At 42.2% G+C, this 288,358-nt stretch overlaps 4 protein-coding genes and 1 long non-coding RNA gene across 26 annotated transcripts; 4 read left to right on the forward strand and 1 right to left on the reverse strand.

The window, feature by feature from the left end:
• Positions 1 to 19,978: 19,978 nt before the first annotated feature.
• LOC149917920 (uncharacterized) lies at positions 19,979 to 44,458 on the forward strand. The gene is made up of 3 exons (XR_016467066.1): positions 19,979 to 20,224; positions 30,162 to 30,387; positions 43,562 to 44,458. It is a non-coding gene; the product is annotated as an uncharacterized LOC149917920 (long non-coding RNA).
• A 575-nt stretch (positions 44,459 to 45,033) lies between these two features.
• On the forward strand, positions 45,034 to 114,701 carry TRAF3 (TNF receptor associated factor 3). Of its 19 annotated transcripts, XM_090141669.1 has the most exons (17): positions 45,034 to 45,361; positions 46,265 to 46,320; positions 48,328 to 48,422; positions 48,509 to 48,683; positions 50,365 to 50,489; positions 63,767 to 63,908; positions 68,848 to 68,989; positions 81,639 to 81,895; positions 84,501 to 84,552; positions 86,824 to 86,928; positions 87,698 to 87,865; positions 91,726 to 91,806; positions 94,552 to 94,626; positions 96,407 to 96,499; positions 101,165 to 101,305; positions 105,481 to 105,655; positions 106,790 to 114,701. In XM_090141669.1, exons 8-17 carry the CDS (start codon positions 81,654 to 81,656, stop codon positions 107,359 to 107,361), a joined length of 1,704 nt encoding a protein of 567 aa, XP_089997795.1. In that variant the 5' UTR covers positions 45,034 to 45,361; positions 46,265 to 46,320; positions 48,328 to 48,422; positions 48,509 to 48,683; positions 50,365 to 50,489; positions 63,767 to 63,908; positions 68,848 to 68,989; positions 81,639 to 81,653; the 3' UTR covers positions 107,362 to 114,701. The 19 variants fall into 19 exon arrangements, with proteins under 19 accessions (XP_089997795.1, XP_089997790.1, XP_089997796.1 ...); XM_090141664.1 differs by having other exon boundaries at positions 46,265 to 48,422; XM_090141660.1 differs by lacking the exon at positions 45,034 to 45,361 and adding an exon at positions 62,124 to 63,574 and having other exon boundaries at positions 46,124 to 48,422.
• A 4,846-nt stretch (positions 114,702 to 119,547) lies between these two features.
• AMN (amnion associated transmembrane protein) lies at positions 119,548 to 137,453 on the forward strand. Its single transcript, XM_031592873.2, has 12 exons — positions 119,548 to 119,656; positions 121,754 to 121,872; positions 121,986 to 122,030; positions 130,339 to 130,426; positions 132,029 to 132,255; positions 132,761 to 132,898; positions 132,981 to 133,083; positions 133,748 to 133,830; positions 134,224 to 134,410; positions 135,176 to 135,350; positions 136,861 to 136,963; positions 137,052 to 137,453. The coding sequence occupies exons 1-12, from the start codon at positions 119,611 to 119,613 to the stop codon at positions 137,160 to 137,162; spliced, it is 1,425 nt and encodes a 474-aa protein (XP_031448733.2). The 5' UTR covers positions 119,548 to 119,610; the 3' UTR covers positions 137,163 to 137,453.
• A 4,006-nt stretch (positions 137,454 to 141,459) lies between these two features.
• On the reverse strand, positions 141,460 to 228,561 carry CDC42BPB (CDC42 binding protein kinase beta). 4 transcript variants are annotated; one of them, XM_090141677.1, is made up of 38 exons: positions 228,069 to 228,561; positions 203,803 to 203,894; positions 193,201 to 193,284; positions 189,664 to 189,759; positions 185,479 to 185,627; positions 181,953 to 182,046; positions 180,864 to 181,064; positions 179,029 to 179,277; positions 177,690 to 177,769; positions 176,584 to 176,750; positions 176,366 to 176,485; positions 174,235 to 174,368; positions 172,307 to 172,549; positions 170,559 to 170,669; positions 169,944 to 170,188; positions 169,677 to 169,782; positions 169,000 to 169,124; positions 167,931 to 168,036; positions 166,196 to 166,344; positions 165,526 to 165,620; positions 165,359 to 165,438; positions 162,635 to 162,724; positions 162,127 to 162,216; positions 161,637 to 161,742; positions 158,934 to 159,070; positions 158,241 to 158,380; positions 156,610 to 156,691; positions 153,272 to 153,488; positions 152,827 to 152,889; positions 149,703 to 150,299; positions 146,926 to 147,023; positions 146,732 to 146,816; positions 146,459 to 146,579; positions 146,248 to 146,365; positions 145,287 to 145,325; positions 145,047 to 145,155; positions 144,884 to 144,954; positions 141,460 to 142,816 (listed from the first exon to the last, which is right to left on the reverse strand). In XM_090141677.1, exons 1-38 carry the CDS (start codon positions 228,244 to 228,246, stop codon positions 142,685 to 142,687), a joined length of 5,199 nt encoding a protein of 1,732 aa, XP_089997803.1. In that variant the 5' UTR covers positions 228,247 to 228,561; the 3' UTR covers positions 141,460 to 142,684. The 4 variants fall into 4 exon arrangements, with proteins under 4 accessions (XP_089997803.1, XP_031448816.2, XP_031448814.2 ...); XM_031592956.2 differs by lacking the exon at positions 145,287 to 145,325 and having other exon boundaries at positions 162,127 to 162,201; positions 228,069 to 228,559; XM_031592954.2 differs by lacking the exon at positions 145,287 to 145,325 and having other exon boundaries at positions 228,069 to 228,559.
• A 33,938-nt stretch (positions 228,562 to 262,499) lies between these two features.
• On the forward strand, positions 262,500 to 281,737 carry LBHD2 (LBH domain containing 2). Its single transcript, XM_090141678.1, has 5 exons — positions 262,500 to 262,672; positions 271,775 to 271,872; positions 275,161 to 275,251; positions 277,364 to 277,568; positions 278,619 to 281,737. Exons 3-5 carry the CDS (start codon positions 275,162 to 275,164, stop codon positions 278,693 to 278,695), a joined length of 372 nt encoding a protein of 123 aa, XP_089997804.1. The 5' UTR covers positions 262,500 to 262,672; positions 271,775 to 271,872; position 275,161; the 3' UTR covers positions 278,696 to 281,737.
• The last annotated feature ends 6,621 nt before the right edge of the window (positions 281,738 to 288,358 follow it).

A 288,358-nucleotide genomic window follows, 5' to 3' on the forward strand; every position in this document is an offset into this window, starting at 1 on the left:
AAGCTAATTTCCCTTTGTTGCATCTTCTCCCTGTGTGATCAAGTCTCGCTGGCACAAATATTCCTAGAAGACACCTTTTAAGGCTTAATCAAATTCTCCTTTAAAACAATTTGTGTAGAGATCCCGCTTTCACAATTAATCAGGCGAGGTTCAGCAGTGCCACGCTTGGAAGCAAACGATCCCCAGGCTGTGCTCCATCACAGCACTGCTCAGTTTGACTTCCACTGAGTGATCCAGGACCACACTGGGACTTAGCAGCAGAAAAATAGTTTGAGAGAATTGTGATACGGGCATAAGGAAGATAAACTAGTCAAGCGATTTGTTACCGGCGCTGCCTCTAGCCCAAGGCGTGGATGGATGGCTTCTCTTCCTCCAGGAGGAACTCCTGTCTTATTTTTGTGCATCGTTAGCAGTGAACGCTGGGATCTGCCCACGGCTCCAGGTTTGTGGCTCAATCCGGTGCCAAGGAAAAGGAAGTGTAATAAATAACCATGAACTGCCTGGTGTCTTTAGTTTATTGCAGTAATGTGAGAGTCACTGTCCTCTTCTGCCCGCCTGGCTCCCAGTGCTTAGAAAATAGGAGGAGAAAACTTGATGCATACAAATTAATTAGTTGCTCCTTAGCTTCTGCTGGGTTTCTTGAGATATTTTTGTTTAATGCTTTAAATTTGCAAGTCTTCCTGCAATGGGTTGCCCGTGCTTACAGACACTAAATTGTACAGAGCCTTATTTGAGCCTTTTCAGCAGCTTTGCACAGTCTGCAGTAAGAGTTGGACTGGGGAAAGCAAATAACTTCACATCTTTAGAGAGCAAATGCAGTTTTAAATGATTACCTGCCAGCATCTTGTTAGTGTCTCGGGTCAAGCAGAAACCTGACAAGAAAAGCTGTGCCCTGCCAGCAAAGGGATGAAGCAGTGAGATTCCAGCAATGCTTTGTCAAGTGGAGAGGGCGTCTGGTGCCTCTTCTTGTACTTCTTGGTTGGTGAACCTTTTGGGAGGTCTTTGAGGAGGGGATTCATACAGTCGGCTCTTTGCCCACTGGAGGTGGTCGTTTCCTGGATCACAGCAGTCACAGGCACAGGTTGGCATAGGTTGATGGTTGGACTCGATGATCTTAGTGCTCTTTCCAGTCTTAATGAGTCTATGAAAGGGTAATGGAGTCATTGCTTCATTTCTGTTTTCTTGCAAAGGTACATCTGTGGATTTTTTTGTTTAATAACTCAGCCTTGCTCCTCCAGCCTCCTGGGATGGGGAGGTCACAGTGCTGCATAAATGAAAGCTGAGTAATTGAGATGATTTCAAATGTCTTTGCACTTCACTAAAAACTGTAATGTTTACTTAATGCCCGTAAACACTCAGGAGAATAAACCTTTGTTTAGAAATTCAGAACCTGGTAAAGGCTGTGCGCCTGGGGGGACTCACAGCACAGAATCATTAATATGCTCGTGGAGGAGGAGGAGCAAACTATAATTTCTGCTTATATCTGTTAGAATTAAGCCAACATTAACTCACCTGTGAGCTCAGAGTGGAAGGCAGCAATGTCAATGGGATAACAGTGGTGTCTGCATTAGGTGTGTCCTTCCCACTGAGGTTAAGGAAGTCCTCAAACAATGCCCAGGTAAGGCTTGGATTGCCAGCCTGTGCAGTAACAACTTAGTTAATGTTGCACAGTTGTAGAGGAGCAATTATGTATATAAGAAAGAAAGCATTTCCTAACAGTTGATTTCCACCAAAAGCTCCATTTTAGGTAGCACATACAAATACGGCATCATATGAGAGATTTGTGGTAGATTACATCAGGTAGCAAAGGTCTTGTGTTGAGCAAGCCCAGTGAGAACTTGGTGCTGGTGCAAAAGTGGTTGACCCAAGCAGCTGGTGGCCCTGTTGGGGAACATGGCAGGGGCTGAGGCCGAGTGTTGGAGCAGCTGGCTGGGGGGTGAGGCATTGGCTGCAAGCAGGAGACTTCTGGAGAAAGATGTCAGCATGGACTTACTGCTGATGGACAATGTTCCCTGATGCTCAAGAGGTCTTGCCCTTGATGTTGCCTTGCTCCTTGATGTTTATGGCAGACTTGGCTGTAAAGTGACTTGTATCTAGGGTCTCTGCCTTTGTCCCATCTCTGTGACCATTCCCCAGCAGTGGGTGATCACTTGGCTCTGTTTCCCACTCTGGGTCTGGTTACACACCTCAAGGTTTGTTTCTCATGACAAATTTTATAGCAAGTTGTTTCCTTAGAATAGCTGGAGCTCTGGAGAAGGCTGTCCAAATGTCTTCAGCGTGTGACCATTTTGATTCTAAATGAGTTGTCGGTAGACCCCAAGGGCTGCTTGCCTGGATGGCTCTAGCTTGTTTTGTTTTATTTTTCATCTATTAATTATTCCTATGAGATTCAGTTTGTGATTTCTGTTCAGCTGTTTAGGTGTCTCAGTTGTGAAGACAAAATAATGTGTCATTTAAGTAAATTAGCATGTGAAAATTGAGTGTCCTTAAGCATTTGATTAATGGTTGCAGAAGTCTTTGGAAGCCATGTATTTGCAGGTGGGAGCTGGGCAGAGTGTGCTGCTCTCTTAAATATTACCTACGGCAGAAGCTTGGGAAGAAGCTGTAGACCCTACAGGAAGAAGAGTCATGGATGTGTCCTTACGTTTCCTCTCTGCTTCCTCCAGTATGAAGAAACTATTTAGTGTGCTAAGCTTGATGCTAGTCCAGATTCACCCAGCCAATACCGAAATCTACTACTAAAACACCCACCCCTTGTCCAGTAGCTTCAGAAGGGTGATGGCAGGAATGGAGAGTTGTTGGAAGAAAATGGTACAGGTTCTTGACACGTGGTGTACACTGCAGAGCTGAAGGACTTCTGTGGGACATGGCTTCTAGTCACGGAGGTGCACAGGTGGGAGCTTCAGCCCAGGCTGCTCTAAGGCTAGACAGGAGCTCTTGACAAAGGGAGTCCCGGAAATGAGGTGACAAAAGCAATTAATCATTAGCAGAGCTGAGTGACAGATGTGTCACTTCTGTATTGCTGTGAAACTGAGTTTGGATGTCTTTCTGCGCAACCTGTTCCTTGACAGCTTGTGTTCAACGCAGGGCTGCCAGGTGGCACTTCCAGCCTGTGCCTCGCCGGAGTCAGCACAGCTCTGAGGAGGAGATGGGGAAGGTGTTCCCAGTGGCTCCTAAAGCTATTAATCTTGTCAGATGACGATCCAAGCAACGCATAGCCCAATGGGTTGGGAAATGCTCGAATAAATTACAAATCACGAGTGATTTATTTTGGGGTTTTCTCAGAAGAGAAATCTAGATGAGTATAATTTGAGGAGGAGGCATGATCTGTGCTGGAAAGCGTGAAGGACCCACGCCTCTGGCGATAAATGATCAAGTGGGATGAATTTGTATAAGTTTTGAAAGCCAGTGAGGCCCATAGCGATGATTTGTGAGCATTAACCCACCCTGTCACCACTCACATGTTAATAGCTTTAATCCATCTCTTGGAATCTGCCTGAGACCTTCTCCATGGGAGCTCCTACCCAGTCCCCAGGCTGGCCTGAGTCACTCCTGCAGGCCCTCTGTGTCCATGTCCCACTCCAGGGAAGGGTTTTAACATTGCAGCCGTCTTCCCATTGACTGCGGTGTTTTCCCACATGGTTGGACACCCACAGCAGCCGGCCCAAGCCCATGAAGCAGCACGTGTGCGCGGTTAACAGGGAGCTTATTGGGAGCAGACAGCACATGGAGTGTGGGTTCTTCACACTGCACCAGCGTGAGATGGTTCCTCCATTTGGGCAGTTTGGTATTTCACTGATGGACCTCCCCAGGTTTCCTGAGCCCAGTGGTGCTTAGAGGACAAACCAGCTGTGGAGGCACTGGTCAGAGCTTGCTTAAATCCCCCTTCCTCCCTTTCCCACACACTTCAGCAGTTGTGTTGAGGAATACCAATTTATTTGTAATGACTCCTGCTTGATGTGACTGTTTCCCTGGTGTTCATCATATCTCTGTGCTTCCAGAACATCCGCTCTGTCACATCTGTAATTTATTCTTGAGCTATAGCTCTTGGAAAGGTGCCCAGGTTTGACTTCAAGCAACAGTGAATTTGCAAGGTCCCTAAGCAAGTAACTTCAACACTAAGTTGCCTTTGCTGCCTTACATTTTTTTTCTATTTGGTCTCTCATTGAATCTCCTTCTAGGTTAAAGGCCATCACCAGGCACCTTCTCCAAATGGGCAACTGCAGATGAGGATCTGGCTGCATCTTTTACTCAAAATGAGTAAAATCCAGGTTGGATATTTGGAAAAATTTATTCTCAGAAAGAATAGTGGTGCAGTGGCACAGCTGCCCAGGGAGGTGCGGGAGTCATCGTCCCTGGATGTGTTCAAGAGCCATGGGGATGTGGCACTGAGGGACGTGGTCAGTGGGCATGGTGTGGGGATGGGCTGGGGTTGACTGGGTGATCTCAGTGGTCTATGCCATCCTTAATGATTCTGTGTTTCTATGAGGTGTGGGTGTTTTTTGTTTTTTTTCTGTTCTCATGAAAAAGCAAGCTTTACAGAACCAAAATCACTCTTGTCACTGTCTGTTCAATACTGTGATGCTTGGTATTGATCAACACATAACAGTGTTCACCTGTGTTTTCTGGGATGAATTGTCTGGTAGTTATATTATCAGATAGGTTCCTGATTTGTAGTTACATAGACAATGCAAGCAGTGGGGTTGGAACAAGATGATATTTAAAGTTCCTTCCAACCTAAGCCATTCTATGATTATCTGACTTTGTAAGTTTAATATGATTCAATTTACAAAGCTTCTTTCTTACAAAACTGACTTCCTTTCTTTGTACCTATCCTTGTGTTGACCACAACTTGCATGGGAAATAAGCACATGCATGTGGCCGTTGTGCCCATGGGAACATGGCAAGAGCCCATCTCCCACTGTGGTGGAGGATACTGCATGCAGTGATTAAATGTTTGCCTAGCAAGCAGAGCAGTGTATTTAGCTGCCTGGAGGAAAGCAGGCTTGCGGGGCTGGAGCTCAAGTCATTCATTTTCTGATCCCTGAACTAATCTAACTGGAAAAAAAAAAAAAATACAAAATGAAAGCATTTCTGCAGCCTCTGCAACTATGCCTCTACTTGACAGTGTTGAGAAAAGAGGCTTCAGGTGCTAAAAGCACAGTTCCTATAGCAAAGGGTGGTTTGCTGCTGACGCCTGAAGGGGGGAACTGGGGGGAACCACGATCTGGGGCACCCCTGGGACAGGGAAGAGGTTCCCACATCACTTCCCTGGGATGCCCGAGGTGGTGAGGAGCACAACAGACTGGACTGCGTGAGGAAGAGTTACAGAAGAGGCAGTGCTAACGCACGGCGTTCCCACAGCGCTGTGTTTTCACCACTGTAGGGAGGTTTGGGGAAACGATTGCCGCCAGGCAGCGAGGCACTGCGCCGAGGCGGCTCATCAGTATGCCAGGCAGGTTGGCTTCTGTGCCGAACTGCTCCTCCCCCCATTATCTCCTGTACCCACCTGTTGCAGTGCCATCTGAACAGGGGGGCCAGGAAACCGAGCGTCGGAGCCCCTGCGAGTGAATGCTGAGCTCTGGGGGATTATTAATAAGAGCCCTGTGTGGACTTGTCAGCAGGAAATGCCAGGCACACAGAGCCGAGCACAGTGCTGAGGACACTTGTCAGTGCGTAGTCACTGTAGTAACCGACTGCGCAAAAATAAACACGTTCTAGCAGCGTTGCTAAATTGCTCATAAATCTCTACCCGACCGACAACGCAGCCTGTGCTGTTCCAACTCAAACCAAGGACAATGGGTTGAAATGCAAAAAGGGCAGCGGGGTGCTGGGTTCCCATCAGAGCTGGTTCGTGTTTGAACCCTCACAAAGGTGAATTCCTGGCTGGGATGGTGGGTTTGTCGTATGGCTCGGGTTGGAGGGGACCGCAAAGGGAGAGCAGCCCTCACATCTGAGCTCCTCCTGGAGCATCGCTGCGTTGATGGATGCGTCTCTGGAGCCTGAAATAATTGGGAGCTATGAAGGAGGCTAAAGGAACAATAAATGAAGCTATGGAAATCTCCCGCTAGCACTGCTGTGGAAGCACGAGTAGGGCTTTGGCTGGTTGGTGAGGAGGAATCACGATGTAGCTGCTTGGCTCCGGCCAAGTGGGATTTATTGGAGTCAGCCGGCTGCCATCCGTGAACAACAGACAGGAATTATGTTCTGCACTGGGAGAGAAATTTGCAAACCCCAGTACAAAATGAGTAATAAGGGTAAATCAATTTGAGATGCACCGTGCTTATTCTGGGAACAGCAGAATGTGCAGCGCAGCGTTCAGTTCAATTGGTGGTGTTAGATAAAATGCTGCATTTCATACACAGGCATTTACTGGTACTTCCTTTATTTTTAGAAATCAGCTTGGCTTTTATAAACATTTTGGTGTTGCAAGAGAGTGACTGGGAAGAGGACCAGCGGGGTGGATGCTGAGTTCCTCCTTGTGCACCATCCCTGTGTTTCTTTGTGCCATGGAGTGCACCCCGTGTCCCCAGCCTGCACCTAGCTGTGCCATGGGATCCATCCCTGCTGCGGAGCAGCCTCTGCAGAGGATGAATTAAAACCATCATGCCTTTATTTTTTCCCCCTCTAACAGAGAACTGTAATTAAATGTCCCTTTCCTTAATGCCTCCTATGGTAATTTGAGACAACTTATTAAAGGCTCAATTACTGCTGGTACTGTACAGCACTGCCTAAGCGTGCCCCCGCACCCCCAGCAAGGTCAGGGCTGTGCTAATGCACATCGGGATGTGCCTGGGCTTTAATGACCTCGTTCCAAGCTCAGAGCTGCATCTGTGAACCCCTGGAGGAGGCCTTATTTTAGAAATCCTCCCTGAAAAATGGGAACAAGAAGAATACCATATTTCTCTGGTTGTTTTTAAAGAGAAAGGGTAAATTGCTGGAGATGTTGTGGAGAACTGTGCTAGTCCATACTCGGGCTCTGTTGGTGGGATGGACCAAGGAGAATAAGGTTTGTTTGGAAAAACAATGTTGCTCAGTAGGAAATTTCCTATAAGAAAATCTAAACAAGTGAGGGCAACAGCATAAAGATGAAGTGTCAACATGAAGCTCCAGCTATGGAAAGGAAAATATATAGCAGCTCTGAGCAGAAAATGAAAAGAAATTCAGCATGCTTTTACATGCATGCTTTGCTAGGGCTGCCACCATTCAGTCAAGCTTCACAGAATCATTATGGGAAACCAACCATTATGACTGGAAAAGACCTCTAAGACCATCCAGTCCATGAGTGCCCAACTCTCTGGCTTACCTGGGCTGCACTGAGTTGGGTAGAGAGAGATTGTCTTTGGGTACATCAATGAAGGTTGCTCTGAATGTAATGCCTCCTATTTTATGGTGTTGGCCTTGAACATCAGAAGTGGATGTTGATGGTATGGCAGCAGAGGCTGAATCTTCTCACAGATATTCCATTACAGGTTTCTGTAGAGATTTCTGATGAAATGTTACTCTTCCTGTGCTTCATCCTTGGAAAGAGCGCCCCAAAAATGAGTGTACTGCAAAAAGCAGTGGCATGAACCAGTGTGACTGAGGTAAGAGGTATTTATCTCTAGTAAGAGGGGGCTTATAGAAGTCCAGTAAAGAGACGTGATCAGATTTTGGATTGCAACTCTATTCATTTCATTTGAAAATTCTCAAGTAATGCATTTAACTTGACTTGAAAATGAATTTGCTAATAGACCAAAATATTGATGATTTTTGAGCAATCTTCAAACCTGTCCTCATATTCCTTTATCGCAATGGGGAAGCATGGCTCCACACATTTCACTGCTCATAGGACTGTATTTAGCCAGTGTATCAGAATGCATAAACTCCTTTGCCATCACTGAGCTGGTCCTGCACTCTGCAGCTGCTTTCAGCCCAGCTGGGGTTAGTAGTGCTCTGCTGCTGTGGGGTTGACCACAGTGAGAGCTGTGCTGGGCCGTGGGTTGGACAGGCCTGGTCCCCTCCAACCCCAACCCACCCCCACTGTGCCCACTGCCCCTCAGTGCAATAGCTCTATGGTAACAACACCTCCAGGGACAGTGACTCCCCCATCTCCCTGGGTACCCTGTGCCACTGCATTCTCTCTCTGAGAAGACATTTTTCTTAATATCCAACCCTACCCTTACTTAAATAAAAAAGATGAAGAAAATTAGCAGTCAATTAAAAATCAACCGTCCCATGTGCATGAGTTCAAGGGGCTGGGATGTTTTTTTTTTTTTTTTAATATTTACTTCGTGCACTTACACTAATTGAAATGCTAGTTACATTGAATGAGCCTTTGAAAATGGCCCAGCTACGCCATATCCTAGCAAATGTCACCGGAAAAGGACATTTAATTATAGCCCGCTTCAGGAAAAAAAAAAAAAGATTAAATTAATACTAATGTCTATTTGAAAAATATAATAAATGTTAGACTAGGTGAGGAAGCATGAACAATCACCCGAAGCTTTGCAGGATACTGCTGCTTGCAAATTCATGGGAAATTAAAAGCCATTAGCATCTCAAGCACTTTGTCCATGGAGCAGTTTTAGAGGAAGCTGCAGCGATCCCCGGGGGCCACCAAGGATTCAGCCCTGGTGTCTCAAAGGGCCTTTGGAAAGAAGGACTTGCACAGCATTGCAGGAGCAAAGCATAGAATCCTAGAATCGCTTGAGTTGGATGAGACCCTTAAAGGCCACCGAGCCCAACTCCCTGCAGTGAGCAGGGACACCTGCAGCTCCATCAGGTGCTCAGAGCTGTACGTGTCCCTTTTTGTTGCAGGGGAGCTGGACAAGCAGCAGGACTTGGTGGTGCTCAGAGCTGGCCTTGCCCTTGTGCGTTCCGAGCACCTCTGCACCAGCCATAGAGAGAAGGACTTGAAGATGCTGGTAGATGTAAAGCCCAACATGAGCCAGCAGCGTGTGCTTGTAGCCCACAAGGCTGCCTGCATCCTGGGCTGCACTGGGAGAGGGGTGGCCAGCAGGAAGAGGGAGGGGATTGGGACTGGAGGACTTGATTCACAATCACTTCTTATTTTCCCCTATGAAACATTCTAACTTGTTACAAGCTGTGGTTAGCTAGCTGCTGTTTCCATAGCTGTTGTGCTATGACTGACAGGCATTTTAAATAGCTTACTGGTTTGCAATCTATAATAATGTTATTTTTTGATTCTAAAAACGATCAATATATATTTTTCCCAGCATAAACAGGCTGTGCCAAGCTTGGATGGTGAATCTGTCTTCCTTCAGTATGTTCAGAAACATTCACTTTTTTTTTTCTTTTTTTTTTAAATTCTGTTTCTCTTTACATTGAGGTGTTGCTTTCTCTATTGCCCTTGCCTACTACTGGGAACTGGGCTTTTCTTTTGTTTTTCTTCCCTGCCTCAGCTGTGGGGCTTTTTTTGCTTGTTCCTCAGATGCAGACTTGCGTTCAGCACGGTGAGCTGAATCCCAGCACAGTTTCAGATGCTGATGGCCAACATCTCACATGCACGTATCTGATCTGAGTTCACTTGTGCAGCACTGGTTACGTCTTCTTTTCAACCAATTCACTGAAGCTTTGGATAATCCACCCTCACGCAATTGCTTGAATTCTAAGGCACCCTGAGGTTCCCACTGATGTTTCCCCAGTGGTGCCTTGATCATGGAGATGTGGCACCAAGGGACAGTGGGCAGTGTTGGTGGTGAGTGAACAGTTGGACTGGCTGATCATAGGGGTCTTTTCCAACCTTGATTCTATGATTCTCCTCCCATCCTGTGCTGCATGAAGGAGAATTAAATCTGCATCTGCTGGGCTGATATAAATCTGCTATTTCAGACCTTGGCAGGCTCTGTCTTTGTATGAAACTGATATCTCTTGATTTTTTTCTTTTGTAAAACTGCAGTGTTCTTCTGTTTCTTTTCTCGTGTAGTCTAATAACCAGCTTGTTCTTCCCACTTGACTGTAGACTATTGAGCAAAACTAATCTTTTTGACTGTGAAAAATTATATTTATTTTAAAGCCATGCTTTGCTTGTCTTCCTTTTGAGCACATCTTCATAAAAATAAGATCTTGCATGAGCCTATTTTGATGGTATTCCTGGTGCTGGGTTCTCACTGTCTCACCACTTCTAAATTCTTGCAGGCAAGAGACAGGCATTATAATCCATTAATTAATTTCATATCTCATTTCTCCTTCACCTTTTCTGTTTTTACCTGCTCCCTTCCCTGGGTTCTTACAGCTTTGTGTGTCCATGGCCAACTTTCCTGCAATTAGGGGAAGTGATTACCTTTTTGGAGGAGTATGTTGTGTCTGTGCTGTTTCCCTGCCTGCTTGCCCATTGTGGCTTATAAGTCTTTTTCTTCCCTCCCCTACTACATGCAGTGAAAAAAATAGATTATTTGAAGCAGATATTTCCAGCTCTCTTAATCCATGGGAAAGAGATGCTGTAGTATTTATTGGCCTGTCAATAAGGTTGCCTGGAGAGAAAAAAGGGAGTTCTGCAATACAGACATGGAAGACAAGCTTGTATATTTGTATAAATGTATAAACAAACGGACATAAAAACATTTGTTTTTATAATATTTGTATAAAGTTTGCTTTTACATATGTTTGCATATACCATATATAGTGCCACGTGCCCAATCTCTGCAAAACCTAGTGGAGGGGAAGCAAAGCAGTGTACGCACTGCCTATCACAGGTGTCTGCATCAGAAGAGCATTATCTCTTAAGCCCTCCCCAAAGCTGCAAATTAACATTTTCAGAGCTGAGCCAATATAAAAGGAGCATCTCTGCATTCCATTTCTCAATTAATTTATACAAAAACAAACAAACAAAAAAAAGGTGTATATGCCAAAACCTTGACAAGTTTCCAGCCTTCCCTGCTCTTGTGCAGTATCAGCAGCCTGCGTAAGGTGAGGAGTTTCCAATGGCTGTGAGTTGCACTTAGGGATCATGATGTGTCCTTGGCCTCGAGGGCACACTGCAAGAAGAGCATCTCAGGCTGCAGAAAGCACAGAGTTCCAGGTCCAGGATGGTAAATTGAGTTATTCCTTGGAATTTGAACATCCCAAGTTCAATTTTTCTTCAGGGCAGATGATCCTCCAGCGTTAACTGGAACATTAGTCATCAGAGCAGTGGCACCAGCCCTGACCCTGGCTGGTTGCCCTCTGCAGAAGGAGACTACAGGACAGCGTGCAGCATGACCCACACCAGAATGCTGTCAGCTGTGACTTGAGGAGCAGCCAGACGTGTCCATCACTATTGCCAATAAGAGTGACTGTGACCTGGATCCAATGCTTGCTTCACAGGTCCCCAGCACGCCTGTGTCAGCTGCAGGCTGTGCTTTACTATCTCCTGGACAACTTGGCAATGTGCGGGTCAGCTCCTGCCAAAATATGATCTACAGCTTATTGCAATGTGTGCGGAACTGAATGCTATTGGCTGGGCCCAGCCTTTAAAGGGAATGCGAAATGGATGTTTCAGATGAACCCTCTGTGTTCAACTCACACAGCCCAGCTCCTTCAGGTATGGAAAATAGGTGTGCAGTGTGAAGGGCTGGGACTGGGTGTCCGTGTTATTGTATTTCATATCGTGGGGAGGGTTCTGTGCACATAACCAGTGATAGCACTGCATCCACTCAGGTCAGGACTGACATCATAAGGCACTCTGTGCTCATTGGGGTTCTTCAGATACTGCCTCCAGTGTAAGAGAAAGCAGACAGTAGTAAAAAGATAATCAAACTCTTATAATCCATCAGCTTGGAATGCATAATAGAGATACTGATTCTCCCTCATAACCACACGCAATTTAGCTAAGCTACTGTTTGTTTCCATGTCTACAGGGTGTCTGTAGCTCCTGGGCTGCTCTTTCCCTGTGTGTAAGGTAAGTTACAAGTGATTTGAAGAGAGGAAGCCTGCTAGTGAAATGCTAAACCACCGCTCCGGCTGACTACGTTTCATTTGGGTGTCTTTCATTCTCCGTTCTGGACCAGCAGCCAGCTGTGACTCGGGTTCCAGATAAGGCACTAAACACAAGCAGCTATTGTGAGCAGCCTGCCCTCTGCCTTTCAGCAGCTCTGGGAGCAGATGGCCCCAAGAAATGCATTTAATAACCATGGACATTACGGTGCAGCAATCCAAGAGCTCTGCTCTTTGGGCCAAGCTGGAGGACACCTGTCTGTGACTGCTGACTAAAACCCTGAAATTATTGTGGATGTCTTTGACGTGGAGAGCTGTGTTACTGGGCTGTGTGTGTAATTCACAGGTAGGGATCAACTCAAGCAACAACACGTGTGATTATTGGAGATCACTACAGGTCCTTGGTTTTGAAGTGCCTGTGCTGTGAACTCCTGAAGGGAAATGTCAGCTCCACCCCATCTAACCAGGAACTCAGGAGGGACTCAGTTTTGTTCATCCAGATGTTGGTGCTCTCTTTCATAGAAGTTTTATCACCACCTTCTTTTCAGAGATAAATAATATTAAAAAAAAAAAAAAAAAAAGATAACCCTAAAATGTGGCAGAGCTGTTTACCACCAGAATTTGGGTTATGATAGGAATTGGTGAGGAAAAAAGATGCCAAGAAAGGCAGGGATACAGAGTTCCTGCAGTGGCAGAGATGAAGTCCAGGAGGCCAAGAAAACCACTGCTGGTAGGAGAGAACTGGGGAAGTGGCCTGAGAACAGTCTGATTTCTGAGTGGTCCTGTGTGGAACCAGGAGTTGGACTCCATGGTTCTTTTGGGTCACTTCCACTATGATTTGAGGTGGGACAGGAGTGCAGTGACACTTCTCAGGGGTCACCACATGACATTTAAAAAGCAAAGGGCCAAACAGGAGGCAGGAGAAGTTGCCAAAGGACAGAAAGCCAACCAACCTGCTCCTATTTTTGGTGAAGGGGAGCAATGCATGTGCTGAAATCCTGCAGTTTGGAAGGCAGCATGCTATGTTTAAAACCAAAGGTAGCTTCATTAGAGCTGTTATATTTAGCCAGTTCTGTAAAGACTCATATTTCTATGGAATATTACATAGAAACTGTTACTATGTACAACACGCCAGAAAAATATGCTTTCTGTCCCACAGAGCTCACAATATGCCCCTGCAAATTAACTTTGCTGACAAAGGTTAAATGGTAAAAGGTAGAATATTTAAATATGTGAATTATCAGAAACATGGATGATGAACTCAGGGGAGAAGATCTGGCTGGGAGACTGCATCTCCTGTGCTTACGTGATCATAATTCTGAGGTGGTGGAGGCTCCCAGGGAGGAGCAGAGCTGAGTCCTGCACTGGACACCAGTTTAATGGAGAAGAGGAGGCACAAGGAAGGGAAGGTATGAAGAGAAGCTGGGTATGAAGAGAAACTTCTCTGAAAGAATGGTGATGCAGTGGCACAGCTGCCCGAGAAGGTGGTGGAGTCACTGTCCATGGAGGTGTTGAAGAACCACGGAGATGTGGCACGTGGATGTGATCAGTAGGCATAGTGGTGGTGAGTTGGGTTGGACTTGGATGGTCTGCTGGTCTTCTTCAATCTAAATGATTCTTTGATTCTGATGAAGGTAACTGGCTCTGGACAAGCTTTGATAACATGTTCAGATGCTGACTTGCCTGTCTGGATGTTACTAGGAATCATGTATGTCATCCAAAGAGAAGGTGGTATTGCTACTGTTGCACATACTCAATGTTTGGCTGAGCAAACTGCTCTGCCAGCCCCAGTGTCTCAAATCCCCCGGCACTGCACGAGACCTTGTTCAGCTGAGTGGAAGTGCATGCTGCCCTGTTGCTCCCCTGCTCCCTTCTCCTGCTTGGGCTTACACCTGGTGTATTGAAGCCCTCTTGTAGATCTTGAGGAACTTGCCTCAACCCCCCCAAAATGCTGAAGAGGCAGCAATAAGCTGACAGAAGGAGGCTGGAAGATTTATTGTGAGAAACGTGTGCTTCAAAATTGCCACCGAAACTGCTTGTGCTCCCTGGGGAAGGCCTGCAGCTGCATTTCCCCTTGCTGGGCCTCCACCCAGCACCCAGACCTGCTCCCTGAGGTGAGCCTAGAGCCCTGAGAGGGTGCGGGATGGTCTCAAGGCTGGTGCAGGGCCAGCCCACAGAAAGCTGGGCCTGCTGCTGGCCTGTGTGTTAGCCAGGAGAGATTCCTTTGAAAGCAGTGTGCCCTGGAGCTTTGGCGAGGTGGAGAAGCTGAAGCAGCTATCCATCCCCAGGGATGCACTTTCAGCAGTGCATCACTGCTTGGTCCAAGCACTTTTGGAAGGTGGATACAGAGGAACTGTTCAAGGTGTCAAGTGATGGCAATGAGCAAAGAAATACTGCAGGGAAATGGTTAACCTCGGCTATAAATACTCAGTTAAATCACCATAAGCTGGGTGCAGTAATAGCTTAAGATGCTGCGAACAAATAGTCAATCGCTCAACTGCTGCATGTGGCTCCCAACCGCAATCAACATAAAAATGCTCTACCTCCAGCAGCCAGGGCTGCATCCGATCATTCTTCTGTTTGGAGCGATATCACAGCACTGGAATGTGCTTCACCAGCTTTTTAGCTGCTGACCATAATCAAGTGCAGCCTTTCTCAATGTTCAGGGAGAAGTGGCTGTGTTGTCAGCAGCAGTCTGAGCCCTGGGGAGGGAAATTCCTATGGGGGCAGCGCAGCTGTGAGCAAGAGAGTTTCAGGTCTGATTGCTGGAAAGAAGGGATTTGGAGAACCAGCTGCACGTTGTGTTCTGCCTGGGCCCTCTTGTAACGTGGTAATGTGAACTCTCATGACAGGAGGAGGAAAGCGGGATGAGGAGAGGCTCAAGGGCTTTTGCTTGTGTAGATGGAGCTGTGTATCTAGTGGCAGAGCGGCAGCACTCAAGCTGTCATTGGTGATATGCATATCCAGCAGGGGGACATGCCAGTAACCTCAGGTTTGGATGCATGATTTCCTTCTCCCTCTCAAAAATCTTTCCCTTTTCAAGGCTCCCCTAAAATCTGTCAGCTTTTGGTCACTGATGCCTGGAGAGGCCACAAGCAAGGGCTGACATGGGTTGGACTAGATGATCTTATTGGTCTTTCCAGCCTTGCTGGTTTTGTAACTATACGAAAAAGCTTCAGTTTCCTGCTGAATGTTTATTTACTCCACAACAAGATTTGCATAGAATTAGAGTGGGATGGCTGCTTGGCACATTTCCTACTGAGAAGCTTCTTTTCTAAGAAGAACCTGGTTCCATTCATTTCCAGCAAGGATCTGAATGCACCCAGGTTTGAGTAGGTCTTGATTTATGTGTGCCAGCACTTGGTTAGCTGGCAGCCCAGGGCTCTGCGTGGAGAAAAGCCTCATCCTGAAAATGATTGTTTTAATTTCATTCTCACACTAAAGGTAGAGGACATTAGAAACCAAAGTCTTAATGGATCACGATAAAATATGGAATAACAACTACCATTACATTTGTTATTGTCTCTTTCTTCTGTAAATCAATATAATTGAATTTCTCCTAACTTCTCCAGTATTGCATGCAGCCGTGTGCAATCACAGGGGACATTGCACAAAGATGAATAAGCACAACACCGTTTTAAATGAGAAAAGCATACAGTAGCCTCTACGTGAGATTTGCTTTGCAGCACGCTCACGTCCTCCTGAGCCGCCCTGGCTCTGTCCTAGGGGGAGGATGCCTTTCCCTGCAGCAGCTGGGACTTTTTACATTATTTAAGGTAAAATATGAACTTCTGTCTGACCGCACTGTCCCAGTCTCAGTAGTTGATGAGACATTCTGCTAAGGGTGTCAGTGAATGAGCTCCCAACTAAGGCTTGTTTCTGCCTCACTTTCTTCATCTGTGTCAGACGTCTCACCGGGCTGTTTATTTCTTGTCCTTCGCCCAGAATTACTGCTTCCCTTCCTTTCCAAGAATGGTGCCCACCAGCCCCTTTTACAGAGAAGTTTTACATAAACTGAGGTACAGAGTGTGGGGTCTTATACTGGATTACTGGCAGGCAAAGGTGGTACTGGAGGCAGAGAGAGTATTTCCTGAGCTCTGTGCTCTCACCTCTGGGCTGCTGCTAGCTCAATGCCTTTTACCAATGTCTGCCAGTCTGGAGGGTAAGGAGGTAGAGCTGCAGCACAGCTCCTCCAGAGTGCTTTTCCTCTGTAGCCCACTGCAGTGATTTCTTCCTATCAGGGAAGTACCTCTCCCTTAATCAACAGCATCTAGAGGCTGAATCAGCCTCTGATCCTGAGCTGGTCTTAGCTGAAATGCAGGAGAAATCTCCTCAGATTTGCAGCGCCAGTCTTCTCTCCAGCATTGTAAACCACCCTGATCATCTCTGATGTAGCAGCGTGTAGCTGAGGCTCACCTCTAATCACAGCAATGACACGAAGTGGACTTTGGCACAGGATGAGCACCACTCAGTGGGTAGGACGGTGCTCCAGTCACTCCAGTTCCCCTCTGCTGCAGTGGCCTTGCTGGGGTGCTGGCAGCGTGTCACCATGGGAGAAGCAGCCATCGTCTCAGAATGCACTGGTAGAAGCCAGCATTGCAGAACATCAGCTGAGGATCCATCCCTGAGGTTGGCAGGCTGCAGTCTCCCCTGCATTTTGTGGGTTTAACCGTGCTTCTGAGACACATTCCCCAGCACATGTGGCTGGTGATGCTGTCAGCTCCGGGTGCCACTGGGCAGTGGAGCACTCCAGCAGGCACATCCACTGAATGGGACCTGTTACACACAGTGCCCTATGGAGAAGGGCTTTAGCAGGGTTTGCTCACTCAGTGCAAGGGCACAGGCTGCACTTTGTCCTCCTGACTCGCTGCAAAGCCAGCCAGAGTGCTTATCAATCATTTACTCTCCCCCACCACCAAGAAACTCCCTAAAAATCCCAAACCACCATAAAAATGTGTTGGCAGAATACGAGCGAGTCATGCAGCGAGATTTGGAAAACAAGATCTTGTTTTCAAAATAGATTAATGATGGCTTTGGTGCCGGGCAGTCTGCTCCTCCCACCCCCACCCCCCCCTTGAAGAGCATTACAGGCAGGTCTGCAGGCTGGCACTGTAACTTCCTAAAAAATAAATAAAATGCGGGCTAATAATAACAGCGCCGCTACTACTGCTGCTAATAGCGCACTTCTGGCTGGCAGCAACTGCGCTTTTATGAGTCTGCTCTGAATGAGAGGAGCCGGAGAATGTGGAGGTCACAAGCTCAATTAATTGGGCTCCACCCTGGCAGGGGCAGCAGCGTTTGCTGATGGGAATTGATGGAGAGGTCAAACCGATGCCCCGCTGGATCCTCATGCAGCCCACGCCGCTTGGAGCGCGAGCTGACGTGGGAAAGTGAGGGCTTCTCCCCGCATCCTGCTCGAGGCCGGGCTCTGGCTGCGCTCTGGCACAGGCAGGGCTGTGCTGGCTGGAGCAGAGGGCTGGGGCTGAGTTCCACGGGCTCAGTGCGGCAGCGGGGGGACCAGCAGTCACATACTGCTGCTGCTGCTGCTGCTGCAGGGCTGGAGGAGAATCCTAACGCTTGCTGCAGGATTCCCACACCCTTGCAGCACAGACCGGCGCCGCATCCTGGGGGCCTCTGATTCAGCTCTTTCTCCCCTCGGTGTAGAATGCGGCAGTATGTTTCTATCAGGTGTCGCTGGCTATAAAGTGATTTTCTTAAAAGCTGCTACTCAGAGCAATCTCCCCCCACCCAGTGCTGTTATTTAATGAAATCAATACACAATATTGTTACGTGTTACGTTGTTTGTAAGCTGTACGCTTTCAAGCTGAGAATTGTGTCAACATTATTCAAAGCCTTTTAATTCAATATTCCTGTCAACTGATAGGTTGACTGTGGTGTTTTGCCCAGATAACATCCACTTGCTGAACCATAGAACGAAGAAATCTGGATATGCTGACAAGAAGGATGAGAGCCAGCATTACCTGCAGAGATGTGGCTGTGTGTGCTTTGGTTTTGGTGTGTTACTTGATTTGCTCACGTACACATGGAGCTGTGGCACAGGCTGTCAGACTGCAGCACGCGCTGCTAGCTGCAGTAACAATCCAGGGGTGAGTCTGCAGAGGGGCTGGCAGTGGCTCTCAGGCTCAGCTGAGTGTCCCCACTTGCTCTGCTGAGTGCTGTGGCACCATCAGGGTGCCCTCATCCTGTGACACCTGTGCCTCTACAACAAGGTGTGCGAGAGGGCACGGCCGCTGCCAAGCCAGGCGTGCTGCTTCCCCTTCCTGAGATGGTTTTTGTTTTGCAGTTGCATTAGCGCACAGCTCGGTATTGAGCTGCTCTTCTTCGTGTGGGAAAGGAGAGGGCAAGTGAGCTCTGCTTAATAATGCTATTGACTAAATGGTCCCAACTCATCCATGAAGTTCATTGCTCATTACGATGAACAGGCTGCAGCAATGTGTTTGGCCGCTTGCTGCTTCCAGCAGCGCTCCACAGATGAAACAGCAGTACTGCAGCTATCACAGAGAAAACACTACCTTTTTTTTTTTCCCCCACACAAAATCATTCAAGCCTTTTTCCTTTTAAACAACAGCTTTGTGGCTTGCAATAAGAATGGTGGCAATCTGTTGAGTTACAGGCTCAGTGAGGTGCTGAATGACCCACTGCTCGCAGCCCTCGGCTCCCACAGCCCTTCGTGTTGGCTCCCACACATCACTTGGGCTGATCCCATCCCTCCCCATCCTCAGCAGAGCTGGAGCTGTGTGTGAGCAGTGCTGGGAGAATGTGGGGATCGAGAAGGGGACATAGGAGGATGATCCTATTTGAGAAGAAGTGCCCTGTGCTTCCGTTTTCCAGCCTAGTTACATCAGCTGAAGCAGGGGCTTTTTGCCCTTCTCAGAGCGAAAAAATAGTTGTGCTGGCAAACATCCCTGTGCTGATGCAGTTGTATCACTCACAAAGGACTTTGCTGGCACTGTTTGCTCTCTCTCAAGAACCAGGCTGAGGTGCTCTGATGGGCTGCATTTCTATGTGGGGGTTTGCTGGGAGATGCTTACCTGTAGCTGGGGAAGGTGGGATGTTGAAAAGGGAAAAGATTTTCCTTTTACAATACTCTCTGTTATCAGAAGAACAAAGAAACAAATCTTGGGGCACTGCACCATGTGCTTTTTAAATCCCTGCAGTTACTGTGGGAGCTGGCCTGAAGCCCATTTGTCCCTATCAGAGCACCCAAGCCTTTGCAGGATGGTACTGGTTGTGCAGCAGCAGAAGGGAGTCTCTATCTCAGCTGCTCCAGCTCAGAGCACTGCTGGGAGCCCAACATCTGCACCAAGTCAGGCCCAGATGTGCTCCAGAGAAGGTAGCTCTTTATTGAGAATGTTTTTCTGATCTTGGAAAGCATCAGTCTTTGGTCTTGCAACTCTGCCCTTATTATGAAAGCTTAGCTCTTTATTTCACCATGAGACCAGTCTTCTGGCTTTGGTGGGCCAGTGGGGGAAAAGGAGTAATGGGTAGTTAACCATGTGGAGGTGTTTTGTTCAGGGTGTGTGTCACAACCTCATTTTTCCATGGCAAACACGATCCTATGCTGCCCTGTCCTCTACGCTCAGTTCCTACCACTGAACAGGAAAGAGGCAGTAACTCATCTTTGCCTAGGTGTCTGAAAAGACTCCAGACTCGCTTAAAGGCGATGGCCATAGCAAACAATCTGTCTGCCTGCTCTTGGTGATGCCCACCAGCACCAGTAGTGTGGGGCAGTCCTTTCTTCACGTCCAGATGATCACAGGAAGTTCCAAGCCCCTGTTACTGGTGCCATGAAAAAACACGTGCAGAATTCTCTGGACTCTGAGCTCTCCATGGATTTTGATCCAATTTCTGTCTCGGTTCAGCCATCAGTGTGTATGTGTAACATCTGAGAAGCACTTCTGTTCAGAGTAAAGTTTGATCTCCGTCGGCTGGAACAGTCCAAGGCAAGTGTGTGCTACACAGGTGAAACCATGTTGACCTGAGTGTGCTGCTGCAGGCTCAGAACATCCTGCTCATTTTTCTCTTTGCTTCAGTTGCAGACAAAGAAGAAGAGCACCAAGTCCATGTCCTTTGGATCCTGGAGGAATGCTTAGCAGACAAACAGTGGATGGTGTAGAAGCACCATCTCAGGGCTCCTGGCAAGAAGGAGAAGGTGGAGAAGAAGTGGGCAACTTTTTCCCTGTGGTCCCAGAGAGGTGAAGGGAAGGGCTCACCCTGAGGATGCTGGCATAAGCAGTCCCCTTGGCGTGAGCTCTTACCCCAGCACATGGATTCACTCGACCAAGAGGTATGAATTCCTTTTTAGATGCTGAAATTTAATAGAGGGCATAACTGAAATGAATGGATTTTTTTTTTTTTTACACTGGAATCTTAAGGTAAGAAAAAATCTTGGTTCAAAAATTAAATCCAGGTGGAAGTTACAGTAGAGATTGTTCTTTAGTAGCATTTGTGGCAGAATTCACGTTAGTGCAGTGCAGTGTCATAACACAGTACATTGACACAAAGGACATATTTTAAAAAATTAAACATGTGGTTTTAATTTGCTTTTAAGCTTGTCCTTAAGCTTGTCCTTTTAAGCTTGTCCTTTTCTTTCATGCTACTTTTAAAAAATATATATCATTCCCTGCTTTCTTTGATAGAATTAAACAAGAAGAACATCTGATTTTTAGAGGGAGGTTTGTGTATCTTCAATACATGAAGAAACTCATTACTTGAAGATGAACCCCAATGTAAACTGTTGGTTTTTACTAGTGCTGAAAGGGTACTACTGACTTCAGTATCACACTACTTTTGCCCAAAGCAATTAAAAAATCCCTGTTCTTCTTAGTATATTCACCAGTTAAATTTGAAGATATGTTCTGTATAATCGGTTTCGCTGTTATCTTCATGTAAAATCAGGTATCCTGTTTCCCTTCAGTGATAGTTCTGGGGGACTGTCATTGGGTGAAAAGGAAGCTTAGACTGAAAATGCAATTATATCCACAAATTGTTTAGTGTAGAGAGAAGGGCCAGCTGCAGCATGTGGAATTGCCCATATTTTCTGACACTTTCTCAGTATCAGACTGAAAATGTTCCATGAAGCTCACGGGCATCTTAAAGTAAAATCTTCTGCAGCCTGAAGACTTTCTTGCCTTTGTTCATATTTTGGTTAGGTCAGAGAATGCATATTTGCACTATTCATACTAATTATTCTCTGTGAAACAAAACCCTTATGAAATAATGCTGGATTTTTTTTCTTTTCTTTGGTCTGCCTTCTGTGGTGAGCATTGTGTTTGCCTCTATTGCACATTTTTTCCATTTGTTTTCATGCGCTTTTGTAACTCCTGGGGGAAAAAAAAAGAAAACACAACAACAACAACAGACACACCACGTTTGAAGGATTACATAGAACAAAGTATTACCTGAATAGTATATTTCATAGCACAAGTAGTATGCACAGCTCATCCAGTGATGCTGTCCTGTGGTTCTAAAGGTACTTTTTGTGATGTTGTGTTATCCCACTTAAATAATTATGTCCATGCTATTGGGCATCACTTTGAAATAGTCAATAAGGAAAGGTGAAAACTTGAATTATCTTTGCTTTCACGCATTTTGGGATGCTGATAGAAAACTCAAGTAGCAATGTGAAGAGAAACGTGCATTTAGCTCTCAGGAGTACAGTCTCAGTTGGGTTTGGTGGATCCTCCAGAAGCAGTCATGAAACCAGATCTTGTGCTCATCCACTGGATGGCACTGGCATGCATATACTTCTTACAAAAGCTGTTAGGATTGCCTTAGATAAGAGAGCACTTTGAGGTCTGAGCACTGATGCTACTGCTGAAGTTCTGAGTGCTGCCAAGTGGATCCTTGGGTAGAAGCTGAAGGAAGGCACAACACTACGAGGTACCTGCACACATCCACCAGTAGCCAGGGGACAGGATGAATTCCTGCTCTTATTGATGTTGGTAGGGGTTTTATCATCGGCTTCAGTGTATTTTACTCTGGTTCTTTGTGTCCAAAACACACATTTTTATCACTTGTGCAGAAAGAGAGCTCCTGCAGCTGTCGGTAGTAAGAAGTCTGTTTGAGTCAGTCACTAGGGAGCAGCTTCACTCATCTGGGAACACAAAGCCGAGGTAATGCAGGATGTCAGAAAGAAGCTGTGGCCAGCACCTGCAGGCACACCAAAGAAGTCAGTTCTCTTTGACTCTGGAGAGGCAGTTCTGTGTTGGCTTCCAAAAAGTTTTCCTTGCGTGAGAACAGTGGGGTTTGGCCTGGAAAATGTTAGAGCAAAATAAAGGAAAGTGCAACTACAGCTGCAGATCATAGATGAGGAGTGTCTGTTGGGATGTACCATCCTTCCTTTTCCAACCCAGAAGAATTGCTCAGACTAGAAAGCAACCAAAAGATGGGATATGAGATGGATTTGAGCTTCAAATGTGTCTTAAAGGTGGCCAGTTGTAACGCTTCAGGGAGATGACAATGATCTCTCTTTCTTTTTTTGGAACAATTGAGTGTGGTGGCTGTGTAAGAAAATTAAGCCCAGAATTTTGTTCTGCACTTTTGAATGATAACTGGACTAATGTTGCTGGCAGTGACAGAGCTGCTACTGAGTCAAGAGGCAGCAGAGATTCCTGTGCTTGCCAGCAAGCTCCCAGTGGGCTGAGTCTGGCTAGCAAAAACAGTTCCATGTGTTCCCATATACCTATATGTGTATACACGTGCTCATGTGCATGCATACATATATGTAAATAAGAGAGGTTTCTTAATTGAAAATGAAAACTGGGGAAATAAAGCATCCCAGCCCAAAAGGCTGTCCTCATCTAAAAATGTTGTATTTTATAATACCTGTAGTGCTTAAAAAGTATTGTCTGCGAGGCCTAGATTCTAAAGCATAGTGCTAACAGACTGTGTCTTTGCTAGGTGTGTGGAATGGCATGTGTGGTCAGTTTAAGTCACCAGAAATATCAGCAATAAGCTACATTAGTATCATGGCAAGTATCTGAAGAGTATATTGAATTTTAGGCTGGGTTCATGGTCTGGTGAAGAGTAATGCCAGTACATTTTCCCTCAATATGTGTTGAAGTGAAAGTGGCTGCTCCTTTGCCATTATTTAAATATGGGACAGAGAGAACTCTGCATTAATTGTCAATGGAGATGAATTTGGGTCTCTGAATGGGTAATTTTTTCTAGCAAATGATGTAAGAGGAAAGTGAAGATGAGTTTGTTGGCTTTGTGCACTTTGGCCCTTCTGTACATCCTAGTTAAACTGGCTCGATGATAGTTTGAAGGTAGTATTAGGCTCATCTGTTAGTCAGACTTTGAGTTAATTAACCAGCCAGCCCACTCACACTCTACGGGCCCCGTGTATGAGCATGAGTCACCCACTTGGGTAACTGATATTTGTTTATTTTTAGGCAGACTACGAGGCACCCAGACACTATGGCAATGGGTTCCAGATCAGTACTTTAAATATATGAAATATATGGGTGATTTGGACCTTGCAGATGAGAGCAGAGTCTGCTTGCTCACAACTGCTCCCGTTGTAGATGATGAGGTCAGGCTCATCACATGAAGACAAATTCCTTATCCTAAGTATAGTTAAGGCTCATTCCCGAAATATACATAAAGCATTATTTTGGGATGGATCTGCGTGCGCTCTTTCAGCACTTGATTGGCCCTATACTCATAAGTGAAAAGGTTGGTCTTACTGGTGTAAGGTTATAAATATGAGTGGCATTACATTAATAGTTTCTAACTTTGTGTTACACCTTTGTCCTTTACTCTTGAAGCGTGGTGCTGCTGAGTCCATGAACACACGAGGGGTTGGCAAGCTGAAGCTCAGCAAGATCAGTGGGATTTAGGAATGGGTGTGGGGGTCTTTGGGACTGCTGGAACGTGTTCCCTGTCTTTGTGGGTGATCACTCCACATAATACCTTTAATGAATACGTCAAGCTGTATTTCACACTGAATTAAACTTCTGCCCCTTGCTGTTCCAGAACTGCACCTCTTGCTTCCACTTTAAATGCATTCATGGCCTCTTCAGACCCATTTGTTCTCATGCCAGTGCTGACTCTGCTTCAGTAGCTTTTGTCATAGGGCATGTTCCAATTTGTTTTATCAGGAGCAGGAGGAAAATTGTTCTCATCCACATTTTTGTATGGGGAATTCGAAAACTGAAGGGAGGCTTTGTCTGGATGGGAGTCTGTGCCTTCTCCTCAAATTCACTGAAGTAATTTTCTTTGTTTCTCCTTCCTTTCCGCAGTGTTTGCCACCTTGCTCCTTTCCTCTATGCCACGTTTCTGCCACTGGTCCCTAGTTCTGTTGTTCTTGGCCTCTAGCACACGCATTCCCTGTCATTTCTGTCCCCATTTTGCTCCCTTTTCTCTCCAGCGCCCCATCCCTCCTGGAGACTGACTCTTTCATCCTGGTTCTTTGGGTTCCTCATTCAGCTCGGCTCAGCTCCTTCATTCCCAGCCTGGGTGCTGCTCCACCTGGGCCCAGGCACTGCTTATAGAGGTGCCTGAGGATTTCTGCTGGTGGATTGAGCCAGTGCTCAGCACTTAACAGGGGTGAGACATCACTCAGAGCACCTCTTCTCCATTTCAATGAAACTGCTGTACCTTCAGCCCCTGTCTCACCCCTTCTCACTTGTTTCTCTTTGCGGGGCGTCCCCTGGTGCTATTGGATAGCATCTCCCAGCGGCGGCCTCAAGTGCAATGGGGAGAGGGCTGAGGGACAGTTCTGTGGGATAAAACAGTCACCCACATTTTCTGCATGGGCTAGGAAGGTGTAAATGTGATCAATTTCCCTGCAGAAGTGGATTTGGACTGCGGAGAGTGCTGGGAACAGAGACAGCTGTAGTTAAATACAGTCCTGATAGCTTGTTCATATTTTTGGATGTCTCCCGTCCCATATATTTAATTTAGCTGCGAGTGTGAAATATAGAGCACTATTTAAACCATGCAAATAAATCATTTGTTTATTCTTACTCTATGGCCTTCTATGCAGGAAGAAAATACACTAGGTATTATATTACTAGGAATAAGGTATCTTTTTGGAAAAGTGACATTCTTGTATGAATTGCATTAAGGAAAATGTTGATTTAATTCTGAATTTGTTTTTTTCTTTTTATTTTGTCTCAATATTTCAATGTCATTGGTGTCTGATTTTTTGGGGGCTGTATTTTGTGTAAGCAGCCACTTAATTGGCATTGACTTCATTTCGTTACTACCAAGTTGATTTCTGCATTTTCTTTTTTTTATTATTATTAGCATTGTAATTGCTGAATCACATTATTCCCTTCAGTTTCCATACCAAAATCCCTTAGTTTTCATTTTCCTGAAACAGAATATTTTAAGATTTTCTTTGAAATCGTTTTGGTGTTTGCATTTCATATTGGGTCACTCCTGCAATTCAATTTTTATGAGCTTTCATTATAATAGTTTTCAGGGCAATAGTATTGCAGCATGAATCCCGTGATTCTGGCAATTGCAATGAGAAGATTTTTTCATGGGCTCTTTCTATGCTATGGTTATGGTAGGATCTGGCAAACAATTTTTGACAGGGTGAAATTAAAGATGCACCCCTTGTGCATTTGCCCCCAAGTTTAAACCAATTTGGCTTCTGAGACAACTTCTCATGGATGGATGTTACAGTTTCATCCCAATTGGTGATGCAGGTGGGGGGAAGATGCTAAGGAGGTTTTGTACTCTGTGATCAGAAAGGGATTTTCTGCAAGCCATGGAGGCCTGGCAATGGCAGCACAATGGGGGAAGCATTTCCACATCCCTTCTGGCTCTTGGCTTAAGCCAATAGCACAGATCTCTCACTATTGCAAACATTCAATTAAGTCACCACTTTATTTAATAAACAATTTAAAAATATCAGTTGTAGCAAAACAAATATGGAGATGACAGAATCAGTTGTGTTTTTAGAGGTGGTGGAGAACAGAATGTCCTTTTTCTGGGAAATGCTATGCTTCCAAGAGGAAAGCTGCTCCTTCACAGCATGTGCATCTCAGCTTCTCGAGGTGTTGCTTTCAAAATCCCAGGCAGCCTGGCTTGCTGACACCTACGTGCCAGTGTTTGTAGGAGCATGTGCTGTCACTCTCCCTGGGAGTTTGGATCTGGCTCCTGTCCAAATGAAAATCAGTCTCGCAAAGAATGATTCGGTAAAAGCCTAGGAAATAAGTAATTTGGATAGAGAAAAAGAAATGATTTTCTGGCTTACGCATTGCTGTCCATTTTGGAAAAACAAAACAAAACAAAACAAAACAAAAAAAACTCCAAACTCCTGAGCTTTGTTTTGAAATCTATTATTACAAACTGACCAACAACAAGAAGAAAGTCGCCATGCCTTTCACCTGGACAGCAGCACATTTCACGCTCATTCATCAGGTATTGAGGTACTGCTGTCTGTCCTCATTTGTTGGTGTGTTGGTAGAAAGGCTGGTGCAAGGAGAGTAGCCTACAGCTGTGATCCTGAGGGGATCACTTAATATGCAGCATGGATCCAGCAACTCTGGAAAGCTGCCTTAACTTACATGGGTACTGTTTTCCCAGTGGGTGTTGCAAGAATTTACAACAAGCACAGAAATTACTCGATGCCTCACTGTATTTGTTTCAGTTCCTTATTCCCTTCTATGTCTGGCTCTAGCGGCTCTTCTGGGGGGACAAATGTTCTCTACAGGAGTCATCCTCCAGGGGAGCTTTACAGTCCTTTCATCCTAGCTTAGCTACTAAGTGCCTTGCAGTCTGGGAGAGTCCTGATGCTTTTACCTCTGCAAAGCAGCTCTGATCCTCCCGAATGGGCTGGATATCTTGATGGATTAGATTGTCATCGTGCTCCTCAAAGGGATCCTCCAGGTGTTGGGAACTGGACTGAGAGCTGACAGAGTGAGTGGGGACAAAGAGGCTTAAAATGTGTATTTCCATGGGAGGGCAAGAAATGACCCTGTGGACCCCAAGACCTTGTGTGTGTGCTGGCAGTTAAACTCCCAGCATCACGTCTTCTCTTGGAGGTTTGGGGAGTATCTAGGCTATCCAGAACACTTCAGCTTCTGTATAACACATTCAATTCTTGGACCTATATCCTAAAAACTGCATTCCAAATCTATTGAAAGATTACTTTCTATTTCAGTAATGATTAATTTCTGTGAAGAATTGCTGGTTTTATTCCTGGGCCAGTGTGCTCTTGGGCTACCTATGCTCCACAGCATTCATGCTCCTTCAGCTCTTGAGCTTTCTCTCAAAGCAACACCTGGGTTATTTAAAAAAGATGACAGCCCCAAAGCAAAAGAAAATACCAAAGCAATGCAATGTGTGAAAGTTTATGCGGTTAAATATCTATTTAGCTCTTTTTCAGTTTTGCTGGCATAAAGCAAAGATGCATAAAATGTCCTGCCAGCAGCATCCTCAGTTTTCAGCAGCCTGGTCAGGGTATGATCCAGGACCGTCCTGCCAAACTCAAGATGTTTTTATCCTCCTTCCTTCCTTCCTTCCTGGGAAGTAAAGGGAGCAGCAAGAAAAGAAAAATCAAATCTCTTCAATGGAGCCTGGGCAAATAGCTGGCTCTCTGGTGCCTCCAAGTTCTTTCTGTTTAATAAAACACAACAGAGGAGACTCTCTCAGGAGGCTTTCTTTGCTTCATTCAGTACTTAAGGGTCAGTGTTTTAACAACTTATTTTTTCTCACACTTCTACTACTACTATGTGTTTGTGCTGTGTGACTCAGTGAAAAACAGGGAGAGAAGAATTGACTACTGGGATCTTCAGTCTGTCCCATAACATTTAAATGAGCAAAATGACACAGAAATATGTTCCAGCATAGTCAGCAGGAGGTTTCTCAGGTGCTGCTGCCTGCTGTGCAGAGGAAAACATGAACAGTGAGTGGCAGATCTGCACTGGGTAAATGGGAAACTATGATCCCTGCTGCAAGAAACATGTGAGTTCTTCTGAACACAGAGGCAGGAAAGGCCAGGTCCTATTGCAACAAACTAAAAAGTCATTAATACAAGATAAGATGATGGAAGATTGGGATTTCTGCTCATCTGCAGTCTGCACCAGGTGAGGAGTCAGGATGCCGAGGAGGTTGCTGCCATTGGGGCAGCCCTGCAGGGGCTTTTCTCCAAGCCCTAAAACCACTGATGGGTTTCTTCCGCCTGCTCCTGGAAGAATGATTTAGACAGGGAAACTGAGGGAAAGGATCTAGCTGAAAACCTTTGTTTCCACCAGACTGCACTGTACTTATTTTCTCATTCCCTCTGCCTGTTTCCTCCCCTCTCCTCTGTCTCCACGTGCCCCTGTTTCTGGGACATGACTGAGTTTTTGTTACAGTGCTGTGAGGGTGCTCAGACAGGCTGAGTAGTGTCCTGAACAGCTGAAAACTGGAACAAATCATCTCAAAGGAAATGATAAGGCTACGTGCTGTGCCCTTTCTTACACAATGAGATGGAGAGGAAGAGTCGGCACCAAAACAGCTGCTATGTTTTCTGCCTCTGCAGCTCTTCTCTCTCTCTCTCTCTCTATTCATGTGCTCTTGTCTATTTCTCGGGAGAAAAAAAAGAAAACAACATCTGCTCTGGCCCATTTAAAATAACCTTTTCCCTTTTGCCAAAATGGACATTTGTTGTCACCTCCAGTACCTTATAACAGCTACCAAAGAGTGGCTATTCCTGACATTAGGTCGTCCTGTAAGGTGGAAAAATAATGAAGCCTGTTTCTCTGCAGATCTATGTTCCTATCACGTAAAGGGCAGTATTGACTTTTAAGTGAATTATACTCAAGTCTACTGTTATCTCTGCATAAAGCATAAATAATATCGTGCTCGGCAAGTCCAGGTTCTCCAGCCATCCTGTCTCCCTGGCATGTCCATTGCTTTGTTGCTGCCTTCAGCAGGCTGACTTTCTTGCTCATTTCCATTTTCCCTTCACCTCACAGCTTCCATGTTTTTCTGCTGCTCCAGGCTTCTCTTGAGATTGCGTAGTCATTTCCTCCTCCTTTTTAACTCATCCTTTCCCCTAATACAAGCACTGTTCTCTCTGCAAGGCCTGTACTTGTTGCAGCAGGTAGTGGGGAGGGATGTGATCAAGCAACAGGTGCTGCCTGTGCAAGGGGAACACCAGGGAGCAGTGAGATTGCCCACCCCACACTCCATCATGGGTGCTCTTTCAAGGCCTCTTACCCCTCCGTTAGCCACATCAGACACTCCAGAATTGGCTGTGAACAAGAGATGGGACCCATCAGCCTCCACCATTCACTGCTGGCCATAACCCATTTCTCCTCCTGGCTGTCATTGCACTACAGGGACTGCAGCTTGTTCATGCAGATCTAGATGGTGTGGGGCTCAACCCAGCTTTGAACAGGGGTGGGATGGCAGGTGTCACAGTGGTACCAGTGACCAGCATGGCAGCTGGAGGCGGAAGAACTGGGCCACAGCTGCTCCTTGACGAGATTTGCTCAATTCTTTTTGCGCTCCCTCGTTGCCAGCTAGCTGCTATCATGCATTTTTAATTGATTAATTTTTCATTCTTATACTGAGGTCACGCGTTCATGGCAGTCACTGTCAGCACCCCATGTTCAGTTCATGTAAGACTATATTTAGACATTTCCAGGATGATACATCCCTAATGTCCAATCTCCTTTTCTGGTTCGTGCAAGTCACGCTTCAGACCTTTACAGCAGGGTTTGGGAAGTCCTTGTCCAGACCACAAGCCATGACTCTCAGGAGAAGTTTGTTGTGCACAGCAGCATGTCTGCAGTTGCAGAGCTACAAGAAAAAAACTTCCTGTTTTTTTTTTCATGTTCTTGTGGAATTTTGCTAGCCTGCCCTCTTCTCTTAATTATCTTGCTTTGGCGTGCTGACGCTCAACCTTTACCATGATGGCACCCTGTATTTTAAAGCTAAGTGATAGTCTAGAATGTGGTTGATGTGAGAAAAACCACCTGAGGACAACCTGTGAAGGTTCAAACCACACTCTCTGCTTCCTGGCCGCTGGCATTTATACATCCTGTGGATATGTAATTATCTCTGAGGAGTTCTACTTTTTCTATTAAATGCTCTTAAGATTGGCTGATGAGGGAAAGATAGTAGGGAGAGACTTGCATTTCCCAATTGATCTCATAAGTCTTGTTTCAATAGGAAATTGGGATTAAAGGTAATGGGAAATGGAGTAAGAAATGTTAAAAATTACCACCTTGATCCTTTTCATGTCAGATGCTTTTAATATTTTCTCTCTCTTTCAGTGCATTAAGGAAGATTCGCAGGCCTGAGATGATCTGTCTGAAGCTTGGGACTTCATTTAATAAGCTGAAGTTGAGTTAGCACCTTCGAGCCTTTGGGGCTGCATCTTGCATCAGAAAGAACACAGCTCGTTATCATTCCCAAACTATGCTGCTCTCAGCCACTGTGCTAGGTAATGTGAGGTGACACGTGGAGGAAAACAGGATCTCTTCCAGCATATGTGAAAAGGTGGGTTTGACATAAGATTAAATCAATAGAGGGAGATGGATGAGCATTCATTACCTGTATTTATCGAGGCCTCTGTAGTAAGAGAAGGGAAAGTTTACCTTAGGACATGTGTTCGCCTCCCTCCCATTGTACAGCTGCTTGTCAGCCAGCTCTTTGGCTGCCACAGTTGGGAATGTGTGTTTCAAGGTGAACCACTGCTTATTTCAGTTTGCCTTAAAATGTTGCTTGGCAAACTGAGGTAGTTCAAAAGATGATTGATGAGCAATGAGACAAGCACGCAGCAGGGACAGGCTGGACAGCTGGGATGACTTCAGCCACAGCCCAGAACTGATCCCATCATTTAAAGGGCAGGGTTGAGTTGAAGGGAAAAGTGATGCTGAGGGAGAAAAGATGAATGAGGGAGAGAGAGAGACAATTTCAACAGCTGTGGTACGTAGTCACCATAGCGATGATGAGGGAGGAGACGAGACGAAAACAAAGTCAGATGATGGTAGAAGGCAGTCTGCTGGCTTGGTGTGTGTCTGCAGATCACAAAGACTGGGCAGGCAGCAGCTGGCCTCTCCACACCTTCCTGCTCATGTAGGGTTTTTTTCTTTTTCTTTTTTTCTTTCTTTCTTTCTTTTTTTTTTTTTTTGCCAAAGGCACATTTAAAATTAGTCTTTGGGTCATCATATAACAGTGACAACAATGTTTTACCTAAAGGCTATTCTGGCTAAGGCTAAAGGCAATACAACAGGCTATTGGCTAAGCTTGGCTAACTTTGCGATAAGATTGATGCAGGAAAAAGAATCTCTGTTCTACAATTATTCCAGAAGTATAATTTCTACATTTTTATGGTCTTCTTCCTGTCTTTTATGAGTACCCTCATATTGTTAATGCATTTATTCCCTGAGAGGGGAGAGTTGTCCTGCAGATAGAGTAATAAGAACAAAGAGGTGCACAAGAACCCACTAGTCTGTGTTAGATACTTGATCTCCCTGTGCTTGGAGATAGTAAGGTAGCATCAGGAGTGGATTCATAAATGTCAGTATGCTGAAACACTGCTTACTTAAAATAGTCCAAAGGAGGCACTGGAAAGAGAAGATCTCCTTAGCTGTAACTATTGCTTCAGAAGAGGCTGCAGCGATCAAAGACCTGATTGTATTTTCAGTTGTTTATCATGTTTCTCCCCAAGATTCCCACTGTCATGGCAGAACACTTCACTTGAATGCTTCTCACCCGCTCCAGAGCAGAGTCAGACCACTTGGTTTCTGCACTGTAGCAGACAAACTACGTCATGATTAACCAGGCTGTGCCTTTCTCCATTTGGAATTCAAACTGGAGCTAGATGCCTGAAACTTTGCCTTACTACGCTCATCTTTTTGTTGTTGTTTCTTTTGCTTCTGTGTCAGCTGCTGGGAATGAGACAAAAAGCTGGGGTTAGAGCACTTGACAAAGAGATCCACCTCCATCCATCAGCAGAGCATCCAGGTGTAGCTGGAAGAGGAGACCCTGCAACCTTTTGAAGCTTTTCTCTGCTGCATGAAATAATTAGAGATCTTTGAGGTAAGGGAAAGGGATGGAGGAGAAAAAAACTGTTCTAGAGATTGCAGCACCTACCTTTGAGTCTCAGCATCCCAGGCCATCCCTAATAATTTAAGTTGTCATGCTTAGTCTCATTCTGTCTTGGTCCCCTCAACACTTTATGCCAGACTGCAGCATTTCTCTAAACTGTAGGAAAAGAGGCACGTAAGCTTAGAGAGAAGAAGCAGCCAGTTATTAGTGGAATACACCAAGGACCTAAACATTTGACATCGGTGTATTAAGTGTGTTATTGCTGTCACTTTGAGGGCTTAAGGATATGCTGTATTTACTCTGACCCTTTCACCTGCAAGCTGTGTCTTTTCTTACATCTTCATGGTAAAATCTGACTTTTTTTCTTGATTCAGAAATTAGATGAATTTTAGATTTCCAAACCTGTTCTTGATCCTCTCTGGTGTGGAAAGGCCTTCAATCACACCACAAAAAGCATAGTGATTTTTGTGTGATTCTTTTAGGGTTCAAGATGGATGAAGTTCCAGGGTTTACAAAACTGCTTCATCGTATATCTTCAGCTCCAGTAAATATCTTCACCAGATTATTCCTTCCATTTCATTTGAGTTGTGAAATCAAGTCTGGCTTTGTAGGAGAAAGGGTGTCCAGCATTATGAGCCTTCTTCCTTTGATCTGTTAAGCAGGCAGGAACAAGTTAAAATCCTTAATTCGTGGAGCCAGCAGTTCTTGATGGCTTTCAGGTTTCCTGTGCCCTCCTGTAACTATTTCTGCAGGCTCTGTGGAGTATATTGCATGACAGCCTACAGAAAGTGTCAAACTGAACTGCAGACAAACATACTAACCCTTACTTCTGCCAATATTTTTATAAAATTTCAATACTTGTGTTCTGTAGTATAGTAGCTCAAGCATCAAGCCTGAACTCAAATTGCACCATGGCACCAATTATTTGTTTTTGTCAAAAATTTCACAGTGGTATCCCAGTGTAGGGCATGGGCACCGAGGTAAGAGAAGGAAATGAGAAAGGGAAATTAGCAATGGGGAGAAGGAGCAGGAGTTAACTTCACGGAAAGGCAGCTGTAGGAAGAGAACAGTATTTGGACGGAAAATGCAGAGATGGAGGTTACAAGTAGGCCATCAGAGAGACTGGGATGAGATCCCTGAGCGATGGATAGTTAAGTGAAAAGAGTGGGAAAATTGAATAGCATGAGAGTAAGCAGGGATGTAAATAAAAGAGTAAAGCAGGGATGTAGAAAGGTCCATACTAGGGCAATGCCTACCAAGATGTGTGATACCCCCCATCACTGCCTGAAAAAGGTAGTTTGGCTGCTCAGCCTCTCTGTTTTGCTACCAATAAATAGCTGTGAAGCTGTGATGGCAGGATAGGTGCTCTCCCATCCAGAGTAGATGGTATCATAGTACTGTGAGCAGATACTCCATTAGGTCAAGCAGTAGAATTGTGTGGAGTGGACTTACAGTCTCCTCTTTCTGAGCTTGAGTATGTGAATGATTCTAGATGTCACATAAAAAAAAAAAAAGTATAAAATCTCCTTCTTCTCGCCCCAAAATAGAAAACTACGTGTACAAGAAACAATGAGGTTGAAGTTCAGGTGATTCAGAAATTCAGATGACTCAGAAAAATGACAGAATAAAAATTGAACTATGAGGCAGGTCTTAATGGGAATACTTTTTTTTCCAAATAACTCAATTTTTTTTTTTTTTACATAGACACAATATAGACAGAGGATCCCTTAGTCATTTTGTTTTGTCTGCAGTATTTAATGTGTGGTCCCCTTTATAATTTATAGACTTGTTTTAAAGACCATCTATTTTCTCTTAGGTAAGGATGGCGTATTTTTTTCTCTGGTTCATCTCGCTTTTCTGCTCTTTGAATTCCATTCAGGTAACTTTTTTAGTAAGTAACCAGGATTTTAAAGGATAGTGTGAGGGATGAATTCTCTTGGAGTTAAAGGATATGAGAGCTACCAGTTAAGACTTCTACTCCTCTTTTTTGCTGGTTATACGATAGCTAAAGTTCTAAAATTTTCTCCATCACTGCTGGCTTAGAAGGCTTCACAAACATGCAATTCATCTTCATATCAGCCTGGCAAGTGTTTCTTTTTGCTCTGTTATTCTGGGGGAAAGTTATGTGGAGTTTTAGAAATAAATTTCATTATCAGTCTTTCAACTTCGATTATGGAGAGCATCCATCCCAGCAAAACCTTGCCAAAAGCAATGGGTAACATTCTCTGATTATAGATCAGAAGACTACAGGATTGACTTGGATCAATTTTTCCTCGCAGGCTGTATGCTTTTCCTTCTAGTGTAAGGTATCTGAAGCAGAACATGGTAAACTCTCATTGCAATCTTGGATTCCTTACCAGCTGATTGTGTGAATGTCCCATTTTACCTATCTTTTATTGGTTCTAGTTTGTGTAATTCCAAGTAATTCTTTAACGTGAAATAGAGATCTAGAAGTCAAGAGTCTCTTTTGCTACACACATTATGTCCAACCTCTAACAGATCAATCAGTTACTCAGAGAGATAGAAGATCCTGTGGAAAATATTTGATCATATCATTAAAGGCTTCAGAATTAATAATTGGAAGCAGGAAAGAAGAGATATCTGTCAAACTGAAGTTGCACACTCACGCTTAGTTTTAGGACTTCCTCAATTTCCCAGTCACATTGTTCTTACTAGATTTTGATATAAATGCTGCATCTAGAAATGGAGTGGCAAATTCACTTAGCAGAACTGATTTCAATTCACTGCAAAGTATATTACTTGTGGCCAATAAAGTCAGATTATTTAACTGGATTTACCTCAGTGTAACCCAGAACAGAATGTGATCCTGTGGGTATAGAAGTTACAATACAAAGAAATAAATCTCACCTATTTCAAGTTTTATTAGCTTCTCTTTGTGTCGGGCCTTTCAGTTTTTATATTTTTCATACAGTGAGGTTTGGCAGGATGAAAGCTATATTTTTCCATTAGTCTTCATTGTGTCATAGAGTTTTAGTAAAGGGAAGATGATGTTTTAAAAAAGCCAAGAATAGACAATACACGTAATTGTATACAGTGATTTTACTCTTGGCTCAATTTAGCCTTTAACATGACAAAGAATTTTATCCCAGAGCACAGTCAATCTATACAGTATTGCCAAATCAAATAACTTAAAAATCATGAGTCAAATTTTAAAATAAACTTTTTAAAAAATGACATGGACTTCTAGTTAAAGAGCTTAGAATAGAATATACATTCAACTCGTTCTGCTTTGCCTTCTGCTTTCTGAATATTTGCAGGTTGTTCAGGTCATATTTTTAAGCTTTCTCTCTGCAACCACAAGAGCAAGAAAATTACCAGCTTTTTGTTTAAATGAAAGAAAAATGAGAGCTTCTAGAGTAATCACTCCACTCCAGGAGCCGGTACTTTGAGGAAAAAACCTCAAATATCACAAAACTTATGATAAAAATGGCAAGAATTGGCAATTTGCAGCTCCTCCATGGTGCCTGAGGTTTAGATACGCTCTTTTACAAATGAAGAACTTCCTGAAGTATATAAAAGATGCAAGGCTATACTTTTGTGGCAATGCCATTAGAAATAACTTCTCCAGGAAAAGACACAGACTGCCAACATCTCTCCACAACCACCAAAATTGGAGGCCTGGCTTGAGGAAAAAAAAATCTGATCTCAGCTGAGTCAGCAATCTGTTACCACAGTATGAACTGGGAACAGCTCTAGGAAAGTTAGCAAAAACTTTCCACTTTGCATTTCAGATCAAAAAGTTTCCTGATACCTTGTGGAAATTGGAAGTGGCAGGGATACTGTCTTTTGGTTTTACAACTGTATATTATCTCTAACAGGCAAGCAGATGTTTGGGGCTCCCTTCTGCACTAGATTGCCTGGATTTAATTCTGCACCAATTGCACAAAGATAAAACAGCATGCAGCAGGTAAGACCAAGCCCAAGGAAGAATTTAGCTTTTTGCAACTTTTAGTTTTGTGCAAAGATAACATTCAATTTTGTGCGTCTAAACTCACATTAATCAGCAGTAGGGAAGCATTTCATTGCAAAGCAACAAACAGAAGTTACACAGTAGTTCAGGATGTGATTGAAATGCCCACCACCAATAGCAGTAGGTCACTCATTTCTTGTGGGAAAAAAATGGCTTGCTCTGACAGCTTCAAGCCAGTTTTGTCAGGCACACTCCATTCCAGCCATTTGAAGATTCCAAAGGAATTCTTCTAATACTTCCAGTTCAGAGCTTTGCAAGGTCTGAGCTAGTATTTCACCACTTTCACAACAGGTCTTTCAACATCTGGCCTAGCAGGAGAGGCTTCTCTGGTGGACATGGCTCATGTGTGGGTTGATGCCAAGAGAATCTGTCATCACCCGAGTTTTTTGAAGCAGCAGCCTCTACAGCTGCATAGTTGAGGCTGCTTGATAACAAACTGTCCAACAAGTCTGTCTGTTTTCCTGGTGTTTGGGCTTTGGTGCAGGTCTGCACCAGGTATTTAAGCAGTCCTGCACAATGAAGCAACTCAGGGTAGAGGAAGGGTTACCATTTCATAAGCTCACAGCAAGCCTTATCCTGATAGCCAATGCACATTTTTCCTTCTAAGCTTTTATCCCCAATTTCTGTGCTCCTGAGTCATTACTTCTTTATGCTAATAACTAGAGCTGGGTACTTTCTAGCTCTATTAAATTATTGTCTAGCTTATATATAACCCCCTCATACTGTAATCATAGAGATAGTAAAGATTATGCAAATGTTGATCTGGGTGCCACGTGGCTTGCAGAACATTCATCATAGCTGGTGAGAGGTGAGAAGAAGGTAAGCTTGATTCTTAGGGGCTGGGCTTAATCTGTCCTGAGAACATTTAGATTTTATTTTTTTACTTGAAAACTGAACATATTTGATACAGAGAATATTGAAACTCAGCAAAAAAAAGGTATTTGCATATCATCATGCATCCCTGAAGATACATTTTAAGTAGATACATGGTCTTGGATCTCTCCTGTGCAGTGTGTTGGGGTTGCTAAGTCAGTTGTTTGCATCACAAGACAGCCGCACTCATCTAGATACCACTTGGAGACTTTCTATCATTTTCTTCAAATATACTGAGAAGAGAGACCTCCTGAGACACTCTGATTAAAAAAAAAAAATAGGTGAAAGTGAAATTAACCAAAGTATGAGTCAGCAAATAAGGTGATCTTCTTTCCTTTCTTAATTCTGAAGACTCAGGTGGATAAACAGAATCCCAGCTAAGAGATATCTTCTGACAAACAGCTGGGTAAATTTTTTTTCCCCTAGAGTTACAACATTTTTCTCATATTATCCTGAGGCAGAATGAATGGAAGCTGGGAAACTTTAAATCTGAATCACTATTTATTATACAAGGTGAGAAACTGCCAAGAATAGTGGGAAAACATTGCTGAGTAACAAGGGGCAGAACAACAGGGAACTACAAGCTTAATGCTAAAAGACAAGAGAGGCAGAAGGATATTATACCTTCACATCAGTGTGAATACTTCTTGGATCCAACACGTGTAAATCCACTAGATAGCTTGAGATATACTAGACAAAGACTAGCACTCAATTGCTAAGGCCATAAGGAAAGTCCCAAAATTGTGTCTGTAAGGACTAAATCTGGGATGGAACATTCTTCCATGGGATTTTTATGTCTTGCTTATAGGATAAGATTTGTGCAATTTAAAAAGGAAATCAGAACTCCACAATGATAAGCTACAGCTCCCAAGAGAACAAAGCCGACAAATGAAGTTTTATTTTCCTTTAGCCTTCTAGAACAACTATTTTTCAGATGATTATTGCTACTGTCTGGATTCTGTCCAGGATTCTGCTGGTATTACTGTGCAACAAACTGAGGTTCCAGTGTGCAGTAACCTCTTCAGTACCAAAGCCAGCTGAGTTTGCTGGGATCAGGCTGTTTATGAAGTCAGGACTGAAGATTTCGGGGCTTGAAATTTCATCTTTTGCAGATTTGAAATTCCATCTTTTGAAACTGAAATTTAATCTTTTTCTCAAACAATCTCCAAAAATACTCTGAAATCTCCCTTTAGAACTTGCTAGAGGAGTGTCAATAACAAGGGAAAATACATGCACCTTAGTTGGCAGAACAAGAAACAAATCTGTTGTGATGCTTTCGTGGTACAGGAGGTAAGGCACACAGCTAAATGGGAAGCCAAGGAAGTGATGAGACTCAATGACCACTTCCCAGTCACCTTAGATGCTCAAATTGTTCCTTAGTCTGATTCTCACAAGTTGGTTTGTGTTCCCATGACTACATTCAGAAAAGGTGAAAGTAAAAATAGTTGCATCACCCTGAAAAAGCAGCTATTATTGATTACCACAAAGAGCTAGTAACAATTTCTAAAGTAATGAGCAATTCTCAGCATTGAAAGTATACTTGTTTGGTTTTTCTTCCAATAATAGGAGAAGTTTTTTCCTCCTATATGATTAGAATCTGATACTCTTGATGGAGAAAAGTTTCTAATGATATTTTCAGAGATGGATGTATCACCCAGAAAAATGAGAGCACCTGGATAAATCAAATCAACACAGCTGTTACATTCATCTCAGCCTTTTACTTTGCCAGGTATTTAGTAGAATCTTTGTGCTTGCTAGTTACAAACTAGTATAATCACAGATATTATAAGGGGAAAACTTTTGGACTAAATCCTTGTTCTTGATGAAGCAGCTTTGTACTGTCCAAAAAGCAGAAAGTGGCTTTTAAAGTGGCCTTTAAGATGCTTTTACTGGTTATATTTTGGATTCAGCTGTCATGGGGAAATCTCCATATGGTGGAGAGCTGGTCTTGCTGAATTTGCACTCTTCCAGTCACAGCTCTGGATCTGATGTACTGAGAGACAAATGTAAAGCTGAAGCACTGCTGTACTCTAGTAATTCCCTGCTGTGGAAACATGTCTTTTCTTCCAGGTACAACTTGGAGTTCAAGTGAAGTACCCTACAGGTCTCTTTGGACATCCACTCTAAATTTTCATTTGACTCCAAAGTCAATTTAACACAGGCAGGCACAATGGTAGTCTTGATTTTAGAAGAACCTGAAGGATCTCAACAAGAGAATAAGAAAGCCCTAAGATTACTGAGACATATTGTGATATGTCATACTAATATTTCTTGTCAGTCGTGAAGGATATGTATAAGCTGACATGGGAATTACAATTAGCTTGAAAGAAAGGAAAAATGTCACATAGCATAGTTCCGATAGCATATATAACTAACTTCTGGAAGACTTGGGAAATGTTTCAGCTCAAACGCTTGTCATTTAAAAAGCCACCACTTTCTAGGAATTTAAAGTGGATAATCACTGCTTGGGCAGGGGAAAACTTTTCTTCCATAAGCAGAAAGGCTATCACATTAAACATTATTGCTTAGTAGCTTCTGAAATAAACTCGGGGGAATCTTTATCCTGTGTATAGGATGCAATAAATAAACGTGTATTTCCATGATACTGGTTCTCCTGGGCTGAGCTTCAGCAAACAAAGGAATACAAATTTAATAATTTTATCGTTCTGTTAATAGGCATCTTCAGTCCACAGCATAAGATGAGGAAGCTGCAAGAAGCTTCCTCAGGCCAGACATGCAGAAGCTAGTTTCTACTAAGTCTTGCTCAAATACACAATAGGTATTGATTAGAAATGAGATATAACCATTTTCTGAGACTATCCTGTAGGAACTGTGGAGAGGGCATGCACAGTGAACACAAGTTACAACATTAGAGTGAGCATTATGTACAGAAGAAGTGCCAAAACGCACCTGAAACAGCAGGGCTAATAGGGATGTGATGTATCATTACCAATTTACAGTAGCTCAGCTGAATGACTGTTAATTGCAATAACCAATTCACACGAGAAACAATGGTTTGCTCTCCTCTCTCTCTCCTTGTCTCACGTTTACCTCCAGCATTAAAAATTATCTGTTGATACTGCCTTCAAGATGGCAGGACTGGAAATCGTCCATGACTACAATGGGAACAACAACACAGGAAGTTTGGCATAGGAGGTCTTACAGAAGAATTTTCTTCAGCCTTCACTCATTTGGAGTCACAAAGTACTTCTGAGTATCAGATAGTAGCTAAAGGGTTGTCCTAAAAGACCAGACCTCATAAGCATAATATTAGAGAGGACTGTAATGGAACAACACCAGTATTCTTAGAAGATACTTACTGAATAGGAGATTATGAAAAATTGGCAATGGGAGAGGAAAGGAAACACCAAACTGAGCAGTGTGGCTGATACAGCAGAAGGAAAGGATGCCATCCAGAGGGATTGTGATAAGTTCAAAAGGTGGGCCCTTGTGAACATACTGAGGTTCAACAAAGAAAAGTGCAAGGTTTTGCACTTGGGTCGAGGTAATCCCTGATATGTATGTAAACTGGGAGAAAAACTCCTTGAGAGTAGCCCTGCTGAGAAGAACTCAGGTGTCCTGGTTGATTAAAAACTTAACGTGAGCCAGCAGTGTGCACTTGCACTCCAGAAAGCCACCGGTGTCCTGGATTCCATCAGAAGAGCAGTGGCCAGCTGGAACAGGGAGGTGATCGTCCCCCTCTACTCTGTCCTCGTGAGGCCCCATCTGGAGTACTGTGTCCAGGTCCGAGGCCTGCAGAACAGGAAAGACGTGGAGCTGTTGGAGAGGGTCCAGGTGAGGGCCATGAGGATGATGCAAGGGCTGGAGCACCTCTCCTTCGAAGATAGGCTGTAGGAACTGGGCTTTTTCAACCTGGAAAAGAGACGGTTGCTGGGAGACCTCATTGTGGCCTTCCAGTATTTAAAGGGAGTTTATAAACATGACAGAAAACAACTTTTTGCAAGGGTAGGACAAGGAATAGTTTTAAACTAAAGGAAAGGAAAATTAGATTAGATGTCAGGGGGAAGATTTTTACTCAGAGAGTGGTGAGGTTCTGGAACAGAATGCCCAGAGATGTTGTGGAAGCCCTGTCCCTGCAGGTATTTAGGGCCAGGTTGTATGGGGCCCTGGGCAATCAGATCTAGTACTTGATCTAGCAGTTGGCAGCCCTGCCTGTGGCAGGGGGTTGGAACTTGATGATCCTTGAGGTCCCTTCCAACCCCAGCCATTCTATGATTCTATGAAAACAGACCCTTACTAGCCTCACCTGAAGGAAAAGGTTTCTTTGTGACCCAAATCTGTCAGTCAATTCAACCATACTTCTATGAGCGAGATGCACCACAAACTACCCGACAATTTAATGTCACCAGAGTCCTTTCTACATCTTGCCTCTGACTAATTTTTAGTGCTTCTGAGGCAGCTGAAAAAGCCCTGACAAGCCAAATGCAGAAGGGGCAGAGGACCAGAAGATGCCCTGAAATTTGGGAATGGTAGAAGTACAATTGAAAAGGTCAGCATCTCAGTCCCCTTTAAATTCCCCTTGGATATATCAAAGTACCATGCCCTGATTTAAAATCTTTTAAGTGCTTGTGCCTAGAGCACTGTTTGTTCACTCCTGGAATGGTTAGAAAGTTCATTGACTTTGCAGTCCAAGCGTTTTCACGACTGATTCCTCCTAACTTACATCTTTTTGCTTGTATAATTATTTCATTAATTTAAATAGTTTTCCTTCTTTGATATTTACTCATTGAATGTATTTACAATGAATCATTAAACCATTTTGCAGCCTTCATTTGTCCAGCTAAGGAAGCTACACTTGCATATGTTACGCTCCCCCCCGAGAGCTCAGATGCTCCGTTCCCCCGTCACCCCGCTATTCCTCCTCTGCACCTGTTGCAATCTGAGTCAAGCTTTTCTGCTTGTAAGTCACCAGAATTGTACATAATTTTCCAGATGAGGGTCCTTAGCAATGCTGTGTGAAGCCATGTTAATACGTTCCTGTCTCTACTAAAAATACCCCAGCTGGTGCATCATAGGCTCACACAAGCCTTTTCCATGGCTCTGCATGCTGGCAGCTTGTAGTTGTTTTCTCACCAAGTGATGCACTCATGTGGAAGGGCCAGAGACAGTACCATCATCACCACCTTTCTCCATTCACTGCTCCCAACCTTGAACAAATCCTTGTTTTTCAGTTTGTAATTTTATTTGCCAGTTTCTTTCAATATCTGTGAGTAAAAATCAGCTTTGTCTCCCCTGGTCCCTTTGTGAGGTTTTTTCTTTAAGTTCTGTGGTGTCCCAGCTCAGACAGATCCACATCTGTCCCTCTTTCAATTTAACAGGAGCTGAATTAGCCCGTGATTACTCAGCTCAAGATAAGATTAGATACTATGGCCTTCTACAAGGCCCTTCCGCTTATTAATACAAGGCCTAAAGCAGCCTCCTTTGTCATGGACTCTCCCTGTAGCTTGAGAATCTTGCTTACATCACACGAAAGCCCTGCAACTTCCCAGTGGTATTTTCCATCCACTATCTGAGAAACTGTGCTTTTCCATAGTCACGTGATATTCACTTGTCCCCTTTTCTCCATGTTCTACACATAACTGTTCCTACCCAAGTCCGTAATAGATAACCACTGGTATTACTGTGGATTCTTTTAAAATTCTGCTCTCATATAATTTTCCAAATCGCTGTCCTCTTATTTTATTTCTTTGAACCATTTTACTAAAATACAGAGCTACTCTGTGTCCTTTGCCATAATTCCTGTTGTTCCAAGCACTGCTGCTGGCAGTGCTGCGTGGCAGGTACTTGCAGTGTGCCACAGCAGCATTGGCAGGCAATGCTTCAGGACCCACTGGAAACATTGAGTATGCCATGAAATCCCAAACCACTTGTAGGTTGGTCACCACCAGAAACACACTGCTGTAATAATCAACCATATCCTGGGGTGCATCAAGCCTGGCACTGCCTGCCGTTTAATGGGAGAAGTTGTCCTGCTCTACACTGCACTGGTGCAGCCTCACTTCAAGTACTGTGTGCAGACTTTGGTGCCACAGTACAAAAAGAACAGAAAACTATTAGAAAGTGTCCAAAGGAAGACTGTGAAGACGGGGAAGGATCTGGAAGGAGGACATGGTGAAGTCCCTTGGTTTGTTCAGCCCTGAGCAGAGGAGGCCTCACAGGCAGCGAACGGTCAGCGCTGAGCTCTGCTCTGTGTGACAGCAACAGGGCCTGAGGGAACAGCGTGGAGCTGTGTCAGGGGAGGGGCAGCTGGGGGTGAGAGAAAGGCTCTGCACCAGAGGGCTGTGAGCATGGAACAGCCTGCACAGGGCAGTGGGCATGGACCCCAGCTGCTGGAGTTCAAGGAGTATTTGGACAACGCTCTCAGATATAGGGTTTGGATTTGAGTGGTGCGGTGTGGAGCCAGGGGTTGGACTGGATGATCCTTATGAGTTTCTTCAACTTGAGATGTTCCATAATTCTATGATATTAAAATTCTTTAAAATCTTGTAACTGTGACACAGGAAAAACAAGGCACTTGGAATGGGAGGTATTTAATCAGATCAACACTTCAGCTACTGACACTTTTAAATATGGAAAAGCCTCTGCTTGACATCTTAAAGATAGTGTAAGAATTTGTTTTCGGTCTTTTTTTTTTTTTTTTGGTGGGGAGGGGAAGGAAGATTACATTAGTATATCTGTCAAAGCTATCAGCACTGCAATCCTATTATGTTTCTTCCCTTTTTTCTTTTTTTTCAGGGCAAATCAAGAGGACAAACATACAAAAGCAAAAAGAGTAGCAAGGAAGGAAATTGCAGGCATGTTTATGATGGAAACTTATTTACAGCCCTGCTGCTGGAGAGATCAAGGCTCAGTACTCAATCCTGCCAGCCGTGCCAGAGCTAAGCAATCCCGAGCAAGTGATGGGAACATTTAAGACATCGGTCTTAGATCGCCTTTCCGATCACAGGTTCACAGCATCTTTGCAAAAGGCACAGTTGTCTTGACAGCTATGCCAGCCTCTTCCTGGGGACAGCAGCAAAAGGAGGGAGAGTGAAGGAGGGAGAGAGAGAGGGGGGAGAGCAGAGAGGTGGGATGAGGAAGAAAAACAGCACACGAGGAGGGAATTAGCAGTGCCAGCCGAGCGTCGTATTTGGGGTCTGATGAGGACACAGCGGAGCAGGAGATGTTTGGTTCGCCGGGCGAGTTGGCGTGGGCGTTGCACAGATGCGGGGGATGCGGATCGAACAGGGAGGGTCAGGATGGATTTGGGGACACGGGGAGATGCTGCAAGCAGTGGCTATGACGCGCAGCCCGCCCGTTCAGGATCACGCATCCCGCCGTTCCTCCCTAGCGATCCTCGATAAACAACGTACAAAAAGGACGGTGACCTCATCCCAGTGAAACCGGCCAAACACCAGCACATTTCTCCGTGCTCGGCTCTGCCGGTCCCCGCGCTCCCACGTCCCGCCGCCCAGCACAGCAGCCCCGTGCGGCTGCAGCCCCTTTGCACGGCTCCCGCCGAGCCTCTTCCGCCGCTCGCAGCCCGCTGCGGGGAGCCGACAAGCTGTATCGTGCTCCCTGCGTGACAGACACCTCTGACGCCTGTCAAACATCTGCCCTAATCAGGACATCACACGATACGAGCGGAGCTCGATGCAGGCATTTATTTCATCCGGCTGGCCGGGCTGCTAACGGCCGTCAGCATCTCTCCTCTGCCGGGGACGCAGCGCCCGGCTCAGCCCGGGCTTCGGCACCCGCTGTGCCGCCCGGGGCGAGGCGCCCCGGCTCGCGGCTCCTTTCTGCTCTTTTCCAGACTCTTCTCCCCCTCCCTCCCTCCCTCCCTCCCCGCGCTCGTTTTTCTTTTCTTTCTTTTTTTTTTTTTCCTCCCATTCTTTTTCCCCTCCCCTCCCCCCCCCCCCCCTTTTTTTTTTCCCCTCCCCAGCGGCGTTTTTTAAATAAAGGCGACCGCGTTTCCAAGCGGCCCTTTGTGCGGATCCTCTCGCTGCGAGGAGAGCGGGGCCGCGGCCCCCCCAGCCTTCCCGCGCGGCCCAACGGCCGCCGCGCACCGCCTCCCTCCTCCCTCCCTCCCGCCCGCGCCGCAACGCCCGCTGCCGGCGCCTCGGGGCGCGTCCCCGGGCCGACCACAACCCCGGGCTGAGCCGCCCGCGGCCCCGCGCCGAGCCCCCCGGCAGCACCGCCCGCCCCGAGCCGCCCGCCCCTCCGCGTGGCGCCGAGCCCCGCGCTCCTTCAGCGCCCCGGGTTTTGCCCCGCGGCGGCGGGTAGCGAGTCTCGGCGGCATCAGGTGCAGCCGGCTAAGGCAGGCCCGGCCCCCGGCTGTCGCCTGCGCGCTGAGCGGCCGGGCCGGGCCCGCCCCTCGGTGTGTGAGGAGGAGCGGGTTTCGCCGGGGATTTCCAGCCTGAGCGGGCGGGAGAGGAAGTGTGGGGCGGGGGGAGACGGCGCAGAGCGGCAGGGACTTTCCGTCGGGCTGGCGGTCGCCTTCGCCGGGCTCCGGCTGCCGCCCCGCCGCCGCACGCTCGCTCGCTCGCTCGCTCGCAGGTAGGGGCTCGGCTCGACCCGGGGACGGGGCGCCGCGCCGGAGCGGGGCTCGGGGCTCCGGGCTGCGGGTGGGCTCGGGCTCGGGCTCCCTCGGCTCCGCGCCGTGTCCCGGCTCTCGCCGCCCGCCCGGCCGAGGCACGGCGCTGCGGGGCCGGGCGCTCCGCCCGTTGTCGGACCCCGGCGGCGGCGGCGACGCGGGCTCTGCCCGCCCGGACGCAGCCCGGCGCTCTGCAGGTGCCCGGTTTTCGCTCGCTGATTTTCACCTCTCCTCCTCGCCCCCCGCCCCCCCTTCCCTTTCTGCCTTCCTCCCGCCGCCCCGGGGGCTGCGTGCCGCGGGGGGAGCCGCCGTCGGGCCCGGCCCGGAGCCGTACGGGAGCGGCGCTTGCGGCGTTTGATGTGGCGTTTGAATGCAGAAGCCTCGCTCCGCTCCTGGCTCCCTCCATATGCGGTGCTGGGGGCGGGACGACGGCCTTTAAAGGGGCACCGCCGGCAGCCGCCGCGCCGCTCCGCTCCCGGTGCCGAGCGGGGCCCCCCGCGAGTCCGCCGCCCTCCGCGGCTCCGAGCCCCGGCAGCGGAGCGGAGCGGAGCGGGCGGCCCCGGTGAGCGCGGGACATCCGCCGCCGCTGGCACGGAGCGGGCCCGGCGGTGCGGGAGGAGTTGTGGACGGAGCCACTTTTCCTACAGACAACGAACGGCCTCTCGCTGTCTGGCGGGAGCGGGCAGCGCTTCGGTGGCTTTTTTTTTTTTTTTTTTTTTAATTTATTTTTTATTTTTTTTTACGCCACCCGTCTCCTGCGCTGTTTTTGCAGCATCGCGTTTTGCTGGCTTAAATTAATGACCGCGTTGTAGGGTTAGGGAAAATAACGAGTGTTTAAAAGTTTATACTGAGTCATTTCTCTGCAGATGAACCTATGACTGACTCATAATCTGAGAACTGCAGTGGCTTGTAAAATAGGAAGGTAAGGCATTTACATCTTGATTTATTTGTGTCTGAGATCTGGGTTACGTGTGGAGGAACAACTGAGATGGTCTTAATGTTGAAAGGCGTAATCTTGTGTTCTGCCAGTCAGAGCCTGTGTGTGACATGAAAGGCTGTGTGTGCCCCTCTGGGTGGGTCTGTAGCACGCATTAGAACGTTCTTCATCTTTTTTCTGCTTCTGTAGTAGTAAATGTGGGAAGTTCCGATGATACAATTGGAAATTTGCAGTCTCCTTGGGTCAGGGACTTCACTAGCATGCTGAGATCTATCAGAGTCCTGTGCGTTGTGATACGTGTGCTTTTATTCTTCAGTAGAGCTGTGTATTTTTCACTGTTGGTTCATCCCACGGAATGCAATGTGTAGCAATGCTGTGCACTAATCTCACCTTGCATTCATAGACCAGAACGGAGCTCAGTGTGTGATGTAAAGGCACGCTGGCTGGATGCAGCACAGCGGATAAGCGGCTAAATATGAAATAGCGAAGTCTGTATTCAGAATGGGTATTGACTTGCACAGAAGCATGAATTTAAAGCATGCATGGATTGTTGGAGTTATGGCTAAAGAGATGATAATATAATGTATGTTTTCCTTTAAGATGAGCTATTTGACTCTAAGTCTCTATTAATGGCAATCCGTACAGAAGTGTGTATGGAGTAACATAGATATAAATGTTAATTATTATGCCTAGGGAGAGGGTTTTGATGTTAAGACAAGAGGTACTTGGATGTTTGGACTGAATCAGAGTTCTTTGTGGCTGGGCTGGGAAACCCCTTTAATACAGCCTGATAACGGAAACACTGATGTGTCATGAGTTTGGGCATTGCAAGCAGACTGCACTGGGAGGTTAGAAAAGTTGCTTTGGTACAGCAAGAGAATGGTAGGTGTTTTACTGAAATCCGACATTGATTCAGAGCTTCCAACAGTAGCTTTACCTACGATATAGAAAGGTGAAATGCATTCAGTATCACAACAAATTCTCTTCCAAAGAGGGTACTGAAGGAGCAAGTCTTCAGGCTTGCCAGAGGTCCTCTTGCAATTGGGTTTGGTGATACTGGCTTTGGGAAGTGGTTCTGGTGTGGATTTAGAGAATTTGATCATCATCACGTCAGCATATTTACTGTTGGTACCTTGGAAAACCGTTTAAGATGGCAGTACTTAACAGCAGTGACAAAAAAAAAAAAAAAAATTCTTAAAGGGGTCTTACCAGTCCACGCTAACACAGTTTGTTTTCTAAAGCATTTCAACATTTGCTGCATTTTGGATCTTTATATTGTTCTCGTCCATAATACGAAGTTTAAGTGATAGAAGAGGACCATGTTTTTTGATACCATGTTAGTAGATATTGCTAAAAAAGCCAGCAACCTTAATTTCTGACTTTTGCTGTTAAATCACTGGTACGTAAATGCATTGGTAAGTAGGCAGGCAGAGTTCTGAAGATAAAAAGTAAGGCGGTTTAAAAATAGGTATGACTTAAATCTAATCCAGTGTTCTGAATTGGCTTTGTATGAATAGATATTAGACATCAGAATGTGTTATTCCTGCAGTATCTCAGATGATGCAACAGCTGGATTCCATTTTTTTGTTATAATAGTGTTTCTTAATTGAAGGTGCTGAATCCTATGATGTCTGAAGACTACTCATTACACACTGGTTTCAGATGTCTGTGTTCTTGTGCACAGTTTCTTTAAAGAATTGCCAAGACTTAAGGTTTTTTTTTTTTTTTTTTTTTTTTAATGGCTGTGGGTGGGTACTTTCTGAATATGATGCTTGTATTTAAAACCTCCTGGCATTTTTGGCCTATGGCTCAGGAACACCAAAAGTGGTAGGAGAGAGTGAAATCAGAGATTTCAAGATGTGATATGGGGAAAAGAAGCCAAGAGAGGGAGAGTTGTGTACGTTTGTGCATCAAAAGAAAGGTATGACTGTAGCATAAGGAAAAGTGCTGTAGCCATGCAAGGTTTTATTGTACTGTTTTTTTAACCTGCAGTGATGAAGTGGTGACATAGAAACCACAGCAGTAAGGGGCTGGCAAAGAGAACGTAGCTGGTCTCCCAGCTCTGCCTGCTGGAACCCCATACTATAGTAAGTGGGAAAGTCTGTTTATGCTTGTTTTGAGAAATAACACTTTTCAATTTCTCTGTCTTTAATTTTTTTATTTTCTTTTTCAGACAAGAGAAAAAGAGAAGGGATAGAGAATTCAGAGGAAAGAGGTAGCAACTTGCAATGAAAGACGATTAGGTGTCTGCAGAGTAGGAAGTAGGAAGAGGTGCTCTCTTGTCTGTGCTAATGGGAGTGAAGAGAAAATAGAGACCTCCTCCATCCCCAAAAGGAACATAGAAAGCAGTAAGGAAAGCATTAAGTAGAAATATCAAAGAACTTAGGAAGAAAATAAGGGAAAAAGATGATTTGATATTGGAAATTGTGATACATGTGTAGTTCTTTTGGACTTCTTTTTCTTCTTGGAAATGTTTTCTACCCTAACATGTACAGCAGAATATTGTTGCCATTGTGACTTCAATTGCTGCTGACTGTTGGCTTTATAACCAGGTTAACAGGGCAAGTGTCTCTAAAATTATACATAGCAACTGTAGGTCACTAATCCTCTCCACACCCTGAAAATGTTAAGCCTTTGATTTCTATCCTGTTGTTCTTCCGTGCTGATTTACTCCACATATGCAAAGTGTGATTCTAGTAGAATCCTGCATTTCATTTAGCAAAGGGCAGCATGGGAAGAGAAGTATCAACATGCTCAAGGATGCAGAAGTTCCATATTGTGCATGTGGTGGCCTCTGTCCCTGGCTCACCTGTTCTGTAAACGGGGTTATTGTGTACTTTGACATCAAGATTGATTGCTGCAAATTGTGAGCATTAGAACTGCATTGGGCATAGCAGAAATGCTTTAGGTTGGAGCATCTTATAGTTCCACTATTACTTTATATACTGTCATAAAAGGCTCACTTGTGAAATAGATTTATCTGCTGTATAGAGTGAACGTTCTGTAGGTTATTTACAATGATAAAATCACCAATAATTCTCTAATATGGTATAAATTATCTGAAGTGAATATAGCCTTTCACATATAGTATGCATAGCAAATGCCTTAAACAAAAACTTTACTGAAGGAAGTCCACGCAGCTCATGCAAGAGTGAGGAACTTCTCTTTTACATGCTGTAATGATGACTGTATGGAAGCTCATTATTACAGAAGTTTGATATTTGGAGTAATGCTGAACTTGCCTGAGCTTGTGGTTTCCACAGTAGTAAAAGAAAGCATCTTTTGGTAAGCCAAGTAAGATACGGCATTCCAAACTTGTCTTGGGTGGGCGTGAGTCTTCACAGCTTTCTTAAGCCTCTAACAAAATGAATTACTTTGATTTGGTCTGTCTTGAAAAGCGTGTTGCAGGTGCTTCTGTGAGATGCAAAGTGTCTTTCTGGTTGCTACTTTGTTATCACATACTCCAGCTCTGTCGGTAAGGAGAAGATGTCCTATTGAAGATAACAGTGTAAGATCTAGGAGACCTAAAGGCTGTTTCCTTGTTCCTGTAAAGGTCTGTACTGTAAGTCATTCCGTGCAGCCAAAGCAATGAGGACCTTTGTTGCAGTGCTGAGTGGTGTGACATCATGCTGGTGTCCCAGGGGCAGAAGGGGGATTCCAAGCCAAGTTTTCTACTTCCCTGGGGAGCATTCTCATAGTCAGCCACTGACCAGTTAAGTGTGGAGTCACTTCCTTCTCTTCAAGCTCTTCTGCTATGCCAGGAATAATGAAAACTCTGTGCCTGAGAAATGGAGTAAGAGGAAGCATGGCGCCCCGGTCAAATGGTTAAGACAATTACTGAGATTAGGAAAGGTGTAGAGCCTGCTGGTGCATCTCCCACTGGTGTTGGTTATTGTTATCCGGTGTATTTGGTCTTGATACTAAGGGACTGATACTACCTAACACTAGAAGCACTTAAGTAGCTTGCTGGGACTTCTGAGAATACTTATCATACATTTTGTGGCTTGTATCTGGTTTTGTCTTTTCTAGTCTGTAAAAATGGAAATAGTAGTGCTCTCCTGCAATCTGAGGGCATCAGAGATGATGTGCTGAGACAGAGCCTGGCAGTGTGAGCATTATCCATGGATAAATGAAACAAATTGCATGAGCTGTGTGTAAGTATCCCATTCTGTCTCTTCTGCAGGGCTGTACCATTCTACTCCATCAGTATTACACAGCAGGAAATAGAATTTGCTTCACAGCTCTTGCATTGTTGTATACAGCAAATATGCAGTGTTTTAGGAATCTGAGAGTACACAACAATTTGTCAGAATGGTACTTATTCCCAGCTTTCTGCTTTGGTTGTTCTAGAGCACTAATAATTATTCCTTATTCTATGGAACCAGCTTACTCTCACAATAAGTGTGCCTAAAATAACTTTTTAACAGCAAAGCCCAGCTTGTGAACCAAAATTTGGCAGTGTGAATGAAATTCATTATGTAAGCTTGTCCATGTGCATGAGAGAGAGAGAGAAATAGGACAATTGCTGGAGTTTTCATAGTGGGTATGTAGCACTAGTAAACTTTACCAGTTTACTATCCACTGTCTCTGCCTTTTCACGGAGAAGAGTCATAGAATCACAGAGTTGCTCAGGTTGGAAAAGACCTTAAAGATCCTCAAGTCCAATCACAACCTAACCATACTACCCTAACTCTAACAACCCTCCACTAAATCATGTCCCTGAGCACCACAGAACCTTCCCAAGAGTAAGTTTCCTTGAGTGATGTTGTCTGACCATTTATTTATGACTTCTCAAAGTCTTGATTTTTGCTTAGGAAATACAGCCTTAAATTTTCCATATGCCTTCTGCTTGTTTTATTCTCCTTTAAACCATCTTAATTGACTCTTCTTTCTCTATTTTATGCAATTCAGTTATTAGTGAAATCCTCTTATACAGACTGGCCAAACAACTTGAGGTGGAAGAGAAATACAATGTAAATGCTCTTAACTTCTCGGGTTTCTTCCTCTGATTCATGGAAGTGGCTCAATTTCATAGAATCATAGAATGGTTTGGGTTGGAAGATCATTTAGTTCCAACCTTTAAGATCATCTGATTCCAACCCCCTGCTATAGCAGGGACACCTCCCTCTAGACCAGGCTGTTCAGCACCCCATCCAGCCTGGCCTTGAGTGCCTCTGCGGAGGGGCATCCACAACCTCACTGGGAACCTGTTCCCGTGCCTCACTGCCCTCACAGTAACAAATTTTTTCCTAATATCTAGTCTAAATCTCTTCCAGTTTAAAGCCATTTCCTGTGTCCTGTCATTACATGCCCTTATAAAAAGGACTGCTTTCAGTCATTCTATATCTTTTGTTATAAGTTTAAGTTGTGAAGGGATGACTTCATTCCAAGGTGTTCTCATCTCATGTGAGCAAAACAACTGACTGCTTTACTCCCCATTTTCATCACTTTTCTCTTGAAATACTTATTTTCAGACTTGTATTTATTTTCATACTTTTGACTAATAATCTTTATCTGTAAATCAGCTTTCCTTTGACCTCTTTGTAGCTGCCTGTTTCTTTTTTCCCTCTACCCAAGATGAGTTAATAGGCTCTTCCAGATTGCCGAAGATGGCCCTACAGCATACCCTGCTATTGTCTGAAGTCTGCATGTCCTTTTAATATGTCCATTAATGCCCTTTTAATACAACCATTTCACTATTTTCTGTTCAGAACAGTATCCTTGAGAGGGGAGCATTTCAGTTCAGGAAACGTGTCATTGGTAAATTTGCATTTCTCCTCGTTGAAGGTGTCAATACATAATGGAAATACCAATGGATCCTGATGTTAGGATGTTAGGATAGTAGGTAGTTGTAGTAGTGGACATTACTGCTGTGTTGCCTGTGCTGCTCGGTGGTTTTTTTAATCTATGTGATAGTAAGGTATTTTGACACTTTCTTGGAGCATGTGCAGAAGAATGCTCTTGGCAATCCCCGGGAAGGTAAAACAAGTTTATTGTTATTTGTTGTTTGTGTTCTCCATCTGCTATTCCTTGGCACCCGGGCCCATAAATTCCCCTTCTTCTCCTTTCCTTCTTACGAATTCCTGAAAGCTTCACTTTCATTTTAAAAAAGTTTGTTTAGCAATCTAACTTTGAGTATTTTACCCAATAACTTCTTGAGGGAGTTTAGGGGATTTACTCTCCCCACTGTTTGCCTGTGGGTTTTTTTTTTTTTTTTTAAAGAATTAAGACAAACAAATTTCTGCCCACAGTGTTCTGTATGAGGATATCCTTCCAGAATAGGTGTAGAAGGGGTTTGGAATTATGCTGTTTGTGTATACAAAGCCAGTAATACTTATAGCTGAAGTATGATGGTGTAACTTTATAACATTATTCACTAAGAGGCTTGGTTTTTGATACAAACTCAATGTATAGTTGACTGTCTAGGAATGACCCGATAGGTCAGGTAGGCTTTGAAAGTCCTTTAAGTTGTATGTAAAAAGGTGGTTATTCCAGAGCAAGAGTGTCAATGTGCTGCTGCACTAGCTGGCAAAGTATGGAGTAGTTGAGACCTTGCTTGCAGTGCTGTGATGTAACAAATGATATGGGGAAAAAGGGTACAAAATGCAGCAAGGAAGAAAAGACTTATAGATCCATTTCAAATGTAGCTGTATGCTCTCCTGACATGTTTGTTTTCATGTGAAAATGTTGTTAATAAGACAGATAGTGGAAATTGCCAGCAGTCATCTTACTGCATGCTTTACTGCTGCTTTTTGTTCATTTACTGACTGTCTCCCATAGTATATTTTGTAGCAGAGGAACAACCTTAAAGATATCTTGGAGAGCTGGACTTGATTTTTAGCAGGTGTAGATAATGACTTTGGTTGCTGTGGTTAAGATTCAGCATTGTCCTTAGACTTTTCCTTTCCCTCTGTTTTGCTTTTGAAGAGAAAGTTTAAACATCCATAAGGTATTTTTAAACTATCCTTGCTTCTTCACAAATATTTTGTTTTTACATATTTTTAACTAAACTCTGATCTCCTGGCTAAACAAACTTCCTACTGTACTTAATAAATTTGCACGTGAAAGTATCTGCAAAAAAAGGGCTGTCAGATTGCTGTCTGTGGAAAAATGATTTGGCTTCTCTTGTAGATAATCAGTTTTTGTAGCGTAATAAATAGGCCATGTGTTAAAGTACCAGTTGTTAACACCTCTAAAATAAAATGTTTGTCATATTAAAGGAGGGGAAAAAATTGGTGAGCTCTCCATTAGATGGTGCTGCTGGGATTGAAATATTTATGTACCTAATAGAAGCAGACATCTACCTAGAACTGCTTTTACAACTGCCCCAACCCCCCTTATTTTTTTTTAATGTTTTCTTTTTATTAAAATACTTTCCAAAAGCAGTGATACTTACAAAGATTTTTTTTTCAGTTTGAAATAAATAGGTAAGATACTGAAAAGAAAGGCTGTTTCCATGGGAAGGAGGCATGGAAGAAACAAAGCATACACTTCTTGCATGGGTGATTTAGATTCTAGCAGCTGCCTTTTTTGTTGTAAATCTCATCTGATTGAAAGATGGCTCTGAGTTACTTTCATACACCACTACCATGTAAATGAGGATACTGTGGGTAGTACTAAAGAAATGCAGTGTCAAGAAGTACTTGATTTTTAAAATCCCCAAGTGAATTAGACTGACCATTACAGTGTTAACACCCATATAAATTGGAGTTCAAGTCTTCTTGCTGCCTGCTGTCCACTTAATTTTTCCTTTTGAAGAGCAGCGTTTTGTTTTAACTGAACAACAGAATGATAGTATTCATTTGCCCCAGCCATGGCTGGTTTTCCTGGTTTTCAGGAAAACCGAAGGCAACAGATGTGGTGCCTATCTGTAAGCATACAGTACTATCACAAATGTCATAGCTTATCCCAGCCTGAATAGTCTGAAGTTGTTGCTTCAAATCTCAGCAATTTCCCAGGTGTCCACAACTATACCTACCTTTTCTGCATGTCTTAGATACTTTAGGACATCTAAAATTGAGCTTAACACCCATGATTGGACATTCAACTCTTCATACATATTAATCTGAAACAATGTGCACTAGCAAACATATTCTTGCTGTTAGAACTCCTTCAAAGATGGCAAGGGAAGGCTGGTGAGGTCTTTGATATCTTTCATATCACACAGCTCTAAGCAGAAAAAACCAAAACCAAACCAAAACAAAAAAACCCCATAACCTAATTTTTAGAAATAGTGTTGGTCAGCAGGAAGAGAAGTTAGCTGTGGGTGCTGAGCAAGATAATCTTTAAGGTCCTTTCCAACCCAAAAACATTTTTGATTCTTGATTGGGTTCATGAAGCCACAGCCTTCTTCCTATTACAGGTATAAGTATTTTTAGCATGATTTAAAGAGTACAGATGATTGTGATCAGTCAGCTAAAAATGTTTGGTAGCATTGAATAGCATTGAGTGAGAAATGTAACAGAGGGATTTTTTTTTTTTTAAGGAAGTGGATCTATCTATCTATCTACCTAACTATCTATATCCATGTCTTTTGATAGTTTTTATTCAAAAGCATGTGTGAAGGTTGGCTAGCAGGACAGGCTTAGCAAGCATCCTCATCTTGGGGTTGGAAATTTAAAATTATTTTGGATCTCATGTGTAATTTTCTGTTCTCAAGGAAAGGAAACGAGATCCTTGATTAAATTCTTTGTTTACTTTTGAGCCTTACATAGGGCTGTGTGATTGCAAGTTGCTCTTAGTTCCCCAGAATCAAGTAATAAGGCAGAGGATTGGTTCTCTTTGATGGCCTTAGTCATCCATTTGGAGAAAAAAACTTAAATAAAATGTTACTTAAATGTTAATGATTATGTGATAACTGGGGAAATGGACAAACTGTTGTGTGAGAAAATGAGAGCTTCACCTTGAGTCTTTTATCATTAATTTACTGTTGGCTAATAATAACAAGTGAAGGGGCAGTTAAAAGATAGTGGTTACATACAGCTGTATGACTTCACATCAAATATGGATTTGCTATTCCTCAGTTATATGATTTGGTTTTCTGAGTTAGGCCAACCCAACCCAAACCCAAATTTCTAGTGAATCTAGAAGAAAGTAAGTCATGCTTGGTCATCTTGAATAGAGACTAACATTGCTGTAGGATCGTGTATAGACAATATAGTGTATAGACAGGGTAGTGATATTCTTGTTTTGGGTCTCTTTTAGCAGATATTAGCAAATCTTGGCCTTCCTTCTTCCCTTCTGTTTTTGCTTATATCTGATTAGGTGTCTACCATTGTGTTTATAGGCTAAGACTTCACAATTAGTAGGATTTACCAGTATATTTTGCAGTGCTTAGATTCCAGAGCAACGAATAGCTATTGTCCATGTTGCCCAAATAGAATCAAAAGCATATCCCATTAGAATGCTCATCAGAGAGGACAGTCAGGAAAGAAGGGACAAAATATTGTAGCGCATTATGAGTGGTTTTTTTTTTTTGGCAAAAAAAGTTAATGGGGTTCTAGAGACTGGTAAAAGCAGTGTTGTAATAGATCCACTGAAAATAGATGGCAAAACTTATTTCTGCTTAAGAAAAAAAATCAACAAATGAACAATCAGAAATTTGGAGTAAATGAAGGATTTTATTTGCACATACATCCTTCAGGAAAGGATTGTGGATGGGACAGTGCTCTTATGTTTATTGATATACAGGAAAGCTCTTGATAATAAACTTGTCTTGATTTAGCAGTGACAAAGAGAGGAAAGAGCTGGTTAAGAAACAGAAATAAAAAGTAGCTTGTGAAAGATTAACTTGAACTGATTAATTCATTATTTCTAGGAAACAATGGGGGAAGAATAACAAAATAGAGAAGTAGAATAGCTACAATTCAGAAAACTTGTAGGATGCCATAGGAAACATGTTAGAAACCAAGAAGAATTCAGTAATATTACCTGCTCTGTTGGGAAAAAGTGTGAATTACTGATTTGTACTTCCTTTTGCACTGGCACATAGCAGCAGACCTATTTGACTAAGTCAGTACACTGCTAATGACCTCAGATCCAAGAAAAAAAGAAGTATGAAGCTTGGTGAGAATGTTAAGGATAAGTAAGAAAGAATGACACAGGCATATGGAGTAAAAAAAGAGAAGTGTTTGAGACATAAAACAATATCAAACTAGTGAAGGAGGTAAAAATATGTTCTCATTATCTTTCATATGGTTTTGAACAGTAGGAGGATATTGTTCCAGCAGTCAATAAGAAGGGAAAAGTAACAATAGGTGATGCCAAGAGGAATAAAGTAATGAACTCTGCTATTTTCTATTTAAGAATGAGGTGATATCATGCATAATCCAGCTAGTGGTTAACTCTTCAGCATGTTTGTGGTGATTCATAGAGGTTAAATGCAATTCCAGATGTTTTTTAGTGTTTTATCTTGTGATTTCTGTGGAATGAGTAATGTGAAACTGAGTAATAGAATTTTATTTACCAGGAAAACTAGAATAGATGTAATTTGTAAACATCTGAAAGATAGCAGAATGATGGTAAGAGCTATTAGCATTTTTCCATAGGATTTTTATCACATTTATTTTGGTGTCATGATTTGAGGTCTGTGGGACTAGGTTAAGGTGTTCTGTTTTAAAGGATGTAGTTGCAGGGATAGTGTGGAATGAACTGGAAAAGTGAGAAGAAGGATGCCAATAGCTGTGATTATTCTCTGATACACTGCCTAGGCATCTATTTTTGTCTCCTGAGGTGGTTAAAATTTTCAACAGTGATTTAAAGGACTGAACAATAGAGAACGCGTCCATTACTTTTGCAGATGGATACCAAACTGAGATTGCATGCAAGTTCTCTGCAGAACGGAATTCTGATTCAAAATGAACAGGTCTTGATTGGGGTATACAGTCATTGGCTTTGGGTAGCTCACTGCTCTTAAATTTTCATATAGCCTACGTTTTTCTTGCATTTTCAATTTCTCTTGTTCTCCTGCTTTCAAATACTGAATCCAATTCAAGATGTCATTGAGCTCGAAATACTTGGCCTACAGCCTCATCCTAAATGAAATGCCTAAGTCTGAATTTATGACTAAATGCAACATGTCAGTCCTGATGCTGTTACAAGCACTGAAATGAAATGGCATCTTTCCCCCACTTGTGAAACAGACCCAGAGCTCTAGTGTGCTGGAGTTGTCTTGATACCATGAATGCTACCTAAACCACCAGTGAACAAAAGTTTTACACTGTATGAAGTTGTGAAGTGAACAGTAAAAATGAAGGAGCAATATTGTAATTTTTATTAATGCTACAAGCGTGGTAAATTCAAAGGGAAAGAGGTGAAGACCAAACAAAGATACAGCAGTATCTTAATGGCTCTTGTTAGTCACTGAGGCTCAGGCATTAGAGCCTATTGCCAACTATTAGATACAGTAAGTAAAATAGGATCAAAAGCATTTTGAGAGCATATAATAATTCACATGTTCATGTATGGCCTGACTGCCCTGGTAGAGCTTTCTGAGGCCTTATGGTACTCCCTTTAAACTGATGTTGTTTCTTTGTTCTTCTGCTCTCTACTCTTCCTCCTGTAAATAGGAACATGTTTAAGAAACATGTTTAATCTTTGTACTTTTGAGACACTATTCTATGGCCCCTGATTAAACCACCCTGTGTATTGAGATGTTCACTGCTTGAATAAAGAGGTCAGCATATAATGGCTGTAATTAGTACAGAAGAGTTCAGCTCCCGTTGTTCTAGGCTTATGCTGGATATTCATCTGTTTTCAATAGCTAGAATGAGATGATGTGGTGACTGGGTCATTCTTTGTGCTGTTGCAGGGAATGGTCAGTGCTCTTTGTGACAGTATTACAGCTTTGCCATGGTCCTGGAAGAATGAGTTAGAGAAGATGTCCGAGTTAACTAACTTTGGAAAAACAGGAGGGATGGGAATTGAAACTGGGCTGATTACTTTTCAGTTCTATGTCAATTGGTAAAACCAGTATTGAACATGGCGAAAATGTGTAGGGGAAGCAAGTATGGGAATGTTACACATCTTTAATCAGTTGCTATTGCCTGCCGTTTGCCCAAACATAAGAGTTTCTGGTCCATACTCTTGACTTGGAAACAGTTGGACTGTAGGTGTAAAGTCTGAGAAGTGAATACATTTGTAGTGAACTCTCAGCTGCTTGTAAATAGTGATATAGTATAACTATAGAATCATTTGGGTTGGAAGAGACCTTTTAGATCATCTAGTTCCAACTCCCCTGCTATAGGCAGGTATACTACCCACTAGACCAGGTTGCTCAAGGTCCCATCCAGCCTGGTCTGGAGCACTTCTAGGGAAGGGGCATCCGCAACCACTCTGGGCAACCTGTTCCAGTGTCTTGCCACCTTCACAGTAAAGAATTTCTTTCTAATATCTAGCCTATATCTACTCTCTTCCAGTTTAAAGCCATTTCCCTTTGTTCTGTTGCTACATGCCCTTATAAAAAGTCCCTCCCCAGCTTTCCTGTAGGCCCCCTTCAGGTGCTGGAAGGCTGCTATAAGGTCCTCCCAGAGCCTTTTCTTCTTCAGGCTGAAAACCTCCAACTCTCTCGGCCTGTCCCTGCAAGGGGAGGTGCTCCAACCCTCTAATTGTCTTCATGGCCCTCCTCTGGACCTGCTCTAACTGCTCCATGTCTTTCTTGTGTTGGGGGCCTCAGAACTGGACTAAGTATTTCAGGTAGGATCTCATGAGAGCAGAGTAGAGGGGCAGAATCACCTCCCTTTACCTGCTGGTCACGCTTTTCTTGATACAACACAGGAAACGGTTGGTTTTTCAGGCTGCAAGCTCACGTTGCCTTATGTTGAGTCTTTCAACCTGCACCCCCAGATCCTTCTCAGGGCTGCTCTCAAGCCATTCTCTGCCCAGCCTGTATTTGTGCTTGGGATTGCCCCTACCCAGGTGCAGAACTTTGCACTTGACCGTATTGAATTTTGTGAGGTTGGCATGGACCTACCTCTTAAGCCTGTCCAGGTCCTGGATGGCATCCCTTCCCTCTAGTGTGTCACCTGTACCACTCAGCTTGGTGTCATCAACCAAGAGGCAGCTTCTTAATCTGCCTGCGAGCAGGGTACAGTAGGACAGAGGTCTCAATTACAGGAACAAAGGAGTCTTCCAGCTGTGTGGTGATATTCTGTTTGCCTTCATCTGCTCCTTTCTTCCTTTCTTTATAGGATTACACTAGGGGCTGGCATACATCTGTTTGCTGCTGCTGCAAGGAGTTCTTTTTTATGTGTTCTTTGCCTCTTGTCTGGTTTGCTAGTACTGCTTTCTCTTTTTTTTCTTTTTCTTTTTTTTTTTTCTGTCATGGTGCAGTTTTGTATTACTGTACTAGGGCCCTTTCCTTAAGCAAGTGGAAATACGTTATTTGACAAGACCTACTGAACCCTCTGTAGCATTGTATTCCTATCTGAGTTAAGGAAAGGTGCTTTCATGGCATGACCCTTGCTTATGGCAGTGGCTCATAGGTTTCTGATCTTTTTAGGACCATCTTTCAAAAGAACGGATTAAACTTGCTCCAGTATGACTTCTGATTGCGTAACACACTAGGAAGAGCTGTGCTTATACTTAAAATTTGAAGACCATCAGCTGCCGTTAGGTGGAAAAACTAAGGCAGACCACAAAGCCAGTATTGTTCTGGCTGTGTTTTTTTTGATAAGGCATACAGGGAATGCAGCCTGCTGGTTCATTGAAGGGGAGGACTGGTATTCGCTTGATGGATGAAGTTGATGAAGCCAGTGAAAATACCATGCTGTTCAGACCAATAGGAAGACTGGGTGCAGGGTGAGCGTGTTCAGTTATCCTGGGGAATGTAAAAAGCTGTGCTGGTTTCTGGAAAAGCTGCTGGCAACTTTGGGTCTTCGGGACAGTTCATTGCTTTGTCCACTACAGCTCAGATATGCTGTATTTTACTTAGGTATTGCAGCTACATTACTTGTCTTGGGCTGTATGTTCCAAGCATAGAACTTGAGCCTTCAGATAAATGTGTGGGTTCATCCCCAGATAGCAGTTAAAAATATGCTTTCTGATTTCATAGAATGAACGGCTTGGGTTGGAAGAGATCCTAAAGATCATCTAGTTCCAGCCCCAGTGCTGTGGGCAGGATTGCCACTCACTAGATCAGACTGCTTAGGGCCCCACTCTGCATGGTCTTGAACACCTCCAGGGATGGGGCATACAGTTTCTCTGGGCAAACTGTTTCAGTGCCTCACTACTCTGAGTAAAAAAATTTCTTCATAATACCTTACCTAATCTTCCCTCTTCTAGTTTAAAACCATTCCTCTCTGTCCTATCCCTAAATGCCCATGTTGAAAAATGATCTCTCTCCATCTTAAAAGCTCTCCTCAAGTACTGGAAGGCCACAATGTAGTCTTCTCTGAACTGAACAAGCCTAGCTCCCTCAGGCTTTCTTTACAGGAGAGGTGCTCCAGCCCCTCTGATCATCTTCATGACCTTCCTCTGGATCTGCTCCAGCAGTTCTATGTCTGTCTTGTGCCAGGGGCCCCAGGACTAGATGCAGTATGCAGATGAAGTCTCTTGAGGTCAGAAAAGAGGGGGACAGTCACCTCCCTTGCCTTGCTGGCCACTGCCCTTTGATGAAGCCTAGGATACTGTTGGCCTTCCAGGCTGCAAGTGCACATTGCTGCCTCAGTGTTGTTCTCAATGTGTTCTCCCAGTCTGTACACATATCTGATATTGCCATGACTGAAGTGTAACACCTTTAGCTTGGTATTGTTGAATCTCATTAAGTTTATATGGACCCACTTTTCATGCTTGTGCTGGTCCCTTTGGATGGCATCCCTTCCTTCTGTTGTGTCAACTATACCACTCAGCTTTGTGTCATGAGCAAACATAGAATGGGCTGGTTTGAAAAGGACCTCAACGATAATCTATTTTCAACCCCCCTGCCACGACCAGGCTGCCCAAAGCCACATCCAGCCTTGTACTGAATGTTTCTGAGGACGGGGCATCCACAGCCTCTCTGGGCAACCTGTTCCAGTGCGTCTCCACCTTCTGAGTGAGAAACATCCTCATGCTGAGCATGTACTCAATCCCACTGTTCTGGGTCATTGATAAAGATGTTGAAGAGCACTGGTCTCAAGGCAGATCCTTGAAGACACCACTCATCACTAGCCTCCACCTGGACATAGAGCTGTTGACTAACCCTCTGGCTGCAACCATCCAACCGATTCTTTATCCACTGAGTAGTCCAGCCTTCATAACCATGTCTTCCTTTTTGCAGTCACGGGGGCTTTACTGACAGCTGTGACTTTTCAGATGTGATGGAGAATGGTCTGGCAACCTGGGATGCATATCATGGGCGACATTCAGTCTCATCAGGAAACTCTCTACTAGCTCTTTGCTTACAGTGAGATGGTTTTTGCTTCCCCAGTTCCCACCTAGAAGTTAAGGAATGTGAGAGATTGAAGCAAATAACTTTTTGAGTAGCTGTAACCATGTCTGTGGTTACCATTTCTCCCTTCTCATTTATTGAGGTGTATTCTGAGTTCAGCCTATGTCCACGATGGAGGTGAAGGGACCCACCATTTCATGCCCTGGGAAAAGAAGGGGATGGGGGAAAGGAAAAGGTAGGGAGATGGGCCTGGTTGAAGGAAAACAGTGGCAATGAGCTGAAGGAAAAACTGGGTTTAGTAAATGTAGTAGTGGAATGTGAGGTAACACAATATCATACAATATGTTTGGAAATTGAAGCTAATAAATAAAATGCAAAAGAGAGAGTTTCTGAAGCTGAAGTCTTTACTCTAATGTTGTAGGTGAAGCAGCCAGGGAGCAGAGAGAGGTCTCGTGACTGCCAGTCCATTTTATCTTTCCTTCTGAATGGAAAATGGAAACGGAAAAATGAAGTCTTCTGGGAGTTTGTAGTTTATTCTTCTCTTCTGAAACCGAGAGACCAGAAACACTGACAATCCATGGAACTGCAGCATTCACTCTTTAACTTCCAGTGCACTGCATGATGTTATGATGTGGAATATTGATGAAAAACCATAAAACCATGACAGGGGGTTATGTTCACCGTGGTCGTTCTTTTCTAACCAATATACCTGTAGAATCCCTTATTTTTCACATCCTTTGCCAAGTTTAGTTCCATCTGGATGGCATTCCTGTACTCTTCCCAAAGTGCCAGTTGTATTTCAATATTAAAACAAATGCGATCTTTCTGCTTTTGAGCTGCTATATAGTTAGGTTTAATTAATGTTTGATTTTTGCAATCTAAAATACTCTAGAACTCAAATCCTAATACTTCTGCAATGAAGATCCACAACATTAATCAAAAGTATTTATTCAATTTACAACTTTCCAGAAGTTGTATGATTAAAAAAGAAGGCTTAGTCCTTAGTATTATGAAAAAAAAATAAATAAAAGCAGAAACTAAGCTATAAGCAATAATCTAGATGATCTGAATTTTTAAATTTATTGCATTTTCAGCAGACTAAGGAGAAGAATATTTGAACTGTGAAATACTTTGAATTTATTCTCATATGATTTTATTTTGAGCTGCCTGATTGATTTAAAGCTGTTATCAACCCCTGAAAAATGGAGGAAAGATTCTCTCATTGCAGTTACTCTGAGTGAAGTGGATTTTACACTGTAGTTGTGCTGGAGTATGTTTTTGTTGGTAAAAGAAGGCAAGAAAACCTTCCAGTTTGTTACTGACTGACTGTAGTGATCGTTGGCTCTCTTGTTGGCTTTTATTTCCCAGTAAAGTGAACATGGAAGAATTAAGATGGTATCGTGCCTTCTTGTAAATCCATTCTGATTGTTTCACAAATAATCATTTTTTACAAGAATAAATTGGTAGCTTAAAGTGCATTTAGTTCTCAGTACTGCAACTCCGATATGGCCTTGATATGCTAGCCAATGGGTTTTAATGCTGTTTGATGATGATATTAAATCTACCTTTGTTTTCAGTCTTCGTATGTCCTCTCTTTTTCGTCTGAGTGTGAATGTTTCCTTTGCTGAATAGGTTGAAGTACAGTAGCTAGTAAAATTAGATCTGTATTGAGAAATGGAGCATGCATCTCAGATAGATAGTTTCTTTTCTTGGTTTTGGTTCAGGTTAACAGAAGTATCTTTACATCTGCAGTTTCTGGAAATTTAAGAACACTGTGAACCTCTGGCCAATAAAAATTTTCCCATTATGTAAAACATTCTTGCAGATCAGCTTGACTCACTCCGTGGTGACAGTGGTGACTTCCTCCATGAAGTAAATACATTTTTGCAATGAATTTTCTAGTCAACTAATAAATTTCAGTGTGGCTTTTTGAGTTGATGTAGTTTGTATGGTTTCATGCAACTTTAACGTATTATTTCTCTTTTATGCCTTCAAGCTTGAGAGAATTGTTTCTGTATATTAAAAGAAGACACTTGAAACCAACTTTACTTGTTTGTTTCCCAGCAGGAAAGCCTGAATGCTTAGGCTTTAACTGAATCAAGACCAGCTCTCAGCAGCAGGAGACAATGTATTAATCCATTGGAAGTACACACTGCAGTCTTGTGTTTCACTGTGTTTGCGCTGTGAATTTTTTTCATGTAAACAGGTAGGTTGTGATTTTTTTATATTTTTTTATTTTTATTTTTTTGCTATATACATTGTTTTTGTAATTTTAGAAATCTGGTGACAGTCGTGTGAGTGTTGTTTTCTCTTTCTGGTTTTGTTTTGTTTTAGGAGGGGGAGGGGTGGTAGTGGTAGAATTCCTGTAATTGTGTGAAACCGTAAAGTACCTTGTTCTCCTTTATGTTTTCACATCTCCAAGTTGATGGTATTAATTTTACAAATCGCCTTCAGTGCTTGAACTTGCTTTCGGGTGTGATGCATCAAATCTCAAGCAAGTTTCTCTTGTTTCTGTAAGCCAGCACTGCTCTTCTTTTGTGTCTTCCACGCAATCGAAGTGGACTATTTAGGAAATTTTTCTGCACTGTCTGCTTGGTGGAGTTATTATGCCTGATAGTATATGGAGGTTTCTTTGTTAATAATTTTTTGGTACATTTTATCAATTTTATTCTATTTGCAACCAAGGTAAGCATTATTATCTCTATTTCATTGAATACCAGTGGGAGAAATTTATTTTTTTTTTTTTGAAATAGCTTAGAAATACGATAAATGTTAGCCACTTCCTTAGTCAAGAGGAAGAAATATTTTAGAATGGTACATTAAATATTTTTGAGGTTCTCCTTTCCTTCCTTGTTACACCTTGCTTCTTCTGCAGCTTGGAAAGAAAAGATAGTTCTACAAAAATCTGGCAGTCCTGTTTGCCTTTGGTTTTACCTATAAAATAAGTTTGGACAAGAAAAAGTGAAACAGATGCTCCTTTTAACTTCTTGACAAGAACACAGACTATTCCTGAGTTCTCTGGGTGAGCAGCAGGGGTCGTGTCCTCAGAGAGCAGCAGTAGATGATACTCTGAGACTACAGAACATGAGATTCTGTGTCCTATTCCTCAGAGCAGGTGCAGCATTATAAAGCTGGAAGCTAGAGAAGTTCTTTCAAAACTTTGTATGGAAAAGGAGTACATCTGAAGATATTTTTTTTTTTTTGCTACAGTTCTTTTAAGCGTTATGACAAAGAACGTTCCAAATACCAAAAACTCTGGGAATCCTGAACGGTTGTCAAACAGACTTGCTACTTTTCTGCAAGAATTTCTTCCTTGGCCCTAGTTTGCAATGTAATGGTAGGTGTTGGTTTTTTCTCCTAAGAGAATCCTTGATAGTGTGTGAATCCCAGTCAGGAAGCAACTCGACTGCACGTTTCTGTCTTGAAGGAATTTTCAGTGTCCTGAAGCAATATAAGTTAAAAAGATCTTATTTTATCATTTATGTTCTCTTTTAAGGGGGAAAGGGACATTTTTGGTCCTCCTTTCCCCCAGCTTTACTAAGATTTTCTTGTTGTTGTTCCTTGATTCTGGTTATTTTTTTCACATCTGACAATTCCCAACTTTAGACCGAAGCTGTATTATACAAAGTAATACACTTACAAGTATATGAAGAGATGGGAATTTGATAGGGTGTCCAAGTGAGGAGAGAGAAAGGAGGCATTACACCTTCTTTCTCAGTGAAGGAGAACAGAAAAGTACAGAAGTGCTCTAAGTCACGTAGAAAGCCTGTACCTGTTAGTTCTTCTCATATTTTAATTTTTTTCCCTTATTTCAAAGCCAGCAGGCTTTTCCCCTTTTCCAAATCCATTATTATATATTTTTAATGTAGTACTTAATGTTGAGTGTACAAAGCAGGGAAGAGGTTCTAAACTGAAGATGACCTTCGGCAATGAATAAATTCTTAATAACTGCAAGCTTAAGTAACTAAAACTTTGTATGGGACCTATGCCATGCTAGAGAAGAAAGAAAAGAAAACAAAAGAAAACAACCCAAGTTGTAAGACTGCTATTTCAGTGCCTGGAAACTTAGGAACCCCTGTGAAGAGTAAGCTAAGGACTTGTGCACGGCTGTGAGAAAGCAATCTTTCTCCTGTCTGTGGGCGGGGGAGTGAGTAGTAGATGTGTTGATTACATCTGTGAAGCTATACCTATGTTGCCCATTACCTTTTCTTTAAAAGGTCAATGTAAGCCTAGTTGAAGCATGCCACTAAAAACAAGCCATTTTTTTTAACTACTGGGAGCCGGAAGCCAAAAGGATTCATGCACATGAAATTACTTTCCAGTGTCCTTCCTGCTTTTCTCCAAATAATGTGTTAAGAATATTAGCTCTTGCACCTTCTCGTGGGGCTGCAGAAGGAGGTCTGGAAGTGAGGTACAGGGTGCTGAAGGGCTGCTGAAGGTTGATGTTCAGCAAAACAACAACAGCAACAAAAACAAACAAACAAAAAAATCGTATGAATGGAAAATAGATGAAGATGCTAGAGTACAGAAAGAACAGTAGAAAAAATCCTAGAGATCCTACCAAACTGCAGTTCATTTCCTTAAACCCACATCTGATGTGGCAGGAGATTATTGAAACAAACTCTACTGTACATTTTTGCTTCTTTTCTGGACACCTTCAGTCCTTCCCTACCTGCATTTTGTGTAGCCACTGGGAAGACTGCAGTGCAGTAATTGGCAAGGATTACTAGGAGGGAAAATCAGGCTGTGGTGACTGCTTTTACTGAGATCTGCATTTGGGCACAGAAGGTAATGAATGGATGCTTTTCAGTTCCTGATTCAGAGATGTGGCTGCTTGTGGAAGAGGGCATGGTTCAGTCTTCATTAAGTGTCCCTAGTGTTTGCACGTCATGCCAGAAAGCCAATAAGTTTAGTGATGCAGTGGTTAGTTTGTTCTTTTATATGAAATACTTGCAGTTTCTGCCTAATACTTTGTATTTAATCCTTTGTGCACAGACAGTGGAGAGTAAGGTAAGATACTTTTGTTGCCTGACATTTAAAGGATAATGGAAGTAATTTGTGCATGATGTAGCATGAAACAATAACTGCATTCTGTTGGAGAGCAGAAGTTTTGATTATCTTTTTAATTGCTTGCAACACATGGAAATTCATTGTAATAAAGTTTGTGGATCATCTAGTGTACTCAAGTTGACAAAAAGTTTTTGTACTATATATGAATTAAAATATTATTTTTATTTTGTCAGTTTTAACTTGATTTTTCAGTATAGCAATGGAAATTTCTTTTCAAGAACAATGTTCTTGGAATGTTTGGTCTTTTATGTTTATCGTAAGAGCTGAAAACCAGTCCTTTCTCTGTCTTATTCCTGTCTCTGGATGTTTTTTCATGTCAGAGATTTAAGGATATAGCACCATCATGATGCTGCAACTTAGATGTGGAGCTTTCTTATTGAACTCATTCAGTAAGAATGAAAATGTGGAGACCCTTAATTACTTTGTGAATTGCAAGGAGTTGTGTGTAGGAAGACAGGAAAGGCTGAGAGCTTAAAACTCTCTACACTAAATTAAGGTTTATAGCTGGACATATACATGGAAAGTGTACATGGTGTGTACAGTGATGAGGTTAATCATAATCCATGTCTAAATTCTGCATAGGAGTTTAAAAGAGCTTTGTAACTTTGTGAGTTACTGTATTGAAATTTAGTATTGAAATTCATGACATCTACTGGCAATATGGGCTCATTGGGAATTAATACACTATTTATTGGGGAAAGTATTGTACAGATGCAGATCTCCTTTTTATATGAGTAATGATTTGTTTCTGTACATCTTAGTGTTGGGCTGTTTTTCCAGTTCTCTTTCTAGAATTAGACAGATAGGGCTTCCATTGGTCAGTGCATTTTTTTTCTACAGTCTGCAGCCACTCATTACTCTTAGTAGGATTGTGGTCTGCTCTATTAGAAGTGTAGCCCTACCTTTTTACTTCCTGAGGAGCAAAGGTGAACTGAAACATGTGATGAAGATCAAAAAGGACCTATTTAATAGCTCTGAAAATCTGTGGCATTTCTAAATAAATGTTATCATCTTGGTCTCACCAAGTTACTTTAGACATGATTAGGAGAATGAAAGCCTCGCACATTCAGTGTCAGATCTGTAATTCTGTGACTGTCTTCATTTCCATAAACAGTTCTGTGTAACTGCTGAGGTTGATCCAACTTTGCAGCATTTTGTGCAGGATGACAGCTGGGAGTACCCTGCCAAGCTGGGCCCTTGGTGCCAGTCTGCTCAGTGTCATCTGGGAGCATCATTGCGTGGGCACTACGGAATAGCTGGTCACGTTTTTCAGACTTTTCTGACACTGTTAGGCTCTGTGGTAGGTGGCTGCAAACTTCATTGATAAGAGCTGAGAAACTAAAAGTATTGCAAAAATGTGGTTTTACTGTGTGCGTTGTATATGGTCGAATGAGTTTTCTACAACATGGTCACAAAGTGTTGTCCTTGAAGTGTAAATATGAGAGCTCTGTGGGGATTTAGGGTTGGTGTATTGGTCACCTGAGTGGTGGTGTGGCATTTGTTCCATTTAAACTTGACAGTCACCTTTTAGAAATGTACGTAGATAGAGATTGGAGTCTTCCATTAATGGCGCTTTCAGACTCTTCCCCCTCTTCTCTGTGCCTGTTAAAATGTTAAGTTCAAGAAAGTTTCCCTAACACATGTTACTTTCTTCTAACTGAATACTGTCTTAGGGTGAGTGCTTTTTGGAGAAACTCTGCAGAATATTTGGTTGCTTTTCCAGAACTGGAGTAATGTTTCCAAATAGAATTTAACAGACTGTTAAGGAGAAGGTTGTGCTGCCTGGTAGAGTTCTTTACAGTCTGTGCTGGCAACTGATGCATCCGGGTGGAGAAGTTTTGTATGAAGTCAGAAAAAAATTGATCATAACTTTCACTTTGTCCTGCTATATAATGTTGTTTGTTGTTGTTTGTCATTTGTTTGTACATTACCTATACTCTTCTTCACTATTTTTAAAATTTGCCATTAAAAATTAGTTTGATACTCAGTTTCATTGGACTAACTTTATCAATGCTGAAAACGGTGTACGTGGTTTTTGAATGAAGGTGACATAACTTCAATTTTTCTTTCTTTAGGGTGAAGAAAGAAACCGGGCAGACTAGCGAAGTTCTTTTTGTCAAGAGTAAAGAGAACGCTTACAGACCATTGAGAAAGTGCTTTTTTCTTCTCTCTTCTCAAGCTACAGATCAAATGAGATTCAAATAAAACAAAGGAAATGTAAGCAATCAAAAAGCCTGTTCTGAACTTGGGGGAGGGATTCAGTCTATAAAGAAAAGGAGGATAGAAATTCCATCAAAAATCTGTCACGAGAATTTTGGATATCAAGATTCAAAACTAACATTCTAGCATTCAAAACTAACAAATCACTTTTTAGTGTGGTAATCTCTTCAGCTGTCTTTCAAGGAGAACTTTATGTGAGGAGTATATGAATTCCCGACTGATGCACAATTGACCTGTTTTATAAACATGATCTTACAGAGAACACGTACTAAAGAGCAGATTCCAAGAAAATACATAAATTTTATGGAATTGTCTATTTGGAGACTCACTTCTAATGTTCTGATGTTTGTGACTCAATCAGGGGTGTTTCTTGACGCTGTCTTCACATCTGTGTCATATTCTTTCTTGATGCATTTGGTTTTTAATCTAATCTCTTTTGGCTGTTAGGATAAACCCTATGTTTGCCAGCTTAAGAATTTGGTAATACTGGATACATGATAGATGTTCTTCTAAGAACGTTCTTCCTGAGCAGTCTTTACTGGGTTGACTTGCTGACTGTTTTTCTGCTTATGTGCCTTCTCAAACTTCACTGGAAATCATCTCCTTTTTGCCTTTTTTTAAATTTCAGCATCTACTCATACACAGATTTTCTTCTCTTAGAAGCTGAAAGTACAATAGAACTTCTTGTGAAAGTGAGCATGTATTTTGGTGACTTTAGTCTGAATTTCCACGTGCAGCACTTAGTTTCCATTACACTGCTGCTGTTATGAAAGGTTGACGTCAGGAAAATGTTTTGTTTTTTTTTTTTTAAATCTGTGTTGTAAATTCTTGTGCTTCAAGGTAGAACCTTGATGTAATGGTTGAGGGCTTGAATGAAACTACTGATCAAAACTCACCAGATAAAAGGAGGCTATATAAAGGATAGTGTATAAGTCCAAAAGGTTTGTATGAATAGAGATATTTTTTTAACATATATCTGGAGATGGAAAAAAAAAAATGGCTGATGGCACCTCATTAAGCATTTAAAATTTTTATATGAGAAGGGAGAAAAAGTTGGTATTATTCAGCTGAACTTGGATACTGTGAATTTGTCCTAATTACAGCTGTTACTGGCTTTCTGTCCTCTGTAAATGCACTTAGAAGATCCATTAATTCAGTGAGGCACAGTAGCTGTTCAGACTGATAACAAAATGCATCCTTGTTCCAAAATGGGATAAGCTTCGCTTATATTATTTGCTGACAGTTGTGCTGGTGATAGCTGTGATTAGTAAAATTCTTGGTGCAATTGATGCCCAGGAGAAGAAATCACTGGAACTATATAAAGAAAAAAAATATATAGCATATGCTTTTGAATACACAGCTTCTTCATTCTTTTTTTTTCTTTCTTTTTTTCTTTTTTCCCTGAGTAAGTGTCATGAAAAGCAGATTTTTACTTTCTTTTAAGATGGTTTATGACTGACCTACAGGATTTTTTTATCTGAGCTAATACTACTAGGAATTTCTGTGTTTGACCTCAAAGTAATTACTTCTAGGGTTAATAGGGGAAATGCTAAACAGATGCTTTGAAGATACTTTTATTGTCATTATTTTTTCTCAAACATTGTATTTTGCCAGCTAAGAAAACTTCCAGCTTTGTCTACTGAAAGCAAATACTCATTGTCTTTAGGCTTGAATGAAATCATGAAGGGAAGCACAGAAGTGCTGTAGGCTATGAGCCTGTCCTTAGTGCGTTCTAGACACGTTTTAACAATTGGAAAAGATCCCAGGAGCTGCATTGGACCTGTCTCCGTAGAAGCGTGTTTTAGAGTTTTCGTGCAATTTGGGACTTTGAGATACAGATGTTCTTAACTGGTTTACATTTTAAGCTCACTTGTTATCTTCTAAAAGTAACAATCTACAAACTGCCAAGAAAAGGAAAGCCATTGAAAGAAAGGGTACTTACTCTGTAATGATACAGTGGTAGTTCTGCTTAGGTATAGAGATGCAAGTGACCTGACCTCACTAGCTATTTGTCTGTGATGATGTAGTGTTTTCAGATCCTCTAACTAGTTTGTGTGGATCATGAAGCGTTGGGCTACAAGACCATTTTAATTGTACTGTCCTGGAGAAGGAGGGAATTTTTCTTTTCTTTCAAAATTTTCTATGAGGACTTTGACTGGTGACACTTAAATCTCAGTTGAAGGAGATTCTAAAAATAATGTTTTCTGCTGATGTAGGGTACTTCAGGTCAGGAAGGCTATAAGTAATATTATTCTTATTTTGCCATTGAAGAGGAAAAGATAAAGTGGTAAGGTCTTAAAATCATGGATCAGTGGAAAAAATTCCAAACCACTGCTGTAATATTTGAAGCGTCATTGCCTAGATACGAGTTATTTGAAAGAAGTAGAGAATCACAGTTGTTTGTCCTCTGAATAGTCATTACTGATGCAACATACTTTAATTTTAGGACTTAAGCCGCTTGCTCTAACAGTGCAATACTTTAAATCTGGTATTTGCTCCAGCTGGGGAGCTGCTCTTTGCATTTCTAGGCTCTGTCTGCATGTATCTTTATAATGCAAGCGTAGTCTTTGTCAGCTTGAATTCTTCAAGGAATCTCAGAGTATTCTTATTCTCATTTAGTCTCATTTAGTTCAACACTTAGAGGCTGTCAGGTTTGAAATTTAAAAAATAAGAATGCACAGTTAAATATTTGGTTGCTATTAATACATTAAGCAATTACTCTGTTTAGTATTTATTTGGTAGAGATGAACATGATCTCATTAATATTAACCCAAGGAGCCCCCTGGCTTGAAGCGTGCAAAAAGAATTTCCAACTAAAAATGGTAACCTCACGTTTCTATCTTGAATACAGAAATCTTTCTAAAGCCTTGTGTGTGATGTACAAGGTGTGAGTTTTTAACAGGTCTCATAAGAAGTAGCTATACTTCATAGTTCTACAGGAAGTATGTTTGAAAGCATGTCACAGACAAAATCCCCATCAATTTTTGATAATACTCAAAATCCAGTGCCAGAGATAAGCGTTTAAAGGGGCCTGCTGTTTGTTGTTGTGGGTTTGGTTTTTTTTTTTTTTTTTTTTTTTTGGTCCTTGGTTTATTATCCTGTCTAAACTGATTGTGTAGAAATGGCTTATTCTCAATATACTAACATTTACTGATCTGAAATCTGCAACCTCTAAAATAACCTGTAGGCAGCAAATATAAAAGTAGAAGTAGGCAAAGCAAAACAATGAAGCGGTTTGATATTTGGGAAAGTAAATGCAATCTGAGTGTGCAAGTGGGAAACTGCATCAGATTCCAGGTGGAAGAATCTTCTAATGGGACTTTGCAACTGGAAAAGCAAATACTGTTGTACACCAGAAGAAATGTGTATCTTTCTCCTGTATAGACTTAGCTTTCAATAGCACATTCCTAAACCCTGTATCCCAAGAGAAAGCAACAAGTTAGTTCCCTTCTTGCATTGACAGGAAAGTGTGTTTTGTAAATCTAAATCCTCATTTACAAATAAACTCAGCTCCTTCCATGAACACTTCTGTGAAATTAAAAAGAGCTTTAGAAAACAATGAATGTAAAATTCAGTTTTGCAAGTTATGACTTGCAAACTTTCAGTATCCAAAGTGGAGCTACAGGAAAGAAGGGGACAGACTCTTCAGCAGGGTCTGTGGTGATAAAACAAGGGGAAATAGTTTTAAGCTCAGACATGATAGATTTAAGGTTAGATATAAGGAAAATATCTTTTACGATAAGGGTGATGAGGCACTGAACAGCTAGCTGCCTGGTGGTGTGGTTGATACCCTATCCCTGAAGTCTTTCAAGACAAGGCTGGATAAGGCCTTGGGCAACCTGATCTAGCTGTGCTGTCTCTGTTCATTGCAGGGGAGTTGGACTAGATGGCCTTCAATGATCCCTTCCAACTGTAAGGGTTTTATGATTCTATGACTTCAGATTCTGACATGCCTAACGTGACTTTTTCCAGACTTTTTTGGTTTTGCTCCTGAAAACTTCAGTATTGTTTTTACTGGAGGTCTAGAAACACAAATAACTAGAAACACTAGTAAAAATGGTCTTTTCAGATTTCATTTAGAAATGTGTTTCAGATGGGTTTTTCCCTGGTAACAACAACAACAAAAAACCCTAGTTCCTCAGAATTCTGGAAGAAAAGCTGTAAAGAGAGCAATACAAACACTGAAAACACTGAAGATAAACCTTTGATCACTTCACTGAACGAGTGGTCAATGTCCTTGTTTTTCTCCACGTTTTGATGAATAATAAAATAAAAACAAATGAAGAGGGAGTTGCCCTTACCACCTTTTCACCTCTTTCTTCCTGGATGAGAAGCAATGATTTTAGACAAAGTTGAAGATGTCATCTAGAATGGAATAAAAATATACCTCATGATCTGTTAGTGGATGAATGTATTCCAGACAATTCACTGCTAAATATTCTGATGATGTGATTTGTTTTTAGGTTTTGGAATTTGATTAATATTAAAGGCTTTTACACTGAGAAAAAGTAGTTGTCTTACCTGAATTTATAGAATACAGTAGTCATTTAGATTGGGAACGTAGGAAATGTGGGTTCATGGAAATGTGGGTTCATAGAAAACAGGGTAGATTGATTATTTATTATTTAGTTTTGTTTATAGACTTAGAAAACTATCTGGTAAGACTAGAAAGCATTTATTGTTTGAATTTTGTCATCTCAGTACTCTTGAATCACTGTTTCTAGTTCCACAGTTTTGAATTTCAACATTGAATTCAAAAAGCATGGAGCCATACTTGAAACAGTGTTTATTTCGTTTGCCAGCTTCCTCTATACTCTGCTGTGTTCAGAATTTCCTGGGAGTGTTACTTTGTTAAACATTAGCTGCATTTTAAAATTAGATTCATATTTTTGAGATTCTTGAGAAAGGCAATTTTCATGTCTTTTATTGCTTTTTTTTCAATTTTTTAATTTTTTGTTTCCTGGTCTCTGACACTTTTGTTTCTGGATCCTTTCTTACTACAACTGCCAAAGATGAAGTAAGGGATTTTAAGATAGGTATTTTGTGATGAATTCATTGAAGAGTCAGCACAGATGCATTTTGCCAAAGTCTGGCAATGCAGTAAGTATTCCTCATGTGCTTGTCAGTCAGCAGAGTAGATGGATTATAATTTGAAGGGTATTCATTAGGGTTGAAAACGAGGGTCTATTTCATTAACAGAGTGGAACAGAATAGCATCCATTAGTAGGGTTGTTGTTTTTAAAGGCTAACTTTAAAAGACAGCAAGGGTAGTTGATTCCTAGTTGGTGATTTCAGAAATGAAAAGAATTTGGTGTGTTTTTAGTTGATATAGTTTAAAACCAAGTAGCTTCTGATTTTTTTCCTTTTACCTTGAAGCCACACCTCAGGAGGAAAAGTGACTTTTTTTAGATCACTTGGGTATCTTTTTCTAAGACTGTATGCCATGGCCAAAGTAATTTGGGTGTGCCATTTACCATGATCCTTACTGATTCCAGTTAGAAATTGTCATGAGTAGTTCAAGCCTACTGTTTCTCCATCATAGTAGGCATGATAAGGAAACGTAGTTTAATTTTCATTTGGGTGTGTGTGTTTTGGCATTACTGCGTGTAACACATGGAGCTATGACTTCTGTGTTGTGTAACAAAGGAGGAGGAAATGTCAGACTTGCTGTAAAATGAGAAATGGGGGAAATCTGAATTGATGACAATAGATTTCCATAAAGATAGAATACTCAGGATGCAAATATAAACTGGTTTTGCTAGTATTCTCCTCAAAGCGTATATAAAACAGTTCTGTAAAATGAAACAACCTTTAGCTTGAGATAGACTTTAATATTCTGGGAATGCCATAACTGTCACAAAAGAAAAGGATTCATTTTAAAATGTCTGATTTTTCCCATGTAAACAGAGTCGGAAGTTGCAAAACTGTAGGATGTTGATCCACTTCCTTGCCGTGGGACTGGCATATGTATTTCAGTCATGGACTTCCCCTAAAAAACACAGGAAAAGATCAAAGTACACTTTGTACGCCAGTTGTTTGCTCATCTTTGAATCTTTCCTGTTCTTTCGATGCCTCTACTAGAAACCTCCGATAGGAATATGGGTCCAATCTAGGGGTTAATTTCATAATGTACTCTTTTCTGTCGTACACATGGCAAGCTTGGACAGCATGTCTCTTATCTGTTGTCTTGTGGCCCAGGCTTTCAAAGCTTAAGAGATCTTTGATTTCTAAAAGAGGCTTTTGATTTCTTGTACTTCAGTTGACTGTATACCATGTTTTGGTAGCCTACTGAGATTACAGAGTAATTATTAAGAGCTGTAGGTAGCAAGTGCAAGTTGAAATAAATAAAAGCACTGTTTCCAGTGTTGCCTCAGGCTGGATCTTGGTCATTTTGCTGTAACGTATATTCCTATTCAAAAGAAATGGTGTAACTTACAAAAAATTTAGTAGTTGAACATAGTGGTTCTTAAAATCAGCTTTCCTAAATTAAACTGTATTGCTTTTCTGTGTGTGTTTTTTTTTTTTTTTAATAATTATTAAGAGAGCTCTTTTTTGAATTATTGTCTCACTTTCTCTCTTCTCACCTCCCTTACTCCCCCTTCCTCCCCATAGAGCAATAAATATTAGGCTGTTAATTATTCTCAACATATTACAAAGTAGTTACTAAAATTGTCAGTCCCTGGGCTATTGAATATTCAAAAAAAATTATAATATCTTATTATTTATAAATATTTTCTTCTCTTAATAGTGGTATAATTGTTACTCAGAGTAACAAGTATATTAGAACTGTTTTCCTGAAAACATGGCCTAGCAGGCTTGCTAAACAGAGTTAACTGTATCTGGGTGATGTTCTGTTTAATACTGTAAGACATTTGACACGAACCTGTGAACTTATTGTTGGAAGAGATGGAGCCAAACAAAATGATAAAAAGTTAAAAGAATAAATAATCGGAAACATGGTTACCACTCATTTTCTGCTATTTAGTCACCTTGCAAACTAGAGCATGGGAAAAAGACCGTGTTGTAATGTCTGTGACGTACACGTGGTTGTTTTTTGCAAGATTTCAAGTTACCAGTATTTTATACTTCTAATGTCCTAGGTCAGATAGGAAAAGAAGTAATAGTCTGCACCATTCAAGCCCCCCCAAAAGTGTTCCTATTTGTTCAGTAGTTTTTAGCAAATTAAGCCCTTAAGCATTATGGTGAAATCTGCCCTTGTTGCTTGAGAAAATAGCAGTTCATTTATCAGAACAGGCCTTCTTTTCTGTACAATATCACATTGTAATTGCTATAAAAAGAACTCTTCGCAGTGGGAGCATTGAGCACTGGAGCAGGTTGCTCAGAGAGGTTGTGGTATCATCATCCTTAAAGGTTTTGAAAGCTCAACCTTTGGCATCCTGATCTAGCTTTGAAGTTAGCTTTGCTCTGAACAGGAGGTTGGACTAAATAACCTCCAGAGGTCTCTTTCAATCTGAATGATTCCAGAATGCTGCACCTAATAAGTGACTGTAAAGAGCTTGTAAATGACAGAAACTTCTCATGCAGAGAATACTCAGTCTTTTCTCTCTGTGTTCAGGTGTTCTTCACTTTGCAAAGTTCCACCTGATTTTGGTGACTACCAGCTGCCCTGTCATGCTAAGTAAGGCAGGGTCTGACATGAGACCTCTGCAGTGATGTGTCCTTGTGCTAAGCAGCTCTGAAGCCAAGATTTCCATGGCAGGCTTGCTCCTCAGCCTTAATTTTTTTTGACATTTGTTGCGTTGAGTAAATGGATAATATGTTGTCATCAATATACTACTTTCAGCTTGCATTATTGTTTTAACCAGCCATGAAGTTATGTCAGTGTATGTTGTATATTGTAATCACACTCAAAAGTGGAAGCAAAGCTGAGTTGAAGGGCTGTCTAAAAGGTGGTGAAGGAGAGGTATATGTTCTTTTCACTAAGTGTGTACTAGGAATGTATTAGAAGCTATAAAATGCTGAAAGACAAATGAAAACTTCAGTTTTTTTTTTTATTTTTCATTTTTTTTTACCATTTAAGAGAGAGATTTCTGTGTGTTGACTTGAGGCAGTAACTCTTAGACAGAAAGCACCTGGGCTAGGAAGACTGAAGAGCTGGAAATACCACTTCAAATGGGTGACTGCTTGGTTCTCTGAGGGTATCCTGTAAATTACAAAGGAAAATACTGTAGAGAGTGAAGGAAATAAAGTCTGTTTTCCTTCTAATCTATGCACTATGTTCGCTTTTAGCCCCAGTTTTCTACCTTCTCAATAATTAAAGTAGATTTCCCCGTTACAGTATTGGAGGGAGCAAAGACCATCCCATTGGCCTAGACAAGAGGAGCAGGTGGTTTTGATGTAGCTGTGAAGTGGGGCCAGCTAATAGACCATACAAGAGGCAGTGGTGATTGTAGTTCCACTTCCCAACTCACTGGGACCCTACATGAAGTTTTTCTTTCTGTTCCCCACATAGGTTTCATGAAAATGGATATCTTTCCACTGTGATCTTTTGCTCGCTGTCCAACTTAAGGTTTCTCTTTTGGAACTTAATTTAGATATTGTGCATGCAGTACTGCTCTGGGAAGCTTCTGTTGTCAGTGAAAATTGTAATTTGATGGAAAAGTTTTTCTGTCCTTTTAAAAAAAAAAAAAGTATCTTTTGTTATCTCCTTCTCTGTTAGTGTAACATAACACTTGAAATAACTGCTTGACCTTTTTAATTTTAAAAGTTTGGTAAAAGCTTATTTGCTTTGTATTGTTAGTATATTGAAACTGTCCTTTTATGGTTGGTTTTTGGGGGATGTTATAGGTTAAGTAAGAGTTGCACCTTGTTTCTGTGTGTTTTTTTTTTTTTTTTTCCAGACATGTATTTATTTTAAAGCTTTATAGATGCTTTACTCTAACTGTGTGTTGTTTCCAGGGATAAGAAACTGGAGCTTAAGGAAATAACTAGTGGTGAATCAGGAGTTAAGATTTAGCTTGCTGAACAAGGACTAACTTGATGGCAGCTTGCCATGCCTGTAGGAGTCAGAAGCTTCCACCAAAACTGGCATATCTTGAGCATTCTAGCCAGGTTCATCTCACTTCTTTCTGGAAGTAGTTATCTTCCCTACTGTAAGCACATACTGTCTTACTGAGGTGTGACTTCAAAATTGCCTCTTGTTGGCAGTTTGAAACATGATTATGGGGGTATAATTCAATTCTTGCTGTTAGAAGTTCCTGAAAAGGAAAAAATGACATCACAGATGACACCCTGTAGTGTTATGTAAACCATTAGAGAAAGCTGTTTGCAAAAGAAAGGCAGCTGAAATGTTTATACTGTCTGCACTTGTATTCATCACTGATCTCATATGCACATGTAATAGCATGTAACTCATGCATGAGTACGTAGCTGTGCATATGGTAGTTTGACTTGTGTGTGCAGTTTGTGATAAACATCAGATCTCCCCACCTCCTTGTTAAATGCAGCTCTCAGGTTGTAATAAAGAGGTTTAGATGCTCTGTACTATTCTATAGCTGCAGTTCATGAATTGCTTCTTGTTTTTGCTGCATAAGAAAATGCTGACTGTTTGGAATACTGTAGAAAAGAATTCTTCACCAGGCTGGCTGCTGTGGTGCTGCACTTTTGTGGCTGATATACTTTTTCATGAAACAAAAATATAAAAGCTGAACTACACAAATCTCACTGTTACGCATATTGCATAGTAAATTTTGTCAGTGGGCTTTCTGGTTATTTTCTGTGACAAGATATCCAATATGTCAATTCCAAATGGGGACTCATGTGGAGCACTGTACAGCTTATTTTGGTATGAAATCTCTTTCCAGCTGACAGTTCAGCCCCTGATCAGTTTCATATCTCTGTGAAACTCTCACCTGCTGCTCATTTGACATTCAGTATTCTTTCTCAGTTAAATCTTGCCTCTTCTCCTTTTCACCCCTACCTGCCTCCTTGTGACTCAGTTTCCATGAAGAAATGATGCTATTGAATGACTTTAAATTGCAAATCATAATTAGCTTCTTTCTGAAAGAAATTTGAGGAAACGAACTTTAAACAGTTATGTTGTGTAGAGTGTCTTTAAGTTCAGGAGCTGTGTACTGTCGTGACTTGCCAGTTCTCCCTTCAGCATCTCTTTCAGTGCCTCTTTTTTCAAGTTGTTCCCCGAGTCAAATTCAAAAACAAGACCATGTCTTGTTTTGTTCTCACATTCTAAGGAAAGTCATATTCCCTGTATTTGTTATTCTCACCATTCAATGTGCTTGAAGTTGTCTGCTGATTTCAAGAGTTGACAGAATGAATGGTAGAGATCTCAAATATGACAGAAGAATAGGCAGTTGAAAAGGGAAAAAGAGAGTATCTGCAAATCATAAATCAACACAGAACTGGAATCCTTTGGAGATTCCTGAACTGCAAGCTCCAAATTCAGCTTTTCTCATAGTTGTACACAATAGTTGTACACAAGAAGCAAATCTATAGGTAGCTAAATTTCACATTTTTCTGTTAGTGTTTCAAAGTTATAAGACCTCAGCTTGGTCTGAGGTTACCTCTGTTCAGCCATGAATGTTCAGCTATGCCAGTCATGTCTTGGGCAATCTCTATTGCTCAACTACTTTCATTAGCTGCTTTCCTTTCTCACTCATGACAGTTCTCTTAACCTTCTTGTCTCCTAGAGTCTTGTCAGCATCGCATCTCGTTTTTTGTGTTCTGGTTAAAACCTCTGATATTACTTCTTCAGTATTGTCATAGTCTGTTTTTATGCTTGCTGCTGAAACTCTAGTTCATGCTTTGCTTGCTTCCCTGATGTAATTAACCTGAATTTCCTCATTAAAGAGAACTGCAAATTGCTTACAGTTCAGCACTGACTTTTCTCTCCTTCAGATTGCAGAGCCTAATGCCTTGGCAGAACAGTCTTTGAAGACTACATAAGGAGCAGGCAGACATTAATTCAAATTATGAACCAGACTTCATATTTACCTTTCAGTGAATGTAGAAACTTTTTTTTTGTTTTGTTTTGTTTTGTATGCTTTTTTCTGGTTTTGAGTAAGACCAAATCATTCAGTCTGTATACTGAGTTCTGAGGATGGTTTTCTTCAGGCTTTCTCTGTGATTTATTGAGATGCAGTGAGGCTTTCCCCTGGGATGGAAGGGTGCTGAAGTGTGTGTTCTTCACTAAACATCTCTACACTTGCTCCATTGTGTTGGTACAGACAGAAAGTAGCATCAGTGGTGGGTTGTAACGATTTTGTCTTTTGATTTAAGAAAAAACAGCTGGCATTGGAAACGAAGGAAATTTCCTTCTGTGTTTAGTCTGTGGAGTATTTCAAACCTAAAATATTAGATGAAAAATGACCTACAAGAAAATACATTTAATTATAAATACTTAATTACAAGATCTCAAGATATTCCAGGGAAGATTTAGATTGTATGTTGGGAATAATTTCTTCATGGAAAGAGTGGTTGGGCATTGGAACAGGCTGCCTATTGAAGTGGTGGATTCCCCATCTATGAGGTATTTAAAGAGGTGTGTGGATGTGACTTTTAGGGATGTGTTTAGTGGTTGACTCGTGGTGTTAGAATCATAGAATGGCTTAGGTTGGATTGGACCTTAGAAATAATCTAGTTTCACCCCCTCTGCCATGGGCAGGTTTGCCACTTACTAGATCAGGTCCTGCTTAGGACACCATCCAACCTTGATTTGAACGCCCTAAAGGATGGGGGTGGTGTTTAGGTAATGGTTGGACTTGATGACCTTAACAGTCTTTTCTATTCTAAATTATTCTATGATTCTATAAGTCAGAAGTCATTCAAAGCAGGTTTTTGAATTTAACTTGGGGTTTTCTTCCTCTGTTCCTCCACTAATTCATTTCATGCTGGCCTAGAGGGGTCATAGTCCAGGAAAATGGGTACTGTAATTCATCCTTCGGTTACATTAATTATTTTCTTAGCTGCCTGTTAGTTGTACTTAGTCCTATTTAATTAACCAAGTGGCCATGTTGTGTACACCTATCTCCTCTGTCAGTTAGACTTGTGTCACCTGTTTTCTAAATATGGGAGTTACGATGAAAAGTTTGGAAAGGTGTTTAATGAATAAAATCTTGATGCTTTGTTCTAAAACAGTGCATTCTATGCACTGGTATTGCATGAGATAAGGAAAAACTGGTGGTGGGGTTGTGTGGACTCCAAATATCCTGTGTAGAATAGTAGCGGTTATGTGCTTTTTACAGTAGCATATGAGTAGCACTGTGCATGGTACTGCACCAGCACACCTGCTCCTCCATACCCCTTGCTGCTTCCTCTAATGAAAGGTACAACTTCAATATTACTGACATTTTTTCAGCAACAGAGATGGAAGGATACAAACTCTGCTCTTTCTTGTTTCTAGAGTGATGGTGAAATTTAACTAAGCTAAATAGCTTTTAATACTTGCCTCTCTAGAGCCTTTACAAATGTTATTTTACCTATTTGCTAAGCTTAATGTATTTACACATATGTCCACTTCATGTATGTGCTGTGTCCACATGATATCTTTCCTTAGCGATTTCTGTTTTTATGTAGTCTCTCAGATGCTAAGTTTTTTTTTTATTTTGTTTAAATGGAAAAAGAGGTCTTCGTTTCTCAAAGCCTGTCTTATTTTGTTTCTGCTCCACAGAAATTATCTTAGAGCATGGACACCAGTAAGAAGACAGAACCCCCTTTATCTGTAGAAATGGTACAACAAAGGGCCAATCCTGATCGCAGTCCTTCGGCATCAATTTATGTTCCAGAGCAAGGTGGCTACAAAGAGAAATTTGTAAATGCTGTGGAGGATAAGTATAAATGTGAAAAATGTCACTTCATCTTATGCAATCCTAAACAGACTGAATGTGGACACCGATTCTGTGAGACTTGCATGAATGCCTTGCTGAGGTATGTTTCCCATTGTAATGAAACATGTTTAAAACTTGAGAGCTACTGAAAACAATTTGAACACCACCTTAGTTTGATGTATACTGTAAGCTAATGCCCTGGGTTGGAAGCAGTCTTTAACTTGCTGGTTGCTTTCTTATTTCTTACCCATTTGTCTTCTATATTGGGTGAACTTGAGATAACTAAAATTTTGTAAATATTATCAAAATTGCTTTAAAGTGTTTCAATCCGATGTGGTGTGCATGAAGTAAAAACTTAATTGTCTGGAATGTAAACTGAAGAGCTGTTTCCCATGACTGCTGACATGACTTTTTTTGATCCAAGATCCATTTGATAATATGGAACTATGGCTGTGTGAAGAAGTGAGCCTGCAAAGGCTCGTTGGAATGATAGTACATAACCTACTGGTGGACTCTGATTTACAGCTGATTGGTGGGACCCTTGGATAAATGTTAATGGTTGTGGAGCTTCCTTTCCCCATAAAGTGCCAGAAAACACATAGATTTGCTATGTTTTATGGGTTCCAGTAGGGTCAGGAATGCCAGGGCATAAAATGTGTGAGCGAATGTTTTAGAGATAAAATAAATCCTGAAAGATGTAGGTAAGAATAAAAGTGTGGTTGTTTAAAAAGAAGTATCTAGATTTTAAGAAGTATCTGTGCATCAGTAGAAGTATATATCTTTGTCACTCAACTTTGATGCATTGCTAGTGATTGTATTTAACAGTGTTATTTTGACACTTGGTCTGATATTAAGAGATTGTTCTTGAAGCTTCAATCTCCTGGTGTAAATAAACAGTCAGTACTTCCATTCACTAGTAGGTAAGAAGAGGTGCAGAACAAAATGAGCTTACTGGATATTACATATTACCAATATAGAGAGGATTTAACTTTGAAAACTCTGGTGACTTCCTGTTTATTTTTTGTGACCATCCTAACTCAAGGCAGTAGCTTCTATTTCACTTGGAAATACTGTAGTCTCAGAAAGGAGCACATTAAGAGTACGTGCTATATGGTAGAATAGGTTGCATTACAGGGTTATTACATTACCCTGTCAGACAATAGAGAGTAACCTCCATACTGAGGAAATGCAGGTGTCTGCAGCTCACTAATACATTCCTGTAGGCCTTTTGCTACAGCATGCCAAATTGGAATGAGATGAGAAAGACTTTTCTTTCAGTTCTTTGGGTGAGGTGTAGTTTGTTGTGAGAAATGCAGTTATTTCTTTCTGAATATATGTTTTTGGAAGGCTCTTACATGGTTAATAGCAGTGACTGCAGAAAAGCAAACACCTGGCATGCTTGGATGTGTGCAGATGGACAGAGCAGACCCTTAACGATCCAAGCAGTAACGATTCTGGCATTGCTGGAATCTGGGCAATTTTCCTTCCCTGCTGAGAGACGTGCACATGTGCTTATTACACTGTAGCTAGAATATGTGTTATTTTACCTTCCTTTCTTTTCAACCAGTTTGCTACTGAAAAGGACACATAGGTAAAGACCATCTACCATACTGCTCTTTCTTTCTAGTTTTTTCACTGTGTTTAAGTGCCTGTTGCAAACAAATCCTGTACAAAATTTTTCATTCAGTGTTGCACACACACTGATTACATACTACTAGGTTCTGTTCCAGGGTTATTTGAGGACAAAGAACTAGCAGTCAGTGTAGCTAACGCAGTAAAGATGTCTGCTCAGTATGCAGCTGCAGTTTAAAAGAGCAAGTGGGATGCTTGAGTGAATTCAGTAAAAGCAAGGGAAGGATGACATTGTATCAGTATGCCCTTAAGTTGATTAGTTTTCCCTCTTTTTATTCCTACTTAAAAAAATAATAATATTACAGATGTTGAAGCTGCAAGGCAGTTAAGATACTCAGAAATACTTTCCAATGTATAGAATGGTCATTTCAATGAGTAAAGGCCAGTGAGGTGATTTAAAATAACTATACTAATTACATAAAATAATCAAACCAATTTGGTCTTTTACATTGATCTGCAGTGCTGCCAACAATGGCAACTTGTATAGTCTGTCAATTAGTTGCCTTGCAAAGAGTTTACCTAGCAGTTACCTGGTGCTTTTCATCTACAGATCTCAGTGCTTTAAGAGAGAAATTGCTATGGCTATCCTCATTTTGTGTGGGGAAAAGGAACTGCAGAGGAATAAATAAATTTACTCAAGATAAAGGGAGCTGGGATCTGTAGCAGCTGTTATAACCAGAACAGGGTATATAACTCACTGTCAGAGAGAGTGAGGTTTAATTATGTGTTGTTTGAAAGAGGTCTGGATAATAGAAAGAAGCAATATTTTCCATGTTTGCACCAACAGACAGAAAATTGACAAGAGCTGTGGATCTGGTACAGGTTTCATGAAGAAAACCACTACACAGGTGGCTAGAGGCATAGTGGTGGTTTTACTTCCTCAGGAATTCCAGACTCAGTGTTCAGTTTTTTGAGGTAACGTCACGTTGCCTCATTCCAGTAAACAGAATTCACTTTTAACATTTAAAAAACACCATTGAATAATTGTAACTAAATAAACTGCCTCTTAAATTGAAGTTCTTAGGCTCTTAAAACTCAGATGAGTTGAAATACAACTTCTTTTTTCTCTGCAGCACTCCGAGTCCAAAATGTACAGCATGTCAAGAAAGCATAGTAAAAGACAAGGTATCGTTAAACTATTTCTTATTCAAGAGTATTGAATTGTGTAGCATACATGTGTTAGCATTTCGTGGCCATTATTTCATAAGCCTAATAAGCAACTTTCAGAAGGTAGTTTTGTTATAAAATCTAAGCCATGAATACATGGGTATTCTGGGAAGGCAGCTCATTCTTACTGTTAACCATGTGACAGAGAACAGTGTGTGCCAGCTTCGACGTTAATGGTCCAGCCAGGTGTTGCTACTGGTTTTCATAGCTGAGAGCTGCAGCAACACTTTGCAGTTGTTCTCTCATCAACAAAGAGGATGGTAACAAATACTGCATCTCGTGTAGGTATTCAGAGACTGTGACAGATCTTGGCAAATCTTACTCCTCGTTTGGCCGCAGACCAACATCTACTGTAGACTAACTTTGTTTTACAGGCTGTTCCATGAACCACACTGGAACTGTAACAGTGTGAAGTTACAGTAACTGTAATAGAATCAGACTTTTTATACGTATAAGTTATTTCATACTTAAATTATAATCTTTCACCTTTTTTTTTTTTCCACAATAAAACTACTTGTATGAAAGAATGAGGGGTAAAGAAAATTATTTTTAACTTTGTATGTGGTCTGTGTAGCTTTTACATCAAATCTGTCTAAAGTATTTAGTAATTCTTTTTGTGTGTGTTAGTAGTCTTTACTGCTTCAATAAATGCTTCTAGTAGTAACCATTTTCAAGAAAGTGTTAATGGGTGCATCAGTCTCTCCTCGTTTATGACATTTATCTTACTTCTCTGAACAGTGCCTAACAATTCAGCTTTGACATAGGTGGGCTCTTGAGGAAATCAGACCAGTAATAACGATGTCTACTTGATGCAGTATTTCAACTCAGGCTTTCTAGTTCTTAACGCATATAAACATGTACATTTGTTAGGAAACTTCTTAAATCTCTAACACAGGAGGATGACTTGAAGGGCAGTGTATTTTAAATATGTATGTTAGATGAACTGTACATATCAGGTGATGATTTTTGTGAAACTGGAAACCTCTTCCTTCCCACAGAATGCTGATGTCCAAAATCACTAAACAGCCTTCAGATATTCTCTGTAAAACTTTAAAAATCATTTTCTTATTATAATTTCAGTTGGCAAAGCTGTGTTTAGTAACACTGAATTACTTCGTGTGGAAAAAAAAAACAACAAAGACAACTAACCTACAGTGCTGAAAATTGGTTATTTAAATGAGATTTGTTGATTCATTAAACTTACATCTGAAAAGTAAACAAGAATCAGTGACCTGTGTCAGATGAGATTTGGATGAGGTTGTTTGCAGTATTTCATTCTTTACTGATGCTTGGAATAGATTCATAGTCATTGTGGACAGTTCTCATCCCAACTTTTTGTTGTTATTAAATGTTAGTATGCTGAACAGTTCTGTAGTTACTGCATATGCTGCAGGAATGCTGCATCACACAATTCCATTTTTTGGTAAAGTAGCCGTGGTTGAGCATAGATCTTTGGTGTTTCTAAACAGTCACAGAAGAAATTATAAATAACTGGAGGTTCTTATTCCTTCATTTTGGACTAATAAATAACAGTAACAGTGTTCAGTCCTCTTTCCCAGTTTCTTCCCTTAGCAATAGCACTTCTTGGTAGTGCTATTACGTTGTTTCTGAATCAGAGACTTTGTGGGATATCATCTGTAAAAGGTGAAAAAGTGAAAAATCCAAGACCCTGAGCAATCTGCTTCTAATTTCTTGCTGTTCTGTTATAGGTAGAAATACAAAAATCTTGTAAACACTAAAATGGAAAGATGGCTGAAACCTACTTTTCAGTGAAATAACAAACCTCCTCCAAACTAAGACCTTAACAAATTTCTATAACTGAAGTGAATTTACCACTGAAGTGAAAATAGGTGTTTGAACAAACTAGACTAGTTTTTTTTTCTCTAATCTGCTGTGCTTGGACTCTTCATCTTACTTTTAGCTTCTCAGATAACCTGGAGAGTTCTAGCTTACGCCTGTGTTAGGCAAGCAAATAACAAAGATCTTAGTCTTTTCTTCTACCTTTACCCTTTATTTTATTAGAATTTCTGTCCAAATACCTTCTTTCACTGGTCTGCTTCATAGTGGAGTAATCTGTGATACGCATGTTTAGTATTTTATTTTTTGAACATAAGGCTAGAATTAGATGACATTACATTGTATGATTTCTGCTTTCCTTGAACTTTTATGTTCTTGAGAGCTTTTAAGTTTCTGAAGTGGAGTGATTTTTAATTTTTAAATTTTTTCCAGGTATTTAAGGATAATTGTTGCAGGAGAGAACTACTTGCCCTTCAGATATACTGCAGAAATGAGAACAAGGGCTGCAAAGAACAACTTTCCTTGGGTCAATTACTCGTAAGTAATCTAAGAGTCATAAGCCCTCTTATTTTGTTAAAGAATGAGAAGAAATCTTACAGATGAAAACCCTGGCCAGTGTCTTGATGTGCCACATGAGTGGTTGATCTGAATGATTTATGAAGTTGGAACAGAATTGAGTTGTTTTGAATCCTAATGTGTACTTTAAAAATGTGACATTTTGGGGGATGTTTTTAATTTCTATTTTTTATTATTAATAATAATTCTCTGATGTGATGATTTTTGCATGGAAACATCAAACCTTCAGCTTTGCCTGACTTGCCCAGAAGTTGTAGCTTTGTTTCATTAAGGCATAACATAGCAGTAACCCAGTAACTGAAGAGTCAGAAGGGATAATTACACAGTAGCCTGCAGTGAAATATGTGAGTTCTTAAATTTGCTTTGAGTGAACCAGTTCAGGTATTTTAAAAATACCCTTAAGTAGCATATAGGTTTATATGAGATAATATGTGTTGAAAAAGAATGCTTACATTTTTCTTAAATAGCCTCTTGTGGAATTTTGAATATTTACAGTATTGGTCATATACATCTTTGGAGAAGATTTCACTGTATTCTATGTGAATGGAATGTAAAGTCAGTAATGTGATTGTAAGAAGACTTGTTAGTATTTGCTTTTGCATAGTATACTGCATAAAGTAACTGCTTACTTTGGTTCTAACCTTAATTTGATTTTGTGTGGGACATCTTCAAAGGTTAGAAGAGATGCACAAAATTTAGATGTCTTGACTAATTTTTATTCATCTTTCAGATGCATTTGAAAACTGATTGTCAGTTTGAAGAACTTGCGTGTCCTCGTGCTGATTGTAAAGAAAAAATACTGAGAAAAGATTTGCCAGACCACGTAGAGAAGACCTGTAAATACCGGGAGACAACTTGTAAATACTGTAAAAGCCAAGTCCCAATGATTATGTTGCAGGTGCAGTATTTTCTTGTATATACAATGAGAGTCTGTATGTTGATTCAGAGTAGTAACTCTTCTTGTGCTTCTGCTTAGTTGCCAATAGAGTATTGTCTTCTCAGGTGGACTTAAGTCAAAACAGAAAGTAGACTCTTTTTTTTTTTTATTTATTGTTTCTTCCAGTGGAGGCACCAGCTACTGCACTGTCTGGGAAATGTTTTCTTTGTTTTTCTGATATTCAGGTGCTACAGTTAAAAATAATAATAAATTCAAATCCGTTCCTTGATGTTAATTCTAAAGTAACTCCTTGTTCTGTTTTTCTGTTTTGCTTAAATGGACATAAGAAATGCAACTCCCATCAACAATTAAATGTTACGCTGGAAAAGCATAAGCATAGCAATTGACTGGAGAAATAATGTCATTTTGTCTACTACTTCTTTGGTTCTCTGTGAGCTCTTAAAGGAAAGAAGACAACAAAGTGATAACAAAATGTATTAGCCTGATAGTAACAGCACAAGGCAGGCCTAGACTGGCTTCCTGCTGTTCTAAGTAGGTTGTCTGATAAGCAGCATATTGTGAGTACAGTGCAGACAGTGAGAACCATACTTACATTACATGTAGTTATAAGCTGTTTGCATATTTCCCATTTTACGGCATTATGCTGAGTCTCTCTTACTCCCTTACATTTCAGTGTTTGTTTTTGACCAAGTTTGACCAAGAGTTGATCATTCTCACTTGTATTCTTGTGTGGTTTTAAGTAAGGTACTGCCATCATGAGAAGCCTCTTTGCTCAGAGGTGTTGTTACTAAAAAGCATATGTGTCCAAGGGATGGAGTGCTTCTTTGTGAGAACAGGCAGAGAGACCTGAGGCTGTTCAGTGTGAAGAAAAGAATGTTCTGGGGAGATCCGATAGCGGCCTTTCAGTATCTAATGAGGGGCTGTAAGAAAGAAAGGGATGGGCTTTGTAGTGAGGTCTGTTGTGATAGCTCAAAGGGAAAGAGGGGAGATTTAGATATGATATAAGGAAGAAATTTTTTACAATAAGAGTGGTGAGGCACTGGCATAGATTGCCCAGAAGGTGATGGATGCTCCATCCCTGGAGACATTCAAGGTCAGGCTAGACGAGGCTCTGAGCACCCGGTGGAGCTGCGGGTTTCCCTGTTCAGTGCAGGGGGTTGGGCTGCATGGCCTTTAAAGGACCCTCCCAACTCAAATGATTCTATGACTCTTACTGAGTTTTGGAAGTGCATCTGTCTTCATATTATTTGAGTATATACTTGCAGGGTTTGGTACATTAATAATTGTGCAATTACTCAGCATTATTTGGCGGAGATGTAAAAATGTATATATTTTGGAGAAAATTATTTACAGTGTTTATTCTTGCATATGTGAAAGTAAAACTGTAGTTAGATTATGAACAGTATTGTCTCAGTTTTTTCTTTGGGTTGGGAATTGATAATAGACAAAGAATGATGTTTAAAAAATATCTTCTATCTTAGTAGACAAAAACAGTCAATATTAGATATGTTTTGTACAGCTGTTTTTCCATTATCTAACCAACATGCTCATGGGTTTCTTGCAGTCAATTTATTTATATAGGGGCAATGCAGTATCTACAGGTATGTTTTTGAGTCTGAAATCATCCATACCTTTTGAGGAACGTAAAACTGTTTAGTTTCAGAAATCTATCATTTTTATTTATTTATTGACCTAGATTTTTTGAAGTTCAGATACTAGAGAAATGCTAATGGTTGTATTTTTTTATGGTCTGAGTGTCATCTCATTGTACTTTAGTAATGAGAATTAGAAGCTTAATGAGACTGAACATTTGAATGATAGGCTCCTTTTGATTTGAGGTTTGTCACCCAGAGGTTGAGTTCATCTCTAGCTTCAGTAGCCTAAATTTTTTTTATTGTAATAATGATTGAAACAGGCCTCAGTGACTTGAATTGAAAATGGAGATAGAGGGAGTGTACTGAGAAAAAAGGTATGCAAATGGAAACAAAAATAATTTTACCAGAGTACTTCATAGAATCCCATGACCTGTAGGGTAGGAAATCCCCATTGTTGAACGCAGACTCTTTAGTTAACAATGTTAGGTCACCCCCTTTTTCCTTTGCTCCTTTCCTTTGCTCCTTTCCTTTGCTCCTTTCCTTTGCTCCTTTCCTTTGCTCCTTTCCTTTGCTCCTTTCCTTTGCTCCTTTCCTTTGCTCTGGCATTTGTCTATCTTGCACTGTTGTTAAGTGACTTAACTTATTTCTCTTGTTTAAACCGTATGTAAAATTTTTCTTGCCACAAAGCTACCTTTTCCTATAATTTCTGGCAGAAAAAGCTGCTGCGCTTTAAAACAAACCAGTAGCTTGAAATCATTCTGACATATGTTTTTCTATGTTCTATTACTTGAAAGTGCTTCTCCTATAAAATCCGTAATTAGATAATGGTGTTATGATATGGCTCTAGAAGGACAATATTTCTTGTTGCCTTGGGTCTTCACTAGTGCTCTCTTCCTGCCAAGGCCATCTGGACTTCACTTGTTCACTAATCTGAAATATAGCTGAACAGACTGGGCAAGCCACTAGGGAAGACGTGTGGCCTTGTCACATTGCTCCTTTGTTGCTATGCTGGAGCCAGATGTGTCCCTGCTTCTTACCATCAGAGTGCTGTTGCTCTGAGGAGGTGTTTTCCATCTGTGCTTGCATTGCTGCTGTTCAGGTGATTGTGTTCTGGTAGGGAGGAACTGAACCTCCTGCCACACTTTAAGAGGCTATCCCATCTGTCTAGTTAAGAAACTACTTGATCTTTCTTGCTTATCAGAGGGATTGCAGGATAGATGTGCTCCAGAATGGCATGTTTGATGTTTGGCTTTTTTTTTATTTTATTTTATTAAAGTGGGTTGGAATATGTTCTCAGATGCTCACAGATTTGACTGAGACTTGAACCAAGACCTTTCATGTCTCTGAACTTTGCTCTCCTCTACATCTTGATTTTATTTCAAAGATAATCATTGTTATTAGACAAAAATGGCATGATATGTGTTCTTCCTTTTCTAGCGAGCTTATAAATCTAAATCTTTGGTTCCTTTGCTTTTTTTTCCTTAAGCACTAGACATGAAACCGTTTGTTTCAAGTTGAATGGGACATTTCCTTGACATGAAACAATTATTTTTTTCCAGATTTTCATTTTGCTGAGAAAAACTGAGAAGATATGTAAATTCAATTAGATTAGGTCTGATTTTCTTCCCTCCGTATGGTGATAGGGTTTGACAGCTATACTAAAGAATCTGTCATCATCTAGGTTCAGATGAAAATGCCTGTCTAGCAGTATGATGAATTTCAACATATCTTTGAGCTTTGGGTTTGTAGCAGTGAGACTTGGTATCAGATATTTGGGAATAAAATTTAGAAAAGTATTGGAAGGGTAATATCCATGTGTAGGAAGAAAAGGTTATCTGAATGTACAATAAATATTTCTGAAGAGCTTTTCCATGTGCTGTATACTCTTACTAAATGGATATCTGCTGTAGTTCTGTTCACTGTCAAAGCTGACTATTTTTGTGAGCAATTCTTGGGGAAGAAAACCTGACTTTATTATAGTCACATTGTTTTTGAGTAAAAAGATAATAAAAGATGAGACAAATGGATTTCCTCTCCATAGAAAAAATAAGAAAATCCTTAGTTTTACTTTAGAATGTTAATATATTATCAAAAGCATAAATAGAGATTTCAGCATTGCAGTTCTGTAACTCTCTACACAATTGGGATAAACACTGAAAAAACCTGTGTATTTTTGAATTATTGTAGGATATTTTTCTTTGCAGCTAAGTCCTCTCATTTCAGAGTATGAGTTGATCTGTGATTTGTTTTCTTTTTTCTCTGTAGAAACATGAAGATACAGACTGCCCGTGTGTCATGGTTTCATGTCCTCATAAATGCAGTGTTAAAACACTCATGAGGAGCGAGGTAAGAAGTCTTGCCCAGTGTTGTGCTGAAAAATTGAATGCCTTTTTTTTAGTAAGATCTCGCAAGAATTTTGCCAGAAGCCATTTCCTTTATTAAAATGTGAGATCTAAAGAAAAGCTTTTTCTACCACACAGTTAAGTGTGATAACGCTCAAGTATCTTTAATGATTTATTGGAAAATGATTAAAAAAAAAATTATTAGTTTTGTGTCTGTATTATAAACTTTGCTTGCCCAAGATCAGCGCATGTCTTTCCTGCTTTCTTTTTTAACATCCCTACCCTGATGTAAAGCATTTGTTGATCACAGTAGAGCAGCATCTTGGGGCAGTGGTAGCGACTGTATTAAAATAGAATGAGTGAGTGAAATTTTAGTGCATGTTGACAAGAGTTAGTAAAGACTAGAAAAATATAAGTGAATTGCTAATGTGAATTATTTCAAGGAAAAAAAATAAGGTTAAGATTATTAAATTTTGGGGAAAAATAACTGATACTTGGAGAATTAGTGTAACATAGAGGGTAATACGACACTCCTGCAACCAGATGCAAAAATGCATTAACATTTCTCTTAATATGTAGAAACTTATTAATATATAGAAACTTAATCCAATCTATACATCACTGCAAAACAAAAAGAAGCATGCATCTTTGAACAGAACCATGTTCTTGTTTATACGTAGCTTCTGTCAGACTTGATATATGTTATTTTTTTTCCTCAAAAAAGAACTTGCTTAGGATGGTTTCAGCACTCTATAAACCTCATTTAAGGAAAGCTGAGTTTCTGATCTAAGGATAAACTTTCCTCTTTCCAATTATACTTGCTTCCTTAGTTAGATTCTTCTATTTTTTTGTTTTCTTTTTTCTGGTTATACTTGTAAATTGTTAATCATATCACCATGCCCAAGGAGCACAAGACACTTCCCAAACATAGGGGGCAGTCTTTTTCCCCTGGATAACTTGTGTGGTAGGTTCTGTACCTATTAATTGAAACTAAGCTTCCATGAAAAGAGAAAGTATATATTCTGGGTCAGTTTTATCAGTGACTTTCTTTGTTGAATGCTCCTCAGTTTAGATCCCAGTTCTGGAGGACTTAGGAATATTGTTAAATCTCTACTTGAGCAGTGACTGCAAAAAGATGTATAGGACTGAAAAAAATAAAAATAAAAATAAAAATAAATTCCATTAAAGCCTGGATCAAGACACCATACAAATTACACTTCTAATTACACTTCTGTGCACATATAGCCAAAAATAAGTTCTGAAACCATTGGTAGAATTAGAGCTTTAAACAGTTGGCATGCCTTGCATCATCTGTTGTTACTTGTTGCTTAATTCTTTTCTGATACTGTTTATATATACATAGCTGCATGGTTAGGGACAGTGACTAATGCTGAAAATGGGAAAATGCCTGCCTAACAGTTTGAGAAAATCCTGTAGTGCACAAAAAGTGAATATCTTACTGTAGAATAAATGGCAATTTTTCATGTTCAATTTGTAACTCTTTGGCAGACTTCTAGTTTGGTGAAGTTAAAAATGTGGCATTCTAGTAAAGCCTTTTTACTACGTCTCATTCTTATTTGGTCTTATTTTTTCTGAACCAAGTGTTTCTTTTGAAACTCTACCATGGATTTCTACAGATAGTGTTTAGATCATACAAGCGTGCATCAGAGATAAGTGACTGACTACATCTTGGTATTAGATTGCAAAGTCTGTCCTGTGTGTTCCAGAGCTAAATGTTCAAAGCAGAATTGGTTCACCCCTTCTTTCCTTGAAGGTGGATGAGCTGGGGCATATGGGACTTACTGTGTGGGAATTTCACGTGAGATCCTGAAAGCCGAGAGAGCGATGCCAGCTAAGGAGCTAGATTCTAGCTCCTGTCTGCTTTGTGGGAAATACAAACTGCAGATTCTCTTTTTGAAGAGAGAGGCTTTGTTGTTCTATTGTTTCCAAAATGGCTCTTTGCTCCAACTTTTGGGCAGTTTACATCCAGCTGCTGCCCTCTGTGCTGCGATGGCTGCTGTCTGTATATATGTATATGCTTCTGTGAATTGGTTTATTTGAAAATGAAAAGTTGATGTGTTCATCATAATAAAAAAAAAAAATGCTGGAATAAATCTCAATCTGAAAAATGCAGGCATTTTACTAATCGTTTTAAATCCCGTATACTGCATTTTTAGAAGTTGTTTAACTGTACCTATTACAAAGCTCTTTGTCTGTTTCATGCAGTGCTTGTTTAGTCTTTTTTTGTGTAATTTAACTGTTAAATTTTGGCACTGAAAATTGCATGTCGTTTTGAAAATCTGGTTCCTCATGAAATTAGAATAGAAAAGATGTACTTTGCTACAGTGAAACTGATCTTAAGACTTACCCAGAACACCAGTTATAATCACTTGGTGAGAAAAGATTAATCATTCTTTAAAGTCAAATGAAATCATGCAAATAATTGCAGAGTGCCTTGTTTGCTTTTTTTTTTTTTTTTTCTTAATTGGGCTGCCTATTGAAATAGTCTTCAGTAGAAGTTTCACTGTATACTAAATGTATCACTGTATACTGTATTGGCATGTGCGTGTGGTTTACGTATGTGTATATATAGTATTTGCACTTTAGGTCAGACTGGAGAAAATATACACACGTGTATTGTATGTTCTGCAAATGGCACACTACAAACCTGATAACCTGTGCCCATTATGTTTTGAGCATTATCATGCAAACGTCTTTTGCCAAAACTCACATTTTTTTCCTATTGCAGTTGAATGCACATTTGTCAGAATGTATTAATGCCCCAAGTACCTGTAGTTTTAAGCGTTATGGCTGCACTTTTCAGGTCAGTATATAACAATTATACTTCCCAATTGATGAAAATCTGCAAGTAGAACTTAACTCTTTGACATGAAAGTTCTGGACTTCTCTAATCTTGGTTAAGAAAAAGTCATCCAGTTGCACTGAGTGATTACGTACTAGATGTTTGGTTTTTTTTTCCATTTAAAAAATAAGCTATATTAAAAAAAACCCAAAACATCACTTTCGTGCAGTGGTTTGGGAGTTCATTTGTTAGGCACATCTTGTTGAAACAGGGAGATGATACGTTTCAAGAACTTCATAACAGAATAATAGTTAAGTAACTTATGTTCTGTAGCAAACAAACTAGTAACTTCAGTCGTTTATATGAAAGTAATTTATTTTCTTGAGCTAAGAATATTTATATTTTCTTTCATTTGTCTGTTAATATTTTTATTAAAATTAACATAGATTAGTCCACATAAAACATCTATTTTAATGTGCATTCCTATGTCTGTGTGCACATGTATAATTGAAACATAGCATGAAATCTAGTGTAAAAAAAAAAAAAAAGTTTTATTTAATGCTGGCACTCTCTGCAATATTTTAAAAAACAAAAGGAAGTCCTGGAGTTGAGTTTCAGTATTAGCATTCCAGTCTCTTAAAATATTCTGCTCGCTATACCATATATCTTGTATTATGAAAGGATTATGAAGGAAATTACAGAAACTGCTGACAGGAAAAAATTGAGTTTATCAGATAGTGTCATTCATTTGTTAGTTCATAATAATTTAAAGAGACAAGAACTGTAAGTAGCAACACTTCTCAATAAACTGCTTCCTGCAGGTATTTCCAGTTTTTTTGAAATAATGAGCATTCATCATTTTAAGTGTTTACAGTAATGCTCTTAATGGTAGAACTGATCAGTGCAATGACCCTACCCACTGTTATGTCGTATGTATTGCCATTCATTTTATGTATGTATATGTGTGCATATATGTACATATATCCACATATATATTTTTAGTATTTTATATAGAGTGCATACCTTGAGGATCATTGAAACCTTTTCTTTGAAACTTAACTACAATGAAAACTAATATACTCTGCGTTGCAAAGTACTTAATGAAGTAGGTGTAATGCAACACAATACAAATAAAATAATATGGTCTGCATCTTATGTACTCTGTATATGATCTATGTGTGTTCTGTAAACTTTTTTATATAGTGATTATTTGTAACAGCACTTACAGGTTGTGCAGACGCAGCACATCTGAATATCGTAGAGCAATCGTTTTAGGATGACAAAGTAGTCATGGTGCTATCTCTCAAAGTAGTTTATAAAGCAGGCAGTTTCCAGTGATGATAAATTTATCTTAAATATTTGTCTTTAATACTCAACTGACGGGAAATTTTGTGCTTATGAAGCTGTTTATGAAATACAACAGAAGTTTAAATTATGGTTTGGGGAATTGGACGTTTTAGATTTTGTATGACTCAAGAGTTTTATGGTGCTTTATTTAGTGTAAAACTACGCAGAAGACTGAAATACAATTTATTTTGTAAATCTTGTTCATCTTTATTGTCTCTGACATATCAAGTTCATTGGATGGAGATATATGGCAGTTGTATAAAACACTTGCTCTATTAAATGTATTCCTGACTTTTGTAAATTCTCAAGTAGATTTCCCTTCTCCCTACTGTTCTGCAACATGCATCCGTGAACCAAAATACATACTGTTGGTTCGATGTCTTGATGTACTCTTTCTTTGTAGGTTTAAAAGAAGTGGAATTGGCTAAAATGTATAAATTCTTTGTTGTCACAGGGAACAAACCAACAAATTAAAGCACATGAAGCCAGCTCAGCAGTGCAGCATGTTAACTTATTGAAAGAGTGGAGCAATGCTCTAGAAAATAAGGTATATCTTCTACTCACTTCTAATTTTCATTGATTTCTTTAAATCATATAAAACTACTAGAAGAAGCACTTTTTTCTGTTTAACAGCTGTTCAACAGCACAGCTAAAGCAATAGGAAGCTACCACACTTGTGGTAGCAGTGGTAGTGTGAAGACGGTTGGACTAGATGATCTTATAGGTCGTTTCCAACCTTGTGATTCTATGATTCTATGAAAAGCATTCAAGCCACATAGCATAACTGTACCTTTGTTATTATAAAATGCTATGAGAACCTTGGCTTTGCAATTCCATATACAGTTTTCCTCATTGCTATCTTAGTAATTAAAACACTCTGTTCACATAGATAAACTCTCCAATATTAAATTTCCTCCCTGAGCTATCTCCTTCAAAAGAGAGGGTTCAGAAAGCAATGGCAGTACTATGAGCTGTATTTCTGCTACCTCAGTATTTTTCAAAGAATTACATTAACAGAAATACCTGGTAATAAAGCAGTTGTTTATTTCATTTGTTTTTGCACTTGCTCTCCAAACTTAATGACCTGCAAAGGTTAATTAAATCATTGTAGCTCAGTTAAATTACAGTGAATCTTGCCATGAAAGTTTCTGCTTTAGTGCTGGATCAGAGTGAAGTTTTCATTGCAGTGCATCTTTTTGGCATTACTTGTTTTTAGAATGTATGGTATTTGGAAATTGCTGGAAATCCCACCAGTAATAGCTCTGATGTTGTTAACAGTTTAAATGAATTAAAGTTGATTTGGAGAGCAGATGGTTACATCTTTGATTTTAAAATAGAGAATTTCAGAACAAGTCACTGCTTTCTTACATTTTTGAAAAAGGTTAATGGTGTATATAACCATTAAAATAATGTTTTTTTACTTTTATTTTCTTTTTTTGGCCAATGGTGGTGGTAGGGATGCCAGAATTATTAGAACCATGCTACAATTGCAGGCACAAGAATCAGAAGGCCTTCAGGTTCTTCTAGAGTGATTTAAATGAGAATAATGATTCCAGTGTTAGCTCAGTGGCCATTGTGTATGTGTGGTTTCTGACTTCTGACATCTTGCAGCAGCCTGCAAACAGGGATTCACCAAGCTTTGTCTAGAAAGCGCATTCTGCTCTTGGTCTAAGACAGTGATCTCTCATGTATGAGCTTCTAACAGGACCCTGCAGCCACAGAACATGTAGTTTTAAAGCAGAAGTTAACAGAAACAGTGAAATGTAATTCTATCCCTGGTATATTAGTGCATGATCTGTTTTTTATTCTGAAGTCCCATAAGGAAACTGTTGAGCTTGGGAGAGGTCTAGTGTAGGTTTTTTTCACATACAATTTTTACTGCATCAGTAAATTTTAATTTGATCAATATCAATACTTCAGTTTGCTTTTGCACTTGAGCTTTTTTTTTTAAATATAGGAACTACGTGAGTTTGAGTTTTAACAGATACAAATTCATATCTTTAGTTCTTTTTTTCCTTAGCTTGATTAAAATTATACCACTTGTTTTACATCATTGGAAGGGGAAAAAAAAAAAAAAGTGTTCCCTGTGACTTCCAGAATAGATCATTTTTTGCCTTTTGTCTTGAGAGGTGCTTCAGCATTTAAAAAGTGCCCAGCAGTTTTATCTCTTCTACAGCTAAGACAGTGTACATTTTACTATAGTTGTTAATGTTTTCTTTTTCAAAAAAACCAAAAGATTTTCAGTTTACTTATCATTGTGGGGTTTTTTGTTGTTGTTGTTCTTTTTTTTTTTTTTGTACTTTTTCACTTCCTGCTTTGTAGACTTCTTCCTATTCACAATAAAGAATTGAATCACTGGAAATCCCAAGACAGTGCCAACTTACCAGAATAACCACATATCATATGTCTATGAGTTTTCTAGCGAAGAGTACTAAAATGATTCGTAACTTCGTTGTTCTCTTTGAGAAAAAAAATTGAAAATTGAAAATTGCACTGAAGAAAGACAGTGCAAAGTTAGCTTGGCTGGTGAATATCACAGAAATTTCAGCCCTGTTGAAATCTTGTCACTGGTTTCTGAGGGTCAGTATTTTGTTAGGGATATTCACTGTGATACATACGGTGGGGGAAGAAGAAATTGCCCAATCCCAGTCACCATATGGAGATATGCCCCCAGCAGTGACGTGGGGGCATGCAAGCTGAAAGTCTTCAGAGCTGCAAAGCTTGTGCTGAGTTATAAGTTTGGTATTTGAATGGTGCTGTTAGCAAAAAAGGAATTAAAAGCTGATCAGATTTAAAATCTTGGATCACAATGTTGTGGGACAAATTAAAACAAGGTGTTTTGGTGTGATGGAACAGGCTTGCAGACCTAACTCCCACAGCTTTTGTGGTGTTGGCGCTGGAAACAAATGAATTTCAATTGATTTTCTGGATTTTAACATAATTTTCTGGCTTTGTCCCAGTCTTAAGGAAATGCGGTATGAACTCTTCTTTGTTTTTTAATGTGTGACTTAAAAATGGGACCTGTCTACCCTAATCCAGTTCTTTGGGGTGTAAGAGGATTTCTTCCATCCTTTTTTAGTAAGCAATAACCAAAAGAACGGCTTTATTTGAAAAACTGCTGAATAAGAACACACTTTTTCATCGAGGTATCGAAATATGGCACAATAACGGAAGTCAGTTGTTGATGCAGTTCATAAGTGGAGGCTGTGTTTCCTTTACCCTGTTTTTAATTTAATTATCCTAAATTCCAAAGATTATGCCAAATATAATTAGGAAATTGTATTTACTTAGCATTAAAGACTTTTTATTCACAAATTACCACCAAACTGCAATTACTGAGTTAGCATTGACAGCTCTGTATGATTAAAGACTGCAAGACATAATTCTGTTTTTCTTATGTTCTGTAAAAGCGTGTGGAAAATTTGAGCACAAGACAAGCCCACATACTATAACTTGTTCAAAAATGGAAATGTAAAGCTGGTGACACAGAGTGTAACTGCTTGATGACTGGGAGGCCTGGGGAGGAAATAGTGAGAGATGAGGAATGTAAGGATTGACTAAAGAACGCTGAATCATTGAGGAAAAGGAGGATGTAAAAATTAAAGTGGCAACCCAGCAGATCAGAACTATGTGGGAGGCAGGCATACTAGTTTAAATTTGCACTTATTCTTGGAAATTTTGTTTAGTACCTAGGAATGCATTAGTTTAGCCTCAAGATTGTTTCTCTCTCTGTACTGGCAAAATTAGCCTTGTCTGATTTCTTTTGAACCTCTTCTGCTAAAGTTCCATGTATGGAAGTTGTAGTTAGTGTGTTTACATACACATGTGCTATACTATATCGAAACGTAGATAAACACGTACAGTATGAAGTATGGTATCCCTCTACTGCTGGACCACTTTTCAGTGAACATGCTGAATGCCTGTGGACTCTGACAGTCTATTTTATCAAATTTAGACTAGTATAGCGATCAAAATTATTTACCTTATTAAATAGCTTCTTGAGCCTAGGAATGTAGTGACGTGTAATAATCCAGTGGTGTCTGATTAGAAGGCAGTTAAAGTATTGGAATTCTACAATGGTGTCCACATCAGGGATAAAAACTTCTGTGTATGTGCTGAGGGAGTTAGATCCTGAGAACACGAAGCATCCAAGTAGTTGGTCTTAATGTGGAATGTTTATCAGAAGATTTCAGTGGGTCAAGAATGGTACTGCTTCCTATCCACATAAAGATCTAACTATGGAACTAATCAGTAAGTGTCCAAATGTTATCCAAATGTTATTTTGGGTTGTTTATTTTCTACATTTTTGTTGGTTACTAGTCTTGCCTAGGGAAAATGAGATTTAAAAAAAATAATAGAAGCAACCCACCACTACCCTTCTCCAAACCGCATTAATGAATGGAGCAGAAAATAGTGTGTGTCTGCAGTAACAGAGAATATTTAACTGTATTACTTTCATCTCCAAGGAGATATAATATATGATATTCTTGTAGCAAGGCTCATGTTTTAAAATCAGAATGAGTCACTAATGAATGAATTCATAAAATGTCAATACAGAGAGAGAATATAATCTGCAGTCTGTCTCTGTAGCTATTGGCTCTACTAGTAGACACACTGGGTTTTCCTTCAGATGCAAGAATCCTTTCTGTATTCACTTGTATCAGGAGTTTTCATCACCGTGACATTCTGTGAAGCCAAACCCATCCAGGCAATTTTTTACTGGAATTTCTACAGATCAGAATAGATAGGAATGGATGGGGAAGATTAATGCTTTCTTAATTAGCAGTATGTGCAGGGCTCAGGTGGTTTCTTCCGAACTCCAAGCCACAACCAAGTCAGTGGTGGTTGTTGCACTAGCGAGGCAGTCATAGTTCCACAACGTGGTTACAACCTAAATAAAGGAAAGATGATGCTTGGATAAGTTCTGTTGCTGTTTCTGTATCCCATCTGTACTTTTATCATCCCAAATTGCACTGGTACCACTCTGTGGAAGTGGAGAAAAAGCTATCAATAGCCAGTTTTGTTCATCTTTGTTTACTTTTTGTTGTTGTTTTGTTTGTTTGTTTATTTATCTATTTGTTTATTTTAAACACATAGAGAGAGGTTTCCTTAGGATCTCATTTCTTTCATGGGTGTAAGATAGTTTACAACAAATGAAGTTATAGGTATTTTTAATAAACTCTGGCAGGAGTAATTGTAGAATTTTTTCCAGGTGGCCTTGCTCCAGAATGAAAGTTTGGAAAAGAACAAGAGTATACAAACTTTACATAATCAGATTTGTAGCTTTGAAATAGAAATTGAAAGACAGAAGGAAATGCTACGGAATAATGAATCTAAAATACTTCATTTACAGGTAAGAAATTTAGAATCTCCCCATTAAAGCAGAAATGGTAGTAGCTTCTGTACTGTACATTTACACTTGTGAAGTGAGGTGTTGTAAGTAAAAGGGGGCAGAGTTTAGCTTATTGTAAAGCTTTTCTGATTTTGTTTTATTCTTGTCAGCATCTGGCTTGGTTTGTTGGAAGAAGATACTTCACTCTAGAGCACAGCAATTGCCTAGGCTGGGTTAAAATGGAGAGCCCCAGTTAAAAAAGGAGAATGATTAAAAACACAGTTACAGATATTATCTGAAGAACAATCATAACTGCTGTCAAACTAGAGGAAAAGATCAGCATCTTAAAATTGTCATATGCTTAATACATTTAATTATATTTCTCTTTCTTGGTATTTTAAAAGCTATTAATTAAGAGTGAAGTCAATCTGATGTGGAATTAATCCCAACTTAGCACAATGCATTTGAATACACTTTATAAAAATCAGTATTTTTGTTATCCTTTGAGCTTTTTGAGGAAAATATATCTATGTATTCCTTGCCAGTAGGTGTGATCTTCTTTTTCTGTGGTCTGAATCACCTGTCCACAAGCCAGCGTTAAAGTAGAAGTTCTCTGGATGCACTAGCATGATGCTTGGTCCAAGCTGACATACTTTGCAGACCTAGCTTGGAACTCGAATACTGGGAAATTGTTAGTGTCCATGATGTGGACTGCAGCTAGGGAAACCTCAGGAGAGAGTTAACAAGCTTTTGTGAAGATACTGCCTACACATTACCCTAGTATATTTTCTGCCACAAAATCAGATATGTTTTAGCATCTCCTAGGAGATCCTCATTTTCCTAAAGGAAATTAAATGAAAGTATTTCCTTCACTTACTATTCACTTAGCATTTGAACTGAAGGTGTTACAATACTCGAGAAAGGTTTAAGTCTCCAAAATACTGCTTAAGTTTTGCAGCAGTGGGGAGAAATCCTTACAGCACTTAATCTTGCCATGTTCTGCTCACATGGTAATCAGTCTAGCCTGCCTTAGTCATTGTTGCTTGGTTTCATGATTGTTTGGGATGTGGCTGCATACTTACAGTTTTTCATTCTGACGCTGGGAAGCTAATCCATGTATGTATTGGTATTGCCAGTTGAATCTGCCTGGAGGTAAGTTAATTTGTAAGCCTAACATATGCTGTCTCAATAACCAGTGACAAAAAGGAAAATAGAGAAAATACAGTGTAGTTTTTCATCATTCTTGATGACTGATTGCTAGTTCCAGTAGCTTCACCAAGAGAGGGCGTGTGATCAACTGTTATTTTGTGGAAAGGAACTTTCACATCCAGTATCTAGTCATTTTTATGAGCATATGGAATCATAATACTAAGCCAAGCCTTAAGCTGAGCGTGGACATGAAATATGTAAGACAAAAAGGCGTAACAATCTTATGAATATAAAATTATTTAATAGGTAATACATTTCTTCAAAGAAGGGAAGATGCACAGTTTGTTCCTCCAGTCAAAGTTGTACTTGTTATTCCTTTCCTGGTGTGTTCTTTTGCCGTTCAGTTTTGCTCTATCACTTGTGTCCATTAGGAACATCTGAGAGAGAACTGCAAATATGGTTTTCTTCAAATTTCCTCATGAAATTTGCTGAATTCTTTTAATAAGTAATTGTGCTAAAATTCTGAAATAATATATTAAAAATACAAATCAAAAAACCTAGATGAAAATCAGTAAATATCCAGAAGATCCCTGCATAGGTTTTTCAGGCATATTACTCTGGATTAATGATCTGGAGAGGTCAGTTGCAGAAATAAAAAGTTCGCTCAGAAAATTGATATCTACTTGAAAATTTATGAGTACAGCGTGAGACATCTGTGTGCTTTCTAGTGGCATAATTTGAGAGAGTGAAATTCTCCACTTCTGCATTAAATTCAGATTAATACATCAGTATCTCCTAGCACGAGGGAGACTGTGTCCCTATTGGGTAAAGTGATAGAGATTCCTCTGCTTTAAAAACAAGCAAACATGGAATACAAGTCCAGTTGTAATTATTCTGTATGTTTTGAATTCACATGAAGAGGTGGAGGAGATAAAAAGCTACACGTTTGTCAACCAGAAGCTTAAACTCCACATTGGTTGTACATTTACAAAGGCAGAACATTGCACACATGTTGATGGAGAGAAGTTGGTCCCTGGTGGCAGCTTCTGAAAAGCATTCTTCCCAAAGGAAAAGAGCTTACAACTCTTCAGCACCTTTGAAACTTTCCCAGTTTGTCAAAGAATGTGCGTGTTTATTTTGTTTAGTTAATGTTAAGAGGGCCCACTCAGAAATGAGGGCATCTCTGTGTGAGACACAGTATAAATCCATAAGCATGTTATTGTCCATACCTTGGAGAGTTCATGGTTTGTGTGAGTACAGGGAAAACATCAGACTTATATATCTTACATTTACCTCTCCTTGTTAACTGTGAACTAATGACTACGTCCTGTGGCTCTGGTCTCAAGGTGTTCATTCATGCCATTCCATTGAGTGTTTCCTTTTGTATGTATAGCAAACAGCTGTTTCCTAATTTATTTTCTGATGATTGTAAGTCCAAGAGAAGGAATGTGACTGTGTTGGTAGCTAATGATCATTATGTCCAGGAAAGTTGCTCAATCTGTTTAATGGAGCCATAGCCATTGATTTAAGATTTAGGACATAGCTTTCCATGACAAAGTCCTAATTTTGCAAGTGATATATATATAAGCTTGTTTTAAAACACCAACATAGAAATAAATGGTTAAGCTTGAAATATGTTGGATTACTTAGTGGTTTTGAACCACAACAGAATAAATAAACCACTCCAAGAGGAACATGATTTTGCTAGCTGGCTTGTCAAATTGACAGCCATCAATTAATCATTACAGACTTTTGATATAACTGAAACTACATGATTAAAAAGCAAATGTTTAAAAGGGGAATTGGAGGTTTCATGAGGCAAAAGGGTTTTCCCCATCAGTGGGGAACATTGAATCCACATGGCTAACAAGAATGCAAATGCAAGCTAACTTTATTTTCTTGTTTTGAACTCAAACATAATTTTTTAAAGAAGTGAAAAGTAATTTTTGCACATGTTGGCACTGTATTATAATCAACTGTAAAGTTAGACTTGGAATTTAACTGTAGGTGGTAGCAAAAGTAGTTTCTTGACTCAAATATTTCTGTTACCATTTGAACTTTACAACTGTCTCTGGGGTTCTGGCTAAAATTCCTGCTAGTCAAAATTAGCTGTGATGAGATTAAGTACTCTGTATTTCTTATGTCAGATTTGAGGTAGACTGGGGGGAGTATGTTGTCCCTTAAAATATACTGAGGTGCTTGCAGTATTTCTGTTTTTGAGAATACCAGTCTTTTTATATATATAAATATAAACAATATATATATAATATAAATAATATATATATTATAAATAATATACATAGTATCCATAACACTGTATTGTATTATCAGTTGTTTTTGTATTTTGTTTTCTTAAAAACAAAGAAAAAAACACAAAAACAACTAATGAACTCAAAAGCAAGCACCTTCAGGACGTGGTTTATTGAATTTAGGAGGGGTGGGAATTTCAAAAGTGGTTAAGGGAGTTAGCAGTGCTAGTTCTGCTTATGCTATGTAGAGCTTTTACTCCTAATGATACGGGCACAAAATAACTTAGGCATGGATAACTGATGAATAGGAGCTTGTAGTTGGCTAATGCCCCTGTATCTGCACGTATTCATACTCCATGTGGAGAGCAAGAGTGCTGATGGCTTTCCTGAGGGGTGAGTTAATTTGCTTTTATCCAGTGATAAAAGCATGCATGCAAGCAGCCACTTGATTCACACCATGGTAAGTTGTGCCCATAGTATGTTACTTAAGTACTCTAAAATACCCAACAAATAGCAGCCTGTGATACCGGTGTAGAGGCATTTAGAATATTGTTCTTGCATTGAAAAGCTTTTTTAAAAAGTCTTTAGAGAAAGGCACTCTAACAATCCTGTTTTGAAATATTTGTGTTGATAATTCTGATAGTGCTCTAATTTTTTGTTATTTCAATATTTGTAAGTAAAACTTGTTTATATTGGAAATGCATCTTATAATGAAAAATCCTTGTGTATTCTGCATAAGTTATGTCTTTTAGTTATTTTGAGTTTTTTCTTGTAACTCTAACTTACTGTTTCATAAAGCGAGTGATAGACAGTCAAGCAGAAAAACTGAAAGAACTGGACAAAGAAATCCGTCCCTTCCGGCAGAACTGGGAGGAGGCTGACAGCATGAAGAGCAGTGTAGAATCCCTCCAGAATAGAGTGACTGAGCTGGAAAGTGTTGACAAAACTGCAGGGCAAGGAGCTCGAAATACAAGTAAGTGTAAGCACAATGGACTGAAGTACTTGGCAGTGCTGCAAAAGGAAAAAGAATATCCTTTGAATGCCACTTTTGTTATCATTTTCCTGTGGAAGCATCAATAATTTTGATTTTTGTGATTCATGCATAGGAAATGGTGCATTTGCTTCAATGTTGTGGCATTGATTCCAAGCTGTTTCTTAGGCTTAATTCTTTTATTTTGTTTTCTTGACCCTTGTCTTGATTACAATATTATAATTAATTATAAACACTTCTTGAGCTGATCTTTAAAAGCCAATAACTTTCAGCATCTTCTTTAAATGCATTCTCAATGTATTGAGACGCCATTTTCTGTCATTTGTTCTCATCCATGAGTAGATAAACATTGGTATTATCCAGCTGAAATGACCTGCTCTGCTATCTGTTACAGAATTGCACTTGATCCAAAGAATTACTACGAGATGTGCTTGGGTATTAAAGTTGTTGTCATACTTGCTGAATAGTATACATCCTATATAAGGGTTTACATAATAAGGCCAAAGTAGATGTGTATAAAACAAACCTGCTTCTCAGTATTGCATGTTGATCAATTTTGTCAGTGTGCAAAGAGTAACACATTACTTGTCATGCAAGGGAAAAGCGACAGCCTTCCCTCCCGAGTAAGTGATCATACAAAGCAGAGCTAAGCTTGAATTTTCTGTTCTGTTATCGTGTGCTTTAGACAAGGTAACAACTACACGTCTCAGACAAGTAGTGTGTGAGGAGAATATTTTGAGTGATTGGTGGGTGAAATTCCCTTTGAATTTCAGAGGAATTATGTAGGAACTGTGAGTCCTTCCAAGGCTAATAAGCTACAGATTATGCAACCAAGTATGTTCTCAAAATACAGAAGCCTCAGTTGCTCACTGGCTAGACAAAATTTTGGATGATTTGAATTGTTTACTCATACTGAATGCATCATTAACACCCACAAATGTAAAAATCCTAATTAACCTAGTTTCTAGCTGGCAAACTATTGTCAGTGGAAGTTGTTTCAAAGGTGACCAAATGTGGTTTGGTTTTTGGAGAAGAAAATGTTTGCATATAAACTAACAATACTGATGATCAATTTTTAAAGTCTTCTTACCCCTCATCCTCTCCATTTTCTAACAGGCATGCTAGAGACACAGCTCAGCAGGCATGATCAGATGCTGAGTGTTCATGATATTCGGCTGGCTGACATGGATCTCCGATTCCAAGTTTTAGAAACTGCTAGTTACAATGGAGTGTTAATTTGGAAGATTCGAGATTATAAACGTCGGAAGCAAGAGGCAGTCATGGGGAAGACTCTGTCCTTGTACAGCCAACCCTTTTACACTGGATACTTTGGCTACAAGATGTGTGCCAGAGTTTACCTTAATGGAGATGGCATGGGCAAGGGGACGCACTTGTCGCTGTTTTTTGTCATAATGCGTGGAGAATATGATGCATTGCTTCCTTGGCCATTTAAACAGAAAGTGACTCTCATGCTAATGGATCAGGGTCCGTCTCGGCGCCACTTAGGAGATGCTTTCAAGCCAGATCCAAACAGTAGCAGTTTCAAGAAGCCAACTGGAGAAATGAACATTGCGTCTGGCTGCCCAGTCTTTGTGGCTCAAACTGTCCTAGAGAATGGAACGTATATTAAAGATGATACTATTTTTATTAAAGTCATAGTGGATACATCGGATCTACCAGACCCCTGACATACGGTCGGGGAGGCAGATTAAACAGAAGACAACTCCATTTGGGGGTTTTATATCAGTTTGTCTTCAATCAGAGGTCCTAAAGCTCACAGAACCACCTTGTGGAACAGATGGAAGAGTTTGAAGGCATAACTGCATAGGGTCCAAATGAGAAAGTAGCAACACATTAAGAAATCATACCATGGTGTATTTTTTAATAGAACTAGCAACACTTAAACTCTGAAGAATCACTTATCCCTCATGAGGATAATGATTACGGTCAGAGAGGATTTCTGTTTTTGTTTTTGTTTTGTTTTGTTTTTAACTTATTAATGATCTAGTCCATTGGAGGTGAAAAGACATATACAGTATGTGCTGAATAAATTACTGACTTTTATTTCTTTAAGCTAGAATACAAAAATACATTCACATGTGGGCTAGCTGGAAATTGTCAGCATGTTAAAAGAAGAAATGAAGTAATGTTGCGATTATATTATTTGAAAAAACTGAGGTGCAATCTTGTCTGAAATATAGTATATTGTCTTTTTAAGGCCTCATCTGGTCTCTGTTTTAATAATTACTTTGTAAGAAGATCTTGGAAAAGTATCCATGTCTTCTCAAAAGTATCTGAATCAAAATCATATTTTTATTTAAAGTTCTATTGTTACAGAAAACATTTTATTTTAAAACTGTTGATAGACTGATATTTCTTGGAAGAAAAACAGAAGAAATCAAACACTGGTTATCACTTGTGATAGGAAAAAAAACTATTCAATTCTGTTATTTCTCTTTAGAAATGTAAACCTACAATATATGTCGTAATTAATGACACTATTTCAAAATTAAGGAAAAATCACTCATGGATGCTGTGCATCATTATCAGATTTATAATTGTTTTCACCCTAAAATAGGGCATTTGTTGAACTTTGGAGTTCTAAACGGAATCCTGTACAGTTTTTAAAGTTCTGCCCCATGCTTTCCAATCAAGCTATATATGTTGCAAATTATGCTGTCAGCAGTATATAGTATTTTCAGTATTGGGGAGGAGGATTAGTGCTGAAAAAGCCTATGTGTTTGTTCCGTACTAGCAGCCATTGCTTCTTAAGGACAAATCAGCCATGTCTTAATACAGTGATGGTGGCTTGCATGCATACATGTGCCTTAGATGTGCTGTGCTGCTTATAAACCATAGCTTTTTATTCAGATTAATTCTGATATCTGAAATAGTAGTTTAATTGGACTTCAGGCATAATGTTTAGCCTTGACTTCTAAGCCCTTAGGCACCTTGTGGTGTTCCAAATATAAGCCAAAACCCATTCCTTTGGCTTTGGGAGCTTCTGTGGCTTGGCCATGGCAGAACCCGCTTTACACAGGTGCCAAAACGTTATGCTCAGTGCTCCTATGGAGCTTGGACTAGACAGTCTCCATGGCCAGCATGAAGGAGGGCGACATTTTTCCTCTAATGCCTGTGGTCATAAGGTGGCATCACTTTAAACAGACTCATCCGGGGAACTCTGTGGGGCTGTGAATGTATGTGCTCATGACAGCTTTTCTAACAGGGAATGCACGGGCTTCTTTATTCTAACAGCCTGAACTTTAGTGGAAAGCATTTGCTAGCACTGAAACATGCTGATTGCAACCTGCTGTGTTCATCTGCTTCTATTTAATAGTCTGTGACAAGCAAGTCTAGTGACATAGCCTGACTGTGGTGCTTTTTAAAATCCAGGAACCGCTTAAGCAGAGCAGGCTTGCGCTGCTGTGGTAAGCCTCTGTGGGCTCGAAAGAAGATGGTGCATCTTAGTCTTCATAATGTCAGGTTGTATCAGCTTTCTGCTTTTTTGAGGCATAGTCACAATTTTTTTGTCTAAGGTGCAGTTGAGTTCATGCCTTTGTATTTCGGCTTGTCTTTGCTGTTGTCTTTTTTGGCTGTGCCTTCACACACGGTGCCTGCAAGAAGTATTTATGAATATACAGTGCATGCTAAGTGGTCTTCATGGGTTTTCCGGGCCTGCTAGAATACTGCCTGCTGCTGACCATCACAATCGTCAGCAGCAACTTGTCTTCCTTTTCTTGCCTTCCATTGTCCAGGTACTGTATTCCCTTTATGGTACATAGCTGTCAACAGGTGCAAGCTAAAATATGGAGGCACATGCTAGCATTTAATTTCTAGCACACAAGGAGGGCGTTCTGCACAAGAGATAAATATCTATAGATATACCTGCATCTATATCTCTAGATATAATTCAATGGCACTTGCAGTTTTATGCAGGCTGCATAAGCAAACCCATCACTTACGCTTTAGGGCGAAGGTTCGCTCAATTCGTGTCATTTTAATAATTGTGAATGTAGGCAGCTGAGCTTTTGTGTTTGTGCATCACAGAATTTTACTGAAAACAGGATTCCCAAGTGGAAATGTCCAAAGGACTCTCCTCCCATTGCTAATGCATGTCTTGCAAACTTAAATGAAAATGTTTGGCCATCTCAAAACAGTTTATATCCTGTTTCAATCTGGGACTTGGAGGAGATTTCTAGTATAAGCAGGGCCCAGCATATTCTGCAGATTTGTGACTACAGTTTCCAACTCCTGTGACAGAATTGTGCTTTTAAATCCAGGCTCCGAAAGAGGGGGAAAAAAGAGTTTCCAGCCTTTGTGACTGAAAGAGGACTTTGAAACTTTGAAAAGTGTATGCTAATAGGGAAGTCTTCCTGAGTGTGCACGCAGCCCAAACTAGTAGCTTTAAGAGATCTGAATGTCTCCTCTTAGTGGGATATTGACTCAGAAACTTCAGAGAGAAGTTTTTAAATATGAACACTGCTAACTATACTAATGCCGATCACTGTAGCAGAAACATCAGTCACTGTTGTTATTTCACAGATCTCTATGCTGCTTTCCACATCTCCCAAGTGCCAAAAGCACCAGCTGCCAGAATCTTCAGCTTCACTTGGGCAGCTTTTATAATGCAGTAATGTGCTATCGATATAAAAATATTTTTGCATATATGCTTTTTATCACAGTTAATAAAATGGAGGCCTACTGCACTTACTTTTTAAAACTACGTGAAGCTGCCAGAGAATTTCCAGTTTGACAACCCTGCGTACTGTGAAATCCGGGATCTCGCTACACAAATGTATACACCGCCTGCTGTGGGATACCTGAAGCCTTGACTGTAACACTCCTCTTTCCGCAGAACTCACAGGCTGTCTCTGCAGAGTTCTTACTGTGTACATAGAAATCTGTTTCCTCTACTTTCCAGCAAGGAGTATGTAGCATTTTGTGATAACAAGGCCACTGTATATTCTCTAAATTGAAAAGAAGAGATACCTGGTGCTTTACTCAACACTTTAAATTATGTAGATTTTTCTTCCATCGTTTAAATGCCCTTTATCGTTTTTAAAAAAATATGTATTTCTGACCCAGATATCCAAAGTTTTCAGGGTCAGTCTATTCTAAATAATCAATAGAGCAACGCTCTGCCCCCAGATGTTCCCTAGAGTCCCTGGCTAACCCGTGTGGTATGCCATTGTCACAAGGGGTTCCAAAGTATTTGTACTTCTACAAACAGCATTTCTTCAACAGAGTCTTCTTTTTCCTCTGCTTGGTAGATCTTAGCAGCGCACAGCTGAAGTCTCTTGCTGGTATTCTTTCTTAATGATGACACTCCAAGTGATGTACAAGCCTCTTTCATTTCCAGCTTTCCGAAGGGAGATGCCAGTGTGTGAGAACCTGGATGTTGCCCTTTTTGTGCACCATTCAGCACAGCGAGTGTGCATCTGTTACGTAGAAAGTCTCGAATTCTAAACAGGATGAAACTCTTTCAGTTTTAAGACCAACTGTGATTATTATGATTGACAGTGTCTATGTTACTCCTCCGATCTAATTAAAGGGGTCTTGTTTCAGTTACTGTCTACATGATACACCTTCAACTGCTGACTTATGATATGCAATGTTGATTTCAGCCTCGTACTGTAAATGTTCTTCACAGAGAGAATGTGCAATAGGAAGATAGGAAGGGTGGCATAATTTTGATGGATAAAAAAATGTTGTGGATAACATGTTCGCTTTCTTACAAATATGAAATATTGTTTATTTTCTTTTCCAATGGATTAACTCGCTTAGAAAAGGAAAGCTGAAGATACGTGCCTGTTTTTGTGCCTGGTGAATTTCTCAAATGCAGAGATAGAGATTTTTGTTAGCTGTGGTTTAAGTGTTGAACCTGTGAGTGTTAGGTTGTGATTGTATTGCTCGTGTTTCTCGGCTTGCCACAACTTTGGCTCATTGAGTTGGAGTATAAAAGGCACCACCTATTTGTATCTGTATTCCATCACGTGGGACAGGCATTTCACCAACAATGCAGGGTTTCTGTTGTTTTTGTTCTGTTTTCAAAACACTGGTGCTGTTTAGAGAAGCGTTTAGGGAGTGATAAGAAAAGCAGCCTGAACCACAGAAGAATGAGAAGCGTTACTGCAGTATTGATGCCTTGTTATGATTTAACTATGCAAATATACAAATAGGTGAGAGGGAAAAATTCTTGGGTTGCATACTTGATCTCATAGTTTTTGCTCTTTAAAGTACTCATTATTTTGTAGGTACATACATATACAAACGGGCATGCATGCACACATATATGCGAAGTCTTTTTTTTTTTTCCTTTTTAATGTAGAAGTGATGAAACAAAACCCTTTTCCCCCAAGTTCTACCTGATCAAGTGGTGCAAATACAACTTGCTCCTGCTAGAGGAGGATCTGGGCTAAGGGCAAACTTTGGATTCCTGTCTTTCATGTCTGAAGTCTTGTGTATAGCAAACAAACCACTTACTGACTGGGAAAATGAGCAAATTGTGTAGTCTTTCTGGAGACCTTGGAATGTCATTTATGACATGTCCTTCCTTATACTCAGCTATTTAGGAGATTTGTGCATTTGAAACAAACAAAGATGGGCAGCTTGTTAAATGCAAATTCACTCTTTAAAAAAAAAAAAGGAATAAAAAATAATAGAAAACAGCTGGACCCCTTCTTAGAATTCCTATCCCATTCAGTCAATACCTCAATATTCTGATTGACCTAGAAATTGTAGCTACTGCAATAAAAATGATCAATTCTGGAATTCAGTCTGAGAGTAGCTTTTTGTGCTGTGTACAGGGTAGTAAGCACTCTGTATCTGCAAACGTTTTCTTATAGCAAGTACTATTCCTGTTCTGGGAAAAGGAAATTGAGGCTGAGATGTGAAGTGATTTGCCCGGAGTTGCATAATGAATCTCCTGGAGCTGAGGCTAAGGGAAAGGTTCCAGTTCCGTAGTGTCATCTGCCAACCACTAGGCTCTACTCTTAATACATTTGCCTTTTAAAGGAACTGAAAACGAGTTGACATACCTTAAAGGCCCACATCAAGACAGTAAGGGCTAGAATACAAGCTGTCATGATTTGGGGTTGTACAAGGATGGCAGCCTTTATGTTGCTACCAACATGGCTGTGCTTTGCCCAGTCTGTGGAGTGGAAGTCCAGCACAACGTGTTGGTGTGAATAATTGCAGCAAATGTGTGTCCTGCTCTCTTTGTTCAAAAGCAGCCAACAAAGTCTCTTGACCCTCTTCTCAACAGGAGGGTGAATGATACCATTTTACAGTGGATTAATCTTGGTTCTGCCAGCCTGTAGTGTGGCTGACCATTTCTTTCTTGAGGTTTGTTTTCTTTCCTTTTCTTTAAACCGAAATATGGAGGCTTAATTGTTCTTTCCTGCCTCTTAATCCAGGCCTTTGCTGAGAAGCACCAGATAATGAAGGTTGTGGAAAACAGTGGAATGCCAATTCAGGGACAACTTCTTGAGATTTAGAAGAGTAGAGATACACAAGATGTAAAGGATCTGACTATTCCTATTTCTCTTCTAATTTATGGGCAAGACTGCAGCTTCTGTCTTCCATTTCATGATCTTAGTGTAGATACTAGGCTGTGTTTATTTGTTTTATTTTTTTTCTCTCCAAGTTAGGATTAGTTCCTTAGGGTTCAAATAAGTTCTAAATTTCACAGAGGAGCACCTGAACCAAAATCCTGGATCCAAACACCCCAGACTTGATGTGACATTCATATCTGGATCCCAACTCTGTGGCTTACTAACCTACCCATTCAGGGTTTGTTGTCTCTGTGTGGTGTTTGTGTTTTTGGTCCTTTGGAACTAAGCTTTTAATTTGGTTGCCAGTTCTGCAAGGACTTTTTAACTTCTTAGCGATGCCGGTGTTCACACGCTCCATTGCTGGCAGTGCGATGCGTAGTGATAAAATTTGACTCTGTCTAAGGGTTACTGAGATAAACCAGCATTATCATTCGTAAGGGTCATTTTCTTGCATAGTGTTCTGAGCTTTGGATTTGAAAATAGCTCACGTCTGAAAGGACACATCTTCCAACTATGACCTGCGTCACTGGCAGAGAGTTGTATAATCTGTACTTGTGGAATGGGAAGGTACAAGCTTCCATTGTTGCTGATGCACCATGTGATCCACCTATATTTTGTTTTTCTTATAGCTGATGTTTGGTTGATATATTTTTTCAGTTTTATAGGAAAAAAAAAAACAAAAACGGGAAAGTTCAGGATTTTTTCTACAAGCTGTAAAACTCCAACGATTTAGTGGTGACTATAGAGCTGTGAAAAATACCCCATTATGAGGTGATGGGCTAAAATTGGGTCCATATCTCTTAGACAAGGAGGATAACCTTTAAGATGCGTGGAACAACGTAATAATTGGGAAAACTAAAGCTGACATTTGTTTCCAAGAAATTCTGTAAGAAATATCTATGGGAAAGACATCAGTGATCAAGAATAATGTACAAATTAACGTGTTTGAGACTTGTGTAACCATTTCTTTAATCTCATACTCTTCAGTGAACGGTACACTTGTGTTCAGTTTTATGATCAAAAACAAAGACCAAAGAAGGCCAACCTCATTTGATTGTGTATATTCTGCCTGTCTTAATTATCAATAGCTGTAAGGATACAGTGCAAGTGATCTGGTAACCAGTGATTCTTGTCCTTTTCATTTAGGGGGGAAAAACAATTTTAAAATGTATAATTTATTGCTCAGCAATAACCATGTTGTTAAAATAATAATAATAATAAACAACAACAACAAAAAAAAGAATTAGCAACATGTCTTAATTTCCCAATAGCATTATTATATGTTGTATTTCAGTTTACTGTATATTGTGTTTTTGTATTTATTTGTGTTTGGAGGTCTTGCTATGTCTTTTTGTGTTCAAATGCTAATAAACAAGGACAGTTTGTAAGAGTATAGAATGCAAAACTCTGAAATGCTAAACTGTGTTACTAAAGGAAAAATAAATCTAAGTAGGAAATCATTTTTAAAAAAAAAAAAACCCAGTGTGTTGAATTTGAATGATTGCTGTTGCCTTGCAAACAGGGTAAGGATGCATCACTTCTGTGTACCCACAGATAGCACGGCTGTTCAGTGCTTTACACCTGACAGGCCTTTGTCATGACACATTTCTTCCTCTTCTGAGGAAATCTGCTATAAATGTTATCAGAGCCCTACTTTGCATGCGGTAACTTGGTTAGAACAAGGCAATGGTGTTCATCCCGATGTCACTGTCAAGAGTGCTCAGGTAAATAGAATAGAAATAATTGAAATGGTTTTTCATGCACTTGTTTTGCTGCTTTTTCCAAAGAGGCAACTAAAGGAGAAGCACTGCGGTTTCAATGTCTAAAGTGGAGATTTTATCTTTCTTGTTATTCTCCAGTGTCGTCTGTGCATCTTTCTTTCCTCCGCTCGGAAATGTATTTAAGGGCTGTGTGTGAGAAATCATGTATTGCAGTGCAGTCTGTATGAGTTCCGTGGGGTTTGGGAGGGGCCAAAGCTCTACCATTTCCAGCACATTCCACGCTGGGCGCTGTGAAGGCAGCTTCACAGGAGCAGTGCACAGAGCGGCTTTTCTACTGAGCATTACTCTGATCTAATGTGGGTTACCTTCAAGCAGAGCCCTCTTAAGGAAGAGCAGTCTTCACTATCCCTAAATCTCGTCCCAGTTCTTTCTTTGGTGCTGCTCACACTTGGTGCTGGTGCCCTTACGGGAGAGGTGGAGAAGCAGAAAACTGCTTTAAACTCGAAGGCAAACACTGATTCTCTCCTAGCATCCCTGCTCCTCCCCCAGCCATGGATCATAATTGAAGTGATCCATTACTCTGTGCCTGGCAAGAAGGAGGTTTTATAGACGCATTTTCCTGCTGACAGGTAACAGAAGGCACCTTCCAGCTTTATGGCATGCTTTCCTCAGGAAGGCAATGCATTACCTCAGTGACAGCAGCAGTGTGCCAGCTCTGGAGAGCTGAACAGCAGGTGACAGCAGGGCAAAGAGCTCTTGGTCTGGTCTACAGAGGGTGCTGTGCAGACATGCACATTGCCCAGAGCCAAGCGGGTGCTGGAATCATCCCCTGCAAGAATTGCAGGGGGAGTTTTTAATTTCTTTTTAATGTTTTCTGGCATTTCAAGCCTTGGGTTTGCTTACTGACTGGTGAGGATATTGAAACTTCTGACTTCCTGCCCTTACAGGTGGTTTTGAAAACTCCTCTGCTCACCAGGACAGCCTGCTTCAGCGTGATGAAGTCCTGGAACTGTTTGAGGAAGGAGGAAATAGCTGGTGAGCAAAAGAAGTGGTGAAAAAGGTGATTTCCCCTTCCTTCCCCAGTGCACTCATTCCATGAGTCAGGTGTGTCACTGTTTCCTGCCCTGCTGGCTCAAACCCTGAGGGCTGTCACTGTCACACGGTGCCTGGTTTTATCTTGTGCTGCACCACACCTAAGCAGGAACTGCCCCGGCTCTCCTCTCTCACCTCACTCTGTGAACGTCTGCTCCTTTGGGAAGTTGGTAGAACTACCAGAACCAGAGACTTGTGGAGGCTCAGCTAAGCAAATAACAAAGTACTTGTGTTGGTGGCTATTAATTTTCCAGAAGCAGGGCATGGAAAACACCCCAGGAGAGACCCTGGTGTAGAAATACTATAGGTCAGGCAAACTGTAAGCTCACATGGCACCAATGGAAGGCATGTTCACACAGCTCTTTGAGGTGGCCACCAGAGCCAGATCTATCAGTAGCTGATGATACAGCGTGGTTACTGCTCTTGGGTGTCCCATGGGTTCCTGAAAATGGCAAATGGCCCGTGGCCCAAACTGGAAGACAGTGGGAAAGCTGAGATCCCATGGGCCAGGCTGGCAAATGTGGATGAAACTTCACAGGAATGGCTTTTGCCATGGGGACTGTGAATTAGATTAAGAGGTGTTTGGCCATGACTTGTGGCCAAACCAGTTACAGCTGGTAAAAACTTGTGTTTTGATAGCATGGCTGTGCTGATTAGAGGCAAGAGTTGTTTGCAGACATTGCTGTGGCACTCAGCTGCTGCTTTGTGCCAACATAGCAGCTCCTGCAGAGATTATTTAGATCAGCCGTGGCTGATGAAAGCATGGCATCTGTCTGAGGGAGGTTGATGAGATACCTTGCAGTGTGACATCACTCGGTGGGAACACAGGTGATGCTTGAGCTGGTCCCCAGTTATTGCCACCTTAGAGGTGTCTTAGGGCAGGAGGTGGAGGCTGGTAAGTGTTGTCAGTCCTCAGGGTCTATAAAGAAATCTTATCTGAGCTCAGGGTCTAGTTAATGTGTCCAGCAGGGCTTTGGCTCAGGAGTGGAAAAACAGGCTGGGGTGTTCAGATCCCAAATCCACAAATAATTCTATAGTTCTATAACCATCCCTTGCCCAGATGCAAGGAGTCCTTGATCTCCTTCTTGTGACTCCAAGATAAGCAAGTGCAGCTTCAAGTGGCTCTTGGCATCCCACTTGTCCTTCCTCCTTGAGCCAAAATGGCTGCTTCACCATCACCCGCACTCAGTGCTGCTCTTCCCCAATGACGTTTGAAAGAGCCAGTGCTCCTCCAGCCTTCCTGCTGCAGCACAAGGCTCCACTTCCTCTTTGGAAAGGCTCCAGCCTCCTCCTGAGCACTGGGTGCAGGTTTGGGTGCTGCAAGATAATGACTTAAATGACTTAAAGCTCTGAGAGAGTGTCCAAAATGAGGGTTTTGAAGATGGGGAAGGATCTGGATGGTGAGCAAGGTGTGTGAAGAGTGGCTGAAGTCCTTTGGTTTTCTCAGCCCAGAGCACGGGGTGAGGGGACACCTCATGGTGGCCTGCAGCTCCTCACAGGGAGTGGAGGAACAGCGCTGAGCTCTGCTCTGTGTGACAGTGACATTTAGAGGACTGTGGTGAGTCGGGGGCACATCACCTACCTTGGGATTTGTTATTCACAGCCATCAAGCACAGCACTGAGCTCCTTCCCGGCCAGGAAGTGCCAGGGCTGAGGACTGTCATGGCAGGAGAAGCACCTTGTGTTGCTTATTTCTGCTACAGATTGCGACTTGCAGTGAGAAGGGATGTGTTTGTACAGCAGGGAAATTCAGAGGCATAGTGTTGAATGGCTGAAGGGAATGGTGCCTCTGGCACCACCCACCAGCTCAGGCTGCCCAAGGCCATCCAACCTGGCCTTGGGCACCTCCAGGGATGGGATATCTATCCACACCTTCTCTGAGCAGCCTGTGCCAGGCCCTCACCACTTTCATAGTAAATAATTTCTTCATAATATCTAATCTAAATCCACTGTCTTCTAGTTTAAAGCCGTTAGCCCTTGTCCTGCCACATACCCTTCTAAAAAGTCCTTCTCCAGGTAGTCAGAGCCTGTATAGAGAGCTTGCTGGCTAGCAGCAAGAAGTAAATATGATAATCTCCAGGCTGGGTCAATAGCTCTCATTTCTGAAGATCAATTTCTGCTTCCTTTCATCTCTGTGCCTCTGCCTGACCCAAAGCTCACTCTCACTCAGCCGCCCCATTGCGCTGCCCATTCCTCTGGCTCAGCAGCAGCACAGGCTGGAGCAGAGAGGTGGGGAGTCCAGTCCCAGAGAGAAATGCAGAGCAAATGCCAGGCTGTTTTGTCCCTCGGCTCCTAGCCATCGTGCAGCAGTGAGCAGCTGCCCCCAAATCAGGTTTTTCTGGGGCCTCCCACCTGCCCCACATGTACTGCAGGATGCTGAGGCCACGGACAAGTGTGTGCCCTGCCTTCTGCGCACTGCAGGCCTTTCTTCAAGCTGTTACTGCCAAGCATCTTGAGTGCATACATCTTTTGCCTTTTAAACTAGAGATTTCAGTGCAGCCAGCTTTCACCTGATGATCTCTGGGGAGTGATTTGTGAGCAGTAATGAGCACAGGAGCCTTTCACCTCGAGGACGTCTCTTGGCATCCAGCTCTCTGAGCAGAAAGTGCTGACTGCATTTGGGCTGATGCCCAGGCTGGGAATGCTGCTCGTGAGCTTCTTTGTTTGGCAAGCCCGTGAGTGATGCTCTGCTGGGGATGAGGGTGTGGGGATGGGCATTGCTGACCTCCATGGGGCACAGTGCATCAATCTCTGCTCTTAGACCTGTGCTCACAGCATTAAGATTTCGGAAGAAGTGAGAGGTGATGGCTGCCCCAGTTCTGGAGAACCCAAGGTCAGGCTTGACAGGGCTCTGAGTACCTGACTGAGCTGTAGGTGACTCTTCTCATTGCAGGGGGTTGGACTGGATGACCTGTAAGGGTCCCTCCGAATTCAAATGATTCCATGATTCTATGTCCAAGAAGCAGTGGGTGGCTTCATCAAAACCCTCCCTATCTGCAAAGGCTGTCTGGAAACAGAAATGGAGGGGAAAGCACTCATCTGCAGGCCTGGGGTCAGTGGGGACACTGGGGAGGGGAAGGTGTCCTTTGTCCCCTCATCACTGGCAGCTTCAAGGAAAGCAGTGTGGGGCTGTGTGGCATGTGACTGGTAATGAGCAGATCAGCTGTTGGCCAAAGTTCAGTAGCACACTGTTGCTTGAAGTTGCTCACTGAAAAATACCTGGAGGCCGTTATTAGTAATTATGGGGTTGTCAGGGGAGGGTACTGCTGGATGCACATGGCTGTTTGCTTTCACCCCCTGTTAGCACCCATTGCTGCTGCTCTCCCCTCCACATCTCACTCCTCAGAGGCTCTTCCAGGCTCCCACAGGCTGCCAAGGACGTGGGGAGCTTGGGAGAGGAGCTGAGAGCACAGTGGCTGCTAGGACTGAGCAGGGCTGAGGTGGGTGCTGGGGAAAGCTGCTTCCTGCACTGTGTTTCTGCACCACCTGCACATGTGCTGAGCCCATCACGTGCCCAGGATGGTCCAAGGTCCGGCCAGGCAGGGGCTGTGCAGGCAAGTGCTGCAGCGATATGGGGAGCAGCCTGACTTTCCTCCTTGGTGTCCTGCAGCTCCTTGGTGAGTATTGCCCAGGGCTGCACTGCGTGGAGAGAGGGGTGACTGAGAGATGACTTTCCCATTTCCAGTGTGCTTTAGCAATCGTTTTTCATAGCAGAGCTGCAGGCTCAGTGTGTTTGTGTTGAAATAGCAAAATGCATTTCAAACCGGGCAAAGCAAAGGATGAAGGATGGAGGCGAGCTCAGGAGCCCAGGCTGCACTGTATGTATGGCACTGCTGCACCTCTGCAGCTCAGGTTTTCCTGGTCCTGCCTGAAGCCTGCGGCTCTGCACTGCAGGATCTCTTTTCTGTTAAATATGCATGTTGCTTTGATGTTCAAGGACTGCGCTTCCCTGGAGACCAGGCTGATTAAATAGCACGCTGTTATTTCCTGGGCTGTGGAGGGTGCAGGAATGTGTCAGTGCAGCTGCATGAGGAAAAGAGGGTACTGCAGGAGTGGGTTAACCTCTGCAGCCCCGGGACCCCACCTCTAAGATGGGCAGCACGTGGAGCAGGGCTCACTCACAGCACATCTTGCAGCTGTGGGAGCATGAGGTGTGCAGTGGGGCCTTTCTGCCAGAGCTTTTGTAAGGTCAAAAGGACACAAGTCCATAGCATGGATGGAGCAGCCCATATTGACTTTTTGGGGTCTTTTCCATTCGGAAGCTCTGTTCAACTCTAAGCCAGCAAGGACCTCACATTGATCCTAGTCTTTTTTCTGTTAATGACAACTTGCTCTTGCTGTTTCTCAGGAACCCCCACCCCCCTCTTCCTGAGGCAGCTGGAAGCCATCTCTGCTGTCCCCCTGCTCCCCCCCGTCCCAGCTGCTCGTGGCTGGGCTCCAGCACCTGCTCCTGCGTTCTGCCTTTCATTCAGGTTAAAAACATATTGTTTCCTCTTCATTCAACCGTGGTTCTGCACAATGAACGGTCTCAGCAGAGCCCCTGGCAGACTTAGCCACTGCAAATCTGCAATTATGCTCTGAAGCGATCATTGCACTCTGATAAAGCCTCTGCAGTGCTGCTTAGCACAACCAACAGATCTCCTCCCATCTTTGGGACTCGCAGAGCTCAGGCAATCTGCAGTGCCCCTTCTCCATCAGCCGTGGCCATCCAGATCCCCCTCCTCCTGGCCTGGGGTCTCCTCCCCCACTTGATATCCAGCACCCAGGTGACATTCCTTCCTGCTCTTCCACCAGCTTTGCATGTATGCTGTAGTTCCTCCCTCCCTCCTTCCCCTCTTCCCTCCTTTTCTCCCTCCTTTCTTTCTTTCTTCCTGAAAAGATTAAGCATATTAAGAGGAAAAGCTTTTGCTTTTCTTCCTCCCTCCCTCTCCCCCTTCCCCTCCCCTCACTTTTCTGTCTTACCATTCATTCGTCTGAATTAAATGGCTTTAGGCTGCTTGAGGGGCTGGAGTGGAAAGCTACTTCCCCGAGGGCTGATGCCTGGGCAGGGCACCATGAGTGGGTACCACACTGCACAAGCATCATGATCCTGGGAATCTGTGGGGGTGGTGCTGCTGGATACTTGTGTTTCCAGCCTCAGCCTTCTGGGCACCAGTGGTGCTGCACCACTGAGCCCCAGATGTGATGCCAGCCAACAGTTTGTGCTACACATGGCAAGCATGTCAGGTGAGGGTCAGCTGGTGTCAGGAAAGGGTTCTGCACCAGAGGGCGATGGGCATGGAACAGGTTCCCCAGGGCAGTGGATACAGCCCTGAACTGCTGGAGTTCAAGGAGCATTTGGATGATGCTCTCAGACATAGGATTTGGATTTGAGGTGGCCTTGTGCCGGGCTAGGATTCAGACTCGGTGATCCTTGGGGTGACCAACACGATGGTGAGGGCCTTCCTTCACGTCCCTCAAAGGTCACCTACCTGTTGTCTCAGTAAGCACGGGTGTTGCCACTGCAGAGTCATGGGAGGAGTGGGAGATGAAAGCAAAATCACAGTCTTGATGCCCCAGGTTTGAGGTGGTGCGATGCTGCAACACACAGGTCTGAATATCACAAGTGTGGCTACAAACCCCATCACTGGCTGTGATGTCCTCTGAGCATCTGGTCCGTGCTGGGGCGTTACTCGGTCAGTACTGGCTCACATTTGCTTCCCTGCTCCTCCTAGCTGCCACCATGGCTGCCTACAAGAAGTGGATTCCCAACACCAATTTTGAAACAGCATCCAACTGGGATAAAGAGCGAATCCCGTGTGCCAGAGACACGATTCACTTTGAGAAGGACGAGGTATCGGAATGCTTTTTTTTTTTCTTTCTTTCTGATAACATCAGGCATGCAGAAGGACGTTTACCTGCCCATGGAAAGCATGCTGAGACTTTCTATTTTTGCTTTCCTTCCAGGTGGTCTCAGTGTTTGTCAGGTCTACCCACGCGCTGACGGACATGGTGAGCAATGCACAGCTGGTGGGTGGGGGTGGGGGAGGCTGTGGTGTGCAGCACTTGTGAGTTCACAGTCCTTATGTGCCATGATCCTGGCTGACCACAAAGGAATCAGAAAATCATTAAGGTTGGAAAAGACCTGCAAGTTCATCTAATCCAGCAGCCTGTGTATACCAGTACTGCCAAGTAAGCACTGTCCCTAAGTATTAGCCCTACCTCCCCTTGAACACCTCCAGCAGCAGCAAGAGCAGTCCGTGCTGGTTGGCACTGCATAGAAATCAGCCAGGAGTAAAATGATCAGTTGCAAGATTCTGTTTTCATTTTGGCAAGCAGGGAGGAAATGCCCCCCCCCAAAAAAAAACCCACTTTCTCTTGAAAGAAATTAACTTTTCCCCTGGGATGTAAGGAAAGAGCCCTGTCACAGAGCTCTCTGCAGCAGCTTGCTCATGGCACAGCTGGTGAGGAGCAAGCACTAGCCCTGGGCTGAGGCTAAGTGAAGCTGGCAGAAAAACATTTTGAAATGAAAACAAACCATTGTGGGAAATCCCAAAACGTTGCTCAAGAAAATTCCTTTCAAATGCCATTGTTTTTCTGATTTTTCTTGTGAATTATTAACCCGGAGGCGGTGAGACAGGCACAGGGCTGTGCTGTGATGCACGTGGTGGTGGAGGTCTTGGTTGCACTGTGCCAACACCCAGCAGTGTCCCATCCAGCAGGATGGGACCACAGCAGAGTTTTCTCTCTCTCATTTTTAGACTCAGCAGAAAATCAGGTTTTGCTCTTTTATCAGCCATTAAATGCAAACAAGCCCTTGAAATTTACGTGCTGTAATTTGTTCGGGCTGTCTTCCCCACTAATGGTTTTGATGCTTTAATAACGCCCTGCACCACATTTAATACTGCTACAAATATTTGGAGGAGTTACTTTATTTATAAGGCATTTAAAATATGAATTTTGGAAGGAAAGAATGTACTTGGGAAACGCGTGTGAATGTAATGTAATAAATGATGTGGAATTTACCCAGAGAAGAAAAGAGCAAAATATCACTCCAGTAGATTTTATTTTACTTACAGATGAATGTATAATATTTCTAAAGTACTTTCATCAGAGGACTGCAAAGTGCATAATTGCAAAGCAGCATTATTCATTACATCATTAGCCTTTCAAAAACAAGCTAAAGAGCCGAAATTAGAAAGCCCCAAGGCTGGCCATGTGCTGGGAGCAGAGGCGGAGCAGCGTCACACCAACGGTGGCACCTGTGGGAGCAGAGCTGGAGGCCTCGGCTGGGTGCTCAGTGCAGGTTTCCTAGCACTGATGGGTCAGTTCAGGGCAGCTGAGCGACACCAAACTCCTCCCTGTCACCGGTCAGGCTGCCGTTCTGTGCTGCTCATTCAGCAGCACTTCTTTGCAAGCACTGCTGCTGAGCATCTAAACTGCAAGTGGTGGGGGAGTCGCTGTCCCTGGAGGTGTTCCAGAATCGTGGAGATGTGGCGCTGAGGGATGTGGTTAGTAAGCGTGGTGGGATGGGTTGGGATTGGATTGGGTGATTTTAGAGGTCTTTTCCAACCTTCATGATTCTCTGATTCTAAGATTGCCCAGCTTGTAGCTCTCTCCTCTTTGGAGCATCGCCATTGGCAAGGAGCTGTCCCATCAATTTTCCAGGCGTTCTAATGATATTTTTTTTAATTTCACCTGCACCACCTCTCTCTCTCCCACATGCTGCCATACTCTGTGGTCACCAGGTGATAAGGAGACTGCCAAGATGAAGGATTTTACAAAATTGAAATCAAGCAGCTGAGCTGTTCTGCCACTTGAGATGGCATGAAATTCAGCAGTGGGGTTGTTAGGAATCAAATAGGTTTGGAGGCTTTTTGCAGCAAGGCAGGGCTGCACCTGTTCGGATGCTGGCCTTGCCGCACTGGAGAATTAATCACTTAAATCAGCAGGAATACATTAAGCTTTGGAGTCGCCATGGAGATGCTATACAGCCTTTGGACAAAAAAAAAAAAAAAAAAAAGAAGCAGCTCGATGCTTGCTGTGGTATCGCAGGAAGAAATTCATGGCTGGGGAAGGGGCTTGGCTTTCACTGACTTTCATGAGGATGGTGCTGTCTGTGTAGGGGATGCAGGGATCTGGTGCATGGCAGGTAGAAGAGTGGTGGGAGGGCTCCTGTACTGCTTTGCCATGTACCCCATGCCCACTGTTGCCCCTTGCACAGCTCCTCAGTGGAGCTGAGCCCCACAAGAGCTGCCTCCAGCCCTGGTGATGCCCTGCATCGCTCCCTGGAAGCAACTGTCAGGATCAGGGGCTGCGGAGACACAAAGCCCACTTCCCTCAGCTTTAGGGGAAGGCTCTTTGTTGTCCCATTTGACACTTGTCCCTAATTCAACTGCATGCTAAATCCAAATCCAGCTTAAATGTAAGTGACTTTGAAGCATAACCATCACTATTAGGCAGGATTTTCCATGGTCTTTAGCTGCCTAAAATTGCAGATAAATATTTAGCAGCTTCCAGAGAAGCCCGAAGGTAAATCCACCAAAAGAAAAAAGAAAAAGAGGTGCTCAGTGCAGTGATGCTTAGAGGACCAGCATGTCACTGGAAGCCCATGATCCAGCAAGGAGCCCAGTGCCGCTGGTGGCCGCAGGGCAGTTCTGTTCCGCACTCTGGGTTCTGCTGTCCAGCCCAGCTGCACTACATGATGCGTGTCTCACACAAGTCCTGGCTCAGTGCTGGCCAGAGGTTGCCCTTGGGAGCAGGGATGATGTCGCTTTCTACTTTTGGGGTGCAGGAGTTGGGTTTAGCCAACCATGTGGGCAGAGCAGCCTCATTTAGTTCGCACGGTCCAGGGGTCAGGGCACAGTGAGAGCATCGCCTTCTGCTTGCTGCTTCTCTCCAGCTCAGGGGAAGAACACCCATGTGCTGGGCATCTCTGTGCTTTCAGCCTCCAGCACCCACCCCAGCACCTCCGAGGTGCAACTGCCCCAACCCTGTCCCTGCTGCCCAGACAGGGATAGGAGTTAATGGGGCACCAGGGTCAGACCAGGACCTCAGTTTCCAGCTTTATATTTTTAGCTGCCTAATTGTGAGAGCAGAATGTACTCGGCTTTGCTGCAGGATGCTCCTGCTTGGTTCCTGGCAGAGATTGATCTTGAAATGCCAATTGCTCTCCGGGGGCGCTGGCTCTAATGAATCGCAATGGTTTGTGCTCATCCCAGGCACCACGCTCCCCTCCCCTGCTTCCGAAATCGCAGGAATGCAGGTTCAGGAGCCCCAGAGAAGGAAATGTTTTCCCTTTTCCTGAAATGAAGGTAAAAAATGTCATGGCAGTGCGTGCGTGGCAGCACATCATTACAAGCCCAAACCCTGCAGGCTGTTCTCCAGCAGTGCTGCCGCTGAAGGTCTGCCTGAGGACGAGGTGTGATGGAGCAGCCTTTTGCAGCAGTCCGTGCCTATACCTTCCTGAGAGCATTTGTTGCTAGCGATAGGAGGAACCTACAGAGCCTGAGGTGAGCAGAGCGTTGTGTCTTGGGGGGCTGGGTGCCACAACACCGGGGGCAGGTGCCAGGTGGCTGCTGGGGCAGCTCTGGCCTCTGTGTTGCACCTCCAGCCGCTCTCCTGCACTCTCTGCCCTTGACCAAGGAGAGGAGTTGAGAAAAATGAGCGGAACTAATCCAGAGTAGATGTGTCAACAGCTCTAAGCCTCTGTTTGCAGTCTGCAGCCGTAGCTCAAGTGCCTGGTCCTGACGCACACTCCCACAGGTGCCAATGCTACATGCACCCGGTTGCTGTGGGCGCTCTGTCTTTGCACTCATTTTTTGGGCAGTGCGATGCAGGTTCTCCCGATGTCCCCTCGTCCCTCTGCCCAGCCCAGCCACACGTGTGCAGGCAGTGGACACAGGGACTGCTTCACCAAAAAACAAGGGACCGAGTGATGAGCAGACGCAGCAGGGGAACCTGATCCTGCATTAATGAGAGCACAGCTGCACCGCTGCCACATGGCCCTGCCTTGCAGGGGGCAGGCGGGGACGCGGGCAAGGAGAGCAGCCAAGCCCTCATTAGCTTGCAGGAGTTGATGCCACAGTGATGACGTCCTGCTGGCACACTGCTCTTCTGTGCCCTGCCTGCTGCTGGGGGTGAACACAGAGGGATGAGCTACTCCTTTCTAGCCATGCTGTGATGCTGCGATCTCCAGGCCCAGGAGTGAGGCAATACAAGAGAACAACAGGATGAGGCTGGGCCCAGCAGCACTGGGCTGGGAAGGGAGCTGAGAATGCAAGTGTGAGCTTCATCCGGGCAGGAGAGCAGGCAAAAAGAGCCCCTGCAGAACTAAAACTGCCCTGCCTGCCTTCTGCCTGTCTACCTGCCATCTTCAGGCTGCAGATGACCCAGCAAAGCAGGAATTTAAGAGGTGATGCAGAAATCCACTTTCTCTGGTGCTGATGCCTTTGGTGGGTGATTGCACACATTCTGTGTGAGGTGGCATAGGAAGGGATGCCATTCAGAGGGACCTCGAGAGGCTAGAAAGGTGGGCCCAGATGAACCTGATGAGGTTCAACGTGGCAAAGTGCAGAGTTTTGCACTTGGGCCGGAGGAATCCCAGGCATCCCTACAGATTGGAAGGAGCGGTCCTTGAGAGCAGCCCTGTGGAGAAGGACTTGGGGGTCTTGATAGATGAAAAACTTAACATGAGCCAGCAGTGTGCCCTTTGTGGAGGGCCACAAAGATGATCAGGGGATTGGAGCACCTCCCCTATGAAGACAGGCTGAGGGAGCTGTGCTTGTTCAGCCTGGAGAAAAGAAGGCTGCAACCTTTCAGTACTTAAAGGGAGCCTACAAACAAAGGGGAATCAACTCTTTGAAAGGGTTGATAACTGCAGGACAAGGGGAAATGGTTTTAAGTTGAGGGAGGGGAGATTTAGGTTGGACATCAGGGGGAAGTTCTTTACAGAGAGAGTGGTGAGGTGCTGGAACAGGCTGCCCAGAGAGGTTGTGGATGCCCCGTCCCTGGAGGTGTTCAAGGCCAGACTGGATGGGGCCCTGGGCAGCCTGGTCTAGCATTAAATGGGGAGGTTGGTGGCCCTGCATGTGGCAGGGGGGTTGGAGTTTGATGATCCTTGAGGTCCCTTCCAACCCTGGCCAGTCTGTGATTCTGTGATTACTGGAGCAAAGCTGGGGTGTGCCAGAGGGTGGTTAAAAGCCACCTGCTCAGGTCTTTGCTGTTCGATGAGAAGAAATATACAGGTAGTTCTGCAGAGAAGAAAAGCAGAGGTAGCTTTTGCCTCATCTTCCTCTCCCTCTGTTTTGCATTTCATCAGTTTCATTTTGCTTTTCAGCAGTTTAATTTTCACTTATGGGTTGAGGTAACAGGACAGCAGCACAATGCTGGGATTGCACGTGTTGGCTGAGAACGGGGGAGGGTGCCTTTTTTTTTTTTTTTTTTTTGCTGACTTGGATGAGAAAAATTATGACTGTGTTTCAGTTGTCATTACATTTGGTAATGAAGACCAAGGAGATAAGTCATCTACCAGTGTCAGGGATGGGAAATGATTAGCGAGACTCTGAGCCTGCTGTATTAATGGCAGTGGAGTAGAGGTTGGCAGGAGCCAAGGAAAGCAGACGAAACTGCCAGCTTTTGGCTCTGCTCCTTTGGTACATGTCAACTGCTCAGTTCAAAATGTACTTGGAAAGGGGCCCAGCCTATATGTAATTCCTATACAAAACTCCCGAATGCAGAAAGCTGCTGCCCAACCAGAGACTCTGTTGGTGCTCTGCAGTGATCCCACATGCTTAACCCTTTGCTCTTTTAAGGAGAGAGAATGTGCAAACCTTTTACAAACTAAGATGCTTTGGACAGCAGTGCGTGCACCTCAGGGGATCTTGCCCAGCTCATTGCAAACCACTGAGTGGGTCCCCACTGCCTCCCAGTAAGGCCACTGGTGGTGGGAGTGTGGCATCAGCTCCTGATGCTGGGGCCAACCTCAGAAACTCCTGCTGCAAAGCAGAAGTGTGGAGTTCTCTCTTGATTTTTGTTTTCCTGCAGATGAGGTGACTCCACAGCCCATCTCACAGTGCATTGTTCAGGTGAGTCAGAGGCTGGGACACCGTGGTCATGTCCTCATGGGACATATGGACAGCTTCTCCCGGGGCTGTGGCCTTTGAGGTGGAGCAGTCACTGCATCTTCTCCAGAGAGGTCCCACCTCCTCCCTGCACTCTCCACATCCAAGCCAAGAGCCAGAGTAGACTCTTACTGGGCTGTCTTTCTTTGCTCTGGGCATAATGCATGCACAGAACGTTCTTGCATTGCTCCTGGGAGCAGTGAGAGTGATGCAGCTCACAAGTATATGTACGTACTTGTCTAAGGATGGCCTTTGAAGTTTTTTCCTCCTCCTTGTTGAATTGTGAAGCTCCAAATGAATAGCTTCCTGGACAGGAAAGCTCATTGCATCCTGCATGGCCCCTTGAGGGTGTTTGAGATGCTCCAACACATAGCTGTAGCCAAAGCCCCTACTCTGCTGGGGTAGAGTAGGACGACTAGTAGAGGTAACTCTACTGGGGAAAGAAAGGAAGGTCCATCAGGCAGGGCTCACCCACATGGAGGTGGTGGTGAAAGACTGGCACTGCTCCAGCCATCAGTGGCTCAGGGAGAAGGGACTTGTCCTTCCCCAGCATGTACCCCCACCTACTCCTGTGTGGACTCAGAGGAAAACTAACCAGGGCAGGGTACGTTGCTTGGTAAAGGAAGCTGCTAGCATAGAGCTTGGCCAGCTACAAGCAAGCTGAGTCCTGAGCCTCAAAATGTCACTAGACGTGACTTTTTCATCGTCAGACAAAGGGCACATTTATTTTCCTGGCAGGTCTTTCAGCCTCTCTCAGTGCTTCAGTGCTGGAAAAATTACCCAAGAGTAATAGAGGTTTGGAGAATATGATGGCATGGTTTCCAGTGAGGCACTGTTTGTGCTATGGGCTCATGAGGCAGCATCCATAGGCAAGCATATGTTTCTGGCTGGTGGGGGGATGACGTACCTTGGGGTAGAAGATAGCCAGACCTTAACAATTTACCTCTTCACTCCTTTTTCTTTTGTGTCCAGAGTAGAGCAACGTATGATATTGGTGAATCTGATATCACCACCAAGGTGATCAGTGTGGGAGCGAGCACCCTCAGGCAAAACCACCTCAGGAACAGAGCTATCACAGCCACATGCAGCACTCAGTCATAAGCCTCGCTTTTTCTAACCTACATGCATATTTAAAGACCAATTAAGTCAATGTAACCTCAGAATCCCATCTAACACGTTTCTGTGTGAGCACAGGCCATGGTGTGTGGGCACAGCTCAGCCTGGAGGGCTGCCAGCTGCAGGCAGGGAGGTGGTGGAGTCACCATCCCTGGAGGTGCTCAAGTACTGCAGAGATGTAGCACTGAGGGACACGGTCAGTGGGCATGGTGGGGGTGGGTTAGGGTTGGACTGGGTGGTCTTAGGAGTCTTTTCTAGCCTTAATGATTCTGTGATGTTACACTGCTGGAATGGGTGAGAGGAGAGCAGAGCCTTGAGCATCACTCACTCCTTGACACATGAAAATATTGGGGGAAACCCCAATCTTTTTCTTTGGTAGTCTCTAAACGGAAAATGAGCTGGGCTGAATAAGCTGTGTGCTATGAGTGAGTCCCTGACTCAGTCACTTGCTGCAGCCTGGCCTGGAGCAGCTTTGCCAGCTGGTGGCTACAAATCCTCCCCAACCTGGCCCTGGGGCAGTGTTTGTCCTGCAGACCCCTCACACCAGGTGAGCATGGTGCAACCAAGTTGGCTGTGTTGTCTGAGCAATGGCAAGTGATGCCCACAGAGAGCCATTGCAAGCCCCCATCCATTAGTCAGCCCAGTGCCCAGCAGAACCCACTGGAAACCATTACTCCCCAACAGCAGAGACACCTCTAGGCATAAAGGAATTAGGTTTTTCATGGCATCCAAATGTATGAAACTGTTTCAGAGTTGTTAGGAGCTTGTGTAAGCAGAAGGAGGAGGGAACTGTGGAAAGAGCTTAAGTTGCTTTTTCCTGCTCGTTTCCCTGAACGCTTCATGGCTTTCTGTGTTGCTATAAAATAAAGTGCAACCCTGCAGCATCCCCATCTGTAGAACACGGAGACAATACCTTTCCATTACACAGGGCACAGGGAGGGTGACTCCTAATGACTGTAAAGTGCCTTGGAGATGGTGAGTGCAATTGGCAATCTAATAATTAGCACCGTTATTTGATGACAAGCCTGGGTGGCTGGCAGCAGGGCTGCACAGTAACACTCTGCATCCCTCTCTCCCTTTAGTACCTTCCCCTGAACGGAGAATTTCTGCTGGCATCTGGCTCTGGGTTTGCAGCTTTCGATGGCAGCTGGGACCCGGGATGTGGCTCAGGTATGGCGTGCCGGGCTGACAGCCACCATTAACTCACAAATCTGCCACCAGCACTGCTACAAAGGCCTTTGCTGTCGCACCTCGGTGCAGGGTGACTCACCCCTCTTCAATCCCTGCCTTCTCTTTGATGGCTTCGCTCACATCGCATCTTTCTTCTTCTGCTAGATCACCTGTCTTTTAAAAAAGTAATTATAGCCAGGGAGGCTTTGAAGCTGTAGCAGAGAGGTAAATATTGTTTGTATTTTACCCTGCCTGTTAAGCATGCAGCCACATCAAAGCCCTCATTTGCTTTGCCACGGTATTGCTAAAGAAAACCGGTTACGGATTACACAGCTGGGCCCCCGAGTGCTGAACCGTGGCGTTTTGGAGCTGCCCTTCAGCTCCACAGGTGTCTGCACACCGATGTTTGGGTGCTGGCACAGCCCTCAGCCTCCTGTCAGTTTCTCATCGAGATTCCCAATGAGCCAGGCAGCAGCTGTTTTTTGTCAGCGCTGCTTATTTACCTGAAAGCTGTTTGCTGGGGAGATGTATCAGAATCATAGAATGTTGTGGGTTGGAAAGAACCTTAAATCTCATCCAGCCCCACCCCTGCCGTGGACTGGCTGCCCCCACCAGCTCAGGCTGCCCACCCCACCCGGCCTTGGGCATCTCCAGGGATGGGGCACCATCAGCTCTCTGGGCAGCCAGGGCTTCACCATCTTCAGCGTGAAGAATTTCTTCCTTATCTAAACCTACTCCTTTTCTGTTTAAAGTTTTCTTGTCTAATCGCTACAGTACCTGATACCTGGTACTTGGTACCACTCCAGATTTCCTGTAGACCTCTTTAGGTACTGGAAAGCCACAGTGAAGTCTCCTTGGAGCCTCCAGGATGGACGAGTCCAGCTCTCTCAACCTGCCTCCAGAGGAGAGGTGCTCCAACCCTCTGGTCGTGCTCACAGCCTCCTCTGGACCCACTCTAGCAGCTCCATGTCCATCTTGTGCTGAGGGCCCCAGGACTGGATGCAGGACTCCAGATAGGGCTTCATGAGGGCAGAGCAAATGGGGACAATCCTTTTCCTTGCCCTGCTGCCACCACCCTCTCGATGCAGCCCAGGATACCATTGGCTTTCTGGGCTGCAAGCGCACAAGGCTTTGACCTGGCCATGTGATGCTCTCATGGAACAACAGGCATTTCTGGGCAGCCTTCCCAAAAGAATTCCTGAAAGCACAGTTTTAGAATGAGTGCAGATAATCTCATGTGCTGTGTGATCTAGGAAGCTGTGGGGAAAGGTGAGCAAAGGAGGACACAGTGTGACCACCAGGGAAATGGCCAGTGGTAGGATGGTGCTCTGGTTTTTGGGTTATCTGCTAATGGGTACAGGGCTGAGCATGTTTCTGCTGGTCTGCAAATTTGCAATGTGAATTATCATACCTGATTTTACCCAGTTTAACTGTATTTTATGCTTTGTGGCTGTTTTCCTCCCTAACCATAAGGTTAAGCTTTAAAGAAGAGGAATAATGATCTCTTGGGTCCTGGGGCTGGAGTTTTGCACCAGCTTTACCCAAGCAGTGGCTGCAGGCTGGAGTCAGCTCCTGCTCCACCTCTCCTTTCACTCCTCTCAGGTGCGGTGCTGAGCTTTGCCAATGCTGAGCAGCACTCGTGGTTCAACCCCGAGCTGTGGCAGGATGTGTCCTCCAGAGTGCCGGCCGGCCGCATCTTCCTCCTGGACGAGGAACGTGTCCCATGCCAGTACGACCGCGTCATCTTCCAGCCTGAAACCTCCTTCAGAGTAAACCTCGACTCATTGCGGCAGGAGATCCCTGTTCAGAGCATCTCACTCATGGGCCAGGTAATGGGGAGCTGGCGGAAAACCATTTTGGCACCTCCTGCTATGGAGCTGCAGCGTTGCACCCTGATGGGTTTGGGGTTATTTCGCTACTGGCGTCCTCTGTGCCACCAAGGGGCTGCCCTCCTGCCCCGTCCTGAGCGTGCCCTGTGGGCTCACAGTTGTCTCCCAGCTTTGATTCCGTATCAGTGTATAATTGATCAGAGGGATAATTATAGAACCTCTGGCAGCCTGCTGTGCCGCAGCCCAGGCAGATGACAATCCCCATCCCTCTCAGTCGGCAGAGCTGAAGATCACAGCCTCTGCAGTGGAGACAAGCGCTGCCTTCAGAAGCGGGAGATGTGGAAGACATCTCATCAGTAATCTGTTATTTCCTCTGCCGCACTGCCCAGGATCTGCCATTTTGGGGCCAGGCGTGAGGGGACCTGAAAAAACCTGATAGTCTGAGTCCTCTGGCCTGGATGCAGATCTGGAGTTGCGCGGCAGCCTCTCGCTCTTCTCCCTGCAGGAGCTGAGCAGCGCTGAGGCGTGGGCCGAGTACCTGAGGAGCCCCTCTGCCGCATGGCAGTTCCACGGCAATGCCACCCTGCAGGTGACGGGCACCCGCTGTCCCCACAGCTCCGGCTGCACCTGCGGGAACTCCCAGGTGAGGCACTTTAGGGGCAATTTTTTCCCACCTAAAGAAAGTGGGGAAAGGGAGGGACTGACCCCGCCGTGCTCTTCTTTAGGATGGAGACCGCATCTGTGCATCACTGCTCAGGGCAGAGAGGTGCCCAGCGCTGGCGTGCCACAGCCCTCTGCGGCCCCTCGGCCACTGCTGTGGGGTCTGCGGTGAGTGGGGCCCACTGAGTTTGTGTCATTTCTTTGAAAATAAAAAACACGCAGTGAGAGCGTTCCCTCAGCAATGGGCGCTTATCCATTCATCTACCTGGCAGGTTGTTAAGGGGGATTTTTTCATACACGGCCGTACCGAGTTACTTGGTACGTAGTACCAAATTCTTTAAAAATGCACCATATGTTCCTCTGAAAAGCAGAGCTTTTAAAAGCCATTAGGAGAATTTCATGTTTCAGCAAGTGTTTGCCGGTGTTTTTTCAGAGGAAGTGTTTGAATCACTGAATGCAGTGCAGTGACACAGGGAACACGTGTCCCCTCCTCTGTGCCTCACAGCCAAAGCCACGCAGCACTGCTGAGCCGCAGCCTTGAGATGTAGCTCAATGCAGAGCTTCCTGTGGAAACATGGGGGAGGGGGCTTCCTGCTGGAATATCATGGGAAACAAAAGCCCAAACCCACTGACGGGAAGGGAAGCAAGAGAGGTGAGGTTTCTTCAGGCCCCATTGCCTGGAGAAACCCCTCCTGGAGTCCAGTGTGACCCAGCAATATGGAGATACTGGGGGTTCCCAGGTGCCTTTTAGGGCAACCGAAGCCATGCTACCATCACAGTGCCCTGCCCTTTCTGGGCTCTGACTGTCTGTCTGCCTGCTTTTGAACTGCAGGAGCTGTTGTCACGCTGGATTTTAAGCCCGAATTTGACCTGCAGCAATACCGGGACAGAGTGGTGCAAGCGTGGCTCAGCCTGGTACGTCCCAGGGATGCAGGGTGCTCCCCAGCTCCCCACCATCTGGAGTCTTCCCCTATCAGGTTTGGCTTCTTGGATGTGCTGTCTCGCCCTGGGGGCTGCTGCAACCTCCCTTGCTCCCCACAACACCCACTCTGCTCAATTTTGGTGAAAACTAGCTGGCTGCTGAGCCCAAGGGAGGCTTGCTGGAAACAGCAGCCTAGAAAGCATGGGGGGGTTCTCAGCTCTGAGTTGTCTGGAGGAGGAACACAGCAGCAGAGGTGGCAGCTCTGCGGTGGGGCTGCTGTGAAGATTTATAGATGACCCTCACAGAACATCCATCATAGCTGTCTATAGAGAAGACTCATTTCTATCTACTGCTCTCACTGTGTGTGTCTGCTGTGTTCTGGAAAGCCCAAGTATGCTGGTGTTCAGATGGCCATCTCCAAGGTGCACAAGGCTCAGACCTTCCTGGGACTCCTCCCGCGGGGCTCCACGCCTGTCATCCAGATTGTGCTGGTCGATGGTGAGGCTGGGGTGCAGACAGGCAGTGCTGCAGAGCAGCTGGCTGCAGACATCATGGGTGACATCGCACAGCATGGTAATGGCCTTCAGTTGCATCAAAGGAAATTCAGGTTGGATATTAGGAAAAACTTTGCAGAAGGAGTGGCAGTGCAGTGGCACAGGCTGCCCAGGGAGGTGGGGGAGTCGCTGTCCCTGGAGGTGTTCAAGATATGGCACTGAGGGACGTGGGCAGTGGGCATGGTGGGGTGGGTTGGGGTTGGACCGGGTGATCTTCGAGGTCTTTTCCAACATTAATGATTCTATGATTCTGCAAACTCTGCCATTCTTGGTGTCACAGCTCTGGGAGCACCCAGACCCTCTTACCCCCTCCCACTGCCCCATCCTTGCTGTGCCAGCAGAGTGGTGCTGGGAGCTGTGGGCTGTAATAGTGGCACAGCTGGAGCTCCTGATTGCCTGCAAATGGCACATGCTGCAGAGAGCTTTGGTGCTCTGCCTGAGGTCCGTGTCCCCTCCGTATGGTCTAGCACAGCTCTGTGCCTTCCTAACACACATATGCTCTGCTTTTCTAATGACTTCATTAGAGAGCTTTGCTTAGCCCAGAATTTCACAGTTTTAATCGTAGTGGTGTGAGTGGAGCAGCACTGCAGGAGCAGGGGTATCAGGGTTGGCAGGGACCCCTGCCCAGCCCTCTTGTTGCTCAGTGCCTGGCCCAAGTGAGTTCTGAATCTCTTCAAGGATGTAGACTCCACATCTCTGCATCTCAGGGTGGTGCATCACAGGGTGGTGATCATGTAGCTTTATATGCTCCAGCTCTCACCTCATTCCTTCCTGCCCCCCATAGGTGAAGCTTTGGGCATTCCAGCTGGCAGTGTGGAGGTGGCCACTGGCAGCACTCTCGGCGGGCAGATGGCAATCCATGCCTCCAGGCAGATCGCACTGGGGACTGTCCTGGGGCTGCTCTTCACTCTGCTGGTGCTTGGAGGGCTCCTCTACGTGCACAGGAAGGGAAAGCTGAGGTATGGACAGGGCTTTTGCAGCAGCATGTGGCTTATGTTGGATATTAGGAAAAATGTCTTCTCAGAGGGAGTGGCAGTGCATTGGCACAGGCTGCCCAGAGAGGTGGGGGGAATCATCATCCCTGGAGGTGTTCAGGAATTGTGGAGATACAGCAGTGAGGGAGTGGCTTAGTTGCCATTGTGGTGATGGGTTGATTGTTGGACGTAGTGATCTTAGAGGTCTTTTCTGACCTTAATGATTCTATGATTCTGCATTGGTAACCCAGAGGCAGACCATGACTGTGCCATGCTCTGCTAGCTCCCACCAAGGGTCCAACAAGGGCAGGTGGGAGGCCTGGAGTTGGTATCCTCAGCAGATTGCTTGGCACTGCGTTGCGCTGCTGGGCACAGCCTGCCATGGCTACCCATGGAGATCTCCCATTCCTTGCATCCTTCAGCTGGCAGCCTGATGGGAACAGAGAGCTGCAGCTGCCAGCTTCTAAATAGCAACGCATCAAAGCCATGCAAAGCAGTTCTGTAGACGTGAAAGGGGACGGCAGCTCAGGAAGCAGCTCTTCCCCAATGCATTCATCCCAACTCTCTGAGCGTGGGCAGGAGGAGCCGACCCTGAGCACTTTGTAGCATCGAGGGCATCGCTGTCACTATGGGAGAGGTGTGCTGGTACCTGCTGGGGGCCACAGGGCCGCTGCTGGCTGTGAGCAGGGATGCTTCCCCTGCCACTTGGCAGGTGCTGGTGTAATACTTCCCGGCAATAAACCAGTGCCTTCATTTAATATCTAAAAAAAAACCTCCCAGCCCCGTAATTGCCACCTGATGATTTATATTCCACTGACACTTGTTGGATGCTGGACAGGCCTTTGAAACCCGCTCTGTCAGCAGTGGGAAGGGAGGTTGTGCAGCTCCCAGAAGTGGACTGAGCCCGTGTCCCCAGCCGCCCTGCCCCTGCCGTGTGTCCCAGGCAGCTCCAGCCCGTGGGACATTTGTTGGCCAGATTTTGGGGAGGGAGTTCCTGGGTGTTCCTCCCTCGGCTGGCAATGCTCAGTGGGATGCTGCGAGTGAGGACCCACTGCTCAGCCCCCCTTGGCTGCTGCTTGGGATGGGGAGCCTTAGGGTAAGAGTAGTGCAGAAACTCATAAAGCAATGACGGTGATTAAGATGATAAAATGATAACTTGATAAAGGTAATGATAAAAACTAATTAGTGTTTGTTAAGATTGCAGTGGGAGCAGGTGGCAATTCATGTCAGCTCAGAAGGGAGCGCGATGGCTCTGAGGCAGAGCGCAGCAGGGCTACCTGCGGGCTGACCAGCGCTCCCTGCAGGATGCAGCCCCGGAGCTGCGCTCACGTTGCAACGCTGCTCAACGTGCAAACACCCCATTGCAAAGACAGCCTGAACTGTTTGTCCGCGTGCTTCCTACAGGCCCACTGAAGTGGTGGCATTTCTGTGGGGGCTGCAGGGAGGGCAGTGGCAGGGCTGGGGTTTGAAGGAGTGATGCCACATCTGTCTCCAGGCTGCAGGCACTGCATCTCCCCCGGCTCTGGAACAGAGCAGAGGACCTGAACAGCCCCGAGCCAGAAAGTGGGAAAGGCTTTGACAACCCCATGTTCGATGTGGTGAGTGGTCCTGCTGGGGGCGTGGGGGTGCTCAGTGGGGCTTTTCTTCCTTTCCCTACCCAGTGCTTCTCTTTCCTCGCTGCTGCAGGAGCTGCCGGGTGCTGGCATTGTGGAGAAGACGCTGCAGGAGTTGGCTCCCGAGGGCCACCAGGTGTTCTACCTCAACCCCCTCTATGACCCCAGCGAGACCGAGACCTGATGGCACAGCCACAGCCTTCCCAGGGACACCGCCACGTGGCTCCTGGTAGGGTCCAGGCCATGGGCAAGCCGTGCCCACCTGAATAAAAACGTTGGTGAAGGAAATCACAAAGCTGCTTCCACAGGGCTCAGCCACAGCCTCCTGGTGCCACTTCTGTTCCCATAATGTGAGTTTTGGTGGTGCTGCTCTCTGTAAAGCAGCAGTGAGGTGTGGGTCTGGCCCTGGCCTTGTAGCAATGGCCAAGGCATGGAGGGGACAAGGCACTCTGCTAGCATGGGTTGGGACAGTGGTGGCACAGGGTGGCCACACACCTTCCGGTGCCCACAGGGTCAGCCACCAGCTCTTTACACATCAAGTCTAATGGGTGAGCCTGAAGGTACGGAAATATATGCAAATTTATGCAGATTTACACTCTGCTGAGTTTTCAGTAGGGCTCGTTGGCATTTCCATAAGGAAGTAGCTATTTTAAGTGTATTGTGTTTTGTTCAAGTCTCTGAAAGACATAATCCTTCTCACAGGGCTCTGGAGGCAGCATGAGGAGTACCAGAGCCCTGCTGTGGGTGCAGGCACGGGAGCACACTGCAGCCAGCTCCGAGTGGCCCATAGGCTGCCAGGGTGCAGGGCGGTCCCTGCTGCTCTGTACTCAGCACAGCCCCTAAACCCCTCTGCGCTTGGCTCTGCTGCTTGCCGGGCTCCATTCTTAAAATGCATTAGCAACTCGAGGTCACTTACAACAGAGGCTTTAATTAAAGCCCAGATCAATTTTTGTCAGTGCGCTCGCTGGGCACGCTCTGTACTTTTCCTTCAGGAGCTGTTTGCTCGCTCACGCAGAGCAGTGCGAGGAGCAGGGATCTGCACACAACAGAGCAACAGCATTGGGGGGTGCTGGGGACAACACACTGCCCTCCAGCAGGGTAACAGCGGGGCTTTGGGATGCGCGGTCTTTGCTGAGAGCTCATGTAAACGAGGTGTTTTCGTGCACAGACAGTGTGACAGTCTGGGCCGTGGCTTGGGCTGCCAGGGGCTTTGCTGTGCTCTCGGTGCTGAGGGTCGGGGTCCCAATGAGACAGGCTACTGCAGAGTGCATTAATGCCAATGCACCAACTCGCCGGGTTGTGCCCACCCTTAGGGTGGTGCGGGGCACCCAGCTGGTGCAGCTCCAGCTTCAGGCATGCGGCAGTGCTCAGAACGTCACGGAGCCAACAAACGGCTTTTTGTAGCAGCCGAGGGATGCGATGTGGGGCTGCTGGAGGGAAGGAGCAGGCGAAGCTGCTGCAGGGCAGCGGCCCTCACCTCTCATCAGCATTCAGAGCTCAGCGCCCATCGCGCTGCTCGTCCTCCCGGGAATACAGAGCAGCACTGCGTAAGAAGCTGGAAGCAGGCGGTGCTGCAAGAATCTGGGGGCTTTATCTATGATAAAACAACCAATAAATCCGCATTCCCTGTGCAGTCAGGTGACGAAAAAGTGCTGCATCTTATTGGGGAGCAGGAAAAATATTTACTGCAAGGCCGGGGAACGGCCTATTCCTGAGTTCGTGTTCCTCCTGCGGCTGGCTGCAGCACTGCAGCTGCTCATAGCGGAGCACGTCCCGCGGTGCTGCGCTGTCCTCGGCTCACCCCGCTGCCGTGGGCAGGCTGAGCTCCGCCGGGCCCCGCAGCGCCGATACGGCTGAGGGCCGCGCTCACATCGCCCTTCGGCTCTCCGTCCCTTGGGAAACGGCTGCTCCTGCATGGCAGCCATCTGCCCGGCCCGTCCGTGCCGTTCGGTGGAGGCGACAAGGAGCACGAGGGTGCGGAGAGTGGAATTCAAGCCCAGAACTGTTTGTAGGTGTGTGAGCAGATGGGAAGAAGATCACAAAGCCTGCTGGCGATGCTATGGATGGTCAGACCTGAGCAGGTGAATTCTTTCTCATTCCTTGTTGCTACTGAAGCTGCTTTGCACAGAGCACACTGGAACGTGAGGTGCTCCAGTAGCCCAGCAGCCGTGGCTACAGCTGTTTTCTTCTTTTCTCGTTGGACATAGGCTCAGCTTAGCCCTGGCACATGGTCACAATGTGACACTTGGCTCTCCTGGGGGTGCAGTTCCGTTCCCACATCCCTCTCTTTCCTTCAAGGCTCCCTTTTCTCAGTGCTGTATGCTACCAGTGCCAGCTCATATCATTCTTATGCAAAGGATGCCCAAGCTGGCCTTGTGAAAAGCAATCATTGTGCTGGCTGTTCAGCAGTTCCACACTGAAGTCCCTGTGATTTCACTGTGATAGAAGAAAAACATTTTATTTATTTATTTATTTATTTTACAATAAGGGCAGTGAGGCACTGGCACAGGTTGCCCAGAGAGGTGCTGGATACCCCATCCCTGCAGACAACCAAGGTCAGGATGGATGGGGCTCTGAGTACCTGATGGAGCTGTGGGTGTCCCTAATCAGTGCAGGGGGCTGGACTGGATGGCCTCTAAGAGTCCCTTCCAACTGAAATGGTTCTACAAAGCAAGCATTTACTAAGATACAACAGCAGACTGTACCCAGTGAAGAAGCTGCTTGCTCTCAGCACAGCTGTGCTGCAGACAGAGGTGTTGGCAGCTTTGTTTACCTCTGAGCAGCAAGTGGCACCAGAAGGTATTCCAAAATATGCAGCCTTCTGTGTCAAAGTTCTATGCTAGAAGTGACCAAAATTTCCTGATGAAATTCCTGTGTAGCACGTCCATCAGTGCCTCCATCAGGGACTGAGTAATGCCTCTGTGAAAGTGTCAAAGACCAAATTATCCTCATTCTTTGCATAACTGAATTCCTTACTTGTGATATTAGACCAGCAGCCTCCAGGGAGAAGAAAGCGCACGGTCAGAAGAACATTCTGCTTCCAGTCTTGAATTTCCACATTTCTCAGAGTTCTCCTGAGGGCTCAGGAGAACTCTTAAGGTAACCAGAATTAGGAGCTGTAAGGGGAGAGATCTGAAAAGTGCGGTGGTGGGGACACAGAGAGGGATTCTGTTCAGCCAGATTTGAAGGGAAGGAAAAAATAAATAATGCATTCATACTGAGCAATTCATTTACTTTTCTAGAAACGTTCTCCTGCTTAAATTATAACCGAGCCCTGGCACTGCTGAGTGCTCTGATTTAATACCCCCATAATTAAAGACTTTGTTGTCATCTTAAGTCCTCAGTGTGAGGAGAAAAATCAACTCGAGAGCTGGAGAAACATTTTGTAAAAGTCAAAGGCTGATTAGCCTGAATGCTTGTCGGAAGGCTGCCGGCACACAGACCTCGATCCTCCTGTCACCCTCAGCGCTGTGTGTGGGGCACCATTCACACATCTCTCCTTCAGATGTTTGCAGTGTTTCTTTAGCACTTATTGCTTTGAAAACACGTACAGTATTTCTTATTTTACCTCACTTAAGATGTCCAAATAGATCCTGCAGCCTCCTCATAAGCAAAGAATGGTTTGGATTGGAAGGGATCTCAGAGACCATCCAGTTCCCTCAATGCAGGGACACTACCCACCAGCTCAGGCTGTCCAGGGCCCCATCCATCCTGCACTTGAGCCCCTCCAGGGATGAGGCACCCACAGCTCTCTGGGCAGCAGTCTCAGTGTGAATGCTTTGGCCATAAGGATCTGAATCATTTGAGATGAATTAACTGTGCCACTGCTTTGATGAAATAGCTACTTGAGTACAATCTGAGGGCACATTTCAGCACTGTAATTCACCAAAAGGCCTCGCACTGCTCCAGTGCATACATTTATGTGCAGAAACATGCACCGTTCTTGTAGCGTTCAGGTATGGAGCTTCACAGTACTTTTCAGTTTATATAAAGCTTTCATGGACAAAGTGAAGTTACCACAAGATGACAGCACGTGTCAGTGGTGGACTGTTTCCAGATGTCAAGACAGACAACTATGAACTTTAAAACCTCCCTCTTCTGCTTTATTGACAGGTAAATTGTTCAAAAATGTTCTCACAATTCAATAATTACAAAGACTTAGACTTACATTAAAAAAGTAAAAACCAGAAAACCCCCAAAGCAGTAGTGTCCAGCTCTAACTGAGCCCCTTTATCAATAATCTGAGAAAAAGAGCAAGTACTGTCCAACACTTAACGTAACAGGATTAAATGTTGACTAGAACACTCAGTTTTAACTAAAGATAAGTGCACGTCCTATACAGTGTTTCAGAAAAGAACATTAGCCATTGGTATATCATTAGCCCATTTAAACCAAATTTTAAATAAGTGACATCCAACTGTCATAAAATTGGCACAGAAGGCACACTAGTGTGACAATGACAAACTGGATATGCCAGCCACTGAATTAATTACAAGCTTTTAATGAAACATGGTCACAAATCTTTCGATTACTAAATGTATAATACATGGAAGCATGAGATTAAATATACACGCAAAACATCACCACTGCACGTGGGCCATAGCAAAATATACAGGAGTGTGTTGTGCATTTTTCTACATGATCAATACTTGATTAATAATCATGGGGTCTTCATGCAGATGAGGATACATTTAATGAGAAAAGCAGCACCCCCAGTTACACATCCTTCACATTCCACTTTGGTAACCAATAAACCAGATTGACGTTTTAGTGCGAGAGTCCCTTAGCTCCAGCAGACTCCAAGGGCAATGCGTCCACAAGAAGGCCTGCCAGCTAACCACATAGTGTGTCCTTACACCAAAAAGCCCAGGAGAAACGACTTCTCAGAAGGAGATAGGCAGGAACTATGAGTAAAATTCTCTTCACAGCAATAATTATCAATATTTTAAAAGCCCTGACTAATGACTGGGATTGATGAGGACTAACAAGCGGGGTGTGGGTAGAAGATTGGTAGCAGTCCTATGTACAAGACTAAAAAGTTGGTAGAAAGATAGAAAGACTGTTACGCAGCTGAATATGTAATGGCTAAATGAATTAAAAGGCCACAAGACTATAACCAACTTTTATTTGACATCCTGGTGATACTACTGATGTTGGGAACAACCGACAGCTTCCTAGCATTCTCCTTAAGATTTAGGAAACAAACCATTACAGGAAAAAGGGAGAAGTGTATTTTTTCTGAGGATGTAACTAGACTGCTTGCATTTCCTATCCAGAGGTCCAAATCGTGTCTAAAAGGATTTCCTGCTAATGAGATATTACATCATTCTATAGAAAAATAATATTCCTGATATTGTAGCAACATTATCAGTATCTCTCTCTATTTCTTTTTCAGTGTAAGAATAACAATATTTACTGGTGGCCTTAAAAGCTCCTATGCAATAAAACTGTGTCACAGCTGTGCAGAAAGGAATCAACCGTAACCGAGCAGTGAACAATTCTGCATAAAAAGCTCAATTGCTATTTAGTAAAGAATTTTCTTCATTTCAATAGTTTGTATCTACAATCTGGATATATAATTACTCTTGTACAACACTAGAGATTCGGTGTCAGTCTTGGCACTAGCATCCGAGACAGCTTTGCCCTGCTCTTGAGTACTCTGTGGAGCAGTGGGTGACCGAAGCCAGACCGGTGTGAGCAGTAGTGTTATGCGTCGCAGGTCGACTGGTCCAGTCCATCTAATGTGAGCTGATTCCTATGAGGAGAGTTGGGGCTTGGGGGACCACTGGGATTTGAGCTGTTGGATGGAGTAGAGTGTTTGGTAGAGTCTGAATCAGGCTGTTAACGAGAAACATTAAAAAATTACACTTATTTAAGATCAATTTCTTGCACTCAAAAGCTTTCAAGGCATTCAAGAAATAAAGGAGAGCAACAGGTAGCATGTAGTAGATTCATTTCATAGCTAAACACAGTGCAAATACTTTTATTATCCTTAACAGGCCTTAGTGCAGTTCTGCTGATATAACATGAAGTATGACAAAGTGTGTGGAAATTGCTCTGTACCCCAGGCTCCTCTACTTCAGCCACTGCAAAGCCTCCTTGATAGAACACATCTATCTGTCCATTGTTACTCTGCGTTCACCAGGCTGAGCTTTTAAAGCCATTTTTATAGCCAAGGAGTAGGTTTATCAGTCCGTATAAACATGTAAACAATTACAGTGAAATCATCTTCAGTTTGGTGAGAAGGAAGGAAACGAGCACACAGACTGCTTACAAAACAGCGCCAGCTACAAGACAAGCATGTGCAGTGCCTGACAAAAGAGTGGAGGTTGCCAAGTACCAGGCTGGACAGAGGTCTAGAAACTGAATGTACTTACTGGAGCTGCCCTACGTCAATATCTAACAGAGACAGTCTATCCAGTTATTTCCCCAGCATTAGATTGGTTGTTGGATATCTGCCTTCACAGGCTGGTCTCACTTCAACAGGATGGCTGGCAAGCTTCCCACTATTTTGGTGAGCTACAACTGTGAGCATTGCACAAATTCACAGCTTACAAAATACCGCACAGGAAACATTGGTACTATTGCAGCTTGTTATGTTCAAGAAAGGGAATACATATTTTGTAAATGAATTGAAAGGTAACATCCTACAAGGATGCTGTTCATAAGGTTTTGCATGGCTCAAACAGTGCAAGACCCTTCGTAACAAGATGAACCAGATCATGCTGCAATAAAGCCACGTGAGGAGAAGTAGTATATAAGTAGAAGGTGGTATTAGATACTTCTTTTCCAAGTTACAATCTACTGTATATTAAATTTAAGATGTCCCAAGAAACTGCAAGGTCTATCAAAAAAAGAACACGGTATAAAAACCTACCGCTACTCGTGCCTACAAACAGCAAGTAGAGCAAGAAGCATAATCAAATTTGAGAAGGATGCTACAGAACAACAGGCAACTGGGATGCTCTATCATCATCACCTTTCAAACATCATGATAGTTTTAGAAATGCCTACAGTTAGAAAGTCTCATGTTAGCATGCTTCTTTTAATGGTGACAAGCATTCTCTCAATGAGATGACAAAGGAAGTCTGAGAATGGCTGCAATCAGAACTTGAGACTTTGACTTGGCATCCTTCAGAGGTCTGGCTTCTGGAAAAAACAAGGTAGCCACCACTATAAATCCAGAATGTAAAATTAGGGCTGCTAAAAATAGGGACACTAAAAAGCATTAAAAAGTAAAAACAAATATCTTGATCTAAGAGTTCATCTCCCAGCAAAACTTCCTAATGCTTATCTCACACAGGTGGCATTTCAACAAAGCTGGCAAGAAGTGACACCCGTAGCAAATCAAGGGGTAATAAATAAACCTATCATATAATCTCCTTGGATTCAGGGACACCACTCTTCTGCAGACACTTTCAGACTAGTGACTACTGGCACGTAATTTTACATTTGCTAAAAACAGTTTTACATTTTAAAATTTCATTCCTTTTCAAGTTACAAGACAAAAAGTTTTCCTTAAGGCAGCGCAAAAAGCTATTTAACTAAGCAGCACTTCTTTGCTCTTCTATGCTAACAGCCCAGAGAACATTTCTTGGAGCTTTGAGGACATTTCATCAATTAGACAAAATTGCCTCATCTACAAAGCTTAATCCAGGACACAATACGTCTTAAAATATCACCAGAAAAAGATTCTCAGCCTTGCTTCAGCACTGGTATATCCAACATACAATCAGATTGTGTTACGTGCTAGAGAAAACAAGAAAACATCTGCAGAAAGAAAATATCTCCACAAAGAACACAGTCTTTATGAAGTATTTTCCAAGATAGTTAATTTACTGGAAGAAGAAAACAATCTACATCAACAGGATGTTGTCAGTCTCCTTTTAACAACAGCATCTTTACCTCTTTGTCAAACTCCTGGTCAGGATCAGACATACTTCGGGAAGGCATGGCTCCCCCCACATCACTGCCACCTGTACAGACAGAAGGAAAAACAGCAGCTTTACATCTCTTGTTGAAGCCACAAACAACACTTTAGAACTGAAAAGCTTGCTTCCAGCCTTACTTGATGAGGGCCACGAAATATAGGTTTTGCTTCTCTGCTGCTGTTGCTGCCGTGAGAGGTTAGCTGTAGATGGACATGGTTTTTCATCCTGTGCAGCAGGTAAGACGCTCTGCAGTTGAAATGAAACACTTTGTTAGCCAGCAACAGAAGTTATCCAACTAGAGCTTGTTACTCGTGAAAATTCTGCCGTGCTTTTGAAGCTATTACAACTCGGTGTTGGTAGAAAAACTCTGAACTTACTTGACCACATCCACATATTTTCAGTAACAGACACAAACCCTGAGAAAGACAGAGAAAGAACTAAGCCCCATTGCAGCCATTGGAACCTGTCAGCCAGCAAACCCTCTATGAAGGGGCAGTGACTGTGCCAATAGCTCTGCTTCCTTCCTCCTCCTGCAGAAAGGATGAATGCATTATCCTTACAGAAGCTAGCGAAGGACAAGAAAAACCCTGATGAGCAGCTATAAAATGGAAGGGACACAGCCTCAGAAGTGTACCTCCGCATCTTGCTCTTGGATATTTAGCTATTAAATAGCTCACACTGCTGTATATTTTAAATGCAAACCAAAAAATAATGCTGCAAACTTACATGTGCTTTAGTTATCTTCCAAAGCATTCATTCCTCCCTACCCTTTTTTTTTCCTGCAATTGTCCAAATGGCACAAGCATGCCATTCTTGTTTCTGACAGCATGCAGCTACTCCTACCCTTGCTAAGGAAGCAGAGGAGGAACAAGAAGAGGAAGAAAGCAGAGGGGAACCTTGCAGTGAGGAATGGTCACTCTGGAAAAGGATTTCAGTGGACATAGAGCTTGTGAAAGACATGCTCCAAGCCTGCTGGAGGTGGTATCAGATCAGAATTCGAGAGGATGAGGGGAAGGAAATTCATTCTGTTATTTTAAAGGGACAAGCAAGAAAAAGGAAGGAGGAGAGACCAATTATTTACATAACTACTAACAAGCTCCCAGCAATGATATCTACTTCTCCCAGTGTCTCCTTCTTAAGCCAGCAAATGGTATTTCCATGCAGAGGATTTAGAGCCACTGCACATAAATAAGGAAGGTTTACCTTTCTCAAAATGTCTAGAAGAAAAATTTGGTACTTAGATAGTATTTGAATCCTACGCAGTAAATTTTCATGTTTTCTTTTGCCTGAGCAATTGCACATGCACATACATCTCCCTCCCTTCCAAATGTATTTTACCAGCGGGAGGTCCATGAGAACCTGCATTCCATCTCCTGGTCCCATGTGAGCCACGTGGTTGAAATTTGTTGGGTTAGAAATCATCTTTGACCTTAGCTCCGGATCTCTGAGCATTTCCCTAAAGAAAGCAGAGTGATTTTTACTATCAGCATTCCCAATCTTTGCACGTCATCATGTAGAACCAGGTACAAAAAAAGAACTTAATTCTTACCGCCTCTGCTGTATTCGCTCTTCCTCAGGAACCTTAAATACAAATCTTCTTTTGCTCCTTGTTCGAAGCATTTGCTTTTTGCTATTGTCAGATGTTTCTGGTACACTGAGGACAGCTCCTACTGTAATATCACAATGCAAATTTGTATACTTAGAGTCATGCTGACCCGGAATTATCCAACACAGGTTTCATCTCATTCAAAGGTAACATTGCTTAAAATTATCCAGGCAGCTTGGTATCATTTTCCCATTTCTCCCCTTGCTCAATACTCACCTGCAAACTTGTTCTTGAAATATATTAGTCTTGGTGGCTCACAGTTAAGGAGGTTCAGTGTGCCATCCATGTTCAATGGTCTGATCTGTTTTCAGGATGGAAGCAGAAAATCAACTAAAGCTTAGCCTCCTAGGAAGGAACATCTCCCTTGGAATTAGCCCAATTAAGTTCCATATTCAAAGAAAAGTACTTACCCTTCGCAGGCCAATAGTCTGGACCCATTCCATAGTGTTAACATCAAATACATCAACACCATATTCACTGTACACCGTTACGTATGAAGAATTGCAACCTGCATAGATGTAAGAACAAAGAGAAGACCCTCATGTGGCTTCAGAGGTCTGTATCTGATGTATATTTAAGCAAATTTTAGCAGTTACAAGTTCTCTACCTTACACTACGTATAAGCTACATTTTAAAATATCAACCATTTTCCTAGGCCCACTTTCAAACAGACATTTTTGCCATAACAAACTTGCTAATGACAGCTGCCAGCATCACAGAAAGATGTACCTCTGACCCTTCCAGTATTTTTAAGCTTTGAATGATGATTTCATGAAATTGCAAAATGCCATCTGAAGTTTGCAGATGCACACTAATTTGGCACTTGGTAGGAATCAAGTGACGCGCTTGAAGCTCACTTTTCTACAGATGCAGATTACTTCATTTCGGAAGCAACAAACTACCCACACATCTGCTGTGTGCAGGAGAAAAGAGGGTCACCATCTGTGAGGTGGGTCACAAAGTCACGATGCAGTTCTATTCTGAATTTCCTTCCTTTCTTGCTAACAATTATCTAGCTTTAGATATTCATGTACGGGTTGCTTTCATCGGGTTAACATCAAAATGTCACAATGGTTAAGACTCACAATCCATTTTGTCTTTTAAACCTTTTTCAAAAGCATAAAGGGCACCTGCAGACAAGCTTATTTTAGGTCCAACAAAAACCAGAGATACCTACAGCTTCATATCAACATGATCCTACTCACATAAAGTCTGTGTCCTGATGTAAAGAACAGTTGCTAGAAATTTATCACATTTAGTAGAGAAAAGATAGTCTGGGAGCTGCTTCAATGAACAAAAGGAAAATAACCCAACAGGACACTCTTTACAAGAACTGAAACAGTGTTTTGGTGCTGTTTTCTGTGCTCATTCACAGTAATCTCTGGACAGCTACCATATATACATATCCCAGAAGGGACTTAATGGTCAGCTGTTGATTTTATGGGGTCATGGTTGGCTTGGATGTACAAATAAAGGGAGAGCACAGAACACCAGTCAGGAACACTGAGCTCCTGTGTGGCACAGCTTGCAGCCCAGGCAGAGCCTCACCAGATCCAGAGACCTGGCCCCATCTGCACTGGCCTTGCCCACAATGCGGCTCCCAGTGCTGAGCAGGCTCTGAGCACATTGCAGCTAACAGCCCCACGCTGCCTAAGCCCTTCAGCTCACATCCAACACTCAACTGGCTGCCCAAAAGAATGGAGCAGACTGTGCTTACACTGACCTTGGAGTCTCCTATAACCCACATTATCCACCAAATCCTAAAACCTCCTTTGCTACAGCAGAAGCTACCACAGGGAAAGAACTATTTTCACTTTGATGGTCTCCTGATGGGACAATTCATAAGGAATAAAAAAACAGCCACCATCACATCAGGTCTGGAAAGGAAGACAAGGCTGATGGAAAAGGAAGTAATCCAGTTTCCTTTGTCTACTATTCTAAAAAAATAAAACAAACTGCACATATTAGAGAGCTATAAAATAGTTTACAGTAAGACCAGCTTCTAATAATAACAGACAGAACAATTAACTAGCACATCTAGTCAGCTGAAATACAGAGAACTGTAAAGCTGATAAAGGAAAAGGAAACATTAGCTTTGGCTAATGGTGCTTTGAAGTAAATTTGCAACAACATTGTTTCCTTGTACCTTTTCCTCCGACTTCTCTACAGAACCAGGTCAGAGTAAAGCAAGCAAACAATTTCAGTTTGAGACAATTAAAATTAAACAAACTGCCATTAGGGTCTGGCCTGATCAAACCAATGAGCACCTACCTGCTCTGTGTACTATTTAAACAAAAAGATATTTCTTGCCTTCAATCATCTGAAACACTTTAATTGCTATTTGAGCTCCAAATAGAAATCTGAGTTTTATCACGAACTGCCTCTGACTACTGAAGAATGTTCCACGTGTGCTTCTCTCCTAACTAGCTGATAAACCAGAGCTCCTGAAAAGGACAGAGCAGATGAAAAGTTATCCTTCACCTGCCTCCATTCTTTTTGGAAATTCTCTCCCTCAAAATATAACAAAAAGGAGAAAACTGCAACCAGCTGCCACAAGCAATATTTCTACTTATTTGTTACCCTTATGAACCTTCAGAGCTGCAGTTACATTTAGTCTCCAACTTCCTACTGTGCTTTGAACACTGGACACAGAAGATAACGCAAAGACAACCAAATGTTTATGCTCTCTAGAGGAGCTGAAACCTATGCAGAATTTCCTGCCTCGAGGACTGCTCCAGAATTCTTGTACTGCCCTGCATCCAGGACTACTCTGTACAAGACATTTTGTGCTCACCATCCCTGAATGGGTTTAGAAACCATTTGGATGTGGTGCTCAGGGACATAATTTAGCAGAGGGTTGCTAGAGTTTGGGTAGTATGGGTAGGTTGTGGTTGGACTTGATCTTTAAGGTCTTTTCCAACCTGAGCAATTCTATGATTCTATGATTCCACTGTTAGTTATTCTGCATCCTAGAACAAAACAAAGCATTTTTTTTGCAGCTTCCAGGATCTCAGTCCATGAGATTGCCAAATCCAAAACTACTGTCAGGATATGCATCCTGTTAACTCATCAAAACTTAAACTGTTGGCACTGAAAGACAAACCGAAGCAAAATAGAATACATGCTGATTATTTTTAGACAAGTAAAGCAGCAACAGGGATATGGCAACAGAAAAACATATACATACTACAGGCAACAGGAGTTGCAGGCCACATTAGTTCCTGCATGCGTGACCTTCGACCTTGCGAATCGACGTATACTCCCATATGGCTGAAGCAAAGCAGGTATTCCTCATTACTGAGCTCCACAGCACAAAGGGCATCAAAAGACTGCTGTGAGAGGAACATAAGTGAGGGGTCATTAGGATTTACCAGGTTTATAGATTGTCCATCTCCCTGGATGGTCAACAGAGAGAACCCAGACTGGTAGCCAACACAGAGCTTGTCCTTGAACACTGTCATCCACTGAACAGTTCCTGGAGCCTGAATTTCACTGAATTTTTTGTGGAAAGGTTTAGTTCTGTGAATTTCATAGCAAAAAACCTGCCGTTTAACAGCTACAAACAAACAAGTCGCAGAACTCTTCTTTAGCGTTCCAGTTGTAATCAATTGGCAGCCTTTAGTTTCTGCAAGCTTAATGTCAAAGCTTCCTTCTGATCCGTCCAGAGAGGCCCAGGGGAAAAGGTGAACATGATGGTTCCGGCCACAGATGAGGATGATGATTTTCTCTTTGGGAGCAAGCTCGATCTGGTACACCTTCTTACAGTCAGCAGCACGAACGATCACTGCAGAGGAAACAAGAGCTGTCTAAGTCAAACAATAAACCTGTAAGTCCTGCAGACTTATATACTGATGTCCAAAAATAGATCTAAACACAGACACATACCAGATAACAAAGAACACTTATTATATGTTAGATGCTCTGTTATTAATTCTCAGAACAATGAAACAAAGCATTCCTGTAACTCTTTTTATTGAGATAAAGCTTCATAGCATTGCAGGATAAGGTTGCTTAACCTTTAGGGTAAACTCAAAAAAAAAACCAAAAACTAATATCCGTACTACCTACTCACTGTAACATCATGTACCTTCTGAAACTGGCCCCACGCTCAGGAAAAACATCAGTATTTTGAGTAAACTATGGAGTAAGACTGAATTAGAAGAACACAAAGAGAAGAAATGTAAAGTATTTAATGCTAGGAACTGAGGATACAGAATGCTGTTAGTGCTGGCAAATGCCATATGCAAATACAAGACCCCTACAGCCAGTGGACATTAAATACCTATAGGGAAAGGCAAAAAATGTTGTGCATGCTGGGTAAAGGGGAAGTAGGAATTAACTTAAACTAGAGCAGGAAAGGTTAAGTACACACATTCGGAAAAGCTATCTCATATTACAGACTACTTAGGTTATCTAAAGAAACTGGGGAGACCTCACTGTTTGAAGACTTCAATACTGAGCTAGCAGCATCTAACAGGCTTGTGTACAACTTGTCCTGGCAAGGACCTTTCATGTAAGCAGCTGCCAGTTTATTAACACTGACAATTACAGTTGCCATAAAATGACAGATTACTATGTATGAAAATACCATTACACACAGGAACTGGCCACAGAAAACTCATGGAAAACACCTTTTAACTTAAAACCCAAACTGATGATTTGTTTTCATGCTTACACATGGCACTGCGATGTGTTTATTGTTCCTGTAAGAAATGACCTTTCAAATGAAATATATTCTGTGCAAGAAGCTCTCCTGGAATCTCTGGAATTACTTGCATCTTAAGTTATGTTTATATCTAAGTACTTACAGAATGGTGACCACTGGAATTTTACTCTAAGGAATGGCATTCATTACTGCAAAAAAGAATTTCAAATATCTGATGTCTTTACATACAAAGTAGTTTCTCCTAAAATTGGGCAATGGCCTATTCTAAACAAGTGGAAGCAGTAGCAGTTTGCTTTTTGCCTCAAAGACAATCCTACCAGATAGCCAAGGATGTTAAATTCTTATGCCACAAAAAGTAAGGATTTAGAATATCATCTGAATTTAGAGTGAGTGCTTCATCAGTTACAAGCAAGCATGGTTTTCACAAGGTATGTTTGGCTGCTTTTGAAATCAAAGAGAAATAAATGACTAATGTTTCCAATGGCAATTTGGAACAGGATATATAGCAGTAGATTCTTTTATTTTTAAATTTGCACTGCTCGTTAGAAATATAAATTTTATTAATTCAGTTTGACTCCAATAGTTTATATTATACTGCAGTAAGATATCATGGAGTATCAGATTTCAAGAAACTGCACTGCATAATTAAACAGATGTGTTTGACTGGTTTAGCCCCTAACTGTCCTCGTTCTCATCTGCTAGCAAGCCTTTTGGCCTATATGCTTTCTCTGCCATACCAAGACATGTCTGCCTCACTTATCTGTGTTTGTGACTAGGATATAAGCCTAAAGGGGAAAACGCTTCCTTTATTTCTTATCTGTGATGACAGATAATTCAGTGTTAGAGAGGTATGTCTGTGATGACCAGTGACTAAACAGCATTCACTTTACTGACACACCAGAAACCTGTTCTGGATGAACTTCTGGAATGGACATGGCAAGTCATGGGAAAGAACAGGCTAAAGCATTCCCACTTTTCTCAAAGAAGAGGGTAGAGTGTATTAAAAAGGGGAAGGAAAAGAGCAGGTTTGGAAGGAAGCATTAGGTCATGGAGGTAAAGAGATACTGGAAAGGCGGGCAAGTCATTGCTTTGGCCATCATCAGTCACATAATACGAGTGGTTGTCAAATTTCTACCAGCTGTAAGAAACAGAGAACTGTACACAATGGCTTTCACGGTGAAAGTCTTCTGAACACTTTTTTGCTGCTGCCTGATTTCTAATTAGAGCCAGTTTCAGTCCTCTGATGGTGCACGTTACACAAGTTTCCATGCCAAATTTCTCTCACTTAGTTCAAGTTCTATTTAATAAGTGCCTGATAATTCACTGTGCATCAACTGCTGCTTTGTGTGCTCTGACTACTGAAGCGTTTTGCTGTCTACTGTGGGAACAAAGTTAAGGTGAGAATGTGTCAGAGTATGCCCAGTAACCTGTCCCTTTAATTTCAGCCAGTCAACTGAATATAATGATAATGAACAAATTAGTGTTTATATCTCACATTCATTTTTCATTCTCGTCAATTAAATGAGTGCTTTTGATACTTACTGTACTTGAAGGGCTGTTGTATAACCTACATTAAAACAGCACTGAAAGTTATGGAGCTCACTGTTCTGTATATAATTACTGCATTCATTATGGCCTAACTTACCGTCACGGGTCACTTCTATCACATACAGTCCTTCTTCTGAGCCAATTGCTATTCTATCTCGATCTAAACCAGGAAGGGAAAAAAAAAAAAAAGGCTATTAGCGTACCTATATTTTATCATATCTTTAAAAGAGACTGTTTTCTTTGAACAGCTGGAAACGTTTCTGGACAAAGATTTTCAACAGTAAATCAATTTTGCTTTAGTTTATGTAGCTTGTCAAAAGCATGCTGTCTAATGAATATATGCTAAAACAGCCTGCTCAGCAATCACTATTTACCCCATGAGGATGGAGAAATCCGATTAACCAGGGTCAGATTAGCACTTTTCCCCATACCTTCCTACTGAGATATTCATCTGAGGAATTCAAAGCATCAACATTATTACAGAAGCCCACCTAAAAGCTTCAGCAACTCTCACACACTTATAAAAGCTAAAACAAACATACCTACGATAGCAGCAGCTAAACTCGCTTTAATAAGAGGCAGTGTACTGTCATAGGCTTCTTGTGGAATATGCACGACCTGGTTTTTCAGTCTGTTTTTGTGCAGGATAGATTGCAGCCCTTCTAGAATTCCAACCCACTTTCTCTTCTCATTCTCATTTTCTGTCAGGATCAGTAGAGAACAAGACTTTGAAGGCAAACCTAAGAGAGAAGCTGTCACCTTTTAACAGACAGAGAAAATGAAATTAGTAACAGTACTAAGAGTCCTTTTTGCCATTATTTTATTGTTATCCATAAATGAGCTGATTACTTTGTCAATACTACTCTGACTTATGAAGTGGCCACTTTGTCAGTATTAAATGCTTCCCAGAACTGTGAACATAAAATGCCATAACATACCTAAGTGGTATGCAATGCAGCACAGACCTAATATGGCCACAGCACTTCAAAAAAATGCACAAGCTTCAGCGGTTTTGTTTAAAAACACTCAGTCTTGCTTAATCGTTCTGAATCCTAAAATATGGGCAAGGAATCCTACATTCCTTTCCCACACGAATCAATGCATGCAAGCAAAAGGCTCCTTCGTGCTCTGAAATGGAATTTTAGATGCATGCAATAATTTGTCCCAAACACTTTCCCCCATCGATTTCTCATAACTTACTGATAATGAAACACGTGCTTTCAGAATCAGAGGCATTTAAAACCCAATGGCATTGCTATTAGTTCTAGATTTTGATTTTGCTACTTAATTTTTAAAATATTTGTCTGGAGAGAAGTGCAAATTGTATCTGCATTAAAGGCCTGAAACAAAACAATCTTCTGTAAATGAAATACTGAACAAAAATCAAAACAGCTTCAATTAACTTTCAGGGAAATCATCCTATAAGTCTCTAAGCAGAACATGTTCTCTGAATAAGAGAACCATCCAGGAACTTTCTGTACGCATTAACTCAGTTATAGAACCATAGAATCACAAGGTTGGAAACGACCTGCAAGATCATCTAGTTCAACTGTCCTCCCACTACCACTGCTACCACAAGCACTAAGCCGTATCTTGTAGCTCCTCATCCAGATGCCTCTTGAACACTGTCAGGGACGGCAACTCCACCACCTCCCTGGGCAGCCATTCCAGTGCCTGACCACTCTCTGACAGAAAAAGTTCTTCCTTATGTCTAATGTCTTAACGTTAGTTTTGCACCCCTTACAAAGAGATTGTAGGAACTGAGAGATCATGAGAACTTCATCTTCAGTCACGGATAGCACAACAGTCAGTATCAGCCTTTACAGCAGACTGGCAGAATAACAACAGTTAAACAGAAAAAAAAAAGCAGCAAAAGGTTAAAAAAAAAAAAGAAGGGGGCAAAACTGAAGGCTATCTGTACACAGAATTAAACATCTTCAGTCTATATGCCTTGGTGAGAAAATAAGAAAAGTCCTTACTGAAGGACTCCACTAGAGATGCTATTATGACACAGGATGAGGTCATCTAGACTGCAATGTCTGGATGCTACAACAGCCTAACATCTAGTTTACAAAACAGTTACCAAGGAGAGATGGTTGGAGTTTGAGCATTTCTTTCTCAATTTCATGGGAGTCAGAGGTGGCAATATTTTGGAGTTTGGCATCATCTTGGTGTTGCTTTCTGGTAATAGACAATCCAGAAGAAACAAAAATCTCCTTCTGGTACATCAGCAATATCATCACATGTTGTGTGAAATAACACACAAAAGAAAGATACCATATTCTATACAAATTATGTGAAGTAACCACCTTAACTGTTTTGTATAGGCTGTTCTATAACATTATGTCAGTAATGTGCAGATCTAGGAGATGATGTTCAGGGTGAATCAAATGAAGCTACAAAAACTGCCTCTCCTGCAGGAGAGGGTGTTTGCAGTGAGGGTGATGAGGCAGTGGAACAGGTTACCTAGTGTTGTTGTTGATGCTCCATTCCTGAAGGCTTCCAAGGCAAGTCTGGATCAGGCCCTGGGCAGCCTGATCTAGCTATGCATGTCCTTGTTCACTGCAGGGGATTGGGCTAGACAGTTTTTAAAGGTCCCTTCCAAATTTAAGGATTCTATGATTCTATATCACTGGCTTCCAGCTATAGGGACTCCTTTTTTGAAGAACTAGGAAAAAAAGGTGGACCAGCATCTTCTCTGGTCCCTGTCAAAAGGATATCTAAAGAGATAGCCTCACATACCAGATTTTTAGTTAATTCATCAAATTTCTTTAATGTAGGGGATAAGCTGATCAAACACAAGGCATTTCGTCATCCACACAAGTATTTCAATATTGGCACTATTTGATAAAAGCAGAAAGTCAAGCAAGCTAAATTGCGTAGATGCCTTTTTTTTAAATGAAGCAACCAAACCTCTCCAATGTGAAAGACAGAAGGCAGATGCGAATAAATAAAATACAGTTTAGTAAGAGGAAAAAGAAGGTAGTAGTGAACTAAAGGATGAAAATGTAAGGCAGAAATTATTTCAACCAAAAAAAAAAAGCAGAAAAGTAAAATGAATGTAGAACTCAAGTAGCCAAGATATTATCTAAATAAAAGTCACTGGCACTGCATGTGACTCTCAGCTCTTTGGCTTCCATGTTCCATTAATTTGATTCCAAATGACTGAGGTTTAGATGCTGAAAACAGTGAGAGTTTCTGTATTGAAATGAAAAGAATTATAGATATTGGCTATTAACATACACTTCCCTACATTTTAAAATTCCAAATTAAGTATAATTCACAGAAAATCTAGGAAGGTTTTCTCTTATTTAAAACTAAACAGCATTCAGATAGAATAGGAGAAATGAATTCATAACTAAGCTAATTATTTTATCTTGTTTTCGTATTTCCTACTGTACTTATATTTGAAATTGAGGAAATAAATACTTTTTTACTTAAGACAACATATGGTAAATCAAAGTCAGCAAGTAAAATCCAGCTTCAGTCTAATTTGTTACAGAATCAATTCTCGAAGCTAAAGCACTCCAAAGCCAAGAACAGAAAAACAGGATCCAGTAATGCCAATGGAAGAGGATACAAATATACACTAAAGGAATTGAATTCTAAGTAAAAAGAAAAAAAGAAAAAAAAGGCAACGTTATATGCAAGGAAGCACCAAAAGGAAGAGAACTTCATTCTTTTTAATTCAGTAGGAGGAATATCATCTTGGTTTTATACACGTTTCAGCAAATTTCTACAATTTTTATACTTTTGCATTCAGGGAAAAGAGAATTCGCATAGCTTAATAAACATTAAATGTGGATGACATACTTCACTATGAAAATAGAATACCAATGTTCAATTTGTATTATCTTTAACAGTAAATTGTTAGCCATACCCTGAATATACAAGGGATGTCTTTACGAGTTGCATGTATTACATCTGGTGCTAGGACAGAGCTCACAGAAAAATCTTCATCTCTAGTAAAAAAGAGATAACAAGAGAATCACGTACATGAACACACAAACGTATTCAGCAAAATCTAACTGATATCACACTGTTTTCAATAGGCTGCAATCTGTTAACACTGCACAGAGGTCACAACTGGGATCACTTATTTGTTATGCTATAACTGCCCTTGACCTAAACAACTCACAAGCTTTAATTATGGTTCTACAGCATTTGTACATGTAACTAAGTACACCTGAATTTAAGTGGGCTGGCTTTGTGTAGTTTTGTTTTTACCAGCCACACCTATTCTACAATTAGCAGCAAGAATATTGCTCTTCCAGCCCAGCAGACACATTAGAAATGAATAATTCATACCTCAATGTGTAGCAAGAGAGGGGCCTTTGGAAAAAAAGAAAAATCACATAAAAAGCTCTTGGCAACATAATTATAGTTTGTGGGATTCAAATAAGGGTTTTCAAAACAGCTAGATTTTATTCTCTATTACAGTAAGATAAACAGACATCGGAACAACTTTTGCATTTCAGGACGCTCCACCCCAGAGGGCTTGTCCACACAAGCCTTTTTAAACTGCATTTTGACCAAGTTGATCATCATAATTGCCAATTTTAGTGCAAAGATGACACTAATGCCACTAAACTTGCCCATGCTAGAATTCACAGCTGTGCTAGTTAGCGTCTATTAAAACATCTAAGAGTCTTCAGAAGACAGATTCAAAGAGGCAGCTACAATAAACAGATAAGACATACTACAGTCAGTACAATATCTGGCTAAGTTGCTTCAAGCAATGTACTGATGAGAATGCTGCTATTTTCAATAGATCTGCACTTCTGCTGCCAGCATGTCAGAGAACTGACATTGATGATACTCAGAGAATAAATATGAGAGCAGAGCAGCAGTACCGATGTAATCCCATGGTACTGCTGTCTGGGAAAACATAAATCAACATGCTTGGGAATGCAAACTTTATATTCAACACTATGTTGTAACATTATAAGTTACTACACTAGATATTTCTGTAAATTAAAATTTTAAAACTTTTTTGTTACTCTGATGAATGCAAGTCTCAGAACTTTTGCATACAGTGTTCAGTGTCACAAACGGCTCACCACAAAAAAATGACTCCTGTGAGAAGGCAGAGTCAGAGGCATCAGCATGGTCAATTAGCTGATGCTTATCTGAAGGCTGCTTCAGTCTTCTAACTTTCCTGAAATTACTGACTGTGTGACAATCTGACTTGCTGTTTAGGTGGGAATGCAGCAGAAGAATCCATTCACCAAGTACACCTGTTTTCCATTTGGGCACATGGAATTCTAGGAAGAAGCATACTAATACTCTCATACTTCTGCCTTCTCATAAGTCACTCAAGTGACTCACTGTTTTTGAGCCACTTTTTTCAATCTAAACTTAGCTGGCATCTATACTCAGAAAATAAAGTCTTCTTCAAAGCAGAGTTTTTATATGACCCAGAAGTTTCTTGTATATATAAGTACTCTTGTTACGGGAAAAAAAATGAAAACAAAAAACAGAGGATTTCTCCTCTATCACAGTAACACAAACCTGAGATCCAGGACTTGACTTGCAACAACTCCAGGCTGGGTGGATTTTCCTTCAGGCACATCATATAAGAAAAGTTTACAGTCACAGACAACTGCATAGGCTCTCTGCCACCCTTTCTTGACTCCTGTAGGCTTTGGAACCTGTGTAGAAGTAAGTAACTGTTTATTAAATGTAAGCACATGCAGCAGACACAGAAAGCAGGGACATTTAGATAAACTATAATCAGTGGATTACAACACATTTTACTTGCTCTTTAAAATGGAGTGAAAATCAAATAATTGAGCAAACATTTCTCCTTCCTTAAGCTCTTATATTCTCTGTTACAGTATAGTAAGTATATTAAGTAGCTTTAGGATAAACAATGTGGCCTGTGTAGTACACAAATGCCAAAGCAGTCAGGCAGTTTACCTTTTATATTATGTTTGCATCAACTATGACAGAAATTCTTCCTTAAAGAAATGCATTGGATTTTTTTTCCTTCTTTTTTCCAACCCCCTTAGCACCTTTAAAATTTTAGCTACTAACCTTCAGGTCTTGTAGTAAAACCAACCCTTTCTTCTACATCTAAAGCAACTAACGTTAAATAAGTTATACAGATGCCACCTAAAGTCTTATGGCTTTAGCACAATTTAGCTGCACAGCTGTAAGTAAAGTGTGCTGCTGTACTCTTGTCCAAGAACAAATGACTATTACCTTGACATAACCTTTATAGGCAGTTCCTATTCCTCTTTGTACATCCACACCAAGGGGCCTTTTGGCTTGCTCAGGTGGAATAGGGCAGACCTGAGGCGCACTGTCCTTGCAGGAAACATGGCATGCAAATGAACACACTAAGTACAAAAGAGAAAATCCACAGTGAAACATGTATGAGTGAATCATAACAGGAGATTAATGCAGTTTATCTACCCTTACAATAAGAAAATCGATTAACTAGAGTGAAATTGCCAGTCAAACACAACAAGAGTTCACAATGCTAAAGGAGTGAGCACACTTAGATACTGAACACTCTCCAAAGTGCTTTGATTTTCTGTTTTCAACCTATTATTTCCATAAAAGGCAGGAAGTGACTTCACATCTCAAGGGGACATGGTCAGCCCTAGTACTGCTAAGCAGCAACCAACTCAACTACAGGAGAGAATGTGTATTAATAAAGGAAGAATACAAATTATTGGGTAGGAAACAAGATAAAGGTAACAGGTGTTCAATTTGATGTTAGTATGCAGGAGCATCTAAAATTACAAAAATAAAGTAAAACTAAGCCTCCAAAAATAGAAAGGCTAAAAGTAATAAAAACAGGCAATAGACTTGAAGGTATAACAAAAACCAGGGGACAGTGGCTGAAATTCTGCATGATGTGAAAAGGGCATAAATATATTTCAGAGCTAAAGTAAGGAACAAACATATGCTATACTGATCACTACATTCTTTCTTACCATTCACACCACTTTGTGCTGCACCAGCAAGGGACAATGCTCTCCTGTCTATAGAGTACTTCACTCAGAAGCACTACATTTAAAAAGCACAGAATGCATGACATTTCACTTAAGACAGACTTCCAGAACTGCAGAATGAATTAAAATGTTATGAAGAGATACCTTTACAGTTCAGGGGCCAGATCTTTCCATAGATTTAGTCTTGTTTGCCACTGTGATCCTATCTCTAGGTACAGGAAGGAAGACAGAGACATGGCACTGTCATGCTTCTTCCTCACCATATTCCCAGATGCAGACATTTGTTAGATACTCTGTGCACATCTAGTCCTGTAATTAGGAAGGGCCAAAGGAGCCCAGGAACACATGGTAGATGGGAGCAGCATGCTTCTGCTAGAACTACAGGCTGGCCTTCAAAGTTCTACCTCACGATGCCATTGGGAAGATACAGGAGAGAGGGTAGCCCAGGGCAGCCTGCCTGGCTTGTGTGCAAGTCATGCACACAAAGCACTGCAGGTGTTGCTCACTACCAGATAATGCATTCAGCTCATTCAGAAGGCATCATAATTGGTGGGACTGTGCAAATCAAGGTACATTAGGTGCAGTACAGGGCCAGTTCCACAGGCCTCTGAAAGCACAGCTATATTTGACCAAGCCTCCAGCATTAGAAAAAAGAAAGAATTGGGAAAAGCAAGTGACTGGGGGTGGAACGTGGCAAAAGTTTAGTTCTACTGGAGTCATCTCTATTCTTATGTCAAAGTGATTTTTTGTAGCTATCAAGACTTGGACAGAAGAGGCAAACATGGTACTAATGATGCTCTGCTCACATGCAAAAGAAGAGATGCTCATACACTAAGGGAGTATGGGGGGAGGAAAGAGAGTTTAAAACTTGCAGGAAGAGATGCAAAACAAGAATTCTGAACTGCCAGCAGGAGACAAAAGTCTGCCCCAGGGCAAGAGCCGGCAGAGCTGTAGATGATCTCGGGGAAGAAGAATTGCTGGAAGACCTGTCAGGAAAGAAGCCCTGAAGGGCAGATGATGCCATCTGAGTGTGATGCTGGAAGTGTGGAGAGGGTGTCAGAGCAAAAAACTAAGCTGGGCAAAGAAATACAATAAAACTATACTGTAGTATTTTGAAAAGATGTTTGAACACTCACTGACTTGATTTGTCTCACCAAGTTGCATACAACACAAGAGAAGTATTTTCAAACAAAATTACCTCCAACTACTCAAACATGGAACTCAGTGGTACACATACATCACAGAAAGCATTTTAAATAGGCTCAATTGACAGCAAGGCAGGCTATAGGCAAAAAAAAGGTTAGTATATACTCTTCCAAAACACAGGATTTATAATTAAGATTTGTATGCTATCAGTGCATTCCTAAAGTCTTTTTTGCTTCACTATACAGACAGAAAACACATCTCGCCTGCGCTCAACTCACACTATATATAACACTAATGGTAGCAATGGTAACAGCAAGACGAAGGGAAATGGTTTTAAATTGAGGGAGGGAAGATTTAGGTTGGATGTCAGGGGGAAGTTCTTTACAGAGAGAGTGGTGAGGTGCTGGAACAGGCTGCCCAGAGAGGTTGTGGATGCCCCGTCCCTGGAGGTGTTCAAGGCCAGGTTGGATGGGGCCCTGGGCAGCCTGGTCTAGCATTAAATGAGGAGGTTGGTGGCCCTGCATGTGGCAGGGGGGTTGGAGATTCATGATCCTTGAGGTCCCTTCAAGCTGGGCCATTCTGTGATTCTGTGTAATGGTTTAAGGTATTCTCTGAATTTAAAAGACTGGTGCTGATACAAAAGAAAGAAAAGGAAAAACATTCAGTGGTAGCTACTCCTCTCTTTCACTCTCTTCCCAAGGAAATAATTGCTTTAAAATACATCAGTGTTTTCAGATAATTTTTTTGGGGGGAAGAAGGGGACAACTTTTGGAAAAAGCAGAAAGTCTGAGTGACTCACCATCACAGGCATAACCTTGTCGAACCAATCCCACCATAAGTGAGGTGCAATGACTGCACTGAGTAGGGCTTGTAAATGACTTGATATTGAGCTGGTGAGCTTTAGGCTGTAAAAGATACATTCAAGATAAACAAAAGAAAACAACTTTTCAACTTATAAAATGAAAGCATGCCCACTCTCCCTCCCCTTCCAGTATATCAGTGTGTGTTATGAAATCTGAGCTTTTAAGTAACTGCATCTTGTAAGAGGTGCTGCAAGATAACAGTAACATTTTTTAGTTCGAATCGTAGAAGACATTCGAGCCAAATCCTCTATTTATTCTGCCATCCCTTTTGACAAATCAAAACCCATCACCTTGCATTTGGTAGTAAAAACAGAGACCTAACAAAGAAACAACACATGACAAACCCAAACAGGACAAACACAGATGGCTAATTAACAAATGGTAATTCTTCCTTAGTTCAGAATGTAGTTAGCACAGTCCCCCTACCTTTGGTACAGCTAGAGAAATGGACTGAATGGTGGGGGAAGGAGCAGCAGGCATCCTCTGAAGCCGAATTGGTTCCTGAATCACAAAAAACTGTAATTGAGCAAAATGAGGGTTCAAGAATTTGTTTCAAGGTCGGGGTGGCAAAGCTTATTGTTTTCTGGGTTTTTTTCATTTTTTTATCAAAAATTTGTCAGAAACATTGCCATTCTGATTTAGTAGAAACAGATTGTATTTTAAAGCACTCACAGGAAAGCCTGCACACTAACAAGCAAGCAGCAATACAGAAAACATACGAAAATGAGGTACATCAACACACACAGAGCCAGCAAAAAGGTTTCATATTTGCAACTATTCTCAAAGCAGATGCAATTAATGCTGCCAAGTTACACACATAAGCAACATTCAATCTTGCCTCTTCATACAAAAGCTGCAATATATACTGATAATGAACAAGACAGAGAGACTTTCCACTGAATTACTCATCAGGGTAGAATAATGGTTCCCTTACTTCTTGTTGCTGCTCTGCAGTTACAACTGAAGTAGATGGTGAAACTTCTGATTTGGGACCCTGTGTTTCCTGCTCACTAATGGAGCCAGTCTGCAAAAGTGACAGCAAACATGTTAGATTAGATACCACAAACACGATGAAGTGTCCTTAGGCCAACAGAATGGAAGTTCAAAGTAGCTACAGTGAACAGCTCACTGCAGAAATAAATGAGAAACTTTGTTCATTTCTGTATGCATGCATCTAACAACTTTATACTCTCAAAAAATCCTTCCTCAAACAAAACCTGCCACCTGATGGAAAAGCTGTAAAGCTGGAAGCACTAAGATATGCAAAACCCAGTAGTAGGCAGCATAAATACTCTAACAGTCTGCTTTTCCCAGAAAGACTGTGTTGATTTTCTTGCAGGCAGGTATGGAATGATGTCTGAGAAGCTTGGCAGTAATCCATAAAACAGCTCATTTCTCATGGTAGCTTATGCTACACTAAGATTTTTCTAGCACACAGCAGCCACCACAAGAAATTCTTTGAGTAATACTACACAAGGTTTTTAAAACTAAGTAATTTTTTTAAAAATGATTGCTCATCCTATTTTCACTTTGATAATTAAAAATAATCACATTGTCTTAATCACACTGTCCTACGTTTCACTAAAATTTAAGACTAGCACCCGTTAGAAGCTCTCTCTTAATTTCACACTTACATTAGCAACTACTAATTGCCAGCACAAGGGGGAAGTATGCTACAATTCCAGAGCTAAAGAAGCTGGGCGTGGAAGCAGGGTGCTGTATTACTGTACTCTGAGGACATCATGGAAATCACGATTAACAAACATCAGATTAGGCTCACATAAATGATGTAATTAGCACTAAAGGCAATGAGTAATGAATCACTCACTTCCCAGCTAGTTTCAACAGGAAGATCACTCAAATTCAGTTAGCTCACTAAATAGATTTGGGTATTTGTTATTTTTTTTGTTTGTTATGAATTGATTCGTAGGGCTGGGCCACTGAAGATCAAATTAGACCATTATGCAATACGAACAATTTAAAAATGCAAGGCATGATTCAGCTTTAGCCATATAGATAGTCAAAATCTAAAATAATAAGCCTGTAAAAACGTATTAAAAGAAACTAAACTAGCTCTATTTAGTGGATTAAATTATAGAGATGCTAAGGAAGCAACATCTAGTTTTAGAAGGCCATTTTTACTATGATAGGTCACAACAAAATAAGGACACAGAACTACTAGCAAGAACTTACTTCTTCCCAAAAGGCTAGCAGAGAAGATGTAGACGAAGAAGAAACAGAATCCTTTGTAGTAACAGATATGAGGGATAAAAATGATCACTTATCACCCACAGAAAAACTTCAGATGAAATACTAGCAGGCTAGCTAAATAAAATGTTTTATATGGCCCAATGATATTCATTCAAACTAAACTAAACTAGAGCAGATGACACAGACAACCCTTAAATGTACATGTGAAAAAAAACTGCTAATGGAAGTTACTAAGTACTGTATCAGGAATTTTAATGTAATTCATCAAAAAAATGCCACTTGCATTCAATCAGTGAGTATGCATTTATTGCTGGATCTGTAGACTGGATCTTTAGTAGTTACCATCTTGATGTTCTACATTACTATTTTAAGTGTGTTTGGTGATTTATAAAGCAATATCAAAGTTGGTAGATAAAAGCTATCCAGCTTGTAGTGTATGTAAGTAATGTTTTTCTCTCTTCACCTCATCCACGTAGCTCATCTCACTGCTTAAGCAAGAAAGCCAGCTTGAACGTTTTCAAACTGAGAACAGCACAGACACAGAAATACACACAAGCAAATATCACAGCATGTCCATGGGCTTTCTTTTTGGCATCAGTAAGAATTTGAAAAACGACGAAGAGTGAACAAATTTTACATATATTATCTCACCAGACTGATTAGGTTTTAACCTCAGCCCTTTTAACTCAGCTCCATAAACAAAACAGATCATTCTTTCCAGTTCCAGCTCATAGCTTTATCCTGACTGGCAATGTGTTTTGTAAAAAGAAAAAAAAAAAAACTCAAATCTTCAAGGATCAGGAGTTCATGAAGTAAGGAGATGTGATTCTGTGTTGCATTTAACAGCTGCTTCCTTGGGGAATGCACAAATTTTTCTAAGCAAAACGCCCACTTGGAGTTGCTATGTGTATGATTAGTTTTCTAAGGATCAGAGGGTGTGTCACAATGAACTTACAGTACCATCATCTGTGGGTCCTCTGATTATCTTCCCAGTCCCTTCTACTCTGACCACCCCACAAAGATCTGGAGCCAACAATTTGATATATTTGTTTAAGCACTGTTTGAACTGTGTGAATATATATACATTTTAAAAGTTAACTAGCATCTTCCAACTCAAAAGTATTTAATCCCTTATTTGTAATAAGCTATGCCAGCCTTTCTAAAACAACCTGAATGTATAGTATTCAGCCAAAGGCTTGAGACTGACTTACAGAAAATAGAATGAAAAATATGTAATGTAAGCTTATGGGAATATTTACTAAAGCTGGCAGCTTCTCTTCAAAATGCCAACTAATCTGATGTCTACTGGTCATTCAATTCTACGACACACTAACTTGACTAACAAACCAGATACAAATTTGTCATATGGGGCCCAAGCGTTACTTTTAAGTAATAAAAATACAACTCAGCTATCACATCTTCATAGTTAGTTTATGTAATAACTCACTCTGAAGGTCAGATCACGTGCAAGAGGAGAGGTGTTGAAATATTCAAAAATGGAATCCTGAAAGTCTGGAAGTTTGAAACCTAAAACCCAAAACAGAATAGCCTTAGCTAAAATGCAATACCAAAGCTTGCATTAGAACTTTATTAAAACACAGCAACTTCAATTACCTGGATCTGTTCTGTATTTTTCTTCCAGTTTTCTCCTTAAGCCTTCCATCTCTTCCAACAATTCTCTGTTTTTTGCTTCAGATTCCTTTAATTTACTAATGTGACAAAATAAAATCAAAATACAGTTGTAAGTATTTCCAAGTCAGGAATGCCAAACTCAGTCTTTTTTTGTTGTTGTTGTTTTTGGGGGGAGGAGGGGATAAGTATATTTTTTCTAGGCTAATTGATTTTATTTTTCTCTTAAATTAGCACCTCACTACTAGGCTAGATAGTGAGAATTACACTTACGACTCCTGTTACCACTGCAAATATTGGCCAAACGTAATTATTATAATACTAGTTTGGTCTTTCCTTCCCAGTTAGTTTATTAAAAAAATAAAAAAAAAATTGGTTTTGCTTTCAATTTGCTCTTAGTCATACCTTTTACCTCAGGTGCCTAAGATCCCTATCTTATTCCTGAGATATTCACAGCAATGTAAAGTTAACTTGAAAAAAGCGTTAAAAGTTCTCATTTGACAACACTAGAAATGCACAGTCTATAGAGTAGGATCTTTCCAGCAAAATCCACTAATCTGGGCACAAAGGAACAATTCGAAAAAAAGCTGTTACTATTACTATTCTAATTTAAAGGAGCACATTAAAACTCAAAATAACCAAAGAAGCTATTTACCTTTCAAAAGATATGTTTGCATCTTTAACTTTTCGTAGCTCTTCTTGAACTAGTTGTTTGGCACGAATTTCAGCATCAAGGGCAGACTGTAATTCCAGCCTAGCTGACATATCCAACTTCTGACTGCGCCGCACTTTCCAAAGTGGATCCTGTAGCAATAAGTTATTGAATATTAATATCAGATGTCTAAATGTATTCCCATAGTTGTTCAGAGACATAAAATAACTTTCACACTGGTTCAGAGAATGCATTTTTGATTAATTATGGACACTACTCCCATTACACAGAAATCAGCCAATAGCCAGATTTTATTTTGTAAAAACAAAGTAACAATCATTTGTTTTTAATGGTTATACCATTAACATAATATGCTTGAAATCAAATTGCTAGATCACTGAGCATGACAGTCAAGCAAAGAATCCACTGAAAATGGCTAGCTTTCATTGTCCAAACTAGAAAAGTAGACAGAACTTGCACAATGACATACTGGACTTTAGGAGCTTAGATGAATGTATATAGTTTATGTAAGACATAATAACCTAAAACATAGCACGAAGAAAATGAAGTAATTCGGGTTTTGAGATATTCTGGATAATATTCTAGGGACTTTCATCTAAACAGTTCATATGTTCATTAAGTTTCATACACTATGCAAATCCTCACCACCACAAGCTAGTTTTCCAAGCTTTTCAAAGCATTTTTCAGGGTGGACTGCATTTTCAGTGTTCCCGAATGGATATTCTCTCTAGTCACAGATGAAAATGCAAACAACACTCATGAAAATGAGAGCCTTTTCTATGTTGAGAAATAATTAACCTTAGATCAGGTTCTGCAGAAGTTACAAAACCAGCTGTAATATACAGAACAGACAGCATTATTTATTCTGGGCCAATTGCATTTGATCCAATCTTTCTTATAAAACCACTCAACGTTATGATCATTTCTCTATGATGCAGGCAAAGGTTAGCTTGTAAAAAGTCATAACCTTCTTTTATTTTTTCCTATTCATAGGTTTAGAAGGGATGAGTAACTTTTATCTATATAAATTAGCAGCAGATTGACTCTTTCCATGGCATTTGACTGTGCAGATTGGCACTGCTAGGGGTGTGGGCTTCCATGGCCAGCTCCAAATGTTTCTCCCTTTCCTTATGTAGGTATTTAATACCTGCCAAGGCAAAACAGTGCTTTTGTGTTAGAAACCATACTCCTTTGAGAGGGTTTCACCTCTTCTATTTTTGAGAAACCATGCAACTACTACATGGGAAAGACTATGACACAAGGTCTCACTGTCCTACAAGTGCATAAAGCTACAGGCTCTCATGAGTCACTAGTTTGTAACAATACCAACCAGTTAAAACTTGCTCAAAATACTTGTACAAGAGAAAACTTATTTTGTCACTGTAGTGGCAATTAAAATTACTCTCTTGCATCTATTGTGGTGAGGTACATTTCTGTGATCTCCTTTATGGGTTTAATCTACTGTTTCTACTCTGTACTGTGCAACAGTTTTTAATGGTAGATGTTAGTAAGAAATACCACTGTAATTATCAAATTCTGATTGCATGATCCAAAAGAATTTAACAAGCAATAGGTAAAACTAGTATGTCATAAGCAGAGCAGAGGATTTATTAGAAAAAAATTGTGATTTTGAACAGATAGTGAGAATGTGGCTGAAACTAAAACTGTTGGCTTCTTAGACATCCCCAGAATAGCCAAATGCTTGCTATTTTCTTACCAGTGTTCGTGACCCCAGACTGGTACTTCTCAAAGATTCTAGTTCTTCTGTCATTTTGGAGGCTAATGCTTGGAGATAGCCACGAGCATCCTTTTCATCACTCACCCTATTGTGCAGTTACAAAAAGGCGTCAGTGAACAGTTTCATGGATCACAGCAACAAAGGCTAAAATACCAAATAATTAGTGTTTGCATCGGATTTAGGGATGTGGCAAACATGGAGAGAGCATAAAAAACTTTCCCAGCAGAGAAAATCGAATATTGCTTGTATTGCCTGCTTCAGGTTTTTCTTGTATTTGATTCTCTTGATTGTGGCAGTTACCAGGGAAACCAAAGCATTCCTTCTGCCATCAGGAAGAGTTCTGCAGAGATTCTCTGTTATTTTTTTGTAACATGATCTGTGTATTGCTTGCTGGGTTTTTATAAGGGCTACTGTAAAGTCCTCCTATAACATTTGGAAGGGCATGTACAAAAACTACGAAGCCCCACACCTTGCCCCTGTCCACTCAATAGCTGAAATGCCTTTTCAGGCCTAAGTATTAGTCAGAAACTAGACATTCATCTAATTTATAACCACTGATCTCCAGCTGCAGCAACACTCAATTTCAGCCAGCAGAAGACACATGTAGGTGACTAAATGTCTTGCATTCAGAAAATACTTGCATGCTAACCCAAAAAATAAGAAGGAAAGACTGACGTGCGAATTAATTGCAAGTGTATGTCTCATACTAGTCAGGGTCTGTGTTAACATGGACCTTTAAATCAAGACATCTTCCTGACAAGGCTTACCAGAATATTCTAAACTTTGTGGTATAATAACCACTTAAGAGTTTGAAGCAAGTTGACAACCAAACCCTCTCCTCTGCACTTAACAGTATCTGACAATTTCATTTAGAAATCTTATTAGTCAGCTATTCTGCAAAAGCAAAAGAGAAACAATTCATCATCACAGCACCATGCTTTTGTTGATCCCAGACATACAAAAAAGGGCTTGGCTATACATAAAAAAGAGTGCAATCAATATTTCAAAAATCTGAAAGTGGCCATCAGGATCTCTGAACAATACATACCACTGAATAATTTCTGCAATCTGAGCTTCCCAGTGAGCAACAGACTCCTTCTTTGCTGCTAGGTCTTGGAGCTCATCATCTAGCTGCCTGTTCTGTGCTGTTAATTTGTCCACAAAGGAGCAAAGCTGAAACAAAAGATTTCCCCTTTACATGAGTTTCATACATTTATCAATGCATATGTCCACACATTTACAGAATTTGAACGAACAACACAGGAAACTGTATTTCATTTATTATTTTTGCAGAACTGGATCATGATCAGATCCTGACAATAGAACACATTTCCAGTTCATACAAATCAATCCAAAGTAAAGGTGGAGCAGAGGGAAGCAAGCACAGGGGCTATGGTGAGGAAAGAGGCTTAACTGTAATCCATCAGGAAGGCAAGCTGGCAACGTAAATGCTTTGCTCTCTGTGAAGCTTTCACACAGCAATTGGAAGGTGGTGCCCTCTGAGTTGCAGGAATCAGTTCCACAAAGAGCAGTAACTGAGATGCTAAAGCTACTACTTGGCCAGATCTCTGATACTTACATGGCCAGAACTTCATTTGTTTTACTATATATTGCCTGAACATTTACTGGTACTGTTCAGATCAATGAGAACATTATTTCAACACTGCAGAGAAGCAAAATGTAATTCTTCTTGCTTTGCTAAAAAATGTTTCCTAAAATAATTACCTTCTCATTTTCTGTTGTTAGCTTTTTGTTATCTTCCAAGAGCATAGATCTTTCACGCTCGTATTTCTCTTTCATTGATCCCACTGCTTCCTCCATTTCACTGTGTCTAAAAAGGACAAGAAACACAAACATGTACAGTAAGATTGCAGAATCTGTAGACTGGGATTTTCAGGAAAACATAAACAGAATTAAGGTGAAACACCATCCTGAGCTGTTACCTATACAATGCAGCACACACACAAAAGAAATCATGTCCCTAAAACTTACCTCTCTCGCTTCGTTTTCTCTAATTTATCCTTTAGTATCATGATCTCTTTCTGCAGTGCAAGCTGATGGCTCTCTGAATCGTGTACTTCCTTTTTCACGTTTTTTACTTCTAGAACATGTGATGCTTCTCGCCGGACCAGCTCTTCTTCATAGAATAAGATTTTCTTTTCCAGTTCAGCCTTCATTTTGGAAAGCTCCTGCTGATGTTCTAGTGTGGCACCTGCTGCCCGCCCTCCCTGCTTCACCTGCAGAAGAGTGGAGAAGAGAACTCATCAGGAAGGGACTACAATCCTTACATTTTAGAAATATAATCTGAAAAAGAACTGTCCCATTGCAACACTTTGGAAAATTTTTGTTTAGGTTCTTAATGGCTCAAAAGCTGCCTTCAAGGTTTTAGCTCCTTAAGTGACCAACTTTGGACCACATAGGTTTATTTAAAAAAAAAAAAGAAAAAAGAAAGGAAAATAAAGCTAACAAATCCTAATCAGGCTAGGTCAGGTTTCTAGTAATGCTGTAGTTTTTATCCTGGTATCAACAGCTGAGTAAGCAAAAATATTGCAACTCCTGTGTCATGAGTAAACATTAAAAAAAAGAACAACAAAAAAAAGAAGCAACCTTCAGAGCTTCCAGTTCATTTTCCAGTTGTTTGCAGAAGACCTCACTGTGTTCACGAAGCTTACGTTCCTTTGATGCTTCTGCCATAACTTCTTCAAGTTGGGACTCCAGCTACAAAATCAGAGTAATTTAAAGTCATTTCAACACAAGATAGTGCTATCTGTATCATTTGTTTCCTCTCCTCCACAGGGATGAGCTTTCCAGGGCCTTGAAAACAAAGCTTTTCCTTATCTCTATCTTACATTATACCACAATAACAACGCTTTCAGAATTTCATGATAATGTTTTGCCTTCAGTGATCCAGGCATCTGTCTTTTTCAAAGCACAACTACTACCAATGACTTTTTGGTACTGACATAAACCACATTAGATATATGCAGGGATAACTGCAAAGCTTTTATTAATGTTAAGACAAGGAATCAGCACTAGGAAGTCACTGCAGCTATGAAAGAAGAAAGCCTCTCATATTTACAGATCAGCTTCATGCCTCAGTATCTATTAAGGCAGCAGATCTGAAAATCCAGGCCTTTGAACCCAGTTACTGTGAAACACTTCAAATATGAACACTGAACATGCGTACCTTGCAATTATGAAACAAAATAGTCTTGATCATGCATTTATCTATTTCAAAAGTATGTAGTATTATAGTACCAGAAAGATAATTTAGTGGCGTCCAAGGCAGCTATGCAACTAAAGAAGAATAAAACCTGTTTGTTTGTTTGCGTTCAAATTCAACTACCAAAGTTGTTTTTAAAAGCATTATAGGTAGAACTGTAGACTAAGATAATGAACTTATAGATTATGTTCTGAATAGAAGACTGATGAAGATGTTAGGAAAGAGAGGACAGAGGAATTCCTAGGAACAAAGACAAGTGATCAAGTATTTGATGGAAACATGCAACAACACTTGAACTAGCTCTAGAGAGGAGGGCAGAATGCACTGCCAAATATAGTGCTGTAGCCCTGCATCTTTCCCAGTGTTAAGCACCACAGGTCTGAAATACTTCACCTCTTACTACATTTTCATAATCTGCCCTTCAACTTGCTATGAGTTTTCTAGCACCACTTACAAAGCTCAAGTTTCTTTTTAAACTTCAGTCATAGAACACACAAAATATGACAGCTTTTCAGTGATTAAAACACTGTGTTAACCGTAGCTGGGTCTTATGCATTCTTCCAGTTATCCACTTCTAATTCAAAACTGTAAATTGCCTAGGATAGTAATCAGAAAATTAACTTGTTTAAAGATATTTACAAATATACTCTCTACACTGACTAAGAAAGTAGTAGGGAAAACCGTCTATTCAGCCTGTATCACTCTTCCTCTCTCCAGATAAACAGAAACATTGAACTGGAAAAATAAGTGAAGTCAAAATACTCCAACATAAAGCACATCAAGGCATTGAGCATTCTAAGTTTCAAGCTGACTGGAACTCAGAGTCTGCAGGAATCAAAACACAAAGAAGTAGGAGCCTGGGCATATAGCAAAAAATGGTTTCCTCAAGATTAAAATCAGCCTGCATACAAAGAATAAAGTAGACTCTGCTAGTTCCCTGATACACTAGCAAAACTTCTAGAAATTAATTCAAGATCTGTTTTGTGAAGTGATATGGAAGAGTTATCAGAGCAATATCTTATAAGCAGAGTAAATCATCATTTCTGTTCCTGATTTCTCAATATAATCACATCGGTGATACAGGGCAAGCAGCAGCTGAAACATGTCACTGCCAGATATTTTATTGAGCTACCTCTTTTCTGATTTTCTCTGATTTACGGATGTCCTGTCGCATAGCATCATTTTTCTGCAAGCTCATTTCCACCTCCTCCTCTTTGTCACGAAGTTGTCGGGACAGCTTCTGCTTTTGAGACCGCAACTCTCCCATCCTCTCACTGAGCTCGGAGAATTCCTGCACGGCCAGCTTTCTTTGTTGGTGGGCATCCCGCAGCTCTTTGGACTGTGTCTTTAATCTCTCTGAGGCTTCTACAAGTTGCTGATTAAAAAAAAAAAATATATATATATATATATATAAATTGAAGTCAGTTTATTCTTTCCAAGAAAGAAAGTGAACCTACAGAAGCATGACTTGAAAACTCAAACCACTCAGATAACTTCAAATATTATTTCTAATAGTTAATTTACACAGCTGCAGGAGCATACCAAGACAACAGTTATTCTGTTTATAGGGTGGCATTTCCAAGAGGACTTTTGCTATTCCAGAAGTCTTTCATACAAATCAGACTGCACAAGGTCATCTCACCTCTAAGAGACTTAATTTCAGATTACCACAATGTACTTGCACAATATCAATACTTCTTAAAAGAAGTAGTTTCAGTAAAGTTTCAGTAGATTGCTCAGGAAAACAAACAAGTAGACTGTACCAGCACTAAGATGCTGCAGCATATCTTAAGAAATTCTTAAGAAAATTGAGGAAGATTCCTTAAAACAAACTATGAAGTTCTAATTTAATTGAAAGTATAAATGTCTAATTTAGCTTTAATTGAAAGTATAAAAGTTGTTTCCTTTACAGCAAATAGTTAACATAATTTAACAGGACGAAAATACAAACTATATGCTCTACAAAAATGCTTTCAAAATCATTTGAGATTGAAAATAAATAAAAAAGTGCAGAACTAGACAACAGAGTAAGTGTATACTAGCCAAGAGACATTTAAAAAATCCTGCCATTAGTAGAGGTCATGCAAAAGTATGCATTCTAAAATGGCATTCGTGCAAACTAGTAAGAGCAGATTTGCCATCTTCCCTACTCATATGCTCCAGTGAATACATGTTAACTGTGGTTAACAGACAGAAGAGATGCTGTTAAATTCTAAACTCAGAGGTCATTGACCATGGATTATTTTTGGTCCATCTCAATGCCACACAAGCAATACGTAGTCTTTAAATCTAGATATTTGAATAGATGGTATTTTGGTATTACTGGAATGGTATATAGTAAATGCAAAGCCTCTATTTACTGTAAATATTTTAGTGACCTATCTTAACATACTGCTACATTCTAGGGAGCAAATATAGGTATAATTTGCACAACAGTAAGACAATTCAGTAATATAAAAGTCATCCTTGGCCTTAAGCAATAATTAATCCTTTCGTATTACAGAGAATAAGTGGGCTCAAGTTGGCACAGCAACTGAGCTTTATTAACCTATTCAAATACACACCTTTCAGCATCTACAAAACTAATGACAAGCCATAGACCTGCAAATTTAACTCCAGTGTAAACTGGAGTATCTTGAGAAAATCAAATCGTTAAACTAAAATCATTCCTTAGAAAATCCCCTCCCACTTCCAGCAAACCAAATCTCACTGAGCTCTGTGATTATACAGTCTATTAGCTTCTGCGTGACTGCATGGATATTTATCTTCCAGATGTCTTCAAAAGATAGAAACATGCCAAACAGGTCAATATAAAAAGGTGTTGTTCCCACCTAAGAGAATATATCTGAAATTATTAGGATGTCAACCTACTTTAAAAAGAAAAAAAAAGTGTGCACCTTGGAAAACAAACATATCATTAACAAGACTAACAAGCTCACTAACATCTCATTATAGTTTTACACAGCAACATTTCTAACACTGAAACTGTAATCAAAACAAAATTGGTCTGGAACTATTCTGCAGGACCATTTCTAAACATAGTCATTTTTGGATCAATACCTTATGAAGGTCTTCTTTTTCTTGCCGTAATACTCGACACTGCTTTTCCAGTCCTTTCAACTTATGCACACAGTCTTCATGCTCTTGTCGAAAAGCCACTGCATCTGCGAGCTGTCCTTCCAGTTTACTTACATCTGCAGAGTAATACATAAAGGTAACTGGTCCCAAGTGTACATCAAGTAAGGAACATTACTTAAGCAAACTGGCATAACTTTGTTCAGAAAAGTAACTTCTTCCCATTTTAGGCAGCTTAAAAGTAACTCTGATGCGCCAGCGGCTCCATGTCATTTTAACTTTCTCAATAAGAACAAACAATTCCACACCTCCTAAAGACTGTTATCTCTTGAAGCAAAAAAGCTTTAGCATGGGGACGTTTTATGTTTTGAGAAATGCAACTTCTAGCCCTTGACAACTGAAATTAACTCAAGTGGTTTGAATTCTAGTTCTGGTAATTTGTCTCCTAAATAGTTTTCTTTATATGACAAGACTTCATTTATTGTTGCAACCAGCAAGACAGGAAAGAACTATTTATTTCCTAGAGCTTATTTATTTCCATATCTACTTATCCTAGAGTAGATAAGAGCTGAAAATCTGGAAAGGCAGCACCATTCTGCATGAAGCAGAATGGAATCCCAAATGCCCATATTCCTACCAGGATGTTCTCTTAGCAGTTCTCTTCTTATTCTCAAAGAAAATTAAAAAAAAAAAAAAAAAAAAAAGAAAGATCACTGTTAAGCAGAAAAGATAACTGCCTTTATATGTATTTTTGTTCAGTCTTAGAGCTGGTAAGAAATTGAAGTGTCATTCTCCATTTGGTTTTAATTACTACTTCTTTTACACAAATAAGAAATTGCACAGGAATAACTGTCTCACTGAAATTGTGACATCTATGGCAGAACAGGAAACTGAAGCTATGCATTCAGAGATCCCAAGCACTGTGTAGCAATTGAAGTAACATTCCTTTTCTCATTTTAGTATGAAACTGTGCTAAACTCCCTCCCACTCCACAGACCATACTGCCAGATTTCAATATGTATGTAACAGTACACAATAGGCTGAAGAACTGGATAAACCTGACCCATTTGCAGAAGTAGAACCTTAATCAAACTCTTTAGACAAACATGATTTCTAGAATGCACAAGAACAGAGTTTGGAGGCTTTTTTTGAAAAAATTCTCACTTAGAGCAAAGCTGATTTCACAACAGATGTGCTTACAAAGGGGGTACTACTGCCGAACTGTAGAAAAGATATCAGTTGTGACTGACAGTAGACTGACTGACACACAAACTAAGATAATGAATTAAGAAAATAGCAGGAATCTGAACCAAGAAAATAAACAGGTCTACAAAAAAGTGCTCATGAATGGAAGACAACAGTTGGAGGTCTTGGTATTAGTAACTTGGCATCTGAACTCACAATACACTACAGGCCCCTGTAAACCTCTTAGGCAACCCATCAGGATTCAGAACAACCATTTAGCATATGACTGATTCTAACACTAACAGAAGGTTTGTATGCATAAACTAATAGCATTGTCAAGCAACAGATTTTCAGAGATACAGATGAGTCAGTCCCTTCTCAGGACAGATGCCAGTATTTTTCTGCAATGCTTCCTAATTAATGCATCACCAGACAAAAACACAAAGGGAGCAGCAGCTCAGAAATATTTAAATATACAGTATTATTATTATTATACATCTCCACCATTACCTATCCCCTCATATTACTAAAGGACAAATAATCTTTTCTCTCAATTCTCTGTTACACAAACATCCAGTAAAACTCCACAAAAAATATACTCCTCAAAAAGAGAGAGAGCAGGATCTCCAGAGACCTTTATGGAAATCAACATGACCAAAAATATTTACTTGAACCCACCCATTCAATTCATTCCACTCTAGATTCTCCATACTAGTACAGGATATCAGGATGTAGAAGTGGAATAAAAGGTTAAGTACTTGCCTGGAAAAGCTGAAATGCCTCTAACTATTTAACTGAACTTTTAAGATATTTTTTTCAGAACCTCAATTACATTAATTGTAATTACTGCAAAACCACAATATGTACTTTGCCACTTTATTAACATTAAGCTGCAGTACCATAATTACTGCTAGCCATGCCAGAAGCTTACCTGTTAATTTGTTCTTCAACCGTTCAATTTCTTCATTTAATTTTTTTATTTCCTTATCACGGTTTGTATTTACTGTAACACACACTGGACCTTGGAGGCTTTGCACTGTCTGCGTAGATTCTTTAAAATCAGAAAAGGAGAAGTTGTTATTCAGTGAAATACATTTCGATTCCTCTAATAGCAAAAGCTAAGAATCCAAAAAACCATAAGCCACTCACCTTGCAGTTTTCTGTTCAAATCCTGCTTTTCTTGCTCTAATTTCCGTATTTTCTTTTCATAACCTTCTATTTGTGAAGTGTTCTTTAAGTCACGCTGTACATCCACATCTTTGGTTACGGTGTCAGACTGCACTGCACTCTTCAAAGTGCCTCTATCAGATAAAGAGCTGAAAACAGAACCACATAAGTAAAAATCTTTTAATACACTCAGCAGTGACATGTTGGGATTCCAACTACTGTGCAACTTAAACTTACAAGAACATCCAGTAAAACTGTTACTGTTGAGAGAGAACTGTCAGAGAAGATATACCCTGACACTGCTGTGTATGCTGCTGAGGAATTAAGATACTTAAATTCAGGTATTTAATTATGCTAACGTTTGTTAACTATACAAACTGTTTCAATAATTATAACTCCCCTCAGTCAGAAGTTACTACCTAACAGCAAAGCGAGCAGAATGTGCCCACAACTGAAAGAACAGAGAAACAAAACCAAAAGTTCAGTTTCAAGTGTGACAAAGATGGATTTAGTTAAAAAATAAGATACGTGCAACAGGTCCTTTCTGTGCTGTGTTGCGAGGATAACAAATCTCAGCAAAGGAAAAGAAGGGAATAACAAACAGGGTAGAATAACCTCAAACTCAGAGGCACAAGAATGTATTTGAGGGACCTCTGAAGTCAGATGAAGACTCATTTCAAACTTCACAGATGGGCGAGGTGAGCTATCTTTGCCTATTTTCAGAAGCACCTGAAAATGGGGAATCTGTATTAAGAGTAACACTACATTATGTTATTGTTGCCTATCAACAAGCTATGAACTAATCCTAGATTGTTTCTGGCAGATAAGCCTTGCTTTTAGCCTCTTCACGCAGGAAGTGCAAGTCTGTACTTACACGTGACACATCTTGTCCCTTAAGTTTCATTCATTTCAAATAAAGGAAATTAAATACAAAAGCATCTAATCTTTGAAAACATGATCAAAATATGTTCCAGACATATTCATGTGAATGTTCATCCATTGATACTGCTTGATTACAAAAATGAGATCTTTCTAGAATTAGCTGCGTTTGAGAAATGACTTTAATGAACAACATATCCTTTGCTTACCTATCAGTTGTGTATGTAAACCCAACAAAGGGTAAATGCAGTCCAGAAAAACCTGTATGAGAACTCGGTGGCACCACTTCCTGCATAAAAATAACATGCATGAAAACCCAAAAGAGAACCCATGCAGAGATTTAGTCTCAATGGTTAAAAAGAAACAGCTGATAGAAAGATTCTTCTTAGCGCTTACCAATTCACAACTGGCAATTATGCTTCATTGTATAGCCTTCCATTGTCCTTGCATGAACCTTATTTCAGATTAGGTCATTTAATATAATGACCTGAATTTAGAAGCCTCTTTTTTTTTGTGAGCTGGCGCTTGAAAAGGCAGCATTTCAGCAAGTTCAAAGCACAAGGCAACCATTAAAAGAAAACCTGAAACTTCAAGATCCTAATTAAAGTGACCAGGCATGAAAATGCATGATGTTTGCTTTAGTATGCTTGTTACTGCAAGACACGTAATCAAAAAATCAAGCCAAAAGTTCTCCATTTCTTGGATTGAAACTGATGAACAAGTGGCCATGAACAAAATGAAGGAACACCAACACCCCCACTCCCCAAAGCAATCTTCTGGTTTTTAAGTGACTGAAGTAGCATCAATTTGAGTTCTCTCACCAGGGCTGCTGTGATTAAAAGCTGCGTGTATGTATTTTTGAAGACAGATCAAATTCATATCTGATAAAGAACTAAAGAAAATACAAGCTCCTTGTAAAGGTAAATTAAAAGGGCAAATGTGTGTCAGATTTTTTCTGCCCGAATAAGCTTTAATTTTGAGCGACCACGTTATTTAATGCTACAATGTGAAAAATAAGTCATTTCAAATGTGAAAAAATAATGGTTTCCACCTCACTGCTCATTTTGGGTTTTCAGAAATCGTGAGCTTCTTTTCTAAATGATAACAGTTGACAAACTGGGTTAGTTATCATATAAATGGCAACAGCTGAATGGGGTTTCATTCTTCTGAAATTTCACATAGCATAACTACTTGTGATCTTCATTTGAGCATTCCTGCCATTATGGCTGCAATATGAATACTCCCTGTTGCTGTAACATTGCACCACAGAGCATATCCATGTCACATGCACGCAGGTACCACTAAATCTGCTAGACTCGGGAATCTGTTTCATGGATTTTTAGATTTTAAAATAAACTATTTCATTAGCACAACACATTAACAAATTCACTACTTCTTTTACAAAACAAAAATAACAAACCAAAACAACAAAAAACCAACCCCCAAAACAAGAAAGTAATTATCTTTTTTGAAACAAGTTCTCACTGCTACCTTACAATGCAGCATAGTTGCATACTTGCACTAGTGATATTTAAATAAAAGACTCACTGGATTTCTTAGCACATCATCATCTACATCAAAGTTTGAGGTGTCAGATGGACTGCTAACATCTGGAATATAAGGTGCTTCTAGGTTTCGGATGTTATCCCAGTTAAGTCCTTCAAAAAATGCATGAGACTTAAAATCCTCTATTCCGTTCTGTCCCAGTCTACGTTCCCTACTGCAGATAAGTCGCTGAATCAGATCTTTTGCTTCTTCAGACACGTCTGTAACATGGGATGGAAACTGAAATCGTTCCTAGAAAACAAAACAAATTGAGAAATTCATTCCATAATTTTCAGTGACAGTTTTCAAAAAGAAAGTGCTAAATGACACCATTAAAACTGCATGCAAATATACAGAATTGTACTATATCCACTGAGCAGTGGCAGAGTACAATGCAATATGACCACCGATAGATCTGTTGTCTTAAAATAGATTATGAAGATAAGTAATCTCTTCTTGATTCCCTTAATACAAATCTGTTTGAATACAGCTGCTGTTACAGTAACCCTTAAGAAAGGGCAACTTTTTTTTTGGAAGACATAAAGGAGATCTGACACGTTACAGTACAATAAAGATTGAGCAACACAGGCATATACACTCACTGATACTCTTAATCACAGCTCCACTGACCTGCTGAAGATGTACTCCTTGAAATTTTATTTATTTCTGCTCTTAAAACCCCAAGATGCTAGTCAATCCTCCACAAAACATTGTTATACATGAAATTACTCCAGATAAAACTGGGAAAAGTTTTAGTTTACTACTACATCCACTGTACAGTCAACAAGTTTGCTTTAGTAAAGGCCAGTAGTACTTTTATAGTTTTACAATACAACCTTTCAAGGTTTGAATGAGACCATTAGGGACCAAAACAGCATAATTCAAATTAAACTTTAAAATGTCAATTAAAAAAAACTAAAACCACATCAATTTTGTGTCCAAATGAGACTACAATATTAAGTCTGCAGGATAACAGCTTCAAACTTTTTCAAAAATAGTTTACAGCCACGCAGGTAGCATTTAGCCCCAAGGTGATTACATATTTCAATCATAATCAGAAAAGATTGCCACCAATTAGTTAATTGAGGAAATTGAAGAGAGTGAGAGATTAGCACTGATCACTGCAAGGGTGACAGCTCTAGAAAGAATTTAATGTCCTATCCACCACTGCTTCACTACAAGAGCACATTATTGTAAACACCAGTACATAATCACACATTCCTACCACACCTCTGGAAGGACATTGTGAACTGGCTTATTCTTATTTCCTAATGTTCAAAATGCATCCAGAAGTTTGAACAATTTTCTACCATTCTGACTCTGGACAAGGCCCCCTGACCTCATGTTCTTCATGCAGCTCAAAAGTTCATGTTTTTCTGCCACTTCTGCTCTGGGCAACTCCCCCTTGACCTCATGTTCTTTATGCAGCTCATGTCCACACCAGCTGACTTACCTCTTTCCCTTTTTTGTACTGATTATTGATGTGACAGAAAATGTGCACAGCTGCATAAATAATGCATTACTTCATTTCTCCAGCACACTCCAGAAGAAACTTTCAATTGCCCTATCTTAAGAGTTGGTTTTAAATTTTGTTTCATGAAGACTGCTTAGACTTTTCAACAAGAACATTACTGTTTAGAGAAAAAAAAGCAAATTCTGCCTCTCAGAGATGCCAACATTCCTAAAAATGGAACCAACAAATCTACATAATTAGATACAGTTCTGTATCATCACGAGAAAGCAAAGAACTACCATCACTTCAATATTTATAAGCAGTAACAGTTTCACTGTAAACATTATCATCTTAGTAAATACAGTATGATGAATGGATTTCTTACTTCGTGATTCATAATCTTCCCGTAAGTTTCCACTAATGACTCTGCGTAAAAAGGTGTTTCACCGTAAAGCATTTCATACATGCAGACCCCCAGTGACCACCAGTCACATTCAGGCCCGTATTTTCCCATTCCATCCTCCATGGCTTGCAGTATCTCAGGGGAGATGTAGTCAGGTGTACCCACTGCTACAGAGGACTGCACCTTAAAAATAAGGCAAACATAATTCTGGTAAGTTTTCAGGATCTCTACAGCAACATTCCTACTCATGTTTTAGTATTTCTGACAGAGACATCAGTACATGATTTTAGAAAAGAAAGTTAATTATAAAAAAAAAAAAATCACAGCAATGAAACAAAGAATGTATTAAGAAAGTAACGAAGTCTATATTTTAATTTGTACACAATAAAACCTCCAAATAGTTACACCTGTTATCAAAAAGCTAAGAAAATGTTTTGCCTGTGTGTACACATGCTTTTACACTTTACAACTGCAACTGTTTGCAAGAAATTGAAACGAAAAATTAATAAGCAGGCAGTTTGAATTCTGTGCTTGAGTTTCAGTTTACAATTTCATCAGAAAATAGCAAAACAAGTTTACAGGGCAAGTAGCATCCTACTTTCATTAGGTTTGAAATTGGTTTAATGCCTATGTAGCCTAATTGTGGATGCAATGTAGGGAATAGATAATTAATTTCCTTGTGTCCATGTAGTAGGAAAGCTTCAACCATCGGGGCAGAGGAGGAGCAACTATAATCTCTCACACACTTTAAGGGTTCACGTGGAGTTACAACAGCTCCTTCCAATTCATTTTGTTTTTAAGGTGGTAAATTCTTGACAGACATTTTAAGACTACAGAATGCCACCAAGACCTGAGTTTGTGCCAAAACTGCTGGACAATATATACCAGGAAATGAAGATCTCAAAAATTATTTCTTATATATGTGTTGAACATTTCCCTCAATTTTTACAATGTCAAAAAGCTTACAGTAAAAGTTTATAATAGTTTAATACATTTAATAGTGTCAGGACCAGGAACTCACTTAAAAGATCCCACTACCAGTGACCCAATATAATTCTGCTTCATACATACTGTGCCATCTTCACTCATTTTCAGACAGGACCCAAAGTCTGCCAGTCGTATATGGCCATTCATGTCCAAAAGTACATTATCAGGCTTTATATCCCTGTATGACAAAAAGAATTGAAAAAATTAAATATATAGTATGAGCTCTGCTTGTAAAGATTACATCAGATTCCATCAAAATAACAAAGAAATTTATGTTGGTTATACAGTGATGCAACCTTTTTTTATTGTACTATATATGACTCTCTCCATCTGCCAAACTTAAAACACTGCCTTGTATCACTGAAACTTATGACTATACTGGACTTTCAGCTCAAAGTTGAACTCTGGTCAAATAACCAAGTAGAAAAATTACAGTGAGTCAGAGAACAGAACAGATAGGCAGTCTACTTCATCAACATTAGATCAAGATTGTACGCATCGCAATATGCTTTTGGAGGCAAGAGAAAAAGCAAAGAAAACGTAATCTTGGTAGGTAAGGTAATGGGGTTTTTTTTGTTTGATTTATGATCAACCTATAGCTTTCTATTTGAGATTTTTCACTGCTTCTCTAAACTCTGTCCAGCATTTCTGCTGGCCTGTATTCTCCACTTGCTATTACAGATCATTTTTCTATATAGTAACTGCACATCACATTAGCTTCCATGGGTACCTAAGAACTTTTCCCTCCTACAAACATGCAGCAGTTACTCTAGAAATCTCTGCATTCTCCTGGCTCTGGGACCAGGACAATGCCATTTCAGCAGGAAACAATAACAGGAGAAAGTCTCAAGGGTCAAAACATGTCATTCCTACTGATATGTGTATATAGCAGGTTGTAAATGGCATTCTGCATACTGAGATTATTAAATGACATTGAACTAAGATTCCCATTTCACTGTAGCTCTTTACTTGATATTAGTTTTGGTACCAGGAAGGCAGCCAAAAAGGACTTTAATAAGAGCATGTTAATTGAATTTAGTCAAAACAATCACATTTTCTTTCGCCAGTTTGTACTCAAATTCACAAAAGATGGCCTACAACACCCAATTTAATAAAACAATCTTGATGCATATTCTCTCTCTATACATAAATACTAATTAATAGCCTCAAAATAGCCAGCATTATTTTAAGAGCACCTAGCCAGTATGTTAGGAAGGTGCAAGGAGAAGAGGAGAGAGAAACAAGTAGAGAAGACAGAAGTAACTCAATGATGCACCAATTCTGCAGACTAAAAACTAGACCAATCAAGTCTTGCAGGCCAACTCATACCAGTGTCCTTCCCATTCCTTAGTCAACACTGCTCAGAATCAACTCCTAACACGCCAGCATTTCACCAACACCTTCTGAAATATTATTCAAACTAGCAAAAAAAAAAAAAAAAGCCAACCCAAACAAACCAATAAATCTATTTTTTCTAGACACCATATTAATTCAAATAATATTCTATATTATTATTAAATATGTGTTTTACATGCAATCTTGTTGCACCACAACACTGAATTGCTTTTCAAATAGGCAGTTTCAAATGTCACCTTGTTACACAGAAGTTGGAGCTGAGAATGTCTGCTTTTTAGGTTGCTTATTCCCATACTTCATACTTGAGAAAACTCATGAAAAACATTAAGAAAGGTTTAACAAACAATCCTAATATGTATAGAAATCCTGCCAAACTTATAAATTTTTCCAACACAGACTGAAATGACTACTTTTTAACCAAGAGCTAATGATTTCAAATTTATTACTGACGCTTCACTAATACTGCTGCTCATTAGCAGTATTAAGGCAAAATAAGAATGTTTATCTATGCCTGTCAACAAAAATTAAAGGCATATTTACTTCTTAGAGTGAAAAATATATATATATTTGCTAACCCAGAATACTAGGTTATTTCATTTTCCTTTCCCAAAAACCTCGTCAATAATTTTCCATTGTTAAATTTATTCTATACTATTACAGTTCTAAGTGCTTTCCAGATTCTCTTACAGTCCCATAAGAGTCAAGCTCAGTAAGAGCAGACGACTATGGAAGCTTATACACAACTGTGCACATTTTTTTTGTTGGTTTTTAAATAACACCATTCACAGTGCCCCTGGAAGCATGAGCCAATCTCATCCAACACATCTCTACTTTTCTGTTTTGCATGCAGCTCTTGCTTGCCTAAGGGAACACTGCTTCTGTTCAGAAAGGCTTAATGCCTCATCTCTGAGCTCCACTGTTTCCTATCTACAGCTAACAGGTCATATAAGCCTTCAAATGGCCCTTGAAATCCTCTCCAGAACAATCATTCTTCTTCCTAATCCACTGCAGTTGCCAAGCAGTAATTTCTTGGACATTCACCCATGTTTTGGTCTCAGAAAAATTTATTCCTATTGCTGCAAGAGGCATTCATTCAATCCCACTCAAAGTTGTAGTCAGTTGGTCAGTTAGGCAGCCACCTTCCTCGGAAATGGTGCAGTGGTGCCTCTGGTGAGTTTCTCCAAACACATACAATTTCAAAATCCCCACATATTGCCCATATTTACCCACAAGAGTACTACTGTCTATATTTCACTGTAAAGCGATTGAAGTCAAAACCTACCAGCCAAGTGAGATAAAATGTTAGCCTAAAGCCCACTTCTCCTGAGCACTGACTTCAGCTACCCATCATGAACGTGCTTGCATAGCCAAAAGCAATATTCACACAACTGAAAACCATCATTACTCTTGCAGCTTGCATTTTCTAACTTCTTGGTTACTGAAATCAAGCTCTAAGGTCATATGCAATGTATAATATAATCCCACAAGGATTTCCAGTATTACTATCATTTTGCTTTCTAATTTTTCTATCATACGTAATTGTTAAATCTAAAAATGAAGTAAAGGATAGGGATTTCCACTCAATCAAGAATCTTGAAATAACAAAATATTTACCAAATGTCTCCCCTGCACCACTAACAGCTTTTCTGAAATAGACACTCCAAGAGGTAACCCAAAATAGAAATACACCTTCCTGGCCTATTTCCTCCTACGCAGAGTAAGGAATGTTATATTCTTAAATGTTACAATCTGAGTTACACGATTGTAGGTACTGGTCTGGAATATACTTCCTACATGTAGGCACAATTAAACAGATCCACTCATTACCAAAAACCATCCTCTTCCATCTGAAGATCAGCTCAGGTAAGCAGATTCACCGTTATTACGGGCTTACAGGGAATACATTTTGCATTTAAACATTTGCAGAGAATTCAAATTGTTTCAAATGTCTATGCTGGTTTGGACAACTGTAGATAAATATTCATGAAGCAAATTGAGAATAATTTAAGAAGCATAATTAAAACTAAAAGCTCTACCAAGAAGTTAGTCATATAAATGCCACTGTTTCTAATACGAATCCATCAAAACTTGGTAACTAAAATATTATATAGCTTACGTAATTATTATTCATCATACAGTAAGCATGTGCCCGCAGTAGCATCCCGTGGCTCACCATCTGTATTTGTAGCAATATCTTTAGAATTAATTTAATATAACTGCATATGTATTTTTCAAAAGTAAGATGGCATTTTACCTATGCACATAATGTAGCTCATGTATGGAATGTATTGCAAGCACCATTTCACCAATGTAGAACCTTGCCATATCTTCAGGAAGTTTGTCTTCAAACTTACTGAGAAGCGTCAGCAAGTCACCACCAACATAGTAGTCCATCACTAGATACTGAAAAGGGAGAAATAAAGCAATTACACACTGAGACGCAGTTGTTAAGAAAAAGACATGAAGTTCATCAGTTAACTGCTGAAACAATAATGTTAATGATAAAAAATCATTCTGTCCCTTCGATCTTCACTTCAACGATGCACAGTGGAAAGAAAAATCTAATATCACAAAAAATTTAAGTAGGTCATCAGTCCTAAAACTGAAAATTTCCAGACAAGAAGAAAAAGAAATTAAAAATAGGAATTTGTAAGAGAACTTCAGTGTTATATTATATATGAACAGAAAATACTTGATATCACTTGCAGAATAGAATTCTTACAGACTGGAAAACAATAAGGATTAACATTTTAAGGTTTAGTTTTGCAGGTGGCTTTTTGCCTGAATTGCACGTCTATTATCAGGTGCTAAAATTTGAGGAACTATGCATTTGAATGTTGGATATTTATATTACATAAACCATTTGCTGAAGGAAGCTCTTAACAGAAGCACTAAGTAACAATCCTTGCTTCTTTCAAACACTTTTTATTAAAATTTCACTAAAAACTTTTCTGGAAGGCATTAGTGCTCAACAGATGGATGCAGCTTAGTTTAAAACAAACATTTCATTACAAATTTTAGCCTTGGTACATTTCAAAACTACTAGTGGTTCCAAAAGTGGAACTTAGTACATCAGTATCATCAAGCGCTCATCTTGACACATGCCACATCACTGATGCACAACAGAGCTGGCAGGAGCTCCATGACACCATGGAAGGGATTGCTCATAAGTCAGAAATGCTGTCATGCCAGAGGCACTACAGCACTTGAAAATTTAAGAAATCAAACGTTCACGTTCTTGGTCATAAATGTATTTCAATGAAAAAGTAAATTGCCTCCAAGGCCAATCAACCATTATTTTATCTCTGGAAAGTACCAACATGGATATGGCATCATGTGAAAGTAAAGGACTCAGACTTGTTAGAAAATAACCTAATCTCTGTTTTATAGATGGAAAAACAGCAATACACATCTAAATCCAGGGCACCACTCAAAGCATAATTTTTGTTCCATGATTCCCAGGATGGAACACTATTTCCTCACTATCTTTTGGCTTAGAAGAGGATTTGAGAAGGCCTACATTTTGATATTTTTCTGCATTTCATTATAGCTTAAATCATGAAATTTGACTATCAGATTATGTTGAAAGCAACCAGCGTGTATTACATAATCCAATAAGGAGTTTTAAATGTTTGTTGGAACACAGCATGAACACAACAATTACGTTTGGAAATGAAAAGCTACAGACGGGAACCAGAAGTGATCTAAAATGAATATTGTATCATGCTATTTTCTTTCAAAAGTAAGGTTAAGAGAGTTTACAGAGCCTTCTGTGGGAGCTGAAATAGACTGCTTGTCAGGAAGACACGGTAATGCACTTCTCAGTTCCCACAGAGTTCATAGGGCAGTGAGAACTCATTTGACCCACAAAATGAGGCTCCTGGTACAGGGGAACATTTGAGACCTCTTCTACAAGAAAGTCAAATTTTATTAATCATCTTCCCCACAACTATCTTCTTGTCCAGAGGCACTTCTCTCTTTATGTAGTGTTAAAATAAAGGTATTATGACACTTAAATTTAGACATATTGCATTTCTTCCTGGGAAGTGGTTACATCAAACAGGGAGGGTGGTTGGAGATCAAAGGGGAAAAAAAAAAAAGATGTCAAAATACTCTTAAGGAAACTTAAAGAGGCTGGCAACAGAAAAATACAGATCTTTTGTAATGAATAAGAAAGAAAGTATTTATCCTTGAATTCCTGGTAAAACTCACAGATTTAAATTTAGATTATGAACTTCAGGTCACATATGTGTTTCAGATGTACAGACTAAGCTTTACCTACCCACTACCTACTTCAGTAGAATAACCAAAGGCTTACTTAATCCACCTTGACTCATATTGTCTCTGCAAAAAACTTTCTAGGAACCAGAAAAAGGCACACTAACACTTCTACATAATGTCGTTTAAGAGCTGGCTGTTCAGAAAAAACTACCACATTTAAAAAGTAGATGAGCAGAACCAGAAAATCAAACTCTAGAACAAATACGTTTTGTAGAACTCTGTGTTTCAAGCTTCATCACATGCTCTACTGCTACTAAAGAGAGGAAAGAAAACCCCAACTATTTCTAGAGACTCCAATGGCATTACTGCTTTCGTGTCTTAATATATTATCATTATTTGTCTCATTCTGAAGACTTACTTCATGCAGCCAGGGGAAGATGGTAAAGCCCTAGGTGTGGGAAGACACCTCTCTGGTTTTGCGTGTAAGAATCATGAGCTATAATGCACAAATATCAATGGGAGAAGATAAAAAGAATCAAGAGCTTTCCCTTCCAGAAGGATTAGCAACCCAAGCTCTGGTGTCTGTTCTCATTTTCTTCTTAGATTTGTGGTCCATTACACAAGAGTAAGGATGAGTAGCAAAGCTGAAAAGTAAAGCCAAACTGAACAGGTTCTGTAATGTGGCAGCACTCTCTTGAGATGTGGAAAAATACAGCTATAAACTTAAGATGAGCAGAGGTCTGAACAGAGATCTTTCAGTCCTGGACAAGCTAACCAGTAAGACAGCATGGAAGAGAACCTGGACCAGAGCCCACTTTCTGGATGAAAGCTACTTCCTGATGTGTTTTGTCAACTTGCCTTTTTCTTCAAACATCGTTTACAATAGAGTAACTAAAATGCACATACACTTCATCTGTTAGTACCAGACATTTACATGAGATGGATGCTGAGTAACAGACCAAATTGGAAGTTAGCATCTCAGCACATGCAGTACCAGACCTCAGGCAAGATGGCAATCTGCTGACTTCAGCTGCCAGGCAGAGTTGTTGCTTTCTAAATTCTGGATCTTAAATTAAACGTTAGCTGTATAAACTCTGCTGTCAAGTGAAACTTCAACATCTACATGCCTTTGGGAACTTGGGGAAATGTATTACACTGTTACAGCTTACTTGGAGCGGGTTTTCATAAAATGGTATTAGCAATACTGTATCTCTCCCTCCACTGTCATTACTATTCCTTTCTGTTACTACAGGTAAAAAAAAAAAAATCTTAGCCCCATTTTCAGATGCTGCTTGGAAATATTACATTACAGTATCTTGAGTTATTTTTATAAAAGTCTGAAGGCTGTTTGATTCTGAGGGAACTTGAATTTATGAGCAATCTTCCTGAGGCAGTTCCACAGATAACTGGATTTTGAGAGGTGGAAAATGTGGGTCTATCACAAAGTATTAATAAAATGGAAATAAGACTGTAATTGAGCACCTAGAGACTTGATGTGCTTGTCATTGTGAAAATACTTTTAAGATGATGGTAAAACTAGCATCTCTGAAAAATTTTGAGTATGATCTGACTTTTTTATGCTTAGTTCCTGAACTCATTGGAAAGTTTTCATCAATAAGCTCATTTCTTGTTTATAACCCCGACCAGCACATTCCTGATCTCTGTGATAAAGCTAAATACAGTTTGTATGTTACAGTAACTCACAATTTTCCAGTAGCCATCACTTCGGATGACCAATCTGCTGGTTACAAAAGCATTTCACTGAAATACTTTTTCCTGAATCTATTAAAGATAACAATTTAATCACCGCTTTTAAAATAAAATGTTAAATTAATTTTGCCATTTTTAAACAAAGTCTTGAATTTGAAACTTTAGTATTAAAACAGTTCTTATTTTCACTGTGTTAACATCTCCCCTAAGTTAATTAGTTGCAATGTTGTCCAAAACCAAACTTAAGCATGATACATTTATGCAAGAGTAGATCAGTTAAAAAAGTGCTTAGCTAAACCTCTGCAGACTGTAGTACTACATGACTTTCTCACTCTCTTACATTTACAGTCAATCCTTTGAAGTTTTTCTTCAAGGAGAAAACAAGAATGCCAAAACACAGCTGCAAGGCATGAGGTGGACTGATTTATTGCACCAATACACTTAAGTATACAAAAAATAAAGTTCTTTCATAACATAAAGCTTTTATTTGCTGATGAATCAAACATACCAAATAGTTCTCATCTTGAAAGGCATAGTGCAATGTAGTAATCCACTGGCAATCTCCATTCACCAAGACATTTCTCTCTTCTCGGAAACAAGCTGTCTAAAGGAAGTGAAGGGAAAAAGCCATTGTCAACATCAACAAGTAGTTTTCACAGGATGAATACATATGGAAGTTTTATGGGATTATTTAAAATTGCTGAACAGAGGCCTCTAATTCATTAGTGACAAGTGATATGCCAAGGAATCTCTGCAGGCTTGTAGTTAGGGATTCAGTCACACTAATTCTGACTGTGACATTAAAAAAAAAAAGTAAAAACAAAACAGCAAAAAGAAAACCCAAAAACCAGTTCAAGCTAACACTAAATCTTTTAAAAATATACTATGGAACAATATTAGGAAAATTATAACTTGTTACTGTAAGTATGGTTCTTCTGAAAAAGACCTACGTGAAAATATACTTTCTTTCATATTCTTTTCTTACATTGCACTTCGAGCTATAGACCTTGCAAACATACTATAGGGAAATGAACAAAATTTACTATTTATGTCTTATCTTGGCCCAGTACAATACATTTTCAATTTCAAGAATCTTTACTTCACATAGCAACCTTCAGAGAAGCAAGCCCTGTGTAGCAGGTTTTCTTAGTATATTTACATAAAACCACCTTTCATAACCTCCGAGAGTCCTCTGAAGAAAAAAGAAAAATGTTTTTATTGGATCAGTATTATCAAGACGCAGATCCTTTCACTGCTCTCCATTCTGAAAGCAATTATTACAACACCCAGTAGTTGCAGATTCAGGTTTCGGGTTCAGGATAAGAATTGATTTTTTGTCACTGCCAATTGTCCAGATGTCTTAGAAAATGTACTGTGGAAGAATATTCCTAGGAAGCTGAAGCCTCACCATATATTGATCGCATCTTATAAACTATCTCAACTGTAATTCTCCCCATAAGGAAGCAAAAATCAATTTATAGTTCTACTGAAAAGCTCCATACTGGGGTCAAACTGTCAAGTCAGTAATTATTGATGCAAAGAGATGTAAATTATAATTAAATGTTAACTGAGTGATTTTCATGTTTACAAACAAGGCCAAAGTACCACTCTAAAAAAAAAGCCTGGCAGCAGGAGCAGTCCCAAGCAATGCAATCCCCAGCCCCAGCACCACAGCCCAGCAGCTCTCGGTTGTTCTGGCACAGCTGCCTGGGGTGGCTGCCAGCACACAGAGCTATTTTGTTTATTTTCAAAGACATCCGTTTGTTGATCCAGTTCACTGCGCAAGCTCAAACAGCGAGGGAATATTACCAACACTTCTAAACCAGTATGCTTCAGAACAGTTTGCATCATGAATTCTAAGTTTCAAACTATCCTTTTCACCTGACACTAGCTCAAAACATCACAGAATGATTTTGGTTGGAAAGGACCACTACAATCATCTAGTCCAACCATCCACCTACCATGACCGTCTTGAGACAACACCTTGAAAAAGCATGTCAGGCTACCTCATTAGCTAGTCAGGATTTGGAACTGTGAGCAGTAACACACTAAAAGACTACACATTTTGTTGTCAGAACAATGAATACGAATACTCCTCACCATCAACGCAAACAGCATGCCTATTTTTTTTCTTACAGCCCACCTAGGGATGTCAGCTGATAGTCACTAATCATTGCTGTCCTTTAGTAGCTTCCAACCATATGTTTTTTCTTGCAGCCAGTGCACAAATTAGCACTATTTATATAACTTTCTTCTATGTTTAATGTCACACAATGCTTCTATTACATAAACCAGGGTAAGAATGTTTCTTAGACCACTCATAGAGTGGATAATAAAATGCTTCAAGTCTGCTTTTCAGTGGAACTGCCCACTTAGGAAGCTACTGTATACCTGCAGGTTTCATTTTAAAAATTAACAAGTTTTACCACATTAGTGAATTTCTCATTTCCCAAATGCTTTATGAACTTGATATGCAGGTTACAACCTCTTGCTTACCCAGGAAAGCCAAACCATGAGAACAGGAAATGACAAAGAGGCACAGCAAAGCAGACAGCTGCCTTTACAGTTCTGCATAGATAGGGAAATCAGTGGAAAGAGGACTCAGCTGGACTGTAACTCATCCCAAACGCACTGGGAGAACTACTGCTCCTTGTAGCTCTTTCTTGATAGACAACCCTCTTTCAGCTCTCGCTTGCCTAACAGGTGTAGGAGGATTTTGTCATGGAATATGAAGACAACAATTTGTAAAGATTTCTCTCCTCAGGATATCTCTAATGCTTCAGCTATTTAGCTAAATCTCTTAATTAGGTCACTTTAAAAATGACTGAACTAAGCCTGCATGGTTGTATTTACATCAGAGTTTGGGAGTCCCCAGAAAGCACCTTAGGATTTAAACAAATTCTAGACTCAGCAAAGAATTCATCCCACTGAAGTCTGCATAGAAATGACACTGAATTTCCCCCACAAAGACACTCAACTAACCATTGATGCAGACAGCCTGGAGCACAGTTCTACTGACAGCTCCAAGGAGAGTGGAGCAGCAGCGGCTGCCGCTGCCTGTGGAGGAGAGCTGATGGACAGAGTGTGACTAAATCAGCCCAGTGCAGTGTGAGGGGGCTTAACGAGAGGCAAGGGATTTATTCACAGGAAAAGAGATGGAACTGACTCACTGAAAGGAAGGGAGAGACTGGGAAGGGTGGGTTAGGGAGAGGGGAGGCATCAGGATGGGGGCAGAAGAATAGGACAGGGAAGGGTCAGTAGGCTTAGTCTTCAGAAAGCCCCTCACCTCTGTCCCTTAACAGAACTGCTGCAAGTTGTGATGCATTACATATATTTCCCCATCAATTCTATTGCTCATTTAACTGCTAATTTATGTAGTACTTTTGCCATAAGGTTTTTCCTCTGCAGTGTAAGAGTAGGTATTCTAGGTATAGGCCACTTACAGCATAACAGGTCCTTTCCTCACCTATGAAGTACACATTCCCATTTATGTAATTTGTTGTGACTATGTACATCTCCTTTCATCAAAAATACTCCTTTTTAAATAGGCTTACCCTCTTAACATGTTTGTTTTACAATTTGAATCTGTGGTTCCCGAGTATTTAGTTACAGTTTTACCAGCTATCTAAATCCTGTTACGAACTGAAGGATGCAAAGCTCCTTAATATATATGCTTTCAGAACGCAAGAGAAAAAAGAACCTTTCATAATGCATTTGTATACAGCTATGAATGCCATAGTAGCACCAATCTCAGCTTTCCTGTAGTCTTTAACTTGCCTTCACTGTAAACAAAAATCTGGCCAATAAATTCAGGGTAAGAACTAGGGCAGACTGTCTGCTAAATGAATACACAGTAATGCTGAGAACAACAGATGCCTGGAAGGGACTGTCAGACCTGATTGAATTAAAACAGCTTAGGAAAAAAAGAAAAAAGAATTTAGCTCCTATGCTCATGAAATAATTCTTCCTAATCTGGAAGAGTATCAATGTAATTTTCCTTATGCTATTTTAAAAATTCTCCACATTAGAGAAATGTATTACTTACCTCTGCCCTTTTGAGCATTTCCCATTTATTTAGAATTTTCATCGCATAAATGCGCTCTGTACACTTCATTTTAACAACTGCAACCTGAAATAACAAGATATCTTTGTTTAACAAAAGCTCAGTCAGAGAAATAATATTTAAACAGCTTAACATTCACACAGTGTTCATTAAGTTACTAACGAATCATCAGCAATCAACTCGCACAGATAAATTGATTCTTTGCTCTCTCTCTACTCCTCCATTAATACTATCTACTTGATGCACAACACACCATACGTGGTCAGATGTTCATGAGCAAGTACAATGGAGACAATACAGAAAGAGTGTGAAGATTTCCCTGTGAAGATGTGTGGTAAAATTGTATTATTTGTCAAAAACAAGCAACACTCGTAACACCATGCCTGCAGACAACAAAGGAATGCTCAACAGAGCAGCCTCAGAAAACAAGGAAGGCTGCTGTCAATAGAATTGCACTGCATTTGACTAATTTGTTCTCACATTTCTGGTTTCAGAAACTTGAAAGATATTTACAAATTAAAATGCTTTTGTGCACTATATGCAGATACTTAAAAAGAAGTGAAAGCAGTATTAATTTACTTATTCATCATCTTGCTTGAAGCATTTTACTATGCATCCTGTGTATTAAACTTGTTTAGACTGGCCTGTTAGGAAAAGCAGTTGTTCCTATGGCTTTGCAATGGAAGAAAAAATGCAGAATACTGAAACTTCAAGGCTTGGGAATGCAAAGACTGCATTTGGGTCATAACTTGTATTCTCCAAGAACAAAACTAATTCTTCCAGTAGTAAAGCCATCATTTTCACAAAATCCTTGTTTAGCAAAGAAAAGGAGTAATCACAACTAGGACAGCAGCATTTTCTCAGGGCTGCACAGGGTCTGCCTGAATATCTCTGCTGCTGTCCTATGTAAGAATAAAATGTATCATCTTTCACTGCCTCTAATAGAGCTCTGAGTATCAGTGGGAAAAGTGACAGCAACTGCATCACTCTCTCCTCTTCTGCTGGTTTACAACTGTTATCTGTAAGGGGTTGAGGGGATGCAGCAACTCCAAGCAGAGGCACCCTGTAAACCAAGGTTGAAATAATGCAGAGCAACACTGACCCTGAGGATGGAAGAAGGAAATGCAATACCTTACTGTACAGAAAGTCCAGATGAGGGATGGGGGAGACTGCTCTTGCAGTAACACAAGGATAAGATGCTCATTTAGGCACTCCACTCTGCAGCAGTACACCTAGGCCTCCCATCCCTCGGTAGGTGAAGCTGCTCACCAGGTCACACCTACAGCTAGTATGCACCTGCACAGTGACGTAGTGGAAACAGTCATTAAGGAGAAAACTAGCAGAAACACATGAGAATTTAGCTCTAAATGCAGCTGGGAAAAACACAGTGCTATGAGGAATCCTTCCATAAGGTGTGTAGCATATCCACAGCCACAGAGCATCTCGGCCTGTCCTGGTCTACAGATATCTCCAATAAACACTACTCCAACAGGAGAGGATGGATGAGTAAACATGAGGAAGCCCTAACCAAGCACAGATGGAACTGTACAAACCTGCCCTTTGGTAATGGCCTAAAATGCTCTGCTTTGTTCCCAGCCTTGTCACAGCCTTCTAGCTAAAACTTATTGTAGCAGTCTCTCCAGCCACAATTAATAGAATCATTTGCCAGATGCAGCTAAAGGTATGCTCTAAGTTAAACTGTGCATTACAACCTCTGGGAAACTGTAAGATGTTGATATATCTTCTTTATATGTTAAATTCTGTTTCATACAGAACTTGATCACTTGGGAAATACCCCAATCTCCTCAAGGAGATCAGAGTAGAAAACAATTAATTGCTAGAGAAGAATGAAAGCTGTGCAGCAGAAACAGTTTATAAGTTTGCATTGCAAGCCCTGAAGTAGCAATAATCAAGTTTCATTACAACACAGTGCTTGAAGTGCTCAGCCTTCTATGTACAAACAGCATACAAAGCAGAATGCAGACATGCATCTGTTGCACCTCGTTCTAAGCCCATCACCGTTCAATAGCACTGCAGGGCAGCACGAGTTTAACACTGACATATGCCAGACCATTAAGGTGTAAGGTGAGCCCAACGTTGTGGAAGGCACAGCTGAGAAGCTGTGCAAACTTAAGAAACGTGCTGTAAATAGGGCCCCTTACCAGTCCAAACCACTTCATGATTCTACCATTCTACGCAATTGGACGTCATTAAGAAGATGAATAGAGAACAAACAGTTTTTCATTTCCCAGAAATTGAAAAGCATCAAATGAAGTAAAAAGGTAGTGAGATGAAATAAATTATTATTTTCTTGCTACAGTTCTGGAACTGTACAACAGGTCGATGTGACACATAAGTAACCAATCAGGAAATATTTAAATATGCTCTTAATGCCCAAGAAACACCCACAACAGTAGCCTCCGGAACTCTCAGGAACTACTGATTATGGAATGCAGATGTGGTGGTTAGGAAGTCCCTGAAACCCTCAGCTGCTGCAAGCTGGGAAGCAGCAATACTGATCCATCCCTACAATTGTTTTCCCATACCTGACCACAAGGATGGGGTGTGAGGTAATTAATCCAAATATGCTTGACTCACAAAAGCTACTTTTGATACTTCTGTCAAGCTACAAAATAAAAATTACAACATATCTAACTTCCACATGCTGTGTTGGATTGGAGCATCCAAGTTTCTGAATACTAAGCAATAATGGAGAAATGTGATTCTGTTTTATTGAGGAAGTCTGCAAATTGATAAGAAAAAGTTTCAGATAGGAGGGGTTCAGCCCTTCCTCCTCAGCGCAGCCCTTTCCAAGCCTGCACAGGGATCAGCTGGCACCATCCCTGGGACTCTTCATGCCCTCATAATTCATGGCAACAGAAACACTGCAATAAAACTCAAGTACATTTCCTCAGGGACATCAGAAAACTTAATGAATGCTCCTGCCTACGCTTTAACCATCTTAAGGCACATATGTGTCAGAAAAAAGTATGAGAACCGGAGCTAAAGCAGTGAGAGCCAGCAGTGGTAACTACTACGCACACACTATCAGGTTTGTATGAATTTCTGCCATTCATTTCTTCTAATACCTTTTGCCTCAAAGCTCTGCTTCCCCTGTACTGCAATAAAATAAAAAATGAACCAGTATAGCTGAAATAACCCTTTTACACTTTGGCAAGAGCTCAATTTTTTGTTTCTCAAATGGTCTCATAAAAGCCTCTTGCTGCATTCCGATCTTCAGAAGCCATCTGATATTGACATTTAGGGTGGTAATGTGTAAAGCTATCCCAGGCCAAATTCCACCTTCTCTTCTCCCTCGATGAAACCTATAGGGTAGGAATCCAAGCCAAATCAGTCTCAACAAACATGACAGAACTTCCCAGAACTGGACTCTGACCTTTGGGTGACATGACCAGCAACAGTACGCAGTATTAAATGACAAATTTTGTTTTATGTAAATAGTAAGGATGATCCAAGAAACTGCAGAAATTATTTAAATGCAAGACCGAATTTCTAGAATACATTTAAGACAGTTAACAAAAATACTTTTTACTGGGAAGCTCATGGAGTCTTTGGTGCTCAACTTCTTGGAAATCACACTGATTTATGATTACATAAAAAATAAAAAAAAATAAGTTCCCATCTCTAAGGGAGATGGACAGACATAGTTGACAACGCTTATGCAAACAGCTTGTAAGGACAGGCTGTTAAGAAAAAGGCACATGGTACTGCAGTTGATAGGCACAATACACCAACTAGGATGGGGGAACATTCCTGCCTTGTGGAAACCACTGGAAACTCCACACACAGCCACATCTCAGAGAGATGACCAATCTGGAGCAGGTATGAAGGAGGGCTATTTAGGTGGCCAAGGAACTAAAGTGCTTCTCATATTAACAACGGGATAGAAAAAGCTTTGCTTAGAGGAAGCAAAAAGGGGGACATGATTGCTACTTATAAATAAAATTGAAGAAAGGACAACACGAATAAGGATGATGAAAGAGCTGCTTAGGCTAATGGACAATAAAATTACATGGATAAAATGGTGTAAAATTGCTACAAATTAACCTTTGGCAGGAACTTGAAATGGCTGCAGACATTTGAGCAGACGTTTTAGACAAGCCTTTCATCCGTGAGAAGAGAAAATGTCATTTCAGATGTAAACAATTTACCTGTAATGTCTTGTTATCAGGCCCATAATTGAATATTACAGACATTTCCCCCAATTAATGCTTCTAGATGCCACTTTTATACTCCTATTTCTGTCTCATGCTCTCGATATCTTCGGTACATGCTACTGAAAAAACACTCTTGAATATGAGAAATATTTGACACATAGCTCATTAGTTAACAGTTTAAATACCGCGTTGTGGAGGAAAAACTGGTCTGGACTGTTACATTAGTTTTTGTTGTTGTTTTTTTTTTTTTTATGCCTACCCTACATTTAAAATGAGCAACCAGAATATCCTTGGTGGTGTTCATATTCCATGGTTCACATTTCCAAAGCAAAATATTAGCTTTTAGCAGACGGCATGGATCTCTGTCTTGTGCAAAGAAGAAATAATTTCTAAGTGCCAAGAAGAAAGATCCTGCAGAAGGTGGCCCTGAGCAACAGCTGGGCTCGTCCTCAGCAGTTGGCATGTGGATAAGTGCAGTGGCACAAGGTCTGTCTGTCTGTGTGGGCTGCCCATCCAGTTTCCTGCAGCTGGCCTGCCTCCATGCAGCCACCCAGCTGACAAGGGCTGTGGATAGCAGCAGTCTCTTTTGAAGCAATTTCAAAAGAAAACAGCTGCTTTGTCCATTTCTACTTCAGAAAACAACTTGTGAAGAGCACAGTGTGGTAACACAAACCTAACTGAATATTTCTGGGGTACTCAATAGCAGTCACCAAAACACCTGAATAGGGGAGGCAACCTTAGTGGCAGTCTGCAGGCTCACCACGTCCCTGGTTAATTTCTAGATGCAGACAGAAAACTGAACATAGTACCCCAAATGTGAGATTACAGTGTGGACAGAGCCTGAAGAGCACTGCCTCACACTGCCAACAGTGATTGCCAATAGGAAGTTTAGTTTTTGCATGCGTTCTTCAGAGTCTAACTACATTCTTAGCCACATAATAATAGGAGCCACATAACTCATCAGAAACCTGTGGAACACAGAATCAATCCCGTTCTCCCAACCACACTTTTATTTTCTTCTTGAAACAATTTTAGGTGTCTTGCTTCCAGCTAGGATACTAAGCATGTGTAGAGGTAACAAGCATTATTACTAGATGATTGCAGGCAATCCTAGGTTATTTTTATGGTCCCTACCAACCTAAACCATGAAAAGAAAAAAAAAAAACAAAAAACAAAACAAAAACCAAAAAAAACTTGATCACATGGATCAAGTCTGCAAACATTTACAGGAAAAAATATTTACAATCTATCAATAAGTGATGCTTACAAAGGACACTTTAAGAATTTTAGTTATTTTTATGCTAAGCAAATTCCACCCTTCCGCTGCAACCACAGTAAGTGCTGCTCACTCAAAAAATTCCTTACTAGAAAACAAGGGAAGGAAAACAACTGTTTGGGTCTGATATTGCCAGATTTCCAGGAGGCGTCAGCCACTTTATACAATGCAAGTTCCCCAACAACATACATCTTGATAGAGTTCATCCCTCAACAGCAGTTTGCTATTAAAATGCGTTCATCTACTGCCAAGCATCTAAACAGCCCTCCATACAAAATAAGGAAAAGTGATGTTAAAGCCTTACAAGTGCATTATTAATGAGGTTAGCCGAAGCTTGCCAAGGAGCAAGTGCAAGTATTTAGAGCCACAGTCCTCATACACAGGACACTCATCCTATCTATCCCTTAACCACATTCCAGCACTAGGAATCCAAGTTTCCTCAGCAGGCAGAGGCAGCACCAAGCACACAGACAGCGCATCCTGGGTTGGTCTGGGTTTCTCAGGTAGGCACAATCCCATAAAGCCAAGTTTCTTAGGACATTTCCTTCCAAATAATGGTCCACACTGTTTCCAGACAAAAGGAGCAGACAGCCACATGCAAATTTCAAGCTACAGAGATGTATGTATTTTTAAAAGTCTAAGAACTGGAGTAGTTTTCCATTCTGTTCTTACAGTCTTTAGACTTTCTCCTAGACAAGTTGCGTTTTCACTGGTTAACAAGACACACCTGACCCTGCACAGTATACTCATTCTTGTTCATGAAGATAGGACACTGAAGTCACGAATAGAAATGAGAATTAAGATTTCAGAAAATAATTTTAGTTCCGATTTTATTTCTGAGGGTTTACTATTATTTTATTCCTTCTGGAAGTTTCCCATCTGCATGTGAGCCCCCAAAAAAGAGAGTGAAAGTAATATGTGGGCACTCAAAAATGTTCCAGCCAGGTGCATACACCTGCATACACCATAAGAGATGGCTAAAAACCATGAGTAATTTATCTGCCATACACTTAACATTTCAAATTATAATACCATTCTAGCTGTCATGGACACAAAATCAAACTATTTCAAACTATTCTTCATAACTATGAAACTTCTGAAGAAAATTAATGAAGTTCTTAAGTCAGTGACTCCAGGACTCAGAGCCTTAAATATTCCCGTAAAGGATATTCAGACATCTAGTTTACCATGCATGCAAAGTAGCTGGCTAAGTTTATGAGAAAAGGAGAACTGTGTGTTTTGGCAGGTGGCTTCAGAAGAAATCTCTAGGTCCTGAGCTAGGCTATTTTTGTCTTAGCATAATAATGAGAACTTTAAGAAATATTTTTTTCTTTTGCTTTCTCAATTCTCCTTTGCTCTAAGAACTTTCACTCAGGTGGTTTTGGATTACCAGCTGTTTTCTTCTTCTCATATTGCTGGAAAAAGCGTAAAGAATCAGGCTAAGTTATGTGGGTTTGAAAAGGGAAAGGAAAGAAAAAGACACTGGCAGAGAAGTTATGCACTGGGGATTATCAATCTGCCTTTAATTAGATACTTCTCTGTATGGAGGGACACACATATGCCACCTCAATCTGCTTTTTCGTCAAGGATTCTGTTTTCTTGGCTTTATGTGTTGTGTGGCAAAATTGATCCTGACTATTAGTTACTACTATGTCTTCATTTGGGTTAAGCTATCTTTCTTCAAAGCTACTGATTTATGCAAAAGTTCTCTGGTAAGACTGAAAACCCACAAGGTTCTCAAAGAAGTTAAAAGTAGCTAAACTATGGATGTAGCTGCTATAGACATTGAGGAGAATGGAACGTAGTTTTCAACCTTTTTGAAGTCTGGCTCATTTAGCTGTTCAGCTTGTTAATTTAAACTACTTATTTCGAGCAGGAATATGCTTAGTTTAATTTTGATTAAATTCTTTATGCACTTCAACAAATATAATATTTTGCAACCATATTTTGAGCAAATAGATTTTTGTTTGTAATCAAGAACAAAAGAGAAACCTTATGAATAACCACTATAATCCCATTAACTCATCTATAACACAGTTCCTATATGCATGAGCATACCATGAGAAAATTATTTTCTGGCAAATGGGAGTGAAGAGCAGTGAGCTTCAGATCAATGATTCCTGCACAATTTGAGCTGATGAAAAATTTTCAAGCTCCTACAACTATAAACCTTTTACTTAAAAGACGAACAAGACAATGTAAGACTGAAAGATAACTAATGCTTGTGAGCTCTCACAGCTCCAGAAGGATGAAATAAAGATGCTTTTTCACTTCACTTCTTTGACATTTCATTTTCACTGAGATGAAGTGGGAAGGGGCAGCATCTACCAGTTGCTTTAGTCATGTCATGCTTTTCCAAATGAAATAATATGGAAGACATTAATTTGTGCACCCCAAATAGTATTAGCAAAAGTTTCCACAGTTAATTTTATACACCTTTTATCCTCCTGATCCAAAGCTAAGAAAAGCCATCCTAAACCTCCTAACAAGTATAAACAGAAATCCCTGAAAAGTTAACAGTCATACTTAATCCGCTGCTGTACTGAGATTTCCAGTTGGGAAAGACTGTAAATGGAAAAGATCATCATTTTGAAAAGCACAGAACAAGTCCTCCCTTAAAGTTGTAACAAGGCTTTAGAGCTTTACAACATCACACAAGACTTCTACTTGATCGTGCAAACGCATGTAAATTATCAACATTTGTCTGAGCACTCTGTCTATAAGTTAAGTTCAAGGTTGCCTTCAAAAGCATTCCACAACATACTTCCTCTCCTGCTAGATATCAGAACTTGAAAAAGCATCAGGAAATGAATCCTGTTTCTGTGTGCAAGTTACAGAGCAATGTGAAAAGAGTTTACTGTTATATATTCATTGATTTTAGGATTAAGAGGAATATTCTGGCAACGGCACTCCTGATTCTGGCTCCATCTGCAAGTCGCTAATGAAAGGTTCCCTTGTCCTGAAATCATTTTTGATAGCCACAGCATTCACAAGTTTAGTTCTGAAAAGATCCAGAAACCCCTTCTAATCCCGCCAAAAGACAAACCACCAAAACACTAATCTAAAATTCTTTAGATATCAGATCTGGTCACAGTCACTACAGCAAGTAATTTGGCACAGCAGGATCAAAAAAAAAGCAGATCAAAGTAGCCCATGCTGAGCCTTCCATCAATACTAAATGCAGTTCAGGAATTTTCCTTCAGAGTGTATCCAGTCTGGTCTCCTGGACCACACATGCTTTGATGCTGCTAGAAGAGTTAAAACTAGTGACTGATTTTTACGTACTCATTGGGGTCAGAGGCACATTTTGTGTATACCTGGAACAAAGGTACTCATTTAGTTTCCTCCAGAAGAAATCCAGGTCACACATAGCAAAACCATTCTACAGTGGGTTCACTGTCTTCAAAACTGTGCTATGCTACTGCTTTGACTCTTAACAAACATATAGACAATTATTTATTACAGCCTTGATTTTCTGGGTCCCTTAATCTGGCCATAAACCTTTTTGCTCACACTTCTATTCTACACTTAATTTGTGCTTTCAGTCCTTCCTTGGACTTACCAACTTGTGTTTCCCACTTCTGTTCTTCTCTTCTTCTCACATAAGCTCCTGCAGAACTATTCTGCCTAAAAGCTGTGTCCAAGTAACAGATTACAGACAAAACCTAACACTTAAATGAAACAACTAATTGACTGTAATTATTTTTAAAAAACAAATATTGCAAGTCATGGAGTTCATACTCCGCTAGAAAGTTAACTTTTATTTTACTCATCAAGATCTTAGTATTTCCCTGGAAATTTTACTTATAACACTCAAGTTCTTGGATCAGCAGTGTTCACTGTGACTACACACAAACTACAGCGCTACGCTGTAAGAGGATGGTAAGGATTAGAATATATTCTTGAAACAAGAATTTGTCTCCACAGGTGTCTGTTTTTTTCACAAGCAGTCCCTGAAGAGTTTAAAATTTTGTTGATCTGAAGGTATTACTTCATCTACTACCACATACACATACACACAAACCTCGCTACTTTCCAAACCAAGGCTGAGAAAGGTCCTGGCATTTTTCTAGCTCCATTTGTAGTCTGCCTATGATAGCTCTACCCCATAATCAAACACTTTGTGAAAGTCTGACGAATGAAGCACACCATGCTTGAAAGGAAAGCCCTGCAAGTACACAGTCCTGCTCTGTGGAGAGACAGCAGCTGAAGATAAGCCTTAGCCAATGGCAGCAGAGGTTGCAACCAAGTGCTAATGGTCAGAGTGAGCCAATAATGGCTGTCACTACATTTGACTTTACTGCTGTACAACAAAAGAATCTTCTTGAAAGAAATGTAAATTTTTTACTTCCAAAAATCCTCTACAGAGGATTTCTAACAGAAATCATCTGTTTTGCTGACAGCTATATCTTTAGTTATGTGCACTCAAATGCAGAATGCGTTGTTTTGAGGTTCTACAGCAGTCTCAGGTATCCTGTGCCTCCTAGAGGAAATATGCTCATGAACACTTTTGCCAGGGTCAGGCCCTCTCAGGCTTCTGTGATTGATGAGACTTTCATTAAGCATATTAAGAAGTATAACTTCAGTCCAGGGTTCTGAGCCTGGCAAGTCCTCAAAACACAAGGCGTTCCTATCATCCCAGCATGATTCAACTTGCTGTCCAAAAAACAGATCCAGCAGCCTTTGATCTTCAAAGATGACAGGGAACAGCCTCTGAGGCAGCCTAATGCGTCCTTCTGCATTACCAGATTGCTACAGAGACAGGCAGATGGGTGGAGCAGCCTTTGCATTCCTACCATAGAAGCAGCCCAGTTGTGTTAAATTACAGCAGCACAGAAAAGTACATATGGCAAGTGGGAGAAAGGATCCCAAAGTCAGCTGTGCAGCTGCTAGATGGGACCACTCAGCTCTCACACACTGAATAGGCGCTTTGCTGCACTGAATTAGCTAATCACAGAAGTGGCAGAAGTAGACACCAGAAGACCTACTTCAAAGTAAATGGCTAGCACCCATATTTGCAAATATTTTAATTTATCTGTGTGAATCTTTTGTCTTCGGAACAAACGCAGGTCAACTGCACCAAGAAATCAGAAGAACAAAGGATGAGAGTTATGTTACAAAGTATCTTACCTCACCAAATGCACCTCTTCCAATCACTTTTATAATTTCAAAGTCATCGCGATGAAGCTGCATCTCCTTTACCAATTTTGTAAATGGTTTTGCTGTTTAGGGAAAAAAAATGGAAAACTCAATTATTAACAGAAATTTTGTAAATCAAGTTAATCCATTAAGCAGAAATTTGAAGTACTTGCAGCATACACAGTTCACTTTTTTCAACTACTACTAGAACATACAAATAGGAGAAAAAAATTAGAATTTTAAAATGAAGTTAAATTCCCTAAGTAGTCAAGCTTTCGTCTTATGACAAAATCACTGTCTCAACTTTCTGTTCCAAATTAGCTCATCTACACCATTTATCCATCACCAAGAAGCACGGTGTGTAACACAACCCTACTAGTGTACTGGTGATTACATGACTACACAGTTTTCTGGGGCTGCAATCCACAAAAGCAGTGCACGAGATTAAGTAGAACACACATAGAAATTAGGTGAACTTTTCTTATTTTGTGACAAGAAAACTACAGATTCCACTACAACTCACCCTAACATATGGATGGGCATTATCAACTTCAGCAAGTTTTCACAATCTACTCTCGGGAGATAGGATGTACTTCATGAGGCCACATGGGAGAAAAACCATCAGCAAAAATTCACTGCTGCTAATAAAATGAATATCTGTACTAAAGAACAGCCATGGGTTTTTTTTTATTCTTGGGAGAGAACTTAAATTTGAACAAATGAAAGAAATCATGTCTGCAGAGAAAAGCACTGATCCTATATCCCTAGGAAGTGGATCCTTCAAGACGGCAGGATAAACAGACCCCATTTCCTTCACCACCATTTCTATTCAAGAACTGCACAAGTCCTATGTCAGTCCTGCTGTTTCAACTCCATTTGTTAGCAGAAGCAGTATGGAACAAAATGACTTGGTTTAACCCATGGAAATGAAAAAAACATTCTCCCTCCTAAAAGGAAGTTGCCATTGTTACAAGCTATTCATAAACTTCACGAATGTTGGTATTTAAGTATTTAGCAAACACTGCTGTTAATAAACACAGTAACTTCAATAGCAACTCTCTTAAAAAATATAGCACCAAACACAATGTACAGAATGGCAAAGTGGATAGTACTTCACCCCAATGGACAAATTCAGGTCTTTTCAAGGTATCTAAAGTTTCTGAAAAGTAAATAAAATTTTAAAGTAGGATCTCATAGAATCTCATCATCACAGATACCAAAATGGAGTTTATGTAACAAATGAGAGCCCAGAGGAGGCAGCAAGCCAGTAATTCTCTTAAACTGATATTTGCTTTATTGACATTTTGGAGCAGAACACTGTTTATATCAGCATGTAGCCTGCTGCTTTCAAGTACTGGATTGCACAATTCTTACTTCTTGGTAAGTTACATCAAAAAAACATTTCTAGACTGCTTTCCTGTTTTCGCCTCAGGACTGCTGCTGCTCCTCAGCTGCCTCGTATCCAAATTAGCAGCGTACACACAGCTAGCAAGACTGAGGCTGCACAAACTTGTTCCACAAAGTATCAGAACACCATTTGCCATTTGTCCTTGCCAGGGTGATGCCAAGCAATACGCCCACTAACACAGAATCAGTAAGGGGCTTCAGATTCCTTTTTCTGTTTTATAAATAGGGAACTGAAAGTAGAGTCTTTTTTCCATACACTGGAATGAATTATTACATTTTAGCGATTGGTTTTGATCCCAATATTAACAGTTGGAATTGAGGTAATACTTAATGAAAGTATTTTATCCTGGCAAACAAAAGCATTAACCATACTGGGGGTTTTGTTGGCAGCAACTATCGAATTCTGTTATATATACTGTTGTCAGGGTAACTCTAGTTCTGAGTAACTGTACGAGCTTGTTTATTCAGGATTGAAACTTTAAGCAAAATTTGGGATAGGCGTTCTATGTGCAATGTATTTGTATGCATCACTGTATTTTCACTCAAGCTGATTTGGCATTATTGTACTTGCACTTGCTTGGAAAAAGGATGTTCTCAGTAAGTACACACACGGGGGAAAAAAGTACTAACTTAAGGAGCCAAGAAACGCCTGCTTTCAAGAATAGTATACAAAACAGCCACAGTCTGTGTTTTGATCAATATTCATAAATTGAATGAAATGCCAATATTCATTTCTTCACTGAAAACCAAAGTATGTATGAAAGACATAATTCTTTCCCACAAAAAAATTACATTCCAATCATGTTCTTTTCCTGATAGATGGAACCACGATGCTTTGTTTGCACAGGAAGAAAACATCAATTTGAATAATTTGAGAACATAATTTGAAGCCCAGTCACAGGTAAATAGGTTTGTGATTTAGGTTTCTTGCATACATCTACACCACAGTCAATTATGGCATCCAATAGAAAATGTTTGCAGATGGATCCATGTAGAAGGACGAGACGCTGCAGGAAGCAGCAGCAAGGTGATGTGACATGGCAATGGGGCAGGAAGGTGCACTCCAGCCCCAGCCAAGGGCAGCGATGCTTTGGAGCTGTACTTTCCCTTTAGATTCTGTTAATAATTTACTCTCTGGAATCACAAAAGGTAGCGCCTTTATGTTGTAATGGACCAAAGCCTACTTGTGGGCTCATGGTAACTCCTGTTTCAGTGGTGGAGCAGTCCAACAGCTACAATTTGAGGACTCCATGTTTTGTTTGGCAATGCAAGGTTCCAGAAATTCAGAGTCACAAAAATCACTGAGTGGAAGCTGCCAAATGTTCAGGAACATCTGATGTTTTGTTATTATTGGCAAATTTGAGCTTTAAATAAGTGTGACAACTGTAAGAAACTAGCACAGAATCACAGGACAATTCTGGATGAAAGGGACCTCGGGAGGTCTCCAGACTGGCCTCCTGCTCGCATCGCTGTCATCACTGATTTCACAGCAGGTTACCTGAGGTTCTGTCTGGTCAGCCCTCAGAAATTTCCAGGGATGGAGCCTTCCACCACCTTTGTGGACAACACATCTACATACTGTACTGCCCTGCCCCAGAGTGTCACATATCAGAACTGATCTAGGTTTTAAACCTATATAATGAGAGGATAACATTCAGGCAGACCTGCCCAGAAGGCACATCCAAACCATATGTCGCACAGAAACCACACTCCCATTATCTACCTACTCCCTGTACAAAAAGGTACGGTAGGAAACTGTGAGAATTGCACAATATTGATGTCAAAGGAACAACAAAACGACGCAGATAACTGCCTGTAGAGCCACACATCAGGCAGATCCAATATCTCGTTTAAGGTGATGTTTTCTTTGGAGGAAGAACATGAAAGAGAAGCAAGTTCTACCATTTCTCTCAACCACCCCTAACTTACATTCTAGAAATCAAGTAACTTGCTTGCCCTTTGTGCACCCTTTTCAAAGAAACAGCATTCCTGTGATATTGCTACTAAAACAGCAGGCTGACAGGTTTAACAAGTTAGTGCTTGTATACATGTCTTGAGATACCCACACCCAGGTAGCCCCAACCAGCTTACGAGGGCTGATAAATACCTCTTATAACCCACTCTCTGGAGTTTTAAAGAACTACAATCCTCTCTCTACTTGATGGTGAAATTTTCACTCTATTTTAGAAGTGTAAATTTTTGCTAATTCCTCCATCCTTTGTTGACTCCAGCCTTAACTTCTTCCAATTATAGATTCTTGTTTCCCTTTTCCTGTGCTAGCCTGTTTCCTCTTATCATCCACCCCTGCAAAAGCTTTTTTCCTCAGTGTGATTTCCTAAGGAAATAAAGGATCATACTTTGGCAGAGTATCCATTCCTCCTTCTCCCTAACTTCTGATCCCAGTTCAGATACTTGATTTCCCGTGTATCAAATTTCACTTAAAATGTCCAAAGATACTAAATTACTCCCAGTTCTATGAGAACTGAGGATGATAGAAAAGACCCATCGTGTCATCCATCCCCATGAAAGGAAAGGCTGTAGCAGGAATACAGTTGGGCAACCCATGCATCCTGAGCTGCGAAACGGACATACCTTGTCACCCTTGGGCATGGAGGGAGCTATAGGTACAGTAGGGTGACAATGAAACCCCAAAGTGAAGAAAGAAAGCGTGCATCAGAAAAGAGAAGGCAGCGCAGTGAGAAGGGCAAAGGGTTGTGCAGTAATGGAGGCAGGTCCCAAATCCATGGGAAGCCAAACTTCAAAGTTCTGCTGTTTACAGAGAAAGGTGACATTTTGTGCTCTATGACACACTGCCTGTGGAGCATTTTACTTGTGCCATGTCCCCCCTCCCATTTTTACAACATGCACTACACACACACACTTCACTTATTCTGCCTGCCTCTTACTCAATGATCCGACTCTTCATCACTCAGCATTCATTACACAAGCAAATTCAGTGGTGCAAGACTTCGGCGTTTAATCCAGTAATAACCAGAGAAGCACTGCCTAGTTCCCATTGCAAGGCGTTCACAGATCTTGCAGAAGAGCCTCTTGAGTAGGACGCTGCTCCATGCTGAGCCATCAAGTCTCACAGTTGGTCAGCGCTTCGTTAAATGACACATACTTGTGCTAGCACAACACCAGCAACACCTGAACATTCTTGAGATCGATTGCCAGTGAGAAAATTACTAGGTGGTAAGTTTATTAATAAAGTTGAGATTGTATTAAGAAACTTAAAATTGGTATACAATTGCTTTTTAAAGAGCAAACAAAAACAAAGAATTGCCAGATCTTCACTGAAGACATAACTCAGTCACAGGATTAGCTTTGTTTTACAAAAGTTTTCTGGCATAAGTAAAGCACAGAGCCAGACCACTTGCAGTCAGATATCTCGATGGTGCTTAGACTTACTTAGATCACATAAATCACATGAAACACCTCAAAGATTTAAACGGACAAAAACAGTCATTATTTTTGATATAAACCAAGACCATACGGTCCATGGTTTCTGCATTGTGTTCCAGGAGGGACTGCATCAGTCACAGAAAAAATAATTCTGGCATTTAGGATCTGATATAACTACCTATATGAAAGAGGTATTACCATGTTGAAGGATAATGGCAGCAGGAAATGCCATGGAGAAAAAGAATTCAATAGCTGCACTGATACTGATTCTATTGGCACAGCTAACTTTGCTGGCAGAGTAGTAGTGTATTTACCTTGAAACATCATCTGTGGTCACTGTTACTCATTAAGTACACTTTTTGTGGGGCAAGACCACAAAAGCAAGTACCACACAGAAGGTCTCCCTGAGCAGCAATATGCTACCATTTGCCAGCTCACTGACAAATGGTACCACAAATGCTCAATAGCTGGCCCACTGCCCAACTAGCCCATTCACCTACAGTGAAAGGCACTGAAGATAACACTGGAGACAGGCAAACACTGAAGAATGCACAGATCGTTCTGAGCAGTCTAAGTGGCAAAATGCACTGCCAGTACAACTGCTGCCAAAGCAATGGCACTTCTGAGACCTGCACAGCACCAGAGCTGTAGCAGACAAAAGAGGAAAAAAGCACTGGCTTACATGTGCAAGAACAAACATCCGACAACTATTTCCTATGTATATCTGTAGGTCTCTCTGAAAGCAGTGCCACCTATTTCCATAGAAACCATAAGAGATACAAAGAGCACAATAACACTATTTGATAGTGTTTTGTAGCTAAGAATTTTCTCTATCTCACATTGCTTCTGCCACCACTGAACTGCACCACCCACCACCTCACTGCACCGACATCCACTCCTTGGTCTCCTTAAGGAGCATCTATGAATGTCAATGGGCACCATTTTCTCCACGTGGAGGAATTCAATTCCACACTTTCAATTCCACGTGCACGATCAGACCTGAAGGTAAGGGCATGTGCTGATGCAACAATGGATGCATATATAGCTGAGGAACTTTGCATGTGAAATCTACCAGAGGAGGAAGCTCACTGCAGAGTGAAAAATTTGATATTTCCTATCTGTTTCCCAGCTGTCACCATTGTTTGGAGAGGGAAAGCTGCAATGCCTTTCCCCAAGGCTCAAAGCAGTCCTGCAGATTGAGCACCAACCACAGATTCCCTATCAGTCTCTTCAGCTTCAGAGACTTAATGACTACTGTGCAGGAGCCCAATAATGTCTGCAGCACATGTTTTTCCAAAGAGACAAACAGTAGATCTTGCCTTATGAGATTTTTATAGTATTTTCCTTCCTTTTAACTGTTGCAAAGAAATATGAAATTACTATTCCATTATTCTGCTGCGAAACAATTGTCTATATCCAAAACCTTCTGAAGTTTCATCTTCAACTTTTTTCCTTACAAGGTTCGGATTCCACCCAGAAAATACACTTGCATCAAGTCATACACATGCTCACTGAATTACAGGTTTTCCCTGGGACTGACTCTCTGGCTTCCCAGACATTTAAGACAAGCAAAGGGGGAGCCTGCATGACCACTTTAATCCAGGAAATCCATTCTGCTGCTGAAAGACTTCCTCCTCATTCCTTCCCACCACCGCTCCACTTTTATTGTTTGGATCATCAGTAGCGCTCACATGGCACATCAAACCAGGAAACATTTCCAGGCAAAAGCTAACTTGTCTGTCCATCCCCTCCCACCGAATCATTCACCCAACGTGACTCACTCACAGCTGCAATGCTGCAGCATCAGCCTGGGGCTGCAGGAAAGACTGTAGAGGGACAAAATGGCCTTTTTTGGAATTAATGTGGACCTACTTCACACTGCAATCAGACGCATCTGGCATGTGAGCATTTCAAGCCAACCTACAGCACACTAGGACAGAATCTTCCAAGATGTGTGTCAAAACACTGTAAGAAATGCATGGCAACAAACATGGAATGCTGGTTTTGCTTAATGTAGCTTTATTTTTTCTGGTACCTGAATTTTTCTGTACTCTAAATACAAGGCCAATTTTTGCAGGTGTGGGGAGAGACTATTTAAGCCATAGCAAATTGAGATTACATACTGAAGCACATCAGTAATGGAAGATTGTTTCATGCTTCAATGTGAATCACTAGTTCCAAACAGTAAAATATCCATGATTCAATCTCCTTTATTTCATAACAAAGTTGTAAATATTTTAAAAATCCATTAATTTTACTGCAGGACAGATGATCCAAAAAGCAGAGTTAAGAATAATTTTTGTAGAATAGTTTGAGAATTATGACTGCAAAGGAAAAAAAAAAAAAAAGTAGATATTTGCACTTATTTTCCAGATGATTTCAAACAAAAGATTAAGGAAATCTTGAATTTGAGCTCACCCAAATTTCAACAACATGAGAGTGATTCCAAACTGTATCAGATTCAAATCTCTCACGCACCCTTGCTAAGAAATAAAACAATTCCAGACTGATGACCACGCTGTGCTGATATAAGCTTGCTTACATTAAGGAAGTAGTACTTCAACACGCAAACAAAGTTCTACCTTCCCCATCTGCATGCTATATTTCATCTTAAAAGTAAAACTATAAAGACCATAATCATTTCATTATTACTTACAGTAAATAAACTTATCTTTTCCAGATATATGCAAGACAGTCTGAAGTAACTGAACACTTCATATATGCATTATGTAACAGCAAAATGTATACTTTACATTGGTTCTATATTTACCACACGCCACCTCCTTTAAAGAATTGATGTTCCTATTCATCAGCTTTTCTTGGCAAAGCACCTCCACATATATTCAGTGACAGGAGAGCAATTCAGCTTTACCAGGCACCATTTTTCTATGCCTACATATTTAGAGCAATTTAAATTGTAGTTCAATTAAACTGGAGTGATCTTGGATCCCTGCAAGCAAGGGACAGTTTCACAGGCCTGCTTTCTTCCTTGTGTCAGCTCTAACAAACTCTGCTGGTCACACCTCACTGATCTGATTCTGCTCACCAAAGCAGCAGAAAGCTAAGCTACTGAGCAACACAAAGCAAGCATTTCCAGGTAGCTTAGCAAATGGAATCATCAGCACTGAAGGGTCAGAAAGGCCGCTACACCACAGCGAGCAAGAAAAGGAAAAGAGCTCAGGTTTTTTTTTCAGTGGCAGTCATCTTAAATAGCACAGATCAAGATGAGATGAAGCATGCACACAACAGCCTTTGCCGCAGCCTTGCTGGTGCAGTGCTGGCCTGCGTTGGTGCTGCTGCATGCTAAGCTGAGCGAGGAGCCAAATCAGATCACAATTACCTTTTTTCCATACTTCAGTTCTCATCCAGATCAACAGAATCATTGGAGAAACAAAAGACAAAAGGGATAGAGTACCAGATCCAGCTAACACTGCACCTGACTTTTGTTGGTTGAGAAATGTTTATTATTTCTTTTTGATGGCTCAAGACTGCAACACTGCACATAAACAGCCTGGACTGTTTTCCAATTTGAAGAGTTTAGACAGCAACACCTCTTTGAAGCAAGGAGTGGTACATCCTTCTGTTCATTGCACTTTTACATGGCCACATAGGACGTTTTCTCCAACATTACTCACCCAGTTTCAGAACTTCCTTCAAGCCCCAGATCTTATTATAAGGTCAACGAAAAGTCAAATTGCTGCTTTAGGTAAAGGCGACAGACGCCCACCAAGTAATTATTGCAACCAGAGACAAGTACCTCAAGTTTCTCAGAGGCAGAGAAGAGCAAAATTACCTTAAATCTGCAGAGAATACTGAAGAAGTCTCATGCTAAAACTTGCCTCACATTATAGCAAAAGCCTTTGAGAGACTTTCTTATTATTAGAAATAATTTCTCTTCTTCAACTCCCTGAATTATTTACAAAATAAGTTCTTCAGGAAGAATACCACGTTTCTCATTTCACCTGTATTTTTAGTAAGTGTTCACAGCTCAGAAAAGCAAAAAATTGTCAGTTGTAAACAGCAAAGCCTGCAGAATTTTGTTCTAGAACAGTATGCATTTCAGTTATCAGTTTGCTGAATAGCATCATTATTCTGAAGATTCAAATTGCCATATAATATCTGCTACTAATTAAGAATAAATAACCATCTAGAATGGCGGTGTGTGCTTGTTTTTTGTTGGTTTTTTTGTGTTTGTTTTAATACACATTGAATAGCATTTTGGATAAGCAAAAAGTAGGAATATTAGACACACCACACTTCATGTTCAAAACGTCAACGGACCCTTTAAACCAAACAGTTACACACAAAAAGTCGACTTCTAGAACAGTGAATTTTTCAAACTTAACTGATTTAGAACACAACTGAAGGGCTTTAAGACTGCATGCATATGCAAAGAGTACAGAATTGAATCTAAAAGCAGAACACCACCATACCTTTTCCAGAGACATTTCAAAGCCTCCAAACATTCTAAATTTAGCTGTTTCTATACAGCTGGAATGAGTTCTTTCTCCTCTACCCCTCACTCTACATTCCTGTCACCCACTCTCACCCAACTTTCTTTGTAATTCACACACAGTATATTGAATAAGCTCTTTCCCATTATCCCAGTATTGCGCAGGTCAAAACCCACACTTTCACTTTTGTATGGTTTAGCATTTTACCCTCATCTTTTTTTAAGATCTTTGACATACTGTCTTTCTGAAATTCTTTAATTCTGTTTCACAATTTTGAACTCTGAACAGTTTCTCAGCCTCCATAGCACAGGTTAACAGACATCCTTCTAGACCCCTGCCAACTCCTTGGAGACTCATATGCTCCACACTCCACCATTCCAAACCAGACCGTCAATTACTGCACACCTCACTATGAGCTGCAGCAGTTGGGTTCTGGGTTCTCTCTTCCAGTAATACGCTTGGAGCCACAGGGCTTCATGGCCATAAGCTGGTATCAAAATTAAGTCAATTGAGGACTATGCCAACAAGTTTTCCATACCAGATACAGTATCTGAAGAAGTTTTGCTCTTAATCTTCTTGTTTCCAGTTTCCTATTCTCCCTTCTCTTGAATTTAAGTAAATTCCCACGTTGTCTTTGTTCAGCGAGCACTGTATTCAAAATCCTTTTGTCCTGAAATTTATTTCCAAGCATTTAAGTAGGGGATTCTTTTTCTATCCTCACGTACAACCTATCTAGACAAGCATACTGACTTGAAAATACAAATTCAGGTACCAGGGCATTCAGAACATGCTTGTGCTAGACTGGTACTCAAATCTTTATCTATACTACCAGCTCCATTCTGTTGATTTCCAACCTTTTCATTTCCTGACAATAACAACCAAAGGCTTGCATGCTCCAGTGCAATAGCAGAACCCTACTGGTGTGGCTGTGCTTGCAGAACTTCTATTCCCAAAGAAGGAAACAGTGAAGATGTACTGACTTCCCTACCAAATCTTCTGACAAAGTGCACAGCCTCTGAGGAGACCACAAGCAGAAGATAAGAGCATAAGCAGAAGAATAAGAAGGAATTTCAGGAAATCTTCAAATATTTGAAGTAACTGAAAACTAGTACAGACACTGACGTCAAATGTGCAGAGAAGAGCCAAATGGTTAGCTTTCTATTTCTTTACACAACATTATAGCTATATCCCATTCCTTTCCCCTCTTTTCCTACATAGAATTTAGTATTTTCCTTCACTAACTTATCTCCAATGTCATCTAAATAAACCTTGGCTACTTTGCCCATCCAGTGATTGTTTTAGCTCTTAAGTAATTTTTTCCATTTGTGTTGACTCACTTAAAAAACCATTCTGTCCCAAACCACACTCTTTTTGTCAAACTTTCGTTCCTGGTACTGTAGCTCAGTATCTAATTTTTGATGCGAGTACCACGGAGCTGATGCTATGTAAGCTTTTTGCTCTGTAAACACATCTAAAATTTTCTACTGGAAAGAAGTCTGGAAGAGATGTAATCTTTACAATTTTAGTTTTCTATCCCGAAGATTCTTAGAATTTACAATGGTTACATCTCTTTGTTTTTAAGCCTACGGGAAAAGGGGTAGCAGGTCTGCTTATTTGGTAACACATCATTCCACCTTAGGGTTGTCACTGTGAATGCAGTGAGGATGTAAATATTACCAAAAACATTTTCAGTCTCTTAGTTGTTTCACAGTCTTTAAAAAAAACATGAAAGCTTCAGTCCAGTTCTTATGGACAGGAACAACACACCACAAGTCTATGGCAAGGATCTCTAAGTCAAAGACATCAAACAGCACTGTGCAGAAGAACGTACTTAAAAAGCTAGAATTGTTATTGTTCCAATCTTCTGTAAAGGAGCTGATGTCTTCAAGACTATTATTCTGGCAACTGCCTTGATGTTTATACCCTAGCAGCCATGCAATTTTCACTTTATCGTTATTTCTTGATTTCTTGAAGTCCTTTTTTCACCTCCTTTATAATTTAAATTTTAAAACAGAGTTTCTAGCACCATCATTAGAAAAAACTGCTCTGTGAAATCCTTAAAAATAATTATCAGGAGCAGCAATTTGTTGAAATATTGCATGATATTACTTGCACAGTAATAAAAAAAGCCAGTGTCACTTTGTCCCAATCTCTACTGCTCAGATGGCACAGCAGTTCCTCTTACACAGGAACAAAAAACGTACCAACTTATTGTAAGAATTTTTATAATAACTGAGAAGATTGTGAAGTTGCTGTCAGAAGTTCACCTCCACCTGTTAGTTCAGCAGCATTTTAACAGAAGAAAAGTCAGGAGCATTTACAGCTGTACCACACAAAATCAAAATTGCACAAGTAGGTCTTTTCTGAAGGACTACTCTCTAAAAAATGCATTTTCAAAGAACGAGGATGTCATTTCAGAGTCTCATCTTTCTTACATGAACCTATCAAAAACCATAAAAGTTAAGTACGAATTTTCTAGTTATCACATACTTTTGAGTATCATCAGTCCCTTCTTCAAAATCCTATATAACAGATGTTTTAGTACATGATCTTGATTTAAGATTTTTCTTAAAGTACACCTACTTGGTACTTCCAGAAGTGATAAAGATGGCTGGCCTGACCAGTGCTTATATTGCAATGATCCATACTTTGGACTAAGTGATGCTGCTTCTAGTTCTTTATAATTGAATGCTTATTTCAATTTAAATACTATAACGCCTCAACAACTGATTTCTAGACAAGTGTTAAAAGACTGCAAGTCAACAACATTGATTTCCTCTTCCATGAATTGTTACACACAGCTAAATTTACTTCCTTGCCAGTGAATCATTTTACACAAGAGATAACATTCTCCACCTAAGTCCCTCAGAAAATATAGAGGATAAGTTCTTAAGCATTATATGGGGCATGATGGGGGAGGGAGAGATGAGGGCAAGGAGATTGAAGTAAGAAGTAGGTCTTGCCCATGCTCTGCAAGAGAGATTATCCATTATCTTCCACCAGCTGTCACCCATTCCAGAGCTCTCCACGGAGCTCTGAAGGTAAGTCACTGGAGCACATTCTCCAGTGAAGTCTTTGTATTATTTATTCTGTAGCTATCAAGCATATACTTGAAGTAACAGCTATTATTATCAGTGGGCACAGTGATACATTACAATTAGCGATGCAATAGATGATGGCAGCAATGTGTGCAAAAGCATCTGCTGCTGCTTGAAAGACACCTCTGCAAAGGGGCTTCTCTAAATCAGTTAGTGAATAAGAAATAAAAATTCTGAACAACGAAGAGGAAATTGAGGAAATTGAGAAGGGGGATGACATTTCTCAGCAGTTTTATGTAGCAAGACTTGGCACAAAAAAAGAAGTTATTACCATGGGGAAAGAACAGGAGTGAAGTAATGGCACCTGTAACTGTGCAGGTACATCCCAACAGGGAAGCAATACTGAAACCAGAATATGCTGTGAACTACTTTTTTTTTTACAATGAAACACAAGCACAGCTGAGGGCTCAGAACCACAGCACCTGAAACAGCCATACATTACTTGGAAAAAGGTTTCTTCTGAAAAATTAAGACACAACAGAAGTTTCTCAAGTACATACATAGCCCTTGCCCCAAAAGGGTAATGGGCCATTACATTATGTTATATCCCTCTGCCAGTGGATGCCTTCCTGATAAAACTGACAGTGTCCATTCTCCAATGAGGATATTTACCAGACTTCAATACATTTAGGAATCATTTTGTAAAATCTGTTCTGAAGAGTTCAGGGAAATCTTCCTTGTCCACAGATGCTCAACTGTAGGCAAATAACTCATAAAAAAAAATTATTTGTATGGAAAGTCAAGTGCCACTTAGAGTATGCTCTATCAGTACTCACAATGCATCACTAATAAAAGGAAGCAGCTCCTGTTTTCTTTCCCAATTATACATTGCTACCCTTACCACTGATTGTACTTACCATGCTATCTTCCATACAGCAATATGATCTTAACACTGAAATTGTTACTGTGAGTTTTGGTCTGCTAATGCTCTAGCACTGACAACACCAGTATGAAAAGCCATATTTCAAGTCCAACTTCATGCAAGTTTTACGAGTTCTTATCTTACAGAGAAAAACAAAACCAGGGATAATCTCCCATTAGATCTTTACAGCTATGAGATAGATTTGTTTCACCCTGTTGTTAGCAACTGCTTGGACGTACTTCTTGTCATGTCAGACATAAGAACACTCAGTATTCTACTAGATAGAGATCCCTTTGTAATACAGCACTAATATCTAGAAGATCAACAACACCTTTATTTTTCCTAAGGGGTGATTCAGCCTCACAGCCACACAGGGCTTGCAGGCTTCCCACAGCCACATGCAACAAAGCTTTAAAAATACTTCAACTGTCAAGACTAACAACTGAACATCAGGGAATGGTACTTGGAAAAAAGCAATAGACATAAAGCATACGTTCAAAAGTTCTTAAAACCTGTTCTTATAATTCTATTGCAGGAATGAGGAAATTCACTTTTATTAGAAGCACGACAGGACAACACAGGAAAAAAAAGTTTTAGTTTCTCATAATTTACAAGTCCAAAATTTAGCTAAAATTTGGCCAATACTTACATTAAGGCTACGTGGTAAAATGCCAACCAGAGTAAACATTTGAGATTACAAAAAAAATAAAAATGAACAGTGCATTCACACAAGTTATTTGAACTGTGTTGTATACCAACAACAACAAAGAATGATTTATGGGCATCTATTTCAGTTTTCATTCTGAAAAGTCTGAGGAACTCTTTCATGTTAAAACACGGGAAAAAAAAAAATCAATAATACAGAATGAGAATAATTTTTTCACTGCAAGTGACCTCTGCAGATCACAGAGTCCAACTTCCTGTACAAATCTGAGGCAAAGTCCAAGTTTAACCAGGTTGTCCAGCGGCTGGTCCAACTAAGGTTTGAAGATATTCTGGGATGGAGCTGTGGGAGCCCAATATACAGGCAGTCTCCATTTCCAGAAAGAGGCACCACTGACTCCTTTTCCACTTGCTGTTTACTAGGATCCCAAATCCTTTTCTGCAAGGATTCCAGCTGATCATTCCCCAGCTTTTACGAGTCCACGGTGTGAGATGCTGCACTTGTGTCAAACTTTGTGAGGTTCACAATGTGAAGAAAAAATAATATTGGTAAGCAAAAGGTAAAGTATCAAATGTGATGTCAGATATCCTCACCTTCCACAGTGCCTGAAACATTAAATAAAACTTCTGCAATGTTTAATAGTACCTGCAAGAGCAGAAAGTTTATAACTAGAATACCTCTAATACTGATTCTGTCAAAATCTACCAGGGCACTTCTATTCCTGGGTTCAGTCACTCAAGAACACACACACTGCTAATGTTGAGGATAACTACTGCAAAGTCTTTCCTAAGGACACATTCTCCAGCACTAAAAATATTTTAAATCAATCCCTCTCCCCCCGCCATTACATTTTTTTACCTTTACAATTTATACCAGAAGTCAACTCTAGGATGCACAGGGATTGCATACTCTCAGCCATGGATGCACAGCTGACAGCCTCAAGCCTTGCAGGTACAGCACTACACCCAACCCAGTAAATCCTGCTGGCCTTCAAGAATACGCACACAGCAATAACTATGGTTCAGCTGCCTCAATAACCAGTAAATGCTTCTAAGAGCAACACAAAGACAGTCTGTGGGCCCAAAACAGTCTCCAGTTAGGTATCCCCATGGCATGCTGTCTTGTATTACTTATCAGACAGCAAAACTACAGTTTAAAAACAGTCTGATGTTATCACTATTCCAAACTTAAATTAAGTGCCCAGGAAACCCCAAGTTGAACTGGTAATGGAAGTCTACACTTACAAGAGTAGAAGTTTAAATAGTCAAACTGAATTCCCCAGTACAGCAATACGATGGCACACAACTGAGACACTTTCCTAGCTAAATCTGCCTGAAGGAAACTTTTTGTACTATTTCCCTGTGACATAAGAAGTACCTTATCTGCAAGTCGTCAGGAAGTCTGCTCTGAAAGATGATGTGTTCTGGAATTCAGTAAAAAATACCATGTCATCCATAAAAGGCAGAAAGACTATCTGCCACAAACTCTAGCCTTTGCCCTGCATTTACAACCAAGCATCCAGGGGTTTCTTACCAGTTATTTTATTAGGACCTTTAGATCACTTATAGTCATTTTGCATGTAAAAATGTTCTTCTCCCTGCCCTATGTCATAAGGCAACCAGGGTGAGGTCCTGAATCATAAAAATGCCATTTCCTTTCTTGAGTGAGTAACTTGACAGGGCTCCAGGGCAACAAAAGCATTTAAAAGAACCCACTGATAGCACACAGTGAAATCCCACCCTAGCCTTAAAAGAACACACAAGTATAAAAGAGAAAAAATTCAAAGAGAAGTTACGTTCCTATTTCACTCATGGACAGTGTTCAAATGATCACATACTAGATAACAGAAACTCTATTGCTTTTTTTCTTTTTTTTTCTTTTTTTTTTTTTTAATTTTCAGTATATACATCTTAATGAAGTATATGCAACCACAGAAAAAAAAGACACATGCTACTTTTTTGGATCAAGTCCCAGAACAGACAGAAGCCAGTAGAACAAAGTCTGCAGAGCACGCACACTGCATTTATCTCCTAGCACTAAGAAGAGACAAGGAGAACACAGAAATCATACACAAAAATTGGGGGTGGTGAAGGATAATTGATCCTATCACAAGAAGAGCTCAACTTAAAAACCAAACATGCACCTTAAAAAGCAAATCCTGGAGAGAACATATTTCAAAATGATAATAGGATCTTGGTGTCTAAAGTCACCCTCCTGCTGTTCCTACTCTGCCTTAATTACAGCAAAATAAAAGGCAGCCAGAGCATTCCAGCTCTCAACATTGATCAGCTACGTCAAGGGCAGCAATAGAACTGGCAGCACACAGAAAAGCTGCATGAAGAAGCCAACTTCTGAGAAAGGACGTGGAAAATTAAGATAGGAGAATGTGTGCTGTAATAGCAGCAGAAATAGCAGAGAGGAGCACCGTCCGTCCCCAGGGTGTGCATGGATCTCTGGAAGAAGGGGGAAACCAAGGACAGAGGAATTCCACAATAGTAGGGACAATGGTTTCTGATGCTCAAGAAGTATTACCTCTTCCTTCCTCAGATGAGGCCAGATTTCCCTCACACACACCCAGCACAACTCTAAAACTCATTCAAGGTTTGTAACACCTCTCAGCTGTTTATTTCCACAGAACTTCAGCATTTAAACCAATTGAGAACAAAAACTACTTTTATGCATTTTCTGAGAATTTGTAGAGGTCCAAAGCTTTTCCATAAGTCACATGCAGGGAAAACGTACAGTACTTCAGCTGAGGGGATGCTGCAAGCAGGAAGCCATTCCTGCCACAGTTGCTTTACTTTAACTGATGTTCCACCTTCTATAAGAAAGGATCCAAATCCCAGGAACCACACAGTCATAAAGATCTAAGCACAATATTGGAAGAATAGTTGCAGCACTCCTTTAGGATTGATCTCCACATAAACACTTCAGGAGTTTAAATTGGTTTCATCTTTGTTATTTATCTCTGATTTTTTTTTTTTTTAATGAAAACTGGAACAAAATAACCTACGATTAAGCTGAATTGAACGTTCAGACACAATGCTTTATACACTTCTTCAAAATCCTGAAAGTGAACGTTTCACTAAACAGACATAAATGAACTTCAAGGAGGATTTCACAAAGCAATTACCCACATTTATTTTTTTGCCAGAAAACATTCATAAACATGAAAAGAATTTAGGATATATCTGGAGTTGATGCTGCTTCTCATCTTTTCTCTAGTTGGCTTTGTTGGGAAAGGCAGCTGAATATATCGAGTCCTTAATGGCACTGCACTTAGGCAAGGTAAGAGCATCACCTCAACCTGCATTAATGCACACCTGACTAATGAACTCCATCCATGCTAAATGCTCAGTGAAGACATCCCTGCTGTTTTCCAAAGCTCGGACTCCTTTATAGAGGTCTCAAGCTGGGCACCCAGAGGTACCAGTCACATCTGAAGCTTCAGGCCATGGGTAAGTAATAACAGGTTTCAGTGTTAAGACCCTGATGACACAAATGACGGAAATTACTAACTCAGGCACTTCAGGATGCCCACAGCCTCAGCTGGTAATGATGGATGCACATGCTTAATCTGAATGCACCCCAAGTACAGACATGATTACTAAGGTCTATGCAAAATCAGGGCTTAAGAAAACAGTGTGTAGTTTCCTATTGAAAAAAGCTACATTCATTATAGGAACAAAGGTCCTCATAAGTGGAAGCTTGCATTCCAGCAATCTGCATGCATTGATGAAAAAACAGTGGAATACTGTAGTATTAGGAGACACTTAAAAAGAACAGAACACATAAAACCACAGACTGAACGCACTTGAAAATTTTTTGACCTCAGAAAGCTTTTTTAAAATCAAGTCTCTCCTCCTTTCTTTTTAAATACTAGAGCTTCAGTCAGACATATTAGCAAGTGTGATATAAGCTCTTTGGTGACTACATCAAGAATAGATTGGAATTCTCATGTGTACTTTGCAAGAGCCTTAAAAAATGAAACTTAATTCTGTTTGAAGCATTATCAAAGCAAAAATCTAGTAAAAAGTTTCAATAAGCCCCTTATCACCTTTCCCAACGATTTTGCTTGCGGGCCACCATCCCAATCATCTGTTCAGACTTGGGTAAATAAGGAGACGAGTCTATGCAGTTAATCTGAATCCGAAGCACTACATTCCATTAATGGCTCTATACATTTGCAACTGTTTAGGTATCATAATTCTTCCTTTTTGGAACAGCCGTCCAAAAACAGCTTGCACGAACTGCCTCAAATTATAAGGAAGGATGTAAGTTTCCTAAAGTCTGAAGAATCTGCTGTAGTTTAACATTCCCAACTAATCTCAGCTACAGATCAAGACTTCTAAAAACCGATGTATTAATATACAACCATAAAGCAAAATCAACTTGCTAAAAAAAGCTGAGGAAAGAAGTCTCTTCAGCTTGACTCACGCAGTTAAAACTGTTTGCTTCTCGTAGGTGTAAAAGATACTGACTCACCCCCTCATGTGAATTATTTGCAAAAGAAAAGGTTACTTCAACTTCACTTGCCAAAAAAAGTCCAATGCACCAAATCTGCTGAATAAACCAACATGCAAGAGGTTTCTCTCCACTGAGAACGCGTAAGTGGTGCCAACCATGGAAGTTTTAGTGGCGTAAATGAAGACTTCCTTGGCCAAATGTATCTTAATATCACCTACAAAAAAAGGAGTTAAAATGACTTCTGTATTTCTACATGAAACAAGTCTCTAATGTGTTAGATTTATGGATGCTTTTGGAACCTTACTTCTGCATTCTACGTTCTCATGTACCATGTGCCAGACAGCACTAGGTGTATATTTTCTATGTGAATACAAGTCTAGCAATGACTTCTCTATCCCTTGCTGACTTTTTATATACAAACACCCTTAAAATAGAAAACAGGTTGTGGCCTTTAACAAGCAACTTATTAGCAAGCTTTTGGAAACTATCTATCTACAGGACAGAAGCAATGCCCACTTCCTTAGATGGCAGAAAGGACAAGCTCTGCCTGGAACAGCTGCCGTTTTAATAGCACGTGCTGATGAGCATCTCATCCTCCAAGCCACAGTCCCTTCACACTGTCAGAACACACCTCCACATTCAATGCCAGTATTGCACAGAATATTACATAAAGTCATGAAAAGATATTGCCCTGTATATAAGAGATTAGAAGAGCTGTGCTGTAAAAAGTCCATTATGCACTCAGTAGTGAGCTTTGAACCTCATGCCTTCAGATTGCTGGCCTTGACTACAGTGCTCTCAAAGCTAATGTGGCAGTTTTTGCTGCTCCACCATGACTTAATCCCAACGTCTATTTCGTAAAAGAACTGTTAACAGCAGAGAATGCTGGAAGCCAGGGTTCAGTGGCCCTGCTTGTCTGCCAGATGATGGCCAAAGGCTTCCTCACAAAGGCAACCCAGGCTACAGTGCCCTGACTCTGAGCACAGGAAAGCCCTCAGGGAGCAGGAAAGGCTTCCAGCTGTATCCGTCCTGCCCTTCACACAAAGAAACCATGACTACCACCAGCCTTTCCACAACCTCTGCAAGGCTGTAGTTCCTTGCCCCAAGATCCTCCTGCCACTGCCTCAAGTACAAGCGATCACAACAGGCTTCAGCAATCAGTTGGAAGGAGGACTTCAGGCAGAGACAGAAATCCAGACTTCTCGTTCACCAGCTGCCTTCACTGCTGAAGCAAGCTGTCTCCCAACAGGCTTATCACTCTCTGACCAGCATCTGCCTGCAGAGGAGGATGTCAAACAGGCCCACAGAGGCTGAAGGCACTTCCTGGCTTTTTCTGCAGACGGGAAGGGTAGGAAAGGGGGAAGTGGTGAAGGGAAGAGAATTTAAGTTAACAAAACTCAAATCAAGAAACATGCCATTATTAAGTGACACTTTTTCCTGATGTAACCCAAAAAGGCCACAAGGAACATCCTCATAAGCAGTGCTCCAAGCCTGACAGCTCTAAGGTCATCTCAAAAATACTTCAAAATAGTTTGTCTCACGCACCACATGAGTACTACATACCACATCTCCTCCTTTACCCAGCTCATTTTCTAGCAGATCAGTGTCTGTGGCAGCCAGAGGACTAGGGCTACCCTGCAGCAAGCTTTGAAGATGCCCTGCAAACAGGCTGCAGAAACATGACCTTTTCTCAGGTCCACATCCACAAATGTGAATAAAGCCATTCCAAACTGAGAGAGCAGACTCTAAACTCTTGTGAGAGGAAGGCCACTGCAAGTTTCTCTCTTCACTCATTAGAGCTTTTTATTTGAAAGGTTAACATGCCTCTATAAGCAGTTGGAAGGAGAAGAAAGTAGGTCTAGGAGCAGACTTGCAAAACTAACTCACAGACTCCTCTTTTAGCCCCCACCAAAAGCAAGATGCAAAACTTGAAGTACCAGTCCTCGCAGTGACCCAAAGCTGTGAATCACTGCACCAGCAGAACAGCAACCTTTCTGCTGAGCATTCTGCACATGATTTTTCCATCTATGGCACAGCCACCCATGTAACAGACATCCACCCAGAAGTGGCAGCTCAAGGCTGGGCTAGAGATGTTGCTGAGCGTTCTACACACGCATTTTTCCCCCGCCTAAGCCACAGTGAGAATAAATTGCTGTTACTACAATAGCATGCACTGCCTGCTTATTACGCCAGCCCGGCAGCCTGACAGCAGGTGCCCAGCTGGTCTACTTGTGCTAATCAGCTGCAGACTTCTTTCTTTTCCCCACAACTTCAGCCTGCCTTCAAGTTAGTTCTTCTCAGGGAAAACAAACAAACAAAACAACAATAGCAATAAGGAAAAAAACAAAAGCAGAACACCAGCCTAACTGGAGAGCAGACCCTACACGAACTGAGAATGCAGAAGATCAATCCAACCTATTCAGATACTGGCTTTGAGGTGTTCTCACAAAGAAATCAAGCCAGTGTGTAGTCCAGGAGGGTGAAATGCTGAACAAATCCCATGGGGATGACTGCCATCCTGCCCTATACACAGTGCCAGCAGTACAAAACAGGGTCAGAGAAAACAAAGGCTGGAGCAAGAAAGCCTGTGCAGCACTAAGAGCACTATGAACACCAGCAAGGCCCACTCCTGTTAGACTCTGCACCAAATACACTTGCTGACTGGCTCAACTCCTGCCAGTAGCTGCTGGAGAATGGAGCAGCAGGTTGTGCCAGCATGCAGACCCGAGCCACGATGGCTCCCCATCCTGTTATATTCTCCCTGTCATGCAGAACAAGGTCAGAGGCTTTTTGCAGGATAAGTCTCTCAGGAGGTCCCCCTGCAGTGCACAGACATTACTAAGCACTGGTGACCAGCATAATCCTCTCAGTAACTCTAAAGGCCGTGTACCTTCCTCCTTGCTTGTCACATCTTTGGGTAGCCTCAGTGGGCTTGGGCACCTTCAGCCAAGGCTGATCTGTGGACCTTCCAGCACACCATTACTGCCCAGCACCAGCATCTCTTGGGATGCCAGCCAGATAGCTCTCCTGGCAACCCTACTGTGCTACAAGGTCTGGCAGGGATAGGCAAGAAATTTGGCCTCAGAGGCCAAAAAGCCCTTTGAGCTGGGCAGTCCTGGTGACAACCTTCAGAGAGGAAAGAAAAAGCGTAACTGGAATAAACAGGGCTGGCTATTGGAGTTCTTTATTATTTCTCACTCTAGGAGCAGCATACACAGCAATAGCTTAAATGACACTAAGTACAGATTTGGCAAATTCTTGCTGAACTTGTAAGACATGGGTCTGCTGCGTTAACAAACTTGGATTTAATTTCCACTAGAAATACTGAGCATTATTTCAGTATCCATTACATAAACAATACAGTGACAGCCAATTGAGTGAGATCTTATTCTAGAGTTCTTATAAATAAAAGTAACTGGAAGAAAATTACTTCTGAAATCTTCACTTGAAAGCTCAGCTAGTCCTTCTCCAAAGATCTCTGGCATAAGAAAAAAAAAAAAAAAGTATTATAATTCCAGTATAGGGAAAAAAAATATAGGATATCCAAAATTCCGTTTACCATGGGAAAGCTACAACTGCCAAGGTTAAAATGGCAGATTCTGATGATGCTTCTGAAGAGATGGAAGCCACAGGCTGCCCCTGGGCAAATGGCCACACCCTACACTCTTCTATGGTTACCAAATAGGAAGAAGGTTTTGAAGAAATAAGCCTGTGGCAGGATTGCAGAGAGCAGCAGTCAGGTTTATAGGACAGAAGCAATGAGATCGATCATATGGGGCTTGCTGACCTCTGCAAGTGATGTGCAAAGTTTCCTGGATGTCAAGTGGGAGAAACTGGCCCACATCTCACAGTACAAATGTAGAGGAATGCTTGTTACACAGCCCAGTTTAATCTAACCTTCAGACTCATGCAGCTTATTTCCATTGTCAGTGATAAGTCTCCATTTCGTCAAAAGGAAATTCCTTCTGTCTCCAGCTGATAAAGAAATATGCCAATCTTCAAAGTATATCCCAAATATTTAGCTACACTCTCATGCTGCCACAGACATATAACAGCACACAGAACACAGCGCATCAATCCAGAATATCTTCTAACACAGAAAGGAACTGTAATTAAGACTGCACATCATGACACGAGGAAGATTAGTGTGTTTGGCATGCTATTTTCCTTATTAGCTGGAGGCAGAAACAAGTTCCTTGTCAGTGGAAACACGCTGTGAGGGCATTAGGACACAGATAAAAGGTGTCTTGTTGGCATTTACTTGCTTTTAACAGCTTGAAGGAAAGGGAGAAACCCACAGTATCAGCTTTAATTGCTTTTAAGGATATTCCCGACTGATGGAACACAAATATACAGCAGTCCAGACTTAGGCCCATCCTTTTACCAGGAAGAGCATGGATTATAAACTTCTATCCCTACTCTGCAGCACCAGATGGTAGCTCACATAGATTTCAATTATTTATTGAATAGGCACTTTGTTATACTAGGGTAATCCCATACTGCAGTAAGAGCTACGCGCTGTTTTTATTGCGACCTACACTTTTCATCAAGTCAGTAACCTTTTCACATTCAGTGGATGCTGCAAGTAGAACTTAAAAAAGCAATTTTACAAACAGTTGGATAATTGGTCTTTCCATCACACAGAAAATGACAACACGGGCATCCATCAGCAAGGCACAACCACCAACAGCACTACAGAAGCAGCATATCTCTCTTTGGCCTGTCCCAAAGGATAGAAATTAAGGGAATGATTTAAGTACCATGGCAGTGCGCTGTATCACTCCAACCAGTTTGTATATGCTCACTCACTGAAGCTATCAGCTCGGAAACAAGAGTATGACAACATACTGCACTTTGCAGAAGACACACAAAGCTCCCACCACAAAACAAATAATCAATGCTCCCCTGGCTGCAGCTTGCAGGGCAGATGTGATAAAGTGGTTAATTATTCAGTTGGCAATCGCATTACTGACGTCAATAGAAGAGTCCAGGAAGTGAATCCTCTTAGTTGGTTAGTGTATGACAAAGAGTGGTGGTCCCCACAGAAATTAAGGAGAACCAGCTGTCCCCACGTCTCAGCGCTGCAGTGGAAGCTCCAAGGGCACACTTGCATCCACTGAAGTAAATCGCCCCTCCCCCTCTCTTAGGAAATCCTTTGTTTTGTGGGCTTGGTTTTTTTTAAGAGAGATCTTTAAAAGCCTCATTAACTGCACACACATGGCCCAGCTGATAAACAGGACAGTGTTCTGGCGAGCAGTGCTCTCCCCTCCCTCACCCCCAGTTCCTCTTCCACGGAGAAGTTAAGTCACCTTCACTGCGCATTATTATTCATAACTTACTCAGCTGAATAAACCAGTCAGCCACCATGGTCGTTTTAACATAAATTCACTTAAGCATGCACCAGGGAAGGATCTCTACTATTCGCTTGCCTGTAGTCAACAACCTTAACAAAGCAGCGAGGGTCAGAAAACTTAGAATAAAAGTGCGACAGCACGTATCCACGCTTCCTTTTGTCCGCTATTGGAGGACTCTCACCATCACCCCGCTTAGTGCCACAAAACCACTGAACAAAGCTGCCACAAAGGCCGCCCGGCAGCGCTCCGTCCTTCGGGGCCGTGCCCGAACGGAAGGGACACGGACGTAACCGCTCTCTCGCCGCAGCAGGGCCGGAGCCGGCACAGCGGCGGGGCTCGGAGCCCTCCGCAGCCCGGCAGCGCTCGCAGGAGCGGGGCATCGCCCTACCGCTCAGCCCGGCCCGGGGACGCTCCGCAGCCCAGCGGCTCGCAGCGGGGTTCGGGGACTCCGCACCCAGAGCCGGCGTTCCCCGCTCCGGCCGCGCTGCGGGGCCGACGCCTCCCCCACCCCTCGCCCCCTGCCCTCGGCCCGCCGCCCGGGCTCACCCCACTCGAGGAAGTCGGACACGTATCGGTCGCGGCGAAGCGGCGAGTCGCGGCTGCACTCGGCATAGACGCCGACCAGCAGGTCGAGCAGGGTCTCCACGCTCAGCACGCTGTCGTTGCGCTGCGGCCCGTCCAGCACCAGCTGCTCCAGCCGCTTCAGCCGCACCTTGGCCGACATGGTGCCGGGCGGCCGAACCGGCGGACGGCGGCGCGCAAGGCCCCGGGGCCGCTCAGCCGCGCCGCCTCCCGCCCCTCACAGCCGCTCCGGGGCCGAGCGGCTCCTTCCACGGGCTCCGCCTCAGGCGCGGCCGATCCATGGGCCGCGCCCGGCCTCCCGCTCCGGCCTCGCCCCGGCGGCGGGAAGGGCCGCGCCCGCTCGGCTCCGCTCTCGGCTCCGCTCCTCCTCCGCGCCGGGCCCGCCACGCCCAACACGCCGCGCTCCGACGTGGGCACGGCCCGGGAAGATTGGGCCCAGCGCCGCACCGTAGCGGGGAGTGCGGGGACGGAGGGGGCGCGCCCCTCTGCTCTTTGCATCCGCCTCGACAGATTCGTCGCGGGGCCGAGAGGGGGCTGCGCATTCGCGGCCGCACTTTCGCCTCCCGGCATCTTCTCGCCGCTATTGCGGATTCATTAAAATTGGAAAAGACCGCTAGGATCATCGACCACTAAGATAATCTGGTCCAGCCATCAACGTGTTCCCACCATGCCCGCTAACCACATCCCTCAGCGCCACAGCTCTGTGGTTCTTGAGCACTCCAGGGACGGTGATTCCATCACCTTCCTGGGCAGCTTGTGCCACTGCATTGCTGCTCTTTCTGAGAATAAATGTTTCCTCGCATCCAACCAACGCTGCATGCTCCTCAGGAGCTGCCCTCATGCAGTTAGGAAGGGCCACGGAGCTCTGGGGAACGTGGCAGGCCACTGCTTCCCTCGAGGGATGGCAGCTCCTCGCAGCATCCCCAGGGTGGCCACGTGCGTCCTGCCCTGCCCTCATCCCCTGCCCTGCTGCCGGCGAAAGGCCCCACCGTAGGAAACGGCAGCTCTGTGCCTGTCTGGCGATGGGGAATGGATCAGGCAGCAGGCAGGCAAAACAAGCAGAAGCCTGCACGTAGCAGCTGCTCTCCATGAGCACTTGAAGAGAGATAGGTGCAAGATGCTCAAGCTTTCCACAGTGCCTTTTTTTACTTATTACAATTTATTCTGAGAATTGTTCTCCCTAGAGATTGCAGCACCTTAAGGCAAGATGCTGAACAGCTCGATGGGAGTTTACCTCTCTAGGAATGCAGCTAGTCAGGTCCCGATGCAAAACTGCAGTGGGAAGGATGGCTTTTCCTTACTCCTCTCCCCTGGTGATTAGCTGGAGCACTGTGAGCTAAAAACCAGTGCACAGAGAAGGGAGGCAGCTCAGTGCTGGGCTTTCAGAGCCAGGACCCCTGTGACCAGAAGCTGAATCTAGGGTTTGCATAATTGCTGTTGCTGGGGTCCTTCGTGATTAGAAGAAACATGACAGAAGTTGTTGAAAGACCTGAGTGACATTGATCATCACCTTCAGGGCCAGACCCTAACAGTGCTGGGAGCTGCCCTTTTCCCAGTGCTGTTACTGCCCTTTTCAAGGGCAGAAGGTATAGCAGAAAGCATTATTCCCAACATGACAGGGGTCCAGCACATGACTATTGAAATATTGTTTCTAGAAGCCTTTGCCCCGCAGGCCTGTCTGATATCCCTTTGACACCAAATGTCTGCTGTATCTGAGAGCTATTCAGATAATAATCAAAGTGTACTGTTGTGCATTCGGACCTACTGCTTGGATCAAGAAGGTAGAGACATGCAGGGACTTGTTAAGTCTAAAAAATGCAATTCAATAGAAGATACTGTGAATGATAGTTTTTCTTTCATTTTGATTTGTTTTACTGAGAACCTGTATTTTTAAAACAAAGAAAAACCACAGAGGATTATATTTTTCCAAATGACCTCTGTCTCTTTGTACTTCCTTCTGCAAACATCCACTTGAAAAAAGTATTTCACAGCATAGATAAAAGTTTTTGTTCTTCTTCTATGTTCCTCCCTGATTACAGTTGTTTCATCTAATCTTGAACTGTTTAATATCAATGATGTATTGATTTGTAGAATCCTCAGCATTTTAACAGTTCCAGGTGTTTTTTGGGTGATAATGCTTTATTGAAAATGGGAGTGTAAAGTTTTTTTACTTATTACTACTTCAGAGACTGATTGAACTCTGATCGTTTTTGGACAGCTGATCAGAGCAGAGTTGGAGTAGAGTTTTAAAGATAGAATAGGTCATCATAACAATACAAGAGCAAGTTGCAATCTCTGTCTTTCTCCTTCTTATCAGCTCCTGCAGATGGTGATTATTACAGCCTTCTTATAAAGGAAACTGTAGCTGGTTGGAGAAATAGCCACTTGCTGCCTTCCAGTTGCTTTAATGTTTCCAGTCTCATTGGTCTGTTCTACATTAGTGGGATTCAGGGATTTCAAGAGCTCTTTCTGACTTGCACCAATCACTGTGAAGAATCAAGTCCTATGCTGAGAAGACGACAGATGGATGACAGATGATATTGAAGCCTATTTTAGCAGCTATGGAGAGTTTCGTGTATCAGACTTGCATATGCAAGATTATTTGATTGGTACTGTACATATTTCAGAATTAGTAGGAAGATTTCAAAAAATCTTGCAAACCATTAGGAGTTTTGTGTGTTATAAATAATGCTGGATCTTCACAGCAATGTTTGCAGTTACAAAAAACCAACCTCACCGAAAAGTGACATTTGGTATACTTATTAAAAATGGATGTAAGCTTGAAAATGCAGCTGAAGGTATTCTACTCCTGTTGCTTGTGTGCCAACTCCATGTACTAAAAATAAATGTGATCTGGCTAAAATGAATTAAATGATCCATCTCACCAGTTCCTTTTTCCTGTGGTATATTTCAGTGGAAAAATACATCCCACTTTTCTGGTACTGTTCTAATTTTAAAAACTTGTTCTTTCTGGGAGGGACAAATGCAAGCAAAATTATTTTCATATATTTTCTGGTATCACTGTAGACTTGCAGAACTGAGGGCATGATGTCCATATGGCTACTGAAAAGTTATCTCAGACCTAATCAACTTAGGTCCCTTTTTTCTTTTCTTTTCTTTCTTTTTCTTTTTCTTTTTCTTTTTCTTTTCTTTTTTTTTTTTTTTTTTTTTTCTTTCCTTTTTGGCTGTATTCCAGGTAACTTAGTAACTACTAAAGGGAGAAAATTCTCTTACAGAATTTTGATGGCTAGAGGAAATAGCTGTGTCACTTGCTTTATGACTTCAGGAAAATCCACCCACAGATCAATTTGTAAGTGAGAAGAATAAAGAAATAGAGAAGGCTGCGGACAGAAATTGCAAGCGTAGCTCATTAAAAATAGAGCCCTTCATGCTAAATACAAAACCAGATAAAACAGAACAAGATAACATTGCAAACATCTACTTTGCCAAATACAGACAAGACAACTCTAGAAAAAGAAAAAATATTCAAGTTGCAATCTTTATTTTCGTTTTGTTTCAGTTGTTTTTACATTAATAATCAGGGGAGATTCTGAAAAGCTAGAAAAGCTATCTGGAAGACCTAAATATATTCTTCTAATTAATAAACTTAGATGGTATTTCTAGATGAGAGAGAAGCTGACTAATGCGGGGTGAAGGAAAAGTTTTCCAAGGATTCAGAATACAAGACAGAATTAAACTGAAATCAGAGAAAGCTCTTACTAATGAATTCAAAAGAATAGAGATATAAGAAAGGTTTAAATCTGACTGAGAATAACATGAGCGGTTTATTTCTTGTTGTTATCATAGACTTTCCTTCCTGGAATTATTTTTTAGGAAGCTGTCACCTTTCCATCACTGTTTCTATTTGGCGATATTCTAAAAAATTCCTTCTTGCCAAAAGCAGTGTAAATCTACAGCTGTCATCCACACTGGGAGCCAAAAATAGTCTTCTGGTGGAGGCTGTCTGATGACAATTCATCATGTGAGTCTGAGCACTGAGGTAGCAAACTCACAACAACAGCAGTTCAGTCATCACTGGAGACTGTCTGATGCTAGCAATGGTGGGAAGTGAGTAGAAATTTTCTCAAAGTCCCTCCTTGTTGGGTAGGATAACAGATGATAGTACTTCACCTCCCGGGGAGCTCGCTCTGCTTACTGCTGATGGGCTAGTTCAGCACTGGGATTTCACAAATCTGTGGTTCTGGGCAGCCTGGTCTGGTGGTTGGCAACCCTGCACATAGCAGGGGGAATGAAATTAGATGATCATTGTGGTCCTTTTCAACCCAGGCCATTCTACGATTCTATGAAATGTTCTTTTCTTTGCACATGATGATGAGTGAATCAGGAGGAAGTTGCTCATGGAGAATTGCTGTGAAGGGCTGAGAGCCTGTTCATTTCCAATATTCACTAAAATGCCTTCTCATAATAATACTAATAAAGCAGAGCCATTTAGCAGGCCACTTTCTGCTAAGCATGTTCTTCCATTAAATGCACTTGTTGGCAGCGCTTTTGTTTTACTCCTGTAAGTCCCTAGAATCTAGTGATTGTATAACACAGCATTTTGAAGTGAGGGTGAGGCAAACTAGGATATGAAAAGATTTTGCACTTGCTGCATGTTTTCTTCTCTTTAAGAAAAAAAAAAAACAAAAAACTAAAGAAGCAAAAAGTGCTTAGATGTATTAGTAGATTGTTTAGGGATATGTCACGTCAGACTGGTTTGCTTTTCTTGATGTAGGGAGCAGAGTGCTATCATAGGCAAAAAAATCATGCTAACTCCTTGCTTCTTACAGTCTTAATGAAGGAGGTTCTTGAGTACATTGTTTTCTCCTCACTAATTTTTCTTACTGAAATTGTTTTCTTTCTCGGTAGTTTAGGCTTTTTTAAAGTTCACCTGAAGAAAGGAACTTGCCTCCCTGCTGCTATTTCAGGACACCATCAGAGGTATTGATCAGTATGTTTCCTGATTATGGGCAGCTTAATACATGGAGCCTGAAACAGATCACATCAAATTAACTGGCTTCCCATTCCATTCACGTCTTCAGAGTAGCATTAACTGAAGTGGGCAGCTGTTTCCAACAAAATCATTAATGAGCCCACTTGTTCTTTTTTTTTTTTTTCCTCTCAGAATTTGTCTGAAAATGACTGAAGTGTCAGAGAGCTGCCATTTTAGATGAGCTCATTGTTGTGGACATCTGGAACAGAATGTCATCACCACATTTAGGCAACACAACAGCTCAGTTTTGTTTCAGTTCTGATCTCAAGTCCACAGTATCCCAAGCAAAGCATTGGATCAATGATCCAGTCTGCTGAGATATATAATGTTGAAAGTCTGGTGAAACAAACAAACAAACAAGTAGCACTATTTCAAGGACCATCAAAGAAGGTGGAAGAAATGGTACAGGGATGATATCAGGAAAACCAAGTACTTGTCAACAATGATGATATCTTGCAAGTAGCAGTATCATGTCCTGCTATCTGTATAGCTGCCATTTTGTCATTTAATAGCTTTGTGTTACCACAACTTCACATCTGCCGCACTCAGTCAGATCAATCTTTGTTCAAAATGTGAAATGCATTGTGTTGCCAGAGGTGATTTTTTTTTGCTCCCGAGTTGATGTTGTACCAGGATTATCTTATTTGGTTTTATGGACTTCTATTTATTTATTTATTTTTGCTGGATATTCCGGCACTCTGGATCAGCCAAGTACAAAGTAGCATTGTTCACTGCAGGGATCAAGATGAATTTTAGGTGATATATGCAAAAAAAAAAGATAGGAAATAGATTCTTTATAGATTCTTTCTTAGCTAATCTGTAGGATTATTTCCCTTGGGTTGCTGAGGGTAGCAGTGTTAGTCATATTACATTTTGCATTAATACTGCAATTTATATATTTTTTTATGTCTTGAGAGAAATGACTGGAGATGAAAAAATAACTTCCCCAGTGTTCTCTCCTGAACCTTTAAAAATCTGTCACTAACTTTTAATAGGAGTGTTCCCATGGAGATAAGCACAACTGAATCTATCTACAAGGAAAGGAACTAGTCTGCTTTGAATGAAACGTTTTTGCATTTTAAGTACCGTACTGTTACTTTAATGCATACTTCATTCTTCTATGACAAAGTGCTCTTTGATTTTCAGAAAATGTACAATCAAAATAAAAAGCAAGTTCCATTGTATTCTCTTCCCTGATTCTCTCAGCACAATGGGGAATCCATAGATAATCATTTTGTGATAATGAGAAGTTAAAATCAGAAAATATCCCAATTTATTTTGAAGATATAGGCGGAGTTTACATAGCATTCAGGAAAAATACAGATGTACACTGCCCAAAAAGCAGCAGGAGATATTGAACGGAAAACACTTCTGCTCCCTCAGTAGTGGTGATCCAGCCAACCACCTCTGGCCGCTGGTGCTTTATTGTGAATTTCCAGGTGCTGCTCAGAAAGGCAGAGGTGGGGCCAAAATGGCTTCCATTTATTCACAATGTCACGAGGCAGTGGAAAAAATAGATGTGCCATCTTCAGCATCACATACCCAGAAAGGCTGCCCGTGGTAATGGCAATTCTCACTTTCCTGTTCAATGGGGCCTTTTCCAAAAACAGTGACTTTTCTAACAACATGCAAAAAAAAAAAAAAAAAAAAAAAAAAAAACAACAAAAAAAAAACAACAAAAAAAAAGCACCTAACATTTTGCTCCTATTCATTTGTTCCAGCAAAGGCTTTGCTCCAGATGTAGTCTGATCCTAGCTGCACCATTACAGGTCTGGAGGCACTCAGCCCTCAACCAAGCAGCAATGAATTACCATCTCACTGTCCCTGCATCCTGCATTTTGTCTTATCTTTTAGCTGCTCTTTGTAGCTGTCTCTGTACAGAACAATGTTGAAATGATCTGTGTCCCAGAGCAGCATGAAGTTCTGGAGATCAAGTCTGCAAAGATTTGTGTCTGTTGGGGTTTTGACTTGTAGACAAGACTGAACACAGTGCTGTGGTCTCTCTGTTTTGGGTGAGGCACAGCAGGGAGCGATTCCCCAAGCAGCCCTGAGTTCAGTGATCTGCTGCCCCATGTGAGATGTAAGGGCACGTGAACAGCGTCTGAGGAAGCAGCTCCCATGTCTGCTTATTCCATCTGTTAGCTGTGATGGGGAAATGGGGATGTTTCTATGTGCAGAACTCCACCGTTGCCACAGGCAGAGTGCTTTGGCCGCACAGCCCAGAGGAGCGTGCACTCACGATGGCTTTTTCTAAGAGGATTAATGGCTAAATGGAGGCTTCTCCTGTTCCTGACATTAAGCAGGAGGGGGACAGATCCACAGCTACAATAAATTGTCATGGCTTCATTGGAATCGATAGCAAACTGCAGAGAATCACGATGTCAATAACTAAACTCCCCAGGGCTTATCTTCAGCTGGTAGAAATTGTCATAACTTCATTGAAATCCACTGATGTCCAGCTGACCCTGCTATTGATTTTGCTGGGAGTAGGACAAGGCCTAAATTTAATTTCATGGTGGTCCAGGAACAGGGCACATTATTTCAAAGCATCCATCATTACTGCAATTAATTGAGGCCTGTCCTGGGCAAGGCTGTCTCTTTCGATCGTTAAAATGCCACTTGCCAATCTATGATTGCCCCGCGGATGTGAAAATCTGAACTGACATAATATATGTAAAGCAGAAGAGGTTTGAATATTTCAGGTTTCATTTAGATGTGCAGCCTATGGTTGCCTCAGGTAATACCGAGGTACTACTTAATCTTGATAACACGATTAAGATGCAAATACACATGCCTAATTTAAATGCATTTTTTCCCTGAACCAGCCAGCTGGGTGTAGTTTCTAAGAGTAAATGCAAAGTACTCACAGTAGGCTTTAGCTCAAGCAAATTCTCAGGGACAGTTTCCAAATGTGATCACTCATTGTCAAAATAGAAAATCAGGGTCACCTTTCTGACAGCATTAGGAGTCCAGGTATTGTGCATATTATGCATGGGCCTCACTGAATTTATTACAGAACCACAGTATCACAACTGAGTGAGGCTGGCAGAGACCTCTGGGTTCATCTATTCCAGCCCCTGCTCAAGCAGGGACACACAGAGCAGAGTGCCCAGAACCACATCCAGGTAGCTCTTAAAGATCTTTATGGAGAAGATTCCACAGCCTCTGGGTATCCTGTGCAGTATTCCATACATAGCACAGGAGTGCTTCCTAATGTTTAGATGGAACCTCACATGTTCCCATTTGTGCCTACTGCCTCTTATCCTGGCACCGGGCACGACTGACGAGAGCCTGACTCTGTCCTCTTTGCTCCCTCCCTTCAGGTATTTAATAGACATTGATTGGAGGTTGAGATCCCCCCAACTTCCTCTTCTCCAGTCCCTCCTCGTAGCAGAGGTGTTCTAGTCCCTTCATCATCTTGATGGCCCTCTGTTGGACACTCTGCAGAATGTCCAGATCTCTCCTATACTGGGGGGTCCAGAACTGGACACAGCACTCCAGGTGTAGCCTCACCAGTGCTGAGCAGAGAAAGATCGCCTCTCTTCACCTAATGCAGTCTGGGTTGCTGTTGGCCTTCTTTTCAGTAAGGGCACACTGGTCTCTCACAGGTCATGTACACTCATATACCTTAATCTAAATCCACCTGACTTGTTAGTATTGAGAAAATCTGCTTGAGAAGCAACCTCCACCAAGCAAGGTGATGTGCAGCTTCCATAGGAAGCTCAAGGACAGTGTTGTGTGATGGCACATGCAGAAATGCAGGACAGCAGCCCAAGTCTGGACACCTTTCCCAGGATTTTGACACTAGCACCATGCAGATTCTTGTATCTATGGGGCTTTGCAGCAGCCTCTGATCTGCACAGCCTGGTCAGGCTAGCCATGTCACCTCTGGCTTTAGCAATGCTGTGAGTAGCTGTCCTGTCAGCGTGGGACAGGATGTGACATTTTTATGCAGTTGGCTCAGGTTTAGCCCAGATGTCTTTCAAGTTAACACCTTTTCCTGTTCTGTCTGCATCTCCTCCTGCCTACTGCATTTCCCCTTGAGAATAACTCCCTAGGCTTCAGTGAGTGCTTACTTCATTTTCATTACCTTGAAGCAGGGCTGTGGGCTTCAGTCATCACAAAGTATGAGCTGTAATTGTGTTTAATGACCCTTTATGGTTATGTCCATGCAGAAAGGCTTTTGTGTTCCCATGAGCATGCAGCCAAACCTCCAGAAGTTTTGCTGGCAGTCTTTTTCCTCTGTCACACCGAAGGACAGTGGCCAAGTTGAGGAGCAATCCTGTTGTCCTTTAGGCTATGGGCTTGCAGCGTATACTTAATGTCTCTGATTTGTACTCAAACACACCTTGGGAAAGTACCAACTATTATGTGTGTGAGTGGCTTATGGTGGAAAAAATGACTAAAAACCAGGAACATAGAATGTTTTGATTTTATGCAGGTCATGTTGCCCCCAGAATAGGTTGTCACAGCCAGAGGACTATCACAGCCACATAAAAGTTAAGAGTGCTGGAAGTCTATCTTTTGAATCTGAGCAAATTTGTTGTTTTACAGCAGAAAAAAAAGCCAGCTAGATATACAGTTTGAGCATGTGTCATGGTGAGCCTGGGTTATTAGCGTCACTTGGTTTGGAAGATCTCAGTGAATAAATTTGCTGTTTTGGGATACAGAGTGCATGGCATCTGCATTGTCAGTAGTCACTGCAGAAGGGAATGATAAAATAGCAGCCTATGAAGAACTGTACTGTACTGATATATTACAGCTTTCTCAAGGTTGTTGAAAGAAATGGACAAGGGAACTGCAGTGCTAAAATAGTGGAAGAAACCAAACAGATGGTAAAAGAGTTGGTGTGCTATGAATATTTACAAGGGAATGAGACCAGCTAGCTGTGCTATACTTAAAGGTCTGGCTGTACAGAACAAGTCACTCTAAATCACTTCCACCAGTTAGTCAATATTGATCCAAGATAGAAAAGATTCAGGAGCAGCAGAACTAAGGGACAATTTTCCAGTGGATCTGTGCCCTGGGTGCTGCTCACACACTGATGTTTGTTCCTCTCCTTGTCCTTAGAGCACTTCTGCAGCTGCACACCCAGCTCTGCCCCACATCCAGCACTCCAGCGCAGTGCCCATCCTTCCTGTACCTCTGTCCTCCAGTCTTGCAGTGAGCCAAAGTATTTACTGCTTCCTCCTAGCTGCTCACAATGCTTCTGGTTCCCCTCCTGTCTTCCCCTTACCTGTTTTGGGCTTCTAACGAGTGCTGAAGCATCCTGGCAGACTGTGCTTACACACAAGGGAGGGATAGAGCCTGACTTGCTCCTCTTTGGGAGGGTAAAAAGGCAGTAACTTTCTTCTTTAATAAAACACCCATTTTCACAGAACTTACACCAAGTGCTTTGCTATTTCTGTGCTTTTGCCAAATTTGGTAGAAGTTGAGTTCAGTAGTTGCTGGCAACTGACACATAACCAGAAGACAGGTTGCTAAGGAACTCGGGCTGACAAAAGAAACAACCAGAACACCAGGCATCTGAGAGCTCAGTCTGTGGCTTGTAGGAATGTTGATAACAGAAATGCCTACATGATGAAGAACCAGATGAAGGCCAGCCAGAGAAATACCACGAAGGTTTTGAGGAGCTCAAATCCAGATAGAGGCATCACAGAAATGCTAGGAAGAGCTTGAGGTTTTGACCTAGTGCTGAATGAGAGTTATGAAGGATGTTGGTATCTCTGAGATACAAACAAGACAGGGAAAATTTGATGTATTTGACACAAAAGTAACTGATCAACCCAGTTTCTGGCAGAGGAGTATGATACAGCCAAAAGTGAGTGCAAAAAGCTGAGAGGACAAAGCAAAAGAGACTTCTTTTGTGATTTGCTAGAGATGACAGGGCAGACTAGAAGCCCTAACAGTATGTGAGCATTTTCATAAGTGGTTGTGAAGGAAAGATAGCAAGTCTCCAGGAAGGAACAAAATAGGAACTTTCAGTTACACAGGATTCAATTGCAGAAAGACAGAAGAGAGAACACGTTAATGAGCTCCACAGCAGAGGTGGGCAAAGGTGAAGAGAGAGTGGCTGTTTTCCAGACAGCAGAAAAGTTTTGCTGAGAAATTTCAGAAGAGTTGCAGGAGTCACTTGGGAAGTTCAGGAGCAGCAAGGCAGCAGGGCATGGACTATTCCTGCTGAATCACTGAAAAATGGGTAATGGGGATGAAATGAAAACCTTTACAAGCTATTTTTATTGGCTTGGAGGATTGAAACAAACATGGAAAAGTTGCCAGTGACCTAAATTGCGTGCCCAGTTTGGTGAAAGAGGAAAAGTGAGAGTGTGAGAATGGCAAAACCTACTCTTCAAAGACTGAAATCTAACTGTGACACCTGTGAGAGGCAGACCCTGGTGCCAAGGCTGCACTCAGCCAGTCCTGAGCACGGGACTTCAGACAGCCTGAGATGGCTTTGCTGCCTACAGCCATGAAGTGCTCTCTGCCTGTTCCCCAGTCCAGCTCTCTTTGTCCAGGCTGGGCACAGGCACACAAATCCCACTCTCCTCCCCCACTATGGCAGCTATATTTTCAATATATATTCTTGTGCCTGTTTCTGCATGGCCTGTGAATTTCTGTCTCCTAAGCCATCGCTCAGCCTCAAACAGACAAAGCCACGCCAGCCAGAACAGTCAAATTCCTGAGCAGCCTTCCCTATATGAAACATATGCTTACCGCATCTTAAAGATCCCTTAAATGGAAGAGCAGTGCATAAGCCTACCATAGCTCATGAGATTTAGCCTACTTCTAAAACTGTTTATGGAACTACTGCTTTTGTTTCGTGTTGTAATCTGAGCAAAACACACTTAGCACTGACCATATGGTGTAGATTCTGCATTCAGTACCACCACTGATGTCTTTATTTCTCCCGGCTTTGCTGCAGCTACATACAATGCTGATGAGCTCAAAAGTTTTCTGAATAGGGCTCCCGAATACTTGGCAGTATAATGCATGACAGTGCTATTTGCAGCTTGGCATTTCTCCCTGATTTATTGTTTCACATTAGTCATCAACATTAAAGCACATCTCTCCTTTATTGGCTTGGGGTCAGGGACTGATGCCCTGTTTCACTTTGAGAAGCACCCAACTCTGCAAATATTCCCACTGACATTCACGGATCTCCAGTTCGGTTTGAAAAGCAGGTGCTTATGAAGTTGTCATTTGCTTGTACATGGAATAAAACCATGCAAAAAAAAAATTAAAAAAAAAAATCCAGTTTGTAATTTTCACAGTTGCATTTCAGAACAGAGCTCCCTTCCTGCTTATTAAGTCTCTGACTGTTGTCTTAACCTGCAAATTTTGGTAACTAATATTTCATATTCCAACCTAGTAATTTAAAAATACAAGACATTACAGATAATTAAAGTCGTAAAATCAAATGCTTGCTGGCTTGCTCATGTCCTAGCCTCCCCTCATAAGCTCTTCTAAGCCAGCTGTCTGTCCAGCTTGCTTCTTTACTCCGTTCTCATAACACCGCCGGTAGTTAATTAATCTTTAACTTTTCCCTTTATGAAGTGCTTTTTAAAAATCTTGGCACAAAATATCCACTCTATTTTCTCTTACTATCATCCCACTAACAGCTTTGAAGCATTGCAGTGAATTAGTTATGCAAGACTTCCCATAATTCCACTTTGTCTGTCTCATCATTGTAAATAAGGCACCAAAGTGCTGATTGATCAAGACCTGTCCCAGCTAGATTACTGCATCCTTCACAAATAACAGTATTTTCTTTCTGATAGATGTTTACGTTGTGTGTTTTTGGTTTTTTTTTTAATGTATTTGGCTGCATTTGTCTTTTGGGAATGTCGTCTCCTTCTGACAGGATTGGCTCAAGTATTTTTGAACTCTGCACGATGAACGTTGGCTTGCCTTTAATTGCCTGTGATGTCTCTCACCTTTTCACTGGGCTGGGTGACAATGAGACCAGCTCTGCATTCCCAGGGTATAGAACAACAGATTTCCAGAGCTTCTATGGCTATTGCTCTTAGCAGAGCTGCTGAAAGGATGAGGAACAGCAGCCTTCGTCCTGGCAGCGTGTCATTGCTTAGACACACTTTATAGGTACTTCAACTGCTAGGACATATGGTGCAAAATATGTGCGGGGAAATCATTTCCAACTGTCACGTTCTTCAAGGCCCCAAGAGACCTCGATCTGTGGCCTTGGCTGTGATGAGCATATAGATACGTTCCGTGGCATCCCTTTTCCAGTGACTTATACTCGCTTCAGCAGAAGGAAAAGAAGCAGCAGATTGACTGCCATATAGTTGCTAGCTTTCAACATGGGAGGTTTTATTTTAAAATTACTCTTGTCCTTTATCCCGTGTCTTGCTTGTACCTGTCATGTTGATATTTACTGGTTGGGAAAAGGGAAGAAATACAACCCTGGAAATACAAGCGAGAAAGCAAACATGAAGGAATAATTTTTGATGAAGCTGTTCCACTTTGCAATGATTCAGCAGCAGCTACCGTAAAATCTTTGAATGTTTGTATTATGTTTTTTGTGACAGCAAAGTAAATGCGAAGCTATTAACACTCATTAACACCACGGATTTTCTTCAGCTTGCTAATAAACAAAAAGTACTAAACGTAGGTTGCTCCGAAAGTAATGCCTCTCATTTCTTTCCGTGGAAACTAGAGCAGATAAAAAGAGCGCAGTAACACTATTTGGTAAAGCAAATTCTTGGCTACATAGAACTGTTTTTCAGTGTGTGTTCTCACATGTGATGAACATGAGCCTGCATGCTGTGCTCATAAAAATCTGCACCGGTGGAGGTGACGCTCTGCCCTTAGGAAGCTGCCAAATAAACATGCCCTGGTGGAAAGCCTAATGCTGCCCAGGGCTGGTGCAGCCCTGTAAGTCCATGGCTTCAGGCTGTCCAAGGTGCTCCAGGGCCTCTGCCCCTGTGTACAGCTCTATAGGCCATGGCTGTGGTAATGTGTGTGATATGAGATGGGAAATGGGCTTTCTCTTCCTAAAGTGATGGAGCTCATTTCTTGATTAACTGAAAAAGTTCTTTCATAGGAGTTGGAGTGACAATTACAGACAATAGCAAGCAGCTGCTGTACTGTGACCGTGGCTTATTAAGCTAATCATAATTGTCTCCCTGTTACCTTGTGCTCCTCCCTGTCTGTATGGGGCACCCATCTGTTGTCTCTTGTTCGGTAATTAAGCCGGAAGCTCTTTAGGGCAGGGACTATCTTTTCATTATATCTTGCACACGGGGGTCCCAATCAGAGCCTCTAGCTGCTACTCTAGTACAAATAAAGTGGCAATAAATAGGGGAAAATACACTACTTCTCTTTGATTTGAATACTAGTTACAACTTATAAAGCATTATAATAATGAAACATCATTTGCTAGAGGAAAACGTGTATGGCATGTGCCCTGCTCCTATGGATGATGGAGGCTTGTGGTGACTGGGATCTCAGCTTGTCAGAGCAGCCATCAGGGAATTTGTGACAACCCCAAGCATCCCCACAGCCATTAAGGACTGGAGGTGCCTCTTATGTGAAGCTATCTGAGGCTGGCAGCTTACTGCACTTACTGAAAACCCAGGGCTGGGGCTCCTTCTCCTGGCCTCTACCAGGATGAAAGCTGTCTGGCAGGAGCAGGGCTGGTGGCACATCAGTGCATGCCACTTCCTGGGGCTGCTTTCAGCCTCCCAGCACCCCCTCTGCAAACAGGCACTACTGTCCTGCTCCAAGCAAACAGCCGCCAGAAAATCCTCCCATCCATGTAGGAGAACACTGCCAACCCACCCCAGGAGCACAGTGCATGTTATGAATATTAATACTGAAGACTTGCTGGAAAAAATAACCCGAGTGCCCTCTAGTGACATGTACTCAGGGCTGTGCCGGAGCTCTGGGGGACTTAAGGCTGCAGGATCTGGCTTAGGGTGGTGAGGCTGGAGGAAGCATGAGTTGGGATGAGCAGGCCTCTGCAAGGCACGGGGTGGATGATAACAAGGGGCTGTCACCATCTGTGTAGGGTATGTAGGGTGAGCTGCAGGGACAAACCCACCTCTGGTGACACACATGCAGTAACCTACAGACAGCCACCCATTTTCTCCACTGCATCCCAGCATCCTGTTTCCCCAGGTCTTTGGCTTTTTTCCTGACTTGAATTCATACTCCCTTGTGGCACAGTATTTTCCATGGAAACCAGTTATAAAGTCACAGGCCAATGTTTCTCGCAGCACTGTCATTGCTGCCCTTTTGAGTAGAGCCAGCACTGACTGCCAGAAATCCACATTTGTCACCTCCATACCCCCATGTGGAGTGTAACCAGCCTGGGCAACTTTCTACTTTTTGTCAGAATTTTGGTATCTTTCTCCATTTGCAGTCACAGTGTATTCCTCAGAGAAGAATCATAGATTCGTTTGAGTTGGAAGGCACATTTAAAGACCATTTATTCCAACTCCCTGCACTGAACAGGGACACCCACAGCTCCAGCAGGTGCTCAAAGCCCCGTCCAGCCTGACCTTGGCTGTCTGTATGAATGGGACATCCACCACCTCTCTGGGCAACCTGTGCCAGTGCCTCACCACCCTTATTATAAAAAAACTTCCTCCTTACATCCAATCTAAATCTCCCCTTTTTTAGTTTAAAATCATTTTCCATTTTCCTATCACAACAGACCCTGCTAAAGAGTCTGTCCCTTCTTTCTTACAGCCCCCCTTTAGATACCGAAAAGCCACTCTCATGTTTCCCTGAGCCCCAGCTCTCAACTTGTCCCCATAGGACAGGTATTCCAGACCTTGAATCAATTTTGTGGCCCTCCTCTGGATGTGCTCTAACAAGTCCACGTCTCTAATAGTTTTCCACATTTTGTTTCAAAAACAAGCCCAAATTCAGGGAGAGCTGAGTGGATTATTACTTGGCTTTAGTCCACTGAAGGATTATGCTTTTTAAATGCATGACTAGTTTGCAAATTTTTTCTTTTCTGTCACTGTTTTGCAAATCATTTCAGAATATTAACTTGGAACCATAAGGCAAACCCCCAGGCATTAATTCCACACAAAGCCCCCCTTTTTTTCCCCAGGAACTCCGCTTGCGAAGATGTACTCAATAGCTGTACTTGATTTAAAAAATAGCATCTTTGCAGCTCTGACACGTTTAATACTGCAGCTGCCTTGTGAATATTATTTTTCAATTCCTGGCTGCCCATGAGAGACCAGGACGTGTTGCTGCAGCTGTGGGTGCTGTCCTAGGGAGGACCACATTGCCATCCCTCTGTGGAGGGCCACAGCAGAGCCCAGCCTTGGGGTGCTGCCAGCTGCAGCTTTCCTCATGCTGCAGAGAGGAGCAGGCAATTGCTATCACATGCCTCTGCCTATAAACCAGCTCGTAAATCACCCCAGCAGTAGCCAACAGAGGGGACAGAAGCTTGTGATGGTGGTTATCCATCATTTCCAGCCAGAGTCCTCTATCCAAAGAGCTGTATTTCCTATCTTAAATGCAAATCCAGTGGCCTTTATCCTGCCTCACCTAGCTGCTGAGAGCAAGCTAGGTGGCTCAGCAGTCATGCTGCACCAGTTGGCTCGTTGTGTCTGCTGCAGATCCTGCTCTCTGCAGTGAGAACTCATGACAAGCTCTGTGACCACGATGCGTGCTGTGGCCCTGCACCATGTCCAGAAGGAAGGAGCCATGCAAGCATGGCTGTGACATGTGATGTCTTTCTAGGATGTATCTTCCTCTCTAACAGTTACAAATGAGATGAATGAGTTGAGCAGTAAGAGTCCACATTGCTGCCCACAGCTAGTTCTGCAGCCTGACTAACTGCAAGTGCTCTCCAAAACAAGCAGCCCATGATTCCCAGCTGGGTTAGTCAGAGTTTCCAGTGCTCAACACCTTAGCAAATGCAGCCAACGGGACTCCTGGTTTCATGCAAGCCATTGTGTCAGCAGTGGCCACAGTGTGGGAACTGGCAGGCACCCAGCTCACAGCCACAGGCCTTTCTTCAAAGGGATCCTGACCTTACAGATTCAGAAGACCAACTGATCACTTTTCCCAAATGTTCTGTGTTCAACCACAGTGATCTCTCCTGTTAGGTTCTCACCACATCTTCTAGCAAACAGCTCCTAGTGAGCCTGGACAAGGCTGAATGAGTACCTGAGAGTTTGGCCACTTCTGTGTGATATTGAATTGAGAAATAAATAGAAGAGTAATGAAAAGCAATCTGCCTCTGAGACAGGATCAGGGCTGTAGTGGTAAATAGAAGAGTAAGTAACTTTCTGAGCTTGGGTGTCTATCTGGTAAGGAATGAGCAAACTCTGATTCCCAAATGAGCAGTGTATTCACTTGCTTAGGACCTGGAAGGTTCTGTGATCCTCTCCTCCTTCCTTCTCTCTGTTCATCTGCCTGCTGGCCAAAGAGGCTGCTTTTGGGGTAAGCACTACATCTTCTCTCATTTCTATTATTCATCAAGAGAATCTGGTCCTCTGAAACACAGCGGATCCAGCAGTGAAGGGATCAAAAGGCAGAACCCAGTGCTGGCTGCTGCCCTTCTCAGATGGGGAGAGAGGCATCCAGTCACTCACAGCTGCTCCTGAGCAATAAATAATTCCTGCCAGAGACAAAGGAGGTGGGAAGAGGCAGCCAGAGAGCATGTGCTGTTTTATTTAGCAGCACATTCCCAAATGAAAAGGCACAGAACAGCCAGGCCACAAGGCAGCATTTATCCTTCCCACAAAGGATTCTTTGGAGAGCAACCTACAGGCTGCCAGGACAGGGATGGCAGCAGTGTGAGTGGCCAGTATCAGCCCCAGGACAAACCTGCTCCCTGGCTAGTGGGAAACTCATATGAGCTGCAATGGGAATCTGGCTGCTGGTACAATGTGTCTCAGCAGTGTGTCCTCTTGCCACCCAATAGTTCCATCTTGACCCACCTGTTTGAATGGTATTATTCAGAAATAACCTTCTCTTGTTTGTCAGAAACTTCCTAGCACACACAATACTTGATAAATACTCCAAGCAAGTGATGTTAATGAACCTGGCAGTGCATGCTTCTCTGTGCTGGGGTGACAGGAGCCCAGTGAAACATCACCAGTGGGAAGGGCAAGGCAAAGTAACACAAAATGCTCTCTTTCCCCATACATTTTCAGTACAAGGTGATTTACGTTTCTGAATAAAGCCCATCAAGCATTTTGGATGGCTCAGTGACTGCTCTACACCACAATGCTTCTGAGCTCCTTTTTCACACACAGTCACCGAGTCTTACAGAGTATCTCACAGGAAGAAAATGAAGTGGAATTGAAACAAATTGTCCTAGAGGTGGCTGCAGGCTCCTGGGTGTTTAATGTGTAAAACCTAGCGAGCACCACTTCTCTTTTGCCAGAGGATTATTTTGCACGCTGCTGTTACTGTTTGTGTTGCAATCAGGCTCTGTGCACGTCTGCACAGGGGCAAGCAGCAGTCCTGCACTCAGCAGCTTTGGTTTGGGGCACTATGGGCAGGCGGCAGAGGGAAAGAAAGGTGTGGGGAGGCTCCAGCATGAGGGGAAGAAGGAGAGGGCGTCACCTCCAGGGACGGTGACTGCACTATTTCTGATAGAAGCCGGGATGCCGTTGGCTTTCTCGGCCACCTGGGCAAACTGCTGGCTCACGTTCAGCCGGCTATTGACTCCTCATCTTTGTCCTTCCCCGCAGCAGCCGAGAAACTGTGCTTTTGGAGAAGCCCACGAGAGGGAGCCAGGCGTAAAGGAACGGCGGCCGCTGCCTCCGCCGCGCCCCACGAAGCTGCGAGCCCGGGGCTCCGCTTGGGGGGTCGGAGCTCCGCTCGGATCCCTGGACACGTCTCACCCGCACCTTTGGGGTCAGCCCTCGTCTCGCTGAGGTCTGCGGGAGGGGTGGTGGTAGCCCAGAGGGCAGGGAGGTCGCAGGACCGGAGCGCATTTGTTGAAGGATGCTGCACGCACAGGGATGCTGCACACACAGGGATGCTGCACGCACAGGGATGCTGCACGCACAGGGATGCTGCACGCACAGGGATGCTGCACACACAGGGATGCTGCACGCACAGGGATGCTGCACGCACAGGGATGCTGCACACCGAGGCAGCAGTTCTGCTGGCCAGAAGGAAAGGAACTCTGGAGGCCGCATCCGTAACCTGACACTGAGAGACGGCTGTTTTAAAAAGTGGCTATGAAGGAAAAATGCTGTCCTTATTGAAAGGCAAATTAGTAGCAGGCTCTCTCCAGTCAGCATCCAGGGAAAGCATACAGGCGCCTGTTATTAGTCCCCTGAAGCTTCCTACCACACTGTGAGAGGCACAGCCAGGGCTGGATAAATAATACATCATATTTTTGAAGTCCCAGTGAGGGGACGTGGAGGTAGTTCAAAAGTTCAATGAGTTATCAGCTCCCCTTAGGGTTTTTTATTTCTCTTGCAAAGGATGCTATCAATCTCGATAACTCACTAGCTACCAAAAATAATAATAAGTAAAAGATCATTATGTTGAAATATGTGTTGTAAAGCAGCACGGCAATTTGGAAGATTAATTCAGTCCAGAAGGGGCAATAGCTGCCGGCTGGAGATGGGCTGGACACCAATTACTGCTCTCGCTCATTACTTCCATGGACAGGGATTGAGAAAACACCTGCAGTGCATGAATAATTCTCCTTGAGTTAATATGCTTTCATTCAGTGCTGATTAACTCTACTTATACCTCATCTATGGTGATGAGAGTGATGTGATTCATTCCTTTATTTCTGTAACTCTCTGATAAACCACGTTTATTCGCCACCTCTGACCCCCTCACGTGCACACTGCCTATTCATCCTCCTCAGCTCAGGCTGCTGCTGCCATCCCAGAGCCTTCAGTAGCCATCAAGCAGCTGCTTCTCATTTTCTTTCTTTGATTTAAAAGCACCTGCTGCAAAAATGTGGGTCAAGAGAGAAAACAGACTGGAAATTTCAGCACAGTGGTGAGGGAGAGGGGTGTACTTTGTGTGCATAACATCCAGCCTCAAAGTGCTACTGAATAAATAATAATCAAATGGGATCTGTTTGCTGCTTTCAGCCCTAGGTGAGTGATGGCTGCAGAGGCATCCTGGCCACAGCTCGACATGCAGGGCATGGCTACCTCAAGAGAAAGCATTTCCGTTGGAGTCACTGATAGCTGACCTGAGCTGTGGGATGGGATTTTTCTTTTCTCTGTTATTTTCAATGACTTCTGCTCTGAGTCAGGGCTACTTTTCAGCAAGCTGCTGGAGGCACGGTCCAACTGCACGCCATCTCCTGAGCCTGGCAGGGTGAGGGCAGCAAACAGGCCTTGGCTGCACAAAATGTTCCTGCTCCCATCAGCACAGCACTGCCCAAACCCAGCACCAAAAACATGTCTCGAGACACAAGGTGTAAAGTAGAAAGATGTGACTGCTTGCAACAAGTAGAGGTTTTCTTTTATTCCTTTGCAAGTGGAGATGCAATACCCAGTGCAAATGCTGCTAGTAAAATCCCTCACATTCACTACAAAAGCACAGGCATGAGATCAAGCCCAGACTGAAACCGGGGAAGTTTGGTTGTCATTCTGGGAATGAATGGCTCAGGCTCTGCTGAGCTGGTGACTGCCCTGTGTTCTCCTGAAAGACCACTTCCAGATCTCCAAGTGTTGCACTACAGTAGGCAGCCTCTTTGAAACGGCAGAATATTGCCCTGAGATCCCTGTGGATCGAAGTCGCAGGATCATTGAGCAGTCTGAGTTGGATGGGACTGCTAGAGGTCATTCACTCCTACTCCCCTGAAGAGCAAGAAGAACCCCAAAATTAAACCAGGTCACCCAGGGCCTTCCTTAGCTGAGCTTTGACAATTGCACAGCCTCTCTAGGATCCCACATCTGACTACCTTTGTCCTTCACACAAAATGTTATTTGCAACTGCCCCTATGACAAGCCTGATCCAATGTTCAGGGCCTGCAGCACCTCCTCTAATCCCATAAATGCAGGCAGGACAATCCAGGTTCCTGGGTGCAGTGAAGCACCTTCAATACCCGCTCCCACCACTGAGCTATGGATCCCTTCTCCTTATCTTTCCGAGAGCGTGTTCCTCCTTCACATTTTCCTTTGGTCATTGTTTCAAAATATGGTGGGAATTCAGCTGTTGGCTCTGTTTATATTCCTACACTTTCTTCCCATTCAAGGTTTCTGAACACCTCCCACTAAGCCCCTTTTGTCCAATTTCCCAGCCTTCCTGGCTCTCCTCACTCTTGCCAGGCTGCAATGCTGCCGTGTGATTCCAGCAGCTGCTCCAGGAGTGACAGAGCTGGGGAGAGGCTGAGTGCTGTCAGATACTACAGCAGCTTCCATGAAAGCAAAAGTCCCTGCTCCTCCACCTTGTGCCCTTCCCTGCCTCCATCCGCACTCTGTGCTGCACCAGGCGGGTTCTGCAGCCACAGCTATGGAGCAGTGATTTGTCCCCTAAGTGCAGCTTCACACAGTGTGCTACTTGTGGGCGTTACAAATTGCGAAGCAGATTTACAGTGTTCTTTGAGTTGCAAACTGCAGTATTTCTCCATGTAGTGATTATTATTCATCTTTTCCAAGACACCGTGGGCCTGATCCTGCAATCTGCACTCCTATTAAAGTCGGTGCTGTGGGAGTACTGCCGGCATACAGACGGCAGCAGTAAGACCCAATTAATTCTGCTGTAGGGAAGAGTAGGGCAGCAAACAAGATTTTTTTTTTTTTTCCCTGTGAATGTGTGTGTATTTCCTTGTCCCATGGGCACTTGCAAAACTGTGCATCTGGGTGTGGGCTGCTGGGCTGTACTTGCAAGCCTCCAGGCTCTGTGGGGACACGTCTTCCCTTGCCCTGCCTCTTTCTTTCTTTCTTTCATTTTGTTCTATTACCACCAGAGTTCCCAATGGAAATGTCATCTGAACTGGTTCACAACCATAACAGGCTTTGCTTTGGTCCAGGTGATGCTGTCCATCATGACCATATTTAGTTTAGAACAGGTGAGACTGCTGTTTGCTGTAGAGTTGCTCATTTCAGCTCCTCTTGAGCCATTGGCGTGGTGGGAAGGGGTAGAGGCAGGCTTGTAACACCATGATTAGAAAGGCAGGAGATCTGGAACAGTTGTATGTGTGCTCTAGCAGCCCTGCTGGACCCATCAAGGAGCATACCCTGTGCAATGCTGCAGGGAGCATTCATGGCTCTGACCCCAGTCAGCCCCAGGAGCCATCTGTGAGCCATTTGGTAAAAACCTCTGACCATAATTCAGCTTCTTCTCCTGAGGAAGACAGCTCAGACATTTGCAATCCAGCAGCTTTGGTCTCCTGTGCTCTCCCTCCCTAGAGTTGGTGGCACTAGGGTTGTGCTTTTAGGAGCTAAGCCCTGTGACAGCTGCCATTGGAGCTCAGCCTCTGTGTCCTGGAGCTGCCCCCTGGGTTTTGTGCTACGGGTGGTGCCTGCTGCTGCAGGTCATGGTGACAGGGAGGTGAGCATGTGCCTCCATCTGAGGATGGAGACCTTCCACCAGACACAGCCAATGAGCAATGAAGCAGCAGCAGGCGTCGCGGAGTGAGATGCTCATGGAAACGTGTTGCTAAGCAAAGGGGAGATGATGCTCTGTACTAACTACAGCTTTTTTTGGTGGTGAGATTGAGTGCTTGGAGAAGAGTTGTAGAAGCTGTGGTAAGTAGTAAGAGAGATGTTGTCCTGAGGCCAAGGATGAGCTGCTGTCTTCCAGTCAGGAGAAGGGTGTTCCTGCCTTGTGACAATGGGACAGCTTCATGTCATTAGCAACTCTGGGCTCCTCAGGTACCACTGGGCTTTTGATGTGAGCTCCATCTGCTCCCCCAAGGCCAGCGCCAGCCAGAAACATCTTGGAGTGTGAAAAATGCCCTGTCAAAAATGTAAGTAAAAAGCAAGTGGAAAAAGGTCATGATTAGTTACTTTGCTGTCATGTGCATGTATAATAAAAAGCCTTGGGAGTGAAGCCATGTTAGTTCTAATTACAACTCTTTAAATATTTATACAGCTTAATCTGTTCACCTTGCTCTTTGGTATGGCCCAGTATATCTGTAGGGCTGACCTTTCCAACTCAGCCCCATCTGTATGCTCTACAGGCCTCTGGGTAACCATTAGTTTGCCCTGTTTGAAGGGGGTAAAATGCATCACACCAGAAGAGTAAGCTCCAGGTAATAAGAATGTAATGTTAAATAAAACCAAGAGGATATGAGCACTCTCCTCTGCCAAAATTTCTGATGCTGATTCTTAACTAATGCAAAACGAAATTAGCCATCAGATGTGCCCTGAAGAATCAGTGGAGACAACCACACTCATTTTCACATGACCTCCATCAAATTGGAAATAATATCTCCAGCAGTAACAAAGTAGTACATTAACCCCCTTCTCTCACCTCTCAATGCTTCATTACAACAGCTCTATTTAAATGTAATGGGAATGGCTGGGAGATAGATGAGGTGCTCATGGTTATGATGCAGAATTACCTGTGCAGCCAATCCCTTTCTTTATCTACATTTTTCAAATCCTTCTTTAAATACCTTCTTTTTTTTTTTTTTTTTTCAACTAATCTAGGCATCCCAGGCTTATTTTCAAAGAACACACAAACCTGAGGGGTGAAAATCTGAAATGTTACTTACTTTCCTCCACCTCTGGATGCTCTCCATTCCACATTCTGTACTTCAACCCTATAGAGATTGAATCCATGTGGACACTGTTGTCCATAGCGAGTCTGTGAAGAATTTGGCAAACTATGTGCAGTCTACACGGCTGACATCACAAGAAATACACACAGAAGAGGTAGGCATCTCTGAAGATTTTGATCACCCTAGCAATCCGAAGAACCTCTAGTGGAGCATGCTTCATCCTGAGCATGCTTAAGAACTTACTTTGCAGGCAAAACTACACACTTGAACCTCCAGGTTCTTCCACAAAACCACATTTAAGATCATGGTATAATAGGGTAACTTAATCAGTTTGCTTCAAAAGTTCCAGATGTCCTCATGCTGCTCACTTCTGTAGCAAATTTGCTGACTAGTCAATGTAGATCTGAAAAAATAATTGGATTCACCATGCTCTATTGCATGAGGAGAGGTTCAGATTGGATATCAGGAAAAGTTTATTCTCTGAAGGAGCGGTAATGCATTGGCACAGGCTGCCCACAGAGGTGGGGGAGTCACTGTCTACTGGTTAAGTAGCAAGGATGGTGGCCTCCCCCTAAGACCTTTCTTGCATTTTCACTGCTGGACCCATAAGAAAACTCCGTGAATGGGTGATGGTTGAATTTGCAGTGAGGCTGGATGGTCTCCAGGGTTCATGAAGGCTCATTTAGCTGAGTTTCAGGTCAACAGCTGCTTTCTTCAAATCTGGAATGTTTCATGGAGGGGGCCATGTAGAATGTTCCATGGAGAAGACCAAATTGGAGGCCGGGCTCTGGGGTGCCTTTCTGTGGATCCCTGACATCCCCAGGCTCATATTGCAAACTGTGGTGTCAGAAAGGTGTATCTGGAAAGTGTCCCTGGGTTGAGAAGCCTTGAGTCTGTGTCTTTGGCTCTGATTTACAGAAATTCTGAAGGAAAAAATGCAAGAAAACCTTACTTCTGGTGAATCAGAACATCTGAGGTTCATCTAGCTCTGGTACTAACACTACACTTCTGGCAGGTTTCCAAACACTACCCAAGTGATACTGCTCCTTACTGGGGCTGGTCTTTTTGGTGCCCCTGCATAGCTGGACTGTAATTTTACGGAAAACACAGAATCTGGTATTACAGAATCTGCTGCCAGGTAGAACTGTGGTGGAATAGGCCATCTTTTCAGAACTACACCCTTGCCAGTGTGTAGCAAGACAAAAGCTATCTCAGGTCTTTGGGAGGATCTATAGAGGTGCAAATCAGCAATGGCAACCATGGATAGGCACAGATGCAGCAGATTTGGGCAATGCCTCCAAGTGTCTTAAGAGGAACTTTGCTGAACAGTGCAGAAAGAGCCTGCAGCAGTAGATACTTATAAATGCACATAAATTATATAACGTAAAAATTAAATATTTGACCAATATAGAACAACTTTCTTCCCCATGCACTAGCTATCTATCTGCTTATCACCCAACTCTCTCTCTGCACACACACCATACAACTTAAAACAAAGTCATCAGAGACTTACAGGCTTGTTCCCTGCTGTACTCATACTGCTTAGCCCCATCCATGTGCAATAGCAATACATCCCAAGCAAAAAACTTACTAGAAAATGCTCCCAGATCATTATTTCTGCCCTTGGGAAATGCCTGGAAGTCCCCTCTTTCTGAGGGGAACTAGGGAGTGGGAAAGAAGGTAAATGACATTCCTGAAACATGGGAAAAGAAGCATTTAATCAAGGTTGCCATGGAAACTAGGAATGGACAATAAGTACTCAGAGGTTTTATCATTTCCCTTAGCACTTGTAACGCACAACCTGTGTGAAGAGGAGCATTATCACACATGGGGAGACTGAAAAATACCTGACTGGAAAAACACGTGTGCGAGAGAGTCTGCCTCTAGAATACATCTCAACAGAGGGGCTGCAGAGAAAGTGGGGGAGATGGCACTTCTGGGGTGCTCCTAAAAAATAGTAATGGGGCACCCTGGAAGGAGGGATTGGATGGGCAATGCAAAGGCAAACAGTTGAGACATTGGTTTTGGCACCAGCGCTGAGCAGAGAGCTCCACACAACCTGGAACGTGCACGACCTCGGGGCTCTCATCATTGCTAACCTTGCTTTGGCACCTCCCAGTGATCCTACATATCTTCAGTGCAACCAGGCAACTCTTTCATAGCTGTTATGTTTGTGTGTTTCCTCGCTGAAGTCTTTGGTCTTGTATTCAACAAGCCATGCATCACTTTCCCCACACAAATTCATTTTGATGCATTTGACAGGAAAAGGCCATGTAGATTCAGCTCAACCCCTAAATGACAGATCATGCCCACACACCATCAATACATCAAAGAAGAAGACATTTCCTCAGTTACAATGCATTCATAGGCCAAAAATCACTCTTTGTCCTCAGCACACCAAATATCCACGATGCTGTGGTCATTACTATTTTGGTCATTTCACAGAGATACTTTTCCCATCTGCTTAAAATATTAAATTTCTGCTCTTGCTCCCACCCACATTCTCACTCCAATACTTCCTTCAGGATGTCTCTCTTGTTCTTATGGATGTGCAAAAAATTGCAGGCATTTATCACATGAAGCACATCATGATGAGAAACACCTACCCTTCTCATGAAGTACCACCTCCCTCCTCTCCATCTTCCTGAAGTACATGCCAATGATCATCTGCAACCACTCCATACAAAGCTAAAGAATTCTACCATCTTGCTGAAACCATCAACAAAGAAATTCCTTGGCCAGGCAGAGCATACACTGAATCCAGATGCCCAGAACAAGAAGAACCATGATGCTCATATCCCTTCTGGAAAAAAACAGTCACTCTCCATTCCAGAAAGCAGAACCAATTTTTGCATCACAGACCATTCAATTTCACATAAATGTCAGTGAATACTTCATAGTGATCAGTTGACCTCTGCAAGCCCAGAGTAGGCGTGTGTATCTATCTCATTTGCAATCCTTTAAGGCCAGCACCAACCCTTGCACATTTCCATGCTTCTGACGTGACAGAGCAGAACCCACCCCATTACAAATCCCCATGACAGCACTTGCTGTACTTCATCTCCTAGCCCCAGCTGGTGAGCTCTCAATCAGCAGCAAGATGCCAGAGACAATGGTATTGTGGTGTTCACTTGATGGGCACTCTCATGGCTATGTTCTTGTAGCTCTGGGCTCTGCTCATATTTGTAATTTGCCTTTGTCATCAAAAGCTTTGCCACTAGCAGTGGCCATCCAGTTCTGCACTGCTTTTTGGATTTTACCAATCTGCCTGTTTGAATCCTGAATCAAAAGTTTTATCAAATAGAACTAACTCAAGTAAATGGTCTGCCAGATTTGATTCTGCAGTATCATTTCTTGAAGCTGTATCACCTCAGTATCAAATGGCCAAGGAAAACCCAGATGCAAATTCTTCTAGTTGCCCAACTACAAATGCATGTGCATAATCCCATCCATATTAATGTATCTCATAATCATAGCAGTCAGCAGCATGTCCTCCATCTGCTGCCCAAAAGTAATTTGAAAATGGTGCCAGAAGCATTAATGGATGGTAGGAAAGGATGTGAATCATGGGAGTTTGGCAGTTTAGTATACTTACCCCTCCAGACCAATATTTCTGTAGTTTTGGATAGGAATCCCACAGTGTACTGCCAGTAAATCTGTAGATCACAGAGAAGAGCAAAGGACCGCTGGACCTCAGGACTTCTCCCAGTAAACTGAACAAACAATGTGCACCCAAGGATTGTCAATAGAAGCATCCTAGACTGTTATGGTAGTGACACAAGGTGAGTGGGCAGTGAAGCTTGATAGTAAGTAGAAAGAGAGAGGGAGAGCAAGAGGGAGAGGGAGAGAGAGAGAGAGATTGTCAAAGCTCTAAAAGTCAATACCTGTTCTTGTTGGTCCAGAGGAGTCCTCTGAAATCTAGAGAAAGATGTGAATACTAAAGAGAGAAAAAACTGCAGCCTGTCTTCCTAGTTGGTACCTGGGATTAAAGATGGAGCGGTTGGTTTCCACCATTGAGCTTTACAGCTGTACTGTGAAAGGTTCTCCACTTGAATCTACTTTGTCACAGTGGGAGACACACAGTTCAATTGGCTTTCTGAGAGTAAGGCCCCTCTCCTGTTATTTTAATACACCTATTGACTTGTGGAAAGCACTGTTTGAAGCAAAGGTCTGCAGAGGATTCGTGTTCCAAATAAATGCTTGATTTTTTGCCTGATGCAATGCCAGGATGAATGGACTGTTGTTAGGTTGAATTCTTTTCTTGTTATCAAACAGGTCTTCTAGCAGCACTTGCGAAGATAAGGGGACCTGATCTCCATATTCAAGGTGAAAGTTGATCACTTGATCATGATGGAAATTATTCTCTTGTTTTCAGAGTATCAGGTAGTTTCCATTACTACAGGCTATTGTGTTAGTTTGGAAAAAACATAAAATACCCTATTTTCTTCATCCCTAATACTGAGATCATTGTGTTCCATGAGAATATGCCCTTCTCTTTTCTCTCTGTTCTTCATTTGATACGTAACTTGACATTTTGTTTTTCCTGATGCTTTGCTGTGTAACCTATAGCCCCAAAGGAGCGCAAACGGCTATGGGTCATATTTGTTTGGTAGTAGATCTGGCAGCTGATGATCTTCCAAGCTGTCCATGCATGTAGCTTGCACATGTAGCTTGTTGGCACACAGATTTCTACTTTATGAATTTGAGGTCTTCTTTTCCGTGCTGCATCACAACAGAGATAAGCATGTCCTGCAAACACATCTCTGTTCATCTGAATCTTTTTATGGATTTGCTTTGACTGTGTTTCTTCCTTTTTTGTGTTTGCTTTCTACAGCTATCCTAGGGAACACATTTTCTGGTAGGAATACTCACTAAGTGTGAAGTTAGCGTGAAAACACATTTCAAACTCATAATAACAACCACTTACATCACAAAATCATTCCAGAAAGTTACAGTCATCCACTTGGGAACAGAACCATATCACACCATCAGAATATCAACATCTCCCAAAGAACTGGCCACAAATAAGACGCAGAGCACAATTATTCCAATAAACTATTTAGCCAATAAATCTGAACAATAGGTCCGTATGTAAATATTGTGATCTCTTCTCAGATAATCTATGAAGCAAAATTATTCAGCTATGTGTCAGATGAATTATTCAGCCAAAGACTTGGAATTGAACTGAAATTCAAAACATTTGTTCCTAAAGAAGTCCTCTTTTTTATCAATTAATCTTGTTAGCAAGTTGACTTCTGGCATGGGAAAAATTAAAAGAAAATGAAGCAGAACAGTTTCTTCCTGGAGAGCTCTGAAAATATGTAAACAACATCCGCGGTTTAAATGTAGAGAAGTAGTCTTTGGAAGCCAGTAACTTTCTTGAATCTTTCCTTTCTTCATGGTTGTAAAGTTATGCTTAGGATGCAAATCATACTGCTCAAGATTTCTGCAGAGATGCTCAAGGTCGTAGTTAATGTGTTTCTCAAACAGACCCAAGAAATCAGTAAAATGCTTCCATTTGTTTCCTCTGTTGGGCCATGAGATCCATTTCTTCCTTCTTGCTCCTCTCCTGAGTTATATCACAGCACTCCACTGAGGAAAAGATTAATACATCAATGGACTCTCTCTTTCAAAGCCATATTCAAATGCTTCTCCAAGAAAAGCAGCCTGTATCCCCCCTGAGCATCTAAATTTGCCATCTGGTAAGTTTGTACTTTATAGTCATTTAGAGGATATTAAATCTTCTTTTGTATGCAGTGAATTAGGTGGTGGAGGGGCTCTGCATTCTATTTCAGAACAAAAAAAAAAAAAGGGGGGGGAGAAAAAAAATAGTTCAGAAAGTCATTGTGTCCAGAGAAGAGTATTAGGGAGGCATAAAGTAGGAAGACAAAAGGCAAGCGAGCACCAGCTCCTCTGAAAGCTGTAAATCATCCTGACTCCTGAGTGGCTGGTTAAATTCATTGTTATTTGGGTAATTATTGTCCTTCGTTAGAACTTAAGCTTCTAAACAGATTTTGAAATAAAATCATCCAACACGAGCAGCCAGGAAGACCTACTGGTGTCAAGGAGGAGTTGTGGAAAAAATATCTTCAAACAGAGCCTTTAAACAAACCCATAACTCTCCATATATACTGCTAGATTTCTTATTTTTAGAAAATTTGGTCTTTTTCAAGCTGTTCTTTGTGGTCACTGAGGAACTCCCACAGGTAGCTGGTTTCCCATGGAGTGGAGGTTGCTAGAGGCTCCTCCATTCGTGGATCAGGTAAACCCAAAGAGCTTGCAGATGCATGGGATGTCAGAAATTCAGGAGATGGATGCGGCATCTGATCGTGTAAAGCAAACAGTGTAAGGTGACTGAGTGTGCACTATTGACTGACTGCAAAGAATAGGCCAGCGCCTTCCAAAATAGCTTTGCAATTCAGAAGGTTTAAGCAGGGCCATAAACCTTAAACAGGTTCAGATTAATTGTTAATGTAATGATGCTGTTTGGGATTGTTCTAAGCATTCTCGCTAGCTGTGGGGACCAACAGCCCTACAACGAGCACAGCCTCTCAAAGCCCTCAGTTTTTCCTCTGGATTCACAGACAGCCCGATTCCTACCAGACTCGTGTGTCAGCAGGCCATAAAAAGCCTTTAGCCATCTTTTCTTTTCCTGGCGTTCTGGAAGAAGTTGTACTAACAATGAGCTACTGCTTGACAGCTCCGAGTCCCAGGCTGTCGGGATACAGTGTGACTTCCAACATATTGCCTCCAGCCCCCACCACCCACAGGGAATGGCCTGGCACGGGCAGCACACAGCCTGCTAGGAGGAGCCTGACAAAGAAATCCCTCACTCCGTGCGCTGAGCGAAAGGGCAGCACCCACATCGCTCAGTGCCATGAAGCCCATTCAGCTTCTTGCAGGTCAAAAGATCAGGAGAGAGTTGGTAACTTCCTGCATTTTTGCGCTGCGTCACTCGAATTGAAGGATGCTGGCTGAAAAACACCGAATCCAAAAAGGATGAAGGTTGGCTTTTTTATTTTTTTACCTTGAACTGCAGCTTCAAACCCACGCGGGAAAGCTAACCTTAGAGGGCTGAAGAAAGAAAAAAAAATACATTAAATGGCACCAATTGCTGTCACTGGACCTGGCGCTGCTCCAAGGTCTGTCAGAGCTGAGATTGATTGGGATGTATGGTATCCAGGAAACAGTCAGTACCTTCAGCTGGTTATAAAGCCATTCTAATTGTCTCGCTACCACCATGGCAACCATAGTGAGAGCCACAGCCCACAGGAGAGCTGGGGGAGCCCATCCTATAGCCCATCCTATAGCCCTCACACGGCCAGAGAGTGATCCTCATAGGCAAAACTTTGCTCCGACAGCAGAAGAGGCCAGATTTTGAGAAGGAAATGATGGCAGAGCTGTAATGTGTAGTATCTTATAGCAGCAATAAGCACAATAACATAAACAAACCTTTCCTGTTACATGGAGGTCTCCACTACGGTGTAAGGGATGCCACACAGCCATGTATGGGCTGTACTCCTTACATACCCCACTCCAAGCCATGCCATGAACAGATTTCCCAGCACGAGGACCTCGGTACCAGGCAGGAGTTGATCCCTTTTGCTGGTGCCTGGGCTTTTCTTCAGGACATTAGCTGATGTGATCTCAGGTATTGCAAGATGCTTCACCAAAAAATGTCTTTTAAAGTAATAAAATACCTGCGAAGAAATTGGAGATTCTTCCCTTGTTTCTACAAAACATTTTTCAGCCAAATGCAATCAGAAAATGGACTGAGAACTCTCCATCAGCGCTGGGCCTGGGATGATTAATTGTTTTGGAGCCTGTACAAGGTGACCTCCACATCTAACAGAGAGGAACAACATCTCACGACTCAGAACAGGAGGTGCTCAGGAGGGGCAGCAATGATCCACTGGGAGGAGACGGATGGTGGAAGAAAGATCAGATTTACAGCAGTAAATGCACCAGAGGGAGGAAGGAGGTGACAGAGAGACCTGCAGCCTCCACTGGGGTGTTGGAACCCCAGTGTCCCTGAGATGCTGTTCTTCCCAAGGTGCTGCTCCTTCACACTGCCTACAGTCAAAGCGTGATGCGATGGACACGTGAAGTTCAGCCCATGGCCCACAGCATTGATGCCAGCACGTGATGCAGCCCTGGATTTGCCCTCTGCAGATGTAACATAGCTGAGGTTGTGTTCATTATGGTGGGAGTTTTATCTGGGCTTTGTGTGCATCCCAATCCCATTACTAATTGTTGTTTGCAGTTATTAGTGTTAATTTGTTGGTACCGGCAATAAGGGAGAAGACAGTTTTAAGTAGTGAGGCTTGGTGACCAACATCAGATTAATGTCACTCAGGGCTTTATTAGGGGAAAAGAAGACCAGTGTTGTTGCAAACCTGGATTTGACGTGTTTTGTTGTGGCAATTAAAGTAATTGGCCTGAGAAAGCAGCTTGTGATGATATGAAAGGCAAACAACTTAAGACAGAAAACAATTCTATATTCAGAGCCCAGATGTTAAAAGCTGTAATTTTGTTTCAAAAACCATGCAGGCTGTGACTCAACTTTCCCATCACATCTCTCCATGATGCTCCTTTATTATGGAGAAGCACGGCTTTATCTGAAATTACTCCTGGGTAGATGGGCCAATTATCATTTTGGTGGTCAGTTTGGGCACCACTCCTCTGTACATTTGGCTTCCAAGTCACGAACTTGAGCTCTGTTGCTTGGGAAATAGCTACTTCCACATCAAGTTGAGAAACACAAAGAGACAGGAGGAGAGGCCATGTCTACCAAGACTTTGGACAGCATTTGTAACACCTGCATGGCCTACCTTGGGGCTCACACAGTGGATCACCATAAGGAGCAGGTGGGTCACGGGTTTTCACCTCAATGTGCATACAATGAGCCCTTCCCACTCCAGTCTTGCTCTATCTCTGCAAATGCAAAATCCTTCTCTTGAAGCCAAGAGCTATTTTGGGGATATTTATTTAATAAAAGTACCTATTCATGTAATTAAATCTATGTCTCAGCAGATCAACATGACCATGGAGGGAACTGAATACCCCACTGAGAGCCTCAGAGGTTGCCAACACCACTCAGAGTCCACCTGTGGAGCACCAGGTGGCCAAGGCAATGCTGTTTGCTTCATCTGAGCCTTTCCAACAGCTGCCATGGGGATGTCTTGAATTGGCAGAGGCATGGACCATATCACAAGGGATTGTGTGGGAAAAGAAAGGTCACATTCCTTCACCCACACCTTTTTTTCTGAAACCAGGCACCCCCTGCCCTGGCCTCATCTTGCATTTTGAAAGATGCAGCACAGGAACCCTCATTTTGCTGAGGCACAGCAGGCAAAGAAACGAACCTTGGAAAAAGAGCATAAGGGAGCCCATAGGAGTGAAGAAGAAAAACAGAGAGAATGGTCCATTAATGTTCATACCAACCTCAGGGCACACAGGTTCCCTGAGATCTCCTGGGGTTGTACTCATAGTGACAACTTCTTCCTGAATATTTCCTGCAATTCCCAGTGTTTGAGAGGTCAGTTGTAACATCACCCTATAAATCTACTCTTAAAGCAGTCCCATCCTCAGACAGGAGTAAATCATTGTTGTGAGCCTGTGAACAAAATTGCCATAAGCAAACGGTCAACCCATTGTCTCTGCCGAGTTCACCCTCAGCAAACTGAGACTTATACACCCAAATGATGTATGGCACATTTGGATTTAAACTGATAGCTGTATATTATATGTGCTTGCAAAATGAGCGTGTAAAAAGCAGCAGTGGGGAACTGCTCACAGTTCTGGTGCAGCTCCTAAGGACAGCAGACACCAGGGCTGCTGCTGGGCTGGGGTCTGCATCCGTAGTCCTGACTCTGGGAATCACTCTGCATAGAAACCAAAGGGTGAATCACCCCAACCTGGAGGCTGATCTCCTTTCTTTCTGCTTTCAGGAAGGTGGTGGAGTCACCATTCTTAGAGGTGTTAGACAATTGTGGTGATGTGGGACTGAGGTACATGGTTAGTGGGCATGGTAGGATGGCTTGGGGTTGGACTAGATGATCTTAGAGGTCTTTTCCAACCTGACATGATTCTCTGATATGATTCTCTGACCACACAATGCACCATACCTGAGGACTGCACATCTGCCATGTCCCCACAACTATGCGTCTCTCCTCAGAACCACACAGTCCTTGGGCCAAGCAAAGTAGGGGACTCAACACTTCATCTGGCCGATCCCACAACTCCAGGCGTGCAGAGGGGTGAAGGTAGGTCCAGGTCCTGGCACTCCACAGCACTTGGGATGCTTCCCAGCAGGACACTTTTCCAGGTCTTCATCCCATCACTGCTCTGCAGCGCCCATTCTCACCGCGCTGCCCATGTTCTCTGCCTGCCCCACAGATACAAGAGGGGCTGCAGATGTCCCCAGCCATCCCTCTGTGGAGACTGATTGCAGGAGAGAGTCTCACAGCCCTAGGGGCACCTCTGGACAGGACGGTGAGGGGGGGAAAGGCAAACATCCCTCCCTGCTAAAAAAAAAAAAAAAGACCAAAGAGAAACTTTGCCCCTCGTGCATTCAACATTTTCTCAGCGGATGGGGCGGGGGGACCCACTGCTGCCTGCGCGTGGTACCGGCACCGGGCGAACCCACGCGGCTCCGCGGGAGGTGCCGGGCGGCGGGATGGGGGGAATCGGGGGAGGGGGAGCCGTTCCCCGCCCCGCCGGCGCTGCCGGGGGAGTGGTTTCCCCACGCCGGCAGCGGGGCCGGTCCGCGGGCGGGGAGGTGCCGCGGTGCCAGCGGCCGGACGGGAGGATGCGGGCGCGCTGACGGAGCTGCCGGCTCCCCCTCTGCCGCCGTGCATGGGCGGCGGGCGGCTGCCGGCCTCGCCTCGCCTCGCCTCGCCTCGCCTCGCTTCGCCGCTCCGCTCCGCGCCGGTGAGCCGGGACGGGCTCGGGGTGGGTGCGGGTGGCGGAGCGCTGCACCCCGGGGAGCTGCGGGCAGCGCTTGGTGCGGGGAGAGGGGAGCCTGCGGAGCGCCTCGGGACCGCAGCGCCCGGGCAGAGCTCGGGTACGGAGCGCCGCGTCCCCGCGGAGGGAACAGCGGGATGCAGAAAGGGCGGCTTTGCGTCGCTTTCCTTCTTCTTTTATTATTGTTGTTATTATTATTTTTCCCGTATGCTTATTTGTTTAGCGAAGGGTGTTAAGGGTGGCCGGATAAAGAATGGGTTCTCCTTTAAAGCAAAACTTGTTTGGCGAGAGGAAAGGCTGTGTGAAGGAATCCCGATGAATGAGAGTGGCACGGAGGGAGTTGTTGCTCTGCGCTCGCTTCAGCTGTTCCTTTATTTCGGGGTTTTGCGAGGCAAGAAAACGGGTACCGAAATGCGTGTTTAGGACAACGATGCTTTGCTTGCAGCCTCGCTGTGCAGGGGGAAAGATCCCTGGAATCTTGCTTTATCCATCAGGTGGTGAACGCCCTACATTTGGTTACTTGTACGGAAAGAAAGAGCCCCTTTCCTCGGTAAATGAGGACTATGTTGCTCTCCGAGCGAGGGGTGTGAATGTTTTCCTGCTGCCAAATGAGCGTACCACAAAAATTCGCGGTTCATCTGGGACAGAGATGTGTTTGTCGGTTTCTGAACACGGCTGCAGGCTCGGAGGGGAGTTGGGCTGGGCTGCACGCAGCGTTAACCCCTCTAACCACAATAAGCAACGCGCAGAGACGTTTGCTTCCATTAGTCCTTTCCTGACCACAATGCAGCCTGATAGCAGAGAGAGCTCTCCTGGCTGTAGGTTCACATCGTACTGAAGAACTCAGAAGTTTGTGCTCCCGCACCCGGTCCCAAGCACAATGCCTCCTTAGGGGCAGCCTGGAGCTGAAGGTGAAGTGGGGAGATCTGCCCACACACCATGAGTCCCAAGGCACTGTTTTCCATCTCTTAGATTTAATGAGCAACAAATTTGGTGCCCAGAAAAGACTCGAGCACACAGCTCAGGGCTTTGGTAATTAATATTCCATTTAAAGAACACGTTTTCAGAGTCAGCATAATGATTGCAGAGAAAAAACAAGCAAACAGGGAGCGACTCAACCCCATTTCTTTGCTTTCCCAATCCAGCCTGACAGTTTGTCAATCATGTGGAATTTCCTCCAACGTCTCTGCTATATTACTTTACCAGGAGAAATGAATGTGCAAATATAGTCACAATTTTCCCTCCCTCCTCACAATGATCTCTTTGTACCAAGCAACAGGCTTTTGTACAGATCAGATGTCAGACCCACAGTGTCACAGACTGACATCGTTCCATTTCCAAAATGATGTCCCCATCTGTGGGGCCGTCTACCCACAGCTGCCTGGTTTGGGGTGGTCGGTCAGGGCAGCCTGGCTGCAGGGCAGATCCCATGGCCTGTCCCCAGGAGGAGCCCCATGGGGATGTCAAGGATCCCTGTGTCATCTCACAGCTGTGCCCTTCCCTTCGCTCCTGAGACATCTGTGCACTCTGGAAAAAGCTGTGCATGAATCACTTTCCTGCATTTTCCTTCTTCAAAGGAAGACTTTATTGCAAGCCCCAGGAAAACCACCAACTAGTAACAACTCAGGTAGCATGAAAAGGCTGACTGTAACAAACAGGTCCTCAAAACCTTAACTCAACCCTTGTTCCAGCCTTTGTCCTCTTTGATTGCAAGTTCTTAGGGGCCGGGATCACCTCTTCTTCACACTTAGGAGAGAGCATCACCTTGCAGAGGGACACATAGCCCTACTAACACACATATGCTTTCAATGTAAGGATTAATTCAAAGAAATAATACTGAACTTTAAAAAATAATTCATTTTTATCTAGGTTTTGTTCTTGCCTTCCGTCGTGCCCAACCCTACAGCGATAGCACACAGTGTTCTCCTGCCTTCCTTCTCAGTCTGGAGCAACTTCCCATACTTGGGAAATTCAATAATGGTTAGAGAGTTTTAATTCCTAGGGAAAAATAGCTGCATTGCTGGCACTGGGCTGTGGGGCTGTGACACCTGTGGTTGTGCTGCTAATCACCAGTAAGGGACATTACAAATCTTTTCATTGTCTTTTTTCGCTGAGGAGTGTGTGTGGTTTTGTTATTGTGGTGGTGGTGTGGGCTTGTAAGCTTTTTTTATGTGTTAGTTTATTTTCCCATCAGCTTTTAACACCTTTGCTGCTTTGGCTGTACTGAATTCAAACTTATCTCAATACTGCATCACATCACAATACTATTACCACCATATTCTGTTTTCCCCGAAGTTACAAGGAAGTAATTAGTTTATCTTTTAAGTAAATGCTATTCTATCTTCCTAACCTCTTGCCCTATCCTGCTACCTAGCAGTGACAGACCAACAGGCCAGAGCACTCTTTCACACTGCCAAAAAGACGCTCACATTTTGCAACCCATTTCCCAGGATGTTTCCACCCAACAATCACCTGCTCTGAGTTGATATTCTAAGACACTTTTTTCCCCACTCATTTTCTTTAGCATGAATTCTGAGCCATCCAGAAAGACGTAGGTCACTCCAAAAGTTAAGTAGTGGAATACTGATGGGCAGGTTCAACGTCTACTGCCATACCACCAACATCTGCTTCTGTGGGCCAACATAATAAAAAAGGAGGCATTTCTTTTGGAGCAGTCCTCATACTTAAGGAATAGCAGCAGGAAGCTGATTTTCATCAGTTACAATCCCACAGGTACTATAAAGAGAGGGACATCAGGGACAGAAGAATCACCATATTCCAGAGAAACAGAAACAAGTGCACGGGGGTTGGAATAGATGACCCTTAAGGATCCCTTCCAACTCAAACAATTCTATAATTCCATGACATTTCTTTCTGAGATCTTTTAGTGATGCCCCATCCCTGCAGGCTGGGCTGGATGGGGCCCAGAGCTCTGATCTGGTGGGTGGCAGCCAGCCCACAGCAGGAGGTTGGAACTGGGTGGACATTAAGGTCCTTTCCAACCCAAACCATTCCATGACTCTATGATTCCTTTTAGAAATGGTTGCTCTGACTTAGAAACAATGCTGTACTTATTTGTAAGGTGTTAGGTTCATAAAGTTGTTTGGAAAAATTGAAGCCAATTCAAGGTTCACTGCATGAGCAGAGCTCAGTAACACTGCTTGGCACTGGCGTTTCTGATCTCCAAAGTGTGTTCTCAATTGAGACAGCAAGTACCAGAGGAGATACCTCTAAAACCATTTAACAGCTTATCTCTAATTTTAATGGGGCTGTTTTCTTAATGAGGTCCTTTCACATCAATCAGCTGCTGAATCCAGTGTTAAGAAAGAAATCCAAACTTTCTCTTGGCACATGCTTCATGAGGACTCTGTGGAGATTTCCATGATACCAAGGTCTACAAGCATTCGGAGGAGCTCGCTTACTCATTCTTCCCATCTGCTCTGCTACTTCCTCCCTCCCTCTGCTGCTCCGCACACGCTTCCTGGCTGCCTGCTCCTCTGCCCTGGCCCTGGCAGCCCTGCTCCCCTCTGCTGCTGGGCCTCTTCCTGGGAGCATCTTCTGCTGTGGAGCTCATGTAGTTGGGTGTTGAGAGAGTTGGAGAAAGGGAAAACAGAAAGGGAAAGAGGGAAAAGGAAGAATGAAAAGGAAAGAAGAAAAGGGAAAAAGAAAAAAAAGAAAAGAAAAAAGGAAAAGAAAAAAAAGGAAGAAAGGAAAAGGAAACGGAAAAGGAAACGGAAAAGGAAAAGGAAACAGAAAAGGAAAAGGAAAAGGAAAAAAAAAAAAAGGAAAAGGAAAAAAAAAGAAAAAGGAAAAGAAAAAAAAAAAGAAAGAAAGGAAAAGGAAAAGGCACCAAAGAAGCACTCATTACTAGCTGCATTGCAAACATCATTTGCTTAAACCTTTGAGTCACTCCCAAACCATGCAACTATGAAAATGCGGTCATTGTGCTCCTCATTTAGTTCTTTTTCCTTCTTTTTTTTATCAGTGTAGCTCTTCTTTGCAAGCAGGGCCAGTTGGAACTTCAGCAACTCCAACAAACCTAAGGCTGAGGTCTGTGTGCAGTTGCAGTGCTCCAGAGCTGGAGATGTGGAAGGTCAGCCTTAGCCTCACCGTGCTGCCAGGGGAGCTGAGGAGGCTGAGCTGGAGGGATTCACCAGCACCAAGCTCTTTGCAAGCTTGTGTTTTCCAGTGTTGAGTCCACAGATGAGTGTTTGAGAAATTCCCCAGGGTGATATTTACCCCAGCAGCTTTTCTGGAGCAGGAACAGTAAAAGTACTGCTTTCAGTGAAGTTAGAGGAGGGAGGCAGAGAGGTCTGGAAATAGCAACCTCCCACCCCTTTTTACTCTCCCCAACTCCGTGCTGTGTCTCATGCTGAAATGCCGGCTCCTCCACATTGAGAGTCATTTCATCTTGCTGCTTCCTGAGGGAGATCGACATCTCCTTGGAGCTCGTGGTGCCAAGGAGAGGCAGGCAGCTTTGGCCTGTGGAGAGCAGAACTCAAGTACTGCGTGGGCAGCCGAAGACAAGAGCTTCTGAAACAAGGAACAGAACAGATCTCTAATCTCCAGACTCTGACACATATCACACTTCTCTCAGTTGCTTAGGAAAGAGATTTGCATCCAAAAAGAAGTGGGAGGTTTAAATAGGAGTTCATACACACGCTCATTTATCTTCAGTGGCCCATGCTGTAATTTACATTTCTCAAGTCCCGTGGAACCCACGACACTCCATAAAACACATCCATTAAGAAGCCAAGTGCCCATCTGTGAGCTCAGTAGGCACTCACCCATGTGGCCTGAAGTGCTACAGGGACTGAGCCACAGCTGCATCCTTGTAGAATGTCTTGAGACCAAAGCATACAAAAACTGGATCCACAGAGCCATAGAATCATAGAATCACTAAGGTTGGAAAGACCAGTAAGATCATCTAGTTCAACCATGAGTCCGTGCCTGGGACTGCTCTAGACTGTGTCACTCAATGCAACATCCAGCCATTTCTTGATCGCCTCCAGGGACAGTAAGTCCAGCATCTCCCTGTGCACCCTGTGCCAATGTTTTACCACTATTTCCAAGAAGACATTTTGCCTACTATCCAACCTGAACCTCCCCCGGTGCAACTTAAGGCCTCTTGTCCTGTTGCCAGCTACCTGGGAAAAGAGGCCAGGGAATATAAACTCCTGGCCCTAGAAAATGCTGACACTTCTTTGCAGGGACATGCACCTTCTGGTGCAGTGTGAGCAACCCCTTCATGCCTTCACCCACTACAGCTGTAGATCTGTCCTACATTGCCCACACACCCACCTTGTTGACAGCCCAATCTGCTGCAGCACAGTGGCCCAAATAAGGCACCCATTCTTCTTCTAGGTGGAGAAAGCTCCTGTTTGTTGGGAATTGCTGAGCAGAGCTCGCTGTAGTTTGTCAAAATTTTCCGGTTTGCAAATATCAAGAAGTGGATCATTGTTTCTCTTTTTCAACACAGTTCTTTGGCCTGTTCCAATTCTCCTTGTAATCAATAAGAGGGATTTATTTTCTTTCTGTAGTACACATGAAGATTAGGCTCCTTGAATGGAGAAAAGTTTCCATTTACCCATAGTCTGTAAGGAGGTGAGGTTGAGGGGGGTGGGAAAGCCAGGGCTGAGGTTCCCATTTGTTTGATGTGTGGGCGAGCTCCAAGATTCCAGTGCTCACAATTTAAGCACGGGGCTGGAAAACCCCCTGGGATCGCTCCATTGTAATAAGAAGGGGAGAAATGATACCTTTGCACACAGATCAGTGTTTCAAGGCCAATTTCTGCTGCCTATCTACACTTATTTGTGTTACAAGGTGAACCTTCAATGCGACATTGTTAGGCTGTTATCATAATATTTCCATCCGTGCTCCGTGGGGAATGACTTACTAGGGAAGCAGGGAGGGAGGAGGCTGTCCTGCTGTGGCTGCTGATCTCGCCCCAGCCCTGCCTGCTGCAGCCATGGCCATGGTGCCTGAGCTCTGCTTTCCTCATGCTGCCTAGTTGTCCTCGGCACTGAGGTGGCTGGGGAACGAGTAGGGATTGTCTCCAGACACAAGAGACCTGGTGTCAGAGGTGCTGCTCCCATCCGGGCAGCTCTGTGCTGCTAGAACTGTGACCACTTCTTCTTTCTGTCTTGCCGACAAAGCACATTCACCTTAAAAACACTTACTTTGCAATTCATAGCGAATTTATCCCAAGGAAAGGCATCCACTTCTGCGAGTCGTGTACAGGAGGCTGCCAATGAGGGGTAAACTGGGCTGGGCTTCCCACACACCTGTTCCAAATCCTGCTTATGCTCCTGGATGTCCTTACATGGGAGATGAGACCACCCTTCTGAAACAGACCACATCTTCCTGGTGTAGGAGCTCCAAACAGTTCGCCCCAGAGTGAGAGAGAAGCCTGGAGGGCACCATTCAGTGCCTATTGTTTTCATAGAACTATAGAATCATAGAATCATTAAGATAGGAAAAGACCTCTATGATCACCAACCCCAGCCCATCCCCACCATGCACACTGCCCACGTCCCTCGGTGTCACATCTCCACGGTTCTTGAATGCCTCCAGGGACAGTGACTCCCCCACCTTCCTGGGCAGCTGTGCCAATGCATTGCCACTCATTCTGAGAAGTTTTTCCTAATATGCAACCTGAAATTTTTTGTGGAAATCTATCTTTTTCTACGGAGTGGCAGGAGGAGGGCCATTGATCCAGGTGCAGAGGACACTGTGGAGGAATTTCCTTGGTCTTTCAGGTGGAACCATCTCTATTGTTACTGTAGCTCTATCTCCTCATGCTTGGTGCCCTGCTCCTAAGCAGACCAGCTCACTGGAATAGTCCCCAACCCAATAGCTCTGTACTGGAAAGTACCAAGTAGAAAGGGCTAAAGAGATCAGAAAAGCAGCAAAGGTGGAGACGGTAGAAACGCTGTAAGAAGAGGTAAACAGAGCAAGGCTTTGCTGGAGTTGTTTCCTGGCAATCTCCACTGCATAAAGGCTCATCGCATGGCCTCAATAGCCGTGGCTGGTTTTTAAAAGATTAAGCAGCATCGTAGAAGGAAGGGTATTAGTTAATGTTTCCTCTGGTGTCAGCCAAAGAAGATAATCACATGTATTAGGTAGATAAAGTGAGTATTTACTCTTCAGAGAATAAATGCATTCTGGTAGTTTCATACACTGTTCAACACTGAACTCTCCAAGAATACTGATTGGGAAGAAATGCTTCTGTTTTGAAATACAGCTGTGTGGCTGCAGGAAGGGCTTCCTCCACTCTGCGGTGCTCAGGCGGCTTTATTTTCATTACAGCTTTCAGTAGGTGAGCCTCAGGAGCTGCTGTCCCCTCTCATTGCAGGCCTCATGGCACTGAGTTCCCCACAGCTGCAGAGAGGGATTGGTCTTGGTTCAGCTCTACCCCAAAGTCCTTACTGAGTCTGGCAAAGCAAAAGGCATTGTTTTGGGTCATTCCATCCTGCATTGATCCTTTTGTAATAAAACCCAAGCATGCACCTAACTGGCAGCTGGGTTGGCTTGGTTTCCAGCTGGTTCCCAGTTCATTCCCTCTTATGCCATTTTGTCTTTCACCGAGAGGTGACTCAGTGTAGTAACTGTTCTTATGACATCTAATCTTCTCCGAAGGAGAGATTTAAGGTAGATGAGTACTTGCTGAATTTTCATGGGTTTAAAAGCAGCTGTTTTGTAATGGGTAGTGGGATAAAAATCTTCTTCCCAGAGTATTGGATGACATGGTATTGGATGCTCTTTGGTTTCCATACAAGAGACAAGGTCTGAGTGTAGTCATGAATTTTTAAGGGAAAAAACACCAGCCTCTCTGGAGTTGGTTTGATCACTGGGGGAGAAGGAAAATTGACAGACAAGAATGAAACCCTCTTGAATTGGATTCTGGGGAAGGAGATGTGATTTTCTGCTTCTCCAGTTTGCAGTACGCATGGCCTGTGGCGTGGAGAGAAATTCCAGAGTGCAATGGACAGTCTTTCACTGTTCTTGCAAAGAAAACCAAAAACCAACAAAAAAAACAGTGTGTGGCTAATCCAGTGTTATAAATTGTGGTGGGAAGGCCTCCAGAGCAGGTAGATTTGTTTAATCACTTGGGCTGGTATCCAAACCACTGAAGGATATAAAATATATACACTAGTGCCATTCACTTCACTGAAAACACCTTTTTCCCATCCAAGGAAATAGCTGTGGCTGGCATGAATATATATTTGGCAAGCTGTTGAGCAAAACAAATTTCTCAGAAAATCATCTTTGGCCCAGATACTGACTATATTTCAGCACTGTACCTCCTCAAGCTCCTCAGCTAAGACTTTCCGACAGGGAAGTCATAAGAAATTGGTGAATAATTCTTTGAAATGATGGGATCCTCACCTCTGCTCAGCAGGCTCCCCACCCTGATACCACTGGAAGTATTATCTTCAGTTTGGAGAAGACCTTTGCAGAAATCCCTTCTCCCATGACATCTGTAAGAAATATGCAGCAGTGTAACTCAGTTAACCTTCTCCCAGCTTATTTTTCCTCTTTGAAAGTTAAGCAATTGATTCAAGAGCAGGAATCTTGTACTTTCATGTCCTGAACTATGTCCCACTAAGCACGCAAAACCTGCCAAACAAGGGGATGCACCTTTATTTTCTATTTTTCCAAATATCTTGAAAATTCCTGCATGAATGGCAACCCTGCCTGTGGCAGGGGGTTGAAATGTGATGATTCTTGAGGTCCCTTACAACCCAAGCCATTCTATGGTTTGATGAAAGAATTGCTTTGTTACCCATTTCACCAGTTTTTATGTAGCTTACACTAAGGAATAAGGTTTATCATCATAAAAAGAGTCGTACTGCAAGGTATTTCAGCCTGGGTAATCCACATCGTATGCTTTGAGCTCCATCCTACGTGAGATCACTTCCCATTTGGTGTAGAAAATTACCCAGAGCTCCAAAGCAGGAATTTCTCTGCCTCCTTCTGAAGCAGCAAGCTCACCCTGGTACTCCTTCTCCTGGATGCTGCTGGCTTTGTTGTGGTTGCATTCTGACTGTGTTGTGTTGTCTCTTTCAGGCACTTTTAGGATTTGACAGAGCCTGCACAGCACTTTGTCAGCAGGAGTGAACATCTGCAGCCATTTTCAGAAACGACGCCCATTTATGTGATTGAAGGTAATGTGTTTTCTTCTGTCATGGCTCCATACTTCCATTTGTCCCCTTCTGAGTCTCATGTTCTGACTGGAATCTGTGAGCACAGGATTGGGCCCAGTTTGATGCACTTCTGAGCATCCCCCAGGCTGGGGCACACAGCACATGGCCACGGAGCCCACCAGCCATGCAGGGCTGGAAGTATTGGCTATAAGGTTCTTGCTGGTTGTGCTGCAAAATGCACATGCAGTCCAGCTGCATGAAGGAACTTGTCTGTTATCAGTGCAAGCTTACAGCACTCTGACAGGCATACAAACTGCCAGAGGGGCTGGAAGGGAACTCTCTTGGCTTCAAATGCTTCATTCAGAAATTCAGGACATGGTGGCTTGGGATAGCTTAGGGTAGAAGAACACAGTTGCCTGGTTCTCTGATCCCTGTTTCAGAGAAGAGGTGTTTTTTACCCACGTCATAAGGAAATCTTTGCCTGCGTCATGCAGCCCACCTGTTTTCCGTATCCACATAAGTGCTGCACAGTTTTGAGCACTGAAATGGGTCTTCCTTCAAGTACAGCTTTGCAACCAGGAATTTCACAGGTCAGTTTTGCACTCTGTTCAGAAACCAAAATAAAAATGTGTGCATTGTTTCTTGCAGTCAGTGGTTTAGCACTTGTCAACCCATATATTGCTCTGCATGTTACTGACCTTCTTAGTGCAAGCACAAACAGCAGAGTGGGCTGTTTGTTTGCTCCATGCCCCTGGAAACAGATCAGGATAGCGTGGTCCTGCCACTGTAGCAGTTGCATTTAGGATAATCATCTCTGACTGTAGTTGTCACTGAAAAGCCAGAATAGATTTTGCTCTTTTTTTTTTTCATAATTGGTATATTTAAGCTTAATTAAACCTAGGGGAAGTAAATGCATCTCTTAATTCGCTGCTAGAAGAATTTTAGGTTCAGAATAGGTGACTCATCCATCAGAAGAGAATTTATTCTTTGTTTGTAAATGCTATTTATTGCCTTGTTTTGCATCACTATGGCTACTGTATGTCATTGGTGATATCAGCACCTACCATACATAACATAAATGCGAGACTCACTTTGAAGGAAATGCAGTTCTTATAACCATTTGCTGCTATCAGCCACTTTCGTGTTGTATGTTAGCATTTCTCACATAAAAGCAGCAGGAAAAGTAGCTCAATATTTTTCCATCAAAACTGTCTGAGAGGTAAAATTTCTCCTGCACATAAATCATATTGCAGTTTAAAAAGCCCTAAGCAGTGCCCATCTGCCTTATTCAGATTCTGTCTCTTTATAAACAATTTGGTGATGTCCTACAGAGATTTCAAAGTTTTAGATGAACTGATCAGCAGCTGCTTTCACAACTGTTTTATTTCTGGTTGCTTTTAGAGTTAAATACCTGATTAAGGTTGTTAGGACCACTGCTACTTTTCCAGCCCCTTTAGATTTTCTTCTGCTTTCCTTTAGTGCTTCTGAGTGGAGACTGAGAACAATTAATCCGTTCCAGCTAAAGCCCAATTCCTCTGCCAATTGCATGCTCCCCTGTTCTTTTCTGAAACGCATCAAGTACAATCACTTCTGCCATCCTATTCAATCAAACCCTTAAGATGCACAGATTTCTCAAATGGCCTGGGCTTCAGCAGCTTGGGAGCTGATTCATGGAGGCATCTGCTATAACACTGGCAGGACTGTCACCATTTTCCCAGCCAGAACCATTTGTCTTTATCATTTAGAAATAATCTGCAGGGTGTAATGTGGTCTTCGGGAAGCACAGAGCCCATTATTGCTCAATAATAGAATTTCATGAGTCTTAACAACATCTTTGAGCTCACATTACACATTTGAAAGTGCATATGTAGATGTATATGTTTGATGTCTTGTGGAACAAGGATGTAGAAGTGATTTACAGACTTGGTACGTGTTGAAATGCTGCTAAAATAAACGTGCAAGCTGTGGGCAGCCCAGCAACCTGCTGCTGGCTGGTGGGGACTGACCTCCAGCACAGAGGTGGGATGTGTCTTCTCTGTGGTGGTCAAGCCCAAGTCTTCATAAAGCCACAGACCTTATCAGATGATTTCCGGGCACACATGCACTTTCACGTCCCAGTCTCTTTCCTTGATAGGGGATGAGAGGGGATGAGGTGGAAAGAATGGTTTAGGCTGGAGGATGGTCAGGGAAATGGCTGATCCATCCTCTTGCTGAAGTTCATAGCCCAGTTCTTCTCTCCATTGTGTGTGTGTAGCAGAAAAGGTGTTGCTTGATTTGGTGTTAGCTGAGTCCAAGGCTGGCTTTTCAGGACTTTCTCTAAGCTTTCTTTAAGTTGGATACCTACAGGGTCAGCCCATGGCCCACAGCTCAACTGAAGTGTCTCCTGGGTCTGTGATGCTCTTTCTTAGTTATGATGCAGAGGAGTGACAGTCTCTGTGCTATGGCTATTTAAATTCCTTGTGGTGGGTTTTGTAGTAATTGCAGATGCTGTAAAATTTAGTTTTGTGGGGTAATTGGTAATGTAAGCCTGCAACAAGCTATCCTTGAGATGTTTTAGTTTGCATTTCTCACTTGACAAAAGAGGCTTTTGTGTGCAAAGCAGGACCAGAATTAATGGCAGCATTTAGTTGTGCTTAATGGGAGCTGCTGTGAGGCAGGTGGTGGTGCCCACGTCCTGCATGCCACAGCCTGGGCAGTCTGTGGCACATACTGGGTGCATGCCCTGGGTGCCAAACTGCACAGGGAGTGGCTAATGGGAACATAAGCAGTTTAGGTTCCTAAGTCCTCGATTGAAATGAGATTTAGGTGCCGAACCTTCCCTGATGCATTTGAAAATCCCACTCAACACTTCTCTGAGTGTTCAGGGAAATAAAGACTATGGCAAATCTGGCCCTTAGACACCAATAGAGATAGAGCTGGTGTGTCTGGAAATAACCATTTAAAAAGAAGTGCTGGCTTGTAAGGAAGTGGAGGAGACAATTGGGAAGGGCAAATATGAAAGACATTACAAAGAATCACAATGAGAATTTAATTCAAGCTCGATATTGAACCTTTGGTTTGCACTTTTTTAGGATAAAAATGCAGCAGATTAAGCCAAGGCTTAGTGACACAGCCATACTGTTGTACTGTGGGGACCACAACCACAGGCACGTGTGCCCAAGAGAGGAAGCACAGGCAAGGGAAGGGAATACTTCAGGAGCTGCCTAGAAAGGACAGTCTGCAATGTAATTAATAGAACAATATGCTGTTGTATTAACCATAGGGCTAAGCAGAGAGCTGAGTTTTCCAATTCTGTTCTGATCTTTGCAGCATGACAGAGGTGATGAACACACGGGAACCGGTGATGGAGGAATTTGCTCTCAGTCAGTCTCCTGAGGAGGAAGGGGGCCCTTCCAGCCAGGTACCATTGGAAAAACTGCAAAGTGTCCTGATGTTCACTCTGGGTGTGCTCCTGACTCAGGGTGCCACTGCTCGGGGATAAATCCCATAAACTTGGTGGGTGTGGGTTGCTTTGTGGCACAAGATATATTGCTGTGAGCAAAGGCAGTGCTAAACTCAGCTAACTACTCTGGGTGAAAACTGTTGTAGGTGAGAGTCCTACCCACAGCTTAGTGATGTCCAATGGAGACAAGAAAGTAAAATGAAACGAGAGGCAATGCAAAGCCAGTGACTCAGCGGGAGAGCTTGGTTTGTTCCAGCACCTTCCAAGCCCTCTGGCCAGGAGAGCCGTCCTTCTCTTCCTGCTGCTCCTGCCCACTCGCTGCAAGCTCCAGCTTCCGCAGAAAAACACAGCGCGGCTTCCTGCTGCTCCTGACTCATTCCTGGGGGGACGTGGTACATGCAGGGTGCCGGGGGAAAAAACACGATGCGATTCGTGTGAGAACAGCACAACTGAAAATAGCATTGAGGTTATACAGGTGCCTTGCCTAAATTTTGTTGCAGCATTAATAATCGTATTTAATCATAGTTTTTCACTGGTATGTGTCATCTCCTCGGTCTCCAAAAAGATGGAAAAACAGGAATTTTGTTGACTTGCGTTCTCCCTGCTACAGTAGCAACTTCTTAAAAGTTCCTTGCAATCAAGACAGCTGACATGAAAGTTTCCTTCCAAATTATAAACAGCTCTGGAGGAGTAATGAGAAATTAGGGGGAACTTTTCTCATAGTCAGCATGAGTTCCCTGTGAGAATATCCTTGATCAGAATGAGTTTTACCCCTGTGAGTGCAGCTCTGGGAAGCATTAGAGATGTTTCCCTTGGTCTAACTGCACAAGAAAAGTCCTTCTTAATTGTGTCTCAGTTTGCAAGGCTAACAATAGTGTATAAAATTTTCCATATTCATGTAGTTTGCAGTGATGAATCCCCATGACAATACCCAGGGGAGTGGGAGCGTGAGGATGAGAATTGCTATCCATCCTCATCTTCAGCCATGCAGTCGGATACAGGCATTGCAGCAAAGACTGAAATGTGCTTTCTGCTTCCCAGACACGTTGGAAGGAAATTGTCCCTTCCCACAGTCTCACATCCCCGTGGCAGCACTGGTGCCAAGTGGAACAAGCGAGGCATGAGCTCTCAGAGCAGCTCACAAGATGTAGGGAAGTGACAAAAGTTATGGAGCAAACACCTCCAGTGGATTATGCCACCACGGTTAACAAGCAATGTCCTGGGGGATATTGAACCATAGAACCATAGAACCATAGAATGGCTTGGGTTAGAAATCCAGCTCGAAGAAATTTACAGCCCATTAGCACAAGATGGACAATGGAAAAGCTAAGAGACAAGGATTCAGCAGTAAAGTTTGTGTGATGTTAATAGCCTGGAGGACCTGGAGTGAGTTTTCCTTCGGTTCAGTCTGGCCTCCAGCAAAAAAAAAACCCACAAACAAGGTACCCTGAGGAACTACAATGAAGCAGTTGTATTGAGAAAGAGAAACAACTTTTGTGTGTTATAATATCCTTCACTAAAAATACCTTGTTCAGCTTCAAGCTCTAATCACTACATAATGTTTGACCTGCAGACTCAGTGTGACAAATGAAATAATTGCTGGCACTATCCTCTGTGTATAGATGATGTCTGGGGCTACCTGTTTGCATGAATGCATCATAAAATATAATTTCACATTACAGAAAATAGCTCTGCAGCACGGTGGCTTCTTAATAAACTCACTGCACGAAAATGTGAATAAATCACATCAGAGCAAAAGAGTGGCCAGAAGGGCTGCAGCATACATGTACCTTAGCATTCCAGCAATGAGCTTTGTATCCTACAAATATACCATGAAACATGAGGATTTGGCAACATAGTGAATTTTATTGCCAATGTTTCTGGTTTTATTGTGTATGGCAGATCATGTAAGTCACTGCACCAGGTTGAAGGGGCTTTTTGATGGACACAGTAGATGGGAGTGCACATCTGGTGTACAAAGGATGCTAAGATGGAGCATGCATCACACTTGCTCTGAATACACATCCTTGGGCAAGGCTTTGACAGGAATGTCCCCATGTGTCTCACCAGGCTTTCCCAGACTCACGTGAGAAGTACCCCAAGCTGTCCAAGAGACTGCCATCGATTGTGGTGGAGCCAACTGAGTCCGGTGAGGTGGAGAGCGGGGAGCTGCGCTGGCCTCCCGATGACCTGAAATCAGCAGAGGACAAGGGTCTTCATGGTGACCAAAGAGTCTGTGTCCAGCAGCAGCAGCAGCAGCAGATGGATCTGGAAGGTCTGAACGAGCCGTTTGATCCTTGCTCCCCATAGGAAAAGGGCAGTTTCAGGCTCAACAGAGAACCACATAACAATGGGTGCACAGAAACACCTGCACATGGAGGGAAGTCCTGTGAACTGACCAAGTCCTTGAGGCTTTTGAGGTGTTTCCATCAGGTTCAGTGCTGGCCAGTTACAAGGCCAACAAGCAGTGTGCTGCACACTAGCAGTTCACTCTAGGAAACAATAAGCCTGTTCAATAGCGTATCTTTATCTCCCTATCTCTTAGCCTAGAAGTAGAGTATTTAACAGCTGCATGCTTTCAAAGGTATCCCAGGAGTGCATTAGTGTAACAAGAGCTCACAAATATGTAGATACGATAATAGGGTCACTGTGGGCTAAATATGCCTAAAGATAAGACCTTGTTAGTGTAGTTCTGGTGGCTTTTTTTCCATCTCAGTGCTCTCATTTCCCCTTAAAGAGTGACACAGTTTCCATTTCCATGCAACAACATTTACCCCACAAATGCCCAGGGCCAGCAGCTAGGATGCACCTTCCCATGCCTTCAGAGGGGCAATGACACAAGGTCTGATTTTGCGGTGTCACATCACCTACTGTACCAATCAACATTCCTAGGCAGAGGGAAGCACAGGGTTGTAACATTCAAGAAGAAATAGGACCAACCTATGGCTTGGACCAGAAGTGCATGATGGCCTCTGTGTTGTTTTTGTGCAGTGAAATTAGGATTTGCTACGTCTTAAGTACCAAACATTTGAGCACTTAGACAGAAGGCAGTCCTCCCACTTTGGTGGCTGTCTTGCTTTTAATGAAAAGTGTCATCACCTCATCTCATGAATACCCATCCCAAGGTCTGCAGTCTCCTGTGAAGTCAGGCTGTGATGCACTCAGAGTACATTACTCCAGGTTTAACTGTCGGTTTGCAAGTACAACAAATTACCAATTTCAAGGCTGAGTGCCCAGCAGATCATCTGCCTCATGGAGCAGGGAGTCACATGAAGGCTGTTGTACAGTATGGGGGAATCAATACTGACAAACCATTTCTTTGCAGATACTTTAGCGCATCCAGCTCCAGAAGTGGAAGACAGCACAGATACTCTTGAAAGCAGAACTGAAAAGGATGAGTAGGAATTCCATGGCCTCAGAAGTGAAACTTCATTGTGAATGTTGTTGACAAGCTAACACACTCTGAAGATATGTCAAACTAATCTGTATTTAAATTTGCAAGGGTTTTATTTAGTTAGTACCTGGTAGGAAGTGTATGGGCTTTAGAACTGTTCTTTTCAACATTTTGACTTTCAGGCTGAGATTCATATTATTTGTTTAGTTTGTCCATAGGAAACAAAGGGACGTGTTAGGAAATGCACCGTAGACCTGAGATTACGAAGGGAAAATGTTCCTAGTTTCAATTAGCACATTTCATTGGATTTACCTTTTTTAAGCAAGGCTGCTTTCAGGTATCAACAGCAGGACCAAGGGGTTACATTTCTCTAGAAGGGGTGTATTAAATCTAAAACCTGTATTGTTTTTAGCCATTTAAAACTAGCACTGTGATATTATGGACAATAGTTGTAATATAATGTCACCATTTGACTTTGTAACTTTTGTATAGAGACGCGAGTGTAAGATCAGCCTCCATCGTTACGCAGGATCTCCAGGCTGCCGCCTGGGCGCAGATCAGAGCAGATCTCTCCCTTTGTCCAACCTGTGCAAATTGAGGTGAACCAGCCTTGTGCTTACTGTCTTTTCAGTAAGGCTTAGAAGTTTCAGAAACACTTTCTTGCTGTACATTGATGAACTGGAATAGCTAGTCACTGGTGTTCGTGGAGTGAGGCTGTGTGTTGTAGATTTGGTTGGGTGGGTTGTGCTGTTTGTGTGCTCTCTGGGGACCAGGTCCAGCTGTGCTCTCCACCAAAGGCAGCGAAATGGCTCCTGCTTTTGCTTAGGCTGGATTTGTCCCACCTTGTTCATAGAAGATGTCGTAACTATTCCTTTGGTATGTTTTGTGTGTAAAATAGATGCAGAGGCTCAGCTCTTCCTTCATTAACCCAAGCCACACAGTGGCAGGGTGGGTGAAGGGAGCTCTATGGCATGGCCCAAACCTCCCCTTTCTTTTGCGGAGCCTTTTCACCTGGTGCCAGGTCCTCTCTGAGCCACAAGTGAAAGTGGAAGAGGGCCAGGCTGCTGAGACACACAGCAGCCTCCATCCTGCCCCTGAGGAGCCCTCACCCGGCACAGCCCCTCAGCTCTGGTTGCACAGCCATGTCCAAGACTACAGCCCACAGTGGGATGAGTTCTGCACATATTGGGCTTTGCTGGATGCTCTTTGTCTCCCTGTCAGGAGATGGATCTGAGGGCCATTTTCACAGAGCTGAGCTTGCTCCTGCACAGGGACCTTCCAGAGACCCCCTCCTGCTGGGCACCATCCCAGGAGAAGTAATGATCTTGGCCCAAAACATTACCCCTTGGACAGTGTCGGTGGAGATAATGCATGTTCTTAAACAGTGTGACTGCTTCAGTGACAAGAGTCTTGAGAGCTATGAAGCTGGATGCCTCCATCTCAGCAGGGCTGGACAGGGTCTGTACTTTCAATTAATGCTGCAGCCGGAAGAAGCTGCTTGCTGTGGGTGGAATGAAATAACAGGATTTCTTCCAGCGTTAACTCCTGAGTTTACTTGCAAGTGCATTTTTTCTCTCCAGTAATAATTTACTCTAAAGGAAACTTTCAATTGTGTGATGATGGATAAAATTTACTGGCCAGATGTATTACTAAGATACGTTTATACCTTCTTAGCAACCAAATTTAATATATTTACTTACAAAGAATTCTGTGCAATGAATGTTTAATACAAAGGAAAGAGACTATTTTACTTCAAAGCAACATTAATTTATGTACAAAATTATAGCTCATTGTTTGGGGTGTTTGGGATCTAGAACCCTTTTTATAAGCAGTGTAGTGTAGTATAATGTGATAATGAAATTTAACTTTGCTCTCTTGACCTATATAACAACTTGTTCTGCCTTTCTGATGTGGACAGCCTTCCCCAACCTGTCCCAAAATTATTCATGCTGATGGGTGCACCAGATCTCAGCAGAGCTGCAGAAGATTTTGGGATCGCCTCCTATGTCTGGCTGCTGTGCCTGGGTACAGGGTGCCCTTTAAATGCTGCCCTAGCACTGGCTGGAGTTTGCTGGAGGGAAAAGTAGTGATGATGACGACGTATTTTTGGCCGCGTGATTTCCTTGACCCTGCGTCTGCCCAGCTCCGTGGGGAATGATGACAGACGTGTCATTTGATTTGCTTTTCACTTTGTGAAAGGAAAACCAGTTATTTGGAACACTTCCCCTCATTTTATGTGCACTCTATCTGCTTTCAGATGCTCCCTCCCTTCCTGTTCTGGATGGCCCTTATCCCATTTCCACCTGAGGTCAATGGCACTTCCCTAAATAAGTTTTCCAAAGAAACAACAAAATGCAACATCCACCCTGATGAAAGGCCACACGATGCTACCATTTTTTGCTCATCACACACAGCGCTGCAGCCCATGCAGAAATGCCAGATTTCCTTCTTCCATCCCCATCACTCCCCTCTTTCCTGTCTCCTCTTTCTGCTACTCCCTCTGAGTGTTTCAGCTGAAGCAAATGGATGCTTCAGACCTTAGCTTTCCTCTGAAGCTCTGTGGCCTCCGTTTAACCATCACACAGAGCCAAACTCCTCCTCCTGCTTTTATTTTTCTGAGCATGGGCCAAAGGCCCTTAAGTAGGTGATCAAGATAGAGAGAAACTTGTTTTATATGAACAAGCCCTATTTATTCAACTTGCAGGCCTATGATTGTCCACTTACTTTGTCTGTGTGCAAGTGTTGTCTCTATGATAAACTCAGTCGCTGTTTTGTATTTTTTTCTGGATGAAAAGCTTTGTAGAAACTAAAAAGGAAAAAAAAAAAAGACATTCAGTCATATTTTTCTAGTCCAGCTTGTAGAATATTTCATGTAGTGCAGAAAGGAAGTTTTATGGAGTAAGACATTGTTGGATTTTGCTGTTTCTGTTCTTTCTAATTTTGTAAAATGCCACCTGTACATAATACTCAACTAATGTATGTTCTGTAGATGTACTACACCATTTAGCCTATTAAATGCCTATAACAGACCGATTGGACGTGATGTAGCTGCAGTGTCTTGGTCTAAAAGCCCAGAGGGAGCCTTGGGCAGCTGCTGTCCCACTGCTGCCCTCTACCCCACAGCTCCTCCACGGCTCAGCTCGGACTCAAGCCCACAGCACTCACTCTCTCCACCTAGAATCGTAGAGTCACAGAATCACTATGGTTGGAAAAGCCCTCTCAGATCATCTAGTCCAACCATCAGCCCACCCCCACCATGCCCACTGACCACGTCCCTCAGCGCCACACCTCCATGGTTCTTGATCACCTCCAGAGATGGTGATTCCACCACTCCCTGGGCAGCCTGTGGCAATGCGCTGCCACTCTATCTTAGAAAAAATGTTACCTAACAACCAACCTGAAGCTCTCCTGTTACAGCTTAAGGGTGTTACCTCTTGTCCTATCGCTGTTAACTGGGAGAAGAGGACAACCACCACCTCACTACAACCTCTTCCTCTGTGCCCTGCGAGGGCAGCACCTCAGAGCTCGCTGCTGCTGCTGGGCTGTTCCTGGTGGCCCTCACCCTGGGTAGCGGCCGGTGACAGCTGGCACAGTCACAGCCCTCCTAATGTGATGCACAATTTTAGCATTTTCTGGAAAGGCTTTTGTAGAGCCCAGCAGGAACTCACATTACTGGAAACCTATACTCCTGCAAGGAGAGCGGGGTCATGTGGCAGAGAAGATAAGAGGTAGAGATAGTCAGCAACGAACAAATTATTTTCCAAAAACGTCAGCATACCCAAATGTTAGGGATTGGATAAAGGGGGGGTTGAGGCCCTGTCACTGTTTCGCTTTTGAGAGGCTCTGCTCACCGGGATGGGTGCATAGCAAGGAACGCTGCTGGAGGACAACCAGCCCCTTGGTGGCCATGAGTGGCCCTGCCACCCACAGCAGGCGGTGCTTGGTGGGCAACACCAGCCCTGAAAGTGAATTGTCTGAGCCCAAGGGAAAGGCAATGACCCTGGCCTTGGCACCGTGCACTGTGAACCTGATGCTTGGCATCACTCCATACTGGTGTTTCACTTATGCCACGCATGGAAAATCTGCAGTTCAGGTATAGATTTCCCCACGTAAGGAGACTGACCCTAACTCTTGTACATTTAAAGGCCATTTATTCCAACCCCCTGCACTGAACGGGGAACCCACAGCTCCATTAGGTGCTCAGAGCCCCATCCAGCCTGACCTTGGCTGTCTCCAGGGATGGGGCACCTCTCTGGGCAACCTGTGCCAGTGCCTCACCACCTTACCATAGATGAAATCACATAATAAGTTGTAGGTTTTTTGGCAGCGATTTTTTTTTTGGTTTTTTTTTTTCCTTCAAATCCAGTATTTGTGGGAATTCAAGTGATCCCTGGCAGCAGCAGGGAGCCCTGACAGATGCAGAACATCCCTCACATTACTGCTACAAAAGCTGTTAACTTGTGCACTGTTTCTACCATGCATTGCAGCAGGACACCTTTCCTCCTTTTGTCTTTGACATCGTGGCTTTCATTTCAGAGACAGTAACTCCTCATTGTTTAAATTCATTCAGTTCTGGAAAATGAGGATTATAACAAAGGCTTTTTTTTTCTTTTTTCTTTTTAAAAGTTTTCACTGAAAGAAATTAAACTCGAAACATTAAAGAGTTGCAATTTTCCTCTAAGAATGCCGATAAAGCATTTTCCTCCCTTCTCTCCAACACTTAAATGGATGTTTGCAATCAAGCCAGCGTTCTGCTTCAGCAAGGCTCCTGGAGTGTGACAGACTCTCTTTATGAATTAGTCATTTAATTTACGGAACGTAGGTTGGGTATTGTCAGATACTCAGGTGTCCTCTGTGCCCTGACAGCTGCACTCCCCCACATTACCATTCAGTAGGGGATACAGCCTCTGGGATGCTGCTTGGGCATACAGCCAGAGCCAGGAGCTGGACTGTCCCATCAGACTAGATGATTTGAGGATTGGACTAGATGATCATAATGGTCTTTTCCTGCATTAATGATTCTGTGATTCCATTTGATGATTCTGTCAGCCCAGCCTATCTGGCTTTGGAGTGCTCACATGTTCTCCAGAATTCACCCTTCTGTCTCATCAAATTCTATGAGCACAGCATTGTGGCAAAAATATGGGGTCAGTATAATGTAAAGTGGCACGGGATGAAAACCAGCAGCTCAGATGTTATTTTACTGGTACCAGGTTTAACTTCCACCGCACTGACCTGGTGGAAATTTTGATCCAGTAGGAACAAGAAACAGATTTAAAATGAGGTTTGGGATGCTAAACATTGGGAAGACTTGGTGCTTAAAGCAAAACCAGAACACAAGCAAGAAAAGAAGAACAAAACTGAAGCAGCTGCCTGGCTCCGCCAGCCCCAGATCCTCCATTCTACTCAGGCTCTCCCTTTGTAGGGACAGGATTCAAATTCAAGCTGCACCTCTCAAGTGTAATTGCAACTGAGGAGACACACCTGAGTTCCCCAGTTCACACACAGGCTAAGGTGTCACTGCCTATTTATAGCTGGGTGGGTTAAATAAAGTGCCTTATTCCTGAGGTTTCAAACAAATTCCAGGCACGACAAAGAGCCCAGTATTCTTCCTCACCCTTTTAGCTTTTTAAGCCTAGTTCATACATGCAGAGCTAAGTCTTGTTCCAAGTGATAATAAGACCAGAAGTTGAGCCACTGCCCACTAGAAATCATCTACAAGGCTTCCATATACATTATGAGAAAAAGAATTGATGAAAATAATACACGGTTTTGGTGTATGGGTACAAACCATGGCTGCAAATGGTAGAAATCCCCCCAGATTTGGTGGCATTGCTTTGGGCCCACTGCAGCTGAGAGATGCCATTGGACACGGAGGGGAGGGAAGAAAGAACAGAAAAACCCTGCTTTGAAACCCTGCTTTACAGAAATGTTCTTAATACACTGTAGTTTAAATGTTCCAAGAGCTGCTTATAAGCAGTGTAAAAGCAACAAGTCAGTGTCTCTGTAGTTATCTGTCCAGAGTACTCTTACATTGCTAGGAAAACCTGAAATAAGTTAACTTATTTCTCCTTCTTTTTTCCCCAGAAAATAAATCTCACATACATTTCTATGAAGATATAAACTGTTTCTGCCATGCAGAACTCTGCCAAGAGCTGTGCTTGCTATTCCAGATTTACAATAAGAATTGTGTACGAATGACCTAGATACTTAAAGCATGGCACTTACATGGGGTTTTGGCTAAGTCCACCACACACAGCTAATCAGAGAGCATACAGGCTTGGGAGAACACCGTGATGTGATCTTATGAAGTCTTAACACAAGTGTGTATAGGCCATGGGAGCAGGGAGAAGAAATACCTGATTAATGCTGGAAAGTATATTTCATATGCGTTTGTAAAACTGAGCAACCAAAGGAGAGAAGCAAGAGCATCTGGAGGTATAAATCAACCTGGTCCACCAACTTGGTGCCTAACTTGAAGTCATTTGACCTCTTGTGTTTCTGCTCCATAAAACTGGATACGTGGCTGATTTCCAAAATGAGAACCAGATGCTGCTGTGCTTTAGCAAAACCTTCCTGCATATGGAGCTACACCTTCTTACAAGGAAATTTCCACACGCTGCATATTTTTATGTTTTGAATTCAAAATGATGTAAGTTCTTACAAGTTCTTGGTAGAAGCATGATGCAGGTGGTGGGATGAGACCATGTTTTATATCAGAGCACAATATGGCTATCTATATAACATGATCCCACCTGGAGTATTCATAGACAGCAGAGTTTCTATAACATCTGCAGTAGATGACACATGGCAGTGGGTAGATGTGAGTACTGTACCGTGGTGAACCACAGTTTACAGGAGTTAAACATACACAGACAGAATGAGATGGAGGCACAGAGCACGTGATACTAAACACTCCTAGAGTGACCATCAGCTCTGCAGAGAAAGATGCCAGAGGAAACTCTAAGAGCTGATTTCCACATCAAATTTACTGTGAATAGCATTGCAATCCAATACTCATGCTGATATTTCAGGTTTTACAAGGCACCACTAATTATTTTACTTTACCATCTCAGTTTTCTCTTCAGTGCGGTTCAATAAAGTTTAAAGGGCACAACTGGAGTTCACAAGTTGAATTTTATCAGGACCACATTTGTCAGCACTAACTCAAATAACTTATTTACGTCACTCTTCCTCAGCCTACCAGGAAAACAGTAAACTCTGCATTTAATTTTACCACAATTAAGATAGATCTTCCCTTTGTGCATTTGGTTTTTTTTTGTTGTTGTTTGTTTGTTTGTTTGCTTTTCCTAGGGTGATACCATTCCCCTCCGAGTAATGGCTTACTGCCAACTCAAAGCAAGATGCTGTGGATACAATATACACAAAAGAGCAGGAATCTCTGATGTACAAAAACAGCTAATGAAGCAATATTAAAGTAGCTAATGCAGATAACCAATTTATACCACAAAAGCTTAAAATAACCCCAACTGTGTCCATGCAGCCATGCTCACAAACCTTCAACCCAATTTTCCTCTGTGATCAAGTGTGCACAGAGGTAATTCCCCTGGCTGTGGATCTGCATCCAGGTGAGTAATGCACTCAATGTGGGCATTTGATAAGACAAGTGGTAATGGCCTCAAGTTGTGCCAGCAGAGGTTCAGGTTGGACATTAAGAAAACTGTCTTCTCAATAAGAGTGGTGATGCAGTGGCACAGGCTGCTCAGGAAGGTGGTGAATTCACCGTCCCTGGAGGCATTCAAGAACCATAGAGGTATGGCACTGAGGCACGTGCTTTACTGGGCATGCTGGGATGGGTGGATGGTTGGACTAAATTACCTTAATGGTCTTTCCAATCTTAATTGATTCTATGATTTGGATCATTTGGAGCCTGCTTCTAAATCCATGGCTTTTCCCATGAGCTGTTCCTTACTAAAGAAGAGTTCAGGTAGCTCAAACAAAGGAAGGATTAACAAACAGAGGTTGAGATTCCTTACAGTGCAAGCCAACCTAGTCTCTGCTGCACCAGAGGCTGCTGGATTTGTCCCGCAGCCCAGAGCAGAAGTTAGCTAATGTGCATCTAATTGGCTAGGAAGCTTATTTTCAGCCTTTGCACTCCTACATGACAAGCACACAAAGTGCCTATGAAAGATTAATGCAGCAGGCCCCAAAGATGGGAGCTCTCTGAAAGGCACAGCACAGCAAGCCTTCGTTAGTGCACGCGAGCAGATGGACACACTGCTGGGAGCCCATGCACGCACTGTGCAGCACTGCACTTCCTCCTCCTGCCTCTTGCCTCTGAACTTCACAAGCAGTCTCCAAGTATCCATAAATGATTCAGAGGCAGAAGTATTAATCAGGGGTAAAGCGTTGCTTGCTGGGCTGTAGGAGTCCCTGAGCTGCTGCTCTGGTTCTGGTTTCATCCCAACCTTCAGCATAGCCATTCCATTTCACTGAGCTGAAGTCACATATGGAGATTTTTGTGTTTGGTCCCCAGATTTTCAACCTTTCCATCTTTGCTTTCCTTAGACATCTGCTTTTCCTGTGTCCAATGCTCTGCAATGTCACATCTGAGTTCCACAGCTACATACACCTGTGCGATTTATGAACATTCTTGTGGATGGGATCTGGTGGAGGACACAGCATCTGAATCTTGCACAGGTCATGGCTGGCAACGAGGACATGCAGCAGTCATACACATATTTTGTAAAGTTAGCTGCAAAGATGGATGCGTGTTACACTGTCCTAGCAGTGGAAGCACTCATGGGGTGCTGCTGGAGTACAGCATTGAGATGATCATAGACTCACAGAATTGCTTGGATTGGAAGACACCTCAAGGTCCATGTAGTTCCATCCACCTGTCACAGACAGGGTTACCAACCACTAAATTAGGCACTAGATCAGGTTGTCCAGGGCCCCATCCAGCCTGGCCTTGAACATCCTCAGAAACAGGGTATTCACAGCTTCTCTGGGCAGCCTGTGCCAGTGCCTCACCACACTCTATGATGTACTGATTAAGAGCATTGACACTTCACATTTTTCCTCTTTTCACTCCAAACTTAAAAGCAGTAATTTATATGTCTAGTTTTTCAGAAATCTTTAAAATTAAAAAGACTACCAAATAATTCTGCTGCTGCCTACACAATGTGACATTGATCACTGCTGCTTAGCAAATTGGACAAGAGTCATTATACACAATAAAAGAGTTTGCACAGAATCTAGTGGTGAGATTTCCATGATTTAAGAATTTCATCTTCAGATTAATGTGCAGAAATGTGCATGCAGTTACTAAAACCTGTTACTGTTCGGTCTTTGCCTCTTCTCCTTTTTGGACGTTTGTTTTTGTGTTGCATTTCTTGTGCCAATGCTGAGCTTTCTACATGAAAAATGAAATATTTCAAATATTCCACATTCCTATCAGCAGTCGCCTGATGTTGTTACACACCCACCTTTCTTCTCCAGGATGCAGCTGCCTCTGTTGGATGCAAACAGGCTAAAGGGAGCTTGGCCAAGGAGCCATGTCCCCAGACTACAGAGCAGAGGGACAGACAAACACTTTCTGGCAGAGCAAATGGTGGGACTTGCCTCTCTGCATCCTGTGCTCTAACACAGAGATTTGCTCCATGTTGTGTCCAGCCCCAGCACTGCACAGCACTCTGTGTAATACCACA

This window comes from Phasianus colchicus, chromosome 5 (genome assembly GCF_987193195.1).
Source record: "Phasianus colchicus chromosome 5, bPhaCol1.hap1.1, whole genome shotgun sequence".
Taxonomy (NCBI): domain Eukaryota; kingdom Metazoa; phylum Chordata; class Aves; order Galliformes; family Phasianidae; genus Phasianus; species Phasianus colchicus.

Excerpts from the sequence above, each read along its gene's own strand:
- TRAF3 (XM_090141664.1), top strand. The coding sequence starts at position 81,654 with ATGGACACCAGTAAGAAGACAGAACCCCCTTTATCTGTAGAAATGGTA. Across the intron at positions 94,627-96,406 it reads GTTATGGCTGCACTTTTCAG|GGAACAAACCAACAAATTAA; the intron begins GTCAGTATATAA and ends TTGTTGTCACAG. Across the intron at positions 96,500-101,164 it reads GCAATGCTCTAGAAAATAAG|GTGGCCTTGCTCCAGAATGA; the intron begins GTATATCTTCTA and ends AATTTTTTCCAG.
- AMN (XM_031592873.2), top strand. The coding sequence starts at position 119,611 with ATGGGGAGCAGCCTGACTTTCCTCCTTGGTGTCCTGCAGCTCCTTG. Across the intron at positions 121,873-121,985 it reads TTCACTTTGAGAAGGACGAG|GTGGTCTCAGTGTTTGTCAG; the intron begins GTATCGGAATGC and ends CTTTCCTTCCAG. Across the intron at positions 133,084-133,747 it reads CCACTGCTGTGGGGTCTGCG|GAGCTGTTGTCACGCTGGAT; the intron begins GTGAGTGGGGCC and ends TTTGAACTGCAG.
- CDC42BPB (XM_090141677.1), bottom strand. The coding sequence starts at position 228,246 with ATGTCGGCCAAGGTGCGGCTGAAGCGGCTGGAGCAGCTGGTGCTGGAC. Across the intron at positions 170,189-170,558 it reads ATGAACTGGAAGCTCTGAAG|GTGAAGCAGGGAGGGCGGGC; the intron begins GTTGCTTCTTTT and ends ACTCTTCTGCAG. Across the intron at positions 152,890-153,271 it reads TTTAGCTGCTGCTATCGTAG|ATCGAGATAGAATAGCAATT; the intron begins GTATGTTTGTTT and ends TTCCTGGTTTAG.
- LBHD2 (XM_090141678.1), top strand. The coding sequence starts at position 275,162 with ATGACAGAGGTGATGAACACACGGGAACCGGTGATGGAGGAATTTGCT. Across the intron at positions 275,252-277,363 it reads AAGGGGGCCCTTCCAGCCAG|GCTTTCCCAGACTCACGTGA; the intron begins GTACCATTGGAA and ends GTGTCTCACCAG. Across the intron at positions 277,569-278,618 it reads GCAGCAGATGGATCTGGAAG|ATACTTTAGCGCATCCAGCT; the intron begins GTCTGAACGAGC and ends ATTTCTTTGCAG.